Source organism: Hemiscyllium ocellatum, chromosome 15, assembly GCF_020745735.1.
Source record: "Hemiscyllium ocellatum isolate sHemOce1 chromosome 15, sHemOce1.pat.X.cur, whole genome shotgun sequence".
Classification (NCBI taxonomy): domain Eukaryota; kingdom Metazoa; phylum Chordata; class Chondrichthyes; order Orectolobiformes; family Hemiscylliidae; genus Hemiscyllium; species Hemiscyllium ocellatum.
The window spans coordinates 44,834,386-45,122,743 of record NC_083415.1 but is presented as its reverse complement, the minus strand read 5'-3'; the positions used below and the strand labels follow the sequence as shown (position 1 = coordinate 45,122,743).

Here is a 288,358-nt window from a genome sequence, read left to right as displayed (position 1 = left end):
CACAGTCAGTCGCCTGAGTCGGGAATTGAACCCGGATCTCAGGCACTGTGAGACAGCAGTGCTAACCACTGTGCCACCATGCCACCCATATGTAGATAGTCTAGGAGAATGGGACGTGCTAGACCTAATCCTAGAGAATTATTCACTTGTGGGACATGGGTATTGCTGGCTAGTCAGCAGTTATTGCCTGTCCCTAGTTGCCCTTGAAAAGGTGATGCTGCGCTATCTTCTTGAACTCCTATAGTCCATCTACTGTAGATTAACCGACAATGCTGTCAGGGAAGGAATTCCAGGGTTTTGTCTCAGTGACGCTGAAGGAACAGAGAATATTTCCAAGTCAGGATGGTGAGTAGCTTGCAGGGGAACTTGCATATGATGCTGTTCCCATGTATCATCTGCCCTAGTCCTTCTAGATGGCAATGGTTGTGGGTTTGGAACATGTTAAGGATTTTTAGTGAATTTCTGCTGTGTATTTTGTATAGTATACATTGCTGTTATTGAGCGTCGATGCTGGAGAGAGTGGACACTTATGGATGTGGTGCCAATCAAGCAGGCTGCTTTTTCCAGTTTGGTGTCCAGCTTCCTCAGTGTTGTTGGAACTGCACCCATCCATGTAAGTGGAGAGTATTACATCACATATCTGACTTATGCCTTGTAAATGGTGGACTCATTTTGGGGAGTCAGGACGTGAGTTACTCATTGCAGTATTCCTCACCTCTGACTCACCACTGTGCGTATGAGGTGAGTCTTGTTGAGTATCTGGCCAATGTAACACCCCAGAATGTTGGCAGTGGTGGATTCAGTGATTGTAAAATTATTGAATGTCAAGGGGTAGTGGTTAGATTGTCTCTGATTGGAGATGGTCATTGCTTGGCCTTTGTGTGGCTTGAATGTTACTTGCCACTTGTCAGCCCAAGCCTGGCTATTGTCCAGATCTTGTATTTGACCATGGACTACTTCAGTACCTGAGGAGTCATGAATGGTGCTGAATATTGTGAATCAGTGAACATCTCCACTTCTGATCTGGGAATGGAGGTATTCCATTCCTGATGAAGGGCTTTTGCCCGAAACATCAATTCTCCTGCTCCTTGGATGGTGCCTGACCTGCTGTGCTTTTCCAGCACCGCACTCCCGACTCAAATCTCCAGCATCTGCAGTCCTCACTTTCACCAAATTTAGGATATCTGGCTGTTTGTTTCTGTGCTGTATATTTGTATGACTCTAAGTGTCTAAATGTCAAAGTCAACATCATTAGGCAGGATCTGGCAAACATAGACTGGGAGCACTTACCTGCAGGCAAGTGTACATTTGGAAAATGGGAGTCTTTTAAAAGTAATGTAATGAGAATTCATGGCCACTGTGTTCCTCTAAGAGTGAAGGGCATTGTCAGCAAGTCCAGGGAACCCTGGATGTCAAGAGTTTATTTCCCAGACCTGCTGAGATTTTTTTCCAGCAACATCTTTGTGTCAAATTTCCAGCATGACCAGTTCTTTGATCTTTACTGGTGACATTCTCGGGCGGTTTCAGATTTTGTTGCAGGGGGAAGCTGTTCCTGTCTGGTCGCATTCATTGACGGGAGATGGGTCTGCGTAGTGCCACCACAAGCGCAGGCAGATCAAGCAGCGGCGAGGTTTGCCATGGAAGAACTACAATACCCAGAAGGCAGGGCGCGCAGCAAGCGATGACGGCAGGTCTGGGTGACGTTTCCGGCGAGAGTCTTTCCGCGGGGAGGGGGAGAGAGGGAGCGTGCAGTGGTGTTCCACGTCACAGGAGAAGCACAAAGAGAAATAAAGCGGCGGAGTCGGTCGGAGCGAGCCAGGAGGGGGAGGGGCGGGGAGAGAAATTATAAATAAACACCAAGAAAGATGCCGCGTGTGTACGTCGGGAGGCTCAGTTACCAAGTTCGGGAGAAGGACCTGGAGAGGTTCTTCAGGGGTTACGGCAAACTGCTGGAGGTGGACCTGAAGAACGGGTGAGAGACGCCGCGGTGGCGGCGGGAAGGCGACCCGCTCCCAGGCCCCGATTCCCCTTCACACCCCCGCCCCCACCCGCCGGACCACCCCCACCGTGCGGTGTCTAGAGTCAGGCGGCGGTGGAAATGCGGCGCTCTCCTTCGGTTTTTCTCCCCCTCGGGGAGAGAGGAGGGAAGGGGGTGCCGCGTGGATTGGGATAAAATGGCGGCTCGCGGGGGGGGAGGGGAGAGACAGAGACCGCGGCTCGGGGGGGGGAAGAGAGGCCGCGGCTCGGGGGGGGAGAAGAGAGGCCGCGGCTCGGGGGGGGAGAAGAGAGGCCGCGGCTCGTGGTGGGGGGGGGGAAAGAGAGGCCGCGGCTGGGGAGGGGGGGAAAGAGAGGCCGCGGCTGGGGGGGGGGGGGGAAAGAGAGGCCGCGGCTCGTGGTGGGGGGGGGGGGAAGAGAGGCCGCGGCTCGTGGGGAGCGGCGGGGGGGGAAGAGAGAGAGGCCGCGGCTCGTGGGGTGGGGGTGGGGTGGGGGGTAGTGGAGAGGGGAAGAGGCCACGGCTTTTGGGAGGGGGGTGGTGCTCAAAGGGGGACGCCGTGGCTTTGGGGGAGGGGCTGGGTGGAAGGACAATGTTGGGGTGGGGGTGTTCCCAGCTTGGGGAGGGGGCTTTTTGTTTTTTTTCCGCCTATCGTTTGCATTTGCTTTACCATTGAAATTCCATTCCATGCAGTTCTCACGCAAATGTCACCTAAGGAGCAACCTTTGCTTCTGCTCTTTCTGAAACGTGAGACGGTTTCTTTGTTTTCCAGTGCAAATGACCAGTTGTCAAAATTTCGCCTTTTACTAATTGCTGCTCTCCACATGGGTTTCGCCAACCAGAGAAGCATTCAGTGGTAGATCGTTCACTCTCTTCCCCCACCCCGCTTTCGGGTTTTAACACGACAGCCCAGGCGCTTCCTTTTTTGCAAATTGTGCCCTTTTAAATCGTCCCAGAATGTAGTAATCTCGCAAAACCTGCGGTTATGGAAGTGGTTCAGCAGAACCACACTAATCTCAAACTCAGTTTTTTGATCCAAATTGCGATCAAAAAGTAGAACTTAACTTTGGAATTGTCATTTAGATTAGATTACGTACAGTGTGGAAACAGGCCCTTCGGCCCAACAAGTCCACACCGACCTGCCGAAGCGCAACCCACCCATACCCCCACATTTACCCCTTACCTAACACTACGGGCAATTTAGTATGGCCAATTCACCTGACCCGCACATCTTTGGACTGTGGAAGGAAACCGGAGCACCCGGAGGAAACCCACGCAAACTCCACACAGTCAGTCGCCTGAGTCGGGAATTGAACCCGGGTCTCAGGTGCTGTGAGGCAGCAGTGCTAACCACTGTTCCACCGTGCACTGTTTCACAAAGATATGGGCAGTTTTTTAAAACACAGGGTGCTGCGTTTGGGATAAACTTCGAGAAAGAGGTAAATGTGGGTACAATTACAACGTTTAAAAGGTAAGCACATGAATAGGAAAGGGTTGGACGTAAATGGGCCAGGAGCAGGCAGGTGGGATGAGTTTACTTTGGGGTTTTGCTTGGCGTGGACTAGTTGGACCCAAGGGTCTGTTTCTGTGCTGTATGACTCTATGACAATGTTTGTGAAGGAAAAGAAATTTGTTTTGACTCAGAGCACTTAATTTAGAAACAAAAAAAGGTGGTGCTGGGACATTAGCTCATTGCTGATGAACAGCTTATGCTTGAAATGTCGACTCTCCTGCTCGGATGCTGCCTGACTGGCTGTGCTTTTCCAGCACCACATCTTTTGACTCTGATCTCCAGCATCTGCAGTCCTCGCTCTCCTACGCAGTATATTGAGTTACTAATTGGCAAAATAACAAAGGAATGTCTAGGTGAAATTTTCAACAGTGTTGGAACGTGAAATTTCCTATCAAAAGTGATGATGAAAGAATGAATATTTTAAAAGGGCAGTGGATATTTGGAACATTTTTGGGCTTGAATGTTCATAGAGTCATAGAGATGTACAGCATGGAAACAGACCCTCCGGTCCAACCTGTCCACGCCGACCGGATATCCCAACCCAATCTAGTCCCACCTGCCAGCGCCCGGCCCATATCCCTCCAAACCCTTCCTATTCATATACCCATCCAAATGCCTCTTAAATGTTGCAATTGTACCAGCCTCAACCACATCCTCTGGTAGCTCATTCCATACACGTACCACCCTCTGTGTGAAAAGGTTTCCCCTTAGGTCTCTCTTATATCTTTCCCCCTCTGACCCTAAGTCTATGCCCTCTAGTTCTGGACTCCCCGACCCCAGGGAAAAGACTTTGTCTATTCGTGGTACAGGACTAAATGATTTTCGTGTAAAGAGCTGACATTGGCTTTAATAATTCTGAGGGAAAATTGCTGTAAATGTTAAGGATGTTTTTAGTTTCCCTTTTTTGGACATGTTATAGCACATCTCCAAGGCAGACAGGATTGGAACATAAGCCTTCTCTCCGAGAAGCAGAGAGATTATTGTGACAAAATCTCTCAAAACGAATTTCTCACTTCATAGCATTGATTAATGATTTTTAAAGTTGTATGACATGCTTTTTATTAATTGACAACTATAGCACCACGAGTGTACTAATTTCAATTGGAATATTTGATTTAAAGTCCATATAGTCAATAAAAACAGACTCTAATAGAAACATAATGCAGGGGTTGGAAAACATCACTGTTATACTTACAGTATAAATCACTTCATGGTGCAACTTTGCCTTAAATAAAACTTGACACCATATAACCTTCTCACTTGCACCCTCAACTGACTATTTGAACATTTTGACGAAAATAGTAGTATGGTAAACTTCTGGTATTTCAGGTATATACTTTTTGCCAGTTTATCAGGGTGCCGGTTAAAATGAAAGTTAGCTGTAGCTAAATTTAGCAGCACTAGCACTTCTATCTTCTTTTTTTGGCTTATTAATTTTCCACATTCTGAGTTGGTTTGCAGATGCTTTTGAACTTTCAACTTTGGTCCACTTTGAGGGTATAGTAATTACTGATAGGTTCTCTGGTAGATATCCATGTGCAAAATGTTCATTGTGCAAAAACATTCTACAGTGTTTTAATTGATTCGTTTCAGGTATGGGTTTGTTGAGTTTGAAGATGCACGTGATGCAGACGATGCGGTCTATGAACTGAATGGGAAAGAACTTTGTGGCGAGCGCATAATTGTGGAACATGCAAGAGGACCACGTCGTGATGGAAGTTATGGCGGTGGTTATGGTGGTGGTGGAGGTCGCAGTGAGTAGTTTAATATCTTGCTTAAACATATTCTTGCATTTAACTTTTGAATTTGCTTTTAAATATTTCTAATGGCATTTTATTGTTTAAATTATATAACATTGTTTAAATTGTGTAAGTGTTCATCCAAACCTTTTTAACGAGACCTTGATCTTTTAATTGAAAGAATCCAGTGAGGCTAAGATGTCTGCCCGTTCCGATTGACCTTGGCTTTACCTTACAATATGTAGCCTTTGGCGTTTGGCTGACCTAATGGAAGCCATGACGACAGCTGCCTTTGCCATTAGACCCTGGGTGATGAGGATGCCAAGGGTTAGACATTACTGGTTAATCTGAACTAGGTGCCTGTTACCATATGTGTGTTGTACCAAACTTCTAAAATCTGCTAGAATGTAAGTACATGATGTAATATTTAGTTTTAATATTTGGCAAAATAAATGCAGACATGCATGGTAACATAATTGTAGCATTTAGTGTAAATGCAAAATCTATGAAATTGTAATTATTAACTGAGTTTACTTTATAGTCTGATCTGTTTTCATTCTCATGTGAAATATTACAGATTTGTTGTAAGTTAAGTGTTCACTGACATTTTGTTGAACCTCTTAAGGCAGTGGTGGTTACGGATATCGAAGAAATGGAAGGGAGAAATATGGGCCACCTGTCCGTACAGAGTTCAGACTGATCGTCGAAAATCTTTCAAGCCGTTGCAGCTGGCAAGACCTAAAAGTAGATTTTGGGACTACATATGAATTTTCAAGAAATGTTGAAATTGCAGTTTCTTTCTTCTCTGACTTTTTTTTTGTTTTCATTTTTGAAGGATTTCATGAGACAAGCAGGAGAAGTGACCTATGCAGATGCTCATAAGCAGCGGATGAATGAAGGAGTCATTGAATTCAGATCATACTCTGATATGAAACGAGCTTTGGACAAGCTGGATGGCACTGAAATCAATGCAAGAAAGATTCGATTGGTTGAAGACCGCCCCCGTAATCGACGTTCCTCTTCTGGTAGTCGATCCCGGTGAGTGTTCTTTTCAGCGCATGTTAGCGGAGAAATATTTGCTTGATCTTACTGTAAAGTTAGAAATGCCTGCATGTTTGATAATTGGTTTGCCGTATGGAACTTTTAGTTACTACTTTTTATGACTGTTTGTAATATCCCCGAGATCTTGTGCACATCAATGCCACCTATGTAGTGTTCAACACAAAGAAAATTAGACGTGGAAGCTGTGAATAAAAATGTGATAGTGGAACTATTAGCTTCTATATATATAAAAAAAGATAATGTTGCTTTGAGTTCTAACGATGGATTCTGGCTTGTGGATAATTTTTCCATGTGATACTGACCTGGATTGTTTTGCAAATTTTGTTTTTGTCTCCAACCTTTTATGTTTTCTTTAAGTTCCTAGTGTTGAAGCTTTGTGGTAGAAGCAAGGTATGGAGTTCTTCTTAGAAGGTGGGGAGAAATGGGTTTGAGAAGTTAAGAATATGGTAGCTGAAAGCTTTATTTCCACTGATAGCGGGAATATTTGACCAAGTCATAATAGAGACTGCTGCATTTGGTATGGAGCAACCTTCCTAGCAAGATTTACATCCAGATATAAGGAAGAAGGATGGACAAAAGGAGCACTTTTTTTTAAGATCAAAAGGACTAATATTTTCTGTTTCTGTAGATCGTGAAGGAGCAAAGATGGCCTTTAGTAGAGTGATATGCTCTTGTTGGATGTAGGAGTTTAGGGAGAGTTTACATGTTACTGAAGATTATGTCTATAGGAAGTGTTTGGTTGTGAATCTCATCAGATTGAATGCATTGGTTGGAATGACAGAAACAGTGAGGAATTTAAAAGAGCCAGGAGGTGTGATGGATGGCAGTTAAAGGAAAGGAGAAAAGCCTCAGATACAATCAATAACTCCAGGAAAGGCAGGTAGGTAATGCGGGAGTCTCTGTGGCTATCCCCATTTCAAACAAATATGCTGTTCTGGAAAATGTAGGGGATGATGGATTCTCGGGGAATATAGCATGAACAGCCAAGTTTCTATTATCGAGACAGCCCTCATTACTTTAGAGCCTATGGGGGTGGGGGTGGGGGCGTTCCAAGCGATCAGTTGTGATAGGGGACTCTTTCTAGTCAGTGAAAAATCAGAATGGTGTGTTGCCTCCCTGGTGCCAGGATCAAGGATGTCTCAAAAGAGGGTGCAGGATACCCTCCAAAAGGGAGGTCATTGTACACATTGGAACGAGCGACATAGAATCTCATCCTTTTCCCTTCCTGTCAGGAGAATACAGAACGTTAGGCGGGATTTTTAAAACTAATTCCTAGAGGGTAATAATATCTGGATACTCCTGGTGCTACAAGCTTGTGAGGGTAGGAATAGTATAGAGCAGATGAATGCGTGGCCGAGGAGCTGGTGCATGGGAGACTGGTTCATGTTTTTGGAATCTCTTCTGGAGTAGAAGTGACCTTACAAGAAGGATGGATTGTGCCTGATTTGGAAGGGAACTAATATACTGATGGGGAGATTTGCTAGAGCTGCTTGGAAGGATTTAAGCTAGTAAGGTGGTGTATGGGACTTGAGGTAATATCGAGAAAAGAGATCAATTTGAGACTGGTACAGTTGGAAAGAGGAGTGAGTCAAACAATGAGGGCAGCTAGGAACAAAGTGGAGAAAACAGATAGGACAAATAAATTAAACTGCATTTATTTCAATGCAAGAGGCCTAACAGGGAGGGCAGGTGAACTCAGGGCATGGTTAAGAACATGGTTCAGGGATGGACAGGACTGGCAGCTTAATGTTCCAGGATACAAATGTTATAGGAAGGATATAATGGGGGGTAAGAGAGGTGTGGGAGTGGCATTTTTGATTAAGGGATAGCATTACCGGTGTACGTAGGGAGGATATTCCTGGGAATAGATCTAGGGAAGTTGTTTGGGTGGAACTGAGAAATCGGAAAGGGATGATCACCTTTATTGGGGTTGTTATTGATCCCCTGATTGTCAGAGTGAAATTGAGAAGCAAATTTGTATGGAGATTTCAGTTATCTGTAAGAATAATAGGGTGGTTCGGGTAGAGGATTTTAACTTTCCAAACCTAAACTGGGACTGCCATCGTGTTAAGGGTTTAAATGGAGAGAAATGTATGCATGTACAAGAAAATTTTCTGATTCAGTATGTGGATGTACCCACTAGAGAAGGTGTCAAACGTGACCTACTCTTGGGAAATAAAGCAAGTGACCGAGGTGTCAGTGGGGGAGAGCACTTTGGGGCCAGCGACCATAATTCTATTCATTTTAAAACCATGATGGAAAATGATAGACTGGATCTAAAAGTTGAACTTCTAAATTGGAGGAAGGCTAATTTTGATGGTATTAGGCAAGAACCTCTAAAAGCTGATTGGGGGCAGATATTCGCAGATAAAGGGACAGCTGGAAAATGGAAAGCCTTTAGAAATGAGATAACAAGACAGTATATTCCTGTTAGGGTGAAAGAAAAGGCTGGTAGGTATAGGGAATGCTGGATGACTAGACAAATTGAGGTTTTGATTAAGGAAAAAGAAGGAAGCCTATGTCAGATATAGACAGGAGAGATTGAGTGAATCCTTAGAGTAGAAAGGCAGTAGGAGTGTACTTATGAGGGAAATCAGAAGGGCAGGAAGAGGACATGAGATAGCTTTGGCAAATAGATTTAAGGAGAATCCAAAGTATTTTTATAAATACATTAAGAACAAAAAAGTAACTCTGGAGTGAATAGAATCCCTCAAAGATCAGTAACACAGTCTGTGTGGAGCCATAGGAGTTTGGGGAGATACTAAATGAATCTTTTGCAAGTGTTTACTGTGGAGAAGGACATGGTCGATATAGACTGTAGGGAAATAGATGATGATCTCTTGAAAAATGTCTGTTAAGAAGGTGGTACTGCATGTCTTGAAATGTATAAAAGTGGATAAATCCCCAGGACCTGATAAGGTGTACCCAAGAATTCTGTGGGAAGCTAGGGAAGTGATTGCTGAGCCCCTTGCTGAGATTTTGTATCATTGATAGTCACAGATGAAGTGCTGGAAGACCGGAGGTTGGCTAACGTGTTACCACTATTTAAAAAAGGTGTTAAGGAAAAGCCAGGAACTATAGACCGGTCAGTTTGATGTCGGTGGTGGGCAAGTCGTCGGAGGGAATCCTGAGGGGCGGGTCATACACATATTTGGAAAGGCAAGGACTGATAAGGGACAGTCAGCATGACTTTGTGCGTTGGAAGTCATGTCTCACAAACTTGATTGAGTTTTTTTGTGGTAGTACCAAAGAGAATTGAGGGCAGAATGGTGGACATGAACTATATGGACTTCAGTAAAGTATTCAACAAGGTTCCGAAATCGAGACTGGTTAGGAAGGTTAGATCTCATGGAATGCAGGGCGAACTAGCCATTTGGATACAGAACTGGCTCGAAGGTAGAAGACAGAGGGTGATGGTGGAGGATTGCTTTTCAGACTGGAGGCCTGTGACCAGTGGAGTGCAAAAGCATTGGTGCTGGGTCCACTAATTTTTGTCATTTATACAAATGATTTGGATGTGAACGTAAGTATAGTTAAGTCAGTTTGCAAATGACCCCAAAATTGGAGGTATAGTGGACAGTGAAGATGTTTACCTCAGATTACAACGGGATCTTGATCAGATAGGTCAAAGGGCTGAAGAGTGGTAGATGGAGTTTAATTTGGATGCATGCGAGGTGCTGTATTTTGGAGAAGCAAATCAGAGCAGGACCTATATACCTTAATGGTAAGGTCCTAGGGAGTGTTGCTGAACAAAGAAACCTTGGAGTACAGGTTCCTAGTTGCTTGAAAATGGAGTCACAGGTAGATAGGGTAGTGAAGGAGGAGTTTGATATGCTTTCCTTTATTGGTCAGAGTATTGAGTATAGGCGTTGGGGGTCCATGGGGCTATACAGGACACTAGTTAGGCCACTTTTGGAATATTGCGTGCAATTCTGGTCTCCTTCCTGTTGGAAGGATTTTGTGAAACTTGAAAGTGTTAGAAAAAATGTACAAGGATGTTGCCAGGGTTGGAGAGGCTGAATGGGCTGGGGCTGTTTTCCCTAGAGCATCGGAGGCTGAGGGGTGACCTGATAGAGATTTTTAAAATCCTGAGGGGTATGGATAGGGTAAATAGACAAAGTCTTTTCCCTCGGGTTGGGGAGTCCAGAACTAGAGGGCATGGGTTTAAGGTGAGATGGGGAAAAGATGTAAAAGGGACCTCAGGGGCAACTTTTTCATGCAGAGGGTTGTGCATGTATGGAATGAGCTGCCAGAGGAAATGGTGGAGGCTGGTACAATTGCAGCATTTTAAAAGACATCTGGAAGCGTATATGAATAGGAAAAGTTTAGATGGATATGGGCCACGTGCTAGCAAATGGACGAGATTATGTTATGATATCTGGTCGGCATGGGCGAGTTGGACCAAAGAGTTTGTGCTGTATATCTCTATGACTACATATATGTTTCAGATTCCTTGATCCATAAGATGAAGTCAGTAACAAGTTACTTGTGCCAAACCCCGTCTGTTAAATGGCAAAGTTTGAACTACGATAAGTAAGAGTGGTCCTAACTAAAGTTCGGGAAGAGCTGTGCTTAGTTTCAGGGATTTGCATCTGCTAAATTAAGTAACTGAAGAAGTGCAGAGATAAATTCTGAAGAGCCAGACACAGGGCATTACTGTTCAGAAATGCTAATGAGGGTGCGGTGTTGGAGCATTTAGAAACTGAGAGAGAAGACTGAAATAAGTGTGTGAGAAAGTCATGCATTCTGAGTTACAGCAATATGAAAGCTTTTCCAGAACAAGAACAATCAAGAAAACCGCTCAGAATATTTACGAGGAAAGATGTTGCTAGCCTAGAGATGGTGCATAAAAGATTTACAAGGGTTGGAGGATTTGAGGAAAAGGGAGAACTGTATAGCCTGGGACATTTTTTTTTCCCAGGAGCTTTGGAGGCTAATGAGTGACCTTTTTATAAAGGTTCATAAAATCATGAGGCATATTAATAGGGTGAATAGATAAGGCCTTTTTCCCTAGGCAAGGGAAATCCAAGACGAGAGAGCATAAGTTTAAGGTGAGATGGGACAGCTTTTTCATGTGGAATGTTGTGTGTGGTGTGGAACGAGCTGTCAGAGGAGGTGTTGGGTGCAATTAAAAGGCATCTGAATGGGTACATGAGTAGAAAGGGTTTGGAGGGATATGTCCCAAATGCTGACAAATGGCATTGTCAGTTTAGGATATCTGGTCGGCGCAGACGAGTTGGACTGTACAACTCTTGCATCTAGATTTCCCCTGGTGCAGTTCAGTCACCCAAAATGGTATTATCAAATTGACCTGGCTGCCTTAAGTAGTGTAGGACAGTGGTAAAGTTGAATTTATGGGCGGCACGGTAGCATGATGGGCAGCACGGTGGCACAGTGGTTAGCACTGCTGCCTCACAGCGCCAGAGACCTGGGTTCAATTCCCGCCTCAGGTGACTGACTGTGTGGAGTTTGCACATTCTCCTCGTGTCTGCGTGGGTTTCCTCCTGGTGGTCCGGTTTCCTCCCACAGTCCAAAAATGTGCAGGCTAGGTGAATTGGCCACGCTAAATTGCACGTAGTGTTAGGTGCAGGGATAAATGTAGGGGAATGGGTATGGATGGGTGCGCTTTGGAGTGTCAGTGTGGACTTGTTGGGCCAAAGGGCCTGTTTCCACACTGTAAGTAATCTAATCTAAGCATAGATTGATTGACAGAAGTTAGAAATCACACAACAACAGGTTATAGTCCAACAGGTTTATTTGGAAGCACTAGCTTTCGGAGTGCTGCTCCTTCATCAGGTGGTTGTGAATAAACCTGTGGGGCTATAACCTGGTGTTGTGATTTTCAACACTGGCTCCTCCACATCACGATTGAAAGAAGCAAGTTGCGTTCATTGCATCTTTCACAGCTTCAGGATTTTGTCGGATAATATTACAGCCAATTTTTATATATCATTATTCCAGGTGAGTTTAATGACCAGGAAATCTGCTTAGCTGATGTTTGGTTGAAGAAAATTTGTTGGCTTGATATCTCAGGACTATGTTTCTAACCTTTTTTTTGCTTGCCTCAAAAGACAGGCTAGTGTCACGTTTATTGTCTTCTCTGATAAATGTGGCCTGCATCAGTGCCGCAGCCCCTCAGTACCACATTGAGCTAGATTATGACTTGAGGTTTGATTTGAGATTTGAACTCCATATTAAGTGGTGTCACTGCTACTGCTAAACCTTGTGATCTGAGTCTAGATTCCTTGAGAATATTCAAAATCAGGAGTTGGACAGTGTAGTTGTTGATAACATTAGTGAACGGACTCTTGTCTCTGATTCAGAAGATTGTTGGTCTAAACCCCAACTGAGCACAAACAGCAAAATATGCACCTTCGTTCCAAGTTTCTCAACAAACATTTCCTGCAAACACTACATTTTGTAAAAATGAGAATATTTTTAAGATACACAGAGCAGTTTAACATCAAGATGAAAGGTAGCAGTATGCTGCTGCAGCATGTGCATCTGACAATTTGTCTTCATATCTCCATTGGCGAAGACAACGACCGGCTTCAAGTGTCCAAACAATCAGACATGAAATCCTAACAAAAAGGGAGACAGAGAAAGAAGCCATATGGTATCCTTCCTGATGAAGCGCTTATGCACGAACCTCCATTCTCCTGTCCCTTGGTAGCTGTCTGACTGCTGTGCTTTTCCAGCACCACACTATTGAGGGAGTGTTGCAATGTCTGAAGTGCAGTCCTTCAGATAAAGTTTAAATAAAAGCCCTGTCCTTTCTATTTGAAATGAAAGATCGTGTATCACTATTGGAAATGTTCTCCCCAATAGCTTGCTCAATATTTGTCCCTCAAGCCAATGTTACCAAAAAAGATGTCGTTATTATCACATTGCTGTTTGTGAAAGGATACCGTCGAGAGTGTGGCTTCTTTCTCCGTTTCTCTTTTTGTCAAGATTTCATGTCTGATTGTCTTGGGCATTTGAAGCCAGTCGTCGTCTTCTCCAGTGGAGATATGAGGACAAATTAACTTTGTTTGTCAGATCCACATGCGGTAGCAGCATATTGCTACCTTTCATCTTGATGTTAAACTGCCCTGTGTATCTTAAAAATATTCTCATTTTTACAAAACTTACTGTTCTCAGGAAATATTTGTTGAGAAACTTGGAATGAAGGTGCATATTTTGATGCATGATAATTGACAAAAAGAAATGCCTGTTAGTTTGCTGCCTTATCACTTGTAATATTTTAATATATAGGTCCAGGTCCCGAAGCCATCGTCATTCACGTAGCAGAAGTCGTAGGACCAGTCGAAGTCGGTCTGGCAGTGCTTCAAAGAGCAGGTCACGTTCTCGGTAGGTAAATTTATTGAATGGCTGAATTTTGTTGAGAAGGCAAATTCTGCATGGTATGTATAACTTCACACACAATTGTTCTGTGATGGATCTTGATTTAAAGTTATGGGGGTGAATTGAATTGTAGCCTTATTACTGAAGGTATGTAATACTGTTCAGTGAACTTGTGAAAAATCGCCCTGGTTATATTAAGTATGGGCAGGTATAATTTTAAAAAAGAAGAAAAATACAAACATTCAGCAGGTCTGACAATTTCTGTAAAGGTAGAAACATTAACATTTCTGTATCCAGGTCATGACCTGAAACATTAACTCTTTTCCTTCTCCCAAATGCAGGCAGACCTGTTGAAGTTTTTTAAGCATTTTCTCTCGATATTTCTGACATCTGCAATATATTGCTTTATACTTAAAAACATATTTAATGGCATGATGTACATTTGTTGTATAACTGAATTTTGAGCAGAATTCTGATAAATTCAATATAGTGTGGGTATGTTGCACATAATCTGAACTCAGGCAACCTGATTGTTAACTAACAAACTTAATCTTATTTGCTCTCATATTTGTTAGTTTGCCTTATTTTTAAACATGTAAACCTTGTTTTTGTCATTGTTTATTTTGTTGGAATCGATACATTTGCTTCTGGTCTTATTTGTTGCTTAGGGTATTTGCCTGTTTGGGAAATTTTCATCTGTGGCTCATTGTTCTATGGTAAACATTGAGCATTAGGATTGGTGTATTCTCACAACAATGCATGTGTTTTGGGTCAAAATCAGAAATTGCTGGAAAAACTCAGATCTGGCACCATCTGTGGAGAGAAAGCAGAGTTAATGTTTTGGGTCCAGTATCCCTCGTTATTTTGGTATTGAACTTTGTGAACGTTCTGCTTTTCGGTCTTTTTTGAATTATGGTGGGTGGTGAGGTGAGTTAGTTTTGTAGTTAACTATTTTGAAGTTCCTACTTGTAATTTGCTAACTTTTCAGGAGAGTTGAGACATTTTTTAAATTGGTAGAGGCTTAAAGAGAATTGACTATATTTAAAAAAAAATTGAATTGAGTTCAGCATAATATGGTTATTAAGGCATGCAGATATTCTTTTGGAAGTTTTATATATTACCAGAAAAAATGTTACTTAATTCTACATGTTTGATCAACCATCAGGAACGTGAAGATTTTTCTTGAAGTTAGCCACAAAAAAATTTACTTGCCTTTTCTATCTAAATATCCTGTTCTTTATTTACTTAGTTAACTACCCTGCACTGATTACTGAAGTTCGGAATTGGCACATCAATTATTATTATCCAGTGTAGAGTTATAGAGTCATAGAGATGTACAACATGGAAACAGACCCTTTGGTCCAACCCGTCCATGTCGACCAGATATCCCACCCAATCCAGTCCCACCTGCCCGCACCCAGCCCATATCCCTCCAAACCCTTCCTATTCATATACCCATCCAACTGCCTCTTAAATGTTGCAATTGTACCAGCCTCCACCACTTCCTCTGGCAGCTCATCCCAGACACATGCTGCCCTCTGCGTGAAAAAGTTGCCTCTTTGGTCTCTCTCATATCTTTCCCTCTCACCCTAAACTTATGCCCCCTAGTTCTGGACACCCCGACTCCAGGAAAAAGATTTTGCCTATTTATCCTATCCATGCCCTTCATAATTTTGTAAACCTCTATAAGGTTACCCCTCAGCCCCCAATGCTCCAGGGAAAACAGCCCCAGCCTGTTCAGCCTCTCCCTTTAGCTCAAATCCTCCAACCCTGGCAACATCCTTGTTAATACTTTCAGCCCTTTCAAGTTTCACAACATCTTTCCAATAAGAAGGAGACCAGAATTGCATGCAATATTCCAACAGTGATCTAACCAATGTCCTGTACAGCTGCAACATGACCTCCGAACTCCTGTACTCAATACTCTGACCAATAAACGAAAGCATACCAAATGCCTTCACTATCCTGTCTACCCGTGACTCCACTTTCAAGGAGCTATGAACCTGCACTCCAAGGTTTCTTTGTTCAGCAACACTCCCTGGGACTTTACCATAAAGGGTAAAAGTCCTGCAAAGATTTGCTTTCCCAAAATAGATATGTGCTGGTATATTTTATAATTTGTGCAGTACATGGTATAAATTTACAAATGAATATGGAAATAGTCTTGTTTCTGTAATTCAGTACTATAAAAGTGTTTGGTTTTTTTTTGTCTTTACCCAAACACTGCCCATTTGTTAGTTGAACCTTATAACTTATGTTTAAGTATTATATTTTGACGTAATTTTCTCTTTCATCCACGGTATTGACTATGTAACCTGTCTTCTGGGACCTTGTCTCTAGTCAATAATAGACAGCAGCAATGAGATTAGGATTGCTTTCAGGTTCAAACCACACTCTTTGCTGGAAATAGTATATGAATATTCATTTGAGGATTGCAGAATATCAGTTAGATGGGAACCTTTGGTAATTTTACTTTCCTTTTTTTTTAAAAAAGTGGTTTGATAGGACAGTTAGGGACCTGGAATAATTCAAATGCCCAGACAGTAGTTAGCGCAGCAAGCTAAGCACTTTCTGATATATTTACTAAGTAAACTCATTTTAACTATTGTAGGGCATTTATATTCAATCTGATTTGATTTTTTATCTCAATTTCTTGCAACTGTTTTGCTAAATTTGGTATGCAAAAAAAGGGGGTACTTTTAAGTAATAATTTTCCCTTGTATTTCTAACCTTAGATCTCAGAGCAAGGACCATTCCAGATCCAAATCAAAGTCTCCAGAAAGGAAATCTAGATCAAGAGGTAATTCCAAAGTCATGTCTGACAAGGGCTCTCGTTCTCGATCACCAAGCAAATCAAAATCTGAATTGAATAATAAGTCACACAGCAGATCCAAATCCCCTCAAGTAAATGGTAAAGGAGATGCTAAATCAATGTCTCGTTCACGTTCAAAGTCCCGCTCAAGATCAAGAGAAGCACCACTTCTTGCATCACCAATTAATTCAAAGCCAAGATCAGCAAATGCATCTCCATCCAACACTCATTCTCGATCAGCATCTAGGTCCCGATCTAGATCGATATCCAGGTCTAGATCTGGCTCTAAGGATTAGCAAACAACTGCCTTATGAATGTTGAACTTGAGCTGGATGTTTTCCTTAAAATAGCTGTATATGTAAACACAACTCTTGAGACTCCAGATTTTTTTCAAACTGGTATTTTTCTTTTCTAGTGTAGAGTACAGTATAGGGATATTGTACATAAACTTCTAAATTACTCTGAGCAATAAGTGCAAATAGGGCTGTTGCTTTTCTGCTTCTATTGATAACCTTTTCAAAGTGTATTGTGCTATTTGAGGGAGCTTTGATTTTAATTTCCTACTTTTTTTTATTGCTGGGATATTGCACAAAGTATTGTGCATGAAGAACTGCATAAAACATCCTGATAGTTACACTTCATTTTGGTGCCAAAATTCTAATTTTAAAATATACAAGTCATGTCAACTTTAAAAGTTTGAATTGTCTAATTTGGCTCCCTGGCATGATCTTGTGTGCGGTAGGCAATTAAGCACTTCTTTGGAGGTGACAAGACTATAATTGTGTATCATACTCCCTGAAGTATCTAATGTAATGCTTATGAATCCCAATCTTTAACAGTTGGTGTCTGTGTAGCTAAACTATACATATTAACAATGTAATCTTGTCAAGCTCACATGTAGCTGTGAAGACCTTTTTAGGCAGGAATGACTTTCTAAATAACATTGCATATGTTGTAATAGACACATTATTTGCAATTGAATTTGTGTAACTGTCCCCCTATACTGAAGGTAAACTATTCTAATTTAGGTTTTTGATCTTTGTGCAGACCAGCATTTACAGATGCATGTTTTTTTTTACATGAGAACATACTTGAAATATGCATGGTTTTAATAAAGCATTTTATTGCAACTTTTGTCATTTTATTTCTTGAGAACTTTATTGTTTTGTCTTAAGCTACCAAATGAGGATAGCTCTCCTATTAAAGTGAAAGTTTTCCTAACCGTGCTAAGCAGAGATAACTACATGTTGGAGTATCTAGTTGGTACAAAAGTAAATGAGACAGTGCAGAATGCCCAGCTTCTGACTCCGAGTAGCAAAACTTTTGTGGATAACTGAATAAGAGTTTTTTTGCTTAATGCTGGTTGAGGAGTCAGAGGTCTAAAGCATAGAACAAGGTCCTTTTGACCTATCAAGTCTGCACAAGAACGATCATTGGCTTGGATACAAGTTGATTTTTATGTTAAAATGTATACCAATAGGACACCAGTAGACATGAAAATGTGTTGCTTTTATTTTGTTCCAAGATTGACTTTGATTTTTTTTTTCTGAATAACTTTTTTCCCTTCTTTGGGATTAGCTATCAGAGCACCAACTGGGAACTGCAAATGGATTTTGCTTTGTGGCAGACTTTGTATTCAGAAGAATCACTTATGCATGTTAGAAAATCTGAAAAATACAGGGAAGATGTGTCTGTACTTCTGAAGAAGAAAAGTGAATAATCTGCTACAGGCTTTTTTTTGGGTATTCGTTAGGTTGTAGATAACCAGATGCAGTAAAATTCCTCTGATCTTAACCTACAAAATCAATAATCTCACCAACTGTAAACTACACTGAGGAATTTTGTAAATACTGTTGCTTGTAGCTACTCTCTTGTCAGGAGATTGCTATCATGTCACTGTTGACTGTCTTGTATCATCCTCACATGCTTGTCATAGCTCATTTGTGTCCATTCTGATGCTCATATCCAATTACACCTATGCTGACCCTTTTTTTTGGCCTCCAGGTGGGATCTCTGATGAAATAGCTGAAATTATGACATTTTCTTGATAATTTATGGAGTCTGTTTTGTGCTAGTAATCTCAAGTTGCAATTGTCGTGTGGAATTTTTATAAATTGGAAGTGTTAAATTCGAATTCCAAACTTTAATCATGAAATGATTAGTAAGAATGCATGTGCCATCAGAGTGCTTCAAAGAGTCAAACAATAAGAATCTATTAATCACCCAAGTAGTCAATGTGGTTTTCTGGCTGTTCCACACAAGATGGAAGGTTTTTGAAAAGTGAAGACTTTATTATTTAGCAAAGTTGATATTCAAATAATTTGTTCAAATTGAAGATTTGTGGGCACTGTTTTCTTAAAAAAAACAGCTTAACTTCTTGGAAAAAGTGAACCGATGGCTTGCTGGAGATGGCCTCCAGAGACTGAACCTCGTCTAACCTCCGTGGGTATCGCTGTCAACCTAACGTAACAATGTTATACATCTTGTTAAAATGTGTTCATGTCCTTGATTTCCAAAGGAAAATAGCTGTTCAAAAGAAAACAACATAATTATTACACATCTTATTCTTATTGCAGTAATGAAATTGTAGGTTTAAAATTGCTCAGATCTTTTGTTCCTTAGACCGCTTGTAGCTGCAAGGTGATGGCGACTGCAGGGTGCGTTTGGTTTTTTAATCTTTGTGGGGGTGTTCACTTTGGCAGTTAAAACACAAGTCAACTGTGTGTACTTCATATATCAGAAAATTGTGGGCATGGACTCCAATTATGTCCTGGATGCTAAAGTTTAAGAAAACAAAGGATCGCTTTTCCTCCGAATTTGGCTTTTTTTAAGTGTGGTTCATGGTACTCGGCCTGCAATAAAGGATAGTGACTTTTCTCCTTCAGTTTTCTGTATTTATAAGTGGCTTTTTCGACAGCCATCTCGTGGCAGAAGAGGTGAAAGTGTTCACTGCTGCCCAGACAACAGATGCTATATATCGTGACACTGTGGTCCTGCAATATTATCCCAAAGAAAGTGCCTCACATTGAGGAAATTTGCTCTTCCTTCATTCACTGTCAAGTATCTGAAATGGAATGGGAGACAGGTTTTTTTTCCCTGGCTGTAGAAGAGCTGAGTCAGCTAGCCTGAACTGCAATAGAGCCCATAGTCAATGCAATGTTCCGAGTTAAACAGTGTACAATGTAGCAGGACGAATGTGAATGATTGGTGCTCCATCACAGTAAATTCCACCATCTTTGCTCACACTCACAGGGTACCATTTGCTATAACTCAACCACTACATGCATCTTGCCAAATGTCAAGGACTGCAGTGTACGTTATTGCATAGCCAGTCAATGGCTGCTTCACTATTTACCATTTTGGCTCTCTGCACTTCCCATTCATTCATTGGAGACACCTTGCTATCCTGTTCCTATACTGCCATTAAATGCTTTTCCATCCACAATCATCATACTTCATCCCTCCTTTTGTCTAACCACAGAAGACATTGACTTATAGAAATTATAGGACTGATATACTAATTGCTGCTGATCTGCACTACATTTGGCCATGTCCCTTGACTGACTCAGGCAGAAACATTTAAGTACATGTGTCTGTGAACTCCCTAATGAAGTCTTGAAAATCTGAAGTTGACTGAAGTGCATTCAGGCATCATGATGTGCAGAGATTGGTGGCTTATTGGCTGGTTTTGATGAAGGGTGGGAGGAGGGCAGCATCCATTGGAGTATACAGGGACATTGCGGTGAAAGCAGAGTTTGATGAAGACTCAGAGAAGCAAGCTGTGACTTGCTGCTCGATATTTTTGCAGATTTTCATGTTAGGAGTTGGTGTTTTCTGGTTTCTTGGAGAAAGAAAACATTGGGAAGGTGTGGAATTAAGATGAAATGGACCATGAATGTGATGCAAGTGTATGGAAATCGGGGTTTTATTAGCTACAAGGAAATTTGAAGCTCACCGTTTGAATCATAAGTAGAAAATCAGAGAGATTTTTCTCAGCGACGAGATTCTGAATTTTTCATTTTTGCCCTATATTCCCACATTTCCTGCCCATGTTCAATGCAGTGGGCGGAGGATTTCCAAATACTCTTAAAAATTAGACTTAATTTGTTTAAACTTCAAGTGAAACAAAGAAAAAAAAACGAACCTGTTGGGAATTGAAGGTAAAGCCCATGTGTCCCAGAAATTGTGCAAAAGGCTGGAGTATCTGCAGAAGGAGGGGTGACAGTATTGAGAGCATTGCACATGCGCACTCTCATCACTCAGTATCGCAGCTAAGACGCAAGTGAGCATTGTATTGGTAAGAAAACCAATTATTTCACTATTAGTAAAATATCGTAAAAGACTTCAGTGGGAAAAGAGGCAAGAATCCCAATGGGGGTGCAAATTGCGTCAGCCTTTTATTTTATGTTCCCCCCCCCTTACATTCCTGCCAAGTTAATTCATTGCCTCTGAGTTGCATTCTATTTTACAGCGGGTGTCAGTTTTTAACTAAATATCGTGTACATTTACACGAGGGGCTCAGGGAATCGATGGGAACTCCGCACACATTCGCTTCAGAGGTGCCGCGCAGTGTGTGCAGTAGCAATTTAGCGAATTTGATACCTTTTTCATTGCAACTTTCTGGTTAACTGTGTCTCTGCTGAGAATTGAAGGCGTACATAGGGAGAGACAAGCGGGGGGTTCAGTGGCGGTGGATCCACCCCTTGTATCTCAATTCAGGGTGTTCATATATATCTAAGTATATCCCACTGGATTTTACTGTGGCTTCTGTTCTCTGGCTCGCTGTCAGCTCCGCCATTTTGGTAAGAAATAAAACCTAATGCATGGTTTTATTAGTCAATAAAGATGAATGATAATTCCTAATGAATGGCCATGACATTTCCCGCTCAGGTAAATCTGAATATCATGATTTATTTTGTTAACTGCTTTATCATCATCACATTCACAGGAGTGGCAAATAACATTGTAGCCTTTCACACTGCAGCGATTCAATGTTTGCTTTAATTGGAATACTATTCTGCCGTCATTTCTGATCATTTCAGACAGGGTATGTAATATACTTTTAAGAAAAGCATTATTACCATTCGTTTTCAGAAATTCGGTGAAGAAATATTTAATTTGTCAGGTAATGTATTTATTGGACGCTGGAAACAAGGTGCATGTTGATATTGACCAGCAACATATTTTAAAGTTAATTCATGCCATATGCATTATTTATATGACGAAAAGGAAAGATTTATTGCACGTAGAACATCATCTCATTCCACAGAGCAATGCAATGTGTGGTTTAACTACAGAAACAAGTCAAGAGTCAGCAAACACCGTTACTGAATTTTTGAATTATTATAATACATTTTAAAATTGCTGTATTTTAATATAACACCTTTATAAGCCCTTATAGTCCTTTATTGCAATTCTGAAATTTCCCTTGTGGCCAATTACATCTCATAATAATTGATTATAAATCAATCGGCAAAGTGGAAAACAATTAAAGATTTGTTTACATCACGGAAATGATAGCTAGACAAAACAGTGACAAGATAATGAAATGGGACAATGTTGTTGACAAACACTTATTTTTTGGGCCAAATAGTTATACTATTATTGAGGATAAAATAAGGAAGGAGAAAAAAGATATGACTTGTCAACAATGGAAATCGGAATTTTTTTTTGAAAAAACTGGAAATCGTCACCAGTTCAGTCAGTGTCTGCGGAGATAAAAGCAGCATTACGATCTAAGGTTGACAATCTTTCGTTGCAACTGGAAGATGTTGGAAATCTTTTAAATTAGCTCATGATTTAATGCTTATAGCGTAATTCCATCTTTTGTTACATCACCCAACTTTATCCCTGTGCCAACTGCTTTGCTACTTAAATCCTCATTCGTGCCTTTGTTACCTCTAGCCTTGAGTGTTTCAATGCAGTCTTGGCTGATCTTCCACATTCTACCCTTTGTAAAGGTGATGTCGTACAAACTCTTATCTTGCAAAAACCCTCAATTCTTTCTCACCCCTGTGCTTTATGACTCATATTGGCTCCTGATCAAGCAAGGCTTGATTCTTTATTTTCAAATTCTTCTATGATCTCATGTCTCCCTATTTCTTCAATCTCTGAGGTATCTGTGCTATAGATTCTGGCCTTATAATCCACAGTTTTAATCTACAGTTTTAATCATTCCACCATAGGTGGTTGCACATTCAGTTGTGAGGCCCCAAGCTCCAGGATAGTCTCCCTACTTCTCTTCAACTCTCTACCCTACTCTTGTTAAAGATACTCCTTAAAATGGCTCATTTAGTTCACACTATTGGTCATCTGACCTAACTTGACTTAGCACTATACTTTAGTCTTGTGGAATACCTAGGGACTTTTCGTTAACAGCTCTCTATAATGCAATTTGTTTGTAGTTGGGGGAGCAATATTGCAGGTGAACAGGAAAGGAGGAAAAGGGAGAGTGAATGAAATGATTAAGTAGCAAAGTTGATGGAAATAATAAGGTAAAATAGGCTGATAGTGAGACTGTTGAACATGTAAAAGATTAATGCTAATTGTTAAAGGATAAACGAGGTTATCCTTTACATGGTAAATCTGGCGTAAGGAAGCATTTATGGCCTGGGTAGAAAAATAAGGCAGGTAAATGTCAGGAATGAACCCTGCTGGAAATGTACCCGTCCATCCTTCTAGTACAAATACCAGTCCATAGTTCTTCAAATACCAGTTGTGCTGAGGTAGCCATCCATTATCAGCACTTGCTGTCTCAGAGAAACTTGAAACAGTGGTTACAATTGTTAAACTCGAGGTGAGATGGTCAGAAGGCTCTTAATTATATAGTAGAAAGAAAAGGTGCTGTTACTCAAGATTCATTTATGTAATGTCTTTTGGCACTTTAAGCCAATTCAACAATTTCAGTCACAAAGTAGGAAGCTAATCTGTATACAGCAAGCTTCCCAAAATAACAGTGTAACAATGAACAGATAATTAGTTACAGTGATGTTGACTGAGAAACAAATATTTACTAGAACACTGAGGATAACTTCCCTATTCTTTTTCAATGTTGAAAAGAAATATTTTCCAAACATCTGAGAACATCAGCAGCACTTCGGTTTAATGTCTTATCCAAAAGATAACCCATCAACACTCACCCAGTGCTGCACTGAATGTCAGCAAGAACTTTGTGCTCAGGATTACTTGGTGAAGCGTTAACCCAGACTATTAATCTCCAAGCCATGGCTGACTCAAACTGTATAGAAATCCAAGGACACAATGAGAATGGAATGGAATGGAAAATTAAATTGGCAAGCAGTCAGAACTTCAGTGTTATTATGATTGTGGATTCAACTATTCAGGAAAATGATCACTCAATTTGCATTTGGTTTCTATGGTGAGGCAGAAATAGTATTATAACTTGGAAGAAGTAAATCACTATATCACTTGACTGGTAGCAAGAGTATAGTTGGAAATAAGTTTTTAAAATTAATTCACAGGGTGGGGCAACACTGGCCCAGAGGGCAATTAAGGATCAACCACATTTCTGGAGTCGCATGTAGGGCAGACTGGGTAAGAACAGTACTTACCTTCCATACAGGGCATTTGTGAACCCAGATAGATTTTTTTTTCCTGACAATCAACAATGGCTTCATGGTCATCATTAGGCTGTTAATACCAAATTTTTATTGAATTTAATTCTATCTTCTAACATGTGCAATTGGAACCCATGTCCCCAAAGTCCTGGATAAGACTTGAATCAGGGGTGAGCATTTTGACACAAGAGCTCCTCAATATTCACACATATATATGAGTAACATGTTTATAATTTCTAACAGGATAAAAGAAAGTACAAGCAGGCAGAATCTTGCCATTCTTAAGGATTTTCCGATGTTGGGACCAAGATTAGATCCCAAATTTGCTTGTAATCCACGAATAATCTCCTGCATGGTATTGAATTAGTGGTCATGAATTAGGAGGCTGTATCTGAGAGCACCATTGAGCTAAGGATGGCAGAAACTGTTCCCCACCTGGACCAACAGAAGGGCATGCAGCACTGTTCAGCCAGTAGCTCTGTTGGAAGTGAGGAGACCTTTGAGGAATTACAAGCTCTTTAAAATTTTTCTGTCAGATCGTTATTGTAGTGGCCACACTGTGGCCCAGTGGCAGAGGCTGCTTGGGTCGTGGGGTCCAGTTTCAGTTGATTAAACATAGGAGGTCTTGTCAGTCCCCAAGCATGTTGCCAGGAGGTCGCTTCGAGGGACCTGACATACTTTACCTGGATCATGGGCTGTATCTTCTACCTGAACCCAGTGGAGCCTTCAATTTGGCAGCAGTTGGCTAGAAAATTGAGACTAATTGGCTATTTGCTGCTGCCATTGTTCATTTGTCTGTGATATGATTGGCTGGAGGTGGAGTGCATCATGTCAGCCGCCTGTGTGTCTTTCTCAAAATTCCCTGAGCATCTGCTGCCAAAGCAGGCCTCTGCATTGTTGATAAGATTCTGCTCAACATTTTCGGTACTGATTCCGATCACAATCATGACTTTGTTTCTCTCTCTACATGCAGCCAGTTTATTAGCTATTTCCAGTATTTTCAAGTGATAATTGAACCCACTATTGAATTGTTGTGTTTTGCTAATTGTGATTATCCAGAAAGATTCCCATAAAACTGAAGAGATGTCATTATATATGACATAATTTAGAGCTCTTCAAAATTTTGTATCTGATAACTTGTAAAGCTCTGAATAAACCAAATGTTCTGAGCAGGCTTAGGATGCAGTACCAACCAACTCCTAATTTGTGACTTTGTGAACAAGAGTGACTGTTCAATTTTGCTAACTTCACTCCAGAGCCAGTCGCAAACAGCTGGTGAGCCATTATCATGAATAGCAGAGTGGGATTGGAGGTCCTGTTGCCTAGCAGTGTGACTGCACCCAGGGATGTCAGCATACAGGTAGTAAGCAGCAATAGCTCTACTCAAAATGATCGCCTGTCAACTAAAGCCTTCATTATTCCAGGTATTGTACTGTTAGCATTACAAAGAACATTCATGAACATACATATTTAAAAATTGTATTTCACTAGGTAGTGATTGATCTATTTATTGCTAAAACAGTACAATTTTAGCCATGATACCTTAAGTTTATCTAATATATTTGGACAAGAATTAAAAGTAAAAATATTCAAGTATGGATAAATAGGCTTAAAATTCAAGTCATATCAGATATTTGTTTTTGGTTGATAATTTTTTTATATATATGTTTATTGAAAATGCTTTACTCTTTTAACAGAAAAAATGAAAAGTTATAAAAGTACAGAAATACAGAACAGTAGAAATAATATTACAGCAATGTTAACAATAAACTGCCTAGTACTTTTCAAGTTACAATCGTCTCATTCTTACTTAACTTAACCCAAATTAAAATTATCTCAAATTAAATGCAATCCAATAAAATAAAATCACATTACATTACACTACATTACATCACTCCACTCACCACACCTTCGTGAAGCTCCCGTCTATGAGAGCAACAGTTATTATACTCATATTTGCCAGGCCTCCTCCCATGCACCAACACCCCTCCCCCCAACCTCATAGGGCCCCCGGACTACCATATACAGCCCTCGTGGCTATATAAAGACCCCAATCAGTACCGTCGATAGGTCCATGTCTGTGTAATTTTGAAAGGGCCGCCATGTTTTATAAAATTGCTCCGTTCCATGGTGCACCATTCTTATCAGGTAATCGTGGGGGACATACTCCATCGCAAGTCTGCGCCACCCCGGAAGAGCTGGAGGTTTTTCTAATATCATTAGAATGTTCTTCCTCGCACAATGTGTAAGAATGTTAAATAACCTCTTCCCCTGCTCACCCAGAGAGGGCAGATTCAGTAGCCCCAAAAGGAGGGATACCGGGTCCTCCTTAACTTCAATTCCCAGGATCTTCTCCAGCTCATTCACTATGGCACCCCAGTATCCGCAAATCTTGTAGCAGGACCAAAGGCAATGTGTAAGGGTGCATCTGCTGATTTTACATTTGGGACATTTTGGAACATGTTGATATAGTTATATATTGTAGGCAAGTTTACTTTTTTGTTTTGCACAAGAAGACAAATTTTACTGATACAGACAACGATACATAATCTGAAGTTGGTATTGTGGTCCTGTAACTTGCATTTTTCTTAGTTAAGAAGGCTCATATAAACACCAATGAAAGAATAATCAAATTCTCTTTTACAGTTATTGAATAGACAAAGGTAGGTTTTTTAACTTATGAGAATTTTGATAAGAAACAATTGACTTCAAATCATTATGTACATGGGAAAGGGAGTCTGAGTAGCTTTGTTAAAAAATTATCACTCCATTGGTACAAGTGGAATCCATTGTATGGGGAGAAATTCTCATGTGGGTTAATGAAAAAAACAGATTACAAGGCGTAAGGAAGATTTTGATTGAATTCCTGTGTTAAGAAATACTTAATATTGCAGTTCTAGTTCCATTTTCAGTAGGATTTGAATTGGTCTGGATCAAAGCACACTGATTACTCAAACCAAATATCATTCAGGCATCGTGGCTAAAAGTATATTGTTTTAGCAATTGAAATTGTTCTAATTTGTTTTTAAATAACAATACAAATGTGATTATGTCAGTACAAAAACATTAAAATGTTAATGTTACTCACTATGAATATAACATGCGTCAAAGTTATTACAGTTTTATTTATAGGTTTAAGGGTGTCAGGGAATGCAAATTTGTTGTAGGCTTGTTAAACGTATTGCCAGATTTTGTTTGTCTCTACTTTCTTCTAAATATAAATTCAGTCAATGCAACCGAGAATAATCGAAAACCTCAGGGTTTCTCCAGAGAAAATCAAGGTGCTTCTTTGCCAATTGAAGGGCAACAGTCCGACAGCGCTGTGCCAGTGACTGCAGCAATTAGTCCGCAGACTACTGGAGCACACAAATGTGACATGGTCAGTGTTTTGGAATGGAAAGATGGCATTGCTACCTTACCTGGGAGCAATTTGAAGGTGAGCTTTCCTGATTGAACTCTACATTATGAAATATTCATTCTTTTCTCCTTTTACAAAATATACTAAATAATAGATACAATCCATCAAGCAAGCAGAGGCATTTTGTGTTACAGCACACTTTCCCTTTCTCCTGGTAACCACTCTGATTTTTTTTCTTGATCCTCTTTGAGACAGTGTCTCACATGGAGATATTTTAGTAAGGTAATATCTCTCCCAGTTTTGCTTGTTTTGTTGGTATGTGAACCTGCGAATAAATGACTGTAGGCTGTGCAGCTGTGTGGCTATCAGTAAACCTGATCAAATTTGGTTAATAAGTTCACAAATTAGGACTTGCATTAGATGGAATGTTGATCTGAATATGAAGCAAAATTTATGTTTACTTTGCTCACCGTGGATAACGAAAGTTGTTTTTATATTTTGGCAATATTACCAGCTACCGGAATATGGTTTCCTCCAATTCACTAAAATGATAAATCTAGGTTCTAAGGATTTAATTATAAAGTGAAATTTTTCAAACAAGAATCCACTGAAATTTAAAAGGTTAGATCGTGACTTGATGAAGCTTTCAAAGGATAATGGGATCAAATAGGGTAAATGGAAACTATTTCCACTGTTTGGGAAGTCAAGGTTGAGGGGACATAACCGTGAAGATAGAGCCAAACCTCTTAGATGTGATATTAAGGAACACTTCAATACCAGAGGGTGGAAGACATTTTGAACTGCACTCCTCAAATGGCAATTGATGGTAGATCAGTTGTTAAATATAAATCTGAGATTGATAGATTTTTGTTAATTCAAGATAATTTTAAAAATGGGCAAAGATAAATATAATAGATTATGCCAAGGATTAGCCATGATATCACTTAATGGCGATATAGTCCTGTTCCTAAATTGCTGGACCTGTAAAGCTTCTTTTTAAACAGGTCTTCCAAACTGTTTCTGCATCTTGGAACATTGTGGACAATGCAGTAAATGCATTGATCAGCTGTTGATTGAATTCTGAAGAAATTTTAGGGATATGATGTCCTGATGTTAGTAGATCAATAACTCACTGGCTGATTGCTTCTGAAGTTACAAACAAGTAACAGGAAGAGCCTGCTCCTCCATTTAATAAGATCATGGCTGATTGATGTTAACCTCATTACTATGTTGCTACATATCTCCAACAACGTTTAATCCCCTTGGTAATCAAGAATCTATCTACCTCCTTGTTAAAACAATTTGAAAATTTTGCATCCACTGCCTTTTTGAGGAAAAGAATTCCAAAGGCACACAACTCTCTGAGAGAAAAATAAATTGCTTCATCTCTGTTTTAAATCAGCATCTCCTTTTTAAACTATGACACCTAATTCTAGATTATTTCACAACAGGATTCATCCTTTCAACATCCACCTTGTCAAGTTTCCTCAGGAAAGCTTCAATTAAGCCATCTCTGACTTTACTAAACTCCAGAGGATACAGACATAGCCTGTCTAGCCTTTGCTCATAAAGCAATCTGCTCACTCCAGATGTTAGTGTAGTAAACCTTTTCTGAACTACTTCCAACACATTGACATTCTCCCATATGTACAGTAACCAATATGGAACATAGTAGTCCAGATGCGGTTTCACCAATGTCCTGCATAACTACATGGCCATCTTACTCTTCCATTCAGTTCCCCTCATAATAAAGCATAACGTTCTACTGGTTTATTGAGTACTTGCTAGACCTACATACTAAACTTCTGCGATTCATATACTAGACACCCAGACCTCGCTGAAACCTGCAACCCTCACGATTCAGATAATATGCTTTTATAATATAATTTCTTAAAATATACAGTTTCACATTTGCCCCTATTATACTCCATTTCCCAATTCTTTGACCACTCACTTAACTTTTCTATATGCCTTTGTAGGCTCCTTATGTCCTCTTCTGATGAAGAGAGATTGAGTAATTTAGGGCTATTGTGTCTGGAATTTAGAAGAATGAGAAAAGAGCCAGTTGAAGCATATAAGATGCTAAAGGGATTGACAAAGTTGACGTAGAACGTTTCCTCATGTGGGGCAATCTAGAGGAAGAGGTCATAGTTTTAGGATAAGAGGTAACAGATTTAAAACTGAGTTGAGAAATTACTTCTCTCAAAGGGTCATGAATCTGTGGAATTCAGTACCCCAGCGTGTGGTGAATGCTGGGACATTGAGTAAACTTGAGGAGGAAATAGACAAGACTTTAATTCATAATGGGTTAAAGGGTTATGGAAAAGAGGCAGGAAGGTGGAGTTGAGGATGAGATGAGATCAGCAGAACAAGTTACTTCTTCAAAGGACGCCAATAAACTAATAAAGCAGGATTTCTTTTTGGTGACAATAGACAATAGGTGCAGGAGTAGGCCATTCAGCCCTTCGAGCTTGCACTGCCATTCAATATGATCATGGCTGATCATTCCTAATCAGTATCCGCTTCCTGCCTTATCTCCATAACCCTTGATTCCACTATCCTTGAGAGCTCTATCCAACTCTTTCTTAAATGAATCCAAGACTGGGCCTCCACTGCCCTCTGGGGCAGAGCATTCCACACAACCACCACTCTCTGGGTGAAGAAGTTTCTCCTCATCTCTGTCCTAAATGGTCTACACATATTTTTAAGCTGTGTCCTCTGGTTCGGCACTCACCCATCCGCGGAAACATGTTTCCTGCCTCCAGAGTGTCCAATCCTTTCATAATCTTATATGTCTCAATCATATCCCCTCTCAGTCTTCTAAACTCAAGGGTATACAAGCCCAGTCGCTTCAGTCTTTCAGTGTAAGGTAATCCGTCCATTCCAGGAATTGACCTCGTGAACCTACGCTACACTCATGTAGGCTCTGCATGAAACTGGAGAATTTCTAATGCAGGTGATGACCTAAAGATGTAATAAAGTGGACTAGGTGCAAAGGGTTGTTTTAGAATTACGCATATCAAATTCTCTTGCACAGAGCAGCCAAGACCCACAGTCTGGAAGACAATTGCAACTGGTACTTGAGCCCTCTTTTTACTGAGCATTCTCAAACCCTTTAATTTGAGATGTTGTTCTGCTGATATTTCTGTTGCTAATTTCTTGTAATACCGTTGTTTATCATACAATCCCTACTGTGGAAACAGGCCATTTGGCCCAATAAGTCCACACCCAACCTCTGATGAGCAACCCACCCAGACCCATTCCCCTACCACTCTACATTTACCCCTGACTAATGCACCTAACCTACACATCCCTGAACACCATGGGCAACTTAGCATGGCCAATTCACCTAACCTGCACACCTTTGGATTGTGGGAGAAAACCAGAGCACCCGGAGGAAACCCACACAGACACGGAGAGATTGTGCAAACTCCATAAAAACTGAGGTTGGAATTGAACCCAGTGCTGTGAGGCAACAGTGCTAACCACTGAGCCACTGTGTCACCCTTTGTGTCTGAGCTGTCATGTCAGGAGAGTGATGTAGGTACCAGAAATCTCCCCTCCTGCCTTATTTGAATTATGACTTCAGATAAAGATGTATTGAAGACAAATGCACATTAGTGTCTCTCTAGGGCCTATGAAATCATAGATATTGTAAACACAGCAAAAACTTAGTTTTTCTCTTTTTTGTACACTTTGTAATGGAGAATAAGTGCTGTCCAAATCAACTTATGGGAATCAGCCTCAAAATGAATTATCTCAGCCACTTTTTAAGAGTAGCATATTTAATAAGAAAATAAGAATTGCTTGGTTACATTTACCTTACAGAAATTATACCATACAATATTGTCAGAAAAAAACACCGGCGCTTTCCATGCGCTCTGTATGGAATTGGTTGTAAAAACAAAACTATTTAATACCTTTTTAATTCTGAATCACAGTATCTCATGAAGCCCTATGAAATAATTCCAAATAACTTTTGATGAATTTGTTGATCTAAGCTGTTTCCATCAGCAGAGGGTCAGTAACTAGCAGGCACAGAGAGTTAAGGGGAGCAGAAATGTTCTTTTACACAGTGAATTGTTATGATCTGGAATGCACTGCTTGAGCAGGAGATTCAACAGTAACTTTCTACAGGGAATTGGGTATGCGTTTAGGAAGAATCATATGTCGGGTGGTGGAGAAACAGTAGAGGATTGAGACTAATTAGGTAACTCTTTCAAACAGCACTGTGGGTTGAATGGTCTCTATGTGATATGGTTCAATGATTTCTTTAATTGCATCAAAAATCAGTTACATGAAACCAATATATGTACATTAATTGTGTGATTCTTTTTCTCTGCTTTTTCAATTGGAATTAAATCAAGAACTTGGTTCTATGATGATTAGGGGTTTAGATAGGGTCGACACTGAGAACCTTTTACCGCTAATGGAGTCAGGTGTTACTAGGGGACACAGCTTTAAATTAAGGGGTGGTAGGTATAGGACAGATGTTAGGGGTAGATTCTTTACACAGCGGGTTGTGAGTTCATGGAATGCCCTGCCAGTAGCAGTGGTGAACTCTCCTTCTTTATGGTCATTTAAGCGGGCATTGGATAGGCATTTGGAAGTTATTGGGCTAGTGTAGGTTAGGTAGGATTCGGTCGGCGCAACATCGAGGGCCGACGGGCCTGTACTGCGCTGTATCTTTCTATGTTCTATGTTCTATGTTCTAACTTAATTTTATACTATTCAGTAAGTTTTTGAAACCGAAGTAAAATATAATTTTGGAAACTATTTTGATTTCTCTTTAAAATCACAGGGAATTAAATAGAACAAAATACTGTATCATTATATTGTTGCACTAGTTCAATTTTTGAAGCTTTAAAGTGTCTCTGTTATTTTGGTGGATGAGCATTAAATAATGTATTTGTTTTTTTTTTAGTTCCGATTGAATGAATTTGGTGTCCTGGAGGTTATCAGCACAGAAGGTATTGTGACAGAGTCAATGTCAGAGGTGTCTATAGAGACCAAAGCGAAAGCGGAGAGTGATGCTTGCAGTGAGGCTAGCTGGAGTATAACTTCGCCTAATGAATGTAAGATATATATATATATCCACTGGGAAATGTATTGTGCTGCTGGTTTCAGCGTAAAGTCAACTTGCCATTGTATTCAATCTAAGTGTACAGTGCATTTAGAGTTATTTTCTTGTCCATATATTTTGGAATTGTTCTTTTGTTAGCCCTTTAGAGACTCTTGTGGATGGAAGATGGGAAAACAAAGGCCTCTATCTTTTCTTACAATTTTCTTCCTTCTGGTAAAGACAATGACACCTTTGCTAGCAAGCAGTTTCACATGTGATGGGGTTATCCAATATTTTTATCAAGTGTTATTGTTTATGCTTGAGCCACAATAGTGAACATCAGCAACTTTTAAAAATTCATTCACTAGATGTGGGCATCGCTGACCAAGTCAGCAGTTATTGCTCATCCCTAATTCCCAGAGGGCAGTTAAGAGTCAGCCACATTGCTGTGGGTCTGGAGTCACAGTCATCCTCGGACGCTGCCTGCACTGCTGTGCTTTTCCAGCACCATTCTAATCTAGACTATGGAGTCACATGTAGGCCAGACCAAGTAAGGATGGCAGTTTCCTTCCCTCAAGGACAATGGTGATTTGGATGAATGTTTACAACAATCTGCAATGGTTTTATAATCATCATTAGACTCTTAATTCCAGATTCTTATTGAATTTAATTCTACAATATGCAATGGTGGGATTTGAATCCTGGGTCCCCAGAGCATTAACTGGTGTCTGTATTAATAGTCTAACGATAGTACCACTATATACCTCCCCTAAATTCTACCATAATGGTCAAATGAACATTTTAACTGTGTCCAGTTCTACTTGCACTGAAATTGCAAAATGTATAAAACCAGCCAGAGCCCTCAGAAGAGGATTGGGAGCACTGGCCGTAGAGATAAGTTATAAGACTCCAATTTTAGATCAACTGTAAGTAATCAATATGTTTTCAAGCCGAAATGACTCAGTTACGAATGGATAGTTTGGCTAAACCATTTTGGCCTCATTTACCACATGCTGAAATTGGGTAGCGGATTATTGGCTACAGCGTTTGTTCACAGGCATGGTCCCTTTACCTTTCTCTTCATTCTACAAGAATGCAGAGATGGAAGAATCATAGCATTATAGAAAACAGTCGTAGGCCCATTGTGACTCTATCCATTCTTTGACAGATTTAAAAGAGGACAAACCTGACCCTATTACTCCATCTAAATTTGATAACCTAATTAATTCTACTACTATGCACTGTGAATTTAATCACATGGATGGAGACATCAGTATATGGCACAATATAGTATTTTGGGGCAAGGTTATTACAGTAAGTCTTCGAGCTATTTGCTGTGCTTGCAAGTACATTTGTGAATTCACCAGTCATCCTCTTTGCTAAGTTGTTTAAGCTCCATTCAGACTGTCTATTGTAACATAGAACAATACAGCACAGAACATGTCCTTTGGCCCTTGATGTTGCGCCGACTTGTGAACTATTCTCAGCTCGTTCCCCCTACGCTATCCCACCATCATCCATGTGCTTATCCAAGGATTGTTTAAATCTCCCTAATGTGACTGAGCTAACTACATGGCAGGTACGGCATTCCACACCCTTACCATTCTCTGAGTAAAGAACCTGCCTCTGACATCTGTCACCCCACAATTTGTAGCTATGCCCCCTCGTACAAGCTGACGTCATCATCCTAGGAAAAAGACTTTCACTGTCTACCCTATCTAATTCTCTGATCATCTTGTATGTCTCTATCAAATCTGAAAATGTATTGCTGGAAAAGCTGTATTGCTGGAATTCCTGAAGAAGGGCTTATGCCCGAAACGTCGAATCACTTGTTCCTTGGATGCTGCCTGACCTGCTGCGCTTTTCCAGCAACACATTTTCAGCTCTGATCTCCAGCATCTGCAGTCCTCACTTTCTCCTGTCTCTATCAAATCCCCTCTTATCCTTCTTCTTTCCAATGAGAACAGACCCAAGTCTTTCCTCATAAGACATTCCCTTCAGACCAGGCAACATCCTGGTAAATCTCTTTTGCACTTTTTCCGATGCTTCCACATCCTTCCCGAAATATGGCAACCAGAACTGTACACAATATTCCAAGTGTGGCTGTGCTAGCGTTTTGTATAGCATGATATTGCAGCTCTGGAACGCAATCCTTCTACCAATGAAAACTAACACATCTTATGCCTTCTTAACAGCACTGTCAACCTGGGTGGCAACTTTCAGGGATCTATGTACGTGGACTCCAAGAACCCTCTGTACATCCACACGACCGAGAATTTTTCCATTGACCTAGTACTCTGCCTTCCTGTTATTCTTCCCAAAGTACATCACCTCATATTTAGCTGCATTAAACTCCATTTGCCACCTCTCAGACCAATTCTGCAGTTTATCCAAGTCCCCCTGCAACCTGTAACATTCTTCCAAACTATCCACTACTCCACCAACTTTAGTGTCATCTGCAAATTTAGAAATCCATCCACCTATGCTGCATCTAAGTCATTTATAAAAATGACAAACAGCAGTGGTCCCAAAACAGATCCTTGTGGCACACCACTAGTAACTGGATTCCAGGATGAATATTTTCCATCACCCACCACTTGCTGCCTTCTTTCAGAAAACCAGTTTCTAATCCAAACCGCTAAATCACTCTCAATTCCATGTATCTGCATTTTGTCCAACAGCCTACCATGTAGAATTATATCAAAGGCTTTACTGAAGTCCATGTATACCACGTCAACTGTCTTACCCTCATCTACTTGCTTGGTCACCTTCTCAAAAAACTCATTGAGGTTTGTGAGACGAGGCCTACCCTTGACGAAACCATGTTGACTATCTGAAATCAAATTTTTGCTTGCTAGATGATTATAAATCTTATCTCTTATAATCCTTTCCAAAACTTTTCCTACAACAGAAGTAAGGCTCACTGGTCTATAATTACCTGGGTCTTCTCTACTGCCCTTCTTGAATGAGGGCACAACATTTGCAATCCTCCAGTCCTCTGGTACTAAACCTGTAGACAATGACGATTCAAATGTCAAAGCCAAAGGCTCTGGTATCTCCTCCCTAGCTTCCCAGAGAATCCTTGGATAAATCCCATCTGGCCTAGGGGACTTGTCTACTTTCACTCCTTCTCGAATTGATAAAACCTGATTGTAACTAACCTTGATCTTTTCTAGTCTAGTATCTCATATCTCATTCTTCTCCTCTACAATATTTTCCTTTTTCGGAGTGAAAACTGAAGAGAAATGTTCATTTAGCACCACTTCGATCCCCATCGGGTCCACACTCAACTTCCCACTTCTGTCTTTGACTAGCCCTCTTCTTATCCTAGTCATCCTTTTATTCCTCACATACCTGTAGAAAGCTTTAGGGTTCTCCTTTATTTTATTTGCTAAAGAATGCTCGTGTCATCTTGTTGGTCTTCTTAACTCTCTCTTTAAATCCTTCCCAGCTGATCTGTAACTCTCCATCGCCTCATCTGTACCATCTTGCCTCATCGACACATAAGCCTCCTTCTTCTGCTTAACTCGAGATGCAACTTCTGTAGTAAACCATGATTCCCTTACCTTATCACTTCCTCCCTGCCTGACAGGGACATACCTATCAAGGACATGTAATATCTGTTCCTTAAACCAGCTCCACATTTCCATTGTCTGCCTCCCCTGCATTTTGCTACCCCATTCTATGCATCCTAATTCTTGCCTAATCGCATTATAATTGCCTTTGCCCCATCAATAACTCTTGACCAGTGGCATGTACCTATCCCTTTCCATCGCTAAACTAAACATAACTGAATTATGGTCACTCTCTCCAAAGTGCTCACCTACAACTAAATTAAACACCTGGCCTGGTTCATTACCAAGCACCAGATCCAGTGTGGCCTCCCCCCTTGACGGCCCTTCGACATACTGTGTCAGGAAACCCTCCTGCACACATTGGACAAAAACTGATTCATCCGATGTACGAGAGTTATAGCATTTCCAGTCAATATTGGGGAAGTTACAATCCCCATGATGACCACCCTGTTCCTTTCACTCCTACCCAGAATAATTTTGCCAATCCTCTCGTCCACCTCTGTGGAACTTTGCGGAGGCTTATAAAAATCTCCAAACAGCGTGACCTCTCCGCTCCTGTTTCTAACCTCAGCCCACATTACCTCAGTAGACGAGTCCTCGTCAAAAGTTCTTTCAGCCACCGTTATACTATCCTTGACTAACAAGGCCGCGTCTCCCCCTCGTTTATCACCTTGCCTGTTCTTAATGAAAGATCTAAACTCTGGAACCTGCAACATCCATTCCTCACCCTGCTCCATCCATGTCTCCGAAATGGCCACAACATCAAAGTCCCAGGTACCTACCCATGCTGCAACTCACCTACCTTATTTCAGATACTTCTGGTGTTGAAGTAGACACACTTCAAACCACTTCACTGTCTGCCAGCACATGCCTGTGACCATGAAATCCTGTCCCTCTCCTCCCTACGCTTATTCTCCTGTGCACTGGAGCTACACTTTAGGTTCCCATCCCCCTGCTGAGCTAGTTTAAACCCACCTGAATAGCACCAGCAAATTTCCCACCCAGAATATTAGTACTCCTCTGGTTCAAGTGAAGACCATCCTGTTTGTACAGGTCCCACTTTCCCCAGAATGAGCCCCAATTATCCAAGTACTGAAACCCTCCCTCCTGCACTATCCTTACAGCCATGTGTTCAGCTGATATCTCTCCCTCTTTCTTGACTTGCTATCACGTGGCACAGGTAACAAACCAGAGATAACAATTCTGTTTGTTCTAGCTCTCAGCTTCTACCCTACCTCCCTGAAACCCTGCCCTTACATCCCTATCCCTCTTTCTACCTATGTCATTGGTGCCGACATGGACCACGACTTGGGGCTGGTCACCCTCTCCCTTCAGGACCCCAAAGATACAATCCGAGATATCACAGACCCTGGCAATCGGGAGGCAACACACCAACCATGCGTCTCGCTCATTCCCAACAAACCTTCTATCTGACCCTCTAACTATCGAGTCCCCAATGACTAACACTCTCCTTTTACCCTCCTTCCCTTCTGTGCACTGGGACAGACTCCGTGCCAGAGACCTGGGCCCCACTGCACAACCCTGGTAAGTACCCCCCACCGACAGTATCCAAAACAGAATGCATGTTTTTCAGGGGAACGGCCACAGGGGATCACTCTACTGACTGTTTTTTCCCCCTTCGAACAGTTACCTAGCTTTCTTTGTGCCTAGGAGTGCCTAGCTACTTCCCTGTAACTCCTACCTATCACAGCCTCTGCTTCCCGAATGATTCGAAGATCATCCAGCTCCCACTCCAGTTCCCTTACAGTCTTGGAGGAGCGAGAGTTGGGTGCACTTCCTGCAGATGTACTTGGATGGGACAGTAACGGCGTCCCTCACCTCAGACATCATGCCGGAGGAACATTCCTCTCCCAGCACTTGCTAGTCCCCTTATCACAAAGTGAAAAAGAAGAGACGCTTACCTGATGTGTCCCTGGTCTTTAAGGTTAGAGGAGGTGGTTGGGTGGGAGGCCCTACAAAGGTAGGGTCTCGAATTTAGAAAACACAGACTTATATAGCTGGATGGAAATAGAAAGAAGAAGTCCCTCCTTTCCAAGAAACCTCTGCTCTCTGATTTCAAATATAAAAAGCTCTAATCAGTGACTCACCACTCCCTGTAGGCCCCTGGTCCAAGCTCCCACCCTTCGAGTTCCTGCTGCAGCTGAAAAACATCATGGTGAATACCCTTTGGAGTTTTCTTACTAAAGTTCCCAGATGATCACCTGCCTGACCTGCAAATAAAAAGAGCATGTAAACAGTTCAGAGACAGTTTGACCTACACAAAGTTGCAGATTATCTCAAAAAATGTATCACAACATTTTGCTGTTGCATTTACCCACAATACCTCTACATTTTAGAACGTTGCTCAATATAATGATTTTTGTTTGGTGTTTTTGATTCTGTATGAAGGGTTTGAGGTATGACACCTGTCCAACTATTTAAAAGCACCTTCTGCCTTCAGGCTCACCACCAGTGAGCAGAAGATTTATTTTCCATGAGCAATAATTCCACACTTCCTAGACTTTTCTGTATATTTGTGTGATAGACCATGGAAACCGTGTTGTTCACAGATAAAAAAAATAAAGAATAATTCTGCTAGTGACTTTTTGAAACTTGCTGCTTTGAGACTGCATCTTCAGGCACACAAAGCCCAAAGTAGTCCACATTTGGCAAACTGTGAGCTGTTGTTATGGGCACCATGCCTTAGGAATGATATATTGACAAGGGAGGGAATGCAATGTAGGTTTGTCATAATAATGTTTCAAATTTTTTTAACTTCTGAGGAGAGACTACTTAAATGAGGGTTGTATGAATTTAGAAAGTTAAGGGGCAATTTGACCAAATGTTCTCAAGATATTCTCAAGAAAACAGATAGAATACAGAATACACTATTTTCTTGTCTTTGGAATGTTTCATATTAAGAGCTGGATCTTGCAGGTGTGAAATTAAGAAACACTTGTGCGCAAAAAAGGGTGGTTAAAGTTTGGAACTGGGTTCCACAAACAGAAGGAGAAAGTGAGGTCTGCAGATGCTGGAGATCAGAGCTGAAAATGTGTTGCTGGAAAAGCACAGCAGGTCAGGCAGCTAATGAAGGGCTTATGCCCGAAACGTCGAATTTCCTGTTCCTTGGATGCTGCCTGACCTGCTGTGCTTTTCCAGCAACACATTTTCAGCTCCACAAACAGTAATCAATGCTAGCTCATTTGTTCATTTCAAACTTAATGTGGATGGATCTCTGTTATCGAAACATGTTATAGGAGCTGGAGCATGGATGGCTACATGGAATTAGGCCGTAGAGGAACCAAGATCTCTCAGAACAGATTTGAGTGGTGAAATGTGTTTCTTGTGTTTCATTAGGCGGAATCTTATCAGGGTCTGAGTGACATGGACTGATCTGAGATTTGTGGCACAATCAGATGAAAAGTCTCGCAAGGAGCATCTTGACGTCAGGAACATCTTGCTCCATCCTTTGTGCTTTTGGCGAGCAGTAAGGCCAGTTTCTCACCAAATAAGGGGGATTATTGCTTGGCAAACACCTCGTTAGTGGGCCAGCTTACCCCACTAATAATCAGCTTTCCATTTTCCAAAAAAAATGTTAGATGTCAAGAAATTTCCATATGGAATTCAGAGTTGATACTTGGCAATTTCAACTCCAAGGATCCTCAATATTGCTCAGTGCCAAACAACATCCCAGGGCACAACCATGGGCACCAGCTGCATGCACACGTTGTCTGTGGAAATTGGCATTATCCATCTCTCTGATACATGTGTAGGATATTCACAATAGCGCAAACTTACATTGCAGGGTCCAAGGGCAAGTAGCATTGAGAGGCTGCTGCAAGGATACTTCACATGCAGGGAAAGGTACCCAGATAATGGATCAAACCAGGCTGCATCTCAGGCCTGTTTGCTTGTTGTTTTGTTAGTCCTTCACTTAGCACCCATCTACATGCTCAGAGTATCCATGACTCACCTTGTCTAGCTATGCTGGGTCAGTAGTGAAGTCACACAATTACACAGGTTGCCTTGCTGATTAACACTCTTCAGACAAGGGGACATACATCTTTTTATACAGCGATGTGCTATGTCAATCTCACATCTGCACCATGTACCAGCAACTCTCATAACCGATCTAAGTGATTGGTCATGATCAGACATCCAGCTGGATTGTTCACAGTTCAAGGAGGGGGTCACAGTCGTGCCTTTGGCTCTACAGCAACCAGTTTTAGGTTAAGGAGAATGGGGGAGATCCACAGGCATCAGTCAGGGGTCTGGACACTTCTCATCTAGGGCTGTCTGGTTAGGTTGCACAAAATGGTTGACCACAGTCATTCTATTGGGTCCATCCACAGAAACTAAGGGGGGATTGATTGGGGGAATAGGCCCCATGAAGGAGACTTGGCAAGCTATTCTTTGGTATTGGGGATCTGCAGGCTGGGGGAAGGGGGGATGATCATTGGAAGGAGGGGGTTCAACAGCATCTCCAAAGGAGGGTATGGTACAGTATGGATGGGAAAGAGGTCATGCAGGAGGGGGTTATTGACGTAGTGCAGAACATTTCAGAGAACATCTCTGGGACACCCACACCAACCAACCCAACTGCCCTGTGGCTGAACACTTTAACTCCCCTCCCACTCTGCCAAGGACATGCAGATCCTTGGCCTCCTCCATTGCTAGACCATGGCAACACGACAGCTGGAGGAAGAGCGCCTCATCTTCCGCCTAGGAACCCTCCAACCACAAGGGATGAATGCAAACTTCTTCAGCTTCCTCTTTTCCCCTCTCCCCACCTTATCTCAGCCCCAACCCTCAGACTCAGCACCACCTTCTTGACCTGCAATCTTCGTCCTGACCTCTCTGCCCCCACCCCCTCTCCGGCCTATCACCCTCACCTTAACCTCCCTCCACCTATCGCATTTCCAACGCCCCTCCCCCAAGTCCCTCCTCCCTACCTTTTATCTTAGCCTGCTTGGCACACCCTCCTCATTCCTGAAGAAGGGCTTATGCCCGAAACATCGATTCTCCTGCTCTTTGGATGCTGCCTGACCTGCTGCGCTTTTCCAGCAACACATTTTTCAGCTCTGATCTCCAGCATCTGCAGTCCTCACTTTCTCTATGGTCAGGAGCATCCTCCCTTTAAGTGGAAGCCAATGTATGACTGCATCTGGCCTAGCTACCTCATATGCCAGGGGCTGGTGGTGGGAGAACGTTGGGCAGGTGCAAGCTCATGTGTACAGTTTGGTTGGGGTCCTGTGGAGGTGTGAAGCCAATAACATTCATGAGGAGCAGCACCATTTGATCTCACCAATATATAGATGTCAAGCTGGAAGGCTCATCTGATTCTAGGAGGTGCTTAACATGAAAGAAACCTTCAGTCATGCTGGGAATTGAAAAGGGCAAAGGTCTGGTAGGTAGAATACAATGTTAATAAATGCAAAGTCATACATTTTGGTAGGAGTAACAGTAAAAAAAGATTATTACTTGAATGGTTAAATATTGCAGCACGCTGATATGTAGAGGGGCTTGGGTGTCCTTGTGCATGAATCACAGAAGGTCAGTCTGCAGGTAGAACAATAATTAGGAAGCCAAATGGAATTTTGTCCTTCATTGCTAAAGGAGTTTAGTTTAAAAGCAAGAGAGGTAATGTTGCAGCTGTACAAGATGCTGGTGAGACCACATCTGGAGTACTGTGTGCAGTTTTGATCTCCTTACTTGAGAAAGGATGTACTGGCACTAGAAGGGGCTGCAGAGGAGGTTCACTAGATTCATTCCGGAGTTGAGGGGGTTTGGCTTATGAGGAGAGACTGAGTAGACTGGGATTGTATTCATTGCAATTCCGAAGAATGAGGGGGGGGAATCTTATAGAAGCATAAAATTATGAAGGGAATCGATAAAATAGAAGAAGGGAGGATGTTTCCAGTAGCAGGTGAAGCTAGGACAAGAGGGCAAAGCTTCAAGATTAGAGGAAGCAGGTTTTGGACTGAATTGAGAAGGAACTTCTTCGTCCAGACGGTTGTTAATCTATGGAATTCCTCACCCAGGGAAATACTTGACGCTACTTTAGTAAACGCTTTTAAAGCTAAGGTAGATACTTTTTTGAAAAATAAAGGAATTAAGGGATATGGTGAGAGTGTGGGTAAGTAGAGCTGAGTCCACGACAAGATTAATCATGATCTTATTGAGTGGTGGAGGAGCTCGAAGGGCTGGACGGCCTACTCCTGCTCCTTGTTCTTATGTTCCTGTTCGTATAAAAATAGCTAAGACCACAGGAAGAGTGGGTGGGGTAAAATATTTGACATGTGAGGGAGGGGACTGCAGGACTCAGCGATGTAAGGGCCTTTCAAAGACAATAAAATTACGTACAGATATATGCTCTGAACAGGACACAGACCTACAGGGTCGTTAATCCTGGCCATTCTAATGCATTAACTCCCTATGTGCTATGCACCTCCTTGCCCTAGACATTACTGACCAACTCATTTACACTAATACTTTTGGATACTGAGGCCAAGGAAAGAAAAAGCAAGTGGTCGGATGAGGAGCAGTGGTGTCAGCAGCACCCATTGACCTGTATATGCCTTGTTCCTCCTATTTCTAGTTGCTGCTGCAATCTCTCAACACAGCCAATGATCCATAGTACACCCTGTACGGACATGATGTTTTGCATAATTCTGGTGGTTACATTCCAGACAATGCAAAAACAAAAAAACAGATGCAAGATCTAAACAGTACAATTTGTGAAAATGTATCAAATAGTGCATTCTCCCCCGTGCCACCAAAGTTCCCTGAGTAAGATTTCTTCTTTGTCACCCTCTTACTACGTCCTTGTGTATTTCTTGGTTCTGCAGCTGGGTGGAAGGAGCCTGCTTGTCGGTGAAGCCTGTTAGCCCTGGGGGTTCATTGGGTGATCATGGGAGTATTTGTATTTGGACTGGCCAAACATGCTGAGGGTCTTCTTGCCCGTCCCTAGCTGCCCTTGAACTGAATGGCTTGATGGGCAATTTTAGAGGGTAATTGAGAGTCAAACGCATTGTTCTGGGTCAGGACGCACAAGTAGGTCAGATCTGGTGAGGATGGCAGATTTCTTCCCTGAAGGCATTAGTGAACTGGATGGACGTTTTTTGCCAATCGTTTTGTGGTCATCAGTCGAATCGTAATTCAAAGTTTTTTTTAAATTGAATTCATATTCCCCTATCTGCCATAGTGGGATTTGAACCCAGGTCTCCAGAACACTTGCTGAGTGTCTGGGTGAATAATCCAGTGATAATACCACTATACCGTTACCTCCCCATCAGATTGTGGTCCCACACTTTCCAATGCTAACGTTCTTACCGAGCTGTGGTCGTGAGGGTTATGGAGCTGATGTTTCACCTGAGACCTTGGTATTCTCAATTCTCAGACGTCAAGAATGAAGAGATGGCTCCTGGGGGAGCTGGGCATTACACAGTGGTGGTGGTGGGTGGGGAGGGGGGTAGATATACTGTGTATCTGCACAACTGAAGAGAGAGAATGTATCACAGCCAGTGGTTAGAGTAGTGTGCAATGAATGAGACTGACAGCAGGGTTACTGTGACAGATGCAGTATGGTACCTACTTGGTTCACTGCCCAAGGATGTTTTGGCGTCCCGACAAGAGCAATCCCAGTCTTCTCCTTTGAGGGTCAGAATTCTCTCAACATAGACGATGAGCAGTCTAATGCCAGACAGTCATAGAGTTATACAGCACAGAAACAGTCTTCCATCCATCCAGGCACCTTCTGCCATATTGTGGGCTCTCTTCTTCTAAGATGAGAGAAAGTGAGTGATTGAGTGAGGTGAGAGTGACATACATAGCTGCTAATGCTGGTGGAGCTGGTGGAAATGTGGTGAGATGTTCTGAGGGTGTGAGGAGGCAGTGCACAGGGATGCAGAATTAGTGGGCGGCATGGTGGTACAGTGGTTAGCACTGCTGCCTCTCAGCGCCAGAGACCCGGATTCAATTCCCACCTCAGGTGACTGACTGTGTGGAGTTTGCACATTCTCCCCGTGTATGCGTGGGTTTCCTCCGAGTGCTCCGGTTTCGTCCCACAGTCCAAAAGTGTGCAGGTTAGATGAATTGGCCATGCTAAATTGCCCGTAGTGTTAGGTGCAGGGGTAAATGTAGGGGAATGGGTCTGGGTGGGTTGCGCTTCGGCGGGTCGGTGTGGACTTGTTGGGCTGAAGGGCCTGTTTTCACGCTGCAAGTAATCTAATCTAGTGGTTTGGAAGTTTGCGGAGGAAAGAGATAAAAGTGAGTGGGATAGATGTTGTCATTGGCCTTGACCAGGAAGGGTGACTTTGGAATGCCAATGCTCATCTGGGTGCACAATAGTCTGTTAAAGATCGCATGGGCTTGAGGGATATCTCAGCCTGTATCTGGTGAGTGAGACCTGTTCCAGGAATGGCTATAGTGAGGGTGCCAGATCATGTGCCCTGGTGGGAGTTGGGTGTGGTAGCAGAGATAGAATGAGTAGAGGTAGCAGAGAGAAGAGTATGACAATATTCTGGTGCAGAGCGGGGAACATCATTGACCTTCTCCCGGTTCTGCTGGCCAATCTACTGGACTGTTGAGAAGGCACAGACCCAAGTGCCAATCTGATGTCATTTCCTCTGTTGTTTCTTCTGCTGGTTCTCCAGGAAGAGGACTCTACTTTACATCACTTCTTTGAACAGGGTCTTCAGATCCTAATCAGAGAATCAAGCTGCCCTCTCCTCCTTTCTCAGATATCTTCAGAAAATATCCTAGACTGGGCAAGGCAGCTTCAGAATGCCAGTGCTATTCCAGGTGTACAATGGCCTTTTAAAGATGGCATGGGATCCAGGGATATCTTGCCCCACACCTGGTAAGTAGTAAATTGCTTCAGGAATGGCATTTGGCAAAACAGGGAGAGTTGGATGTGAGAGATGCCATTGGGGTGAGGTAGGCCGTTAATAAGGTGGTAATAAGGTGCTTAATAAGTTTGGTAAGATACAGCTGGAAATCTCTCCAAAAAAGACACAATTCACAATTCATTTTCAGTCTGTTAGCAATATGATAAGCATAGCAATTATAAAATACCATTTAACTAAATTTACAATACTACAAACATAGGAATAATTCTGCTTGCTATGTACATGAAACCATAAATACTTGAGTGAAGGTATCAAAATATCTTGCTACGTAGACAATTTCACTCATAGATAGGAATCAAGTGAATGATGCAGAACTTGGGGGAATTTTAAATCAGGAAGGAGGAAGATGTAGCTAACGGCTTAGCCATTGGCATCACACATTTTTCTTATTTACTCATGGGATCTGGGAACCATTGGTAAGACCACCATTTATTGCCTATTCCTAATTGCTTTTGAACAGAATGGCTTGCTGGGCCATTTCAGAGTGCAGTTAAGAGGCAAGCACATTGCTGTGGGATCCAGAATCACATGAGGACCAGACCAGAACAGATCAGATAAGGTCAACAGATTTCCTTTCCTAAGTAAGTGAACTAAATAGATCTCTTGAACAATATTTAATGGTTACATAGTCATCATTCGGCCAGATTGTTATTGAACTCAAATTTCACCATTTGGATTTGAATCTGCATCCCCAGACATTGTTATTTCTGGATTATTAGACCAATGACATTACCACCATGCCATCACCTGCACATTGTTCTACTACAGGATGTTTTTTGGTGATAAAGTGTACATTTGTGCCCATTATATTTTCATTGTGAGCTCTTATGGAGATTTCTTCTGTGTACTATAACAAAGCTTTAAATCAATTACTAAAGAATTAATCCATAATTTTGCTGTAAGCGTACACAAAGAGAACTTTCCTCTTGTTGTGGACATTGGTGAGGGGAGCAGGATGACAAGAAAGAAAACCAAATCTGTTTTTGATTTAGAAATTAGTTTTTAATATGTCTACTCATTAAATATTCAGTGAAGTGCTCGTAACTAATTGGAATCATGTTTTTTTAATTACGTACTGTTACATTTCCACCTAATTAGAAAAGCTTTGATAATTACTTTTAATGCATAGTTATGTTAATATAGTTCAAATTAATTAGTCACCTGATTCTAATTAAAGGAGTATTCCATTCTGGTTCTATGAAGATGAAAATGATATTGATATTTGTAAATAGCTTAGCTGCCTAAAAACCTTTCAATGTAAATCATCTGTTGTTTTGTTTCTTTAAGGGAGAAAACCATTCTTATTAGTTATTAAACATATTGGCAATAAATCATTGGTGAAATGTTATAGCAGATAATGTGGAGAACCATTTATATGGTGCAGAAGTCACAAGTTCCTAACACTTTTGTCTAACATCCAATATTGTCACATAGCAAGATTTTTTATGTGAGGCACACAGGAGAATTGTTTTTAGCTTATATTAAATCAAAACCCTGTGAACAGCTTTATATCATTTCCAGTTTGTTACCAGGCTACGAGGTAATTATTTATGTCATTTAAAAAAAAATCTCATGGGGTATGGGTGCTCGTAATCGCCTTTGAGAAGCAGTGGTGGACTGTCTTTTTGAGTTGCTGCAGCCCATCTCACATAGGCATACCCACACTGCTGTCAGGAAGATAGTCCTGGGTTGTGATTACATGATAATACAGGTTCAAAAATTCCAAATCGGCATTGTGTGCAGCTTGGAGAGAAAATTAATGGTGATGATGTTGTTATGCATCTTCCCTTATCCTTCTAGGTGGTAGAGATTGTGGGTTTCAAAAGTATTTTTGAAGGAATCTTGGTCAGTTGCACTGCATCATGTATGTAGTATGCATATGTATAGCTGCTGCTGTGTATTCATAGTGAAAGGAATAAACATTTAAGATGTCAATGGGCTGCCAATTAAGTGACTGCTGTGTCACGAATGGTGATGATATAAGTGTATGTGTGTATATGCTAATACTTAGTTCTAAGGTGAAGAAATGATTATTTAATTTTGATCTGTATTTTGATATTGTGTATGTTAAGAAGGAAAGGACATTGATTTAGTTTAATTTTAGGTTTGTTCTGGGATCGGTTCTGGGAGTGGCATGGGGGGGGGGGTGGCTGGGTTCTCAAGTTTATTGATATATATTTTCTTAGTGAAGGTTTACAGCCTTGGAATAGAGCTTGATGTGAACAGTTCAGTATATTTGAAACAAGGGTAAATAACTGCTGTTGTTAGCAACAAGAAGGCCTGTATCACATGGAGATAAAAATACAGAACTATCCAGAAGGATAGAGTGTGTGCAAGGTAGTTTAGCAGTTTCCAAATTTTGTCAAGGTTAGGCAAAAAGTTCTGATCCAGCTCCATTTAACAGCAATCTCTTCCCTAGCTTTCCACAAAGTTCTGAGAAACTCTTAATCACCTTCCAGGGATTTATCTACCTTTATGCGTTTTAAGACCTTTAGCATCTCCTCATCTCGAATACAAACTTATTTTTCAAGTCATCACTATTTATTTCCCCAAGTTCCCTAGCCTTTGTGTCCTTCTCCACAATAAACACCGATGTGAAATATTCATTTAGTATCTCACTCATTTCCTATGGTCCTGCACATAGATGGTAGCCCTGTTGATCTTTAAAGGGCCCTATTCTCTCTCTAGTTACTCTTTTGCCCTTAAATACAGTTGAACATTTCCCCTTTTTAACTCCTGTGTATCCCATTTGTCTATCCTGTGACTTAAATAGCTGGAAGGAAACAACTAAACTATGCAGAACTGAGGCCAATCACTTGCACCAATGTGATTTGCTAGGGTTGCTTTGTAAAAATGCCTTTGAGGTTCAGATGATATCATCAAAACATAGTTTGCACATTTTTAATGAGGCTACTGACTGGGTCAGATTTATGTTTTGCAGTCTAGCAAAAGGCAGATGGAAATGCAACATTAAGTCTATTTTAACAGAGCCTTGTCCAGTTTTGATGGGTTGCGTGTGACAAAATCTGCACTGTTGTTTCAAAGAATTACGGGTTAACGAAAGAGGATTTAGTCAAGAACATCACTGATTTGTGGATGTTTCAAGACTGCCATTTTAAAAGAGACTTACGGGGCAATTTTTTCACACAGAGGGTGGTACGTGTATGGTGGAGGCTGGTACAATTGCAACATTTAAAAGGCATTTGGATGGGTGTATGCATAGGAAGGGTTTGGAGAGATATGGACCGGGTGCTGGCAGGTGGGACTAGATTGGGTTGGGATATCTGGTCGGCATGGACGGGTTGGGCCGAAGGGTCTGTTTCCATGCTGTATGTCTTTATGACTATGACTCTATAACTACTATCTTTTGTAAAGTCAAATTCAGTAATAACAGAACTTCTCAGCTAACTTGGCTCAGAATGGAAAATAAATACTAGCAACGCCCACATCTGATGAATGAATAAAAAAAAACTTCATTTATTAAAGCATAATAGAACAGTTTTTCTTTAACCTTACATATAGTACAATATTTACCACAGGATTATATCTTTTTTTTTCATATCCATTGCGAGCAATGTATTGGAAAAAAGTGCCTGGAACATTATCGTAGTGTATGTGATTGGTTGAGCTTTTTCTCTTTATTGCCTATTACGACAACAGTGACACATTAATTTAACACTCAATTACACACTTTTGTCATTGCTTAAATGCATTGTAAAGAACAAATATAAAAGGCAAAATAATTAACTAAACGAGCAACAATGTTCGCTGGCATTTCTGAAATATTCTGATTCTCTTCTGGACAGAAAAGTGGCATTGCATATATATCCCTACATTTAAACTCTTGCTCTTAACATATTCTATTACATTCATCTTAATGATGATTCACATGCATAGACTTTTTTCCCCCTAAATCCTTTAGAACTGACCTTCTGAAGTCCTGTACAATCTGCAGGCAAAATATAATCTATCTCCATTTTCTGTCAATGTATTGTGGACGTTTGGTGGAGAGTGGAAGGAATCCTGCAGCAGCTTGCTGCTAAAGTTACTCTGAGTTCTTCTGTCATCCAAGCTTCCTACCTGGTAGTTCCCAATTGCAGTTTAGTGGAATAGGGAACTCAGCATGGAGGGCACCACCTCATTCACAGTCATATAAATCATTGTAAAGCTGCAACATCTCATTGGGCTATTTTAATTTTCTTAAACATTCATTTCATTCCAATGTTTCCATAAACTAGCCACTGAAAATATGTCAGAAAGAAAGAAATCAGTCCAAACTTAGAAATCCTCCAAACAACACCATTCTGAAAAAGGGTCACTGGACTCAAAATGTTAACTCTGCTTTCTGTCCACTGCCAAACCTGCTGAGTCTCTCCAGCCTTTTCTGTTTTTGTTTCAACCTCCTGACTCCCATCTTGTTTATTACATGTTCAGATTTTAACATTTTAACGTGAATAAAAAAATGCCAGACAATTAAAGATTGCATGACCATACATTCAAACTGCCTTTAAATGTCAGATTGCATGCCAGTTGTTGTAGAAAATGATGGTAATACAGTGTGAAATTGAAACACAAAGGTAAATTTTTGATCCTAATTGATGCTCAGATAGAAATGTATTAAAAACTTTAAGAATTTTTAACTTAACTTAGCAGAGAATGTTTGTGGTTGATTAAAAACTAAAGAAACTTCTCAGCCTCACATTCCAGGAGCACCAGTGTTTGTTCATATAACACATATGCCCACTTATCTCACTGTCCATTGTATCAACACTAATCCTCCAAACACTGGCAATCACAGTTTGATTGTCCATTCCATTTTTGCTTACCTTCCTTGAAGATCCAGGTTTCTAGTTGATTTTCTGCTTTAGGTTACCTGAGAAATGTGGAGTTCTGGAGCCTCCAGCACAGTGCAAGATCAGTCCTGAGGCTAAATGATGATTCCCTTCTGCAGCAGTGATTGCTGTATTGTTGAGTATAAAGATTCAAAGGCACTTTGGCTATGGAGGGAAGGGAATTGTGTTCAGCACGGATTTGGGTGGCCAGTGGGCAGGTGAGGGAGGCAGGATAGATGGACGAGAGGTAAGGGTAGCAGCTGTTTGAGTGACTGGCTGATGTAGCTAGTTCGAGGGACACTGGCAGATGAAGGGATAGTGTTGGAGGTGACTGAAGAATTAGGAAGACAAGGGGTGAGGCATTCGGTGACAGGTAGGTGGATGATAGAATTAGGCTGAGTTATTTTGTGGGGTGTAGCCATTGTGGTGTTGGCTGGTTGTGGATGGCGGGGAAGGAATTGGAAGGTCAGGTTTATCAGGAGCTGCCAGCACAGTGGCAGTGTCAGGCTGGTGGAGGGATGACATGGGTGATGGGTCGATTTTCTTTGATTTATTCTTGCTAAATGTACCGAGATACAGTGAAAAGTGCTGTTTAATGTGCTATCCAGACAAATCATACCTTACATGAGGACATCAGGGTGACAGAACAGAATGCAAAATATAGTGTTACAGTTGGCGAGGTTTGAGAAGATTTGTAGCTCAGGTTGAGGTTCTGGATGTAGGTTTGCTCGCTGAGCTGGAAGATATCAATAGTGTTACAGCCTCAGAGGCAGTGCCGAGAAAGATCAACTCTAATATAGAAGAGGTCTGTTCAGAAGTCCAATTACAGTGGGAAAGAAGCTGTTCTTGAATCTGTTAATATCTATTTTCAAACTTTTGTATCTTTTACCTGATGGAAGAGGATGGAATAGAGTATAACTGGCGTAGGAGGGGTCTTTGATTATGTTGACTGCTTCTCTGAGGCATTGGGAAGTGTAGATGGAGTCAGTAGAAAGAAGGCTGAATTGTGTGATGGACTGGGTCGCATTTACAACTCTCCATAATTTCTTGCGGTCTTGGGCAGAGTAGTTGCCATGCCAAGCTGCGGTGCATCTGGATAGAATGCTTTCTATGGAATGTCTATAACATTGTTAAGAGTCATTGTGCAAAAGCTAATTTCCTTAGCCTTCTGAGGAATTAGAGGCATTGGTGTGTTTTCTTGATCCTAGCATCAATGTGGATGGACCAGGACAAATTGTTGGTGATATTTTGTGTTGATGGGATGTTAGGTCAGTGTGCATCAGGTGGGCAGGGAAAGGGGATGACAGTGGCAAGTTTAGGATGGATTTCAAATTGGAGAGGGTTCAGGTTGTGGTGTTATCAGATTGAGGGAGGTGCGGTCAGATCAATTTGGGAGGTGTTACATTGTGGGCATATTGGATTGGAATGTGTTGAGTTATCATGTAACGTTGGGGGTGGCTGTGTCAGGACAGATGTTGAGTTTAGGTGGGTCAGGTTGAGGGGTATTCAGATTGGGGGAGGTGGGATCAGGGCGCTAGGATGCGGACAGTTTTGGTTTGAGGGGTACTTGTTTGGAGTGTGATTAGGTGAGGTTTTGTTGGGGTATTATCAGGTTAGCTGGGTGGAGGAGCCAGTTTTATAGTTATCCAGGAGTTAGAGTAGGTTTCAAGGTTTGAACTTTTCTTGGGTAGCTAACTATTCAGGTAAGTGAATTGGAGCCCTCTTACATCTGCAACTTCAATTCAGAATTGTAGACTTTTGTGGAGGGTCCCAGATGCAGAGTAATTGACTGTTGGTAGTTTAAATTTCCGAGGAAAATCCCAGGTAGCTGCAATTTCCAAGTAGCCTTGTGGCACATTTTCCAGGATATACTTCAGCAATAACTATCTTCTGATTGAACATTCTGGGCCATTAACAAGCCAGTCATTAAAAATAAAGAGCATGTTCTGCTGGTGAATATCACATATGCAAGCAATTTACCAGAAAAATCTTTTAGTTAATATATATATTTTTCCTATTATTTTTTTCTCTCACAGTGAAACAGACAGGTATGTCTTACATGAATGAGCTGCCACATATAGAAAGTGCCTGCTGCTGTGTGAACTGTGGTCACTCTTATACAGTGAATGAAATCAGAAGCAATAGAAGGTTTTGCAGTGAGCTTTGCCTGCGGCAATTTAAAGAGAAGTAAGATGGTTACATTTGGATACATTCTTCATACTGTTGATCTTTTCATTTTTGATAATAGCTAGAGTATAACTTTAATTTTGCAACATAATGGAAGGGCATATTTGATGGATCAAATAAAGTGCCAGGTAATTGATAATCTCAGTATCATTGATTCTAACTGGTCATATGACATCACCCAATTTAAAGTATAATTCAACATGGATAATAGTCCTGATCCAACCTGAAGTTGTAGGTCAGTGCATTTAGACATGTCTAAGTATAGTACCAACAAAAATGAATCTCTGACCTAATCTGCCTGGTGCATTGAAACCTTAAACTATTTCAATTACCCAGCCTTATGTTATAACCCCATAGTAAAAGGTGTCACTCAAAATGAAATATTGACTCTCAATGGACTAGCAAATGGAATATCACAGAAACTAATGGAAAGGTTGAAAAATTAATGCATATTGAAAAAAGGAACCTAAATTGCTTTGGAACATTTCAATAATTTTATATCCTGGCACAGAAAAGCATATACCGCATTGTGAATTGATTTCACAAACTAGGATCATAGACTGATGTGAAATATTTTCCAGCAGGCTGCTGGCAATTGAAAAACAAATCAGACAGCTGTGTGGATGCTCCCATCAAATGAACACTATCTGTAACCATGACAACTCTGATGATTTCAGCATTTAAGCTTTAAGTGTTACAGAGAAATCCACTAAACTGAACATAATCTCAGTGGAGGAAAGGGAATTGAGAGTGAATGTAATTCCAATTCTTAAATTTCTGACATGTAGTTTGACCATTAAACTTGAATTGTTCTCATGGAATAAGATAAAATGAGCAGAAAATGGAACAGTTATTGGAACTCAGAGGGGGCATGGAAATTCAAGCTCTAAACATAAACCTAAAGCTCACACTCTAGATTGCCATTCCAAGGTAAATTGAGTTGTTGTTAAACTGAGCTGCTTCTTTCTATTGAGGAAGATGCTAAAATTCCCAAGGCACTATTCAGGGAATAATAGAGGCTTTTGTCTCAATGTGATGAAAAGCTGACTAAACAATCAATCAATTAGTTGTTTGTTGAATCTTGCTTTGTGGAAAGTAGTTGTGATCTTCCTCATTAAACCAAGTCATATACTATACACAAAGTGATTCATTGTATGTAAGAAGATTTAAGGTGTGATCAGGTTTTCAGTGAGTTTAAATTAAGAAGTTTTTTTATTGTCCACAGAGGCTAGTGCATACATCAAACTGATTTCTACCTAAAATTATATTGATCAGTATCTGGTGAGATATGGATGGATATGCTTGGCATTCTCAAAACTATTTAACTTGTTTAATTATAAAATTGTCAATTTAACAACTTCAGTTAGGTGGCACCATATCTTCTAATCCTCTGTATATGTTTTTATAAAAACAGCAAAAATATACAATTTTGCTTTGATTGATTAACAGATCGCTCAGAATGGGAAGTGCAGCAATCAAGAGAAGTGCTGGAGCAATACTTAAACGGGTTAAAAAGAGAAAAAGGAAGGTGTGCCTAAGCCCTAGTTCAGAATCAGATGAAGAATATGATTATGAGTTGACTGAGCCAGAGCAGGTGGTAGGTATGCTTCATCCAATATTTAACTGATACAATTTTGTTATGCATGAAATCATGACAATTTTTAAGTATTTCTGAATACCTTCAAGAATACACAGAAAATGTTGTTGTGTCACACTGAGAACTTTGCTAATTGGAAGTAAATCTGTGAACTCGAAAGCATAATGCATCACCTAATGAATGGAGGTGGTCTCTTCATGTTGGTTATCTTAACATTTCTGTATGTTTTCTCTTGTATTTAGTATAGACATGGTCCATGCATATTGCAAACTTTTTGTGAAGATATATTTTGAACAAAGAACTTTGCTGGCCAGGATGACATTTTGATAGCAGGGCAGGCTTTTGAGTCTATTAATTTTAATGGATAGAAAATCCTACATTCTGATCCCCACACTTTAATTCATAGCATGTTCCTAACTATAAGGTTGTTTTGTTGCTAGGCATATAAATCATAGCTGCTTTTCTGGCTTGTGTTCAGGTGCTGACAAGCATTTCCAGGAGACCTTTAGTACCCTCTACCAATTCATATGACAGCAACTAATATGTTAGCTGGCCCTGTTTGAGAAATCCAAAAGTGATCATTTACATACCTTCATGATTCATTACATGTGGAAGATAAAAAATACATTTGCAAGTCAAATAGAGAAGTTTAATTTCTGGGAAAATTTCTTTTAATAACTTAAAAGTGATATTCATTCTCATTTTAAAATGTTGGTAGTAAGCTACATGAATGTGGTCTACTGAATTGCCATGCCACAGAGCAAGTGAACACTTGCCAACATGTAATGTAGAGAAACCACAAGTTCAAAATCAATTTCCACTTTATAATGCACCAGGTGGAATGTTGTTGGGATGACCCATTGAGATGAAGAAAAATTGGAAGTAAGAGTCAACTCAGTTGAAACTTTAAACAGAAACAGAAAAGGTGGAGAAATTTGGTAGTTCTGACATCATTTGTACAGAGAAAAGCAGAGTTAACATTTCAAATCTAGTGACTTATGTCAGAACTGAAAATAGCTGGGAATGAGTAATGAGTTGAGAATGTATGGTATTCATGCTGATGATGAAAGGTGGGTCGGAGAAAGAGAGAGAGAAAAGGATACATGGAGGTTGTGCCTGGAGAGAGATAAAGGGATAGGAAAACAAAGAGGTGGTTGAGAAAGACATAAATGCTGGGTATGGTGCTATCAGATATGTAAATGATTGAAAATCGGTTGACTGTGCTGTGAGCAACCCATACAAAGCAGGATCTAGGAATGTGGGAGGAGGATAAGGAACATAAAGGAGGGTATTTACATTCTGAAATGTGAAACACAGTGTTGACTCCTGAAGGCTGTAAGGTAATTAGATGGAAGAGGGGGTGTTGTTCCTCCAGCTTGAGTCGCTACAGCAGTGCAGCAGGCCTGAGTCAACATGTCGGCACCTACACTCCACCTAAAATGACCCTTAGCTTCCAGGTACCTGCCAGTTCAACACACCACTGTATTCCCAAGTCAACGTTCCAGATTTCTGCCATCCACAGCTCTGTTTTTATTTTAGTCAGTTTAAAACTCCTTATTCTGAGGAAATTGGAACAGGTGTTAGCCATTTAGCTCCTTGAGCCTGTTCCATTATTCAATGAGATCACAGTTGATTTGCAAAATAACTTCATTTCCTGTCTTTGCTCCATATCCCTTCATACCTTCAGCTAACAAAAATCTAATTATTTCAGTTCTAAATTAGTCATTAATTTAGCTTTGATTGTTGGGCATGGCAGTGTTCCAAACTTCTACCACACATTGCATTCAGAAGAGTTTCCCTAATTTTTTGACTGCCTCCAGCCCTAGATTCCCTAACTAGCACAAGTAGTTTCTTGCACTCTACCCTATCTGCTCCTTAATGGTCATCTATTGTGATAATGGCTTGTGCACCTATTCATATGGCTGGCATGCCAGGTATGATGAGTGAAGAGAGAGTCAGTTGTTAGTTGATATATTTTTAGACTATTCATATTTTTCACTGAAAGCTCTAACCCTTCATGTGTAACATAAAAATAATTTAGAAATAAATAAAAATAAACCTACCTGTAGATGAGCTGTAGAAATGTTGTTGAAGGTGAATATGAATGTGAAGAATACACTGTCAGAGATATATCATAGAATGAGAATTGAATTTTATAGATGAAGTCAAATTTCTTGATCATGATTCCATGTGCACTTTCTCAGAATTCTGCTCCACAGAGCTTATGTTTTAACATTATTTTACAGTATTATGAATATAAAGACATTCATCAATATAAAAGGATATCTGCATTCTGATCATGAAACATTTAGCAAATATGACAAAACCTAAATCTGACTTTTCTTTGAATGCCACAACAGGATGAGAAAAAAGAAGATTTAAAAAATATCAGGGCACACTTCATGGATGACAACAGTCACACGGAATGTAGACAAAGTCGACTGAATGAATCCAGTTATCCAGTCCCTAGACCGAGTATGTTCTGAGTTTCAATGATCTGTTCCTATCGAAACAAATTAATCGAGTTTAAGAAAAATGCAATATAATTTATTTTGCATTGAGTTTTTATATTTTTGAAAGTTGATGTTCCTTGTTTAATTGAATTAATGCTACTCAAGTCAATTAAAGTCCTCACCATCAAACTGAAGTAATTCTGGATGAAACTTGAATTGAATTGAATTGAATTTGTTGTCACGTGTGCTGAGGCATAGTGAAAAACTTCAGGCAGTAACTGTCTTAACCAAGCAGGCCACAAAACCCTCAGTTGCCTTCTCAACTACATTGACAAGTTAAACTGTATGTAAGATTTAGTATGGGAACATAAACAGTGACAACAATTTAGATTTCTAATCTTCACGGAGGCAGTAGCATATGGTAGTATTACTGGACTAGTAATCCAGACCTCCAGGCCAATGTTTTGAGGACATGAGTTTGAATCCCACTTAAGCAGTTGTTCCTTAAAGTTTCCTTTTTGGTCTCACGAGTTCCAATAAGGCCCATGGGTTTCCCGTCTCAATTTCCAAGTCGGCTTTCACTTTTTTCCTCTGCCTTCCATACTTCCCTTTCTGATCTGAGTATCAAACTTTGGGGCATTCGTGACTACCAATTTTTCCTTCCACTCTTCTATTTCCTAACCCTTCCAAATTCATTTTATGCATAAATTCTTAATCATTAGCCATTATTGTTGCCTGTCTAGCAGTTGCAGTTTTCAACATGAGTTCTTATTTGGAAAGTAGTGAGTTTTTTTCTAAATTCCTCTAAACGAAGAATCTCACTAAGACCTTCGTACATGGTTTCAGCTTCTAGTCTTGGTATCCACCTGTTCAAATTAATCTGTTTAATCCTTTCATATTCAATGTAGGTTTACCTAGGCTATTTCCTTAAATTTGGCAACTTTGCCTATATGCCTCAGACACTAACTTATACGCAGCCAATATAGTTTTTTTTAATAGTGTCATAATCCAAAGAAATCTCATCTGACAGAGAAATATAGAACCTGGTATTTTGCTTCAGCTATTATTTACCAGTATCGCACCCCAAATCCTGGTCTCTGTTTCAAAAAAATCTGGCATGAACCTCCCAACCCTACGACGACTCATTGAGGTAGTGGACTGGAATACAAGCCTTGTTATTCCCAGAGTCATTGCACAAGTTAAAAATATTATCATGGAGGACTGGCAAAAAAGAGTTATTTTTGCCCCAATTGTAACATGAATTGTTGAGTGTACTCAACATGTCTGGTGATGTCTGTGCAGAGAATGACAGAGGTTAGTGACCAAATTTATCTACAGCACTCATAGTTCAGATTTTCAGCATCAGCATTACTCTCTGAGTATAAGCTCGATTTTGGCATTTGTAAATTTGGTTAGTTTTAGTTTGAAATGAAAGCAGATTTATCACACAATGCAAAGTGTAATTTGTCTGTTAACAAATTGCACTAGTATTGGATAGAAATAGGACAACCTTGTATCTGAATTGTTGGTGCTAGTTTATTGGAAGTTATTTCCATTTTTAAACTTGGAAGTGAAGCCAAGAGTTGTGGGCCAATAGACTATGTCCCAGTCAGTTCCAGAAATTTTATTTGTACATGGAATTGTTGTTTGCAGTGCTTTCAAATTTCAGGTCTTTGGATGTGTTGTCCGAATATTGCTCGGGTCTGGTTCAAAGAAGCTGAGCCAGTTGCATAATATGAATGACTAAAGCATGTGTAGTTGTCTCTTACAGCAGTCGTTGTAAAGTCTGTCACAATGAAACCTGTGCAATTGGATGAACTTTATAAATAAAAGCATGAAGTATAAAGACAAAAAGTTTGACTAAGCCAATATAAAACAGTTCAATCCAATTGTGACTATGATTCCCAATGCTGCACTGTTGAAGGTATTGGAGGGAGGATTTGAGCGGGGTGTAGATTTATCAAGACTAGAGAAAGGAGAAGTACCAAGGCCCTTGATTTCTCTCCCTGGTCCTGTGCTGTATTCAGTGGGAAGTAGACATCTCTTCAAAGGATATTGTTTGTCCCCAAGAATTCATCCATGACATGTGGTGGTAAATAGAGAACTGCAGAACCCTTGACTACTGGAGAGTGAAAGAGTCATGGCAGCTGCCAGGGAAGTGAGTGCAGATACAGTTATAACAATTGGAGATCAACTGGCAACTGAGGGAGTGAAGGCCTTTGCAATTAATCAATGGCTGTTATTGAGCACTTGGTGCCTTGATGGCCACATGATCACAATCAATGATGCATTGCACTTGGTGTGGTCAGAACAAAATATAAATCTGTTGAGCCATCATATGATTCGTTGAGGTGGGATGAATTGGCCACTTTCAACTCCCTGAGTTGATGCCAATAAAGATTTGTGTCCTTTTTGTCATTAGACTTTATCTCCCTCAAATTAAAATGTGTTTAACGAATTTCCACTGTCGCCTTAAGGAGCCAATTGCAAAGTTTCCTTGAGTAGAGACAAAAAAGTATATCATCTTTCAGGCTGATCTTTACCCATTCCTTTGTCTGCTCAACTGTTTTTTTTCTCTCTCTCTGGGCTCCATCTCCACCTATGGTTTACTATTTTCTTCTCCCCACACCCCACCTTCAGCATAAATACCATACTTTTCCTAGCTACAATCAGTTCTGATGAAGGGTCATTGGACCTGAAACGTTAACTTTGCTTTCTATCCACAAATGCTGCCAGACTTGCTGAGTTTTTCTCGTAATTTCTGTTTTCGTTCTTGAAATACAAGCTTTTTTTGTGTATTTAAATGTCTAAGTTCATTGCATTGTAACTGCAGCTAGTGTTCACATGTTGGATATGAAAACATTCTCATCAAATGTAAAAGAGAAAATAGGAGATGAAGATTTTTTAAAAAACCATGCCTGCATGAGATCTTCCCTGCCTTTGGATTAAATGTTAATTTTAGCTCAGCTGGCTGTTGTCAAATCCACAATGAAACTTGACCACATGTGATCAAAAGATGCCTGTAAATTGATGATTTTGGTTCTTGTTTAAAACCACATCAGCTCATGAAAGTCCAAAGTAGCAAATTGGATGATGGAATTTGAAAATCACAGGTCTAAGTCTCACATCATCCTGATAACTTTTATAAATGCCCTACATGGCAATGTTTTCAATCTTAGCTGAGAAGTCAAATTGGCACCAAGTGGAAGACAGTCAGACTTTTATAATGAGAAAATTAGAGGGCAAGTCACTCTTGTGCATCACTGTTTATATATCACTATAACTGATGTATTTTTTACAGGCACATTGTTACATGGGCTTTTACAGCAGAATTGGAGACCACTTGGCCCATTATTAGTGTGTTGATCAACAAACGTGAGACTGCATTAATGCTGTTTTTCAGCTTTTTGCCCATAGCTTTGGAGGCTAAATCAATGCCTAAATATTGTCATATCTAAATACTGCTCCAAGGGTGACTTTCATTAAGTCCTTTCATTAAGAGAATTCCAATCTCCCACTGGATCATCTTTATCCTACATCTACAAGGTTCCGGTCACCATGGCTGAAATGTTCCTCCAAAGATACTCCTTTCACATTCTCTGGCTCATTTCCCAACATTAGTTCCAAATTTGCCTCTCCCTTGTTGGGCTTTCCATATGCTGGCTAAAATAACTTTCCCAGATGCAGTTTTAAGAATTTTGATCCATCCTTGAAATTATCCTAGGTAATATTTAAATCATTAAAATTCCTCACTATTGTTGCATTGTTGTTGAAATATGATTATGTATTTGCTCCTCTGTCTCTCCCTGACAGTTTGGGGCCCTAGGAGATGCATCCAACAGCATGTTTACCCCTTGTACATTTTACACCGACCCATTTGGTCTTATTTGATGATCCTTCCAAGATATTATCTCTCCTCACTGTCATAATTGGGTGCTCGATTAATATTGGGACCCCCCAAACCCGCACCCCACCAACCTCTCCTCTTCTATCACTCTCTCTATCTTCTGCGAATGTTCTATAACCAGGAATATTCAGCTGCCAATTTTGACCATCTTCCAGCCAAATCTTGGTCATATGCTCATGGGTGTACAACAGAATAGCTATTTGTGCCATTAGCTCACCTGTCTTACTCTTCAGGCTCCTTGCGTTAAAATATATTCCATTTAGCTTTGCTAAACTCACATCTTTCTTATCTACCCAACTTTTACTCATCCTTCCAGGCTCAATTACTCATGTTTCAGCTTCTAATTCCATCTTAGGTTCTCTCCTCTCTGAAGTACTTAACAGGTCTTATCTCCTTGCAGTCTAGTTTAAATTCACCCCAACAGCATTAGTAAGCCTCTCCATGGGATGTTGAACCTCTTCCTGTTCAGATCTGACCGATTTCACTTTCCCCAGGAATAGTCTCAACTCCTCCTGCATTATCTCTCCAACCATGCATTTAACTGTTCGAGCCTTTTATTCCTAAATTTACCATAATGTGGCATTGTGAATAATCTGGAAATTACTACTTTTTTTAAGTCCTGCTGTTCAATTTCCTGCCTAACTCCCTCACATATGCTTGCAGGACCTGTTTTCTGTTTCTTTCGATGTCATTGGTTCCAACACAGACCATAACCTCTGGCTGTTCACTTTCCCCTTTCAGAATACCTTGCAGCCATTCTGTGATGTCCACGATCTTGACAGTTGGGAGGCAACACGCTATCCTGGAGCCAGATCTATGGCTATAGAAGCATCTGTCTATTCTCCTCACTAACAAATCCCCTACCCTTCCACATTTCCTTCTGTATTGTTAAGCTGAAAGTACTTAACGGGTTCTTTAAGGTCTGATCAAGATTAACACAAGACACAGGCTCATCAATCTGAATATTTATAAACGGAATCTACTGAAATAAATTAAAGGCATGAACAATTGAGTGAATCTATTAGCTTAAGCTACATAATATATGCACACACACATATAACACCTGTACACACTTATATATAAAAATACAAGTGAGTCTTACAATGCCTTCTTTCCATTGATGGCACGTGGTTACCTCCCAATCAAAGCAGGCTGTTTTTGCATTAGGCTGGCTTGTCACATACTTCAATTTCTTTCAGTTGTCCATTGCCATGATAATTAACCCTTAACAAATGACACTTGATGGTCTGGATTGAAGATATCATTTTCCAGCCCAGTACTACACCTCTTCCATTCACAAATAGCTGCCACCGCCCCCATAGCGCCATGGAGGATTGGCACTAACTGGCCTCCACAAAAGAACTGTCATTCTCACTGTTTTCTCAGGTCAAAAAACGGTTTGTGGATAAGGTACACACAGGGGATTCCATCTCTACCTGCTTGGTCCTCTGAGTGGTGGTCTGCTATTCCTCCTCTGTCTGCACTTCCATAAGCTGTGGAATGACCACATCGTGAAACACAAATCCATGAATCGCTCAGCCTTATCAGTGTACTTCAGTGGCCCCAGCTATTCCTCAAATTCCAAGACTGGAGCTTAAATTGCTTCAGTTGGAGTAATCTCCTGAACACACGGTCACTCCGATTGCTCGGAGTGCTGAGGTTTTTATACGTAGTGCAGGTTGTAGAAATCATAGTCAAGACATATCTTAACTAAATTGGATATGGACATTTGCTTTTAATTTATCCATACTCCTAATTAAGCATAAACTAGAATAATCTTTTTCTTGTTTATGTCAGACGATCAAAACTCCTTAACTGTGTCAGGTGAAGAAATTTAGTTTTGAGTTCTAAATTATTAATTATAAAGGTTAAGGTCTTAAGCTGTATTTACTGTCTTAACTTAAATCAATATCTAGTCATGAGATGAGAGAGAAGTACCCACCAATCACCTATCTGCTGTCTTGTGCCATCACATTTTGATTTTGTTTCTGTGACTTGTCGGCTTTTAACCTGACTGTCACCACTCCAAGTCCCACACAGCTCTACCACTGGTTTGATTATTTCTGGGACTTCTCCACTCTCACTGCTTCTTTTAACCTCACTGCCATCACTTCCGGTTGCCCCACAGCTCTGCTGCCATTCTGTTTCTGGCATCCCTTGGTTTTCACTGATGCCTTTTAACCTCAGTGCTGCTGCTCCGAATCCCACACATATCCATTGCTGGTCTGTCTGCTTCAGTGATTTCTGCAGCATAGGCTTCTTCACAGTCAATAAGTTCTTTCAAGTGTGTTGACTGCTTTATTGGAATTCACATCAGGCAATTTGATCTCGGCCAAGTTCCACGAAGAGCAATGAATTAAATGATAAGCTTTGAGATATTGGTTGAGCTAATAATATTGGCAGAATAAATTTGATTAGTTTCTAATAAAACTCTAGACTACCTATATCTTGAGAACTTGATAATTGTACTCATTTTGAAGATATTTTTGATTTTGAATGTGAGGTCATTAATTCACAAGCAGAACTTAAATTCACATTAGGATTAACATTCCCATTCAAAATAGTTATCGCACAGAAACAGCCCAGGGGTAAACTGTGTTTAGATCTATTTTGAATTCCTAAAAATACACATTTGAAATTTTAGAAGCGAAGTGAGTACCATTTATCTTTAATTTGTTTTCTTTTAGCTGCCTCTGTAGTTGAAAAGAACAAAATTTGGTCTTGGACTTTATATTTAGAAGAAGAAAAGGCTATTGCTGCTCCTGTCAAGCTCTTTCGTGAGGTAATAATCATTCACATTTGCTTCTTTTTTTTTGTTAGCCTCAGTATCGACTAACATAAGAAATTTATTCAATGTGACTCAATATTCATATAGTTCAGACCTACTTATCCTTTTTCCAGGTACATTTACCATTATCAACTGCCCATAACAAGAACTCCTGCAAAATTACAACATGTAAGATCGCAGGCTGTTGGTGGATCTTATAGTGTTTCCCTGTTTTTCATTTCCTCACTTTACAAAACAATAAGGGGCCCTATATGTTTCCATCACAGTATGTTGCAATATAAGATGAATAAATTATAATGACTTCTGTGCTTTCTGAAGGTTAATTGTTAAGTATCTATTCATTTTTATTGGTGTAAAGATGGAGATGGAGTTTGGGTTTTTCCTAGATTCTGAGTCACAGAAGATCCAGTTACATATTGGAAGTGGCATGGTTCCAATATGTTTCAGCAGCATTTTTTAATTCAGACACTGCTTTCGCATCTGACTTTTGAGTTTCCTGAACATTGAAAATGAATGGCCACGGCAGTGTCTTGTGTTAAGCTGTTACAGCTCTGCTTTTTTAAGGGACAGTGCCTGGATAAAACTTGAAACATGACAGAGCAGTGTTTCCATTGAGCTGCACAGGCCTACACTGTGCGCACTTCAGAGAGTCCGCACTTTCTGGATAAATATTGCACATGAACAAAATCCTTGAAAGTGACTGTGCACTTATTGAACTACTGTCTCAGAATAACTTCATTTAAAGGGAGCGATGTTTTACGAATGTGTTGATGGAGCCAAAACTGGGACCGCTGAATGTACAATATAGCAAAGCAGCTCAATCCTTCAACAAGGCCCAGCTAGAGATGTTGTAATGGGTGTGAGGGCTTGCTGACAGACGATAGGATAAAAGAGCAAAATTAGGCTATTCAACTCTTTGAGTTTTCTCTGCCATTCAATTGTGGCTGACTGTCTTCCCTATTAATGGGAGGAGGATGTCAGCCAGAGCAGGCAAAAAGGCATGTTTGGAAATTGCTGAGGAGGTCACCAACAGGAGTACAGTGCCATATTCTTGAGTTCAATGACAGAAGAGGTTTAATGACCCAAACAAACCTGGAAATATGAATGGCATGACAGGTTTAGAATATCCTAAAGCACATCTGACCCAGAACCACTTCATTCTTTTTCCAAGTCTCCTGCATATTTCTCAATGTAACATCACATTTGGCAGGTGCACCCATTCCTTTCCATTCGGACATCTTCACGAATCCTCATCTGACCATACACCACTGATACTCTCTTGCCTTAATGCACTGTCACAACCAACCCAACACAATGACGTCCATGAATGCTGTCCATCAATTCTTTGGACACAGTTAATTCATCAAACTCTGGCATCTCTTTCACCTTGCAAGAGAAGAAAACGCAAAATGCAAGTGGGAGGCAGACAACTAGCGCTGGTTCTCCAGTCAAATGCATACCAAGAGCTGCTGAGGAGGAACCACTGGAAATAAACCAAGTATTGGCCTTTATAGATGGAGAGGGAGATTTCTTCCACCTACCTGCTGTCAGAATTAACTTTCTCTGCACTGGAATACTTAGGAACAAAGCATAATTGGAATTTTCTGGTTTAGATAAATCCATTAGAATGCCTCACCTCAGATGGGTAAACTGGATATAAATATGGATCTGAGATATAACACTGTGACAAAACATTTTAAAGCACAAATACAGAACAGTTTATTTATCAGAATGATGTATCTTCCATGTTTCCAAACTATTATAATATACTGAAAGGAGTTAGTGACATTGAGGGAACAGGTGATTCCAGATAATCCAGAATTAGCACTCCAGTAGACTGAGGCAAGGTAAGAAGTATATACTAAACCACCAATATCAAACAATCTGAGATCATTTAAGATCTCCAAAATATTGATAATTTACTGTTGGTGCAAAAGGCTTGAGAACTCCTTCCCAATTGACCAACTTATTTTCCTTTTGTATCCTTATCACTCTCTCTCTCCTGCAGTCTTCTCATTGTTACAACCAAAGATTGTTGCTCTCAGCTTCAGTTGATGTAGGCCCATTAGAATAACCTTCCATGTCATTGCATTCACTACTTCTGTGATTTTCTAGAGTGCTGTGAGTGACGAGTCTGTGATTTGTGTGGGTCAACAAGTCTCCAGACATTTGATTTCTCTAGATTTCTAATTTGTAGACTGAAGAGGTCACAGTGTATCACACAGATACATGACATACAACACACAGTCACATTGACTTAATATAATAGCAGCTGAAAGATGGATGAGTGCACAGTGATGACTTCTTACCTTCTTTATAGTTCTAATTCATGTTTGCCATCTCTATCACTGACAGTGCCTTTGATACATTAGAGGCAGTGTTGCAGGAGGAGGAGTTCACTCTGAGCTTGCACCATCATAGAATTCTTGCACACCATCCATCAGCTTAGACATACACCTTAATGATACTGCCAGGACTGCTGTTGAGTATGGTATCTCTAACATCACAAATGAGCAGGAGTGGATGTTGAAATCCTGTCTCAATTGAAATGGAGGATCAGATCTGATCATGAACATCTGAACAATGGAGCAGGCTCGATGAGATGTAGGTATCGCAGGCAAGATCAGCATTTACTTTTCATTGCTGACTGTCCTGTTTCAACTTAGGAAAAAGCCTAAAGACAACGAGCAACAATCACTACATCTGCAGAAAACTATCAGAGACAAAGGAAAAACACATTCTGCAAAGAAGGGGCTGAAGACTTCTGTTTTGATGGCATCTTGATCGTCTCGACATTAGGAGATTGAGATTTCTTTGTTAATATCACTTATCCCCAAAGTGTACCGTTTCTGTCATATGACCAAACATTTACCCAGGAAACCAGAATATTACAAGAATGTCTGCTTGCTGGGGAAAGGCATCAACATCAAGAATGCCTGAAAAATGGAATAATAATATATATCTCTCAACAGTTTGTTTAAGCTTGGATCCTAACTCTGTTACACGTTGGAATATGTCACAGAGATGGGTAATGTTAAAATAAAAGGAATTTCAAATCCCATAACCCTCTTTCGGAAAGTTATTGATTGTAATCCAAAAGAGATTGACTCATGAAGAACTAGCTGGCTTGATTCTCCTTAACTTTATATATCTTCAAGTACGTAATGGATTGAAAATAAAACAACTTTCAAAACATTCAAAACTGTCTCTAAGTGTCATAGAGATGTACAGCATGGAAACAGGCCCTTCAGTCCAACTCGTCAATGCTGATCAGATACCCTAAATTAATCTAGTTCCATTTGCCAACACTTGGCCCATATCCCTCTAAACCCTTCCTGTTCATATATCCATCCTATTCATATACCCTTTTATATGTTGTAATTGTATCAGCCCCCACCACTCCCTCTGGCAGCTCATTCCATACATGCACCCTGCTTTGCATGAAAAAGTTGCCCCTTATGTCCCTTTTACATCTTTCCATTCTCGCCCTAAACCTATGCCCTCTATTCTGGACTCCCCCAAACTAAGGAAAATACTTTGTTTATTTATTCTATCCATGCCCCTCATGATTTTATAAGGTGACCTCTGTAAGGTCAGCCTCCGATGCTCCAGGCAAAACAGCCCTAGCCTTGTCAGCTTCTCCCTATAGCTGAAACCTTCCAACCCTTACAACATCATTATAAATCTTTTCTGAGCCTTTTCAAGTTTTACAACAGCCTTCCTGTAGGAGGGAGACCAGAATTGCACACAACCTGAGTGTACCAATCTGAGGAGTTAAGTAAAAGGAAAACATTCACTCCTGCAGGCTTAGTTAAACATATTCAGCAGACTCCTAACTTCTGCCTTTGGTGGTAGATGTTGCTGTATGTCAGTATGTAATCTATTTAAAACCACAGAAGTTTACAGAACAGGCACTACCATGTTTACGACAACTCTTTGTTTTAGTGATCACAAACTAACTGAAATATATTTGAGTGTCAAAGTTGAGGAGCATGTTATTGAGGCTAGATGTCAATATTTAAATTCACTGCGGTCAAGGTAATATATTGTAATTATTTTACAATGTAACTGCAATTATCTTGTTTTGAACAGTATCAGTCCTTCCCACTGAATAAAAATGGTTTCAGAGCAGGAATGAAGTTAGAAGGTATTGATCCTACGCATCCATCAATGTACTTTGTACTCACCGTGTTTGAGGTACTGGAAGCAATATTTCATTTTTGATTGTACCTTTATACATTTAAATTATAAAATTGAGTAACTGCTGCATGGAATGAACAGGTTCAGGTTGTAAATAGTGAAGGAATAAAGAACAGAAAAAAAATGTCAGTTCCTGAAGAGCCATTTCACTTATTGAATATATTTGCTGGCTTTTAGTTTTAGAGTTTCCTGTTGATTGTTTTTTGATGAGTGAGTCCCCTGACAATGATCCATCTGAGAGCTGTTGAAATTCAAGCTGAAATTCATTTCAGAATACAGTACATTCGTGAATTTGTATGTACTGTGAGACAAGTATGTGACAAGTGTATGTGTAATCAGAATTACTTCATTAATCTTTGAATATTTTATTTATTGTGACAAATGCAATGAATGACTTTTCTCAAAACTATTGTCAACACACAAAGGACAGTAAACGGCAGAAATAATTTAGTGAGTTGACATAGGAAGTTGAAGATTGTATCAATTAGATAATATGAATTAAATCCCTTAACTTCTATGAGACCTTAACTGCAGAGGAGTGCAGAAGGTATTTGCAAATCCTATGAATTTTCTGATGCAGATTTTGGTTGACTGTTTTGCAACACACTAAATTTATAATTCTCATCCTTGTTTCCAACTCCTCCATGCCTTGCTCCACCCTCTTAACTCTGTCTTGACATTGCCTGCAGCATTCTTATTTTCGTCTTTTGTGCAAACCATGTTTTGAGGATTTGTCACTGAACCCGAAATGTTAACTCTGCTTTCCCTCCATGAATGCTGCCAGACCTGCTGAGTTTTTCCAGCAATTTCTATTTGGTTCTGATTTCCAGCATCTGCAGTTCTTCAGTTTTTTTTTAATTAAATCTATCTTTAATAAGATAACTTTTCACCTTTAAAACCCTTTCTCAAGCTCAGTTTTTCATTGAAACTATTGATGAGATAACCTTCTCTTCCTGAATAGCTTGCATCTATCCCTGTAAAATTTATTCTTCCCTATAAGGTACCTGACAACATTGTTTATATTGATGATGTGGTGAAGGTATTATATTGCGAAGTGACCACATGCCAATTATTGAAGGAACTTGATAACTCAATATTTAATTATTCTGCTATCCTCCCTACATACATGTAGAACAAACACACATACAATAACAGGGAAAAGGTAGCTGCAGGAGAAGACTCACTGTTCCAAAGGCTAGGTTCACATGAAGAATAAGCTGTAAGCATGTATGTCATGATTTGGAGATGCCAGTGTTGGACTAGGGTGTAAAAAGATAAAAATCACACAACACCAGGTTATAGCCCAACAAGTTTAATTGGAAGCACTAGCTTTCGGAGCACTGCTTCTACATCAGGTGGTTGTGGACAACCACCTGATGAAGGAGCAATGCTCAGAACGCTAGTGCTTCCAAATAAACCTGTTGGACTTTAACCTGGTGTTGTGTGACTTTTAACTTTGTAAGCATGTACGGGTTGAAGAACAAGCAACTTGTAATCATAAAAAGGGTGAGCATTAAATGAATAGAAATCTTTCCCATTGAAAAAACATCCTTTACTTGTTCCATGAAGACTGTGTGCTTGCAGTTTATCACCCCTTGTATTTATAGGAATCCAACAACCTGGGACGGCGTCAGTGACTGTTCTTCTTACTTGATTGCCTCATTGGGGAACTTGGTTAAGGACCTCACAAACCCCAGTGACATGTTGGAATGATAAATTTCTTCCAGAAGCAGCTTTAAAGAAACCAGAGGCATAAAAGTTTAGAGCCACAGTGATTTTTCACTGCCACTGGTGATGCAGTGCATGTTTTACTGTTTTAACGTTGGACTTGGAGTTAAAAGGAAAAATAGGATCAATTACGGACTAAAAAGAAGATGTATACATGGAAATAAAGGGCATTCTTAATGTACTAAATGAACATTTTGCATCTGCCAAGGCAAAAGTTACTGGCAAAGCCATACTGAAAGAGGACATCAATGGACAGAATGTGCTGAATATTGATAAATGAAAAATAGAATCCCTACAATGTTAAAGCAGGCCATTCAACCGATCGAGTCACACTGATCCTGCAAACAGCAACCCTCTCAGACCCTTCCCCCTACCCTATCCTTGTAACCCTGCATTTGCCATGGCTGACCCATCTAACCTGCCATTCCGAAACACTATGGGGCAGTCCATCTAACCTGCACATCTTCAGATTGTGGGAGGAAACCCAAGCACATGGAGGAAACCCACACAGACATGGGGAAAATGTGCAAACTCCACACAGACAGTCGCCCAAGGGTGGAATTAAACCCAGGTTCCTGGCACTGTGAAACATCAGTACTAATCACTGAGCCACTGTGTCGTGCACAAGTTCTTAAAAAGGCTGGATAAATCACCTAGGCAGGATGAGATGGCATCCAGAAATACTGAGCGAAGTAGGTAAAGGTGGAAATTGTAGAGACACTGACCGTAATATTCAAAGCCTCCTTAGATACAAGGGTGATGCCAGAAGACTGGAGAATTACAAATATTTCACTCCTGTTCAAAAAAGGGGCTAAGAATAAGTCCAGCAACTTATTTGCAAACCATATTTAATAACTTGGTCAAGCTTTTTGATGAGGTTGCTGAGGGTAGTGCAGTTGATACGATGTGTGGAGACTCCCAAAGGCATTTGACAAAGTGACATCGAACAGATCTGTCAGCAAAGATAAAGCCCCATGGAGTAAAAGGAACAGTAGCAGCATGGGTGTGAATTTGCTAACTGACCGAACATAGAGAGCCAGGGGGAATTGTTGCTTTTGAGACCGGAAGAAGACGTACAGTGGGATTTTCCAGGGGTCAGTATTAGAACCACTACTTTTCCTGATATTTATTAATGAGCCAGACTTGGGTATACAGGGCATAACTGCAAAACTTGCAAGCAACAAAAAATCTTGGATTGTGAACTTTGAGGAGGATGGTGATAAACAAGAGGAACGTGATGGGAGGGTAAGAAGCAGATGGAATTTCATGCAAGGAACTAAGATTTGGTAGGCAGAATGAAGCAAAATAATGCTAATTACAGCGCACAATTCCAAAAGGAATGCAGGGCTATAAGGGGTGTGGGTAGAAAGCGCATGAATCATTGAAGTTGCTTCACATGCACCCAGGCTTCAACTGCATAAAAAGCTCCTGATTCAGATACAAGATGCTGTAAAAAAAGGTTACACTTGAATTTGTTTCAGGTCAGCCACCAGGGGTCCCTGCAGAACATCTGAACAAACATGGCCCAAGCTCTTTTCAGTGTTGCAACGTTAAAATTTGTATCATCAGATTTTGATCCAGAAAACTTCTGAAATGTGAAATGATTTCTGCCTTTAGACATGTTCTGTTTGCATTTGTTTGATTCAGCATGGTAAGCAAAAGAAGCAAGTCATGCCAAAGTCAACGAACAAAATTGCTATGTCTTTGTCACCAGAAGGCAGTGTATCTACACAATGTCTGGAATTATAGCACCATTCCCCTGCTGTTTGTTCAGAGATGGGTAGGGGGAGCATTTACTCAAGCAGGAGGCTGCACGGTGGACTTTTCTGTCTTTGCCTTTGCCTGATTACTTCTGGAATGGGATGACTTGTGGAAGGACTACTTACCAAAGTGACAATTGTGGTCCATAATTAGGCAATTGATGCCCATTTAAGCACATTGTCTCTCCTGCACTAGCATTCAACTGGTGGCTGATGCGTGAGTGCGTGGGGGATTTGTTGGAGGCTGGGGGGTGGATTTTCATCCAAGCACATTCATTGCCCAGCTGAGGGATCTGGCTTTCAGAAGAGGGACCTCCTGAAATTCACCCCCTGCTTTTTATTATGATTCCTAACCCCTCTCAACAACTGCCAACTGCTCTCTCTTTCTCTTTTGCTCTGGCTCCTTCAATGATTCTTGGTGGATGACTTACTGATCATTGATCTCAGTGGTGTTGATCGATCTTGGAGAGCTGTCAGTTGCTGACTGATGGCTGCTCCTGTGAGTGGGACTCCTACACCCCTGGTAAGCACAGTGAAGGCTGTCTGATGGTGCTTTTAAATCTGGCAGGCCTTCCCTGAGGGAGGTGATGGGGTTACTGCTGGTGATTCTCTCACCAGTGAACAACAGCCCTATTGTTAACATTGAAGTTCGTCCAATGAGCCTGAGCCAACTCATTGTGGAATCCTTGTTGCTGTGACATTACTTCAGTTTTCTCACAGGGTTTGACAGTACAATGATGAATATTGATTATTTGAATTCCTGACTATAATTGGCATTTATGATTTTTGTGTTAGGTTATAAGAATCTAAGATTAGCTCAACTCAAAATTCAAGTCATGTAGTAATAATATTGGAGTAATGCACGTTCCCATGGCTTTGTTTGTAACCACCTCTTCTCATACATGTACGAGTGATCTTGTGGCTATCTTTTCTGTTGCTCCTGCTATCAGTATGCAGTTATGTCAACAAATGTTCCAGAACCACCAATAAAACTTATCTGTACTGAATTTAGAACATAACCCTTTGGGAGTAATGGGATACAAATCTCTTTGCTAAATCCCACTGAGTTCCTAATTTCAGCCATTTCACTATATGTGGTGTCAGGTGAAGCGTTTGCTCTTCTTTCATTGGGGAAGAGATTCCGAGGAAGAGAGTTCTTGTCTTGCCAGTGTGATACACATCTTTTTTGTACATGGTATTGTTGGTAGAGCTTGGGATCAATCATTAATCTATTCTTCAACTATAGTGCAGCTGAAGGCTTGTAAAGCCACAGTAAGGATTAAAAACACAGTGTTAATCCTTGGTTGAAATAGTTAGAACTATTAAGTATGCTATCTGTGTATGTGACAAATACTTTAATTGTTTAACTAGTTGAGAATGTAGTTGTTATCATTTAGTTTGTCCTGGTGGTTTCAAAAGATGAGTCTATGATCTTGCACAGGAAAATGATATGCTGAGACTTTGCTGCTTAATGATAATTGCTTCTTGTTGGGGATAATGATAGCTGCATGGGATTAAGTGCCTGGTTTGCTTGGCTTAAATTCACCATCACTTTTGTAAGGTAACATACACTTTACAGGATAAAGCAAGAGTGCTAAGAGTAAGTAATTTAATAATGGAACTGCAGGAAAGGCTACCTGTAACTGGATAATCATAACAATGTCTTATTTCCTGAAGGTTTGTGGTTATCGTTTGCGACTCCATTTTGATGGTTATTCTGAGTGCCATGATTTCTGGGTGAATGCGGACTCTCCAGATATCCATCCGGCAGGATGGTGTGAGAAGACAGGTCACAAATTACATCTGTCTAAAGGTGAGAGATATTCTGGCATTAATCTCATTAAACTCACGCTTTGGGTATTTATGAGTAAACTAGGCTATAACCTGACATGCGTTAAATTGAAATGATCTGGTATAAAACTATTGATGGAATCAGAAACAATATCCTGAAATACAGTTATGTATTGGAGGGAAAATGTACATATGGCAAAGGCTTATATCATTTGATTAGTAAGTTTGATGATCTTATTTGATGCCACTTGTGCTAAGTTTGATAAGAGCACATCGATTACAATGTCAGTCAGAACAAACCTTGTGATTGTCAAAGATTTACTTTATCATTAAGTAAGCATGTATGCTGTGCTGAAAACATAATTCATGATTTTGTTTATAAAATTACCTTTTAGACTACATCAGAATACTGTGTGTCTGCTGTGTTAAGACTTTGGGACGTTGTCCACAGGAACAAAAATAGACATTTTCCACCAGATGGCATCATATCAAAACCTAGAATTAGCAAATTTTTTTTGAAAAATATTCAAGTACCCCTTTGGACAAATGTGAAAGTTAATTCAAATTTACAGTGCAGCTTGATATGATTTAAGTGAAAGGAATCAGTTTAGTACAGAATTGATTGATTCTTTTGAGTATAGAATGCTATTGGTGCTAACATTTCAGGATACAAAGAGGAAGAATTCAACTGGCCGAATTATCTGAAGATAACAAAGTCACAAGCTGCACCAAAACAACTCTTCTTCAATCAAAATACAGTGAGCAACTGCATTATTTTTAAGCAATTTCTTACATTTGGCTGTTTGAACAACATAGCTTTCTTCTCAGGTTGATACTAAGGCCTTTCTCATGTAGCGTTAAACATTTTAATCAGCCTGCAAATGAATATAAGAATGTAAGAAGCAGGGGTAGGTAGATGCCTTACTGTCCCTTGAATCTGCTCCACAATTTAATAATAAGGTCATATCTGAACTTCGACCTCAGCTACAGCTTTCTGCATTATCTGCATATCCCTTCATTTCATTTGTATCCACAAATCTATCTTGATTTGTAAATACAATGACTGCAGCATCCATGGCTGTTCAGGGTGGAGAATTCCAAAGACTTGCAAAAGTTTGAGTGAAGGAATTTCTGTTCATCCCAGACCAAATGTTGAAATGCCAGCTGGAACAGTCTTAAATGAATGTTATTTTGCAATTTGAATTTAGTTTGTTTCTGTGAAATCACATTCACTAATTTGAACGATCATGGAGAGCACATTGGGTGCACTGCATCTTCAAGAAGAATACATTGGCATTTGAGGTTCACCAGGATAGCACCAGGGCTCAAACATTACCTTATACCCCGGGTGTTTAGTAGACTAAGGGGTAATGTAGTTTATAACTATATAATGGGAAACATGTTTTATCAAGCAAATGTTCTCCTGGTGAGAGAATATTAAAATTATGACTAGGGTATTCAGAAAGAGACCAAGAAGCAGCTCTCCATGCAAAAGTTAGTAGAAACCTCGAGTTCCCTTTTTTCAAAAGGCAATGGTTGATCAAAATTCACAGTTTTTATTAGATAAGTGGATATGGATTAAAGGTGGGAAAATTGAGCTGCAGGCTAATTAAATTACGTCTACACTCCCTGGAAGTCAGAACAATTAGAGGTGATATTTTTAAAATATACAGGATTCCTAAGGGGCTTAACAGGGTAGACATTGAGAGGTTGTTCCATTTGGCTGTGGAATCTGGAACACGGCGACATGGTGTGAGGAAAAAGGGTATGCTATTTGATAAGGAATAATGTCCTCACTTGTGACAATGTCAATCATAAGACCTTTCTATCCCTGAAAATTGTGGATTCTCCATGGTTGGGTATGTTCAAGGGTGAAGTAGATTTTTGGTGTCTCGGGATCGGACAATATGGGAGCAGGTGGAAAAGTGGAATCGAGACACAAGATCAGCAATGATCATATTGCTTGGAAGATTGCAAGATCTAAGAGTCACGTGATCTTTTGATGCTCTTGTTTGTTATGTTCTTATGTTTTTAGCCATGTTGTAACTCATTGGAAGAACAGTTCAGAAAGGCTGAACAGAGACTATTATTCCCGTGTTCCCATGAATATGTCAGCATTAATGGAAACTTATTTGACTGTCTTTCTATGAGACGCCTCTGGTTTCTCCTCTGGTGTGGAGACTGAAGTTAAGCCACTACCAGTTGTCTCTCTCTAATGAGGGAGTAGGACAATGGTGACTTTATGTTTGTGGGGAGGTGATGGCCTAGTGGTGTTATCACTGAACCATTAACCAAGAGATACATGTTCAAATCCCGCCAAGGCAGATGGTATTGATTTCAATAAAGTTCTAAATTCAGAGTCTAAAGGTGGCTATGAATCCATTGCCGATTGTTGGGTTAAAAAAGGTTGATTTACTAATGTCCTTTAGGTAAGGAAACTACCACCCTTACCTGATGTGGCCTCTGTGTTACTCACAGCAATGTGGTTGACTGTTAACAATTATGAATAGCAATAAATGCTCGCCTGGTCAGTGATGATGTCATCCTGTGAATCACTGAATAAGAGAAAAAGGCCATGAAGATGGTTGGTAAGAGAAGTTGAAAGAAGTATATTATTGAATGAGATCATTGTTTTGGAAAAGGCAGAAACTGAAGGTGCTTTAATATGATTGATGTTGTTCCTAGGAGTTTATGAAAATTATCATTAAAACTTACATGCGTACAGTCTAATTATGATTACAATAGTTCTCATGTTTGCATGGTTTTTGTAATTTGTGTAGTGATGAAGAAGTTTGAAACGAGTGAAAGTGACTTTTAAAAAGTGATGTTGGAATAGCTGAGCCAATTTTACAATAGTTGAGTTGATGTTAGGCAAAATTATTGAATGTCATGATGTTTTAATTGTAAGTTTTCTTTCAGATGATTACCCCTTCGGGATTTCGTACTGGAATGAAACTGGAAGCAGTTGATAGAATGAATCCATCTCTAATCTGTGTTGCTACAGTGACAGATATAGTTGAGAACAGGTTCCTGGTCCATTTTGACAACTGGGACGACACATATGATTACTGGTAGGCTTTTCATTTTGCCATAGATTTTGGGAAAGCTACAAAGAAAATAAACTCAAAAAGGCACATAAAAGGCATTATGGAATGAAATGTAAAAAGGTAGCGGTGAAAGAAGAATACTGCCAGTGCATGACAACTTAAGGAAATTAGGGATATAAATGGGATGTAATCATGGATGGATGAAGGTTTATTTAAATAAGAAATGGACAACGGAAATGTGAGTTATGCTGAGGGATTTTTGATTTGTCCATGTTGTTTCTTCCACAAAACTGATTTTCTTTTTTGCCTTTTCACTCCATACTTCAGCATCATACCTCATTTAAACAGGCTTATTGCTCTTGAGCCACCTGGTGATTCAAGTCAGTAAGAGTTACCTGAGATGTTTGACTGATTATTTCCTATTCTCACTGGTTCCATTTGATGTTTGGTGCTAACACAGCTAAGGTCAATAATTTATTCTGTGAGCAATTGAGAGTAGACACTTACATTTTATCCATTGTGAGAGCCATGATCTTTAAGATAATTTGATTCTTACAATATCCCGTGGTTTCAGTTACATCATCATTAGAAATGTTTGGAATATCAGAATACAATAATAATTTATTGTCACTTGTATCTTTACAAAGAATACAGTGAAAAGTGTTTTAAGTTGCCATACTCCTTGCCTATATTAATAACAAAAATTATATATTAAAATAAATTAAGACCACCTTTGTTCAATTCATGGTTCAGGGGTTCCTAGTGTTGCGGAAAAGACAGTAACCACATTCTCCGTCATTGTAGAAAGCCAACCTTGTAGCCGCTGAATCTTGGGCTGTTCGAATCCCAAAGTGGCTATAGAGACGCCACCTCAAGGATATAACTCATTGCTGAACCTCCTGCTGAAGTAAACCACCATGCCAGGCCGTTGGAATCCCTGGCTGGAGGACACTGCAGAAGCCACCTCAAGGAATTCCAGGCTGTTGGAATCCCAGAGCGAACTCACTGTGCTGCCGAAAATGCCAATGCCAGAATTTCAACAATTCTCAAAAAGGCTGTGTTAGATTTGGGTTGTTGTAGTAGCTGAGCTGTTAATGTCTAGGATAGATTCTCACTTCATTTGGTCAATGCACTGTTTAGAATATAACTCCTGTCTAATTTTAAACTGAGATTGAAAAATGGTAATTACATGTTGGTTCTACTTGTATTTACTTGTATTCTACAGGTTCTATTGGTAAAACCAATATCAAAGCTAATACCAAAAGAGTACTAAGTAACTACCAGAGGGATGGGCCTATGTACAGGCATAAAGTACCTTAATGTATATCTTGAATCTTGTCAGTTACAATTCACATTTAACATCTATTGATCTCAGAATGTGTCGTAATTGCAACTAAAATCTTGATTGTTTCATTTTCTGCCAATGTTTAAAAATAGCAATACTAATGTACTAATTGTTTTAGCAACAACAAACCAAGAGAACAGATAGATTATCTTCCTCTAACTCAACAATTTTCTTCACTAGGTGTGAAGCTAGCAGTCCATACATCCACCCTGTAGGTTGGTGTCAGCAGCACGGTAAACAACTGACGCCTCCACAAGGTAAGTGGAGAATATCAACACTTCACTGTTCAGAATCTAAAGCTTCCAATTTGATCTGTAGTCCAAATGGTTGAGGTAAGTGGAGAACACACGGAGAAAGAACTGTGAGCAATGAGGGAAGAAAATCAGAGCAGGACTTACACACTTAATGGTAAGGTCCTGGGGAGTGTTGTTGAATAATGAGATCTTGCAGTGCAGACTCATAGTTCCTTGAGAGTAGAGTCGCGCTAGATAGGATTGTGAAGAAGGCATTTGGTATGCTTTCCTTTATTAGTCAGACCATTGAGGATAGGAGTTGGGAGGTCATGTTGTGGCTGTACAGGACATTGCTGTTTGGAATATTGTGTACAGTTCTGGCCTCCTTCCTATTGGAATGATGTTGTGAAAACTTGAAAGGGTTCAGAAAATATTTACAAGGATGTTGCCAGGGTTGGAGGATTTGAGCATTAGGGAGAGGCTGAATAGGCTGGGGCAGTTTTCCCTGGAGTGGCGGAGGCTGAGGGGTGACCTTATAAAGGTTTATAAAATCATGAGGGACATGGATAGGATAAATGGACAAGGTCTTTTCCCTGGAGTGGGGGAGGCCAGAACTAGAGGGCAAAGGTTTATCATAATCCAACCAAGAAGAGTCAGCATGGCATCATGAAAGGTAAGTCATATCTGACTAATTTATAAGAGTTTTTGGAGGAAGTCTCAATGAGAGTGAAAAAAAAGGGGAACCAGTAAATGTATATGGACTTCCAGAAAGAATTCAACAAGATACCTCACAAAATGTTAAGTCATAAGAGCCCATGGTGTTGGAGGTATTATGGTGGCATGGTTAAAGAATTGATTGATGGGCAGGAAACAGCGAGAGGGGATAAGAGATTCTTTTTCAGTTTGGTGACTGGTGGGGCTCCACAGGGATCACAGCTGTTTACAATAGTTATTAATGACTTGGAGGAAGAAAGTGAATGTACCGTAGCCACATTTGCAGATGACACATAAAGTTGGTGGAACAGCAGTTTGTGATGGGGATATAAACAGCATACAGAAAGATATTGATACATTACATAAGTGGAAAAAGTGATTTGCATATGGAGTATACTGTGGGGAAAAAGTGAAGCTGTTCCCACCCTGGTTTTACTCTCTTCCACCCTTTTCTACCAGGCAGAAGATACGAAAGTTTAAAAACATGTACCAACACAGTTAAGAACAGCTTCTTCCCCGCTGTAATTAGACTTATGAATGCAGCTCTCATATATTAGAGTTTATCTTTCTTTGCACCTTCTCTGTACCTATAAGAATACATTCTGCATTCTGTTTCCTGTACTCATGTAAGGTTTTTTTGGTCTGGTTAGCGTGCAAAACAATACTTTTCACTGTATCTTGATATATGTGACAAGAATAAATCAAATCAAATCGAAAACAAGATAGCCAAAGAATGGTAAGTCCTATCACGTTTTGAATGTTCCTTTTGCAGCCAATGCATCCCATCAATAGTCTACCCTATTCCTCTCTGTGTTCAAAGAATAATGGGATAATTGACCCTGGCAGTAGTCTCAGGTTATCTGGAGACACATCCTGTAGTTTTCAAGTTGGAAATTTAATTAGTGACGCGCTGCTTTGCTTAAAAGTTAAAACCTACCTAAAAGTCTGTTCCTTGGTACTGTTGTAATCCTGGACCAGACTGCTGAATTTATGTTCCAATCTGGAGACGGACCAGTAGTTTTATTTTGTACAATTTGAAAAAGTGTAAGATCCAGGTGCTTACTCAGAGAATAAAGCCACAGGTTCCATGGTTTTGAACAAAGAGTAAAAGTAATCAATCTACAATATCGACACAATTTATATTCTAATATCCAGATTTAATGTGGAGTTAATATGAGTAACAGTCAAAAACTCCACTGGGCACATCAAATAGCAAATGCAGTTCGGACAGATTCCATAGATTTTTCAGCAAATCCCCAAATATTAGTAAAAAGTTAGATTTCAGTCATCATATCTCATTAAAACTTCACAAGAGATTTCAATGCTTCTCTTCTAAAGAGCTAGCTTGAGACTTCCCTCAAACATCGCTTCACCAAGGACTGCCTCAATAATGCTCATGTTCTGTTGGTGTACTGTCTTCTCCTGAATCCGTGTTCCTCTGGATTTTGGAAACTACACTCCAGCATTGAGGTGCAGGTGTGCTTCAGCTATTCATAGGCAGCTAACTTCACTCAGCCAGTTTTTCCTTGTTTATTCTTGAACTTTAACCTTGCTCAGCTTAGGAACCTTTCACACCACACTTCTTGGATGCACTGAAGTATGAATTGCTTGCTGGTTTCTTCAGAACCCCACACACCTATCAGGATGTTTCTGAGCTTTAACTCCAACACCTCACTGTACCTGCAGCCATCCCACACTTCTGCTACAACCACTGCCCTTGTTCCTTGGCAGGATTGAATTTAGCAGCCTTAAGGTGTCAGCTGTAGCAACATCTTATGCAGAGGAATCTTGATTATCCAAATATCAATTATCTGAATTTTGGATTATCCAAAAGGGATCTCAAGGTCCTGATAGAAACATTACGTCAAAGAGCTGTTTCAACCCTGGCGTCTTTTGTTTACAGGTACAATGATTAAAAATGAACTCGGCTCACTGAAATGCTGCTGAGAACAGTCCTGGACAGTCCAGGAACCGTCTCCAAATAACTAACCTCCTGATCTCTCTCTCACTCTCTCACTCTCTCTCCCTCCCACACTTTCCCTGGAGTTCTATACAAGGGTCTACCCTTAACACCGCCTTCTCCAGATGATCTCTCAAACATTGTCCTGTACGTGGCAAAGGTGGAACCTGTCAAAAAGTTGCAATAAAAAGTTGTGTGTGTGTGTGTGTGTGTGTGGGTGGGGGGGGGGGGGGGGGGGGGGGGGGGGGGGGGGGGGGGGGGGGGGTGGGGTGGAGATGTGGGGAGGTGGGGGTGAAGCCATTGGCAGGTGTTGGATGGTGGGGGTGGACGCGGTTGGGGCAGACGGGATAGCGGAACGGGTAGGGTGGGGGTTGTGGGATAGAGGTGGGCAGGGGGTGGCAGTGGGGTTGGGGGCAGGCAGGCGGTGGGAGCGGGTGGTAGACGGGGGCTCACACATGATGTGCTGCTGCCTAGTCTCCTGAATGGGGAGTACACTTCACAGAAATCTCTGAGCCCCAGAGGAAGATCAACTAACCAAATAGTCGATTATCCGAATGAAATAGTGCCCACCGATCTCGTTCCAATATTTAAGGTTCCTCCATATATATTTGTTCCCTAAATGTTCCAGCATTCACAGCTTGCTGACTCCAACATGAAAAACTGCATGCAATGAAAAGAGGACTGTAGACTTAAATATTTTTTCTTTTATTCTAGGTTACCCTCATCCAGAACATTTTTCTTGGGACAAATATTTAGAAGAAACTGGATCTTCTCCTGCTCCTGCTCGTGCATTTAAAGTTGTAAGTGACGTGGCTTTAATATTTACTCAAGTTGTTAAAGGTGCTTTGAAAAAGATTTTCACACATTCAATTTTACCTTATATCTTGTATAATAATTTTGAAGTTTCAACTATAGTCAAATCTTATCTCCTTGTGTTTCAGCGCCCTCCACATGGTTTCCAGAGAAACATGAAGCTGGAGGCTGTAGACAGACGCAATCCAGCGCTGATTCGTGTATCTACAATTGTAGATGTTGATGAGCATAAGTTAAAGGTAGTTCAAAAGCTTTTATTTGGGAATAATTGGCACTTTTAAATATGGGGAGAAAGGGAGGACTGCAGATGCTGGAGATCAGAGTCGAGAGTGTGGTGCTGGAAAAGCACAGCAGGTCAGGCAGTATCCGAGGAGCAGGAGAGTCGATGTTTTGGGCATAAGCCTTGATGCCTGATGAAGGTTTATGTCTGAAACATCGACTCTCCTGCTCCTCGGATGCTGCCTGACCTGCTGTACTTTTCCAGCACCACACTCTTGAGTGGAAGCAATGTGTATTATCTACAATTTACACTGCTGTAACATAGGCAGCGTCTTTCCCACCCACAACCTGTATCATTTGGAATCATGAGTGTAGCAGACATGTGGCAACATCAGTTTTCCTCTAAGCCACTGTAGTGATTGGGAACCAGGTGCACTGCAATGACTATGAGGTTCTTGATTGGATTTGTTAACTTGGGACAATCAGGAAAGCCTTGACTGATGAGTACAACTGAGGGATTAGAATCTCCTCAGTTGAGGACTGACTCCAAGCTGGCTGGCCACAGCCAATGTACTGTGCGCTAGTGAATAAAGGGTAACTTGGTGATGCGAACTGGTCTCTCTGCAGTTATTTCAGCCACCATTCTGGCATGGAAGTGTATCGCTGAACTTGCCTGTTGTCGGTTCAAAATTCTGGAACTCATTTCATAACAGCACTGAACTCATCAGACAGTGTTCTAAAAGGTGGCTCACTGTTTTCTCAAAGGGCAGTTAGCAAGCATAGTATATGCTGACCTTTCCAAAAACATTCAATCTCATGAATTAATAATGAAAGTTTTAAAAAAAATCCATTTAAGTTTTATATTTTTCTATTATTTTTCTATGCAGATCTATTTTGATGGATCATCCTCTGCCTACAGTTACTGGGTAGATACTGATAATCCAGACATACATCCTGCAGGGTGGTGTGCCAGAACAGGACATTATCTCCAACCTCCAATTAGTGAGTACAGTGGACTTTGTTCCCCTCAACTCCCAATATCAAAATATTTTATATTAATTTCAAGGTATAAGCTAACAAAGGTAGTTGTTCTGACTTTTATTTTAATTCCACAAGACATTGTGTACTTATTATTGCAGATCCAGATGTCATTAGTAATTTTAATGTTTACCTGTAACTTGACCTGTACCTCTTTATAAGGAGAACTGTAGTACTGTGGTATTTGTTAAAGAATAAAGGAATATTTATTTATTTACAATGCTATAAATTTGCATTCATTCTGATTTAGGAACTTCAGTGCAGTAGACAACTTACCAATCAGTCTGTGAGTTGTACATGCATAGAAAGCATGCAGGTTTAATGAATAATAAACAGGTTTCTGTAAGGTACCATTGTATTTGAAAATCAACAAACAAGTTTGGGAAAAAAAAAGTTGATCAGGAACTTTGTTTAAAGGTGCTGCTGCCATTTCTTTTCCAGAACAATCGGATGCTTTAACTGAACCTGGACAAAGAGGATGTCCAACTCCGGGATGGAAAGCTATTAGTCATACAAAAAGTTCTAAATATACCACCCATCATCGGTGAGTACCTGTTGAGCTGGCACAATGGCTCAGTGCTAGGGATTTGGGTTTGATTCCAGCCTTGGGTGACTTTCAGTGTGGAGTTTGTACATTCTTCCCTTGTCTGTGTGGATTTTCTCCCATGGTCCAAAGATGTGCAGTTTAGGTGGAATGGCCCATAGTGTCTGGGGATGTGTAAGATAGATAGATTAGCTAAGGGAATTGCAAGGTTACAGGGATTGGTGAGAGAATGGGTCTGGTTGGGATGCTTTTCGAAAGGGTGGTGTGCACTTGATGGGCTAGGTGCCGACTTTCACAATGTAGGGATTCTATGTTAAATTTAGGAATAAGCCAACCATCCAAAGATTTTCAGCAACCTACCAGATTCTTAACCTTTAATAGAACATCTCATTTCGGTTAATGCGAACATGTTTAGAAAGATTAGATTACCTACAGTGTAGAAACAGGCCCTTTGGCCCACCAAGTCCACACCGACCCGCCAAAGCGCAACCCACCCATACCTCTACATTTACCCCTTACCTAACACCAAGGGAAATTTTGCACGCCAATTCACCTGACCCGCACATCTTTGGACTGTAGGAGGAAACCGGAGCACTGGGAGGAAACCCACGTAGACACAGGGAGAACGTGCAAACTCCACACAGTCAGTCGCCTGAGGCGGGAATTGAACCCGGGTCTCTGGTGCTTGAGGCAACAGCGCTAACTACTGTGCCACCGTGCCACCCATAAAGAACATTAGTGAACCAGATGGATTTTTCTGACAATCAACAGTGGATTCCTGGTCATCATTAGATGCTTAATTCCAGATTTTTTTTTTATTGAATTCAATTTCCACCATCTGTCATGGCAGGATTTGAACCCAGGTCCTCAGAACATTACCTGGGTGTCTGGATTAATATTACAGTGATTTAATCATGAGGCCATTGCCTATAACAGAGTAGTAGTAATAATTTCCTTATTACAAGTGTATATATGAACAAGGGCTGGTTAGCTCGGTTGGTTGCATACCAGTTTGCAATGCAGAGTGATGCTGACAGTGAGTTCAATGCCTGCACCAGCTGATGCTCCCATAAAGGAGTCTCCTTAACTTCTCCTCTTGCCTGAGACACCCTGATGCTTAGGTTAAACCACCCATACTCATCTCTGTGTAGTGAGAGAGCAGTAGTATGGTCTGGTGAGTCTACAGCAACTTTACCTTAATTTTTAAATGCTGTTCATATATGTCAAAGTTAAAACTCAGTGTAGTGTTATCATGGGGAGAATCTCACAGGGATCTGAGGGATGTTAGGCAGACTCAGTGCAGTAGGTCAGTGGCAGTCTTCAATAACAGTCCAGGATACTGGCATATTCATGAGTTTGCTCAGGATGATTCCAATCAGGAGCTCCATGCCTCTGTCGACTGGGGACTTGGACATGGTCTGTCCTGTAGCTCCATTGCCGCCAGTTTGGGAGGTAGGGCTAAAGCTGTTGGGAAAACGTACAACTTCCACTCAGGGATCTTGGCATTTCTTGTTCGGGCATGTCTGTATAAGTTGTTCAAGGGGGTCGGGTCTGTTAGAGAAACTAAGGGTAAAGGGGGAGTTGCTGAGAGGGAGGTGGGGTGTAGCAAGGTGGCCATTGAAGCGGGAGTGGGGTTCAGCAAGTTCATCTTCAGAGTGGGCCTGTAGGCTGTGGGTAATGGAGGATTACAGTTGTGGGGGGAGAGGTGGGCAACAAGGCCTGCAAAAGGGAATATGGTAAAGCATGTCTGGGCAAGGGATAATTTGGGAGGGAGATCATCCTGAGCCAGGAGCATCCTGGCTTCAAGAGGAGTGCAGTGTATGACCACACTTGGCATGGTCACCTCATATGCCAGGGGTAGAGGTTGAGGTCAATGCAGGTGTGGGGAAGGAAATGAAATGGGCAGGGACCTGGGCAGGTGTGAAATCTGTGAAGTTTCTGGGAGGCAGCTGCTTGGAAAGGGATTTGAATATGGATGCACACCGACACCTTCAGTAGGAGGCAGGAATCCACCGGCCGAGGAGCATTCACAGACACTTTTGAAATTGAAAGTGTGCAATAGGGAAGGTAATGGTTGCATCAACACTTAGACTGGGCTGAGTAATCGGCAACCTGTGAATGAGGGGGCTGCTGCACCAACTGATGCTGGGGAGCACTGCATGAAGATGGATGTATAGTACATGACACAGACCTCTGCCCTGGCCATCCTGATGCATTGCTACCTGTGTGTTGCACCTCCCAATGCAGACATTGCTGGACAACTCATTGACAGTTACAGTTGTGGGCACAGATGCCAGGAAGAAATTAAGAGGTGGCATGATGAGTGTCAAAGTTATCAGCATGACCCAAGGCCACCATGCATTGTTTGTCTTCCTTCTCCATGAAACAATAGAGTCAGCATAGATCTCCATCCATGGAACATTGTCTGTAGTTATGAAGTGATGCTGATACTGTCACAATGTAATTCGGTGCTACGCAGAGAGAGACGAACAACCAGATTTCTGGTTAAAGCACAGATACTTCAAATAAAGTCAAGAATTGTTTATTAGCTATTTAGCCTGAACCATAAAAATGTCTTCAATAAGTCGTCTTCCTTCTATCCCCCTCAGTATGTCTTGGTGCAGTAGGGCGAGAGGAGTCTGCTCAATATTAGAGTCTTTCACTGTGAAGGTTTGGTCGATAGAATGTGGGGGCACCGTTTAAAAAATTAATTCAAAGGATGAGGGCAACACTGGCTAGGCCAGCATTCATTGTCCATCCTTAGAGGCAAGCATGTTGCTGAGGTGCTGGAGTCACATGTCAGCCAGACCACGATGGTAGATATGTCATTAGTGAGGCAGGGGTGTGTGTGTGTGTGTGTGTCTGTCTGTCTGTCACACCCCGCTGCCATGCTGTACATTGAGACAGGCGGAAGTGTGCATAATCTGCTGTACTGATGTAGCCTCTTGGTGATAAGGACCATTGTGTCCACAAGCCATTAACCAGTCCAGATCCTCCCAGTGCAGTTGGATTGCCAACATCACAGTGCCCTCTCCTGCCTGGCGCTTTGCCGGAGCAGCTCTCCAGGTATCCCCAGAGTGCCAGAGGCCTGGGGCATTCCTTCCTTGGCCGGCTGTGGAACTCACATTATGGAGGTGCTCATCAGATTGTGGACTTATACTCTTGAAACCTAACGTTGACACTGAGGTGTTAGTATCTAGGTTGGTGTAGGATGCAGCAGGCGTATCTGTCAATGCTTTCTCTGACGCCTTGCTACCCTCGTCCTCAAGAGGTGAAGGAGGTAGGTTCTGGGGTAGCTGGAGCTTTCTCGTCAGAGGTGGTGGCAATGCTGGCTGTGCCTGCAAGATAGAGGGCATCACGGCCAATGGTTAGAAGTGGTGTGCAATGAGTGGCACAGCCGGCTGAATTACTATGAGAATTGCATTGGAATGAAAAGTGGTACAGATGTATTAGTGGGATATGAATGGAGGAATGGTCTAGCCTTCTGTCATTGCCAGAATTTTCTTCTCCTAGGGGCTGAGGAGCTGAATATCAGGCAACCTCCACCAATGCCTCCTCCCTCACAACTTGTACTTGAATTGATTATATAAATTGTAACATACAGGAGGCTTTGAAACCAGGTGCAGTCCCTAAGTATAAAACCAACAGGCAGATTATAGTGCAATTAAAGCATTTTCTGAATGCACTCACATCTTTTGTTATGGTTTTATCCTATCTTACTGTCAGACCCCAGGCAGGTAAAACTGGCCTGGTAGGCAGCTTTTGAAATCCTGCACCAATTCTGGACACTAATCTGCTTTTTCTGAGCCTTAGGCTGGGTGGGGTCCTTCTACAAACAACATCATTTAATCTTGGAATGGTTGCTGAGTGGGAAGGTTTTTATGCCTTTTTTTTGCCAGACTGAAGACAGCATAAGGAGGATCCAATAGCACTCTTGACATGCAGTGGTAGTGTCACTACCTCTGTGCCAGAAGGTCCGAGATCAAGCCGCACTCCCTCCACCAGTGTGTTATCATTGTCCTGAACAGTTTATTTACAGAATCTATTTAAAGAAATCGGATAAGATGTGAAATCAAATAACAATGAATAATTAAATTTAGGCCAGCCTTTCGTCACTCCCCCTGAGTAGGAAACCTGACTCCATGCCTCCTAACTTATTTCTGATTGGTAGTTAAGTTCGAGGTATTAATTGTTTTGAGAACATGGTGGAAACATTTGCTACCTGTTAGATTCAGTAGGTATTTGACAAAGTGCAGAAGTTCCAGTGACACTGTCAGCCAAGACTGAAACCACATTTTTCTAGGGGAGGGTAAACAGCCAAAGGTCAGGATCCAAATTGGTACTTGTGATAATGATCAGAAGTGGGTGAGGTGGGTGTATTGTCCTGTAAATGGAAAATGAAGGATATGGGTAGAAAATTAGCAAGCAGAGCATACTTTCTGTACATAAAACTTGCTGTGCCATATACGAGTATGTACAGAGATAAGAAAATAAGACAGATGAACTCACAGCTGGATAGATTATGCAGAAGGGTGGGCTTTAAATTCCTGAGATTGGTTAAGCTGTGGGGGAGATGGCACCGAGAAGCTGGACAAGTTGCATCTGAATAGAGCCGGGGCTAAATTCCATGCTAGGCATTTTGTTCGTGATGTTGGTGAGGATTAAACTAACTCAGCACAGGTTTTAGAACAAAGAGAGAACTCGAGAAATTAATACTAGCATGTATAGAATGTGAGTGGAGTCACTTGGCACTAAAATAGAGAATTGTAAGTTGGAATAAAGGAAAGAGTAATGAAGTCTAAACCTGATTACGCTCCATGTCTGTGATTGCACGAAACATGGTTCGTCAGATTGAGGAGTCAAAGGCATAGTTTGTCTGATGGGATTATGATACAATGGCGATAACTGAGAGCTATCTCAGTTGTTACCATATATACTCATGTAAAAGTCGAATTTTTTAAGGCTATTTTTAAAGTTTCAACGTATGGAGTCAACTATGACACATGAATGAGTTCGAGGGGCTGAAATTCATGCTGCAGTCCAAAATACTATATTATTGGCAGAAGTCAATTTGATCGCTCAACTAATCCTGGGTAAAGAAGAAAAACACAATGAATTACGGTAAGGATAACTACCGGTAAAAGCAAGAGAAACGAGAATGAATTACTGGTAGTAAACTTTATTTATATATACCAGAACGAAAATTTAACATTGAAATCCTGCAAAATCACATCATCATGACCTGATATAATGGCACACTTAAAATGAAACATCTATTAAATTCTGATTGTGTAAGCGTCTTGAACATTTCTACCAAATACTTCTATTTCCCTCCAATTTACTCTTGTATGAAATGAACCTGAACAACATTACCACATTTGTCAAAGAATTAAAGAAATATGTAGCTAATATATCTCACTTTTATTCAGTTATTATGGCCCAATTAAAATGATTTTTAATGATATGAACTTTTGGATATATAGTGAACAAAGTGCAATAAGTACCAATAGACTTAGTGCCTGTCTGAATGAATGAATGAATCAAAAAGTGACGTAGTAAACCAAGTGGGCTAAGTAGAGTTATGAATGAATAGAGATGCAACATAGTAAACATGAGTAGAGTTACTGGTATGAATGAATAAATGCAATTTCATTTAAGTGGGTTAATGGGAACATGCAGTTTCCTTTGTAAGAAGTTTATAATGCGATATTGTAGGGTCAACTTTTACATGAGAAATATGAAAATACAAGTTTTTTGGCCAAAAGTAAGGGGCTGACTTTTACATGAGATCAACGTTTTCATGCGTATATACAGTAAATATGGTTACAAGGTGTTCAGCAAAGACAGGAAATGAGAAAGTGAAGGAAGGGTGTTGCTATTGGTTCAGGAATCATTGTGGTGCCAGAGAAGTAGGATCTTTCAGAGGGTTCAGGAACATTGATTTGGCTCGAGCTAAGAATAAGTGTTCAATTAACATTGTTCAGTATAATCTAAGACTGCCCAGGTGTGGGAAGGATGTAAAGGAAGGATATTGCAAAGAGGTGTAAACACAGTAGAGTAGTTGTGATGGTAGATTTTAATAGCTACTCAAGAGAGTTGCAGTCACATCTTCATGAAACACTTGCAAGATTGTGATGGAATTTCGTACATATCTAAATCTCCAGGGAACTATCCTCTGAGGCTCACAATTTACATTGGGCACAGGGACTTGATGCAAGTTAGGACAGATGTTTTAGATGACTGCAACTTTATGAAGGGTAGACTCTTGGGGGACCAGCCTTAAGTCAATTGGATTAAGCAGTCTGGAGGTGTCAAAGGTACAAATAAAGATTGTATGTGTGGAATTTACAATTACACTGTGTATTCATTTATATTCAACTTAATTGCAGATTTCCATGGTTATTGTTAAAAACGTCAAAACATTGGTACATCATGAACATTCTGAAGTACAAAATTCATCTGAATTTCAGTGAAAGAGATACGTTATATTTTCGTGTTGCATACTCACGACCTTCTTGAATTTTACTTTCCATCAATGTTTTCTACAATAAGATGTACTGAAACAGATTTCTGTAATGTATTGACTGAATCTATTTTGTGCACATTATTATCTCAGGAAATGCCCAACTCCTGGTTGTGATGGCTCAGGGCATGTCACTGGGAAGTTCACTGCTCATCATCGTTTGTCAGGCTGCCCATTAGCTGAACGGAACCAAGCACGGATGAAAATAGAGATATCAGACGTGGAAGGATCTTCCCGAAAAAGAAATCTCTTATCCTTTGGTCGAAGGAAGAAATCAAGACATCATGGGAGGTAATAACGGTAAATGCCATAAAGTTTGATTAAAATAAACATCAAACCATAGCGAAATAGGTTGATTATTGATTGATGTTTATAATGGTGAGATAACTTCCTCACTCTCCCATATTTTTCTTTTTCCAAAACTTTTCTTAGCTAAGACAGCGAAAAAATATCCTGCAACCATTAGGCAGTTTGCAAAAGTGTCTTCTACTGGCTATTGGATGATTCCCAGTTATTCTTTGATAACTGCCTTGCTAATTAGGAATTTAAAATGTTTCCAAGTGACATGATAAAATATTTTATTCATTATTTTATTACCAGTCATTTTATAAGACACAACTATTCGTACTATTTCACATCTAGTCTTTGAATGACCATATGGTTTAGTCTTGCAATGATGAACAAGAAAATGCATGAGAATGTTTTCTCCTAATAAAATACTGGGTGAAGTTATCCTTGATTTGCAATGTGCAGCAATAGTATGTATATAGATAGATGATAATTCCTCTTTTTAATAATTTGAGTAAAAGGTTTAGTAATTCAGTGGAAGCATTCAATGGGAATGCTCAGACGTGAATAAATACTTATCTCACGGTCAATTGCCTTCACAAAGAAGCAAAGTGATCTCATTCAGGCATTTTATTTTCAGACTTTAGGAAAGATTTTCACATTATTAAGCACTTGGACTATTGGGAGAAATTTCTTATAATAGAACTGTTCTTATATCCCTGGTCTGTATTACACTATTTATTGTACAGATGTACATCGCCAACACATACTTTTGAACATAGATGCATTTCAGCATAGCTCTGTATTTATTTAAAAATAAAGGCAAACATATTCTGCACAGCCACATAGTCAAATTCAGGAATAACATAACAAACATTAAAGTGTATTGTAACAATAAAGTGATTGAGGGAAAGAAAAACAACAATTTACCCAAGAGCACCACATCAACTTCTTGCCAATAATGAGCTGGAAAAAAATGACAGGATTATAAACCATCTCACTAAAAATAGGATGTAAATTTGGTCTTAATTTGTAGACATATTTAACATCACAAAATCTAAAATCATCCATGCTGGTAAGCAGTGCATTGTTCCACTTGAGTGCCAAAGATCACTGTACTATGATCTTTTTCTGTATTTTGTTTTGGTAAACACTGATTTTCTGATAATTGTGTTTTTTGTGACTCACTTTGTGGTAGCATGTTTTCAGGTATTCAGCTTCAGCTAATGGCCAGAATTTGTCTGCTATCCCGATTACTGCAATGATACACATTCATGGGGCTGACAAAAAAAAAATGATGTGAAATGCACTCAACGTTGAAGCAGAATGAATATGAACAGCGGTTAATATCTTGCTTTACACATCCACTTTATCTTTTTTTTCCAGGATTGGTCGTCCACCTAAGTATCATAAGATTCAACAAGAGGAATTAAAAGTCAGTTTTCAGAGTGAGTTAAAATGCAGGTTTCTTCACAAGATGAGTTATTTCTGGCAGTTCATGATGCATCATATATTTAATATTTAATTTAGTTAAAAAAAAACATTTTTTCCTGTTTGAAACTTCAGAAGTCTATTTATAAGGGGTGAAATTCAATCAGCAAACTTTACAAACAAACAGCTAATGTTCTTATACTGCATTTCTCTGTTATTGGTACACAGGCATTCATCCATTTAAAATAAAAATAGCATGCACAGCAAGGCAGTCTGAGACCATAAAAATATTTGTAAGTGAATTTGATTATTCTGATCCTGATAGTTTCTGAACTCTATGATGACACTATTAGAAGTTTCTTTCCTTTTTCTCTGTAAGGAAGTAAACTTCACTCTTATTTTCGAGTCTTTTGCGAAATGAAATGAAACAAATAGAGCTCAGGTTCTACAAATTGCTTCAATAATTCAGAGAAAGAATGTGCACCAACAGCCCATAACTCTACCTTTAATTAACAGCAAAAACTGTTCTGATTTTTATTTGCTTTTTTATTTTTTTTAAATTTGTTTTGCCATTTTGCTGTGTTTTCATCACCTCTTCCTTCAAGGCAAAGACTGATGCTGGGATATGGTTCCAAGTGTACCAGTAGCGCAAACATTAAACAGTTCAATTGTCCATCTTATCTGTGGTGGTAGGCTGAACATTACTCTTGCCTTTCACCTGGTGTCCATATAGGAGGTAGAAGTTCACCTTGTTTTTGCATGATTTTCAGGGTAAAAGAACATATGAATTAGGAGCAGGAATAGGTCATCTGGCCTTTTGAGCCTGCTCCAACATTCAGTGAGAACATAGCTGATCTTTTAGTGGCCTCAGCTCCACATACCTACCCTCTCGTCATAACCCTTAATTTCTTTATTGTTCAAAAGGATCTATCTTAGCTTTAAAAACATTTACTGAGGAAGCCTCAACCACTTCGTTGGGCAGGGAATTCCATAGATTCACTACCTTCGAAGTGAAGAAGTTCTGTCTCAATTCAGTCCTAAATCTGCTCCCCCTAATTTTGAGGCTATGCACTCTTGTCCAAGTTTCAATTGCCAGTGGAAACATACTCTCTATTTCTATCTTATCAATTCCCTTCATAATTTTATATGTTTCTATAATATCCTCCCTCATTCTTCTAAATTTCAATGAACATAATCAGTCTCTCCTCAGAAGCCAACCCTCTCAACTCTGGAATCAACCTAGTGAACCTCCTCTGCACCCTTTCTAGTGCCAATATATCTTTTCTCAAGTAAGGAGACTAAACATTGCATGCAGTACTCTAGGTATGGCCTCACCAGTCCCCTGTGTAGATGTAATATAACCTCTCTGCTTTTAAACTCAATCCCTTTCGCAATGATGGACAAAATTCCATTTGCCTTCCTAATTACCTGTTGCACCTGCAGACCAACCTTCTCTGATTTATGCACAAGGATCCCCAGGTTCCTCTGTCCAGCTGCATGCTGCAATTTTTTTTACCATTCAAGTAATAGTCCTTTTTACTGTTATTTCTACTGAAATGGATGGCTTCACATTCATTAACATTATACTCCATCTGCCAGACCTTTGCCCACTCACTTAAGACTTAAGACTATCTATGTCTTTTTGCAAAATTTCATAGTCCTTTGCACACTTTTCTCTACCACTGATTTTAGTGACATCCGCAAACTTTGACAGACTGCATATCTCTCCAACTCCAAATCATCTACGCAAATTGTGAATTATTGTGGTCCCAACATTGATCCCTACCACTAAACACTGATTGCCAACCAGAATAGTACTCATTTATTCCTACTGTTTGCTTCCTATTGGTTAACCAATCCTCTGTCCATGCTTATACATTTCCCGTAACGCCATGTGTCTTTATCTTATGCAGCAGCCTTTTGTGTGGCACCTTGTTGAGTTCCGTTTGAAAATCTAGGTACACCACACCTACTGGGACCCTGTTGTCCACCGTGTTCATAATGTCTTCGTAGAATTCCAAAAGATTAGTTAAGCATGGCCTTCCCTTCATGAGCACATGCAGCGTCTGACCAATAAGACAATTTCTATCTCAATGTCTTGCTATTTCTTCCTTGATAATAGACTCAAGCATTTTTCCCACTACAGAAGTTAAGCTAACTGGTCTATAATTCCTCCTCTTTTGTCTACCTCCCTTTTTAAACAGTGGTGTCACATTTTCTGTTTTCCAATCTGCTGGAACTGCCCCAAAGTCTAAGAAATTTTGGGAAGTTGCACAAATGCACTTGTTATTTCCCGCCAACTCTTACAGTACTCTGGGATGCATTCCATTAGGGCCAGGAGACTTGTCTACCCTTACCTCCATTAGCTTGCCCAACACTAACCTTTCCCATAATAATGATTGTTTCCAAGTCCTAACCTATCTTCGTCCCTGTCAATTACTGGCATTTATTAGTGTCCTCCACTGTGAAGACCGACACAAAATACCTATTCAATGCCTCGGTCATTTCCTCATATCCCATTACTAAATCCCCCTTCTCATCCTCTAAAGGACCAGTGTTTACTTTAGCCACTTTTTTTGTTCTATATATTTATAGAAACTTTTACTCTCTGTCTTTATATTCTGAACTAGGTTTTTTAGCTCAATCTATCTTACTTTTCTTTATAACTCTGTTTGTGGCTTTCTGTTGACCTATAGAGCTTTCCCAATATTCTATTTCCTGCTGATCTTGGCCACTTTGTATGCCTTCTCTTTCAATTTGATAGCCTCCCTTATTTCCTTAGACATCCATGGCAGATTACCCCTTTTCTTACAGTCCTTCCTTTTCATTGGTATATACTTTCACTGAGCACTTTGAAAAATTGCTTTGAAAGTCCTCCGCTGTTCATCAACTGATGCACCATAAAGTCTTTGTTTCCAGTCTACTTAGTCAAGTCCTTCTTCAACGTAGTATAGTCTCGCTTGTTTAAGCACAGTACCCTGGTATTAGATTTTACCTTCACAGTTTCCATCTGTATTCTAAATTCAACCATACTGTGATTGTTCCTTCCAAGAGAATCCCTAACTTTGAAATCATTAATTATTTTTGTCTAATTACACAGGACCAGGTCTAGGATAGCTTTCTTTCTTTTCCATTACATACTGTTCAAGAAAACTATCACAGATACATTCAATGAATTCCTTCTCAAGGCTATCCTGACCAACCTGGTTCTACCAATCAACATGTAGATTAAAATCCCCCAGATAATTGCCATACCATTTCGTTGTTTATTGCCTTGCCCAATGTGATGTTGTTATTTGGTGGCCTATAGACTACACCTGTCAATGATCTTTTAGAGTCATAGAGTTGTACAGCATGGAAACAGACCCTTCGGTCCAACCTGTCCATGCCGACTAGATATCCGAACCCAATCTAGTCCCACCTGTCAGTACCCGGCCCATATCCCTCCAAACCCTTCCTATTCATATACTCATCCAGTTGCCTTTTAAATGTTGCAATTGTACCAGCCTCCACCACTTCCCCTGACAACTCATTCTATATACGTACCACCTTCTGCATGAAAAAATAGCCCCTTAAGTCTCTTTTGTATCTTTCCCCTCTCCCCCAAACGTATGCTGTGTAGTTCTGGACTCCCCCACCCCAGGGAAAAGACTTTGTCTATTTAATTTCTCATTAGAATTTCTAATTTTCATCCAAATTGCTTCCACCTTATACTCAATAGAACCTATATCATCTCTCACCACTGCCCTGATGTCATCCGTAAATATCAGAGCTATACCACCTCCCTTACCTTCCTGTCTGTCCTTCCAAATAATCTGATTCCCTTGGATATTTAACTCCCAGTCGTGACCATCCTGCAACCATGTCTCCACAATGGCTACTAAATCATATTCATTTGCGATGATTTGTGCCGTTAACTCATCTCCTTTGTTATGAATGCTATGTGCATTCAGATAAAATGCCCTTTTGCTGGTTTTGTACCTCTTCGTGAATTCCAACATCTCAAATAATAGCATCTCCGGAGTTATCCTTCCTTTTTACTTCTTTCACAGACTGCCTTGTAGTTAAACCTTCCTGCACACATGCTAACCTGCTGCTTTCCTTTTCATTTATCACCATACTTCCTGTTGTTTTCCCTTCCCTTTCCTTCTTTTCGCTAAACACTGGTTCCAGATTGGTTCATTTGGAGGCCATCCCATCAGTACAGATCTCTCCTGTTCCAAAATTGATGCCAATCCTACATGAAATGGAATCCCTCTTTCCCACATCACTCCTTTAACCACGTGTTTACTTCCCTAATTTTCTTATCCCTAAGCCAATTTGCACGTGGCTCAGGTAGTAAACTTGAGATTATAACCCTTGAGGACCTGTTCCTTAACTTTATTCCTAGTGCTTGATAATCCCCAAGCAGGTCCTCCTTCCTAGCCTTGCTGATGTTGTTTGTTCCAACGTGGACCACAACAACTGGGTCCTCCCCCTCCTGCTCCATTATTCTTTCAAGTCGATCAGAGATGTCTTGCACCATGACACCAGGCTGGTAACAGACCATGCAGGAACTCTCAATCCTGCTTACAAAGGATACTATCTATCTCCCTAATTATAGAACCCCCTATAACTACCACTTTTTTTTTGCTTCCCCCCCCTTGAATGGCCTCCTGTACCACAGTGCCGTGGTCAGCTGCAGCCCTTTTCTTCATCCACACAGGGAGCAAGTACCTTATACCTGCTGGACAGGGTCAAGAGCTGAGACTCCTCTGTTCCTGAACTACCTACCTGCCTCACTTGCAATCCCACCCTGCTGTCCCTGATTACTGATTGCATTTGAAGTATTTAATCTACCAGGTGTCACCGCCTCCTGAAACAAAGCGTCTAGGTACTACTCCCCCCCCCCCCCCCCCCCCCCCCCCCCCCGCATGTGTTTGAAGCTCAGATTCAAAATTGGCATTCTAATCATTAATTCCACATGACAATTGTGTACAAAATGTGACAGCCACAACACAGTTTAAGGCAGTCCTTGGGCTGAATTTAATTCCCTTCTGGAGTGTGGCATATGGAAGTGGGAGGAGGCTAGAACTGAAGAGCTATTGGCATTCTGTGAGGCAGGGCATCAACACTTCAAGTCAAAGTTCTGATGACAACAGGCAATTAACTGCCCAGTTTTCATGGAGTTTTGTTGCATCTTCTGAAAATAGCCACATTGGGGTTGTTCCACCTTTGCAGGAGATAGATAAGGCTACCTCCATTAAGTTCAGCCTTTTATGTGGCGGCTTCTTGGTTTGTAACAGGTGACATGAGTGAAACCAGTTAGTTTGCTATCCATATGACCATCAAACAGATGGCAATACTGTTTTTGTAAGGAGCCAGCAACACATCATCACCTTTCAAACGTAGATTGGTGATCAGAAGGAGTGAACTGTCAGATTGCTACATTGCTGGTTTCCCCACATAGAGGGCATCATTGAGTGTATCAAGATATTTATGTTCACATCAAAAGCCAGGAATGGGTTCCACTTTCTGAATATTTGTCCATACTTAACCAAGGAAGTTAAGGATAGAAAGCAAAAAAGTACAAAGTGGCAAAAATGAGTGGTAAGCCAGAGGATTGAGAAAGTTTAAAAGACAACAAAAATGGATTACAAAATAATATTGGCAAAAAAAATGAACTTTGAAGGCAAAGTGTCAAGTAACATGAAAACAGAAAGTAGCAGTTGCTTTAAATATCTGGAAAGAAAGAGAGAGAAAGGCCAAAGAGATCATAGACCTTTGAAAATGAGGCTGGGAAATAATAATGGGGAATCAGGAAATGGTTGTGTAAATACTTTGCATCAGTTTTCATATCCAGAGCACCAATAGCATTCCAAATATGCTAAAGAACAGGGATGGAGAAAAAAAATCATGATAACTATTGCTAGCAATAAAGTATTAGGAAAACTAATGGGGCCAAAGGCCAATAAATAATCTGGATTGTATCCTAAGAGTTTAAGGGAAATGGCTGCAGATATAATTTATCCACTTGAGTAATCTTCCAACAATCCATAGATTCTGGAAAAGTCCCAGACAATTAGAAAACTGCCAGTGTAACACCCTTATTCAAAAAGGGAGGAGACAAAAAGACAGGCCATTTAGCTTAACATCTACTATTTGCAAGATATTAGAATGTGTTGATATGATGTAATTGTAGAGCATTTAGAAAGTAATTATCAAACAAAGTCAGCATGACATCATGAAGGAGAGGTCATATCTGAAAATAAAAATTAGAGTTCTTAGAGGAGGTAGAATAGATAAAGGGGAACCAGTGGATGTAATATATTTGGATTTCCAAAAGGTGCTCCGGAAGATACTGTGCATAAGGCTACTCAGGATAATAAGAGCCCATGGTGTTAGGCATAATATATTAGCATGTATAGATAATTGGCTACCTAATACAACACCAGTAAGTATGGATAATGGGGGCATTTTCAGGAATAGGGATCAGCCACAATTATTTATAATACGTACCTTAATGACTTGGATGAGGGAAGTGAATGTACTATCACTGAGTTTTCAGATGACACAAAAATACATGGGAAGTCAATGGCAGGGAATTACACAAAGAGTACAAAGTGGTGGAGACAGATTACATAAGTGGGTGAAACTTGGCAAATTGAATAAATATGGAACAAATTTGGCAGAACTAATAGAGGAGCTGAATATTATTTAAATGAAGAATGACTGCAAAATTTATTAAATGATTTATTAAATGTCCTAATACTTTCCTGAGTATTTTGACAATTCCCGTTGATACTTTCGGTACTCCCCTCTGACAGGGCCTTTTGATAATTTTGACTGCTCCCTAATTTTGACAGTTCTTTTCACAATTCCAAAGAGCTTCCGAAGGAGTAGGTCAGATGAACAGAATGGATGCACTTTAAGGGAAGTTAAGATAGGCAATTAAAACGAGGAACCTTTGGGTTCTTTCTAATAGAGTAAGATGAGGAAAGGTGGCAGAGGCTGTTATGGGGCATGAGCACTGCATGGCTGGGTGATTCTGTGCAAAATCTTTTTCTTTTGAAAACTACACACCAATTGTTTCATTAAATAACAATTTGTTTTATACAAACAAAACTAACTCTGAAATGAGCAAATATTTTAAGGATACTTTAAAAAAATGGCATGTGTCATTCCAACCTTACTGTTTTTCTAATGCTATATTTCCAGACATTCCAAAAGATGGTTTGCAACAAGACTTGCATCAGTCCGTCTTTATGTCTGCCATGTCCCCACATCCAGCTCGTTCATTGTCCTTGTGCTGGGAACAACATTGCAAGCTGCTTCCAGGTGTAGCTGGAATTAGTGCCAGCAGAGTGGCCAAATGGAGTATTGAAGAGGTAAGAAGAGAAAGAGAAGTGGTGGAAATGCAGCAGTTTAGAAATGTACTTTCAAGTCCATTTGAATGCTGGGATTGTTGTGAAGTAAAGCTGCGTGATCATGCTTTCAATTATTTCCAGTCTCTTTCGCAGTCAGAGGGTACACTGATCAGAAATAACATTCGGAAAAAGAATCTCAGCAGTTTGTCATTGTTTGATTGTATATTTGTTTCTAAGATGTACAAAACATTTTTAGTGCTGCATAAGTTTGTTTTGCTTGGCTTTTGATTAAACTTATTTGTTAAAATATAAATAGATGACTACTTGTTCCAGATTGGTCTGTAATTAGTTTGACATTATTTGCCTAATGTAACTTATTCGGAGCAAATATTTATTTTAGAACAAAACATTCAGTCGATCTGGTGGTTCATTGGATAAAATTATGTAACTTTGTGTTGAAACAGACTAACAAAGCCATGAGGAATAAGTATCCTATGTTCTCATTTTCTATACTAGACAATATACAAGCATTAAAGGAATGTAGTTTGGATTCAGTTCTGACGGTCCTCCGAGATGAAACAAAAACAGGCTGACATTCAGTCGACAAAATGTTGCACAGTGGGTTAAACCCACACAGACACACACTCGCACGCACATGTTCAGGAGTGGGATTCACCAACACCTTCTCGAGGGTAATTGAGGATGGACAGTACCCGGGTTCAATTCCAACCTCTGGCAACTGTCTGTGTTGAGTTTGCACAACCTCCCCGTGTATACGCCGGTTTCCTCCCACAGTCCACAAATGTGCAGGTTAGGTGAATTGGCTATGCTAAACTGCCCATAGTATTAGGTGAAGTGGTAAATGTAGGGGAATGGGTCTGGGTGGGTTGCTCTTCGGAGGGTCGGTGTGGACTTGTTGGGCCAAAGGGCCTGTTTCCACATTGTAAGTAATCTAATCTAATCTATAATTGGGCAAAATACTCATAACTGTCACATCTACAAAATGGTGTGGCTAAACCATCTGAGATGCCTGCGAAAGATGTGCTGTCACCAGTCACCTTTTATTGGTATTTATCTCAGCTACTGTAACCAGGTGGGAAAGGATGCCCACACAAAATCATCAACAGATTAATCCCGAGAGCCGCTAAGCAGAGTGTTTGGTGTCTAAGTGGTATATGTTGTGTCAGTTATTCTAGTGTTAATTCATTGTAGCTAATATGTGCTGTAATACTGAGCCTAATATCCCACAAGAAATAATCATGTATCTTAAAGTAATGGAACTAGGTAATAAATGCCCCCTAATTCTGGTCTCACTACAAGAGGAAACATCCTTTCCACATCCACTTTGTTCAGACTATTTAAGATCTTATAAACTTCAAACAGATCAAAAACATACAAATTTAAAGAACTTTGTGAAGCTGGAGATTGTTAATCTCACTCAAGATGTTCAGTCTTCCTCAGTTAAATAGGCAAAATTTACTCAAGTTCTAATAATTTCTGTTTTTTTTGTTAACTGAGCAAATACCTAGTGTAATAGATAGAAGAACTAATAGCACAGATTTTGTTCATTTAGTATATTCTTATCACTACAACAATTTTATTTATTTATTCCAGGTGGGAAACTTTGTCCAGACACTCACTGGCTGTGATCAACAGGCAAAGCTCTTCAAAGAAGAGGTAGAATCAAGTTACCTCATACTCCTAGTAGTTTTTGTATAATATTGTGTTATTTTATTAAGACCTTGAAATTGTGCCACATTATACTTGTACATGAAGACTTAAAATGCTCGGTTGAGCTTCCTCTTTCTGCATCTTAAACCTTAATAGAATTCCAAGCAACAGTATTACCCTTTTACGTTAATATCCCATTGCACAATTTCAAGATGAGTATTTTCTTTAAGCACTGAAAGCAGAATATTTATTTTGAACTTATTCTTCGGAATATTTCTTAGAAATAAATCATGCGATATGACATTTTCATACTTTCAACTCTGTTGATGGACTCTTACATTTTATTTTGCAGTCAATTGATGGGGAGGCTTTTCTTCTTCTAACACAAGTGGATATAGTGAAGATCATGAGCATTAAACTTGGTCCAGCATTGAAGATTTATAACTCAATTCTTATGTTCAAAAGTGCAGATGATACTTCAACATGACATTCCTCTGAATTTAAATGTAATGTTAACACGTAACAACAAGAAATTTCACCAGTTTCTCTTACATTGATAAATTTGTGCAAAATGGGCAAGAATATTGAGAAAAACAAATTACATTGTAGTTGTCAGTATGTATGTGGAGTTCCAAACATTGCTTGATTTACCTTGAGGTCTGTGATAGAATATTTGGATTATATTTCTATTTATGAAACCCAGTGATCTGTTATGTGGAAATATATTGGATTTTATTGTGATGATTGGCATTTGTAATGTAATGAAACAATGACTACTTTTTTAATAAAAGTTATGGAAACACTACCATACAGATACATGCATACATTTAAATTATATTTGGATGCATTTAAATAATGTTCAGTTTTGCATCATTGAACAAGTTATGGATAAATTTAATGACGAGTGACTAATATAAGGAAAATGTTATGTATTTTGTAGTGCATATGTTTAAAAGGCAGAGCCTTAAATGAGGAATGCAGCTTTTCCAATTATTTATGAGTTTAAATTTGGTATTCCACTAAGAGTATTTTACCATATTTAGACAAAGTGAAAAGTTGAATAAAACTGCAGTTTTTTAATGTTATCACATCTCCTTACATGTGAAATTTGTATACTATAATATTACGGAACTGTAAACTTGTATATTTACTTGCTAGCTTGAGGGAACAAAGACATGTCGGATGAATTTAGCAAGTATATATCTAATATTACTGCAGCAGTTACCTCTAAACAATATTTTAGTTTCTGTGGGTGATCAACTTTGATTTCCATACTAAGCCGAGTGCATATATTTTTACTGGAGCCATTTGGAATACCATTTTATCATTTTTAAAAAATACACTGAACACGTTTGGGCTGCTGTACTGATTCATCTTATTTGCTGGAAAGACTATCTAAATGAGTTAAGAGTTATGAATAAATTATCTTGCTGAGACAGCTTGCTTTGATAATTACATTTTAAATGTTACTTTGGAATGTAATTTTTTTTCACAAGTTAAAATAGCAAAGGATATTAAAGAACAACGTGAGTAATGCTTTCTTTAAAAATCAGATACAAAATTATAAAGGACTACTGTTGATCTAGTTAATATTGTAGTGAAATCATGAATAAACCCTTTATAAACATGTTCACAATTTATGCTACATTCAGGGTAGAGAGGAAAGCTTCCTTCTTGGTTCCTATGTTTGTATTCCTTTTTGTGCTCCCACTAAATCATTTTCCTGCTTTCAATTCACGCTGTACATCAGCACACCAACCATAGTGTTCAAAATAATTTATATTTAAAAAGTATAATTATCATGCCATGATTTGTTACACAGTCTTTGTGGAAAATTGTGACACTTGTATGATTTAATAATTTGGAATATAATTTTTTTCAGAAATATTAATTTACATATTTATATTTGTAAAGATGTCAAAAATCTCTTCGTGAATCTGTAAGAAATAATAATTTTTAAAAATGCAAAGGAATTTAAAATAGTTAATTGTGTATATCTATATTATGTGTTGAGATTCCTGCTCATGTCGTTCATGTTGTTGGTTTATTTTCGTTTTGTGGACTGTGCAATGCCATATTTGCCATTTCAATCACCATTAGTAATATTTGACTTTAATGTTACTGCTTGTGCCTGTTTGTGTTGTGTATAAAACTTGTTTGAATTCAAATCTTCCTGTAGTATAATTGTTGAGATATAGCAGGTATGAATGGTTACTTAGGCGAGATGGCCACTTAACAAACCTTGGTCATCGACAGCCGTGCACATGAAATGAACATCTGTGATTAAAATTTGTAGTATTTATTGTGCTAAGATCCATTTTATCTAGATCGAATTAGTAATCATTGGTTGCACATCTAAATTAAAAGAGGATACAATACCTATATTATAAAAGTGCTGCATTTAGATGTGCAATATTTTAATAATGCTTTTAAGAAAACAAGGTATTTACTGAGATTTTCTCTAGTACTGTTCTTGTGTTATCGATTGGGATGCAATAATTATTGATCAAAAACAATTGAAATCAGATGAACAAAAACTTTGTCAGATCTATTAGGATATTTAATAGGAATTTTTAAAGCCTACACTTTAAATCACTTCAGATAAATTTGTTCCAGTGTTTAGACACCAACCTTTGGACTGGTTGACTCCAGAATGGCACGGTGACTCAATGGTTAACACTGCTGCCTTACAGCGCCAGGAACCCGGGTTCGATTCCACCTCAGGCAGCTATCTGAATGGAGTTTGCACATTCTGCCTGTGTCTGCATGGGTTTCCTCTGGGTTCTCAGGTTTCCTTCCACAATCCAAAGATGTGCAGGTCAGGTGAATTGGCCATGCTAAATTGCCCATAGTGCGAGGGGCATTAGTCAGGGTAAATGTAGGGTAAGATCAGAGAATGAGTCTTGGTAAGCTACTCTTCGAAGGATCGGTGTGGGCTGAAGGGCCTGCTTCAATACTGTAGGAAATCTAATGAAAGTGGAAGTGCATACTGGGTGTAGGACCTGCCTCCATTTGCTGGTACTGTGTGTAGACCCATTTTAGAAATGAATAATACCACCATACAGTCCTTCAGTCCTCATTTCATAGCCTCATCCTGCCTACACATTCTCTGCAACCCCATTCATAGTAACCCATGCCATCTCGTACATGCAATGCCACCCAATGCCCAGCTACCCATTTCTATGCTATCCCTCATACCCCCTTTGTTACTCTATGCTCCTCTATCCTTCTCTGTAGCTTTGATGCCAGCGAATGCCCTATATCTAATCCATATGTTGCCTCACACCCTTCTATCAATCTATGGTATTCAGCCAAATCTCAAACCTTTTGTAGCCCCTATGCCAATTCCTGCCACTATTGACTACCCTTTCATCTGCATTATTAGTACTCAGCATATGCAGACATCTGGGGAAACCCACCATTGTGAGTTAAATTAAATTAAAGTATATTGCAGATTTTATATTGAGGAAAATACCCATTCATTAAAAAACATTTATTGCACAAACATTCTTTTAGTTCAGTAAAACCTTATAAATACAAACTATTCATTCAAGTTCAACAGTGTTGGGATTCAGAGTCAAATATCAAAAAGTCCAAATCTACTTGTAGCTGTCAATCAAAGTGTGAAATACAAAGTACCCCACTGTGATAGTAGCTTCTTGTGAACTCAATCATGATGCACTAACCTCAGAGTGAAAATCCTAAACTACTATCATGATAGACTGAAATGGAAAGCAATCCTTTTCTTCAATAACTAACCAGTCTTTTAAATATCTTGATGGTATTTTCAGGTTCCTTTGGCAACTGTGACTTTTCTTAGGACCAGGGGAAGCCATTCTGCCCTTCTGGTCTGCTTCACCATTTGATAGAATGCTGGCTGATCTTGTTGTGGTTTCAACTCCACTTTTACTGTTCGCCCCCCTCCCAATATCCCTTGACTATCACAATTAACATAACTCATTTCTGAATAACATCAGTGAACCAGCCTCAGTTGCTTTCTAGAGAAGAAAATTCCATGATTCTTTAAGAGGATAAAATTATCTTCATCTCTAGCTTAAAAGGGAACTTCTTACTGTTAAACTGTCCCGTAGTTCTTGTCTCCCCACAAGAAGAAACTTTAACCCTATCCAGCACCCTCAGGATTTAATATGCTTCAATAAGATCACCTCTTGTTATTCTAAACTCCAATAGGTAAGACTCAACCTGTTCAATCTTACTTTATAGGCTTCCATTGCAGCATCATTGTTGGCTCTTATGTCAGTGAGTAGGTCTATTTCACTACATTTGATTGAAGCAAAATACTCAACTCTAATTCTGGCTAAACTAAGGGAACTTAAAAGTAATAAGTCGAACCATAGGCTTTAATTGCTTAGCATTTTGGCTCAATGATTCAATCTTATTTTCTGATCACATATTTGAGTTTTAATCAAGACATTTATTTTGTTCTGGATCAATATTGTATCATAAAATCTGGAGTTGTTATACTGCCTTGCTTCTACACATTGAATAGTTTAAGAACAACTTTAAAATTTTAGATTATAACACATATCAAAGCAATGTCACTTTTCTCCTTTGCACTATTTTCAAATTGTCAGTGCATTTTGGCAAGTTCAGCATTGGTGGCTAAGATGTGCTCTCAAAAGAGAAGTAAAACAACAAAGCAATATTGCAGAACAAATTATGGTTGTTTCATACAAATGTAAAATGTAAGGAAGTTTTAAAATGTAAAAGATAATGTAAATATTATTTATGTAATTTTAATGTTATTTCCTCAGTCTGATTGCATTAAGACTCAGTATATCAAATAAAAAAATCCAGAATCAAAGATTTATCACCTCATTAATAATGATAAAAAGCAGTTATTTTTGTTTTTGATTGAAAAAAAATTGATCTGTTTATTTATCATTCGTACTGTTCAGATAGTCTATGTTAAAGTGTACATAAAGACTGTGAATTGTAATTATTACTCTTAGAATAATAGATTAAACCCCATGAAATGAAACCAGGTGATGTAACAGCGATGCTATCTTAAGGCAAGTCATTCCTAGGTGTGAATGTGCTTAACTAAATATGAACTAACTGGAACAGAATTTGATTGAGAATACTTCTTATATTCCAGTTATGTAAAATTATATTCTTTGCCTTTTGTATTGCTCTGAGAGGATGTTACCTCATGTAATTATTGTTTCAAAGATTGACATAAGCACAATGTTGCTTCAATCAGTTGACTAGTTTTTGTGTAGTTCAAACAGCAGAATCTCACATTTCAAAGAATATATTTTATTAACAGAATTTGTAGGATATACACAAATCTCACACTCTATTGGCAATGTTTTGTGCTGCAGATGATTTTTCCTTGCTCAGAATGTTTTCTTTTAATTCAGTTTGTGACAGCTAGAGATGGCTCACTGAGGTTAGATTGCAGGTTATATTTATAATAGATCTTTAATGTCAATTTTTTTTGTTCATTCTGAGGGTTTCAACTTCTTGCATAGGTGCTATCATGGGAAGGTCTCGAGTATTTGTGGCTTTTCCACTTGAGCTTTTGCGACAACTCCCTCAGCATTAATATATTCCTCAGCACATATTCATAGAGTCATAGAATGTACAGCAGGAAACAGATTGTTCGATCCAACGTGTCCATGCTAACCAGATATCCCAACCCAATCTAGTCCCACCTGCCAGCACCCGACCCTTATCCCTTCAGACCCTTCCTATTCATATACCCATCCAGATGCCTTTTAAATGTTGCAATTATACCAGCCTCCACAACTTCCACTGGCAGCTCATTCCATACGTGTACCACCCTCTGCGTGAAAAAGTTGTCCCTTAAATCTGTTTATAACTCTCCCCTCTCACCCTAAACCTATGCCCTCTAGTTCTGGACTACCCCACCCCATGGAAGAGACTTTGTCTATTTATCCTATCCATGCCCCATGTGAATTTATAAACCTCTGTAAGGTCACCCCTCAGCTTCCAACGCTCCAGGGAAAACAGCCCTAACCTATTCAACCTTTCCCTATCGCTCAAATCCACCAACTCTGGCAACATTCTTGTAAATCTTTTCTGAACCCTTTCAAGTTTCACAACATCTTTGCGATAGGAAGGAGACCAGAATTGCATGCAATATTCAAATAGTGGCCTAATCAATATCCTGTCTTGCCACAACATGACCTCCCAACGCCTGGACCTTAAATGTTCCAGTCTACAACACTCACTCAAGGATAACTCTTTACACTGATTGAATATAAATAATCATTTATCCAGTTAAATAGACTAGACATATGTGCCATTGCAACTCCCCTTGTCTAACAACTGCCAACATTTTTATGCATGTAAATGGGATCTATTTCAAGACAATTTGAGTGCAAGAGTACAGACTGTGTTATTAATTATTGAAAGCTGTCCAGCCATAATGATTGATTGAATAATATACCTTAGCCAGTATGTGACAAAGACCATTAAGGTTTGAGCTCATTCTCCCATGTCCTTGCCCCAAATCCCATGCTAGGGCTCAATCGCTCTTGGACTCATGCTGTGGATCTGGCCAGATTCATGCAGCTTCAATGTTATCTTTCTATCTCAGTAATGTTTCTTTTTGGTCTTGGTTGCCTTGGTGCTTCCCCCGATGACCTCTGGTAGGAGACTGCAACCCCGTGTATCTCCATTGCCAGTCCATCTCAGCTGGTGGCATTGGAAGATGGACCAGGGTCCTGTCAGTCAATGTCCAGAGTCAGAGGAGGTGTGAGACCTGTGCAGTGTGACTGTCTCCAGCGTGTAGTGGCAGAAAAGGAGCATATTGCCTGGATCCTGGGGATGATGTTGGACAGTGACGATTGGAGGAGCAGAGAGGATAAAATCTACAGAGAGGGAAAGATGAACTTCTGAAGTTGTTCAGCCTCAATAATATAAATTTATTATTAATTTATACTTTTTAAAACCATTTTTACAATTTATTCTGTAGTCCAACATGGTGACATTGCACACTTTTCACTTTACCTAGGTACAGGTGACAATATTAAATAAATCTATATGTGTGCTGCTACCACAAACAAACCAACACCAGCTATTCGTGGTCCCCATTAGCAGCTTTTGATTCTCCCAGGTGACCTTTACTCATTCCTTTGTCTGCCCAACAGTTTTTCTCTCTTGGCTCCATTTCCATCTTTCATTTACTTCTTCCTCCTTCCCCTACCCTGTCATTTGTGTATAGAGCAACCAATTTCTAGCCATAATCAGTAGTAAGCATCACTAGACATGAAATGATAACTCTGCTTTCTTTTTACATAACCTGCTAGATCTGCTTTGTTTTTCCAGCAGTTTCTGTTTTTGTTATTGATATTTATTTCTTTGACGATAGAATTCAGAAATTACAAAATTAAGTTCAACTTGTATAGGACTCTCGCTAGGCTATACTTGGAATACTGTGCACAGTTCTGGACTCCAAGCTATAAAAATGATACTGAAGCACTGAAGACAGTGCAATTTCTTTCTTTTTCAGGAATATGCCCTGAAATTGAAAGGATACGAATATTGGAAATTAATATACATGTGGATGGTTTGGCCTAGAGTAACAGGGATATTCATGGCCACTGGTATTGTGTGCCCTTTTGTTTCACTGGGGAGCTTGTTTTGAACCCAGATGCTGCAGATATTAGCAATGGCCTGTCATGACAGCCTTTGTCTTGTGGGGCACTGGTGCTGACATGTGTTTGGTGAACCATTTCTCTGCCTGTAACCCTTGTACGGAGCAAGTCTTTGAACTGAAACTTTGTGTCCATTCCCTCCCAAGAGAAGGCTGCAAGTGCTACTGGCAAAAATGATGCTACTCCTCTTGTTCCTCATCAGACATGCACGTTAGAGTTTATTGCTACCATGATAGAAATTGATAGCTTTTAATTTTCAGTGATCTGGTCGACGTGGACGGGTTGGACCGAAGGGTCTGTTTCCATGCTGTACATCTCTATGACTCTATGACAAGATTTAAAGTTTTAAGACTTCTACTGTATCACCCAAGATAAAACTCAACATAGACTAAAAATTAATAAGTAGGTAACTAATGCACTAAAGTTTAATTACGGAAAGGGTGATCTTTATTAATGATCCAGCACACTTGAAAAGACCAAACTGCACTTACACTTTGCAGCAAACATTCTACACAATTGTAGTCTTTGCATGAAATGCTGAAAAGTTACTCCGCTTTCAACTGGTCACTTCTCCCCATTTCACTGTGTCATATGTCCAGCATTTATTAAAAATGTTTCCCTTGGTCTTCAGAGAATTTCCAAATGCTGTTTTATTTTGCTTTCCAGCTTGAATAAATATTTAGCAATAGAACAAATTCTTTATTTGTAAACTTAAGGGATCTGGTTAATTAGTTTCTGATGTTGCATCTATACATTCAAATGTGGAGGCCTGTTAGCTCAGTTGGCTGAATGGCTGGTTTGCAATACAAAGCATGTTATAGACAGTAGACAATAGGTGCAGGAGTAGGCCAATCTGTCCTTCGAGTCTGCACCACCATTCAATATGATCATGGCTGATCATCCTTAATCAGTATCCTGTTCCTGCCTTAGCTCCATAACTCTTGATTCCACTATCCTTGAGAACTCTATCCAACTCTTTCTTAAATGAATCCAGAGACTGGGCCTCCACTGTCCTCTGGGGCACAGCATTCCACACAGCCACTACTCTCTGGGTGAAGAAGTTTATCCTCATCTCTGTCCTAAATGGTCTACCCCGTATTTTTAAGCAGAACTCTGGTTCAGTACTCACCTATCAGCGGAAACATGTTTCCTGCCTCCAGAGTGCCCAATCCTTTAATAATCTTATATGTCTCAATCAGATCCCCTCTCAGTCTTCTAAACTCAGGGGTATACAAGCCCAGTCACTCCAGTCTTTCAACGTAAGGTAGTCCCGCCATTCCAGGGATTGACCTCGTGAACTTACGCTGTACTCCCTCAATAGCCAGAATGTCTTTCCTCAAATTTGGAGACCAGAACTGCACACAATACTCCAGGTGTGGTCTCACCAGGGCCCTGTACAACTGCAGAAGAACCTCTTTGCTTCGATACTCAATCCCTGTTATGAAGGCCAGCATGCTATTAGCCTTCTTCACTACCTGCTGTACCTGCATGCTTACCTTCATCGACTGGTGTACAAGAACACCCAGATCTCTCTGTACTGCCCCTTTACTTAAATTGATTCCATTTAGGTAGTAATCTGCCTTCCTGTTCTTGCCACCAAAGTGAATAACCATACATTTATCCACATTAAACTGCATCTGCTATGCATTTGACCACTCACCTAACCTGTCCAGGTCACCCTGCAATCTCCTAACATCCTCCTCACATTTCACCCTGCCACACAGCTTAGTATCATCACGAAATTTGCTAATGTTATTACTAATACCATCTTCTATATCATTAAAACATATTGTAAAAAGCTGCGGTCCCAGCACCAATCCCTGTGGTACCCCACTGGTCACTGCCTGCCAATCCAAAATGGAGGCGTTTATAACTACTCTTTGTTTCGTGTCAGCCAACCAACTTTCAATCCAAGTTAGTACTTTGCCCCCAATACCATGCGCCCTAATTTTGCTCAGTAACCTCCTGTGTGGGACTTTATCAAAAGCTTTCTGAAAGTTCAGGTACACTACATCTACTGGATCTCCCTCGTACATCTTCAGAGTTACATCCTCAAAAAATTCCAGAAGATTAGTCAAGCATGATTTCCCCTTCATAAATCCATGCTGACTCTGACCTATCCTGTTACTACTATCCAGATGTGTCGTAATTTCATCCCTTATAATAGACTCCAGCATCTTTCCCGCCACTGAGGTCAGACTAACTGGTCTATAATTTCCTGCTTTCTCTCTCCCATCTTTCTTAAAAAGTGGTACAACATTAGCCACCCTCCAATCCACAGGAACTGATCCTGAATCTATCGAACTCTGGAAAATAATCACCAACGCATCCACGATTTCTCGAGCCACCTCCTTCAGTATTCTGGGATGTAGACCATTAGGCCCTGGGGACGTATCAACCTTCAGACCTAACAGTCTCTCCAACACCAATTCCTGGCAAATATAAATTGCCTTAAGTTCAGGTCCTTCAGCCACTGTTACCTCAGGGAGATTGCTTGTGTCTTCCTCAGTGAACACAGATCTGAAGTACCAATTCAATTCTTCTGCCATTTCTTTGTTCCCTGTAATATATTCCCCTGTTTCTGTCTTCAATGGCCCAATTTTAGTCTTAACTATTTTTTTTGCCTTTCACATACCTAAAAAAGCTTTTACTATCCTCCTTTATATTTTTGGCCAGTTTATCTTGGTACCTCATTTTTTCGCAATTCCCATGCCAGCTCAGGTTCCCATGAAGTCTCAGCCTCACCCCTTGCCTGACATGTGGCGACCCTCAGGTTAAACCACCATCACTCAACTCTCTCTAATGACAGTGTAGGATTATGGTGACTTAATACAAATAATTGGCAACATGTGTGTTTTAAAACCAAAGTCTGTGTCGCTAATGTCAGAGTAAGGCAAACTAAGCAATCAGTCAATGCTTCCTAGCTTGTTTATAATAGGTGTCAAATACTGACAGACATATTGTAACTCATAAAGTCTTGGATATTAGCCAAATAACCAATTAATATGTTTCTAATGGACAATCTTTTAAAATCAGGTTGTTACATCCTATATTGAAGTGGTAGACAATGCCCTCAAATTTTGGATCAACAATTTTTGAATCAGAGGCAAAGCTCCTACCAATAGAGTGGCACTAAATCTTTATCTTCATATTTTGCTTATTAATGGTAAGCTTTGTTTCTCTCTCTATCAGATCATACTTGAAGAGCAGATTGTACCAAAGAGGCCTTTAGATTTAATGGAACTGCCTATGTCTTTAAGTGAGGCTATCTGAAACAACTCACAAGTCACAGCATTGACAGGTTGAATGTTATTCACTATGTTACACAAGTGTGCACTTAATTTCACAGAACTGCAGTGGGTATATAATTCATGATTTTACATAGCATGATAGAAAGTGGAACTAACAAATTATGTGTCAGCAATTTTGGCTGAGTAAACACTTTTCGTTGCCTGCTGATTCAGTTCTGTATACAAGGAACCGTATGGTCTGTTCCACTGTTCAATGAGATCATGCTTAGTCTTCCACCTCAATAGCACTTTCCTGCCATATACCCGTATCACTTGATTTCCTTCGCGTCTGGAAGTTGATCAATCTCTCTCTTGAAGCAACTCAGCGCTTTAACTTAGTTAATTGTTAATTCAGGAACCTATCTGGCCAACGCTGAAAAGACCCCAGGTTAATGGCAAGGGATGAACCTGGCACGTACCTGTCCCAGCCAACAAGGGGCTGGGAAAACTCAGCAGGTCTGTCAGTGTCTGTGGAGATGAACCTGGACATAGATTTCCCATCTATGTCTAGTTGCTTCTGATTGCTAGCATCCACTGTTCTTTGTTTTGATTTTGTTTTTTGGACAGATTTACGTCTGTCAGCTTCAAAGGTCAAACAAATAAATCTTGACAAAACGAAATCGAGCGTTCATGTTTCCTCAAGTCACCTGTTCATTTTTTTTCTGGGGAGGTTTGGAAATTAATTGGAATTACTTAAAATAGTAGGCCAAACTCCAAAAATGAGGGAAAATACGGAAAGGAATAAATTGGTGCAACCCCTCATCAAGTTTGGGAGACGGGGGATTTCACAACATGTTGAGGTTTCCAAAAATAGCTGCCGGATATTGTAATGTACACACATTAATGAACATGCACACTGAGTGGTGCAAGGCAACAGGAGAAGAATTGCCTGGAGCCCATTCAAAGCGGCTTCGGGTTGCAGCTGACGTCAGGCTTTCTGAGTGTGTGAAGCTCCTGGAGCAGAGCGAGGGAACAGCAAACTTCCACAGCCACCCTCCCCCCAGCATTGGCAAGCTGGCTGTGCTTTATAGATGAGCGTTGTATTGGACTCCGGGGGAGAAGTTGTTGCCTCCCCTTTCTGTTGCTCTATCTGTGTGCCCGGGGGAAGGGAGAAAGAGCCTTGAACTTCTTGCTGCAGCAACAGCTGCTTCGCCCGATCTGGTGTCTCCTCGCAGCTGGAGCTGTTGCCATAGAGAAGCTTGTTTGATTCACCATTCGCCCTGCCAGCGCTGAAGTGTCGGGAGACTCATTATTGTGGGGACCCCACTGGCTGTCTCTGAAGAAACTGGGTAAGTATGAGCAACTGAGTTTCGGCGCTTTCACTTCTGCTCTGCTGGTAATCGCAACTGGGGAATGAGAAAGCCGCAGGAGTCAGCTCCACTATCAGGTTCCCATTAGTTCCCTGTTTGTTGATTATTTGGGAGTATGTATGTAAATTGCACACACCTTTTTACCATGTGACAAACGACTTGGCACGAAGGCAACTTTTGGATGGCCGAAGGTGAAAGAGAATCTGTTGTACAGCGATAGTAAAATGTTGGGGAACGTACGGTACATAAGAATTCGCTTTCTACAAATTATCGATTCAGGCCCTATGACAGCAAGTGCCAACGGTGTTACACCTGATATCAATCCGACAAACTTGAGGGCCGAAGGGCCTCTTCTGTATTGTATGATTCTATGCCCTGTCCATAATAAAGTCGGTCAAATGAGCCAGTTACCTGCCCAACAGTCTACTCTTAATCATTAGCGGAGTGACAAAGGGGGGGGGGGGGGGGGGGGGGTGCATTGACAGTGCCATCAAGCAGCACTTAGGACCCCATTCACTGATGCTGACTTTCCAGCAAGATACCTCGGCTTCTTGCAGACATAAACAAAAGAGCTGGACTCAAGGGGTGAGGTGAGAATTACTTGCTTTAACATTCTGCAGCATTTGCCTCACTGTGGCATCAAGGAGCTCCAACGAAACTTGAAGTCAGTGGGAATCGGGGAACACTGTCCACTGGTTGGAGTTATACCAGCAAGATCATCCCAAACTAAGAAAATGCAACCCATGTGGACCTTCAACTCCGCTCTGTTTCTACGCAAACAACAAATAAAAAATTCCCATGAAGATCTTGTTCCAAAACATTGTATACCATTTGTTGTACCTTTGAAAGACAGGGGGGCAATGAATTATGTTTTTGACAGATGGCTGATGTTCACAACATGAGATGACACTAATTGGTGATAATTGTTCATTTAAAATAATCACCTTCCAAAATCCATGTTATAAAACAGATTACTTGTTACAATGTTAATCATATGTTTATCTTTATCTCCTTTGCTTATTATTTTGCATTGTCGAACTATTTTATATTTTAATACCACTGCAGCAGCAATAACTTTTGTTGAGTCAGTGATTACTTTTCAGAATTAATGTAAGTGATTATCCCTGTATCATTAAAAGAACAATAACTAGTTTCAACTTGATCTGTACTCATAGTAGCAGAAATTGGCAGACAATGAGTGGATAATTGTGAGTGAAAATCGAGGTTCCACCCTTGATGATATAATTACATCACCTGGCGCCATAGTTCTAGCTAACCTGACTGCTGCCAAACTTTCCAATTGTATTGATGCCTATAGCTCTTGCCATCACCTTTGTTTCTTTTCGAAGTTGGTTTTCTGGCAGTGATTTTTTAAAAAAATTCACTCATGGGGTGTGGGTGTCTCTGTCTGCGCCAACACTTTATTGCCTGTCTCTAGCTGCCATTGAGAAGATTGCTTTCTGGAGTATTTTTCATCGGTATTCACACTGGAAAAAGACAATGTTGTCAGGGAGACTATGGAGATAAAGGCTACGAGACCAGATGGGATTGAGGTTCACAAGGAGGAGGTGTTAGCAATTCTGGAAAGTGTGAAATGTCCCCTGATCCAGATGGGATTTATCCTAGGATTCTTTGGAAAGCCAGAGAGGAGATTGCTGAGCCTTTAGCTTTGATCTTTATGTCATCATTGTTTACAGGAATAATGCCAGAAGACTGGAGGATAGCAAATGTTGTTCCCTTGTTCAAGAAGGGGAGTAGAGACAACCCCGGTAATTATAGACCAGTGAGCCTTACCTTGGTTGTGGATGAAGTGTTGGAAAAGTTTATAAGACATAGAATTTACAATCGTCTTGAACGGAATAAGTTGATTCAGGATTGTCAACACAGTTTTGTGAAGGGTAGGTCATGTCTCACAAACCTTATTGTTTATGCTCGAAACGTCGAATTCTCTATTCCTGAGATGCTGCCTAACCTGCTGTGCTTTGACCAGCAACACATTTGCAGCTGTGATCTCCAGCATCTGCAGACCTCATTTTTTACTTCTTTGACAAGGTGACCAAACAAGTGGATGAGGGTAAAGCAGTTGATGTGGTGTAAATGGATTTCAGGAAGGCATTTGATAAGGTTCCCCACAATAGGCTATTGCACAAAACATGAAGGCATGGGATTGAGGGTGATTCAGCGGTCTGGATCAGAATTTGGTTAGCTGAAAGAAGACAGAGTGGTGGTTGATGGGAAATAGTCATCCTGGAATTCAGTTACTAGCGGTGTACCACAAGGATCTATTTTGGGTCCACTGCTGTTTGTCATTTTTATAAAGGACCTGGATGTAGGTGTAGAAAGATGGGTTGGTAAATTTGCGGATGACACTAAAGTCAGGAGAGTTGTGGATAGTGCAGAAGGATGTTGTAAGTTACAGAGGGGCATAGATTAGTGCACAGCTGGGCTAAGAGGTAGGAAATAGAGTTTAATGCAGAAAAGTGTGAAGTGATTCACTTTGGAAGGAGCAACAAGAATGCAAAGTACTGGGCTAATGGTAAGATTCTTGATAGTGTAGATTAGATTATTTACAGTGTGGAAACAGGCCCTTCAGCCCAACAAGTCCACACCAACCCTCCGAAGAGTGACACACCCAGACCCATTCCCCCTGACTAATGCACCTAACACTATGGGCAATTTAGCATGGCCATTTCACCTGACCTGCACATCTTTGGACTGTGGGAGGAAAGTGGAGTACCCAGAGGAAACCCACGCAGATACAGGGAGAATGTGCAAGCTCCAGACAGACAGTCACCTGAGGTGGGAATTGAACCTGGGTCCTTGGCGCTGTGAGGCAGCAGTGCTAACCATTGAGCCACTGTGCCACCGATGAGCTGGGAGAGCTCCGTGTTCACATACATAAATCCCTGAAAGTTGCCACCCAGGTTGATAAGATTGTTAAGAAGGTATCCTGTATGTTAGCTTTTATTGGGAGAGGGATTGAGTTTCAGAACCATGAGGACATGCTGCAGCTGTAAAAAACTCTGTTGTGGCCGCATGTTGAGTATTGCACATAGTTCTGTCACCGCATAATAGGAAGGATGTGGAAACTTTGGAAAGGATTCAGAGGAGATTTACTAGGATGTTGCCTGGTATGGAGGGAAAGTCTTACAAGGATAGGCTGAGGGACATGAGGCTATTTTCGTTGGAGAGAAGAAGTTTGAGAGGTGATTTAATTGAGACATATAAGATAATCAGAGGGTTAGACAAGGTGGACAGTGAAAGCCTTTTTCCACAGATGGTGATGGCTCGCAAGAGGGGACATATCTTTAAATTGGGGGGTGATAGATATAGGACGGATGTCAGAGGTGGTTCTTTACTCAGAGAGTAGTAGGAATGTGGAACATATTGCCTGAAACAGTGGTAGACTCTCCAACTTTCTTGGCATTGAAGTGGTCATTGGTTAAACATATGAAAAAATGGAATAATGTAGGTTAGATGGGCTTCTGATTGGTTTCACAGTCAGTGCAACATCAAGGCCCAAAGGGCCTTTATTGTACTATAATGTTCTATATTCTAATAGTTGCAGTCCATGGGCTATAGGTACACCCATATTGCAGTCAGGGAAAGAATTCCAGAATTTTGATCTCACGATGCTGAGAATGTGATAATTTCCAAGTCAGGATTGTGTTTGGTCCAGAGGGGAACTTGCAGGTAATGATGTTCCCATGCATCTGCTGCCCTTGTTATGCTCAATGGAATTAGACTTGAGATTGGAAGATGCTATCTGAGGACCTTTGGTAAAATTTTGTACTGCATTTTGTAGATAGTATACACTGCTGATATTGAGCATCTGTGGTTCAGTGAGTGAATGTTTGTGGATGTGGTGCCAATCAAGTGGCTTCTTTGTCCTGGGCATTGTCAAGATTTTTGAGTGTTGTTGGAGCTACACACCCAGGTAAGTGGGGAGTATTCCTTCATACTCCTGACTTGGGCCTTGTTGATGGTGGACAGGCTTTGGGGTTTAAGAGGCACAGTATTCCTAGCATCTGACTTCTCTTAGAGCTATTGTATTTATGTGTCTGGTCCAGTTATGTTTCTGATCAATGGTTTTGCCCAGAATCAAAAGTGGGGTATTTAATAATGGTAATGCCATTGAATGTCAAGAGGTGGTCATTAGATTGTCTTTTATTAGAGATGGTATTTGTTTGGCATGAATGGTACTTGCCAAGTTTCATCCCAAACCCAGATATTGTCCACCTCTTGTTACATTTGGATATAGTCTGGTTCAGTACCTGAAGAGTCATGAATAGAATCATTGAGTCAAAGAGACATACGGCATGGAAACAGACCCTTCGGTCCAACTTGTCCATGCCGACCAGATATCCTAACCTAATCTAGTCCAATTTTCCAGCACTGTGCCCATATCCCTCTAAACTCTTCCTATTCATATACCCATCCGGATGCTTTTTAAATGTTGTAATTGTACCAGCCTCCACTGCTTCCTCTGGTAGCTCATTCCATACACGCACCACCCTCTGTGTGAAAAGGTTGCCCCTTAGACCTCTTTTAAATTTTTCCCCTCTCATCCAAAACGTATGCCCTCTAGTTCTGGACTCACCCAGCCCAGTGCAAAGACCTTGTCTATTCACCCTATCCAGGCCCCTCGTGATTTTATAAATCTCTATGAGGTCACCCCGCAGCCTCCTTCGCTCCAGGGAAAACAGCCCCAGCCTGTTCAGCCTCTCCAACCCTGACAACATCCTTATACATCTTTTCTGAACCCTTTCAAGTTTCACAACATCACTCCAATAGGAGGGAACCCAGAATTGCATGCAATATTCCAAAAGTGGTCCAGCCAATGTCCTGTACAGCTACAACATGACCTCCCAACTTCTGTACTCGGTGCTCTGTCCAATATAGGAAAACATATCAAATGCATTCTTCACTATCCTATCTACCTGCAACTCCATTTTCAAGGAGCTATGAACCTGGATTCCAAGGTCTCTTTGCGGCACCACTCCCCAGGACCTGACCATTAAGTGTATAAGTCCTGCTCTGATTTGCCTTTCCAAAATGCAGCACCTCACATTTATCTAAATTAAACTTCATTTGCCACTTCTCAGCCCATTGACCCATGTGATCAAGAATCCGTTGTACTTTGAGGTAACCTTCTTCACTGTCCACTACACCTCCAATTTTGGTGTTATCTCCAAATTTACTAACTATACCTCCTATGTTCACATTCAAATCATTTATATAAATGACGAAAAGCAGTGGATTCAGCACTGATCCTTGTGGCACACCACTGGTAACAGGCCTCCAGTCTGAAAATCAATCCTTCACCATTGCCCTCTGTATTCTACCTTCAAACCAGTTCTGTATCCAAATGGCTAGTCCTCCCTGTATTCCGTAAAATCTAACAATCTACCATGAGGAACCTTGTTGAATGCCTTACTTAAATCCATATAGATCATATCTACCGCTGACTGAACTGGTCCTCACCCTGAATAACTTCTCTTTTCAATCCTCCCACTTCCTCCAAACTAAAGGAGTTGCCATGGGCACCCGCATGGGCCCCAGCTATGCCTGCCTCTTCGTAGGATATGTGGAACAGTCCATCTTCCGCAACTACACTGGCACCACCCCCCACCTTTTCCTCCGCTACATCGATGACTGTATCGGCGCTGCCTCGTGCTCCCACGAGGAGGTTGAACAGTTCATCAACTTTACTAACACCTTCCATCCCGACCTGAAATTCACCTGGACTGTCTCAGACTCCTCCCTCCCCTTCCTAGACCTTTCCATTTCTATCTCGGGCGACCGACTCAACACAGACATCTATTATAAACCGACTGACTCCCACAGCTACCTGGACTACACCTCCTCCCACCCTGCCCCTGTAAAAACGCCATCCCATATTCCCAATTCCTTCGTCTCCGCCGCATCTGCTCCCAGGAGGACCAATTCCAACACCGCACAACCCAGATGGCCTCCTTCTTCAAGGACCGCAGATTCCCCCCAGACGTGATCGACGATGCCCTCCACCGCATCTCCTCCACTTCCCGCTCCTCCGCCCTTGAGCCCCGCTCCTCCAACCGCCACCAAGACAGAACCCCACTGGTTCTCACCTACCACCCCACCAACCTGCGCATACAACGTATTATCCGCCGCCATTTCCGCCACCTCCAAACGGACCCCACCACCAAGGATATATTTCCCTCCCCTCCCCTATCAGCGTTCCGCAAGGACCACTCCCTTCGTGACTCCCTTGTCAGATCCACACCCCCACCAACCCAACCTCCACCCCCGGCACCTTCCCCTGCAACCGCAGGAAATGTAAAACTTGCGCCCACACCTCCACACTCACTTCCCTCCAAGGCCCCAAGGGATCCTTCCATATCCGCCACAAGTTCACCTGTACCTCCACACACATCATCTATTGCATCCGCTGCACCCGATGTGGCCTCCTCTATATTGGTGAGACAGGCCGCTTACTTGCGGAACGCTTCAGAGAACACCTCTGGGCCGCCCGAACCAACCAACCCAATCACCCCGTGGCTCAACACTTTAACTCCCCCTCCCACTCCACCGAGGACATGCAGGTCCTTGGACTCCTCCACCGGCAGAACACAACTACACGACGGCTGGAGGAGGAGCGCCTCATCTTCCGCCTGGGAACCCTCCAACCACAAGGTATGAATTCAGATTTCTCCAGCTTCCTCATTTCCCCTCCCCCCACCTTGTCTCAGTCGGTTCCCTCAACTCAGCACCGCCCTCCTAACCTGCAATCCTCTTCCTGACCTCTCCGCCCCCCCCCCACACCGGCCTATCACCCTCACCTTGACCTCCTTCCACCTATCCCACCTCCATCGCCCCTCCCCCTAGTCCCTCCTCCCTACCTTTTATCTCAGCCGGCTTGGCTCTCTCTCTCTTATTCCTGATGAAGGGCTTATGCTCGAAACGTCGAATTCTCTATTCCTGAGATGCTGCCTAACCTGCTGTGCTTTGACCAGCAACACATTTGCAGCCTCATTAATCCTCTTTGTTACTTCTTCAAAAAACTCAATCAAGTTTGTGAGACATGATCTCCCATGTTCAAAGCCATGTTGACTATCCCTAATCAGTCCTTGCCTTATCAAATACATGTAAATCCTGTCCCTCAGGATTCCTTCCAACAACTTCCCCACTACTGTTATGGACTAGGTCAGACCACTCAAAACGTTCTTAAGCAGGCAGCCCAGACCATAACTTTGCAATTTGTTTTGGTAAGTGTACTACTCAGATTAAGTTTAGTGAGGTTAACTACCAGGTTTAAAACGGACAAATAAAATTATTCACAAAATTACACAATGAAACACGAAGAACAGAATAATGAACCCCTACAGAACACAACCTATCCAAATTGGACTTAAGTATGCTGTTCTGAATATATGCAACAATCCCAATAAGCAAACCTCCTTTAAACCACAGTACAAAAAAGGGTCAGATGCTCAGGTTGAAGTTAGAAGGGCAGAAGAGAGAGTTTCCACATAGCTCACTATTGATCTCCCAACCACTTCTGGACTAAACTAAACTGCTCAGCTAGAGAGCTGACCACTTCCCTTTCATTCTACAGGTTATATCTAAAGCATGATCACTTTGGTCTGAAGTCTCATCTGACTATGTATAAACAAAAGGCCCCTCAAAATCCTTTTCATCTCTGTACCAAAGCAGACTGATCAGAGCCCGGCCTGGTTTATTATCCTGCTGAAAAAAATCAATGACAGAGTATCCTTGAGCCAAGGAACAGCTTTGTGAAAAAAAAGGACTAGTTTGTGACACCACGGACGACAGGCTCACTTGTTTATAGTTCCTTGGATTTTTCTTGCTATCTTTCTTAAACAGTGGCACCACGTTAGCCAACCTTCAGTCTTCCGGCACCTCACCTGTGACTATTGATGATACAAATATCTCAGCAAGGGGCCCAACAATCACTTCCTTAGCTTCCCCACAGAGTTCTAGGGTACACCTGATCAGCTCCTAGGATTTTATCCAGTTTTATGCATTTGAAAACATCTAGCACCTCTTCCTCTGTAATATAGACATTTTTCAAGATGTCATCATCTATTTCTCCACATTCAGTATCTTCCATATCCTTCTCCACAGTAAACACTGATGCAAAATACTCGGTTAGTATCTCCTCCATCTCCTAGGGTTCCATACACAGGCTGCCTTGCTGATATTTGAGGGGCCCTTTTCTGATCCTAGATACCCTTTTGTCCTCAAAATATTTGTAAAATCCCTTTGGATTCTCCTTAACCCTATTTGCCAAAGCTATCTTATGTCTGCTTTCTGCCTTCCTGATTTCTCTTTTAAATATGCTCCTACTGCCTTTATATTCTTCTAAGGATTCTCTCGATCTCTCCTGTCTATACCTGACACATGCTTCCTTTTTTATCTTAACCAAAACCTCAATTTCTCTCATCATCCAGCATTCCCTACAATTACCAGCCTTGCCTTACACTCTGAGAGAGATATACTGTCTTTGGACTCTTGCTATATCACTTCTGAACACTTCCCATTTTCCAACTGTCCCTTTACCTGTGAACATCTTCCCCAATCAACTTTTGAAAATTCTTGCCTAATACCGTTAAAATTAGCCTTCCTCCTATTTAGAAATTCAACTTTTAGGTCCTTTTGCATCACTATTTTAAATAGAATTATGGTTGCTGACCCCAAAGTACTCCCCCGCTGACACCTCAGTCACCTGCCCTGCCTTATTTCCCAAGAGTAGTTCAAGTTTTGCAGCTTCTCTAGCAGTACATCGACATACCGAATCAGAAAATGCTCTTGTACACACTGAACCAATTCCTCTCCATCTAAAGCCTGATCACTATGGCAGTCCCAGTCAATGTTTGGAAAGTTAAAATTCCCTACCATAATCACTATTATTCTTAAAAACAACTGAGATTTCCTTAAAACATTGTTTTTAATTTTCCACTGATTATGTGTGTGTGTGTGCGGGGAGTGGGGTGGGGCGGGGGGGGAGAGGTGTGGTGTCTATAATTCAATCCCAATAAAGTGATCATCCCTTTCATATTTCTCAGTTCCACCCAAATAATTTCGCTGGATGTATTCTCAGGAATATCCTCCCTTATCAAAAATGCTGTCCTTCTCCTCTCTTGCCCTCTTTCTATACTTCTGATAGCATTTGTATCCTGTAACATTAAGCTGCCAGTCCTGTCCATCCCTGAGCCATGTCTCTGTAATTGCTATGATATCTCAGTGCAATGTTCCAAACCATGCCCTGAGTTCATCTGCCTTCCTTATTAGGCCACTTGCATTGAAATAAATGCAATTTAATTTATCTTTCCTGTCTTGTTTTCTGCTTTGTGTCTGCCTGCCATGATTGTTTGACTCACTCCTTTTCCCAATGGCAGCAGTCTCAGATTGATCTGTTTGCTCACTATTTCCCTGGGTCCCTCCCCTATACATGACTAGTTTAAATCCTCATGAGCAGCTCTAGCAAATCTCCCTGCCCGTTTATTAGCTCCCTTCCAACTGAGATGCAATCCATCCTTCTTGTACAGATCACTTCTACTCCAGAAGAGATTCCAATTATCCAAAAATGTGAATCCATCTCCCATGCACCAGCTTCATCCACCAGCAATGCATTCATCTGCTCTATCCTCCTATTCCTATCTTCACTAGCTCTTAACACCAGGAGCAATCCAGATATTTCTACTTTTGAAGACTTCCTTTTTAAATTCCCGTCTAACTTCCCATATTCTCCCTTTAGAATCTCATCCATTCCCCTTACTATGTCGTTAGTTCAAATGTGTACAAAGACCTCCTACTGGTCCCTTTCCCCTTTGAGAATATGCTGCACCCTCTCTGAGACATCCTTGATCCTGGCACCAGGGAGGCAACACACCATTCTGATTTTTCGATGCCGGCCACAGAAACATCTGTCTGTGCCTCTGACTAGAGAGTCCACTATCACAATTGATCATTTGGGACGCCTCATACCCCTCACTACATTAGAGCCACTCTCAGTAGCAGAACTTGGCTGTTTGTGCTACATTCCTATGAGAGTGCATCAACCCTTACATTTTCCAAAACAGTATACTTGTTTGAAATGGAGATAGCCACAAGAGACTCCTGTACTACCTGCCTACCCCTGTTACCTTTCCTGGAGTTAACCCATCTACCTGACTGTATCTGTGGTTTTCTCCCTTCCTATAACTGCCTTCCATCAAATCCCTTAGCACCTGTAAGTTCCTTATTTCCTCTAATTGCCGCTCCAACCGATAGGATTCCCAACCAAAGACACTTCCTGCAGAAATAATCATCAGTAACATGAAAACTCTCCCTAAACTCCCACATCTGATAGGAAGAGCACATCACTCTACTAAAGGCCATCTTTGTTCCTTCACAATCTACAGACCCGGAAAATAGCACTGTCGTTTTCTCTTAAAAAAAACACTGCTCCATGCAGATTTCATATTTATGGTTTACATTTTAAAAATTTAATCAAGAGGCAGATCTCAATAAAGCATATAATCAAGAAAGAACCCACTGTCCTCACTATTGTAGATTTACAACAAGGTTGCACTTAAAAACTATGCATTTATCCGTTCCTGCACAGTGAGCCCTCTCACACAGGTTCCTCCAAGGTCAGCTGTGAATTTTGCTGTTTGTTCATTTTTAGTGCTGAAGATTACACAATCATAAACAAATATCGCCACTTTAGACCTTATGATGGCGGGAAGGCCATTGATGAAGTAACTGAAGATATTTTAGCCAAGGACATAATGCTGAGGAGCTCCAGCAGAGATGTCCTGGAGCTGAGATGACTGACTTTAACAATCATAGCCATCTTACTGTGTGCCAGATATGATACCCAGCAGTGGAGAGTTTGCTCCAATATCCACTAACTCCATTTTTGTTGGGATCCTTGATAGCACATTCAATCAATGCATTATTGATATCAAGGGATGCTACCCTCAATTTTCCTCTGAAATTGAGCTCTTCTGTCTGTTTGAACAAAGGCTATAATGAGGTCAAGAACTGAGTGGCCCTGGCAGAACCCAAATTGGACATCATTGAGCAGGTCATTGGAGAAAAGGTACTGCTTGATGACACCTTCACATTTTACTGATGTTCAAGAATAGATCGATGGAGCAGTAATTGGTCAAGTTGCTATCATTTTCTTGTACAGAACATACTTGGGCAATTTTCCACATACCTGGATACATGCCAGTGTTGTAGATGGACTGGAAGAGCTTAGCTAGCAATGCAGCAAGTTTTTGAGCACAAGACTTCAGTACTATTGTGGGAATGCCATCAGAGTCCATAGCTTTTGTGGTATCCAGTGCCTCCAATCATTTCTTGATATCACATTGGAGCAAACCAAATTGGCTGAAGACTGGCATTGTGATTCTGGGGTCCTCTGAAGGAGGCCAACATGGATCCTCCACTGATACTTCTGGCTGAGTATTGTGAATGCTTCAACCTTTTTGCACTTATGTGATGGGCTTCCCCATCCTTGAGAATGAGGATATTTGTGGAGCCTTTTCTTCCAGTGAGTTGTTTCAGTATCAACCATCATTCATGACTGGATGTAATCGGAGTGCAGAATTTAGACCTGATCCATAGATTGTTGGATTGCTTGGTTCTGTCTACCACTTGCTGCTTATGCTATATAGAATGGAAGTAGTCCTGTTTTCTAGCTTGACACCTCATTTTTTAGGTACGCCTGATACTGCTCCTGGTATGCTCTCCTTCCACTCTCTATTGAACCAGGGTTTATCCCCTGGCATAATGGTAATGATAGAGTGGGAGATTGTGCTAGAGTATGATTCTGCTGCTGCTGATGGCTCATAGCATCTTATGTATGCCTATCTTGAGTTGCTAGATCTGTTTGAAGTCTGTCCCATTTACCATGGTAATAGTGCCACATAACACAATGTAAAATATTCTCAAAGCAAAGGAGGGACTTCATCTCAACAAGGACTGAGCAGTGGCCACTCTTATCAATACTGTCATGGACAGATAAAACTGCAGTCAGTAATTTGGTAAGGATGAAGTCAAGTATGTTTTATCCTCTCGTTGGTTCCCTCACCACCTGTTGGTGACCCAGTCTAGCAGCTATGTGCTTGCAGACCCAATCAGCTCAAATAGTAGTGCTGCTTCAGAGTCACTCTTGGTGGTGGACATTGCAATTCCCCACCTAGAGTACATTTTGTGTCATAGATTAACTTGATTAGTAGGGGTGCTGCCAAGCCATTCTTGGTGATGGACTTTGAAATCCTCCACCCAGAGTATGTTATGTATCCTTGCCACCCTTAGTGCTTCCTCCAACATGGTTCAATGAGACTTCATGATGTCCAGAGTCAATGTTGAGTACTCCCAGGGGAACTCCTTATGGATTGTATACCACTGTGCTGCCATCTCTGCTCAATGTTCTGATGGTGGGAAAGAACATTTTTATGGTAATTGATGTACCTGGAACATTTTCTGTAACATATGATTCAGTTTGTATGACTATGCTGGGCTGTTGCTTGACTCGTCTGTGCGACAGTCCTTCCAATAACAGCAGTGGCTTTCACATGTTTGTAAGGAGGACTTTGTCGGGTCAACAGGGCTGTTTTAGCTGCTGTCATTTCTGGGACCTGAGTTGATGCCAAATCTCTTTTTACTATACTTCCTGCAATTGATATAACCGAGTGGCTTGCTCAATTGTTATTGTGTAATTGAGCATGAGGGAGGTACAGAGCTATGAACAAGTATCATACGTATCAGCTGACTTCTACATTCACAATGTCACGTTTCTATAGCCTGAACTCCAGTACATGCTTTGGTGGTTCCTATCGTAAATTTATTTAAACCAGCAATATTTACGATAAATAATTCAGATAGTTGCCTGATGAGAGCATGATGAAGTATAAGCATCTGTTCACATCTTTTGCCACTGTGCATTGGTGGTGGTGGAAGGAGTGGATGCTTGTAGATATGGTGCCAATCAAATGAGCTGCATTGTCCTTGATGGTGTTGAGCTTTTTGAGTGTTGTTGGAGACATCCAGACAAGTAGGGAGTTTTCCATCACTGTGTTATATTATACTTGTAAATGATGGGCAAGGTTTCTAGCTTTTGACCTGCACTTGTAGTCACTGTATTTGTATGCAAGTCCACTTCAGATTCTAGCCAATTGCAACCCCGGAATATCGATAGTGGGGGATTTGGAGATGGCAATGTCATTGAAAATGCACCTTAATAGACTTTAAGAGACAAGTGTGAAAAACAAGTGTTATGCTATCACTTACATATACACTTATGTATTTATTTGTTTAATGTCTTTATTAATTTGTTTGGGATAGAGGTGTCACTGTCAAGGAAAACATTTATTACAAATCACTAATTTCCCTCTAGAAGGTGGTAATGAGCCTCCTTCTTCAGCTGCTGCATATCCTCTGGTATAGGTATCTCTAAAGTAGATAGGGAGTTTCAGGGTTTTAACTCAGCAATGATGAAGAAATGCCAGTATAAATTAAGATGGTGTGAGGCTTGGGAGGAAACCTTGAATTTGTTGGTTCCCATATGTTTGCTGCCTTTTTCTCCTTGCTAGCAGAAATTGTAGGCTTGGGAGATGGTGTCTAAGAAGCTTTGGTATCTTTCTGCTATTGTTTTGATGGTAAACTGTGATACCACATTGCCCTGGCAGTGGAGTGAATAAAGGTGCAATGTTGTGGTTATTTTATCCTGAGTTATGTTGAGTGTTTTTGAGTGTTATTGGAGCTGTAGCTATACGGCATATGGAGAGCATTTCTTCACACTCCTAACTTGTGCCTTGCAGCAAATATTAGGTAATACCCAGTCTTTGACTTAGTATTGTGGTTCAGCTAAATTTCTGGTCAGTAATGATTCATTGGATGTTGATGGTGGGCAATTTGATGATACCAGTGACTTTCAAGCATGGGTGTAGGGATAGCAGTGATTATACTGTTTGGTTGAAAATAACCATTGCAAGACACTGTGTGACACAAATGTTAGGTGCCACTTTTCAGCCCGACTATGTACTTTTGCTGGAAAAGGAAAATTCTCTGACTAATCATGAAATTACATTTTTAATTTTCCTACTTAGGCAATCTTATGAATTATTATATGATTTGTGGTTTAAGTCAGCTTTAAAGGCAGAAATGTCATGGATTATTTAATTCAGAGTACTCATAATTTTTTAAAAACTATTTGGGACTGAACTGATCAATACATAGCAGAGGGTATGTGCATTCTGTGATATAAAGTGTGTGATTTGTTTTTATTTAAATATTAATAATTTAGAGTGTGGAGTTTGAACTAGTGGCATCTGGGTATCAATTTGAGTGTATGAGGAGGTTTAGTGATTGACTTGTGCATATTTCTAGAACCATAATATTTTCTAAAAACCAGCATGGAAGAGTGAATCCTTGGGGATAATGGGAATTTATTTGCACTGAAAGAGTTTTAAAAGTATACGGAATAATCATTGAAGAACATTAGGATAATTTTTATCCTTAAAAGACAAACCCCATAGCTTGGAAAACTTGTGCTTTCTGTTTAAAAGGATCAGGCTTTTGTTTTGCTTATGGAAAACAGAAACATAGGTCAATAATCTTTTGTATTTCACTTTGCAGAAGTCTTAATTTAAATTTAGATGTTTGAAACAATTTTTCTCGAGAAAGGAGTTAGTTTGGAAGTATTATAAAATATCTTTCTTCAATGTAAGGATTTTAGTTTTAAAGTTCCAGGCTAGAAGTGTTTGGTTTGAATCCTGAAGGGATTATTGAAGAGGTTATTGAAAAAGACTAAGCTGAGTTGTATGAACACTCAAGGAAGAGGCTACTAATTTCTCAAGACAGTGAATTGAAAGAAACAGGTAAAGTAAACCATATGATTGAGAACAAATATTTTCTGGTGTTTTGGTAGAGTAAAGTGATGGCCTTGGAATAGATTAAACTTCATTTTACTATGTGCTTCAATCTTTCAAAATGTATTTTGTGTAACTAGTTCAGTTTATTCTATTCTATATTCATTTCTTTTACATAATAGACTTCTGATTTATTGTTAAAACCACATCTGCCACATTGCATGGTTGTATTTTAGTGAAAGACCACCTTGTTACATAAAACAAATATGATCTATTCAGCCAGATATAAGTCTAGGATCTGACTTGATTACTAATAATGTTAGCTGGGCTCATAACGATACCTAAAGGTATGAAGATAATGCTAGAAACATAGTTAAATCCATGGTGGAAACTGCTGATGGTTAGTTCATATTTAAATGAAGGATCCAAAACTGACACAGACCCCCATAAGACAGATTTGACTTCTTTGTTAAATACATGTTACCATTTTCTTATTATTTGAAGATATAATTTGGAATGTTACTGCCCTGGGAAGATTTCAGTCGTCATTAGGATAATAACTCATTATATGAGAGACAGAGAAAAAATCAAGGAAATAATAAATAGCAAGAGATATATTTGAGGGAGTGAGAAGGTTAATTATTTTAGACAGCAGAAAATCAGAGATGCTTATCATTATTTGAAATAAATGTCTGGATCCAATGAAATTGTCAATAACAGTGAACCACCTGCCTTCCTGCTCAACTTGATAGGATAATCAGATGGCTGCAATTCTGTTACAACCTTCCAACACCCTTCAGCAATCCATTATCCTTGTTATTACTTAGCAGATGATGGAATTTGAATTTAATAAAGACAAAATCTGGATTTAAGAGTATAATGATTACTGTGAAGCCATTGTTGATCATGAGGGGAAAAAACCACATCTGGTTCATTCATGCTTTTTCAGGAAGGAAACTGCCATCGTTACCTGGTCTGGCCTACATGTGACTTCAGACCACTCAGCAATGTGGGTGACATTTAACTGTCCTCTGAAATGGCCTAGTAACCCACTCAATTGTAATAATTTTTATCAAGTCTCAACAAAAAAATGAAACTGGATAGTCTACCTAATATTGGACATGATGAATGCAACACAAGCCTGATGATGCTAGAGTCCCTCCGACTAAATATGGGGACTAGTGTCAAAATTGGGAGAGCTATCTCACAGACTAGTCAAACAAGAGTCTGACATTGTCTGATTCTATCAGACTATGTCCCAAGCACCACCATCACCATCCCTGGATGTGTCCTATCCCACCTACAGAAAAAAACCCAGCAGAGGTGGCAACATGTGGGGATACAGTCAGGTGGGAGTTCCCCTGGAAGTCCTGAACATTGACTCTAGACATCATGAAGTCTCACGACATCAGGTCAAATATGGGCAAGGAAACCTCCTACTGATTACAATGTATCATCCTCCCTTGGGCCATGACTCTGTGCTCCTCCATGTTGGACAACAGTTGGAGGAAGCACTAGGGGTGGCAAGGTCATTGAAATTGCCTACCCAGAGTACATTCTATGTGCACCACCAAGAATGGCTTGGCAGCACCCCTACTAATCAAGATAGTTGAGTCCCAAAGAAAATTGCTGCTGAACTGGGCTTGCAGCAAATGGTGAGGAAACCAATAAGAGGCAAAAACACATGATATTATTGCCAACAGTGACCACCACAGATTCCTTGTGAAGGAGAAGTCCCATCTTCACATGCTTTACATTGTGTTATGTGTGGCACTACCACTGGGCTAAATGGCACAGACTTCAAACAGATCTACAACTGGGCATCCACGAGGTGCTGTGGGTGATCAGCTGTGGCAGAATCATACTCCAGGACAATCTTCAACTTCAAGATCTGGCATATGCTCCACTCTACCACTACTATTTTTAGAAGCGATCAACCCTGGTTCGATAAAGAGTGAGGAATGCATACAGGAGCAGTTCCATTTATACTTAAAATTTAGATGTCAACGTGATAAAACTACAAAGTGGGACAGTGTGCAAGCCAAGCAGTATAAGCAGCAAGTCATTGTCAGGGCTCAGCAAGCCCACAACCAACGGATTCTGTCATGTGATCCTGGATACTTATAAGTTTTACTTCTATATTTTCCACTTTCATTTATAGCTTTTCTACTTCCTATAACCAGCTTTGTTTTGATTTTCTCTGAATCTCCTCTTCGGCTGCCAATTCCTGACAAGCGAGTTTAAGCTCTTACCAACAAGACCAGATTAAATTGCGTAGGGGGGGGGGGGAATGATCAGCTTTGTACTAACTCAAGAGTTAGATCAGGTGTTCAATTGAAATCTCTAACTTTTCTTCGGTATCTACAGTAATAACTTGAATCATGTGGAACCCTCCAAATTCCTCCACATTTAATGGATTCTTTCAAAGGGCTAGGTGAAAGTGAGGACTGCAGATGCTGGAGATCAGACTCTAGATTAGAGTGGTGCTGGAAAAGCACAGCAGGTCAGGCAGCATCCGAGGAGTAGGAAAATCGACGTTTTGGGCTTTTGCCTGAAATATTGATTTTCCTACTCCTTGGATGCTGCCTGACCTGCTGTGTTTTTCCAGCACCTCTCTTTTGAAGGGCTGCAGACACAGGTCAGAATCTTCAGTTTCTTGGGAAATTCCCACAAAGTCTTCTTTGTTGAGGCTTCTGCACAGTCCTTCATGCAATTTCAGCTTGCACTGTTCCAATGACTATCTGGCTATTGGAACATCCAAGCTCTGATGTCAGTTCCCCAAATATTTCTGCTCATTCACCCTGAGCAACTGTACATTTCCAATGTATGCTGTTTTAATTAACAGTAGATTAGATTCCCCTACAGTGTGGAAACAGGCCCTTCAGCCCAACAAGCCCACACTGACCCTCTGAAGAGTAACCCGCCCAGACCTATTTCCCTCTGACTAATGCACCTAAAACTATGGGCAACTTAGCATGGCCAAATCACCTGACCTGTACATCTTTGTATTGTGGGAGGAAACTGGAACACATAGAGGAAACCTACACAGATGCAGGGAGAATGTGCAAACTCCACACAGTCGCCCAAGGCTGGAATTGAACCTGGGTCCCTGGAGCTGTGAGGCAGCAGCGCTAACCACTGAGCCACAGTGCCACACATAAGTAGTATGCGGGTGTTTAATTCCGAATTCTGTGATATTGGCTGATTTCAGCTGGAAGAAAATTCTGAGTAATGAAGTACTACAATTGGTCTCAGAGCCTCATTGTTAGAGGGTAGGAAAAGAAATTAGTCAATATCCCTGTCTCTAATTGCAATTAGGAAGGTGATTGCTGAGTGGTATTATCACTGGACTGTTAATCCAGAAACCCTGGTATTGTTTTGTGGACCCAGATTCCAATCCCACCATTTCAAATGGTGAAATTTGAATTCAATTACAAAAAATCTGGAATGAAGAGTCTACTTGTTGTTGATTGTTAGGAAACACTCGTCTGGTTCACTCTATCCTTTTAGGGAAGGAAACTGCTATCCTTATTGGTTCTGGCCTACATGTGACTCCAGACCCACAGCACTCTTAACTGCCTTTAAGCAATTGGAGATGAGCAACAAAGCTGGCCCAGCCAGCAATGCTCACACCCCATGAATGAATTTTAAAAATTTGAGTAATCTACATCTGCACAACAAATAAGCACAAGCAAGAATGCAATGCTATCAACTGTTGAAGACTTTTCCAAAACTTGTTGGGTACAATAAGAACACTGCATGCAAACACATGATCACGGCGATCTGGGAAAAGCAGCAGACAGCTGAACTGCAAGAATCAGGAATTTTTGAGAGTATGATAAAATCATCAGGAAAGAAATGATAAGGTTCTATCAGCTTCAATAATTGAGAGTGCTCTTTCCTCTGCAATAAAAGGGAAAACTCCCATGCTACTTTCAAAACCTGAACACAGTCTCTGATGATGTTTCAGTGGAGGACTGTATTGTGCAGCATTCAATGTTTTAGCTAACATGACATCTGAGGCATTATTTCATAACAATTTCTGAACAAGAGCTGAGAGTGCCCCCAGTGTTTTGACCAAAGTTGTTCTCTCAACTAAGACCAGCTAAATCAGACACAGTTGTCATTTTTATGATTGTTTACAGGCATAGTTGCTGCTGCATTTGCCAGCATAATATGAGTACTTAATATAAAATAATTAGTCACACATCAAAATGCCTGCTTGACTTAAGAAATTTGCATTGCTGTACTTTCTTTCAAATGAGAATTATAAGCGTTACAATAAGAATAAGTAAAGCTCTTAGTTCCACCAGAGTGTATTAAGTCATAATTAGAATTATGTAGCTCTTCCTTGAGACTACATGATGACAAGGAAAGCTTTTTATTAAGAATCTCCATTTCATGGAGAAGGATTCAGGCCAATCCATATGTAACAACCGGATGTGAAAGTTCTGCTCAGATTTTGGTTGCTGTGATAAATTTCTCCACAACAGCTGAGATAATCTATGAAATTCTAAAGCAATCAGAATTATAATTAATGCAACTCACAAACTTCCAAAAAATGGCCAGTTTGCCCCATCTCTCAATGATAGCAGATCCTTTAAAATATTCCCAGATTAGTATCTTTTCTTAAAACCAATCAGTTCTTCTTTGGGCCACACCATATCTGTTTAAATAAATTTAATTGCACAAACAAACAAGGAATAAGAGTAGGCCACTGAACTCTTCGCATCTACTTCTCTATTCGATAAGGTCATTAGCTGATCTGATTTTAACCTCAACTCTATATTCCTGCGTATCCCTGATCATCTTTCATCCCCTTATTAGAATTGAAGAATCGTAGAATCCCTACAGTATGGAAATAGGTCCTTTGACCCAACAAGTCCACACAGACCTTCTGAAGTATAACCCACCCAGACCTATTCCCCTACCCTATATTTACCCCTGGATTGTGGGAGGAAACCAGAGCACATGGAGAAAACCCATGCAGACATGGGGAGAATGTGCAAGCTCCACACAGACAGTCACCCGAGGCTGGAGTTGAACCTGCTGACCACTGACCCATTGTGCCATCCATAAAGAATCTGCCTACCCCTTCTTAAACTACTTGCAAATTCTGCCTCCAGTGCCTTTTGAGGGAGGGAATTCCAAAGACTGCCAACTCTCTGAGAGAAAATAATGTTTCCTCATCTCTGTCTTAATGGGCAACCCCATATATTTAATTGTGACCCCTAGTTGTACATTGTCCCACAAGAGGAAACATCCTTTCCACATCCACCTGGTCGAGACCACTTAGGATCCTATAAGTTTCAATCAAGTCACCTCTGACTCTTGAACTTCAGAGGTTTCAGGCTTACCCTGTGTAGCTATTCCTTACGAGGCAATCCACCTATTCCAGATGTTGGTCCAGTAAATCTTCTCTGAATTGCTTCCAATGAATTCACATCCTTCCATAAATAGAGTGCCCAGTATAGTCCACAGTACTCCAGATGCAACCTTATCAATGCCCTGTAAAACTGAAGATAACCATCCTACTCTTTTATTCAATTTCCCTTGTAATAAAGCATAAAACAAACTATTAGTTTTCTTGATTACTAGCTGTACCTGCATGGGTATTAACCTTCTGCAGTTCATGCACTAGGACACCCACATCCCTGCACCCCTTAGAACTCCAACCTCTCACCATTCAGATAATATGCTTCATTTTTATTCTTTCCACCAAAATGGACAGCTTTACACTTTCCCACATTATATGCCATCTGCCAGATCTTTGCTTCACCTATTGATATCCCTTTGTAAGCTCCTTTTGTCTTTGTCACAATTCATTTTCCTACCTATCTTCGTGTCATCAGAAAATTTAGCTACCATATCATTTGTCCCTTCATCCAATTCATTTGCATAAATTGTAAAGAGTTGAGGCTCTAGTACTGGCCCCTATGACACACATGTCATGACACCTGCCACGCTAAAAAGAAACATTTATTCCTATTCTTTGCTTCCAGTTAGCCAGCCAATCCAGTAATTGATCCATTGGGTTGTGATATATTGCTTCTAGACAGACAAACTAACAGACTAATAAATGGGTGAAAACTTTGCCTCCATCCACCTTTAGGTCCATGAACAGTTGATTTATTCTGTTTTAACAAAATAAACGTAACCATGCAATAAAGGCAAATGCTCGTCTACATCCTTCTGGAACAGAATTGCAAATGCTGATTGATACTTTTCAAAATTAATTATCATGTTATGTTGTTTAATTCTGCATTGGTTGATTGGGAGAATTTCTTTTGATTGATTGTTCTGTAAAGAATAAGTTTGTCTCTTACCCTTTGTATTGATAACTACGGAGTTTCTTAACATGCCAATATTCTACTGACTTTCGCATTTGATCAATATTTCTACTCAGCACAGTATACTTGCTACAATATTAATATTAATTTTTAACAACTAATCAGTTTTTTGTATGAAGAAATTACCGTAATTTGCAATCTGTAATTTAACATGAAATGGATAGTCAGTGATAAATATGTTAGGTTCTTTCTTTTCTGCAAATCACTGTTTTTTTTATCTGTTTTAGATTAGATAAATGTTCCATAAGGTTCTAACACAGTGTCTGTTTCAGAGAAGTTTTGGGTCCACTGTTTGTTATTTATATAAATGACCTGGATGAGGGGATGGAAGGGTGGGTTAGTAAATTTGCAGATGACACCAAGGTCAGTAGAGTTGTGGATAGTGACGTGGGATGTTGTAAATTACAGAGACACAAATAAGCTGCAGAGCTGGGCTGAGAGGTGGAAAATGGAGTTTAATGTGGAAATGATTGAGGTGATTCAATTGGGAAGGAATAACAGAAATGCAGAGTACTGGCCTAATGGTAAGATTCTTGGTAATGTAGATGAGCAGAGAGATCTCGGTGTCTGAGGCTGGTAGGGTCATTAAGGAGACACACGGTGTGTTCATTTTTATTGGGAAAGGAATTGAGTTTCAGAACCGTGAGGTCATGTTGCAGCTGTAGAAAACTCTGGGGCAGCCCCATTTGGAGTATTACTACAGTTCTGGTCACTGCATTATAGGAAGGATGTGGAAGCTTTGGAAAGGGTTCAAAGGAGCTTTAGTAGGATGTTGCCTGGTATGAATGGAAGGTCTTATGAGGAAAGGCTGAGGGACTTGAAGCTGTTTTCATCAGAGAAGAAAGTTGAGAGGTGACTTAATTGAGACATATAAGATAATCAGAGGGTTAGATAAGGTGGACAGTGAGAGCCTTTTTACATGGATGGTGATGGCTAGCACGAGGGGCATAGCTTTAACTTGAGGGGTGATAGACATAGGACAGATGTGAGAGATAGTTTCTTTTCTCAGAGTAGTCGGGGCATGGAACACACTGCCTACAGCAACTTTAATGGCATTTAAATGAATATGCATATGGTCAAGAATGGAATAGTGTAGGCTAGATGGGCTTTAGATTGGTTCCACAGGTAGGTGCAACATCGAGGGCCAAAGGGCCTGTACTGCGCTGTAGTGTTCTATGCTTTATGTTCTAAGTGTCCTGTAATATGAGTTCTGTTTCTTTCATTGTTGCAGGATTGCTGTCTCCTTGTGTATTTGACATAGACATGCAATACGCATTAAATTTGTCCATTCACTGATAGATTTATTTTAACTTTTGATGTTTAAGTTGTGTGCACTCAACAATTATAATGTTGATGGTAAAGTTGACGCATCATTTTGGAACAGGACTTGATCTGCTTCTGTAACGCAATGGTGTGAAACTACCATGAGGAGGCTGGGTCTACATATATTTGACGTCACATGCAGTGCGAATTTGATCCACTGTTGAAGTTGCTTTGAAAAATACCCCGGAGTCTGGTGGACCTACAGACTTTTTTTCACTAGAAATCTACTGACTGTACATATAAATGCTTTTTACATGGCAATTCTGCCACTTTCTTTGTTTAAATATATAAATTGTAACTGCTGAAAGAGCACATGCATGAGGGGTTCTGTCTTGGCCAAGTGGGTGTAGTCGAACAATTGTTGTATCTACTGTCCTGAACCATTAACTGCATTATATGCGGCATAAAAGCAAATTATAGGCTATTCAACTTGCTTGCAAGTCATTTTAACAAATCTTATTTGAGAGAGGTAGATTAAAGGATAATTCATACTTACCAATGTCATATAAGGATCAGTAACAAACATTGGAAATGTAATGGAAATCCATTATAATGCAGTTCAACATATTTTAAAAATTGCATATATTGCTGGGGTCTCACGACTTCCAAAAGAGGTAAATCTTTATTTAAAGCTTCATTTTGCTTGTAAAGGTAAGAAAATATAAAAGTTTTGTTTTAATTAACACAGTCCAGCATTTTTGCTTTTTGTATTTCCACAATTGTATTATAACAAACTTTAACTGTACGTAAGAAATAGGTGAGCATCTAAAATGGAAAAGAAAGAAAGATTAATGCCTTCAACAAGGCTAAAATGTTGATTGTCCTTTGTTTATATGGTTGCTGATAGTCATGCTGTACATTTTCAGTTCAGGGAATGGATTTTCAATATTTGCAATGCATGGTTTCTGTTTTTCATGATGAATGCCACCATTACTGTATTCATATCTTTGTTAAGGCTTGTGGGATGTTGGTGGCATAATTCTGAGTCAGATGTATTCCTATTTGACCCTTCAAATCAGAAAATGCAGTTAGCAGTTTTCTTATTATAAATACTTCCTCTAATGGGGAGACTCAACCGAAATTTTTAAGAAAGTGCTTACTGACAGAAATTCATGTTCATGAGGTCATCACATCTGCACATGAAATGGAACCTGATCTAAGCCTCACTGTTACATTTGCAATGACAATAAACACTAGCCTGTATTATTTTAACAATAATGGGGAAGGTGAAAGTAAAGGAACTTATCAAAAATGTGTTTTATAACCTTTTGTTTCATTGCACTGAGTAATTTCAAAGGCTGAAAGTATCCTTCTAAACCTTTCAAACCTACATCTTCTGTTGGCTGTATTTTTCTTTGATGAACCAAAGTGTATAGTTTATTTTCTGTTTAGCATGAAAGTATTCTATTTTCGTTTAAACCAGGTACTATGGAAAACTAAAATCTGTATAAAGAGTATAAGACAATGTTTCCATAAATATGTATAATCTCAAGCTGCTGGCACTAACAGAAATTGGTGTTCTAATTTGTACTGGTCTGCTGATGAGGCACTTAGGCTAAATGCAAATCTGTCAAATTTCAAACTAAAGAAAATTCAAGTCGTGCAAAAAAAAGCATAGTATTGTACTGACTTGCCTGGGATTTAAAGTTAAATGAAATGTTTGCTGCATTTAAACATTGTGAGTCACAATTTGAATTTGAGGAGAAATGATTAACCTGACCATGCAACCTGATAAGCAAGGTTTAACTCCTTAGAATCATTGATGTAATACAAACCTGTTCACACATGGGCACTTATGGAGAATCTGGAAGTTACTGTGATTAGAACCTGTCCAACTGCTTTGCATCAACTTCTGTAAACTCTGCATATGTAGACGTATGAGTTTGTGGAAAGGGAGCAAAAACTAATTTGGGTGTAACATTGTTTGGAAAGAGGGAACAAATGCAGGAATTAGACTGAAAAGATAGTGCAGCTGTAGTGCTATTATTAGAATACTCCTTTTTCTGTTATTTCTGCTTCTGTATAAATAGTCTATAAAATGGTTACGGCATGAAAGGAGGTCACGCAGACTGTTACACCCTTGCTGACTCTCTGTAGAGACAATTCATCTAGTTCCATTACTTGTCCTTTTCTTGTCTCTCTACAGCAAATATTCTCTCAGGCACTTATCAAATTCCTTTTTGAAAGCATTACTGAACCTGTTTCCTCTACATGCTCAGTCTGTGCTCCAGATCCTAACCAATCACTCATGACACTTTCTTTTGAAAATCACTTAAATCAATGTCTTCTGATTCTCTACTCTTCTTGCAATAGGAAAAGTGTCCCTCTACCTCCTTTATCTAGACTACTTATGATTTTGAACAACTCTTTCAAATCTACTCCCAAACTTCTATTCTCTCAGAACAACCCTAGTTTCTCTATTATCCATGTTACTGCAATCCCTCATCCTTGGGACCATTCCCATAAATCTGTGCCACACCTGTCATGGAAAACATGTAGAGAATCACCAGGAGACGCAGGGAGTTCTTCAAGAAGTACATCTTTTATTTGCAAACAAAAAACCGTGACACTAAGAAAGCAGATTCTCGAATGCCCACGAACCTCAAGGTCTGTAGTTTTTAAATATTTTTTTCATCATGTTTCTGTTAGCTTATCAGCATGTCCAACTATATTAATCACTCTAGCTACACAATAAACAAGTGTTGTTAGTTCCCATCATCTCTTTAGTTGTACATTTTACTTAATGTTATTCTAATATCACAGTTAGATATTTAGTGTCAGCTTTTGCAACAATGGTCTTTCATTCCAGACCCTCCTTAATATTTTCCTAATGTCATGTCCCAAATATTTATGGTCTCAATCCTGTCATAATGATACTTAACAGGGAGACTGTTAAAACTGTTATCTCATCTCGCCACAGTGACCTTTCAGCCTTAACCTTACTCTGCTAATTGGTGTAAGAGCATACCACTATTCTTATCCCATCCTGCTTCCACAGACCCCTTGGCAACAACTTGCCAGTCATCTTCATGCTTTATTTCTTCCCTTGCTTTCATGCTCTTTATTTTCCATACACCCTCTCTAAACCCTTCACATCTGTCTTTAAGTGCGTTGTCGAGAATTGTGCAAAATACTCCAGTTGAGGCCAAACCATTGTTTTAAGATAGTTCATTATAATTTCTGTATTTTTGTATTCAAACTTCCATTTTTGAAACCCAAGATCCCATAAATCTTTTTAAAAGACGCTGCTGAAACTCCCTGCTACCTTCAAGGATCTGTGCAAACACATCCCCAAGTTCTTCACCAGTTTTGGAATTGCACTCCTTATTTTCTATTGTCTCTCTTCATTCTCTCTACCAATGTGCACCACTCCACACTTCTCCAAACTAACTGCATCTTTATTGTCTGTTCCATCAGCTTATTTGCGTCAAGTTGAAGTTTATCACTGCTGACCTTAAAGTACATAATAATTCCAAGTCTAGTCTCATCTGCACATTTTGAAATTATGTACTGTATACCTAAGAGTAAGTTGTTAACATGTGTAGGTATCAAGAAAAGGTCTCATCTGATCTAACTCCGAACACTGGCCTTTATTCCCAAGTGGGAACCTCCTCCAGTCCAAAAAATTATTCACTTTTACTCTCTGTTTCCTGTCACTCAGCCAACTTTATATCTTAATATCATGTTTCATGTTATTCCCTGGGCTTCAAATTTATTAATAAGCCTTTTCCTTCAATATTATTAAAATCCTTTTAGAAATCCTTATGTGCCACATAACTATGTTATTCTTATCAAATCACTATGTTACCTGATCAAAAACTCTGTCCAGTTTCTTAAAAACAATTTCCATTTCAATTAGCAAATTAATGTTATCCCCTCACTGTTGACTTTGTTACGATTTTTGTTATTTGCAGTAACTTTACAAGAGACCTTCAATGGTTACTTGTACACCTGATAGATTTTCTAAGCCTCCTCGTACTTCAGAACTTTTAACTTCAATTGTAGTTTGTATACTGGTATGGTAATAAAACACAAAACACTCTAAGCAACTGGAAAAGTAAAATATTTGCTATTAAAGCTCATCACCAACACATAAAAACTTCAATTGAATATGTTTCAATGTTCTGCAGAGCAGCTGTGAAAAATTATCTGCGTCTATTTACGAGACATGACTTTGTTGGTAGCAGTAGAAAAGTATGCAATATTTATTCATATCAGCTATTGCTTGACACTTTCCTAGTAAAGTATTAAGCTGGAAATTACTGTTGATACATGTTTCTTCTATTTATGATATTCCTTTATTTACTTTATACTGAGGCACAAATTCATTTAAAATAAATGATAAATAGATTAGCAGAGAATTCTTATACAAAGATGAGGGCCATAACATTTCGGCTCCTTAATGCCTGGTTTTCCAGTACTATGAATGCCATTTTGGTTTTACACTGGCGTTTACAACACATGCACAATTTTGGTTAGAAATGTCAGTGATGGGCCATAGAGTCATAGAGACAGACAGTATGGAATCAGACCCTTTGGTCCAACCCATCCATGCCAACCAGATATCCTAAATACGTTTAGTCCCATTTGTCGGTACTTAGCCCATATCCCTCTAAACTTTTCCTATTCGTATACTGATCCAGATGCCTTTTAAATGTTGTAATTGTACTAGCCTCCACCACTTCCTCTGGTGGCTCATTCCATACATGCACCACCCTTTGTGTGAAAATGTCACTCCTGAGGTCTCTTTTAAAGCTTTCCCCTCTCACCCTAAACCTATGCCTTCTAGTTCTGGACTCCCCCACCCCAGGGAAAAGACTTTGTCTATTTACCCTATCCATGCCCCTCATGATTTTATAAACCTCTACAAGGTCACCCCTCAGTCTCTGACACTCCAGGGAAAACAACTCTAACCTATGCAGCCTCTCCCTCTAGCTCAAACCATCCAATACTGGCAACATTCTTGTGAATCTTTTATGAACTTTTTCAAGTTTCACAATATTCTTCCTATAGGAGGGAGACCAGAATTGCAGACAATATACCAAAAGTGGCCTAACTAATGTCCTGTACAGCCACAACATGACCTCCCAACTCCTATATTCAATACTCTGACCAATAAAGGGAAGCATTCTAAACTATCTTAGTTTAGTATCTATCTTTCTTAGAAAGCATACTTCATTAGACTACCTACCTGTGACTCCACTTTCAAGGAACTATGAACCTGCACTCCAAGGTCACTTTGTTCAGCAACACTTCCCAGGACTTTACCATTAAGTGTATAAGTCGTGCCCTGATGTGAAGGTCAGGGAAAGAATGACAGTGAGAGCAAGTTCAGGGCAACAGCAGGAAATGGTACTAATACAATGACCAATGTACTGTAAAAAAAAACAAAGGTAGGCTTACTTAGGGCCAGAACAAAGAATGTTTCACATACCTCACATAAAAGCAGGCATTGTTAAGGCTTGTTTGGTTTCATATAGCAATGCCTTTTATTTGGAAGAAGTGAATAGTTAAATACGAAGCATGTAAGCTTATCTGCAGGCCTACCAAAGGACCATAGAGTCATAGAGATGTACAGCACAGAAACAGACCACTCCAGGGCAAACAGTATTAGCCTATACAGCCTCTCCCAATAGCTCAAATCCTCCAACCCTGGCAACATTCTTGTAAATCTTTTCTGAACCCTTTCAAGTTTCACAACATCTTTCCGATAGGAAGGAGACCAGAATTGCACGCAATATTCCAACAGTGGCCTAACTAACATCCTGTACAGCCGCAACATGACCTCTCAACTCCAGTACTCAATACTCTGACCAATAAAGGAAAACATACCTAGCGCCTCCTTCACTACCCTATCTACCTGCGACTCCATTTTCAAGGAGCTATGAACCTGCACTCCAAGGTCTCTTTGTTCAGCAACACTCCCCAGGACCTTACCATTAAGTGTATAAGTCCTGCTAAGATTTCTTTCCCAAAATGCAGCACCTCGCATTTATCTGAATAAAACTCCATCTGCCACTCCTCAGCCCATTGGCCCATCTGATCAAGATCCTATTGTAATCTGAGGTAACCTTTTTCACTGTCCACTACATCTCCAATTTTGATGACATCTGCAAACTTAATAACTATATCTCTTATGCTCGCATCCAAATCATTAATATAAATGATGAAAAGTAGAGGACCAACACCGATCCTTGCGGCACTCTACTGGTCACAGGCTTCCAGTCTGAAAAACAACCCTCCACCATCACCCTCTGTCTTCTACCTTTGACCCAGTTCTGTATCAAATAGCTAGTTCTCCCTCTATGCCATGAGATCTAACCTTGCTAACTAGTCTCCATGGGGAACCTTGTCGAACACCTTACTAAAGTCCATATCGATCACGTCTGCCACTCTGCCATTATCAATCCTCATTACTTCTTCAAAAAAATCAATCAAGTTTGTGAGACATGACTTCCTATGCACCAATCAGGTTGACTATCCCTAATCAGTCCTTGCCTTTCCAAACCCATGTACAGCCTGTCCCTCAGAATTCTCTCCAACAACTTGCCACTGCTGACATCAAGCATTGCATTAATCAGTTTTCTTCACAAATGCTACCAGACCTACTCCGTTTCTCCAAGAATTTCTGTTTTTGTTTCACATCTTCAGTACCTGCAGTTCTTTGTTTAATTATGTTGCATTGTGCAATCCTTTTCTATAGCCTTCCTAACTGTAGTGTTCATCAAAACCTTCTGGAGCAAAAGTCATGCATGACCGAAGTCCAGGCTTGCTGACACTTCCCCAATCTTTGTCCTCTAGCCTGTACCCAGCGTCTGAATACATAACATTATGTTTTACTTCTTCTTCTGGCTTATGCAACTCTTGCTTTTCCCTACCACCAGGCCAGGTTGCAGTTCTTAAATGTCTGAAAGAAAGCCACGTAGGGGTGTAGAAAAACAAAAGCTTTCAGTAGATGCAATTAGCTAATTCAAGAGAGTATGGGATGTGAAGGAAATGTGATGTGAAAAGGAGGATTGGGTATGAGACTGTCATTGTCTTTGATCATTTCAGCCCAGCCATTAGCCATCAGAAGGGCTTGCTCCAATAATAGTGACCCACTGTTTCCTCCATTGGGACATTTGATGATACATTTAGACCACTCGTGAAGTTGTAAAACTTGTAGTGGTGCTGCAAGCAGGGACTTGGGCTTGACTTTGAGGTATTGATTAAGATTGCTTTCTTTTCCCACCGTTGTAAAGTTTGCCTGTACAGCCTCCTCATTCCTTGTTGACAGTTTTCCTCCTCTGTGCTTTGTACCCAGGGTACAAAGTCATGTGGTATAGTTTCTGAAAACCTGAGAATGTGCTCTCTTCCCTGTTGTGTCATAAATCATTCTTACTGTATAGACTCTCTTCCACAAACATTTCCAGCACCTTCTTAAGCCAAGAATGTGCTTTCTCTTTAAAAGATGCAGGCTTACTTTAAGTAATGCAGGCTAGACTTAACTAGAGTTTGCTTCACAGAAATATTAGCTCTCAGTTGAGGAGCACTGTTTTTATAGTGCTGGCAATGCATGGCAATCGTGCAAATTAATAGACCATTATGTTGGCATTGTGCCACCATGAGAACAAGAGGCACAGGTTAATTACACAATGGGGGCTATTGAATTTTGCCCCAGTTAGGTTTCCTCTGTTAATATTTAAGGTAATAATTTCTAAGCAACAATACAATATCAGTTCTATTAATATTACTCATCTTTTTGGCTCAGTCATCAGCCCCTTTGGGAAGTAAAGTCCACCCAGCCATTACTCTTTCACTTTTCGTGCACAGAATTGTGATGTACTTAGAATGGTTGACTTTACTGTTGTTCTTTATTTGTTCTGTTTGCAGACAATCATGTCTTATGTAAATAGCTCCAAAAGTAAACAGTAGGTTGTCTGTATTTACGTTACGAATACTTTTCTACACAGTGATACTCAGTTATTGCAGATAACAAACTGGTGAGTGTACAGAGGCTGATTTGACCCAGCATTTGGAACATTGATGATTCCAGAAACTTGTTTGGGGAAACCACCTTTTAATTATCCTGTCTGACCCACAGCATTCTCCTGACCACAACTCCATTCTAAATTCATCAATAAACAGTCGTTGGTTTTTGACCAATCTTTAAATAAAGATACAGAAGACATTTCCAGTGTCCAATGAGAAGCTGCTATCTTTTAAAATTGACTATTCAATTTAACGTTGGGTTACCAGATAACCTGGCAATTCTACAGCTCTGTGGGAGGTGGCTTTGGGAAAAGGGATTACTGTATTTGGAGAGAAATGCCTCAGAGTTGATCTCAAACTCATTGCTACCTCTGAGTACTTCTGTTGCAAGCTGACACCCATCATGTATGGCTACCTGCTCCCAAACTGTTAACTAGCCACTCCCCAGAAGATTGTACAATATGACATGCCACTGACAAAAATGTGATTGAATCCCAAAGAGCCCAGATATTTCAAGGAAATTTAACCCTTTGTGCTTGTCCTGCATTCTGCTGTTGATATTCCTTATACAAGCATGAATTGCCTACCTACAAACAATGTGCAGAGGAATATGGTATGAACTAGGGTACTTTTTCTGACTGGAAGATACAAGTTTTAAGAGATCCTGAATACTGAACTAGGTTTGCAAACTAGCTTTAACTTAATTTTTATGCCAAAGTGATCAGGATCTAATTTTAAACAAACAAAAATGTGCAATTTAAGATGAGTTTGGTGTTTCTGAAATGAGACTTTGCATTTTAGCAAAGGATTTGAGACCATCTTGAGGTAACAATCATTCATCAGATTCACTTTGAATGAGATTTAATATCGCTACAATTTTACAACTAGTACAGCTAACCCCTGCTTTTCGAATATTCACTTTATGCAAATTCGCTTTTACAAAATACTTACATTAGGATCTGTTTTCGTGAATCCAAAGAGGATTTGAACTTTTATGAAAATCAGCGATACTTTTTCCCATTTAAATAATGCACCTTCACTTTACACCATTTCCGGCTTACGAAAGGTTTCCTGGGAATGCTCTAGTTTCAGATATTTGTACAGAAATTCTACCTGATAGCTTCTTAGATCTTCAGTTTTTCTTCCTTCTTATTTCTTCTTTTTTTTTACACCAGTTATCTTGAAGATATTTGTTTCTTACAGGCATTTACTTTCCGGAGTACCTGTTACCTTCCGGTACAATGTATGAAACATTTCTCAAGTGATTCGAGCTAACTGAGCCACAGAAATGTACATCACAGAAGCAGACCCTTTGGTCCAACTTGACCATGCCAACCACATATCCCAAAGTAATCACGTCCCATTTGCCAGCGTTTGGCCCATATTCCTTCAACCCTTCCTTCCCCTCTCACCTTAAACCTGTGCCTTCTAGTTTTGGACTCCACTACCTGAGGAAAAAGACCTTGTCTACTCACCATTTCCATGACCCTCATGAGTTTATAAACACCCATAACATCGCCCCTCAGCCTCTGATGTTCCAAAGAAATTAGCCCCAGTCTATCCAGCTTCTCCCAATGGCTTAAACCTGCCAACCCTGGCAATATCCTAACAAATCTTTTCTGAACCTTTTCAAGTTTCACAATGTCTTCACTATAACAGGGAGACCAAATTGAATGCAGAATTCCAAAAGTGACCAAATCAATGTCCTGTACAGCTGCAGCATGACCTCCAAACTCCTATACTTAATGCACTGACCACTAAAGGCTTGCATACCAAACACCCTATTCACTAACCTGTCTACCTGTGACTCCACTTTCAAGGAAATATGAACCTGCACTCCAAGGTCTCCCCTTGACCTTTCCATTAAGTGTCTAAGTCCTGCACTGATTTGCCTTTCCAAACTGCAACACCTCATATTTATCTAGATTAAACTCCATCTGCCACTCCTCGGCTCATCAGCCCATCTGATCAAGGTCCCATTGTACTCTGAAGTAACTTTCTTCGCTGTTCACTACACCAGCAATTTTGGTGCCGCTCCTAGGTTCACATTCAAATAATTTATATGAATGATAAAAAGCAGTGGGCCCAGCACCAATCCTTGCTGCACACCACTGGTCACAAGCCTTCAGTTTGAAAAGCAACCCTCCACCACCACCCTCTGTCTCCTGCCTTCTAGCCAATTTTGTAACTGAATGGTTAGTCCTTCCTGTATTTCATGTGATTTAAACTTGTTAACCAATCTACCATGTGGAACCTTGTTGAATGCATTACTGAAGTCCATATAGACAACGTCCACACCTCTGCCTTCATCAATCTATAACTTGGTTGACTGTTTGAACATAAGGGTATCACAGTCAAGGCTGTTCTTTCCTCGCTGAATGTCCATAATTGCACTTGCAGCTCCTTTGCCACCAATTAAGTGCCAGTCTGCCTTGCATTCATGAAAGTGAGCATAAGTCTGGGCAGTGCACTGAAATAGCACCTAATGTAACTTCTCTGCACCCAGACTTGCTATCGGTATTCATCATATTTTCTGTGATGGAAGCTGAGGCCCCTAATTGAAGACTCACAAACATATAGGAAAAAACCATTGCTGTAGGTCTTAAAGGCCTGGGGCTGCTTCAAGAGATTGGTTCTACTTGGGGGCTTGAGAAAGCCTGTGGAACAGATACATTACCTGCGTCTGGTTGAGTATTTTAAAGACAAACAACTTCTGACCAAATATCCTGAAGGGCTTCCAAGAAGTAATTTCTTACCTTTTGTTCTTTGTTGAAGTGAAATTCACTTCAAGGGGGACTTTATAACAAGCTGAAAAATAATCATTTGCATCATGGTGCCTGTAAGTAGCTAATTACACCAGGAAAGTCTGCTCTAATGTTGAGGCCATTGTTAAGCTGTTGCAGGGAGGAAGCAAAGAAAGATTGCCTTGTTTCCCTGTCAGTAAGGAACATCATCAAGGTACTTAGAGCATGGCAGGAAGTAGCTCAAATCAACAGTAAGGTTATGCCAAAGGCATGAAAAATACTCAGCTTCATAACTGTACCAAGAAGGAAAAAGTAAGCATTAACCTTGTAAAAAATTATTTGAGAACCCTTGTTGAAAAGTTTATTTTTCACTCAATATTTGTATGCACGCAAACTACATAATGTAAACATGCTTGACACTCTTTTCCACTTATAAATCACTCAACAGTCATTAGTTACATAGACTCCATACAAGTAACTGCAGGGTAACAGCAGAAAGAGTATTAAAGCAATACCGCACTCCTGCGTGCACTTGGAAATGGCACATGTAATGTTGCAGAGTCTCCTTGTGCTGCAATTACTTACCTGCTATACGATAGCAATTAACCTTATTTGAGGAAAGGACAAATGGAACTTTGTAATTAGAATTTGTGAGGATGGATGAGTTGGTGAAGCAGAGGGGAAGAAGAGGCCTCTTGTTGTTATCATGAGAGTGATTTCAGTAGCAACTGCAATGCAGGTAAACATTCCGGTATTTGAAAGCACATATTCAAACGAAAAGTGTTTTTAGAACCTGAGGAACAATCACTCCTGCACATGCTGGTAGCTGTGGAAGAGTGCATAACTAGCATATGTGACATGTTGATGCATGTTAACTGTGGGATGGATATATATTTTAATATTACTTGTAAGTTTGATTTCTGGTTTTTAAGTGTAAACAATGAGTTTTCTGTGCTTCTGATATTAATAATTAACTTGTAAATATTTCTGTAGCCATAGTGATTTCTTTTAAAGCAGGTTTTGAGGTGTGGTTTTAGAATTGATGTGTTTCTGTGTACATTGTTGTGTACAACCTAATAAGATAAACAACCTCCAGTTTCGAGGACAGAAGAGGAGCAAATTACTGTAGATACTGAAATCTGAACTGAAAACCAAACATGCTGATGTAGAGTCATCTAGACTCAGAACGTTAGCTTGCTTTCTCTCCATGGATGCTGCCCGACTCGCTGTGATCTCCAACATTTGTTGTTTTCAGTAGAGGATAAGAGATTTTTTTTAAGCTGAAAAGAAATACCCAGAGTTTAGAGAGAGAGTTTTTTGTTAGCTTTATTTTGAGTTTGGAGTAGTCTTTGAAAAAAAGATGGATGTGTAGACTTTTGCTTATGTAAAGGGAAGAATGTGTTATGAACTAGATTACCTTAGAGTGAAGAGTTACAAGTAGTCGTGGACCAGAGGTGTCAGGATAAAATCCTAAAGAGGTTACTTAAAACTGAGTACATTAAAGCTCAGGTGCATGATACATCCATGCTGCAGCTATCTGCTGTCCCAGTCTACAAGTTACTTAAACATACCAAAATATTAGATACAGAGATTCTGGAGTGAGTATGGTATGAGTGGTGGTTTGGTAATGCATCAGGGAAGTGTTTTAGGTATTATACCAAAGCCATTTTGCTTCTTTTTAAATGTATAAAAGAATGTTCTGAGGTTAATGAGTGTATACTTTCACTATATATGAACAGAAAAGTGCAACATGGAGGGATTTGAGAGTCCTCACAAATGAACTGCAAAAAAAAGGATATAAGTTTGATAGGTAATAGGGAAGGCCAATCAAATATGGGTCCTATTTTAACAGTATTGAAGAATGAAAATAGCAAAGCCTTGAACTATGGTCAACTGGTGTTATTATTGGACAAGTCTGATCCCAGATCAAAACCTGGCTTGATCGATCATATTTTGTATACCAGTGAGGTTGTCTTTTACTGAAAGATAAGCACACAATGTTGCAGATTTTGTTTGAACAATAAAAGACAAAAACATATAATCCCATTAATCCCACAACTCACTTTTGCAAATTCCAAAACAAAACAACATCCATTATACAGAACCCAAAAGCACTTTTTGTAAGTACTCCCAACAGATTTCTGAAGTCTTTCCCATTTAGAAAATAGTCTGTGTCTCTTCTTCTTACCAAACTGCATAACCTCACATATTCCCACTTTATATCCCATCTGCCACTTCTTTGCACACTCTCCTCACCTGTCCAAGTCTGTCTGCAGCCTCCTGCCTCCTCAAAACTACCCGTCCTTCTACCTTACAATTTGTTTTAAAGTGTCCCAACTGGCCACCTTTATAGCATTCGGAATCCCTTGCTGGGCATTTGCTGTGCCTGTGATTCATTCTGGAGCTACATCTTTACTTCTGAATATAGTTGATGGTGTTGGATTCCTGTTGGTTTTATAGGTACTTGCTTTGGCCCAGCAACCAAAACACATCAAGAGAATCTCCTCTGTTTCCTTGTGGTACTGACTGATTTTAAACCTCTTTTTCTTGCCAGTGTAATGAATTAGATTGTCCGCTCCAAAATTGAATCCTCTTTAGACCAAAGAAAATCTGATTAACTTCTCATCTCTCACATCAACTACTATAGATGGTCTCTAAGTAATTTATTCTTCAAAGCTCAGAATCAAGAGCACTGTGCTAGGTTATAAATGCATTACAAAGGCGCCTGTTGGTTTTCTTAAATGTTCCCATTACTGATTAAATCTCACCCATTGTGCAACTAAATTATTTTTAGGGTTGAAATGTGCATTGAATGCTTTAATCATTATATCAGACTCTGGTATTTCTTCCATGCTTTGTCTCACCAGAATATCATCAGCTATTAGACCTGCAATATATTAAAGAAAACTGCTGATATAATGATGCTGCTTATTCATGTACAAAAATCTGAAGCTACTCTTTAGCACTGTAACTGCTGCTACCAGAGCTCCCATTTCTGGTCTAATTTTTGGCTTTCCACATTATCAACTAATTGAGGTAATAGCAAACTTTCTGTTGTTATCCTTGCAAGCTATTGTGTCTAACTGACCTGAATGTGTAGTTGGAATAATTGGACCAGGGTACTTAGCCATAATCCAATATCCATTTGAAAGTCATCAAATCCGTTCTAAATTCTATATTTCACATTTATGTAAGTTCCTGTGTCATATTTATAGTAGGGACTGTCTTTGGTAAATTCTTATGGTTTTGATCGCTCTCCTGAGAGTTTTGGTATCATGGCACTTCTGTCTGTGAAACATGGCAAATATTACATGACAAATGTACTTAAATAGCTCCAATATAAATATATAGACATAATAATTGATAAGGCAAAATCTGGTTGTTAGTGTAAACAGATAATGAAAGAGTTTTCTTTTGCAAAAATGTACTTGTTCATAACATTCAAACGTACATTACAGTACAAATTTGATATTACATGAAATACAATTCAGTTTCTTCTCATATACAGTAATATGTGGCACTCTGAGGTGCTTCATCAGGTTTACATTAAAAGTTTATAGTTTGCCCTTCATGATAAATATTATCTAATAAATAAAACCAAAGAATTTGAAATGGATTCCGACCCTTTGGTGCCCTTGTGGGAGGGTATTTAAATTATTTTTATTCTATCGACATGAGAAGTGTAGTGTAAACTTTGAAATATACCAAGGGTGATCCATGTTGGTGGATCCACTCAATTTCTTTGTGAGAATACTTCCCTGCAAAGGTTTCCTAATCTGTGTGGTTTCATACTTAGCACGGAGAGCACTAAACTAAGCAATATCATTTTATATTTCAGTTCTAACAGATTAATCAGCACGACTCAGCGATGATACTACATCACTGTGTTACTTTCTTTTTCAATTTTATTTCCTACCAGACAGGAACGAGCAAACTGGTTGCCTGTAGTTATTTTATTTCTATAATACTATTTTATTGGTAGACATGATTTCACGTGAAGACGTGCTTTTATTCACTATTGCTCAGTACTTCTGTTTCTTGGATCCCTATTACAATTAGTAACTTATAGAGTCATAAAGTCATTCAGCATAGAAACAGATCCTCCGATTCAACCAGTCCATGCTGAATATAATCCCAAACTAAACTAGTCCCACCTGCCTGCTCCTAGCCCATATTCTTCTAAATCTTCCAATTCAGGTACTTATCCAAATGTCTTTGAAATGCTGTAGTTGTACCGACATCCAGCACTTTCTCAGGAACTTTATTCCACATGAAAACTAACTGCTGTGTAAAAGAATTGCCCCTCGTATCTTTTTTAAGCCTCTCCTCTCATCTTTAAAATGTGCCCTCTTGTCTTGAAATCCCCACCCTTGGGAAAAGACAACTACCATTAAGTCTATCTATACCCCTCATTACTTTATAAACTGCTATGAGGTCACCTCTCAATCTCCTACGCTCCAGTGGAAAAAAAACCTATCCCATCCAGCCTTTCTTTGTAACTCACACCCTCCATACCTGGCAAATCCTGGTAAATCTCTTCTGAACCCTCTCCAGCTTGATAATATCCTTCCTATAACTGCATGGTCAGAACTGGACACAATATTTCAGAAAAGGCCTCACCAATGTCCTGTACGACATCAACATGACTTCCTGACTCCTATACTCAAAGAATGTATGTTGAATCTTATCTCTTGCAAGTTGCAGAGAGAAAGCAAGAACCTCAGACTGCCTTGTGAGAATTAAGACGAGAACGTTTGCTTAAAACAGGATTCAGTAAACGGGTTATCTGCTCTGGTTCATATAGAACCCGAAGCACAAAGCCTCAGAGATCAAATATCACAATATAAAACAGAGTAACATTTTTTTAATGCTTCTGTTTAATCTTGAATAAATTTGTTAGGTTGTCTGTTCCAATGAATTATGTGTTGAATAATATTTGTTCATTTTCAGTTGTGAAATGACGCCTAGCCTTGCCAGCTGCCCACTGCATCGAGTTTGGACCTGATCTGATTGAGCATTATTCCAAAAATTAACATTTTGTTTAATCAATGTGTTATTTTAGAGAGGTTTAGTCATAATTCAAAGTAGAATATTGCTTCTTTGATCAGTTTGGATGAAAGGGAATTGAAGATGAAAGGAGATAACAGGCAATTTATGCTCCAAAGCTCACAGTATTTGTGCCATTCTGATGGATTTTCATTGAACTGAGGAGTAATGATCAAATGAATGGCTCAAGGTTCAGAGCGGACACATTTTTCCTCATTGCTGATGTTAACTTTCTGCAGGGTTTCATTGTGTTGCAATGGCAAGTTATTACTTGCAGCCTGCATGTAAGTATACCATATGATTCATTTAGCAAGGAGCATAAAAATAACATGTTTCTTAATTCACAACTTCCTTTGAAAGAACTGTGTTGGAATTGTGATTGGCTATCTCTAAAGCCTGTCTTCTATAATGCCTTGTATTTTTGGAATACAGGAAGCTATTATGTATTTGACAGCCTGCTCTACTTCCTGATCTGCAAAATTTATTGTAAAAACACCGTCATTAACAATTTACAAAGTTGGACGAGCCTGGAAAGTTTTCGAAACCTGCTACCCATTCTAAAAGATGAAAGACTTAACAGCAATCTAGGTTTGTTCAGTATATCATTTTAATTGTGTGACACTGTGATCTTTTGCTATAAATTCTGTGTCTTATGATCCTGCCCCACTAGTTACCTGATGAATGAGCAGTGCTCTGAAAGATAATACTTCCAAATAAACCTGTTGGACTATAACCTGGTCTTGTGTGATTTTTAACTTTATTTTTTGATACTGATTTCTTTGGTGTACTTCCAGTATCAGTTTCTATTACAGTTCAATTTTTGTCAAATAGTTTTTATTGTATTAATATCTTGAACATCACTGTTAACTTGAGATTTTGATGAAGTGGAAGAAGGATTGTCCTCTCAGGTAGACATGTTATTGCATTGCTCCATTTATTTTTAATATACATAACTGATTATTAGATGCCCTATATTTATGTGCTGTTTAATCTGTTGCTAATGGCTCAATTGTTTATTTTTTTGCTTATTTGAATACTGCATTCTCTATAAGTTTGATTCATGAGGGTAAATTTTCAATGATGAATTGTTATAAGATTATAAGTTATAGGAGCAGAATTAGGACATTCGACCCATTGAGTATGTTCCACCATTCAATTCCAGGTGATATGTTTCTCAATCTGATTCTCCTGCCTTCTCTTCAAACCTTTGATCCTCCCACTAATCAATGCTCTATATATCTTGGTGTTAAATACACTCAAACACTTGACCTGCACAGCCTTTTGTGGCAATGAGTTCCACAGATTCACCACCCTCTAGCTGAAGAAATTCCTCCTCATCTCAATTCTAAAAGGTTGTTCTTTCACTCTGTGTCTGTGCCTGGTCCAGTCTCTTCTACTGGTGGAAACATCTTCTTTATGTCCATTCATCCAGGTCTCTCAGCATTCTGTAAGTTTCAATGTGATTCCCCTCTCAGTCTTCTAGACTCCACAAAATACAGATCCAGATTCCTCACTGCTCTTCAGATGTCAAGTTCTACATTCCTAGGACCATTCTTCTGAATCTTCTCTGAACAGCCTGCAAGACCAGCACATCTTTCCCTAAATACAGGGTCCCAAACTGCCCACAATCTTTCGATCTGACTAGAACCTTATGCAGCCTCAGCGATGCATCCCTGCAACTATGCTGTTCTTTAATCCAAGAGGAAAAATAATGAGGTCTCAAGTGGTTAGTAGAGGTATTTACAGAAGGGAGAATTCACTTGGAAATGTGTGAAGGCTTAGTGATCTGAATTATGCATAGAACTGTTTAGGATGCTTCTGATCTAGATGTTAAAATGTTGAAGGCATCAAGCCCAGCCCCAACCTGCTTCCAACACTTTCTCCCCATATTCTATTATATTTCTTAGAATTATGGAGACTGCATTGAGGGCAAGCAGCAGATTTACAATGTAAAATTTTCCTGAGGCTGAAAATCTTGACTTACTCTGGAGATTTTACAGCATGCGGCTTGGGGAAATGTCTAGCAGATGAAATGAGTCAAGGGCAGTTTCAGAGAGTAGGTAAGTGCCTTCAAAATACTATTTATGGGTGAGGAGGAGGAGTACTTAATTCAGTTTCCCATCCAAGGTTCTCCATTATCTTCCTTCTCATACAATGGCCCATGTGGTCAGCTGTCTACATTGGATGCCAAGGGTCAGAGATCATAGAATCCCTGCAGTGTGGAAACAGGCCATTTGGCCCAGCAAGTCCATACTGACCTTCCAAAGATTATCCCACCCAGACCTGTTCCCCTACTCTATCGTTTTATATTTCCCCTGACTAATGCACCTAACCTCCATATCCCTGAATACTATGGGCAATTTATCATAACCAATTCACCTGAACTGCACATCTTGGACTGTGGGAGGTAACTGGAGCTCCTGGAGAAAACCCATGCAATCACGGGGAGAATGTTCAAACTCCGCACAGACAGTCACCTGAGGGTGGACTCAAACCCGGGTCCATGACGCTGGGAGGCAGTAGTGCTAACCACTGAGCCACCATGCTCATCTTGTGGAAAGTGCAATCGAGGTAGCCTTGGCAAATTGCTGCAGTGCCGGTTGTGGTTAGCACACACTGCTGTCACTCAGCGATATTGGCTGAGATATGAATGCTTAAGGTGTTTGATGATGATCAAGTAAAGATACTTTGTTTTGGATAATTATTGAGTTTCTGGAGTGTGATTGGAACTGCATTCATCCAAAATCTGAAGTGTATCCCATCACACACCTGACTTGTGTCTTGTAAATAGTGAACAGACTTTGGGGAGGCAGGAGATGTGATGTTCGCTGCAATATGCCAAGTCTCTGACCTGATCTTGTAGCCACAATGTTATTAGGACTGCTCCAATTAAACTTCTGATTAATGTTAATCCCCAAGGTATTGTTGATGAAGGATTCAGCAAGGGCACCAGTGTAGCATGTCTGTCAGAAATCTTTAAGGAATTGGAGGACCTTACGTGTTTCCAGCATTTACATCTTGCTGGTGCTTGTTGACCAAAAAAAAGAGTTTGCAAATAACCCAGGATTACAAATGTTGTTTTGGTAACTTGGAGGCTCACTCTAGTCAGGCGGAAGAGGTTTTTGAGACATTTATATCTTTTTTATTTTACCAGAATATCTTCTGGCTTATCCATGCTATTGCATAAAATTATCTTGTGGACATAAGAACTAGAGGCATAGAGTCACAGGGTCATACAGTCCTACAGCATGGAGACAGGCCGTTACCCCAAACTGGACCTTGCTGAACAAATGTCCGTCGATGCTAACCACATTTCCCTGCACTTGGCCCATAACTTTCTAAACCTTTCCTAACCATGTATTTGTTCAAATACCTTTAAAATGTTGTTCATGTACCCATCTCAACCACTTCCACTGGCAGCTCATTCCATATGCTTACCACCCTCTGTGGCCCTCAGGTTCCTTTTATTCTTTCCTCTCTAACCTTAAACTGATGCCCTCTAGTACTTGATTCCCCAACTCTGGAAAAAGACTGTGTATTCACCCTGTTCATGCCTCTCATGATCTTATACACTTCTATGAGATTCCCCCTCAGTCTCCTATGCTCTAAAGAAAAATGTCCTTGCTTACATAGAACATAGAAGGATACAGCGCAGTACAGGCCCTTCGGCCCTCGATGTTGCGCCGACCGAATCCTACCTAACCTATACTAGCCCAATAACTTCCAAATGCCTATCCAATGCCCGCTTAAATGACCATAAAGAAGGAGAGTTCACCACTGATACGGGCAGGGCATTCCATGAACTCACAACCCGCTGTGTGAAGAATCTACCCCTAACATCTGTCCTATACCTACCACCCCTTAATTTAAAGCTATGTCCCCTAGTAACACCTGACTCCATTAGCGGTAAAAGGTTCTTAGTATCTACCCTATCTAAACCCCTAATCATCTTATACACTTCTATCAGATCTCCCCTAAACCTTCTCTTCTCCAATGAGAACAGCCCCAAGTGCCTCAGCCTTTCCTCATAAGATTTTCCTACCATTCCAGGCAACATCCTGGTAAACCTCCTCTGCACTCGTTCTAAAGCTTCCACATCCTTCCTATAGTATGGCGACCAAAACTGCACACAATACTCCAGATGAGGCCGCACCAGAGTCTTATACAACTGCAACATGACCTCAGGACTCCGGAACTCAATTCCTCTGCCAATAAAGCCCAGTACACCATATGCCTTCCTCACAGCACTATTTACCTGGGTGGCAACTTTCAGAGATCTGTGTACATGGACACCAAGATCCCTCTGCTCATCCACACTACCAAGTAGCCTACCATTAGCCCAGTAATCCATCATCTTGTTATTCCTACCAAAGTGAACGACTTCGCACTTAGCTACATTGAATTCCATTTGCCACATTTCCGCCCAGCTCTGCAACTTATCTATTTCCCGCTGTAACCTACCACTTCCTTCCTCACTATCCACAACTCCACCGACTTTTGTGTCATCCGCAAACTTGCTTACCCAGCTTTCAAGTCCTTCCTCTAGATCATTTATAAAGATAACAAAAAGCAATGGTCCCAAAACAGATCCTTGTGGTACACCGCTAGTAACTGCGCTCCAAGATGAACATAATCCATCAACTACTACCCTCTGTCTCCTTCCAGCCAGCCAATTCCTAATCCAAACCTCTAATGTATCCTCAATGCCATACCTCCGAAGTTTTAGCATTAGCCTACCATGGGGAACCTTATCGAACGCCTTACTAAAATCCATATACACAACATCTACTGCTTTACCCTCATCCACTTCCTTGGTCACCTTCTCAAAGAACTCAATAAGGTTTGTGAGGCACGACCTGCCCTTCACAAAACCATGCTGGCTATCCCTGATCACGTTATTCCTACCCAGATGTTCATAAATCTTATCCCTTACCATTCTCTCTAAGACTTTGCCCACCACTGAAGTCAGACTCACTGGCCTATAGTTACTAGGGCTATCCCTACTCCCTTTCTTGAACAATGGGACCACATTCGCTATCCTCCAGTCCTCTGGTACTATTCCCGTTGACAACGACGACATAAAAATCCAGGCCAATGGCTCTGCTATCTCCTCCCTAGCTTCCCATAGGATCCTGGGGTAAATGCCATCAGGCCCAGGAGACTTATCTATATTCATCCTTTCCAATATTCCCAAAACCTCTTCCCTGCATATTTCCAGGGCATCCATTCTAATTATTTGTGATTCCATATTCACATCAGCAACAGTGTCCTGTTCCTGAGTGAATACTGATGAAAAGTACTGATTTAATGTCTCTCCAATCTCCTCCGCCTCCACACACAACTTCCCACTACTATCCTTGACTGGACCGATACCTACCCTAGTCATCCTTTTATTCTTGACATACCTATAGAAAGCCTTTGGGTTTTCCCTAATCCTACCAGCTAAAGACTTTTCATGTCCCCTTCTCGCTTCTCTTAGCTCCCTCTTTAGCTCCTTCCTGGCTACCTTATAACTCTCAATCGCCCCTACTGAACCTTGACGCCTCATCTTTACATATGCCGCCTTCTTCCCTTTCACAAGGGACTCCAATTCCTTACTAAACCACGGCTGCCTCACAAGGCCCTTTACACCATGCCTGACTGGTACATACCTATCGAGGACACGCAGTAGCTGCTCCTTGAACACTCCCCACATCTCATTAGTGTTCTTCTCTTGAAGCCTGTTTTTCCAATCCACACATCCTAAGTCATGCCTCACTGCATCATAATTTCCCTGCCCCCAGCTATAGCTCTTGCCCTGCGGCGCACGATTATCCCTCTCCATCACTAAAGTAAAAGTCACCGAGTTGTGGTCACTGTCCCCGAAGTGCTCACCTACCTCCAAGTCTAACACCTGGCCTGGTTCATTACCTAGAACCAAATCCAATATAGCCTCCCCTCTTGTTGGCCTGTCGACATATTGTGTCAGGAAACCATCCTGCACACATTGTACAAACACCGACCCATCTAATGAACTCGAGCTATAGCTCTCCCAGTCAATATCTGGGAAGTTAAAGTCCCCCATAACAACCACCCTGCTACCTTCACTCTTTTCCTGAATCATCCTCGCAATATTATCCTCTACTTCTCTAGGACTATTAGGAGGCCTGTAGAAAACACCTAACAGGGTGACCTCACCTTTCCTATTTCTAACCTCAGCCCAAACTACCTCAGATGGCAAGTCCTCTTCCATCGTCCATTCCACTGCTGTGATACTGTCTTTGACAAGTAATGCCACGCCTCCCCCTTTTTTACCCCCATGTCTGATCCTACTAAAACATTTGAACCCTGGAACGTGCAACAGCCATTCTTGTCCCTGTTCTACCCACGTCTCTGTAATGGCCACAACATCGAAGTCCCAGGTACCAACCCACGCTGCAAGTTCACCTACCTTATTCCTTATACTTCTGGCATTGAAGTATACACACTTCAATCCACCTTTCTGGTTACAGGCACCCTCCTTAGAGATCGCTGCATTATTCCTAACCTCCCTACACTCAAGGTCCTGTACCCTAAAGCTACAGTCCTGGTTCCCATGCCCCCGCGGAGTTAGTTTAAACCCTCCCAAAGAGCACTAGCAAACCTCCCCCCAAGGATACTGGTGCCCCTCAGGTTCAAGTGTAGACCATCCTTTTTATAGAGGTCCCACCTTCCCCAGAAAGGACCCCAGTTGTCCAGAAACCGGAATCCCTCCCTCCTGCACCATCCCTGTAGCCACGCATTTAACTGCTCTCTCTCCCTGTTCCTCGACTCTCTATCACGTGGCACGGGTAACAAACCAGAGACTACAACTCTGTTTGTTCTAACTCTGAGCTTCCAACCTAGCTCCCTGAAAGCCTGTCTGACATCCTCACCCTTCTTCCTACCTATATCGTTGGTGCCAACGTGGACCACGATCTGGGGCTGCTCCCCCTCCCCCTTAAGGACCCGGAAAACACGATCAGCGACATCACGTACCCTTGCACCTGGGAGGCAACATACCAAACGTGAGTCCCTGTCGCCCCCACAAAACCGTCTGTCTGTACCCCTCACTGTCGAGTCCCCAAGAACTATTGCTCTACCTTTCTCCACCCTACCCTTCTGAGCAACGGGGCCAGGCTCCGTGCCAGAGGCCTGAACCTCGTTGCTTGCCCCTGGTAAGTCATCCCCCCCACAAGTATCCAAAACGGTATACTTGTTCTTGAGGGGAATGACTGCAGGGGGTCCCTGCACTGGCTTCCTCCTCCCACTCCCCCTCACTGTCACCCATCTATCTTGAACTTTCGGAGTAACTACTTGCCTATAGCTCCGATCTATGACCTCCTCTGCCTCCCGAATGATCCGCAGTTCATCCAACTCCAGCTCCAGTTCCCTAACACGGGTTTGGAGGAGCTGGAGATGGGTGCACTTCTTGCAAGTGTACTCAGCAGGGACGCTAATGGCTTCCCTCACCTCATACATGTTGCAAGAGGAACATTGCCCTCTCTGCACTGCCATCCCTCTAAAAGTAAGCTTTCCTTAAAAAAAACAACAAAAACCAACTAAATCTAAAGAAACAAACAAGGAAAATGCAGCACTTACCCGCTAGTCACAATTGGTCTTATTATTAGGTTAGAGGAGGTGGAAGGGTGGGAGGCACTACTCGTGTAGTGCCTCGGGTGACTCGCCTATGCGTTTAAATAAGGGGAGAGAAAAAAAAACCTTACCCAGGTAACCTAGCGCGCCTTCCTGGTCTGCTACCGCTTTTTTGAAGGAAAACTTTAAATTTTTAACTAATAAATAAGCGACCAAACTTACCCACCAGCCGTCGCGAAGTCTTCCGAGAGACTGAGGCCTAAAACTCGGAGCCCGCGTTTAAATAAGGGGAGAGAAAAAAAAACCTTACCCAGGTAACCTAGCGCGCCTTGCTTGTCCAACCTCTCCCTATGACTCAGACCATTGAGTCCTGGCAACATTCTTGTAAATTTCTTTTGCACTCTTTCCAGCTTAATAACATCCTTTGTATAGCAATGTGACCAAAACTGACCACAATATTCCAAGTGCAGCCTCAACAATGTCCTGTACAACTGCAACATAACTTCCCAACTTCTTTATTCAATGCCCTGATTGATGAAGGCCAGTGTGTCAAAAGCCTTCTTTACTGCCCTGCCTACCTATGACTCCACTGTCAGAGAACTGTGCACCTGAACTCCAAGGTCCCCCTGTTCCACCATACTCCTTAAAGCCCTACCATTCACCAGGAAACTCTTACCTTGATTTGACTTTCCAAAATGCAAGACCTCACTCTTAGCTATATCAAACTCCATTTGCCATTTGTTGGCCCACTTCCTCAGCAGATCAAGGTCCTGCTGCAATTTTGAATAACTTTCCTCATGTCCATGGTACTGCCTATTTTAGTGTCATCTGTAAACTTACTAATCATGCCTTTTTCCACGAACTGCAGGCAAAATTCCAAGCAATTCTCAGTGATTAAAGGTGATTTTTCTGAGCCACAAGATTCACAACTAATGGGCCAAGTCTCATCCGATAATCACCGGACATAAATTTGTATGAATAGATTTAAAATTAGGCCATTATTTATTTATTGTGTATTTCTTATCCAGTCTTGCTGCCTGTTACTCATGTTGCACAGAATTGCTATAAATAATTATGTGAAAGCTATGTCTTACTTGTCTGAATACCTGAAGCCCATTGAGAATGGCCTATATTTAACTTGTTGTGAGGAATAATGATGAGAGACTTTAATATTAAGAAGATTGTTCTCCAGTTCTCTGAATTACAACTCCATTTTCAAAAACAATTGGTTGAAGTTATGTGTAGAATCTTATAAGGATCTAAGCAATGGGGACCAAAGCAAGCTTTGTGGAAGAATTGGGCATCACATGTGCGAAGCTCATCTCAACATTGATGTTATCTAGTTCCATCTTTATGCTGCTCACAAGCAGCGAGACAGGATTCTGTCAAATCCAGCATTGTCAAATTATGATCATTATTGATTGTGCAATGCCTCGCGAACAGCCTAATTAATATTCACACTCCTATTGTACCAAACAAGTGTGGCATTGGGAACTCTCAACAAGGGAAGCAGAGCAAGCACATAGTGGATTTAGCTCACTGCTCCCTCTGGATGATCTCCATGCTGGACAATGGACACCAACATCTTGGACTTTTTCCTTTGGCATGGGCCACACACACCCAGCATCTACGGACATGATACGGGCATAAGGAATATCGGTGACTTCTGGGATATCCACTGAATAATGGGTTATTTTGGGAATGGTGCATGATAAGATGAGGAGGGAATCAAATATGAAACACTTTGAATTGGCATAGTAGATAATTATGAGGGAACTGTAAGATAGGATGAGAAAATGCACTAGACCTCTCAGCAATAAACCCTCCAAAATCTCAATGCAACTGGGACTTAGGTTAAAAACTTTTGGTAGAGTTGCTATACAATACCTTGGAGTTCCTCAAGATATACAATAGTGGAATGAAGAGGCTTTTAGACAGTTTTTTAAAATTATTCTCTTGTGTGACATAGGTTTTGCTGACCAATATTTATTGCCTGTCTCTAGTTGTCCTTGAGAAGGTTGTAGTTAGCTGAACTCTTGAACTGCTACAGTCCATGTGCTGTAGGTGCACCCACAATGCCCCTAGGGAGGGAATTCCAGAATTTGTGGCTTCGAAGGGAACCTGCAGATGGTGGTGGTGCTCCCATGTATTTGCTGCCCTTGTCATTCAAGATGATTATTGTTATGGTTTGGGGAGTGTATTCTAACGATCCTTGGTAAATTTCTGCAGTGCAGCTTGGATATGGTACACATTGCTGCTACTGAGCATTGGTGGTGGATCGAGTTTAATCCTTGAACTATACATTAAATCTGGCATTGAAAATTTGGGAAGAATAAAGGACATGTTGTGGAAAAGGACTTTGACTTATCAGTGCAGGAGAAAATCATAAACCTGAAACAATGCATTTCTGTTCAGTCAGTTCTGCTGTTGGTGAATGGGTATTTTCTGTGACATTTTGGAAATAATGGGGGAAGGTCTAATGGTGAGGGAATGGGATATTGTGTGTTGGAAAACTCAGAAAAATATGTGAAATCAATTAATGCCATTGTGTTCCTGTGCCTTTTCTATGGAAGTGATAATGTACCAGCAGGAGAACCATTACTCATGTCTCATTTATGCTTAGGACTATAATGATTGATATGGATCAGGTCAACTTTACTTGCTTCTTTGTACCTAGTGTATAAACCCCACTTAATCAGAAAATTGTGTAGGACTCAAAATAGGTGTGTTTACAGCTGAATGTCTGATATGTACTCCTGTTATGCAATAAACTGTGTAAAGAGTGCAGTATCACAATATTTATCTTCATGTTTCCTTTTGGGAGAATCAAGAGTGCATTTTTTTTGTGTTCATGCTTGTTTCTGTGATGAATAATCAGAAAAAAAAATTGCATCAATCCAATGCATTTACTTGTAAAGATCCCAGGTATTGCTTATGAAAGTTGGAGAGATGGTTCAATTTCTTTGAACCGATTGATTATATGATGCATAATACAATATGATTGAAAATGAAGGTTCAGAAAGTCAGCAATTTTTTCATATGATTTCATATAATCATGCAGACACAAAACCTTGCATGAGAAATCTTTTTTCATCATTGCTAATTATAGATAGTTGCTTGATGTGTTTATGAACATACCTACATATCAGTTGATGTTGAGTCTAACATGGGCAAATGGTGAAGTCAACTGCCTCTAACAAATTGTTAGTAAACATAACAAGTTTCTGGGAGCTGGGACAGAATGTTACTGTGATGGCTAACCTCCCAAAGGAAGAAATGCATCATTGCTTTACATGTGAAAAAGTATTGGCAGCTTCTAATCCTGCTTCATTTAATTATCCATAGCCTGTTAGAAGATTTGTTAATTTTAACTTCCATTCAGAAATTAGCATCTTGGGACAGTTCACATTAGATCAGAACAATTGGAGACCAGGCTAAAGAGGTTAATGAGAACAACAACAAAAATATCAGTCATTCCTCAATATATTATGATCTTTTTAGCTCCAATTTAAATATTTAAACAGGGATCTAAAAAAGTTGTTGCAAACCATGTGACATTTAGCATTTTGAGGCCCAGACATTCTTGAGTCTCAAGCAAATACTTGATGAATTTTGCCTGTTCACAACCATGTAGGAATTCACACACCCCATTGTTTATGGATAGATCATTAACAAGAGACTTGTTATATTCTCGCCAGCTCATTCTTCAGTTTCACCATAGACAAAAGACACATTGAACCTTTATGGATGTTAAATGAATGTGAATTAACCCCACCAATGTTTCATTTTATAATAATGGTTTCTAATATCCAAAATGGGATGGGTGCATCTAAGATATCAAATAATAACGTGGGATGTGTAAACAAGACGCCCAACTTTATTTGGATAAAGGACTTTGAACTTTTTCAAGTCCACAAGATGGGGATTTTTCTTTTTGTTTACTGCTTTTAATCTAACAGCAGAAGTAAAATCTGCAGAAAGACAGAATTCCCTCAGAGAGTCATCAACCTAGTTGCAAGTGAACTAGACAGACAAAATAATAAAGTGCAATGCTGTTGAATTGGAAGAAGCACTCCCTCTGACCAGTTCCAACTTCAAGTTTACTTCTGGAGATTTGACTGCAAAAAGCCTTGCAACCTATTAAGGAATCTCTGCTTTACAATCAAAGTTTCAACTCATCTAAGAAACTGCAGACCTGACATGAAAGAGATAGAGACAATCATATATTGTAGTTTCATTGTTTTATATGAGTGAGATGTTACATTTTAAACATTCAGTCTAACCTTTTACTTAAAATTCACAAAAGCGTGCTTCTGGAAAATACTAAAATGGCACAAATCAATCTATGGGTGAGAACATATACACTCCTTAATAACATGAAAATGGATCCTACCCCCAAAGCACTTACGGATATTTTGAACATTTAAATTCAACATGCGGCTTTAAGAGAAATGATTTGCAACCAAAAGATGGCTGAAGATAAAGATTTTGTGGTTAAAATCCTCCTGTAACTATGGAATGTGTACTCATAGAGTATCAAGAGAACATCAGCCAACAATACTTATAAAGGAGAGATTTTATTAAAAAAAATAAAATTGAAATGTGATTTTCTGTGGCTTGTCTGCAATCTGTCTGCAATCCTGATGTGAGTTGAAAGGCAGTTTTTGGGGTGAAAGACATATTTATGTTTGAAAAAGGGTTTGAAACTAACAGGGCTCCCAGTCTCTGTGTGCTAGTGTCTGTGTTTGACGTTTCAATGTGCTAAGGTGTCTGTGAAGGGCCACAGCTGAGAGATCCCACAGGTGACTCGTGCATGTGAGAATAAAAAGAAATAACCCTCTCTGATTGCTGAAAGCATGTCATCAGCGAAGCCACTTTTTAAAGGAATGTTGTTGTGACCGACTGAGGAAGAGGTCATATGAAGTGGAGCCTGTTCACCCACCCCACCCAGATTTATAAACTCGCACGGGTTCCAGTCATAGCATTACAGAGAAAGAACAATGAAAGCAACACATAAATTCTTCCAGTGATAAATCACATGCTGTAGACTGAAAACAGTAACAAATTGCAGTATTGTCGGAAATCTTACAATTTACTAGACAAAATAATAAAATAGTTTCACTGAAAGACTGGAAAAGAACAGTGAATTTGTGATGATGACAGTAGGTTACTGCAGCCTTTATCATCAATGTTTATTGAAATATCCAAACATAAGAGCTCGGATTTTCATGAAATGGTAACTTTGTTGTTTTATTATCTGTGTTTATGAACGTTAGAAGCCACTAAGAAACTGTATTAACAGCCTATGTACTTTGTTCCTGACTGCATAATTTTTGAATGATCCCTGATGCAAATTTACTTTACAGCATATCCAAATGTTAGAAATTTAAAATTAGGCAGTAAATATCTTGGACCAATCCAATCCAGAAAATCTCAAATGGCCTCTTTCTTCAAGGTTCGCAATTTCCCCTCCCAGGTGGTCAACAATGCCTTCCAGCGCACCTCCTCCATTTCCTGCACCTCCGCCTTTGAACCCCATCCCTCCAATCGCAACAAGGACAGAACCGCCCCGGTCCCCACCAACCTCTGGTAACAACGCATCATCCTTCACCATTTCCGCCACCTACAGTCAGACCCTGCCACCAAGGATATATTTCCCTCCCCACCCTTTAAGCATTCTGCAGAGACCATTCCCTCCGTGACTCCCTCGTGAGCTCCATTCCTGGCACCTTTCCTTGCTGCTGCAAGAGGTGTAAAACCTGCGCCACTTCTCTCCCCTCACCTCCCAGCAAGGCCATGAAGGATCCTTCCCCATCTGGCGGAGACCTTCCTGCACCTCCACACACGTCATCTCGTATATCTGTTGCTCTCGATGTGGTCTCCACTACGTTAGGGAGACAGGATGCCAACTTGCAGAACATTTCAGAGAACATCTCCAGGACACATGCACCAATCAATCCCATCACTCTGTGACCAAACTTCAACTTCCCCTTCCACTCTGCCAAGGACATGCAAGTCCTAGATCTCCTCTACCGCAAAATTCTAGTCACCCGGCATCTGGAGGAAGAATGCCTTTGAACACTGCAACCACATGACATCAATGTTGATTTCACCAGTTTCCTGATCTCCCCTCCCCCAACTTTATCCCCTATCCAACCCTCCAACTCTGCACTGCCCTCTTGAACTGTCCTATCTGTCCATCTTCCTTCCCGCCTATCCACTCCACCCTTCAGTCTGACATGTCGCCTTCTCCCCCACCTCTATCTACCTATTGCATTCCCAGCTATCTTCCCTCTGTCCCACCCCCTTCCCCCACCCCAACCCCCTCTCATTTATCTCTCAACCCCATTGCCCCCCAACTCCCACATTCCTGATGAAAGTCTTATGCTGGAAATATCGTCCCTCCTGCTCCTCGGATGCTGCCTGACCTGCTGTCCTTTTACAGCACCACACTTTTGACTCCGATCTTCAGCATCTGTAATCCTCACTTTCTCCTAATATCTTGGACCATTTAATTTTTAAGGATCATAATCGTGAAAATCTGGACTCTGACTTTCATTGATCATTTGCATGAATAAAAGAAGATACATACTACTAATTAAATAAATTACATCTGAGATGCAGGTGATATGAAATGATAGCGAAGTAATTGTTTATCACATATCACTATGATGTTGTCAGTTATAGCCCACTTCATTCATAGGTACACACACATGTTTCCTCTTTTGGTCTTAGGACTGGAAAGAGAAAGTGTAACCTTTAAAAACTTAGATTATGTTCACAACAGATTGTGTGAAATTGTGGCATACATATGTTCACCTCAAACACGTTTATAGTTACATTTGTTTTGGCTGTATTATGGTCGAGATTTTCATTCTGCTTACGTCATAAATTGTAACTTTGAAAATATCTCAAGTCATAAATACTGTACCATTTGGCACTATATGTTTAAGACCCACTCTAAGTTATATGCATATACAGTATATGTCCAATGAAAATATGCCAGTTTATCATGAGGCAAGGACAGAAAAGCCCAGAATCCAGTGTTATGATCCCAGCTGACAGTACAACTGGACAAGCCCGAAAACAGAATGAAATCTGACCTGATAGATCATGTGTGGTTATTTTTACTTTTGCTAACATCATGGTTTGTCACTGAAACATAGTAACACCAGGCTGCAGAGGTTATTTAACAACAGAACAGAAGTATACTTCGCAAAGGATGAACACAAAACTAAAGCAACAGGCTATCTAGGTACAAAAGATCGTTTAGAAAAACTTTAAAACACAAAGCAAAACAAAGTTTTCAACTCATTTTCCCAATAATATCCACTACAAATATTCAAATTTAGATAAATTATACCTCCATATCAAAAATATAAGTTTGACTAAACTGATTCTTCCCAGTTCTCTTTATGAAATGTGGAGCCTTCTTACATGAATATTAATAAAATTTAAAGCTTAGGTTTTCCCAGCTTCTAAACATCTGCCAGCTTCTAACTGAACACCGCCAGTCTAGAAATCTCATAAACTAATTTTGTTTTTACTGAGGTGAACGTATTCTGAAGAGTTCCTTTCTATACTTGATCCTCAGGACTGTTCTGCATTGTCTGCATTTTTCTTGATTATTTTGATTCAGAAACACAATAATGACCTTCAAGAATGACACAAACTTTGGCTGGTGGTAGGCAGTGAGCAGGAAGGTGCTAGGTTTCAGGAGGATATAAGCAGATTGAACAGATGGGCAGATGAATGGCAGATGGGAAAATCCTGATAAAAAATGTGAAGGAATACACTTTGGGAGAAGGAACAATGCAAGGGTGTCTTCAATGAATGACAAGACATAAGGAAGCTCAGAGGAACAGAGGAACCTTGGTGGTTGTCCAAAGATTTCTGAAGGTGGCAGAACAGGCTAGTTAAGAAGGCATACAGGATGCTTGCCTTTATTAGTTGTGGCATAGATTATAAGAGCAGCAAGGTCATGTTGGAGCTGTACAGAGCTTTGGTTAGACCACAGTTTTGATCACCACACTTTGGAAAGGATGTGATTGCAATGGGGTTGGGGATAAGGTGCTAAAGAGATTCACCAAGGTGTTGCATGGAATGGAGTATTCCATCTATGAAGAGAGGCTGGATAAGCTCAAGTTGTTTTCTTTGAGCAGAGAAATTTGAGGGGGTAACCTGATTGAGGTGTGTAAGGTTATGAGAGGCATGGACAGGGTGGATAGAAAGCAGCTGATCCCCATAATCAAAGGGTCAATAATTTTAAAGTGGAAGGTTGGACATTTAGAGGGATTTGAGGAAAACCTTTTTTTCATCTAGATGGCAGTGGGGATCTGGAATGCACTGCCTGGGAGTGTGGTTGAGGTGGGAAACCTCACAACTTTTAAAAAGTTCTTGGATGACACTTGAAGTGTCATAACATTCAAAGCTATGGGAAAACGGGGCTAGTGTAGGTAATTGTGTATTTTTGGTAGTACTTGATGGGCTGAAGGGCCACTTCTGTACTATATGACTCTCTGAGTGTTTGCTGTACCTGTTGTAAATAATTGCAATATGAACAATTTTCCATTATCACTGCAAACCAGACTCACATGTCGTCTAAACTTTTGTATATAAGTCAACATCTTTCAACTGTTATTCACAATTTATGCTTATTATGTGAATTTTGAAATGAAACTCACAATTTCTAAATTTGCATACATCGCCAAATTAATGTTGGATTAGAATGTTGGTGGAAATGGTCAGTAGAGAGTACAACTGACAAAAATTATAGCAGGACATGACCAAATTTCAAGAATCAGCAAATGAACAGCACATGATGTTCAACACAATAGATGTGAGATAGATTGGAAGAACACAGAAATCTACAATTGGACTGATCTCTCAAAATTTGCATAACAGGTTAACAAAGCAAAGTTACAAAAAAATACAAGTGCTAGGTTTTATTTCTCAAAGGCTAGAATTGAAAAGTAGGGATGTTATGCTAAACTGGTGTCAAATCTCTGCCATATCACATTCAGGGTATTGTATGCAGTACTAGTTATTATGTTATGAAAGATGTACAGATACATTGAAGAGAGTGCAAAGAAGATTTTCATGGTTCATGCTAAAAATGTGTACGTATATATTATCAGGAAATGATGAATAGGCTGGATCTTTTCTCTGTTGGAAAATAAAGGCTGAGGATTAACTAATAGACATCTATTATGCAGGCTTTGGTCAAGTGAACACTGAGTTTGTTTTCTTTGTGGAGAAGAGCATAACATAATTACAAATGATGACGAGTCATTTGGACTCGAAACATTAACTTGCTCTGTGTCCATGGATGCTGCCTGACCTATTGTGATCTCCAACATTTTTTGTTTTTAGTTCAGATTCAAGGCTCTGAAGTAGTTTGCTCCTATAAAATGACATAAGGTAGTCACCAAGAAATTCAATAGGGATTTAAAAGAAACTTCTTTACTCAAGTTGTAACCATGCTTGTTTACTGTATTACCAGCAGTCCTTTTGCTAGTTTGATTCTAGCATTTAATGACCTTTCTTCATTCCACTTTAATTCAGGCCCAAGTAAATTTCCTTGGGAGGACATTAAATGTTGCTTCCATCATTGCTAGGTAGGTTGGCTTGGAGTTTCCTATGTATTTGCACCCAGGGTGCAGACATAACCTGGAATAAATTAAGTACACTGCCAAAGGGACCACAGATATTTCAGCAGGTGAGCGCAATACGCTTACATCTCCTCAATCTTTCATGATTGTCTATCGATCCTTCTGCCTGATGCATTGTCCACATAATAATAATAATCTCTTTTCCCTAGCCACAGAGCCTTATGCATAATTCTTTTGCAATTACATTTGCTCAGAATCTCTTATGTATTGTTGATGCTTCAGAATTCTTTCAAGCACTTACACCAAGGTAGTTGCTATGGTTATGGTTAGAAATGACAGGGACGAATGATAACTGATTCATTTATACTTAAAACGTGCATGAATCATATGAAGAGAGTTTCACAGAGGTTATATTATTGAATGTTGTGTGACTACAATATTTAGTTCATTGTGATCTAGAGCACACAAATCCTTGCAGATTTAATGGATTTGGTTACATTTCTGGGATAATTGGAAACAGAGGTATTTGTTTCCCTCTAGTGAGAACTGTGGACCAGTACAGCCCATCAAATTTAAATATTACCTTCTCCTTGCATTTTCCTTCCTTGTTCAAATTCAGAACAAATCTTGTGCACAGGGCTATAGCTCCCATTCATTTGATGAGATTAACCTTTTCAAGCTGAGAGAAGCCTGTAGTTTATCTGCTATAACATTGGGAAAACTTAATACTGCAGATTTAAATGAGGTTACTCAAGTTATGTGGGGAGAGTTCTTCAAAATCATATTTCACACCTTCCAAATCTAAGTGGCAGCCTATGAGGAAATTAATTGAACTGCAAAATTGTTAGGTGAAAAATATTTAAAAGGAAACTGATAGAAGTTGAAAAATGTTCCTTCTGAAATTTGCAGCCACATGGGCCTCAGCAGTCTGTGCTGCAGAAAAAAAAATGGAGGGAATCTTGCTCTCTACCACCTTCTCAAATTCAACTAGGGATGGACAACAAATGCTGGCCTAGGTGGCGACGCCCAAATGCCATGGGTGAATAAAAGCAATGGTTGGTTTAAAGTAATTGTCAAATCATTTTAATGATGAACCATTGCAAAATGGAACATCGCTCCCAAGAGTTATGTCCATTTAGCCCGCTGACACATTATGCTAATCAGTTTCAAAGTACTGCTATACTCTATGTCCCAATTAAAAATAAATTTTGAATTGTCAGGATACCTCAGTATGCTTTGTGTTAGTATGCATTTTGAGTTTTGACAGTGAGGGGCTCCTATTTTGATGTTTTACTTGCAAAACAATGACACTAATTTATTACATAAACCTTGGGTTCAGCAGCTTCAGCTTTTGTTCTAATCACTGTTCCCTGGAATAATGTTGTTGTCAGTGTTTGTGTCATCCCTGACTGATAAACTGGTATGCATGGGCGCGATAAAGCAGCAAAATATCCAAAGATATACTGTGCCAGATTCGTGCCTCTTTGTATAGTTGTACACTTCTGTTGGATTGATGCAGAATCCTAACCTGAAACCTAACCTGAGATTTTCTACTTTGGAGTTAAAGTTTGGCAGTACATATCTTGGGTGTCCTCACATCCACCTATGTTCAATGTGATTCAATGCTTCTCCTCTCATTATCTGTGTAAGTGAGAAGTTGAAAAAATGACTTGGCAAATTACATGCAGTGAGAAAGTAGGAGGCTTTTGCCACTTGTGATTCCTTACAAGTTCTAAGTTTCCAACACCATTTTTAAAAGCTAAGTGGATACCACTCACTCACTTAATCCAAGCCAAGAGCACTCATTTGTCCCGTGTTGGTTGCCTTCTCTGCCCTGCCCAACCCTGAAACAAATGTCACCAATGAAGCAGAAATGCAGAAGCTGTTTAATCAATTCAGTGATGCTTTCGTACAACTACTACTGGATGGAATCATGGGCAAGGGTGATGAGACCAGGAAAATATCCCACCAATATCATCATTGCTGAAATAACAGCAATACTCAGTGCCAATGGCTTTCAGGAACACACTTGGCATCAGTGCAGGAAGAAAATGGAGCTCTCCTGAGCTCCACAAGGATAAGTGGTATCGTTTTCTCTCTGTTAATGGGGCATCAATTAGTCTAGCTCTGCCACTGCACAACTGTGTCACAAACAGCCATAGCTTGCAAGCCTCAGTCTTCCATGTATGATGTACATTCAAAAGAGTTGAAACACAACTAATGCTCTGAAACTACTACAAACATTATAACGACCCACCAGTGGTGAGAACTTCCGACTTTCTCATTGCATGTGACATGCCAAGTTTTTGCAAAGCTTTGTAGCTTGGGTTGTGGATGAGGTCATAGATTTGTTCACCGAGCCGGTATGGTTTTCTGCAGACGTTTTGTTACCTCGCTAGGTGAGCTCATCAGTACATCTTGAATGCAACGTTGTTGATCTGTCCTGCCTGGTGTTTATTGTCTCTGTTTTTTCGTACTTCCAGTTCTGTATCCGAGTGGTTTGTATGTGAGGTTCAGTTCAAGGTGTTTATTGACTGAGTTCCGGTTGGAGTGCCAGGCTTCAAGGAATTCTCTTGTGTGTCTCTGTTTAGCAAGTGCTAGGATGGTTACATTGTCCCCAGTTGAATTTATGTCCTTTGTTGTCTGTGATTGGAAAATGAGAGCGCACTGTGTCTGGCAGTGGTGAACTGATGTTCATGCACACGTATGGTCAGTTTTCTTCCTGTTTGTCCAATGTAGTGTTTTGCACAGTCCTTGCAGGGTATCTTGTTGGACATGGGTGTCGAGTCTTTAACCTTTGTGAAGAGCTGGCCAAAGGTATTCACTGGTTTGTGGGCTGCAAAGATTCATAGGGGTCTGAATACAAACTACTACTACTACTCACTGTATTCATACAATCCCATGTGTGTATCAGTTAAACTTCAGGAATTGGTTACGTCAGTTGCCTGCACAGCTTGTTTTGATATAAGTGTTGCCAACAATGTGGATTCAATTTCCACAATGACTGAGGTGAACTTCTCAACCTCTCCTCTCGCCTGAGGTACATTGACCCTCAGGTTAAACCATCACCAGTCATCTCTCTCTCTCTCTCTCTCTCTCTCTAATGAGAGAGCAGTCCTACAGACTGGTAAGACTGTGGCAACTTACTATTCAGGTAGAGTGGCCTGAACTTCGTCCTTTTGACATCATTCCACTTTGGAACCATACTCAATGCTCAGTTTTGTTTTTCCTGTTTTCCTGCCTCCCAAGCAGCTTTTCTACTTCCTGTTACTGACATTACTTCTATCAAAATTAAGTTGCCCCTTATGGTCCCATACCCCTGACAAACTTGTTTAAACCCAGCCCAACTACACTAGCAAATGTTCTGAGAAACTATCAGTTCCAGTCCTGTTAAGATATAGCTCATCCAGCATGCATTGGTCATTAAGTCATTATGCTTTCTATATTTTTCAAAGGCCTGAGTTTTTTGAAATCCCACTACTCCTCCCCACCCTACCACTTTTGAAGGCATATTTGAAGGCAGTATAAAATAAAATGGGTGGCTGCTTGTTAACCTCCCACCCCAACCTGACTCCCATATTATGGGCAACAGTGGTACCTCCACATCATAATGTGGGTGGACAAGGCAGCCTGCCCACTCATAGAACATAGAACAAAGGACAATACAGCACAGAACAGGCCCTTCGGCCCACGATGTTGTGCCGAACATTTGTCCTAGCTTAAGCACCTATCCAATTGCCACTTAAAGGTCACCAATGATTCTGACTCTGCCACTCCCATAGGCAGCGCATTCCATGCCTCCACCACTCTCTGGGTAAAGAACCTACCCCTGACATCCCTCCCTATATCTTCCACCCTTCACCTTAAATTTATGTCCCCTTGTAACACTCTGTTGTACCCGGAGAGAAAGTCTCTGACTGTCTACTCTATCTATTCCCCTGATCATCTTATAAACCTCTATCAAGTCACCCCTCATCCTTCGTCGTTCCAATGAGAAAAGGCCTAGCACTCTCAACCTATCCTCGTACGACCTATTCTCCATTCCAGGCAACAGCCTGGTAAATCTCCTCTGCACCCTCTCCAAAGCTTCCACATCTTTCCTAAAGTGAGGCGACTAGAACTGCACACAGTACTCCAAATGTGGCCTTACCAAGGTCCTGTAAAGCTGCAACATCACCTCACGACTCTTGAATTCAATCCCTCTGCTAATGAACGCAAATACACCATAGGCCTTCTTACAAGCTCTATCCACCTGAGTGGCAACTTTCAAAGAGCTATGAACATAGATCCCAAGATCCCTCTGCTCCTCCACCTTACTAAGAACCCAACCGTTAACCCTGTATTCCACATTCTTATTTGTCCTTCCAAAATGGACAACCTCACACTTGACAGGGTTGAATTCCATCTGCCACTCCTCAGCCCAGCTCTGCATCATATCTAAGTCCCTTTACAGCTGACAACAGCCCTCCTCACTATCCACGACTCCACCTATCTTTGTATCGTCTGCAAATTTACTGACCCACCCTTCAACCCCCCTCTTCTAAGTTATTAATAAAAATTACAAATAGCAGAGGACCCAGAACTGATCCCTGTGGAACTCCACTTGTAACTGGGCTATAGGCTGAATATTTACCATCTACCACCACTCTCTGACTTCGACCAATTAGCCAGTTCTCTATCCAACTGGCCAAATTTCCCACTATCCCATGCCTCCTGACTTTCCGCATTAGCCTACCATGGGGGAACCTTATCAAATGCCTTACTAAATTCCATGTACACTACATCCACTGCTCTACCCTCATCCAAATGCTTGATCACCTCCTCAAAGAATTCAATCAGACTTGTAAGGCAAGACCTACCCCTCACAAATCCGTGCTGGCTGTCCCTAATCAAGCAGTGTCTTTCCAGATACTCATAAATCCTATCCCTCGGTACCCTTTTCATTACTTTGCCTACCATCGAAGTAAGACTAACTGGCTTGCAATTCCTAGGGTTATTCCTATTCCCTTTTTTGAACAGGGGCACAACATTCGCCACTCTCCAGTCCCCTGGTACCACCCCCGTTGACAGTGAAGACGAAAAGATCATTGCCAACGGCTCTGCAATTTCCTTTCTTGCTTCCCACATAATCCTAGGATATATCCTGTCAGGCCCGGGGGACTTGTCTATCCTCAAGTTTTTCAAAATGCCCAACACATCTTCCTAACAAGTATCTCCTCTAGCTTACCAATCCATTTCATACTCTCCTCTTCAACAATACGGTCCCTCTCTTGGGCTAATGGCTATTTAAGGACTTCTTCCCAGTTCTCCTGCAATTATATATATAAGGCAAGGGAAGGCAGACCAAGATGGGTTGCCCCACAGCTTTCACTGCAGGGGCAGCTATCAGGTAGAAAGGAATGTACCTATATTTGAGGGGATGGGATGATTTCCTGCGTTCGTCAGAGTCAGTCAACATTGTACACTCCTTTAAATCTTCCACAGCTTCTAAAACATGGCTTCTGCCCAGAATTGTTCCTAAGGTTGGGGCGACCAGCCTTGGCTTCATTCTTTCGGGGACCCTGTGTTGGGACCAGAGGCACCTGGGAGATATTAGAAACTATCAATTAATAAATATGTTTGGCAAATTTAAAAAATGCATTTATGTTTCTCTTTGTTTTATACTTGAATTGGGCAATACTTTCAAAACTAAAGCTGTCCCAGGACCTTTGTTAACTTGCGTGCAGTCATTTGTTTATATTCCAAGTTCATGCTGTTTTATGTGGGAATAAAATAGAAGATGTTATGATAATTAATTTTGCAAGACAGACCTTTGTTCCATAGTGTCTCATTGTTCAAAGCATTCATGTTAGCTGAAGATTCTATTGATACAATGTGAGCAGATGGATCACAAACTTTTCTTCAGCCTTGCTTTGAGCAGGACAATGCACTCACACTTTACTCCCTTACATATTTGGGAGCTACAGTCTCACAATAGTTTCTGTGTAGCATGTATTGCTGGAAATAGTTATCTTTCACTCTGGGCACAGACCTGGTTCAGTTAGCTTCAAATGGGTATCCATTTAAAAGTGTACTAAAACTCAACAGTCCATGACTATGGTGATATCCTTATGGTTGTGAATCATCAATGCTTAACTTTTTAAGTGTAACATATTTGAGGCTGAGAATGAGTGACTTGACCTTTGATCAGCCATTCAACTTAACCAAAATTCATTGAACTTGGAGTTGAAATGGCTTATTCCAAAATCCACTTGAAAGAGCAATGTTCTCATTAAATCAAATGCAGGAGTAGTTGTGTGCATGTGATTGATGATGTTTATATATGGATGCTTGAATGTTTGGATGACATTGCTGAGTATGTTCTCTCTCTATACAGAAGTGGTAAATAGAAAAATGTGTACATTGGTACAGTAGTGAATGTTGTAATGATGGGTCTGACTCATATTAAGAGGGAACTTTAAATCTGCATTATGCCACGCTATATGTAATCTACTTGATGTTGACAATGGGGAATTATTAACCACTTGCATCCTTTTATATTAGGCGAGCAAAGTCAGAAGGCACACTACACCAGGTTATATTTCAACACTGAGTTGAAGATGTGAGCCTTTGTCCAAAGTTAACAATCACACACCAGATTATAGTCCAACAGGTTTAATTGGAAGCAGTAGCTTTTGGAGCCCTGCTCCTTCTTCAGGTGGTTGTGGAGAATAAGATTGTAAGACACAGAACTTATCGCAAAAGTTTACGGTTGTTGTGGTTCTGTTCGCCGAGCTGGGAATTTGTGTTGCAGATGTTTCGTCCCCTGTCTAGGTGACATCCTCAATGCTTGGGAGCCTCCTGTGAAGCACTTCTGTGATGTTTCCTCCGACATTTATAATGGTTTGTCTCTGCCGCTTCCGGTTGTCAGTTCCAGCTGTCCATTGCAGTGGTCGTTTACAGTGTGATGTAATTGAAATTATATATTGAAAAAGGCCTGGATTGTTTGTTAAGTCTCTCATCTTTTAGAATGACCATGTTGGTTTCAGTTCTTTCACATGTAAGTCACACATACACATACACTCCTACAGATACACACATTCCTACAGACACACATGCAGACCCTCTCTCATACGCTCACATATACATTCCCACACACCCCCTCTCACATATACCCCTTTACACTCACAAGCATACACTCTCTCACAGAAACTCATAACCACCTCCCCTCCACATACACACAGCCACCCACCCATGTGCACATATACACATATAAGTTTGTAGGGTGAATTTGTATTTGCAGGATTACATTTTACTTTGATCAAAAACTACATGAATCCATGTAAGATTCTGTAAACCCGCTTTTTTAGATTAGAATCAGACTGCCCACTGTGGCAAGACAGCCTCACAGCGAAGCTCACACCTTCAATACATTATCTGGGCCGACATGACACCAATTGTTAAAGTTCACTTGAGAGTGTAACTTTTAAAAAAAAGTTTTGCGATTTATATATGAAAGAACTGAAACCAACATGGTCATTCTAAAAGGTGGGAGACTTAACAAACAAAAGCAGGTCTTTTTCAATATATAATTTCAGTAACATCACACTGTAAACCTTTGATATAAATTCTGTGTCTTACAATCTTATTAAGACCATAAGACCATAAGACATAGGAGTTGATGTAAGCCCATTCGTCCCATCGAGTCCACTCCGCCATTCAATCATGGCTGATGGGCATTTCAACTCCACTTACCAGCGTTCTCCCCGTAGCCCTTAATTCCTCGAGACAACAAGAATCTATCAATTTCTGCCTTGAAGACATTTAGCGTCCCGGCCTCCACTGCACTCCGTGGCAATGAATTCCACAGGCCCACCACCCTCTGGCTGAAGAAATGTCTCCGCATTTCTGTTCTGAATTGACCCCCTCTAATTCTAAGGCTGTGTCCACGGGTCCTAGTCTCCTTGCCTAATGGAAACAACTTCCTAGCGTCCACCCTTTACAAGCCATGTATTATCTTGTACGTCTCTATTAAGTCTCCCCTTAATCTTCTAAACTCCAATGAATGCAATCCCAGGATCTCTACAACCACCTAATGAAGGATCAGTGCTCCGAAAGCTAGTGCTTCCAAATAAACCTCTTGGACTATAACCTGATTTATGTGATTTTTAACTTTATAAACCCCAACCCAACATCGGCATCTCCAAATCAAGGCTTTGTTCAGAATCTGTTTCAGAGTTTTAGCCTGGAATCAGGCTGGTTCAAAAAGCACACAATTTGTAGTCACATCTAGTCAATGTGGCATCTTATAAATTCCAGCTTTCAGAATAAAACCAACCTGATTCCAGATAAAACTCTGAGACAGATTCTGACTGAGATGTCATCTTTTGTTTACTCATGACAGCACAGCACAGGAACTGACTTTATAAACACTTTGCACACCATCTAACACTCTTGGTTACCGACAGAGATGTATTATCTGACACTCCACTTACAACAGTTGTATGACCTTTTGATCTCTCTGCTCTTGATCTCTCTGCCAATAAACTCTGTGTCTGTGTGCCCTGCTTTCTCACTGCACCTGACAAAGGGACTGCACCCCAAATGTTTGCATAATTTCAAGTAAACCTGGTGTAGTGTGACTTCTGAGTTTGTCCACCCCTATCTATAGCTGACATCACCACATACTGGGGGAGACCAGACTCTGGACAGTTTAAAGTCGGGACATGGATTAGAGAAGGGAAGTATCTTATATGCTCCTTGAATACTCATGGGCTGCTGGCTACAATTTCACACAGCCCTGTGAAGAGGTGAACAAACAATTACCTTTGTCAGTGAGAAGCTGATGACATAATATTAATGTTACTTGGCTAGTAGCCTGGAAGTTAAAAGGACAGATTCAAATCCCAGCATGGCGGCTGGTAGAATTTAATTGAAACTAATTCAATAAGTGAAATGGAATATAAAGCTAATTTCTGTAATCATCAAGTTATCATCGAAAATAGTAAAGCTCAACTTGTTCAACAATGTCCTTCAAGAAAACAAATCTGTCATCCTTACCTGATCTAGTCTGCATGTGACAACAGCATTGGGCAATGTGGTTGACTGTTCAAACTGCTCTCTGAAATGTCCCGGTAAGCCTCTCAGTTCAACAGCAACTAAGGATGGGCCATGAATGCTGGTCTTGCTAGCAAAGACCAAATCCCATGAAAGAATAAAATAAATATGCAATTTGGAGTCAACCTTCAGGTATAGCTGGGAGCTAAGTGCACTGTTGTGGAATGCTCACCTGTTTGTGTCAGATGCCATGTGGCTTAAATATAATGCTGTCTCTGGCTCAGTGACAAGACTGTAAAAAAGTGCCGGCCAATATGATCAACTAGTTATGGACTGACCTCCACTCTTGTCTCTTTCTCTCCCTGTCCTATTACAGGAGGGAGGAAAATAGACTGAGTGTGAAAGATAAACTGATAATTGACAGAACAAATACCTGTTACCCTCCCATTAATGACAAAATACTTGTCCATATAAACTACAAAGAACATTAATTTTGAAGACTATGCAACAATCATCTTTCTTGCCAAGGACAATCCTATAATAGAACAAACAGCCAAAGGGAATTGTCGCAGCCCCATTAGTTGAAATTACAAAGAAACACATATAGTTTATTTCCATCCGTATATTTTCATTATTGTCATTACCAATGATAATCTCAGCAGATGATGCCGAGTTAATTATTGCTGCTCATAAAACAATTGGCAGAATGTGAATATTAGTCTGTGATGTTAACAGTTATAGCAGACAAAGCATTGATAGTCAAATGTACGCCAAATCTACAATAGCTCAGGTTTTCTGATACCACCTCCCTGGTAGGAAGTATGATAACAAGGTTAAACTCATACCAGTTTTGGACTGATATTAAACTTGCTTCTGGCTGCGTGAAATGGGAAGATTTCCAATTCCCAGATGACAAAGCACACACAGGAATAGGGCACAAGCATGGAAAATATTGTATGTGAAGTTCAATTATCAAGCTTTAAATTTAAAAAAATAAGCTAACTATTTCAGTGTATTGATGAATAATGTGTAATGTCCTCAGTAATCATTTCTCACTTCCAGTTGCTCCTTTAATTTGATTAATTTTTTTATATTATTGTACATAAATGTGGTCCACATGAATTATTTTTGGAAAAAAGTGAAACTTTATTCCTTTACATCAACCTGATGCAACTTGCACTGTCCACAGATGCTGTCATACTGGGAGTCATAGAGTCATAGAGATGTACAGCATGGAAACAGACCCTTCAGTCCAACTCGTCCATGCCAACCAGATATCCCAACCCAATCTAGTCCCACCTGCCAGCATTCAGCCCATATCCCTCTAAACTCTTCCTATTCATATACCCATCCAAATGCCTCTTAAATGTTGCAACTGCACTGGCCTCCACCACTTCCTCTGGCAGCTCATTCCATACACGTACCACCCTCTGCTTGAAAAGGTTGCCCCTTAGGTCTCTTTTATATCTTTCCCCTCTCATCCTAAACCTATGCCCTCTAGTTCTGGACTCCCCAACCCCAGGGAAAAGACTTTGCCTATTTACCTGATCCATGCCTCTCATAATTTTGTAAACCTCTATAAGGTCACCCCTCAGCCTCCAACGCTCCAGGGAAAACAGCCCCAGCCTGTTCAGCCTCTTCCTATAGCTCAAATCCTCCAACCCTGGCAACATCTTTGTCAATCTTTTCTGAACCCTTTCAAGTTTCACACCATCTTCCCGATAGGAAGGAGACCAAAATTGCACGCAATATTCCAACACTTGTTGAGTTCCATCAGCATGTTCTGTTTCTTTTCAAATTCAGATATCCAGAATCTGTAATATTTTTCTTTTGGTTTTTTTCCCCAACAATTCAATTTTCTCAAAGTTACCATTAAAATGGAGTTTGTTGATTCTTAAATGAAATATGTCAGTATATTTTGTTTGTATTCCATCTGTTGTGAGGGATGCTCAGGAAATCTAGAAAGGAATCAAATAGAGGCCAGCAAATTCTCGACTGGCTTTACTGGCATAGAAGATTATATCTAAATCTCCAACAGTTAAATGCAATTTTTGGCTTTGACAACTTGATAAATATAAACAGGAGCCTTTTTATAACCTGAAACTTAATCGTGTAGGGGATTGGGTCTGGGTGGGTTACTCTACAAAGGGTCAGTATGGACTTGTTGAGCTAAAGGGCTTGTTACCACTCTGTAGGGATTTTATATTCATTCTAAACTCTAAAAATTTCAGATTCTAAACTCATTTCAGAAACTTGTCAATGAAAATCTGATATTGTTCAGTGCAAAGCTGAGTTTTGGAAATATTAATTTTATATGCTTGTGTACTGCACTAGAAATCTTCCTCTCTAGATCAATTTTTTAATGGATTGTGACTAGGCTAGTAATTATTAACCATCCTAATTTCCCTTGAGAAAGTGGTGATGAGTTGTCTTTGCAATCTGCAGTCATTCAGATAGTGTACACTAAATTTTCATTAGGGAGGGATTTCCATGATTTTGATTCAATGACAGTGAAGGAATGACAATAAAGTTCCAAATCAGGATGGGGTACAGCTTTGCGAAGAGATTTGCAAGTTATGGTGTTAGTTTGCTACCTGTTGTCTTTGTTCTTCTAGGTCTCGGGTTTGGAAGATGCTGGTGAATGACTCGTGTGCATTTTGTCTATGGTCAACACTCTTCCACTGTAAATCTGTGGTGTAGGTAGTGAAGGTTGAAAGTGATGGATGCGGTGCACTCAGGTGGATTGTTTTGTCCTGGATGATGTTGAGCTTGTTGAGTGTTTCTGGAACTGTACTCAGCGAGGAAAGTGGAGAGTATCCCATCACTCTCTTGATTTGTGCCTTGTAAATGGTGGACAGGCTTTGGGAAGTTGGAGGGTGGGATATTCCCTCAGGCTTCTAGACTCTGATATTAGAACCAATCGTGGGTCCCTTTCCCATACTTCCCTGCTGTGAAATTGGAGCAGAAAGCTTTTGGTATTCAACTTCCTCAGAGGCAAGGCAATATGAAATTCTTCAATTTTACATTCCATCTCGCACACAAAGTAGTTTCTGCTGCTCCAGGGAAATTCAGCCTGGGAGATAAATTACTCATTACTGAATTTCCAAACACTGATCTACCCTTTGTGGGCACAATATTTATATAGTTGGTCCATTTATGATTCTGGCCAATGGTAATTCCAGGATATTGATGGGAAGGGGGTGGGATTCAGTGATAACAACACCATTCAACTTCAAAGGGAGATAATTTGATTCACTTTTTGGAGATGGTCAGTGCCTGCCATTTGTGTGTCATGAATATTTCTTGCTATTTATTAGCCCAATCATGGATATTGACCAGACCTGAATGTGGCATGAGCTACTTCAATGTCAATGACATTGTGAATGGCACCGAAAACTATGCAATGATTATCTTCACTTCTGACTTTCAAACAGGTGTGTGGAAGTGCGAAACTTGAGTATTGTTGAAAAATAACACTTTATGCTGAAACTTTTCATTTTGCACTCAGCAGGCTATTCACAACAATAGCTATGTAAGGGGAATAACATTTATGATTGGATGATAAGAGAGTGCAGATTGATTGGCAAGTAGATGCTGATTGGTGGAGGTGTGATCATGGAGAATGCACCAGTTAATGATAACTGACAGTTTTACCTACCAGAGCTGAAAATGTGTTGCTGGAAAAGTGCAGCAAGTCAGGCAGCATCCAAGGAGCAGGAGAATTGACATTTTGGGCATGAGCCCTTCTTCAGGAATGAGGAAGGTGTGCCAAGCAGGCTAAGATAAAAGGTAGAGAGGAGGGACTTGGGTGAGGGGTGTTGGAAATGCGATAGGTGGAAGGAGGTTAAGGTGAGGGTGATAAGGTGAGGGTGATAGGCCGGAGTGGAGGTGGGGGCGGAGAGGTCAGGAAGAAGATTGCAGGTTAGGAAGGTGGTGCTGAGTTTGAGGGTTGGGACTGAGACAAGGTGGGGGGAGGGGAAATGAGGAAACTGGAGAAATCTGAGTTCATCCCTTATGGTTGGAGGGTTCTTAGGTGGAAGATGAGGCGCTCTTCCTCCAGCCGTCGTGTTGCTATGGTCTGGCGATGGAGGAGTCCAAGGACCTGCATGTCCTAGGTGGAGTGGGAGGGAGAGTTGAAGTGTTGAGCCATGGGGTGATTGGGTTGGTTGGTCCGGGTGACTCAGAGGTGTTCTCTGAAACATTCCGCAAGTAGGCGGCCTGTCTCCCCAATATAGAGGAGGCCACATCGGGTGCAGTGGATGCAGTAAATGATGTGTGTGGAAGTGCAAGTGAATTTGTGGCGGATATGGAAGGATCCCTTGGGGCCTTGGAGGGAAGTAAGGGGGGAGGTGTGGGCACAAGTTTTGCATTTCTTGCGGTTGCAGGGGAAGGTGCCGGGAGTGGAGGTTGGGTTGGTGGGGGGTGTGGACCTAACGAGGGAGTCACGGAGGGAGTAGTCTTTTCGGAACACTGATAGGGGAGGGGAGGGAAATATATCCTTGGTGGTGGGGTCTGTTTGGAGGTGGCGGAAATGACGACGGATGATACAATGTATGTGGAGGTTCGTGGGGTGATAGGTGAGGACCAGTGGGGTTCTCACTGGTGGTGATTGGAGGGGCAGGGCTCCAGGGCGGAGGAGCGGGAAGTGGAGGAGATGTGGTGGAGAGCATCGTCAATCATGTCTGGGGGGAAATTGCAGTCTTTGAAGAAAGAGGCCATCTGGGTTGTTCGGTATTGGAACTGGTCCTCCTGGGCAGCGGAGACAAAGGAATTGGGAATGTGGGATGGCATTTTTACAGGGGGAAGGGTGGGAGGAGGTGTAGTCTAGGTAACTGTGGGAGTCAGTTGGTTTATCGTAAATGTCCGTGTTGATTCAGTCGCCTGAGATAGAAATGGAGAGGTCTAGGAAGGGAAGGGAGGAGTCTGAGACGGTCCAGGTAAATTTGAGGTCGGGGTGGAAGGTGTTCATAAAGTGGATGAACTGTTCAACCTCCTGGTGGGAGCATGAGGCAGCGCCGATACAGTCATCAATGTAGCAGAGGAAAAGGTTGGGGATGGTGCCAGTGTAGCTGCGGAAGATGGACTGCTCCACATATCCTACGAAGAGGCAGGCATAGCTGGGGCCCATGCGGTGCCCATGGCTACTCCTTTGGTTTGGAGGAAGTGGGAAGAGAAGTTGTTCAGAATGAGGACCAGTTCAGTCAGTTGAAGGAGGGTGTCAGTGGAAGGGTACTTGTTGGTACGGCGGGAAAGGAAGAAGTGGAGGGCTTTGAGTCCTTCGTGATGGGGGATGGAGGTGTACAGGGACTGGATGTCCATGGTGAAGATAAGGTGTTGGGGACCGGGGAAGCGAAAATCATGGAGGAGGTGGAGGGCATCGGTGGTGCCCCGCACGTAGGTGGGGAGTTCTTGGACTAAGGGGGACAGGACCATGTCGTGTTCGGTGGGGCAGGAGCAGGCTGAGACAATGGGTCAGCCGGGACAGTCAGGTTTGTGGATTTTGGGCAGGAGATAGAAACGGGCGGTGTGGGGTTGTGGGATATGAGATTGGAGGCGGTGGATGGGAGATCCCCTGAGGTGATGAGGCTTTACCTACCAGTTTTGTTTAAGTTTACACCAGGCAGTTTGACTCTGATTGATCATTGAACCAGGGAATGGTGCTATTTATTTTGTAAAGTTGAAAACGGTGCAAGCAGGAACCCTCAGAGTTCTGAGGAAGGGTCATCAGACCCAAAATATTAACTCTGATTTCTCTTCACAGATGCTGCCAGATCTGCTGAGCTTTTCCAGCAACTTCTGTTTCTGTTATTGAAGCAGTACTGTTAGACTGGCATCTCTGGCTGACGGGCAGGGTACTAAAATGCTAAGCAAGGGATGGCAGGGATGTTGTGAGCTTCCAGGTGGGCTCAAATTGAATGACTGCTGAGAGAACAGAAAAGCAGACCAGAGTCGAAGCCTAGTCCAGTTCTTGTGCTGGGTTAATGTCTCTGTGTGCAAAGTGTACTTGCTGCAGCACTACAATCATAGTTGCTGCACCCCATGGTGCAGCAGTGAAATCCAGAAGCATACTGCTGTGCCATAAGGTTTCTTAGAAACTGGCACATGCTGATGCCAGTGTCTGGTGATGTAGGGTGCATATGACTGGCATCCATTGAGCGGCCCTGATGGGTTGGTCCCTGGTTCCAATATGGAGATCCTTTGGAACAAGCACCAGGCTGAAATTGTCAGGTGGCCACTGTCACTTTCATGTTGAGAATTGACATGTAGTTTGCTCAGGGCAGATGATATAAAAGAAAGTTGCTATTAATGAGCTGAGTTCTGCAGTTAATAAGAATTGAGTTTTGAGATAATTTGTAGCTCAGGTTGAGGTTCTGGATGTAGGTTTGCTCGCTGAGCTGGAAGGTTCATTTTTAGATGTTTTGTCACGATACTAGATAACATCATCAGTGAGCCTCCGGATGAAGCACTGGTGGCAAGCCTGCTTTCTATTTATGTGTTTTGGTTTACTTGGATTGGTGTTGTCATTTCTTGTGGTGATATCATTTCCTGTTCTTTTTCTCAGGGGATGGTAAATGGGATCCAAGTCAATGTGTTTGTTGATAGAGTTCCGGTTGGAATGCCTTGCTCCTAGGAATTCTCATGCATATCTCAGTTTGGCTTGTCCTAGGATGGATGTGTTGTCCCAATTGACGTGGTGCCCTTCCTCATCTGTATGTAAGGATTTAGTGAGAGTGAGTCTTGTATTTGTGTGGCTAATTAATGTTCATGTATCCTGGTGGCTCGTTTTGTGCCTGTTTGTCCAATGTAGTGTTTGTTTCAGTCCTTGCATGGTATTTTGTAAATGACATTAGTTTTGCTTGTTGCCTGTATAGGGGCTTTCAAGTTCATTAGCTGTTGTTTTAGTGTGTTGGTGGGTGTGTGGGCTGCCATGATTCCAAAAGGCCTGAGTAGTCTGGCAGTCATCTCTGAGATGTCTTTGATGTAGGGGAGAGTCGCTGGGTTTCTGGAAGTGTTTTGTCTGCTTATTTTAGTTTGTTGCTGAGAAATTGGAAGACTGTGTTCATTGAGTATACGTTCTTTGTGAATATGTTTTATAGGTGATTTTCCTTTGCTTTTCATAGTTCTTCTGTGCTGCAGTATGTGATGGCTCATTGAAATAATGTTCTAATGCAGCTTCGTTTGTGGATGTTGGGATGATTGCTTCTGTAGTTCAATATTTGGTCAGTATGATTTGTTTTCTTGTAGATGCTGGCTTGAAGTTTCCTATTGGCTGTTCAATATACTGTGACATCTAGGAATGGCAGTTGTTGTTGTTTTCCTCCTCTTTAGTGAATTTTATGCCAGTAAGGATATTATTGATGGTCTTGAAGGTTTCCTCTAATTTGTTTTGTTTAGTGATGACAAAAGTGTCATCCACATAGCTGACCCAAAGCTTGTGTTGGATGGTCGGCAGAGCTGTTTGTTCAAGTCTCTGCATTACTACCTCTGCTAAGAATCCTGATGTTGGACAACTTATGGGTGTTCTATTGGTTTGTCTGTAGGTTTTGTTGTGGAAGGTGAAATGAGTGGTAAGGCATTGGTTCACTAGCTTGACAGCATCGTCCTTGCTGATGAAGTTGGTGTTTGATGTATGTGTCTTTGGTTCTTCTAATGATGTATTTAACTTGTGCATATTCAGTGCTAATCAGTACTCACTTGCCAATGAGTCAGCGTCTCGTCATATTGTTATTCAGCTTTGTACTGGTACTCTTTCAAAGCTGTGGTCCTGGGGACCTCAGGGGGATGTAGAGATAGGTCATTCATTCAGGACTCCTGGCTGCAGCTGGTTGCAAATTTCCTGGTTGTTTAAACCAACCTGGCCTGGTTGTATACTGCTCATGTCCTTTTCAATTGACTTTTTTTTACTTTTCCTTCCCAAAGTGTTTTTTTCCATAAATCTTGTGATCCTCAATAAAGAGCACACAAAAACTGTTCAATCTGCCTCTTATTCACCTGTTTGAAGGTGTTGGCAAACATGTTGGTTTTCCAGGTGCCCTAACCGTACGTTTTCTAGATATAGTATGTTCCACACAATGTGTTCCCTTTCCACCTTTTGTGAAACCATCAGTTTTTGCAGTTTTTTTGGAATGCTATTTTAATAATCTTCTTAAATGATGCAAGCTTCATGTTAGAGACTGGAGCACCCAGTCTAAGCTAATACTTCAGTGGCTTCTGTCTGTGTTCACTTGAAAAAATGAACATGGCCTAGTTAACGTTTTGGTCGTAATACAATACATCTGAATGTGGAGCACTGCTGATCCCAGGTATATCAAATTTATGAAATAAAACACAAAGAACTGCTAGAATGCTGGAAATCTGAAACAAAAATTGCTGGAAAAACTGAACAGGTCGAGCAGCTTCTGTGGAGAAAATACATTGTCAACTTTACACGTCCAGTGACCCTTTTCAGAATGTACTTCCTTCTATTTCTATGCTAACTTCATGATTGTTTTGAGATCGACAAAAAAAGTTCAGCACCACGGATTTTCTTGATGTGAAAGCACTTCGACTTTGGTCTTTCTTTTTGACTCATGGACTGCAGGTGTCGCCATCTGGGTCAGCATTATTGTCCACATCTCATTGTTGTGGAGAGGGTAGAGGGTGCGTTGCGGTTTTAAATCACAGCACTCCGCGTGGGCGAGGGACACCGCCAGTGCAGTTAGGAAAGGGGCCAGCATTTTGACCCAACACAATAAAGGATCAATTATCGAGCGAAGCTTAGAAAATCTCATTGGATTTTTCTGCAGTAATATTCTGCTGGTGGTATTAAAAAAAAATCACATTGAGGTCGGGCTGAATCAGCCTTTCACAGAATTATACAAAATACCAAGAATGTTACTTAGATTTTATAATTCTGCATGTTTCGTCAGGAAGAGACTTTTATTGTTTATTCATTGGAAATATTGTGATTTTAACTTCCTTCTTTTCATCACTTCATTGGATCATTTGCCAGAGTGACATTTTTGGGTCGATAACAAACATTTCACAATAGCTTGCCAGTCATCTGCACTGTGACAAATTCCTGCACAAAGAATGAAGCAAAACATGTTCAACCAAGTGCTTTACCGTAAGAGATCGGCGTCGTGCTTTCCAGAGGAACACTTGCTTACTTTGTCAGATGAAAATTGCGTCTCAATACGAAAAACATAGAAGAGCTGGTAAAAAATAAAATCCTGTAAAACGTTGAAGTGAAACTTTGATGCTTTAACGAAGCCCGTGCGGTTTAACGGATTATATAGTGCAGTACAGTACAATGGTTTATAATGCTTTTAGGTGAATGTGCGTGCATGAGCGAGGGGGTGGAGTTGGTAACTTATCCAGCCCGGAGATTGTTGTCACACTGGGAGGCTGGGTTAACATTCCTCGTAAGTTAGTCTTTAGAACAGGATCTCTGGTGGACAGCATTCTTCCTCTTATTCAAGTTTCTCTTCAGTTTGGTTTGGAACTATTCCCGGTACCGTAAAGGAGAGCTCGCCAACTGCGATGGAGAACGTCCAGACAACAAATGTCACTTCAAACACTTATTCCCGTATCCCGAGACCAAGAATGTATGCGAATTCCATGCCAGCGGCTGTACGTAATTGCCCGCACTCCAAATTTGCCCAAAGGTATCATTTTGCTTTGTTCATTTCAAAATATAATACCATCGAGCATTTATATTTCTAATGTAGGTAAGGTGAAACCAAAAATTCTATCTGGTTTTTGTCACATTGGTTTTAGTACAGATTGCAGTATCGTTGGCTGAACAAATTAAAAACTGAATGTATTTGATGCATTCAGGTCATCAAATTTTAAGATCATGTTTATGATATAAAGATTTATTAATCGCTTAAGGTTCACTGTCTGTTTTATTTGGCTTGCATATGCTTTTCCGAAGAACGGTTGAATTGTACATACAAACGCATCTCGGTTATAAAGTTTGCATTCTTACAGTTTTGAATGCACTTCCAACCAAATGAGAAGTTATTTATAGTGTCGACTAGTGTTCAGAAGTTCACAGTTGGTCAGACCTTGTTTTATTAGGGTACTTATTGGCTTTCTATGTTAGTTACACTTTCCCATTTGGGCTTTTTGTATGAGGGAAGTTGCTGAGGGAAACTAGGCATCTGGGAGCTGATTGAACAGGATAAACAACTATGTATCTCCCGAAGCAACAAGATTGGAAGATTGTGGAACTAACAGCACAATCTTTGATCTTTTCCAGGATGTGATTGGGAGTTTCACGGCTGCATTTTAAGAGATTCTTTAACCTTCCCCCAATGACTGAGGTGGTAAAAATATTACAACAGTTTCTGAGGTGGTTAATGATTGTTCAATGTTTGCGTGGAGGGACTTATCCTTCAACCTGTTGGGATCTGATTGCAGCTAGTTGAAGTTTTGCAACCTTAGTCTTTAAAACTGAGGAGAGATTTGTGAAGGGTTGTGCTAATTTTCCAAATCAGTTTCCTGTAGTTGAGGTGGGTTGGTAAAGCTGGCAGGAATTAGAAAATCTTTGCTGATGGATGGATGACAGCTATCTTGTTGTCCATCCTGTTTTGTGACCTTCTATTACAGCTAAGACCATACCAAAAGTCCTATCATAAGTCCTATCCATATCATAAGTCCTATCTTGTTGTCCATCCTGTTATGTGATCTTCTATTACAGCTAAGACCATATCAAAAAGCATCAAGTTTGTTAAATTGCCCTCTGATGTAAGGGTTACACCCGAAACATCGACTTCTCCACCTCCTGATGCTGCTTGGCCTGCTGTGTTCTTCCAGCCTCCTGCCTGTCTACCTTGAATTCCAGCATCTGCAGTTTTTTTGTTTCTTGGTATAAGTAACATAATCCAGTTGAAAGACTGAGAAGGACATTTTAATTAGTGTCTGATTGTCAAATCAGATACAGAAAGAAAAATACACAGAAAGCAAAGCTGAATTGAAAGAACAAAAAAGAAACAGAAAGGAAAACCAAAAAAAAGTTATTTATGAATTTAAATTTGACACTTTTAAAATCTCTTCCAACACCTGAAAGAATATCGCTTTAAATTTGTAGCAGTTTATTTTTAGCTGCAGAAATTTTAATTGCCAAATACTAGAATTTGTCATGTTATTGAATGGTGCTTTTTAAATGGACAAAGCATAACTTCCATATCTACTGCACAGATACAGCAATGTTCTGGTACTCCATTCATTTCAATGGTGAAGCAGGCAGCAAGGTGAAGTTTCAGTGAAACTAATGACGGAGTGGCAAAATGTGAGAGTGACCTTAGGAGTTTGAGTTTAACTGTGCATCTATCCAATTCTTGATTTAACTTTTGCATTTCCTTATAAACAGTGGAATATGGCATTATCTGTTATTTTGAGTGGAACATCTGAACTAATATTATGTATTTTCTGGATTCAGTTGATATGAACAAAGCAATGGTTTGGGTTTTAGAAGATTGGAAGCATTTAATGCTGATAAAAACTTCTGCATGGTAGAGAATAAGACACAGGAGCAAAAGTAGGCCATTAAGTCTGCTCTGCTACTCAATGAGATCAAGGCAGATCTGATAACCCCCCATTCTACCTTCCTGCTTTTTCACCATAACCTTCAGACTCCTTATTGATTAAATATCTGTCTATCTCAGCCTTGAGTACACTTAATGATCCAGGCTCAACAAACCTCTGTTGTAAAGAATTCCACAGATTCACTACCCACTGAGACAAGAAACTCCTCATCTTTGTCTTAAAGGTGTAACCCCTGTTCTGAGATTAGGGCATAGTGGCTCAGTGATTAGCACTGCTGCTTCATAGTACCAGGGATCCAGGTTCAATTCCAGCCTCGGGTGATTATCTCTGTGGAGTTTACACATTCTCCCCTTCTCTTTGTGGATTTCCTCCCACAGTCCATGGATGTGCAGGCTAAGTGGATTAGCTATGGGAAATGTATGGTTATAGGGTGGGTCAAGATGGGATGTTCTTTGAAGGGTTGGTGTGGACTTGATAGGCCTGCTTTCACACTTTCGATCAGAGTGGTGCTGGAAAAGCACAGCAGGTCAGGCATCATCTGAGGAGCAAGAAAATTGATATCTCAGGCAAAAGCCCTTCATCAGAAACCTGATGAAGGGTTTTTGACCGAAACATTGATTTTCCTGCTCCTCGGATGCTGCCTGACCTGCTGTGCTTTTCCAGTACCACTCTGATCTAAACTCTGGTTTCCAACATCTGCAGTCCTCACTTTTGCCTGCTTCCACACTGTAGGGCTTCTATGCTTCTGTCTGGCCTTCAACCTCTACAAGGGGAAACAATCTCTTCATATTTCCCCTGTTAAGTGTCCTAAGAATCTTACATGTTTTAATGAAGTCACCTCTAATTTTTCTAAATTCCAATAAGTTCAGGGTCAATCTATTTAACTTCTCTTTATTAAACAGTTCCTCCAAAACTTGAATCAGCCAAATAAACCTTCCCTGGACTGCCTGCAAAAGCCAGTGTATCTTCTCTGAGAGTATTCCAGTTGTGGTCTGACTAGTATAGTTTTAGTAAAACGTCCTTACTTATACACTCCATTCCCTTTGAAATAAAAGCCAATATTCAATTTGTTGCTGAATGTTGATGTTTGATCATTGTGATTCATGTAGGAGGTTTCCCAAAGCACTCTATTCTAGCTTCTTTTGTTTTTGTTTACTCATGGGATGTGAGCTTCATTGGCTGGCCGGTATTTATTGCCTGTCCCTAATTGCCCATGAGAAGGTGGTGATGAGCTGCCTTCTTGAACTGCTGCAGTCCATGCGTAGTGCAGTGACCCACAATGCCATGAGGGAGGAAATTCCAGGATCTTGACTGTGCTACAGTGAAGGAACGGAGTTATATTTCCAAGTCAGGATATTAATACCTTGGAGGAGAACTTGCAGATGGTGTTCCCAGGACTGACTGCCCTTATTTTTCTAGCTGGAAGTGGCCATAGGGTTGAAACATGATGAATTTCTGAAGTGTATCTTGTAAATGGTGCATTTTGCTGCTACTGAGTATCAATGGTGGAGGGATTGGATGCTTGTGGATGTGGTGCCAATCAAGGAGGCTGCTTTGCCCTGCATGGTGTCAAGCATCTTGAATGTTGTTGGACCTACACCTATCCAGGCAAGTGGGAGGTATTTCATCACACTCCTGACTTGTGCCTTGGAGAGTCAGGAGGTAACTTAATTTCTGCAATATTCCTAGCTTCTCACCTGCTCATATAACCACTGTGTTTATGTGGTGAGAGTAGTTTCTAGTCAGTGGTAACCCACTGGTAATGTCATTGAATGTCAAGGGCGGATGGTTAGATTGCTTCATTTGGAGATGACCATTGACTGGCATTTGTGTGGAGCATATGTTACTGGCCACTTGTCAGCCCAAGTCTGGATAGTGTCAAGATTTTGTTGCATTTAAACATGGATTGCTTCAGTATCTGAAAAGATGTGAATGGTGCTGAACATTGTGCAATCATTGTGGCACTCCACTAATTACAGGTCACCATCCTGAAAGTGCCCGCCTTATTTCATCTCTTGGTCTTTGGTCACCAATCCCCTATCCATGCTCAAATTCTACTTTCAATGCCAAGCTCTTATCTTATTAAGTAGCCTAATGTATGATATCTTATCAACACTTTCCAAATATGAGCTGAGAATGTGTTGCTGGTTAAAGCACAGCAGGTTAGGCAGCATCCAAGGAACAGGAAATTCAATGTTTCGGGCCAGAGCCCTTCATCAGGCTCTGGCCCGAAATGGCGAATTTCCTGTTCCTTGGATGCTGCCTAACCTGTTGTGCTTCAACCAGCAACACATTCTCAGCTCTGATCTCCAGCATCTGCAGCCCTCACTTTTTACTTTCCAAATATGCCAATCTATTACATTCACTGCCTCTCCTTTATCTATCCTACTTGTCACTTCCTCAAATAATTATAGTAATTTGTCCAGTATGATTTTCCCTTTATGAAATATTCTGACTTTGCTTGATCATATTACATAATTTTAATTGATTTGGCATTACATCCTTTATAATAGACACTTACATTTTTCCAATAACAGATATTAAGCTTACTGGTCTATAGTTGCCTGCTTTTTATTTGCCTCCTTTCCTTTTAGAATAAAGGTTTTACAATGGCAGGTTTCCAATCCCCTGATATGTTTCCAGAATCTAATATTCTTGGATGATTACTACAAGCATATCCACTATTGCTGTACCTACTTCTTTTAATATCCCAAGGTGCATTCCATCAAGTCTAGGGAACTTATCAGCCCTTAGCCCTATTAGTTTTGCTATTCCTGTTTCTCTTGTGATAATTTTTTTTCCTCTCCTACTGTTGCCTCTTGATTATTTTGTAATTTTAGCATGTTTTTAGTGCCTTCTACTATAAAGACTGATGTAGAGCTTTTATTCAACTCCTCTGCCATTTCCTGGTTGACCATTATTATTCACCCAATCTCATTCCCTAAGAGGCATTGATTTACTTTGACTTCTGTCTTCATTTATATATATTTAAAGAAGGTTTTACTGTCTGCCTTAATATTACTTCAAGTTGAACCACAAAGTTTAGCTTCTCCATCTTTTTTTTGGTAATTTTTTTGTTCCTTTTTAAACTTTGTCCGATCCTCTGGCTCACCACTAATCTTTGCCAAATTGCATTATTTTTTCTTTCAGTTTGATGCTGTCCTTAACTTTCCTGGTTAACTACAGTTAGCTAAACCACTTTCTAGAATTGCTCATCCTCGATAGGATGTATGTATATTGATTCATATATATATGAGTCATAAATTATTTTCTTAAATGTCTGCCTTGCACTTCAATTGTCTTTGCTAAATTCCTTTCCAGTTCACTCCATTCATCTTTACTTGCATTCCTTTTTAATTTCCCTTATTTAAGCTTACCACAGCTGCTCCAACCAAGCTCCTCCCTCTCAAACTGAATGCTAAATTCTATTGTTTCAAAAATTTATAATTTAATCATTTGTTGAGCTTCAAAAAAACTAGTAAAATGTTAATTTGGCAGTAATCAACTTCTGAAAGTCTATTCAGGTTGTCTAACTGGTTTCCTTTAAACCACTCAATGTAATATCAGATGTTGCTGCCTACTCAAGTTGGAGCAACTATTCTCCTTCATTCAAAAGAGATATAGATGGTTGCTTGAACCATTTGGTTCAGTAATAACAGCTGAATATTTGACTGAGTATGTGAAAACCTCATTAATTCAAGTAGGTTGCGCTATACAAACACATATCATTTTGGGATTTGGGAACTGGAACAGGTCATTCATAGCATCAAGCATGTTCTGCCATTTGATAAGACTATGGCTGATCTGGTTGTGGCTTCTCATTTCACCACAAAACCCTTTGGACTTCTTCGTCAAACAAGAATCTATCTAACTCCCTCTTACAAATAGATTTCTATCATTACTGTCTGTGGAGAAGGGAGTTCTCCTTATTATAAAGACAGACATCTTATTGCTATTCTCTGTTGGCTAGTCATAGTGTCTCCCAAAATGAAAAACATTCTCTCAATATCCACTCACTTAGTAAGAACATCTCTCATTTCTGTGCAGAACAACTTGTCCAACTCTTCTACCAATGATAGCACCTTCATTCAAGGTATCAGTTAAGTGACCCTTCTCTGGAATGTTTCTTATGTTGTTGCATATTTTCTCAAGTAAGGAGAATGCAACTTTACACAGTACTTCTATTGCTCTATGCAATTGCAGCAAAGTTTCCCTATTTATAAATTACATTTCCTTCTCAGCAAATAAAGCATTCCATCACTTGATGTAACTGCATACTAATTTGTTGCGATTCATGTACCAGGAAATCCGGATCCCTCTGTACCATAGAGCTTTGCATGCTTATGTCACTGGATGAGTTCACATTTAGCACAATATATTCCAATATGCTAATTTCTTTTTGCTATCTCACCAAATCCATTTTATTCCCTTTCAAACTCTTTAAGGTCTTCCTCAACATTTACTTATTCATCTTTGTGTTGTCATGGAATCTAAAAACTATACATCTGGTTCCTTCATCAAGGTTAATGACATAAATTATTCATAGTTGAGGTCACAGCTTGCTAAAGCAAAATTTACATAATAATCCCTGCACTCTGCCTTATGGTAGCCAGCAATCTTCTATCCATGCTAATAGATTACCCCTATACCACACGTGTCTATTTTGTGCAGTAACTTAATACGGTTATTGCTGTTTTCAATAATTTGTTGTTTTGCATTTATTTTTGGAATTGTTTCAGAGTCAACAATTTAACTTCCAGGTTGATAAACATTTTTTATTGGATACTTTGATCATGTCGGATGGATTTATCAAATTCCAGGAAAATGCTGTTGTAACAACAAGTCATTTTGCTCTAGTCTGTTGTCAGCAACAGTTGAGTTGAAGCTTAGAATCCTTCTAATCTATAGGAATGCATTCTTCCTGTTCTACTGTGGGCAATTGCAAGTAATGGGACAGTAAAACAATATCTCTGCTTGAAAATACCCGAACACAAAGCTTTTGGAGTTAAGATGCATATTGAAATTCTGTACTGTACTGAAGTTTTGTTCATTAACTTATATGTATTACTTATTACACATTTTCTGCTTTGACTAAACAATCCAACAGAATACTGACCTTGTCTGGCTCGGCAAATATGTCTGTAACTCATTTACAATTTTAGGTAATGGTCACTGGCACTCTAATAAGTAATATGAACTAAGTCAAGTTGAAAATAGTTCTATTGAATTGATATTATGAGTGTGAAGTAAGTTTAAAAAACTGATATGTCTTATTGCTGTAAAACAAAATGCTACTTTAATTGCTTCAAATAAAAATACACAAACAATGGGTGTCAAATGTCACCTGCTGATATATAAGTGGAGTAGATGTAAAATTAATCCTTTTAATTTTTTGAATTGCTAAAACATTGTTTTTATATTTCTTTGGATTTATCAAATTTTATGAATGCACCTATGATGTTGTTTTACAGAGCAGTATGTTTAGACATATGGGTTTATGGAGGAATGATGTCTGAAGTTGAGGGCTTGTAAAGAATGATAAGGCATTAGCCATACTATTCACATGTATTCTATATGGTACCACATTTATTTTATGAATGAACATTGTTTTATGCTTTAAACAAACTATGTTGTCGCTGTATTAAAATCCTAATATTAATATGAGTGTAAGTTTGTTATGGTAGTACCTCATTAACAGTGAAAGCACTGTACTGTTCCAATTTGCTTACTACATATTGAATGGACTAACCTTTCAGTGAAATTATTAATTTCCATATGAAATTAACAATCTAATTCAAACCTTTCACTGTTTACCTCAAAGGTCAGCGAATAAAAGTGTCTTCCCCCGTGATGGTTTTTGCACTTTGGCTGAGTCCCTTAATTAGATTTTCAAAGTGCTCCCTTTTCAATCACAGACAACATTACATCATCAAAAAGTTGTGGTTGAGACATTTTTTTGCAAGCTTATAATTAACTACATTGAACGACTGAACAACTGAACTTCAACTTGCTGCTTGTTCCATTTCTAAACAAATATTCAGATAAAAACAATAGCCAGTTATCATCTTTGGCAGAAACTGGCCATGGACCACCTGATCTCTGTTGCTGACCACAAAGAGCTTTCTGGGGACAAACATTCAGCCCCCAGCAAGACTTTTACCTGTGGTTGTGTGCCCTGGTGTTCTTGCTGGGGGTGTTAGGTTAGGGAGTGACAGTAATTGATGGGCAGGCCTTTTGTATTTGGGCGGCAAGGTGGCACAGTGGTTAGCACCGCTGCCTCACAGCGCCAGAGACCCGGGTTCAATTCCTGACTCAGGTGACTGACTGTGTGGAGTTTGCACGTTCTCCCCGTGTCTGCGTGGGTTTCCTCCGGGTGCTCCAGTTTCCTCCCACAGTCCAAAGATGTGTGGGTCAGGTGAATTGGCCATGCTAAATTGCCTGTAGTGTTAGGTAAGGGGTAAATGTAGGGGTATGGGTGGGTTGCACTTCGGCGGGTCGGTGTGGACTTGTTGGGCCGAAGGGCCTGTTTCCACACTGTAAGTAATGTAATCTAATCTAGGAGATCTAGATTTTTAAAATGCTTAAAATCACTTGGTTGAATGATCAACAAAAATTCTCTGCAATATTTGTCCCAGACTCATGTTCCATTTAATGTTTGTTCACTACTGTCTACTCTTATCGTAATGCAATATGATTATTCCTTACAAGACGTATTAGCAAAACCATACATTGCTGCAAATGTTATTCTCTCCATGCTAGGCCTGCAGAAAGACAGTGTTATTTTCATGTTTCTGGGTGTGGGTTTTCCAATATTTGTGTTTCATCATTTGGATGAAATGGGGAAACAACATGATACACAGTTGTGACTAGCTGCTTCTTGATTTGAGGATAATATCGATCTCATACTATGAGGTGCTGCCATAAGTCTTCACATGACTCTTAACCTGTATATCTTTGTGCAGGACATCCCATCAGGCAGTGAGACCTGGAATTCAGGGTTTTTTTTCTTTCTCATTGTTACTATGATATAGCATTATGGAATGGACAAGTTGTTACCTTTCTGGAATATTAATTGTAAATTCCTCCAGCTCCTTAATGTCAATGCTGCTACACCTAAAGAAGAACTTGAGTGTCTTTGACTCATTTTCTTTTGTCCTCCATGGAGCATTAGCCAATTGAGAGTAAGAAAACAGTACTTGGCGGAGAATAGAGTTTTTGGCTAATTGGAAGAAGTGTCCAGTCCATCAGAATCGATTTTGCAAATGTATTGCCTGAATAACACACTGAAGAGTGTGTGAAGTGTGAGAGTGTGTGAAAGAGAGTGACTGTGTGTGTGTTTATGTGTGTCTTCATATAAACATGTGAGGTTGAAATGTATGACTTCAAGAAAGGCACTAGCATTTGTTCAAAGCTTCTCTTATTGAATCCAAAAGATACAACAGAGGAATTGACCTTCTTGAGATTATGGTATACAATCCAGGCCTCACAGCAGTACAGGTATTTGGTGACAGCAAATGCTGTTATACTAGGACTTTTGTTGACATACAGATGTCTTTGTTGTCACACACTGTCATAGTTGGTTGAAGGCTGATCTGCACTGTAATATGTAGGAAAAAATATATTTTGTTCGTGTGAAATTCTTCCAGCATTTGAAATTGATAGACCATTTGTTTCAGATAATTGGATGACAACTTGTAAAAGGCATATGCATCTCATGAATTTCAGGTGTAAGGCCAGATCAGGGAGCATGCCTTTGATGGAAGTGCACAAGATCTCTATCCTAAACTTCTCTTTGCTGATAGTTACAGCATGTTTAATTTTATTGAAATCTTTCATTCCTGATCATAGAATCTCTACTGTGTGGAAGCAGGCCATTGAGTCCTCTGAAGACCACCCCACCCAGACCTACTGCCTACTGTATTCCTGTAACCCTGCATTTCCTATGGTTAATCCACCTATCCTGCACATCCTGGGACACTATGGGTGATTTAGCATGGCCAGTCCATGTAACCTGCACATCTTTGGACTGTTGGAGGAAATCCACGTAAACATAAGGAGAACATGCAAACTCCACACAGATAGTCACTGGAGGCTAGAATCGAATCCAGGGCCCTAGTGCTGTGGCAGCAGTGCTAACCACCTTGCTGTCCACAGAGTATTAAGCTAGAATTCTGGATTATTAACTTACAGACATTACCATTCGCCACTGCCTCTCCAGATAGTGAAGTAGATCTATCCTTCTGATTCCAAGGTACTCGTGTATCATGTCTAGAAATGTTTGTGATCTTGTGCCTACATTATGGATGAAAATGGAATCGTGTTGGATAGGTAGGCTTCAGATTGGTTCCACAGGTTGACACAACATCGGGGGCCTGTACTGCGATGCAGTGTTCTATGTTCTGTTAGCAAGGCCTCAAGTGAAAGTTGACTTTACTCTCACTTGACTTCCACAAACGGTTACTTTAAATAAGGTTAAGGAGCTGAGGCTTTTGTTGACCTTTTACTGTATCTTAACAAGCTAATTCCTGTCACTCCCCTGCTGCTATTAATGCAGACTGCTTTTGACGCCAGGTAATCTGCTGAATCATTACAAAAATTAAGTTAATATCCCAGTTGTATTGGTTTCTATATGTATGCCTAACTGAGTTTAATTTTACATATTTTGCATTGGTTATTAGATTATTTGCTTATCACTTTCTAGGTATGTGATCAAAGCATAGACACACTGTGTTATTTGAAGAATGGTGTAGTTATTTTGATGAGGCTGATTTGCATACAACACAGGTGAAGTGTATTATTTTCCTGTGAAACTGAATATATCAATTGGGATATAATTTAAGCACACAAAGGTGCATGGGTACAGAGATTAAATTTGGCTTCTCGGTGGTGAGGTCTGAGCTGTACAAATTGTTGAGCCTAGGGCCTCACTTCATGAAGCATGTGAACTGAGAAGGGGAGTAGACAACTGTGTGTTCCTTTGGAATGGGGATCTGAAGTTTGGGAGCTAGATTATACTGAGTCATGGAGATTCTGCAGGCCTATACAAATCAGATATGGGGCACAATTCCTGGATTCCAGCCCCCATTCCATGTGCCCCATTTTCACTGGTCTGAGAAAAGGACACAAGCCTTGCTAACACAGATTGTACCTTGAATTCCTGAACTGTGTTGTTCCATCGCAGGGTCTTGCACATCTCCTGGCTCCTGCAATTGTTATGGTCAAACCAGCATCTCTGTGAGTTGAGCTTCATGGCCCTTCAGATGAGTTGTGAACCAGACTCTGTGTGCGCAGGAACCCTTTAAAAAACATAACTTCAAAAACTTCATAATGTACCCATGCCAATTCATGCTCTTTATCAACCTAATGGTTCCCAAAAGCATATTTAGCTAATATCCCAAACTTCTATTCGGTTGTTCAAACAGTTGCAAACAAAGGAAAGCATGACTTGCTTGACAGCTTTTTTATCCTTAGATTTCTTCTATCAATTCTTGTTTGCACAAAATAAGTGTCAAGTGCTTTCAGTTTCTGCTATGGATATATTAACAGTATAGTAGATTGAAACTTTTACAGGCATATAGAAATATCAGATTTTAAAGAAGTTATAAATAGTTGCTTTGGCCTTTTCCATATTGGCGCAATAGAGTTCATTGGTTCTGAACCATTGGAATGGGTGAAGCTGCATGGGCTGGCTTGGAGAGTAGGAGGCACCATAAGGGATGAATACAGCAATATGGAATGACATGAATTTATAGGAATGGGTGAGTGAATGTGGTAAGGGGATGTGATGAATGAGGGCAAGAAGGCCTATTATGGGACAAAAGTCCCAGAGAAAGAGAGTAGACCTGTTAACCAGCATGCCCTGACACTTGGCAGTCCATGTGGATTGCATTGGTGGGCCTACATACACCATCATCCCTGGAGTGAAGACTGTTCTTTTGAGACATGTGTGAGATGAGTGCAATGAGTCAGGTTACTTCTGTACTCATGATCCCCACTTCTACAATGATAATCCAATGAAGGCGATGGTGTCAGGAAGTAGTGGAAGTTTGTTAGTGACTAGCAATGTATAAGAGTGAATACTGCTGAATGGGGTGTAGATTCAATGTTTAGCATAAAGGAGCTAGCAGGGTAAGAGGACTGCCAAGATGAGGGTCCATTCTTTCAAATATGATGCTTCTCCCATTTTGACTTTAGATCACTAGTTTTCCAAACATGACATGATTGGTGATGATTTGCAAATCTATTGCTCACTATTTCAGGGCAAAGTATTTTGCAATAGGCAGCCTGAAACAATTACTAACAAAGGCTCTGCTGCCTGTTTCGGGGGTCGATACTTCACAGTATGTTTTTGAAAACATCTGGCAGCATCTTCTGACTTGTACTAAGTGTAATCCATTGGCCACTGTATTAGAAACTCAGAGAGTGCCTGCTGAAGGTCAGATGGCGAGCATGCTTTTCAGAATACTACCAACAGCACAGGAAACAATGCTGCTAGACAAAAGGAAATGGTGATGGGACAAATGAAGAAATAAAAGTTACTTCTAAATGAAATAGGAATTGCAAAACAATTATCAACAGCCGCTGCCCGAAAAAGTGTAGTTATGATCTGAAATCGTTAAACTCCTGTCTAAAAAGCTAAGGTGCTTCATTGAACGATGAAATATTCTTCCTTGAGACTAGGACCTGAGGCCACAGCCTCAGAGTTAAGGGGCGACCCTTTAGAATTAAGATGAGGAGGAATTTGTTCTGCCAGAAGATGGTTAATCTGTGGAACTCATTACCACACAGGGCCACATGAATGAGTGCATTTAAACCTTAGGTAGACAGTTTCTTGTTTAGAAAGGGGATCAAAGGTTATGGGGAGAAAGCAGGAGAATTGGATTGAGAAGCATATCAGACAGACATGATCAAATTACGGAGGAGATGCAATGGGCTGAATGCCCTCCCATGTCTTATTATAATCGCAAACAAAAAAAGAAATTGTTTGAAAAATTCAGCAGGCATGGTAACATCTGTTGAGAAAAAACAGAGTTAATGTTTCAGGTTGAGTGACCACTTTTCAGAACTGATTGTAAAAGGCTGGTAAGTCAGAGTTGGGATGGGGTAGGGAGTCAATTGATAATTGAACAAAAACGTCAGGTGTCCTTGTAAACTGAGCAGAGATGTTCTGCAACAGTATTTTTCGATGTTGTTTTTACTTTGAAGCCAAAAAGGTCGGGAAATACAGATTATTTTCCCATCTATCAATTGACATTGCTTACTTTATTGTCTGTAGTTTGTTATAGCTTTGCCTCTGTCAAAGGCAGTATGAACTTTGTTCTTTCATTGTTGGTTGTGTCTTTTTTCCATTTTAAATTTGTACAATTAGCATACAGTTATTGTTTGATTACAGTTGTTTTTTTAAATTTATTCTTTACCAAGTGCTGCTAAATTAGGGTCATTTTGAATTAATTAGGCCAAATAATGGTCTGATAGCGAGCTACAGTGTGGTGTGGATTTTCTTATGATGTCTGAATAATGATAATATTCTACAGCTCTTGCAAATGTCTGTTCCTTAAGGCCATGCACCAACAGAAAGTCCGCAGCAAGTTTATTCATTTCAAACATCCAGAAATATTATATTTAGTAGAAACAGGAAAATTGGCGAATTTAATCCAGTATGGAGCAATTTTTGGGAAAACTGAATGTTATGGATGATGTTTAACAAAGTTGATGAAAAATTGAAATCTACCATAAAGTTGAGCAATGTCATCCATGAATGTTAATGCTGGTGTTATGCCAGACATCTAAAACAATGTGTTCCCGAAAATGGCTGATCAAATCAATGAGCGTGTCCCTTTGGTTGTTTGTAACAGGCAGGGTACAACCTGTACTCAGTGAGAAAGTGTTTGCCATAGCCAAAACAAGATACCTACTGTTAGATGTGATTTTGTCATTGGTCAGCACTTGCTGAACCATTTTGACTTTTCTATAAGCTCCACCAACTTCAGATAATCTCTCATGCTTTTAGCATTTACACTTGCTAAAAGTGATGTGTATTCATGTACAGTGACCTGTGGTCTCCAAACAATAAGAATATGCTCAAGCCTTGTGCCTCATGAATTCACTGGAAGCTTGGGCAGCCGATACTAATGTCCTCCATTGTTTTTCTCATGGCAATGTCTCAACCAACTAGGTTTGACTCGATGACATCAGCATTTTTTATTCTGCAGTGTAACTTTTTAAAATGTTTGGTCATAGGTTAAAGGCATTGTTTGTTGTACCATCATTTATTGCTTAACCCCAATCATCCTTGAGAACATAGTGGTGAGCCTCCTTCTTGAATTGCATTCCTTCAGATGACAATATATTCCCAGTATTGTTAGGAAGAGAATTTCATGATTTTGTTCTAACAGCATTTGAGGAATGTTGGTACAGTTCCAAGTAAAAATGGTGTATGGCCTGTAGGAGAACATGTAGGTTCCATGTTCCCATGCATCTGCTCCTCTTGTCTTTCTAGATGGCAGAGACCCCGAGCTTGGAAGATTATTGTTGGAAAGGAAAGTGACAGAGCAGAATTGTGAAAGATTATTATTTGAAATTTGACATTTACATTTGTCTTGATGTGTCCAAAAAAAAACTTTGGCAACATTATTCCCTTTCCAGTAAAAATATTCAAAAATTAAAATTGAGTTGGATGAAGAACAATTGTTTGGGGAGGATGGTATGTTGGATAATGTTGATCACTATGGAAATATTGAGCACAAAGCAATGAAGACATATCAGGTGCTCTTTCTGACATTTACAAAGATAATTTCACTGTACTGAGCCAGCTGTAAGGCAGTTTGGAGGGAATTTTCAGAAGAGAAATGCATGATGTTGCAATGTGACTTTACATTGAATAGGATAAGAAGTTTAGGGTTACATTTGGAACTGGTAGTTTTGAAGGAAATGTTGCTTGAAGAGATCCTGCTGAAAATTAGGTTGTGGGGAGAAGGAGTGGGTGCAAGCATGTGACATCAGGCCAGGAGGTCGAAGTTCAGCTTTTTATAGTTCCAGACATAAGTCAGTTTTGATATGAGTGTCTAATTTGGAATGAGCACAATGCATTAAAGGATAATTCTTGCCTGACTCAAAATAGAGATGTGCAAAACATGTAAAACTTACGACCTGAATATTTAGCATACATGGCATTGTTCCCCAAAAATAGCTAATGTGGTGGCAGAGGCTCAAATCCAGAAGGTTCTATTTCCACTGCTGGAGGAAAGTGGTGTGCCGAAATGGGGGTGGTCAATACTTTCCACATCCAATGTTACAGAAACACTTACACATATTGAAGTGTAGTTTCTTTCAAGCTGATCCAATTTTGCAAACAAGAAGTCAAAAACATGACTTGTGCAATTTAAGATTATCAGAAGGTATACTCTTACTGGAGTGTTTTTGAGCAGATGGGGTACTCTTTTGGAAATGGTCCCATTGAAACTCTGGGAGACATCAGGTGTCCTTTGGAGTATACAGAGGAACCTTGGTAATCCGAATAACACGGGCGGATTTTGTTTGGATAATCACATGTTTGGTTAATCAAATACTGGATAATACTGTTTAGCCAAGCATTGGGACCTTGCGATCTTGTCCAGTAATCCAGAATTTCGATAATCGAATGCTGGATAATCGAGGTTCCACTGTGTATGTTCATTTGAGGGGGGTTGGGGGAAGTAGGGACATGAGGTGTCCTTTGAAACTGTTAAAGGTAGACATGGCTATGTGTAATATGTGGACAAACTTCTTAGAATTCGCCAAAGGAGCTGTCAAGAATGCTGTCATACTGTCAGGGTACTTAAATCTCCTGACCTTTAATTTTTTGAAAACAAAAACCTTGCCAGTGTTCAAGAAAATTCAGTGTTTGTTTTGTCAAGTTCTGTGTCTGAAACCTTAAATTTTGAAAAATCCTGGTCTCTATATTCGGTCAGCAATCTGTCAGAGAAACATTTCACACTTCGGGTTGGATCGCAGAACTTTCATGGCAACCAAATGTGCAAGATTACAATGTGGACTCCTTTCATGGAGTCAGGCTGAAGAGCTCCTCTCAGTCCTGATTTTAGAGTTCTCAACTTTGTTTTCATATTCCTGAATAACTATAGCCCTTCCCCATTCCTGTAATCTTCTCTAGTCTTACAATTTGCCAAGATATTGGTAATCCTCTCATTCTAGCTCCTCGAGCAACCTTGATTTTAATCACTCCACCTTTTCCTGTCATCTAACTTCCCTACATCTTTCTCCCTCTCTACCTCACTTTCTTCCTTTAAGGCACTACTTGAAACCTAACTCTGTGATTAAAGTTTTCATCAACTGACTTGGGATCTTTTTGTGTGGTAGATAGAGCTTTGACTCATTCTAAGAGCTATGATGTTTTGAATATTTTCCAGCAAAGAAAAAAATGATGTCTTGTTTCACGTTTTCAGTTAACTTAATTATTTTTGAATGTTTTGTGACATGAAAACTTCTGACAGATGAATGAATTTCAAGCCCCACCTTTTGATTTTCTTGCAGAAGTATAGTAAGTTGTCAAGTATTTCATACTTAACAAAAATTGCAGATACCTCACTTGGTGCCATTTTAATGAGATGATATGATTCTGTGAAAATGTATGTACTGCTATATGGATTTAACGTCATGACAATCAATCATGGCCCTAAAATACTTGCAGAGACATATTGAACTTTAAAAACAGATTATTTTGTGAAATTTGTTTAAGAAGATGTACGACCCAATGGTGGCTGGAATTATAACTTCTGACGATGTAATTAATGACTGTCTCAAAAAATTCCTATGTGGATTTTACTCAGTCCTGAAGGAAAAAAGACATGGACTGTCACACCTAAAGGTTATCAGTGAACCTAAGAGAGGGAAACATCAAAGAAAGGAATGCATTGCCGAACTGAGCCACCATGTTAGCAGAGATAATGGAGACCCATTACCACCTTTGCATCATCAGTGAGTTACAACCCAGACTATGGAAATGATGTGATTTAAAACAAAACAGTTCTGGGCAAAATTTATGTTCATATGTTCTTCACCTTGGAATGCACAATAAAATCTTACAAAAGTCAAGGAAGATTGTGCCTGACAAACCTGTTAGAATTCTTTGAAGAGGTAACAAGTAGGTTAGACTAGGTGAAACCCAGTAGATGTTATCTATCTAGACTTCCAAAAAGTCTTTGATAAGGTGCTGAGTAAGGTAAGTGCCCATGGTGTTCAAGGGGAGCTACTGGCATGGATTGAGGATTGGCTGTTTGACAGAAGGCAGAGAGATGGGATAAAAAGGTTCTTTTTCAGAATGGCAGCTGGTGACAAGTGGTGTCCCGCAGGGCGTAGTGTTGAGGCCACAGTTGGCCACTTTATATATTAATGATCTGGATGAAGGGCTGGGGACATTCTGGTGAAGTTTGCCAATGATATGAGGTTAGATGGACAGGCACGTAGTACTGAGGAGGTGAGGAGGCTGCAGAATGATTTACTTTAGGAGAGTGGTCCAGGAAATGGCTAATGAGCAAATGCGAGGTCTTGCACTTTGGAAAAAAGAATACAGGCATGGACTATTTTCTAAATGGTGAGAAAATTCATAAAGCTGAAGTTCAAAGATATATGGAAGTGCTAGTCCAGGATTCTCTGAAGGTTAATTTGCAGGTTGAGTCCGTGATTAAGAAAGCAAATGTAATGTTGCGATTTATCTCAAGAGGGTTGGAATATAAAAGCAGCGATGTGCTACTGAGACTTTATAAAGCTCTAGTTATGCCCCATTTAGAATACTGTGTCCAATTTTGGGCTCCACACCTCAGGAAGGACATACTGACACTGGAGCGTGTCCAGCAGAGATTCACATGGATGATCCCTGGAATCGTAGGCCAAACACACGATGAGCAGCTGAGGATCCGGGGATTGTATTCAATAGAGTTTAGAAGGTTGAGGGGAGATCTAATAGAAACTTACAAGATAATGCATGACTTAGAAAGGGTGGATGCTGGAAAGTTGTTTCCGTTAGGCGGGGAGACTAGGACCCATGGGCACAGCCTTAAAATTAGAAGGGGTCAATTTAGAACAGATATGAGGAGACATTTCTTCAGCTGGAGAGTGGTGGGCCTGTGGAATTTATTGCCACTGAGCATAGTGGAGGCTGAGACATTAAAAGTCTTCAAGGCAGAGATTGATAAATTCTTGATCTCAAGGATTTAAGGGTTGTGGGGAGAGTATGAGTAAATGGAGTTGAAATGCCCATCAGCCATAATTGGATGGCAGAGTGGACTCGATGAGCCTAATGGCCTTACTTCCACTCCTATGTCTTATGGTCTTCTGGTCTTAAAAGGGATTGAAAAAACCCTGGACTCAGTTTTTTTAAGTGTTAGTCTGGTATGTGCTGTGAAAGTCACAGCTGTAGAACATAAACCAGGTACCCCTGTGCTTGCAGATAAAAGAAAAAATATTTCCGTGAGGCTGAAAGAAGCAAGTCAAAAGGCAGGAAAGGCAGAGTTGAAAAGGAAACAGGGTGACTGCCAAGGTCAGGAACCATTCACCTTAGCAACCAGAATGCTTCACCATCTACTCCTCATGGACAATTCAAAGACTAATCCATATATCTTCTTTCTAACTATAATATGTCTTCATACTTCTCTCATTTTTAATGTTTTATTTCCTGTGTTTTCACAACTAATAAACATTGTCTTTTCCTATTTCAAAAAAATGTGATTAAATTGGTAACTTTTTCAGCCCAAGTGCTCGGAAATGGGGTAGGTATCATGTAGAAAGGGATCCTTTGGGTTATGTTAACCATGTTGTGACCATCTGAGGTGATGGGATGTTGTTTGAACAAAGAAAGGGAATCAGCTCTGCCCTCTTCACATGGGGAGTGTAATGATTTGGGGTTGACCCATTCAGAATTGTAACAAACTGAGCATCCTAAACCAGGATCCATCTGCAATGTTACAGAAGGTCACTTACTGTACTTCCTGTAAATGAACAATGCCCAAGTTAACAATGTCCCAAGTGTATTATGTGAATGAAACTGCAAGAGATTAATGATCTTACAAATCTTTTATGCAAAATTATTCAGTGAATCCAAAAGAAACACTTATGTATCTTATTTCCTATGCAAAACCCCTATTGTGACATACTTTTACTTCTGGTGGCTAGTCTGCCGGGACTTTGATTTTAATCTGGTTTGCAAAGTAGTCAAACAGCCATTGTCTCTAAATACTAAATGCATAAATGCAAACATCTTTTTGGTAAGTGATGAAAATTAGGCAGGTTTGCAATGTCCATACTGGTGTCACGTATATGTTTGTTGTATCAGGATGGTAGTATATAAGGTGTTGCTTATAACCATCTTAATTTAAATTGGATGGGTGATACTTTTACTTTGCCCATTCTGGTTATGTTTTTCTTTATTCTTTGCCACTGTCTGTTGGAACCAGTAGTAACTATTCAACCACTTCTTGCCACTATGCCAAATGTGTTTTTTTGCAAATAATTCGGGTCATTTCCTGAGGCAGAATTTCCATCTCAGGATTGTTCAGTTTTGAAGTTGCCTTTACTGTAACTCTTTAGAGTTCCATCATTTTACACTTCTTTATCTAAACCTTGCTAAATTTTTAAATAATTGCGATACAATTTCCTATAGTGCGTATTCAATTAATAGTGTGAATTCATACGCACCAGATAAGTGGATAGTATCATGCAGAGCTCCTACTATCTACTTCAAGGAAATATACCATTCTGTGGGTGCTGGAACTCTGAAATACAAACAGAAAATGCTGGATAAACCTGGTAGCATCTGGGGAGAGAGAAGCAGGGTTGATGTTTCAAGTCTGTTATGAATTCTGAAGAAATCATCTTGGACTTGAAACTTTAACTCTGTTTTTTTTCACCCTGCTGAGTTTGTACAACATTTACCGTGAGGTTGGCATTCCCACTATTTTTACAATTCTACTCCCTTTGGTTCCTTCCAGTCACACAGCCACAATCAGGAGAGTCCTCTGGATGCACCACCTTCTCTTCACTGGTTGCCAAATGGGAAGTTTGAGTGTTATGGTGCCTTATAACTTATGCACAGCTATTGTATCTTACCTTGATATTTATTGTGCCAGTCAAAGTATATATTAACGAAGGCTTACTTGAATTCAAATTTTAGTTGTTTCGTCAGATCTCTTTCATATCAGTCTATAAATACTGTCATGGGGCTACTATCATCACAAGTCCTATAATAATTTAAGAAGAACATATATCAGATTGTGAGTGAATGGTAGATATGGGTAATAAAGGTAGCTTTGTCAGAACTACAATACCGTGAAAACAAATAGAACAATACATTCTGTTAATTATAATTATCACTTCTAGTATTTGCTCACAATGTTGGTACAAACAATGAATAGTAGTGAGAGAGCCAGAAAAGTACAAGTTTCCTCACTTATTTCTATTGATATCTACCACTATGATTTCAAGATTCACGTCAATTACCTTGGAATTCAGTTCATGACAGCAATGCTTTGCAGAACACTTTCCAAGTTATGTCATATTGCTGAAAGGATAATTTATGATTCAGGTTGGTTAATATGTCTACAATTTAGAATAATCTTTTAGCCATTCTGTCACTTACTGCAGTGTGTGCTTGTCAAAAAATGTCCTTTCCTATGCCAGTCATAAGGGTTCATAGCTGTTTCAAGTTGTTACTATGATTTCCAAACTTCTTGATCATCTTAAAATGTCAAATGAGACTCCACATTGAAGCTGGTACATGAAGGGAATCTTAATTGACATTAAAATGCAGTAAACACATCAAATTTGGGGAAACAGCTTGAAGTTAGTACTCATGCATTTTAAAACAAATCTCCAGTAACCTGATTATCATATTGCCAGATCTTTTTGGCCCTTCTCCTTGTATCCTGTTCCTTATGCCTACTGTCCTGCTACTTATGAATGAAGTCAGAGTCTTCTGTTCCAAATCAAAGCACGCAGACAGAAGTGAATTGATCTACATTCCTGATTTATTGACTGTCTATGCTCAACTAACTTGGATTCTTTTTTGTGTACAAGAAAGGAATTCAGAATCTCTGTGAGTGCCCTGACTTCCTTCTAACTTTGCAAAGAAAATTGTTAATTGCATTTTGTGATTTATTTATCAAAATGTTAATAAAGTTCAAAATTTATACTGAATTGATATATAATACCGTGTTGTTCATTGCAGTGAGTATGCCATGTCATTTGCTGTAAATCTCAATTGTATTCAGATGATAAGTGTAATTATTAAAGTCAGATTTCCACTTATCCTTCTATAATCTTCGAGTGAAGATAGGTACATCATCCAGATCCTCACACTTGCACAACTTCATGGAACTTCTTCAATCCAAACAGATTGCTGAGCTAACTAAGAGGATAAAACAGTAGAAATGAAGTCTGTAACCTTGTCCTTTTCCCCATACCACTGTGAAATACATTAACTTTACAAACAGATATAAATGCTCATAAGTTAGCATTGAACTCAGCTCTTTTACATCATAAAGTAAATGGACAACCTTTTACAAACAACATCTATGTCAAAAGAAGCAAGAGTTAATTTTTTGATTTCGGTATGACTGTTTTTCAGAACTCAATAAGAATTGTTTTGAGGAAGAGTCATACAGACTTGAAACATTAACTCTTGTTTTGTTTTCCACAGACATTGCTAGACCAGCTGAGGCTATTCAGTGTTTTCTGCTTTTATTGCCCTTAATGAGTCAGTTAGATTCTTATCACAATCTGGCAGTGTTGGTGGTATTTGTCACCAATTAAAATACTTACTAGTTCGCTACCATAATCGCTAAACTACCATAACAGACCTCTTTTGTATGATTGTAATGATAATCCCTTCATAAAATTCGATCAATTCCACAGAATATGATAAATGAATGTGACTTTTCAGCATTTCCTCATCGGTTCTGTTCCTTGAGAACATATACAGGTTACCAATGGTTTGTTATGAACCTCATTGCAACTTAGACCACTTCATTGGAAATATGACTCACAAGAATTGCTGTTGGGTCCATTGTTTCTCATCATTTATATAAATGATTTGGATGTGAATATAGGAGGTATGGGTATTACGTTTGCAGAAGAAACCAAAATTAGAGGTGTAGTGGACAGCAAAGAAGGTTAGGTAAAAACAATGACTGCAGATGCTGGAAACCAGATTCTGGATTAGTGGTGCTGGAAGAGCATAGCAGTTCAGGCAGTATCCGAGAAGCAGTAAAATCGACGTCTCGAGCAAAAGCCCTTCATCAGGAATACAGCAACAGCAAAGAAGGTTGCCTCATAGTACAATGGGATCTTGATCAGATGGGCCAATGCACCAAGGGGTGGCAGATAGAGTGCTGCATTTTAGAAAGGCAGATCAGGGCAGGACTTATACACTTAAGGAATGTTGCTGAACAAAGAGACCTTGGAAAGCAGATTCATAGTTCATTGAAAATGGAGTCGCAGGTAGATGGGATAGTGAAGAAGGCGTTCAGTTTGCCTGCCTTTTTTGGTCAGTGCATTGAGTATAGAAGTTGGTAGATCATGTCGCAGCTGTACAGGACATTGGTTATGCCACCTTTAGAATACTTCTGATTTCCCTGCTATAGAAAGGATGTTGTGAAACTTGAAAGAAGAGTTCAGAAAAGTTTTACAAGGATGTTGCTAGGGTTGGAAGGTTTGAGCTATTGGGAGCGGCTGTTTTCCCTGCGGCATCAGAGGCTTGAGGGTGATTTTATAGAGGTCTATAAAATCATGAGGAACATGGTTAGGATAAATAAACAGGATCTTTTTCCCAGAATGGGAGGAGTTCAAAACTAGAGGGCATAGGTTTAAGGTGAGAGGGGAAAAGTTTAAAAGGGACCTGAGGGGCAACGTTTTCATGCAGAGTGTGCTGCCAGGGAAGTGGTAGAGGCTGGTACAATTACAATATTTAAGAGGCATTTGGATGGGTATTTGAATAGAAGAGGTTAGAGGGATATGGGCCAAATGCTGGCAAATGACTAGATTTATTTAGGCTACCTGGTCGGCATGGAAGAATTGGGCCGAAGGGTCTGTTTCTGTGCTATATATATCTCTATGACTCTGTGACCATGACTTGAAATTGTGAACTTTGACAACACAAAAACATGCAACTGAGCTTCCGCAGAGAAAAAAGACCACTTGTTTTGGATTGAATATTTAATTATACCAAGTGACATAGCAAAACGAGAAGAAAGAGAAATTAAACAAACAATCATGCATTATTTAGACAGTATTGACATTTAAGTACACTGCAGCCAGCAAAATATCAGTCAGTAGACAAGATGCAGACAATGAAAGCAAGTAGGTTTAATTCTCACACAGCATTTTATACCAAATAAAGTTTGCCTTAGGAAAGTCATTAATTTCTATCAAAATACTGGTTTTGTTACAATATTTAACACTCTTTACTCAAACAAGAACTCTGCTCAAAATGATAGTCCTGCTGTATTTTGCAGAAGCATTAATTTGAATATATGTTTTCAGTCCTGTTTTGATACAGCAGATATAACTAAAACAATTGTTAACTGAGACTACACCTTTCCCTGAGGCTGGACTGAACTGTGTACAATGGTTACTTTAGGAGTTGAAGAGCTACACCCTCTCACCTGTGAGTGAAAACGAGTCAATGTAAAATGTTAACTCTTGTCTCTGCACAGATGTTGCCTGATCTGTTGAGTTTTTTCAGAATTCTCAGTTTTTATTTCTGATTTTCAGTACCTGCAATACTTTGTCCTCTTACTTCCTATTTAATACTCATCATTAGTCCCATATCCATTTTTTCTTGTTGACTCTCAACTTTCAGTGAAATATGCTCTTGCATAGAGTGTGACCATTATTGCCTGGCGCAATGAAATGCTGTGAACTAATAACAGGTTATTGCCTCATACCAAGCTGTGTATACTGTATTGCTGTTTGCGATATTTGTTTTGTATGTTTGGAAATGCCTTCATTTATTTTGAAAGGCAAATTTTAGACTGGACTTTATGCTGAAATCCCAGTGGTAGTGGGATGAAACCCTTAATTGTGCATAAATTACTTAACCTCAGGCCATGGGCAGGCAAGTCAACCCAAGTTCTTCACCATCTGCAAGGAAGGACAGAGCAGGAATGGATAGATATACTGCCGATGACATAGTGCTCTAATTTACAGCTCTATCTGCCTGATCCCGCATGTGGTCTGTAAAAATCAGCTCATTCTTTCCCCTTTTTTTCATTTTTCTAGTTTGGAAACATTATTTTCCCCTGTACTTCTAATTGTCTCTCGTTATCTTCGTATCTCTGGCCTGAGCTTATGTGTAAGAACAGTTTGAGTTTCTTGTGCTGTCTCAAAACAAATTGTTTTTTTCTCTGAAAGTGAATTACTTGGTACTTGGGTAGTGATACACATGCAGAAAATCACAGGAAAAACTTCCCATTTTGCCACTTACTGATCAGTTTCATGATTCAATTAATAAATCACTTCTATTTGAAAAAACTTCTGTTTTGAGGGTTTTTCCTTCAAGCAGGGGGGCGTTGGAACACAGATTTTACAATGAGTTTATTGTACCACTTTGGCTGAGTGGAGCTGGGTATTTTCTCATCAACCTGTTTAGAGATATTATTACACACCTCTGGATCAAGTAGGACTAGAACCCAGGCCTCCTGGTTCAGAGAGAGGTTCACAACCACTGCACCACAAGCATTTTTGACTGAGAGAGTTGTGCTGAGTAGAAATAGAGTGTCTCAGTTACACGACTGATAGAGGTTGAACATTCCAGTAAACATGGTTATAGACTGGAAACTACCTGTTTGTAAACACTCCATTAAATGAGAGGTTTAATTGAGTTTAATTTAATTTGATTTATTATTGTCACATGTACTGAGCTACAATGAAAAATATTGTTTTGCCTAATAACCAGACAAATCATACCTTACATAAGTACATCAGTTGATCACACTCCATAAAGCTCACATCCCACTGATTTATAGCTCCACATATTTATACAGTCAATTCATACACTTAATTAATATGCCCATCATTCGCTTTCAAATTCTGTTAGGTTTAAAGCATTCCCTCATGACCCATTTATGCTGACTTTGTTTCCTACTATCTAGCCAACATCTTATCCCCTACACCATGAGGTTTTTTTTCCCAAAAAGGAAACAGGCCCTTCTGCCCAACAAGTCCACACTGAACCTCCGAAGAGTAACCCACCCAGACCCACCTCCCTGTAACTAATGCACTTAACACTGTGGGCAATTTAGCATGGCCAATCCACCTGATCTGCACATCTTTGGTTTGTGGGAGGAAACCCACACAGACAGTCACCCAAGATTGGAATCAAACCTGGGTCCCTGGTGCTGTGAGGCTGCAGTGCTAACCACTGAGCCACTGAAGACCAGCTTTCCTATGCCACTAGTAAATGATACTACATCTAAGAGCTCCAGTAAGTTAATTAAGCATTATTTCACTTTCACAAACTGTGATTACTCTAACTCTGATTACCTTGAAGTTTAGCAAGTATCCTGCTCCAATATCTTTAATAATAGCTTCTAATATTTCCACAGTGACAGTTGTTAAGTCATCTGGCCTGTAGATTCTGTTTGCAGTGTCCCTTTTTGAATAAAGATACAGTGATCAACTCTTTAAATGGTAGTAGCCGAATTTAGAATTCTATTTTGTGTAACCTAAATCTGAAGTATGGATAAATCTGGAAGTATAAGTGAATATGGAAGGATGGGTTACCATTTAAGAGCCTATGTTGTGTTACTACTTCTGTCTGAACTTTTTTTTATTTTACTTGGTGTATTAGGAGTGAGTCAAGTCCTTCAATTATGAACCAGATGCGGCCACAGCATTTCCAACAGCAGCTGTCTTCAGATTGCTCCAGTTCTCAGGATTCATTAGACACCTTGTCAATGGATGACTTCTGGACTGAAGTAGAGAACATTAAGGAAAGCCATAGAACTGAACCGGATGAACATTTGGATGTGAAGACACCAGAAGGTAAGCCACAACAAAATATAATTTGACTAATACAGTACCTAATTTATGTATAATATGTGTAATTCTGTGTATAAAGGTAATGCTGTTTGTACTGTTACAATCAGGCAAGTACAATTATTGTGATCGAGTATGTTTGATTGCTGTTCGTTGCGATCGGTTGCTATATTCAACTATCACAATCATTGCCTTTTCCTCATTTGAGCACAACAGATTTTTAATTCATCTGAAGAGGTGTATTTGCCTATTCAGTGAGTGCTCATCTACTTACTCAGCATGATCTTTAAAAGAAAACAATCAGACAGGTTGTTGAACTTAACAACGGAGGAGATTGGTTTTATTAGACTGATGCCAATTTCAGTAAAATAATAAAATATGTCCCAACTTTCACATGCACATAAAACACTGTTCATACATGTACATACAGATTATAGAGTGGGGAAGATTCGGTTGATCAAATTAGACTCCTTAAAAGTGTAATTCACCGTTTGTACTTTGGTGACTTTGTTGGCTTCAGACTGAATGTAATGGCCTTATTGCTTTCGCTCAGTGAACTTCACCCTGAAGCCAACCAAGGTTTAAAGTGGTGGTTTAAGATCAGTGATCCAGCTGTATTTCTGGAGACAGAGCTGTGGAATAAAGATCTTTTTTAAAAAAATTCTCTGCCTACTGTACATGGAGAGTCAGTTAAACAAAAATGATCAGGGCCTAAAAGCTTGAAAGTTGGTTGGAGAAAGAGAGAAGGAGAAAGGGTCTCCTCTCAATTTCTCATATTTGTGTTCTCTTTTCTGCGGAGAAATCATGTGCTCTAAACATGCAGAGGGCTTGCTTGTCATTTGACCACTATCTGAAACTGATCAGTAATTCAAACATGATCATGTATTCAAATTGTAACTTAATTAGATCATCAAAAGGAATTGAACCCTTTCATTGGTGCTCCATTGTACGAGTGACTGGTTTATCTCTACCATGTTGAATATTTTGACGTTGTGCTAATGGAACATCTGGATAATAGTAACAGGGTAGGTCAGAGTCAGCATGGATTTATGAAGGGGAAATCATGCTTGACTAATCTTCCGGAATTTTTTGAGGATGTAACTCTGAAGATGGACGAGGAAGATCCAGTAGATGTAGTGTACCTGGACTTTCGGAAAGCTTTTGATAAAGTTCCACATAGGAGGTTAGTGAGCAAAATTAGGGCGCATGGTATTGGGGGCAAAGTACTAACTTGGATTGAAAGTTGGTTGGCTGATAGGAAACAAAGAGTAGTGATAAACGGCTCCATTTTGGAATGGCAGGCAGTGACCAGTGGGGTACTGCAGGGATCAGTACTGGGACCGCAGCTTTTTACAATAGATGTTAATGATATAGAAGATGGTATTAGCAATAACATTAGCACATTTGCTGATGATACAAAGCTGGGTGGCAGGGTGAAATGTGATGAAGATGTTAGGAGATTACACGGTGACCTGGACAAGTTAGGTGAGTGATCAGATGCATGGCAGTTGCAGTGTAACGTGGATAACTGTATGGTTATCCACTTTGGTGGCAAGAACAGGAAGACAGATTACTACCTAAATGGAATCAATTTAGGTAAAGGGGCAGTACAGAGAGATTTGGGTGTTCTTGTACACCAGTCAATGAAAGTAAGCATGCAGGTACAGCAGGTAGTGAAGAAGGCAAATAGCATGCTGGCCTTCATAACAAGAAGGACTGAGTATAGAAGCAAAGAGGTTCTTCTGCAGATGTACTGGGCCCTGGTGAGACCACACCTGGAGTACTGTGTGCAGTTCTGGTCTCCAAATTTGAGGAAAGACATTCTGGCTATTGAGGGAGTGCAGCGTAGGTTCACGAGGTTAATTCCTGGAATGGTGGGATTATCTTACTCTGAAAGACTGGACCGACTGGGCTTGTATACCCTTGAGTTTAGAAGACTGAGAGGGGATCTGATTGAGACATATAAGGTTATGAAAGGTTTGGACACTCTGGCAGCAGGAAACATGTTTCCGCTGACGGATGAGTGCCGAACTAGAGGACACAGCTTAAAAATACGGGGTAGACCATTTAGGACAGAGATGAGGAGAAACTTCTTCACCCAGAGAGTGGTGGCTGTGTGGAATGCTCTGCCCCAGAGGACAGTGGAGGCTCAGTCTCTGGATTCATTTAAGAAGGAGTTGGATAGAGCTCTCAAGGATTGTGGAATCAAGGGTTATGGAGATAAGGCAGGAAGAGGATACTGATTAAGGATGATCAGCCATGATCATATTGAATGGTGGTGCAGGCTCGAAGGGTAGAATGGCCTACTCCTGCACCTATTGTCTATTGAATAGGAAATATATTTCATTCACATCCTCTGAGGTGATAGACTTTGGATTTTCACAGATGTGCTTTCTTGATCTCAATGGGGTCATAAAGTCATAGAGTCATACAGCATGGAAATAGACCCTTCACTTCAACTCATCCATGCAGACCAGGTTTCCGATACTGAACTAGTACCATTTGCCTGCATTTGGCTCTTATCTTCTATTCCTATCCATGTACCTGTCCAAATGTCTTATAAATGTTGTAATTGTACTCACCTCGACCATTTCCTTTGGCACTTATTCTATATATGCACCACCCACTGTGTGAAAATGTTGCCATCCCGGTCCCTTTTAAATATTTCCCCTCTCACCTTAAACCTATGCCCTCTAGTTTTGGATTCCCTACCCTGGGGAGATGATGTTGGCTATTCACTTTATCTATGCCCCTCATGATTTTATAAATCTCTAAAATTCACCCTTCGCCCTGATGCTGCAGGGAAAGGAACCCCAGACTGTTGAGCCTCTCCTTATAATTCATGCCCTCTAATTTTGGTAACATCCATGTAAATCTCTTTTGTACCCTTTCCAGTTTATAACATCCTAAAGCAGGGCAACCAGAATTGTATGCAGTGCTCCAGATATGGCTTTAACAATGACTCGTACAGTTGCAACATGACGTCCCAACTCCTGTACTCAGTGCTCTGACCGATGAAGGCAAGTGTGCTAAATGTATTTTTCACCATGCTGTCAACCTGTGACATCATTTTTAAGGCACAATGTACCCTAGGTCTCTCTGTTCGACAGCACTCCCCAGGGCCCTAGCATTAACTGTGTAAATCCTGCCCTGATTTGTCTTACCAAAATGTAACACCTCACACTTATTTCCATGAAATTTCATCTACTATTCCTCAGTGCACTGGCCCTGTTGATCAAGATCCATTTTATCCTTTGATGCCCTTCTTCACTGTTCACTATAGCGCTAAGTCTGGTGACAAGTTTAGTAACTATGCCTCCTATCTTCTCATTGTTTGTATAAATGATAAACAACGGTGGACACAGCACAGAACCTTGCAACACACTGCAGGTTACAGGCCTCTAGTCTGAACAACAACTCTCCTCCATCACCCTCTGTCTTCTACTGTTAAGCCAATTGTGTATTCAGTTGGCCAGCTCTCCCTAGACACCATGTAGAAACTTTTCGAAGGACTTGCTACAGTCCATGTAATGTGGAATGTGCAGCATTGCAAATTAGGTAGCCAATTTGTCTGTAAATTTAGCCTGTGTTTTAGTATGTCTCTGGTGAGTAGTTTAATTCATATTTCTAGCCGATGGATTAAAAGCCATTATTCGCCATAATGCACACTTTCATGATGTCTCCAAATGATTGACTTATCCAATCGTTACTTTTAATACCATCTCTTACATTTGAAGGATGTGATGTATTTCTGAAAGATATTATTCATTGTATATGGAACAGTAAAGCAAGAATGAGACTTGTACCGTAATGTGAATCAATTTGAAGAAGTAGAATTATTGACAGTGAAATGATCTATTCTGGATCGGGATTGTCTTCAGATTTCTGCAGAATCCCAGCATATCTTCAGCAGGGCCTGAGTGCCATTTGTCACAGGGTTGTGACAGTGACTCAAGACAATTTTCTCAAATGAAGCTATTTTGCATATCTTAGCCGGGCCCCCTGATTTCTCTGAGGAATCCTTCTGGAAATTCAGATAGCAGCTGTCAGAACTGTTTTGGAGTAAAACCAGGGATTGCTGGTTTTATGAGAAATACTCCATAAGCCCAGTTCTCAGGATTCATTTGACATTCTGTCAATAGATAACTTTTGAAGTAGAGAACATCAAACAGAGCTGTAGGATTGAACTAGATGCAAATGGTAGAGGTCAGAACAGAGTAGATAGGGAGAAACCATTTCCTTTCATAAAAAGATTAAGAATGAGTGGACACTGATCGAAATAAAAGAAGCAGAAGTGACTGAGGAAAAACATTTTTATGCAGCAAGTAGTTAAATTCTGGAATGTACTGAGGGAGGGTGTTTTCTGGAGGTAGATTCAATCAAAGAATTCAAAAGAGAATTAGACTGTTATCTGCGAAGGAGCAATGTACAGAGTTATGGTGAGAAGAAGAATGAGCAAATTGTTCATTTGGAGAGCCAATGCAAACACAATGAGCCAAAATGGCATCTTTCTACACAGTAAAGGAAAGTCCCAGAGGACCACAGGGTTGCTGTCTCTTTAGAAAGAATGACTGGTGATAGTTTAATCTTAGGGCAACCATATCTCAGTTGAGGACCAAGGTCAGGAAGGTGGGATCTTTATGAAGACCTCAGTTGAGTATGGATCTCAAAGCAGCCATCCAGCCAACTGAACTAATGTGGTAATAGTTCTGTGATTCAGAAGTCAGACTGAATCCATGGAGAGAATATGATTAATATCATTAGGACATACTGAAGGACTGTTTCGAAGATTTGTTTAGCAGATTCTGATTCCAAAATTAAATAGAAGAAAGTAATTTTGATTCCATGTGTCCTCCATGCCTATCATTTGAACAGCTTTTCCTTGCAGTTTATAAAAATGTGATGGAATCTATAAGCAAAGCCTGTATTTTTTGAGACTACCCCAAACTGAAAAGAGAAAGTGAAGAGGTAAGATAAAAACATAAGTTGAGATGTGAAATTGAGAAAGGAGGGTCAGCCTTCTCAGTTGTTAAAAAAGTTAAAACTGAAGCAAATAATTGCAAACTAAAACTCCTTGTTGAAACTATATAAAAGTGACAGAGCCACCAGAGCTCATTAATGGACGGTGATAATCTCTGTAGTGCAGTTCAGGCATATATTTCCTGCAAATTACAATGAGTGATGCAATTCTGTGAAAGATTGATGAGTGGAACCCCACATCAAATTCCATTCTCTGCTGTTTTAGTGTTTTTAAAATATACGAGTTAAAAATGGGGAGAGGATAAGTATGTAAGTTAGTGCATGAGCTGGAAGGTTTGTTTTCAGATATTTTGTCACCATGACTAGGTAATGAGATCATTGAGAGTCTTCAGAGATTCTCATACTTATCATCAAGCTGAGCTACAAATCTTCTTGAAAAATGGGGAGAGGAGTTTACCATGAAGGGTTAAAAATTTGTCTGATAAAAGGATTCTCAATAATTGCTGTCTTCACTGAAAATGTGCAATGTTCTATTTTCCAAGCAATCCCTACTTATTCCATTATATTTACTTTGATAATTTCTTAAATTATATGTTGCACTGCATGAACTACTTCAAAGTAATTGTGACAATGTCCATAACCTATACACTGCTCTTGTTGTATCAGAATGCAATAGTTCTCTTTGCATCAATGTTACAATTATAACATAAATGCAAACTAACATTATTGTCAACTGGAAATGATATGAATTAGAACAAGCAGGGAGTGTTCATTTGCTCAAATCAGGTCTTTAATAATTTTACGTTTCTAGCCTGTAAGTTTAAGATTGGCTTAAATTGCATGGCCAGTAGACAATGGTTTTCAAAAATGGTGCCCTACTGTATTGATGTCAAGTTTAATATCAACCAGTACGTGTAAGATTGTGAGTTATATTTTCTACCCTTTTGTTGTCATGAATAGAAAATTTTCAATAAATCTATTGAAATGTGATAAATGACAAAGGAATAGTTAGAAAAACAATTTCCTCTGCTAGGGGTATCCTAACAAGGTGGTATAATTGTTTAGACATACAGGAATTAAATCAAGGAACACATTTTCTTAGAAAGGGTAATGGAAATTTAGAACTCAGTCCTGCGAATGGCTATGGATGCTGGGACAGCTGAAATTTTGCGCTTGGTAGATTATTTCCTGTGAATAAAGAGATCTAAAACTATAACATGTAAATGAAATTGAGGTACGGATTAGGCACAATTTAGTGTAATGGTGGAACAGACTGGAGGTCTGATATTGAGAACATAAAAGCTATTGGAATAATGTTCAAATTATCAACTGCTTGTGACCAGTTACTTGGTGATTCTTCATGGAAGGTCAGTAATGTGGTCGACTTTGATCACAATCTTCACATTGTCCTGCTGTGTGATAGAATAGTTTCCACTTGCCTGGATGAGTGCAACTCCAAAAATACACTAGAACGTCAATACAATCCAGAACAGAACAGCCCATTTGATTGGCACCCATCCAATATCTTTAACGTTCCTCCATCACCAACACATAATGGCAACAGCATGTACTATATACAGGTAGTTCTTCTATAATGTGTGTTTAGTCAGTGTGAATTGCCTATAATGTGATTGATGAATTGTGGATGTTGTTTGCATAATACAAACTTTTTGCTGAACAGGTACAGCCAGTTTTTCATGGCGCAATCTTCTACAGAGTGATTTTCTATAGCATTTGGTTACAGAGGAACGCAACTGTCAGTTATAATAGAATGACTTGCACTGTGGCAACTCAAAAAAACCTACTTCCACAGCACTTTCTAAATCCACTATCTCTATCACCTAGAAGTAAAAAAAGCAGCAGATGCATAGAAATACCACCACTTCCCCATTGCCATCTAAGCCACACACCATCCTAACTTAGAGTCATAGACTCATAGAGATGTACAGCACGGAACTATATAATTCTATAACTATTTAATTACTCATTATTTCTGGGTCAAAATCCTGGTGCTCCCTTCCCAACAGCATTGTAGTATTTTTACACCAGAGTGGATTATGACAGTTAGATTTCCATGTTGTAATACTGGAGAAAACCAATGCAGACCCGAAAAGTGTGAGCAAATGTTAAGACTAAATGTTACTTCTGTTTTGCTTTTAGATGGAGATTTTGAGATTGATTGGCTTCACGATGCTGGGCTTTCCACTCTTATCAAAGAAGATGGCAGAAATGATGATGAAGAGGTCTTGCTTTCTACTCTAACACGCACACAGTCTGCAGCTGTGCAGCGCAGATTGGAAAACTATACTCTATCCATGCGGGTAAAAAGCAAACAACCTGTACGAGATGTTAGGGATATCTTTTCAGGATCAAAGATTTCAGTAAGTGGAAACAGTCTGTCTTAACCATGAAACCAAGTAGAAGTATCTTAATTGATGTGTGAACATGTTTAAAAGAACTTAAGGACTGATTTTTACTCTCCACTTCATCTCATTATTGAAGCGAGAGTTCATGTGAGACTTTAACATATTGGTGTCCTAGTGTTTACTTTGTTCCCTTGCCCATGCCACACTTGTGCCATTTTAACAGGATTATTTTGAGCAATATCGAAGCCCCTCACCCCGTGCAGGAGAGGATTTACAGGGAGTTCTCCTATAACACTGTAGTTGTGTTCCAGTAAAACCGCGCTTAAGAGAAATAATGGGGCCTCTGGGAAAAGTGGGGTTGGAGCATACCAGCAAAAAGTAGCACTCATGATCGCTCAAAAATCACCCAAAAGTCTAATGCAAAGTATAGCACAGCCTGAATGAATGCTGAAATCATATTTATTAACTATACAAAAGTAGGTTTAACACAGTACATTTTTAAAAAAAGTAAGGAAGCTGCTGTCTATACAGTACCTCTCAGAGAAAGCTGCTCTGTTGGCAGCTGACATTGGCACATGCGCAGTACGACGCAGAAATTTTAGCGTGTGCGCAGAACGGTATAAAGAGCAGTACTGAAGTCATGCATGTGCAGAATGAAGCACAGCTATCAGGGCATGTACAGAACAAGCCATGCAAACTGATCCCCAATGGAATCACACTACTGCAAATACCATTCCCTCATTCATTCATGATTTGGAGATGCTGGTGTTGGTTTGGGGTATACAAAGTTAAAAATCACATAACACCAGATTATAGTGCAACAGGTTTAATTGGAAGCACACTAGCTTTCGGAGCGTCGCTCCTTCATCAGATGATGGACTATCACCTGATGAAGGAGCGTCCCTCCGAAAGCTAATGTGCTTCCAATTAAACCTGTTGGACTATAACCTGGTGTTATGTGATTTTTAACCTATTTCATTCATGACATTATAAACAAACTGTGCTGCCAAAATGCGTGTTATCCTTGAACTACCTGTAATTAAAATCCAATATTTATGGCTCAGTGATGTCGTAATGGTGAATGTTTGATGTTTGGCTTCACATAGGAAACTTTAGCTTGGATTTTACAAGTCAACTTTGTCTTAGTGCCCCTGGCTAAGATGTTGTTCCAGAGCTCCAGAAGGCACTCCTGGAGATGTAAAATCAATCAGTGGTCAATTGATTGTTAGAGGCAGGATTTCCACCATACATGCATGTGTGCATACACAGACACACGCTCACACCTCCTCCTTCTCCTCAGAGATGCATGGCTGGGCAACTCTGTGGGGGTTGGAGCTGGACACCAAGGTAAATGAATGATTTTGCCAATTCAGTGTTGTGACTTGAAGCTTCTCACAAAATTTTCCCTTTAACAATTTAGTTGAAGAGTAGTTAATTACATGATAATATTTGGTGATCTCATGAACAATTTCTCTAATGCTGCCTTCAGCAAAGAAGAAAGAAAATTAGATGAAAGAGATTTGTCGGCATCTTCAACATGAAGTGAAGTTGAAAAACATAGCTATTGTGTACCGGGGTAAAAGCATAATTTGTTATTTGTTAATCTTTGAGTAGATGTTGTAGCCTTCCCTCCTCCTTTTACAAGTCATTGGCTCTGCATTAGACTATTGCCCTAAGTCCATTTGTGGTCTTTGAAGACTGTGACCAAATGTTCATTCTTCACATGAATCAAGTAAACCAGTACTAATAGGTTATTGGGCAAACTCATCAACTGAGTCTGTTTTCAGCTAATACTTAACTACGCATCATCTTTGGCCCCTGGATGATGATCAGTTCAGAAGTTTAAAGTTGCTTACCCTTCCCTAAAAGTCGCTTAGACTAATTTCAGTGTTCCAGAATGAGATCAACCGATTTGATGCAGTTGTCAGATGTTCAGAGATAAAGACAATAAATTTCAGGCGAGGGCCTCATGTGGTACAGTGGTAGTGCCCCTAATCCCAGATCAAAACAGCCTGGATTTAAGTCCCACCTGTTCCAGAGGTGTGTAATAATAATCTCTGAGCAAGTTGATTTGAAAAATAAGTTAAATTTTTAAAAAGCTTAAAAATGAAACTTCAGACAAAGTCTGCATTGCCCTTAACAGCCTTTCTAGTAAGTTAATTATTTGGAAAATACGAGTGCTTTACTTGTAGTGGTTAACAGATGGAAAAATAAACCATTGGTTATTTGGTGATGGGAGAAAAAAAAGAGTTCAGTTGCATGTAAGGCATCTTCTGGATAGGGTTATCATGCTATCTTGGAAGTGCCCTTATCTCTGGGCCAGAAGGCCTGGTTTCAAGTCCCACCTACACCAGTCATGTGTTGTGACACCTCTGAATAAGTTGGTTAAAAATCTAAGTTTCAAGCATGGATTCAGAGCAATTTATTAAGTAACAAAATTTGCATTTAACAAATCAAATCTATAGGTGTTCTAATTCAAATAGTCCTTTCTATTCAATGATGCATGTGGCTACAGATGGCTACAGTGCTGTTCTTCTTTTTTCTTCCTAAGCCTTCCCGAAATCTGTGTCAAGTATTTGCATGTTGCTGTTTTTTTTGCCTGCAGCCAAGTGTACTTCTGGTGCTTTGGTTTCCTGAGCTTGTTACCTGTCTGTCAATGTTTACATTAACTGTCAACTGTGATCATGAACCCATGGTCATGAGTCGTCACAGCCACAACCCAAACAGCATTTCCTTGCCACATAAACAATCTGTCTGTCAATGTGGTTCTCATTAACTTGCACCACTTCCTCAGACATCTAAAGCAACCTTTCATTTACTAGGGAGTCATGCAATCTGAAATATACATTGAAAGGAATACATAACATTATATAAAGTATTGAAAGTATAAAAAGATATAGAAAGGTCTACTTTTCGTACATTGACTAACGACCAAATCTGGATCCATACTTTGTGATCCATTGCTCAGTTGCTGATTAACTAGATGAACCAGATGGCTTTAATTAAGTTTGAAAGGGAAATTTGCAGGAAAGGCTGACAATTTGAAATGGTTAATGACACATAAACTTCACTCCTGGCACCAGAGCCCATTTCCCAGTCAGAGTGTTTGATGTGGTATCTATTTGGGGTGGCACAATGGCTCAATGGTTAGCACTGCTGCCTCACAGCACCAGCGGCCCTGGTTCAATTCTAGCCTCGGGTGACTGTGTGGAGTTTGCACATTCACCCCATGTCTGCGTGGGTTTCCTCTGGGTGCTCCGGTTTCCTCCCACAGTCCAAAGATGTGCGGGTCAGGTGAATTGGCCATGCTAAATTGTTAGGTCCATTAGTTGGAGGGAAATGGGTCTGGGTGGGTTACTCTTCGGTGAGTTGGTATGGACTTGTTGGGCCAAAAGGCCTGTTTCCACACTGTCGGGAACTTAATCTAATATCCGTGTTGTATCATTTGCTATGTCAAATAGTCAATATGATTGATAGTTACTGCCTGCTTATATTTGCAAAGAATAAATAGTGTTAAAACAAGTGGTAAAGTTTGCCGTAAGAAAATCTTTGAACTGTGTAATTTCCTATAGATCTATTAATAAAGTTTATGCCATGTAAGCATTGTTAATTGACAAGAAGGCATACACATACACTTTTACAGCTGCTTAAATAGTTTACACCTGCTTTAATTACAGTAATTGATATGTATACATTCAAACTTCAATGTATTTCTGAAATGTGATACTTTTAGAAAACGCAAGATACCAAATGTTCAGTTATCGATGCATTGCAACCAGACCAGCACCTTGAGAATCTGCTGCCAGAAGACGAAAAAAGAGAAGGTAAACTTCAACTTCATTTCTTCAAGGAAATAATGCTGTAACCACAAAAAGTTATTAGCTATAACGTTACATATCATTTTCCTTCCACATTGACCAATGGAAAAAAAATTACTTAGCTATCATTGGACCTTTTATGTTCTGAACAGAAGTATTCCTCAAACATTGTAAATTTTCCCAAAATTGAAGTGATAGAGAGAAATCTGCTAGAGACCTTACATTTGTTTTTCTGCTTTCATTCCCCTCTATTCATTCAGTGACTCTGGTAGCGTAGTGAGTAACATACCTGCCTTTGAGACAGAGCTCTGGATTGGAGTCCTACTCCAGGTCTTGAGGGCCGGGGAAAGTGTGTTTATGGGGCAGCTAATCAAGTTGCCTATCAACTTGTAATCCTTCCAGCATATGTCAGCGGCAAGCAATGAAATTGGGAGAGATTCCTGGTTAGCCATGATTTGGGGCCTCTACTAACACTGTCCAAAGCTCTCGGCTAAAAACATGGATGTATGTTGCTATAGCAACTTGCACTCCTTGATGGGGGCTCATTGACTAAGTTGGCTCGATGGTTGATGTGGATTAACATGGTTTGATACCAGTTCCTGCTGGTGTAGATTTGGGATGCAGCTCCATATCTTATCGATTTTGGAAATCGCTGGACGTACCTTTGAGGATGTAGTAGTCCATTTGACAAATGTTGGATGGAGGGGTGAAATGCAAACGTTTTCATTCTGTACCCAGTTGTATGGCATCGTGTAGTCAGATCTTCACTGGTGAGTGGGGAATTGAAATTCTGAATTTGCAAAGTATAGATTACTTTGCAACCACTGAAATGGTTGTTAGCAGTATCTGTGTCTATTATCACCGGGACACCATCCCATGGTTAATCCTAGCAAGAATGTGACCCCCAGCTTTGTTCCACGCCCATCCTCTCTAGGGTCCTCTTGATCTAGATGCCATGATTGTCTTCATCTTGGGGCCTATTACAGTCCCAGTTGTGCCTACTATTCAGATTTCTTGAAAGTCTGACCTTCACCAATCTAAGACCACATGAAGTATGTTATTGCTTCAGGCTCCCTTGCGTAGCATTGGTCTGAATGGCACCAAATGGGGTTATGGCTGGGGGAATGCATGAAGATGGCAGGGAACTGGTCATCCCAACCTTCACTCCCCACCTCTGCTCACTAAGATTCAACATTTAATGTTGCATTAACCACTTTAAAAATAATTGTAAATGTAAGATATTGTCTGAAACAAAATTGGGAGAGATTCCTGGTTAGCCATGCATTGGAAAGAAATTGGGGCCTCTACCATCACTATGCAAAGCTCTCAGCTAAAAACATGGATGTATGTTGCCATAGCAACTTGCACTCCTTGATAGAGGCTCATTGACTAAAATATTTTATTCTTGCTTTAATGACAGTAACTGATACATATAAAACTCAAAACATTCACAGTTCTGTTCACTTATGTTAAAAACTCCAATGTATTTCTGAAATGTGATACTTTCAGAAAATCAGAAAACGCATGATACCAAATGTTCAGTTATTGATGCATTGCAACTAGACCAGCACAAATAGGGATTGAGAGTCAGATGTTAAGAGATTAGAGCACATTATAATTTTAATACTGGTGTACCTAAAAAGTAAATTTTAGGTGCAAATTTTACTTTGTCACATCCAGAAATGTACCATTATGCATTTCTTTTGTTTACAGAGTTACGTTTTAGCAAGTTTTTATCAATTTTATCAATCTTACTGCTTTTATTACCAAATTCTCTATTTCTTTTCTCTTAGCTTGTTCTGATGAACATGAGACCACATCACCAACACAGGATGAAATTTCGAAGACAAAATTTATATCTTCTGATATTTCTTATTCTGAGCAAGCAGCAATTTTGCGAAACAGTGTACAGTATAAAAAACTCCCCAAGAAGAGAAATGATGATGGGACTTTGCCTGTAAGTCATCTTAATTATTTATCTTGACGCATTCTGAAATCAACCTGAACAAAGTTTATGTGTGCTAGCCTATTTTATACTGAAAGCTGAGAGAACTGAATAATCAGTCAACAGAAATGCTTCCATTTTGCACCATATTCACATTATGATCACTTTCTTGTGAGTATATTTTGTCTGTTGAGTTATGAGTAGGTATTGTTTACTTATGTATCTTAATCGTGTCTGTTTTAACAAGTTTGTATATACATTTTGTAAATTTGAAAATTACCAAGCTCTGTAGACAGTCATTTAAACAAAAAGGAAAAGCTAAGAGAGAGTAAGATGTTCTTCATCATCACATTCAGTCAATATTTGGACAATGCAATGCAGCTTGGGGTGAATTCTCCAGCAACATCTTATTTCTGAGGTTAAATGCTATACTCTTATTTTCAAAGCAATACAGAAGGTGCAAGAATAAACTAGGAGTAACAAGGATAGGTGACCTCTCGGCACAGGACATGAAGAGAATTCACACTTTAGCACTAATTGAACTAACAGCTCTGTTTGATGTCTTGGATTTGGAAGTGAAGCGACACAAAACAGTGAAAACGAAAACGTATGGTAAGTGTTGAGTGCACTCTCTTAAACCTTTGCCAATGATGTACTTGATGGAAAGTAATGATATTGTGATATATAGAACGATAGAGTCATACAACACAGAAACAAATCCTTAGTGCCAACTTGTCCATGCCAACCAGACCTCCCAATCTGACCTAGTCTCATTTGACAGCATCTGGCCCATATCTCTCTGAGCCCTTCCTTTTCAGATACCTATCCTTTTCAGATGCCTTTTAAATGTTGTAATTGTACCAGCCTCCACCAGTTCCTCTGGCAGCTTGTTCCATACACACTCTGCATGAAAATGTTACCCACCTCACGTCCTTTTCCCTCTTAAATCTATGCCCTCTTGTTTTGGACACCCCTAACCTAGAAAAAAGACCCTGGCTATTCAACCTATACATGCCCCTCATGATTTTATAAACCTCTATAAGGTCACCACTCAGTTTGTAACAAAACACTTCATCATATTAATGATTACTGAAATCTATAGTGTTCATCATGATTAACATTAGCTGGCTGAGACTTTTGTAGCACAGTGGTAGTGTCCCACCTCTGTGCCTGAAGGCTTGAGTTCAAGATCCACCTGATTCATTGGTATGTCATAACATGTCTAAATAAGCTGATTAAAATCCCTAAACTTGGCTGGTTAAGAAAACCTTAAGCAGTTTACTTTTAGCCTATCTGAACAAAAGCTTCATTTAATAACTGGGAGGGTAAGATTTTAACTGAAGGTAGCTTCTCCTCTTTGCCATCTGCAGCTATGTGGGTAGTTTTCCAGTGCAGTTGTAAAGCTGGCCACTAAGAACACTCATAATCGAGTCTCCTTGAGGTTCTGCCTTCCTCCTCATCTTCTGTTCAATAAAGATCACTCTGTGTGAAGGATCCCGGGTAACATAAGAACATAAGAAATAGGAACAAGAGTAAGCCATCTTATCCCTTGAGCCTGCTCCTCAATTCAATAAGATCATGGCTGATCTTTTTGTGGACTCAGCTCCACTTATTTGCCCTTTCACCATAACCCTTAATTACTTTACTGTTCAAAGATCTGTCTGTCTTTGCCTTAAAAACATTCAATGAGGTAGCCTCAGCTGTTTCACTGGGTAGGGAATTCCACAGAATCTCAATCCTTTTGGAGAATATGTTCTACCTCAAGTTAGTTCTAAATCTGCTCCCCATTATTTTGAGGCTGTGCCCTCTAGTTCTCATTTCATCCACTAGTAGAAAACTTCTCCCTGCTTCTATCTTATCTATTCCCTTCTTAATTCATATGTTGCCCCTTCATTCTTCTAACTTCCAATGAATATAGTCCCAGTTTACCCAATCTCTCCTCATAAGTCAACTTTTTCAATTCCTGAATCAACTTGGTGAACCTCCTCTGCATCCATCCAGTGCCAGTACATCCTTTCTCAAGTAAGGAGACCAAAATGTACTCCACGTGTGGTCTCACCAGCACCCTCTATAGCTGCAGTATAACATCCCTGTTTTTAAACTCCATCCCTTGAGCAGTGAAGGACAATATTCCATTTACCTTCTTAATCACGTGCCGCACCTGCAAACCAATTTTTTATGATTCATGCACAAGGACACCCAAGTCCCTCTGCATAGCAGAGTGCTGCAATTTTTCACCTTTTAAATAATAGTCCATTTTGATGTTATTCCTACCAAAGTGGATGACTTCACCAACATTGTACTTCATCTGCCAGACTTCTTTAACCTGTTCATATCCCTCTGTGGACTCTCAGTGTCCTCTGTACATTCTGCTCTACCACTCATCTCAATGTAGTCTGAGAACTTTGACACACCACATTTGGTCTCCCAACTCCAAATCATCTATGTAAACTGGAAACAATTGCAGTCCCAACACTGATTCCTGAGGCACACACTAGTCACTGATTGTCAACCAGGTAAACCTCAAGCTTAGTGCTCAAAATACTTAGACTTCAAATTAACAGTGTACAGAACCATTCACAACTTGGAGAATGGCAGAACCATAGGAGGGAGCTTCTAATCATCACACCAGGACTGCTGGACCAATCCAACTTTTCTTTATGCACAGATAATAAAATTTTCGGTGTCCCACTCACACATCTGATTGAAAATGATCAGAGGATTGATCCCAACACTAAAGTTCCATTGTTCCTTAAAGAGGTGAGCCCTTTTGTTTTATTATAATAGAGATTTCAGGAATGAAAGAGACAAATAAAAAATTCTAGAAGCAGAATTTATAAGTTCCAAGCATTTGAAGGCAGGATGGAAGGTAAAATCAAGTGGGTGGACTTCCACTGCCTCTGCCCTAAAGTTTAAAGGGAGGAGGGGAGAGAGGCTAGGTGGGTATGTGGGAGGGTGGTTTGTTTGCACTTGGGGCAATGAGTGTCTTGAAGTGGGTGAATTAACATACTACCTGTGGCAGAGAGAGGCCCTCACTCTGTAGGAAGCACAGCAGTTTTAGTTGCTCAGGCAGATGTCATGTAAGGTATCTCTTTTGCATTATCTCTGAACTCATCAGAGACAGCTCCCCCACTTTCCCTATCCTGGCACCCCTTGCCCTGTAAGGTCATTCCCCAACTTGGCCACTTGAACTACTCTCTTGGTGAAAGCACCAATCCTAGGCTCCTTGGCATGGTAAGACTGCCATGTTTAGCAGCATTCCACCTCGTGCCTTGCCACTACTGGGACTATAGAGCTCCAGGCAACTGATTGTCGGGCTGCTTTCTAGACTTGAATATCTCATTTGAATAGTTAAACTGAGTTGCTTCATCCAGGTCTTGCCAGAATATGATTGGTGCAATGATTGGCGTATGGAAATTTGGCTTCTATTACAAGGGGAATGAACATAAAATGTTTACTCGAGCTGTACAGGGCCTTGGAGCAATTGCATCTTAAGTTCTCTGCACAGTTTTAGTACCTTTATTTGAAAAAATATATTGTTCATTAGTTTAGGGATTGTTCATTTGACTCATTTCTGGAATGCAGGGCTTTTCTTAATGAAAGGAGCATGAACAGTCTCTGTCCTATACCCAGTGAGGTTTAAAAGAATGAGAGGTGATATTTTTGAAGCATACATGATTCTGAGAGGGCTGGAGGATTGGGAGACTAGAATTAGGGAAGCAGTTTAAGAATCAGACGTCTTCCTTGAAAAAGGAGATTTTCTTTCTCTCAGGGGCCCAAAAATATATGCAATTTCATTCCCCACAAAGTAATAGAAGCTGGGTCACTGAATTTAGTCAAAGCAGAATTGAATAGATTTTTAATAGAGGACACAAGGTTTGTGGGTGACAGACAAGAAAGTGGAGTTGAGACCACAATCGGAGTGAATTATTGAATGGCAGAGCGTGGTTTAAAGGTCAAGAGGCCTAGTCCTGCTTTTAATTCCTATGTTCCCGTCCTACTGAGATAGGGATAAACATCTTGTCTTAAAGCAACTAATAGTGTTCCCAGCATTAAGTTGCTGTGGGTGAGCTGTGGCTGTGGGGGAGATCCCCCCTCTTCAACCCTGACATTTTCACTTAGGGAGCAGGGGCTTTACTATCTCATGGAATTCAATTTCAAATGTCTAGAAATACCTCAGTTGAGAATACATCCAGTAATTGAGGACCATAAGGTCTCAGATTATGCTACGAATATGTTAAAATAAAGCTAATCTGAGCATTCAAAATTAATGGAGCATTAACCTGTTTAACAAAGATGGGCTAATTCATTGGCCAAAATAGCAGCAGAGGACTTTTAGGTGAATGCATTATACATTATGACCTGTTTCAACACAAAACTAATTCCTTTTTCCCATAGTTGCTGAGCTGTCTGGAAGAAAATGGTTTGGAAACAGAAGGGATTCTTCGCATTTCCGGATCTGTAGCTAGAATAAAGGTACTTTAAAGAAACTGTAAATGAACTAAAACAAACTTACTGACAGGTATTTTTGGAATTGTAACATTCTATTTATTTTTGAATTAATGCATTTCCTGCTTTGCCTACAGAATTTACAGAAGGAGCTAGATGCAAGTTTTTACCAAAAATGTTTTGACTGGAAAAATGCCCACCAAAATGATTTGGCAGGTTTATTAAAGATGTTTATCCGTGAATTGCCATATCCCTTGTTAACAGCAGAATATGTGACTGCTTTTGCAACAGTCAAAGGTATGTCCTGTTTATGTTGTTGCCATTATACTGAAGTAGTCTATCCATGTGGACAATAAATGAAGCCAGCATGGAGTTATTAAAATCAAATCATGTTTGATTGACTTGACTGAGTTCTTTGATGAAGGACCAGAGAGGATTGTGGATAGTGTGATTGATGATCTGTCTGTGCGGTTCAGAAATACATTTGATAAAATTTTAATTAAATTTATCACTAGTTCACAAATAAAATTAAAATCCATCAGATTACGGCAACATTGACAACATGGATGCAAAATCGGCTGAAGGACAGAAGACAGAAAATGATTGTAAAAGATTGCACACAGTGAAAAGGTGGTCAAAGCAGTTTCAATAGTAATTTTGAAAATTGAATTTGATAAATAATTGAAGGAAAGAAATCTACTAGGCTATTGAGAAAGCAAGTAGGAGAGCGACTAATTGAATAGCTCTACTAGAGACTCTACCCAAATGACCACGTTCTGTGTGACGCGATTCTTTGCATTTTTATTTTCATTAAAAGATAAGCACATGGCTTATTTTATCTCTTTTTAGGTTTCATCTAATGCAACAACTTTGTTTATTTTAGATATCTCTGATCAAATACAGATGATTCATGCCCTGAATCTCCTTGTGGTGATCCTTCCAGATGCATACAGAGCTACACTTAAGGTAGGATTTATTACAGCAACAAAGGATTCCCAATGTCAAAGAATTACCACCACCACAAGTTATAAAAAAAAGCTGACAAAAATGATGCAATTCAACCTTGAAAGGAAGTGATGGAGGGTATCTTTTATTGATCAATATCCATAAGAAAGGTGCAGGTAAGGCAAACTCAGCATTCTGTTTTAAACTGCTGTATCAGTTGGATGAGGCAAACTTAGGACTTTGGTCAGGTTCTTTGCATAAATCCAGAGGGGTATATGAACAGATTTCTTTGTCTTTGTAGACACAATAACTGTAGAGTTGTTTAGAAAAAGTTGAATGCTTTGATTTAGTTTTCAGGGTCCCTACATGGATAATGATGACTTACCGATTAATATTACTAAAGAAGAAAGAACAATACAGCACAGGAATAGGCCCTTTGGCCCTCCCAATCCTGTACCGACACATTTTGCCCTTCCATATTCAAACTTAACTTGCATTCACTTACAGGATCCATATCCTTCTGTTCCCTTGCTATTCATGTATTCATTCAGGTGCTTCTTGAATACTGCTATTACGTCTGCTTCCACTGCTTCCTCTAGCTTTGTGTACTAGGCACTCACCACACTTTGTGTGAAAGACATGCCTTGCACATCTCTTTTAAAGTTCCCGCCCTCGCACTTGAACTTGTGTCCCCTAGTAATTGACTCCTCCTCCCTGTAAAAAAAGCCCCATACCTTCCACTCAATCCAGGCCATTCAAGATCTTATAAACTTCTATCAGGTTGTTCCTTAACCTCCTGCGATCCAATGAAAACAAATCCAGTCTATCGAAGCTTTCTTCATAGCTAAAATCCCCCATCCCAGGTAACACACTGGTAAACCTTTTCTGTACCCACTCCAAAGCATTCACATCCTTTTGGGACTGTGGTGTCTAGAACTGTATGCAATACAAATTTTCCTCTTGTACACTGGGAAATAGAATACTGAGAGGCCTTGATAAAGTGGACGTGGAGAACATGTTTCCATTAGTGGGAGAGACGAAGACCCAAGGGCACAGGTTCAGAGTGAGGGAATGATCCTTTAGAATTGAGATGAGGAGGAATTTTGTCAAGTGGTGAATCTGTGCAACTCATTTCTGCAGAAAGCTGTGGAAGTCAAGTCATTGTGTCTTTAAGACAGAGAAAGATAGGTTCTTGATTAACAGGGTGATCAAGGATTAAAGGGAGAAAGCAGGAAAAGGGGTTGAGAAACATTTCAGCCATGATTGAATGGTGGAAAAACTCAATGGGCCAAATGACCTAATTCTGTTCCGTATCTTATGGTACTATGATATGTTTTATTGATGTTCCACACAATTGTTAAGTAAAATAATAATATTTATATTGATACAGTATTCTTAAATGCACTGTATCATCACCAGATTTAATATTCTAATTTTAAATGCTCTGATTACAGCTTTGTCTTTTGTTTGAATCAGCTTTGAATTATGTGGGCAGACAGAAACAACATTAGTAATGGCTATTTCTACTTCTCCCAGCTTAGAAACAGGAATGTTAATCTTTGATGAAGGTTTCTGTCAAAATAGAGTCAAATCATTTTCATCTCTGGTCTGTTTAATGTTAGTCAGATTCCAAGAGGAGTCAACTGTACCCTATTGCCACCAGGTGAGGAGAGATAGATCTCCTTCCCTCTTTCTCAATCTTCTGGTTTGGTTGCAACGAAGTTTTAAGTTCCTTTTTAGAATGCGACTCTACTTTTTCCCAACTAATTTTGAGTTAACAGAAGAGAGATATAGACTTTGGCTGTTTACTAAAACTGCTGCTGAAATTGTTACTGCCTGGGCCTATCCAGTTCTACTGCTGCTACTGCAAGAAAATAAATGTGGTTAACTAGGGCAGAATCTTATAGGGACCTGAACAATGTACGATGTAGTGAGATGTGTGGCAGTATCACATAATAAGTTTGAAGGAGCTTACCTTGATGTCAGGTGCAACATGCTGCAGCTTTTCAGTATCTGCTAGATGTTGAGGTGAGATTCCCGTTAAGCACAGTGTAGGAGCAAGTTACTGCAGATGTCTAGCATGTGTTGTTTGCTGTTATGCAGTTATTCAGTTACCATACAATCACCTGAAGCCTGAATAAGGCCTGAGTGGATGTTGATTACTATTAAAGCTTATCTAGTGTGAATCATCTCAGCTGTATCTAAGAGAGGGCCTGTTGACAATGCGCAGTCAGCTTCGCAAGGTCAGGAAGAAGAGATAACATCCAGAGTGAGGCACATATGAACTGAGTAGATACTTTGGGGATTTTGGAGACGTATGGGAATTTGGGGCAGTGTGGGTATTCGGGACAGTGTGGGTATTTAGTACAGAGGGCAAAAAGTGATTTTTCTTGCCTTTTTGGTTCATAGTTTCTAAGGCATTTTTTAGCAGGACAGATTTAAGCCTGCATAATGTGGGAGCTGGTGAACCCCATTGTTCACAGTGATGGCATCTGTAGAAAGTGTTGATTGCTTGAGGATCTCTGGCTTGGAGTGGATGAACTGGAATCTGAGCTTTGAACTCTGTGACACATTAGGGAGAGGGAGAGTTACCTGGATGCTGTGTTTCAGAAGGCAGTCACACTCCTTAGATTAACTACCCCGAATTCAGTCAGTGATCAGGGACAGGAAGGTGTGACTCTCAGCAAGGTAGGTAGAGGAATCCAGGAGGAAGGCTGAAGGAGCCTCAGCCCTTGAGCATGTCTATCAGGTTTAAGATTCATTGACAAGAATGTGTGGACAAGAGCAGGAGCAGTAAGGACAATGAGAAAACTGACCATAGCACTGTGGTACAGAGAGCCATTGAAGAGGAGAGAGAAAAGAGAAATATAGTTGTAATTGGACAGAGTATCGTTAAGGGAATAGCTGCTGTTCTCTGTGGCCAGGATTGAGAGCCTCGAAGGCTGTGTTGCCTACTTGGTACCGAGAGTTAGGATTTCTCATCTGGGGTGCAGAGGAACTTGAAGTGGGAGGCGAAATATGTTGTGATCCACTTCGACATACATACATATATATATATATATATATATATAAAAGCCTAACATCTATTGTTGGAACAGTATTAGAATTAATGATTAAGGAAGTAATTGCAGAAGTAATTCCTGCCTCAGGCAACTGTCTGTGTGGAGTTTGCACATTCTCCCCGTGTCTGCTCTCCAGTTGCTCTGGTTTCCTGTCTCAGTCCAAAGATGTGCAGGTCAGGTGAATTGGCCATGCTACATTGCCCATAGTGTTAGTCAGAGTGAAATGGGTCTGGGTGGGTTATTCTTCGGAGGGTCGGTGTGGACTTGTTGGGACAAAGGGCCCGTTTCCATACTGTAGAGAATCTAATTTAATCACCTTCCAAACATTTGGAAAATCATAATCTAATGCAAGCGGAGTTAGCACAGCTTCGTGAAAGAGAAATCTTGTCTAACAAATTTATTAGAGTTTTTGAGGAAGTCTCAACCCGAGTTGTTCGAGGAGAATAAGTATACATACTGTATTCGGACTTCCAGAAGGCATTCGACACCGTACTTCACGAAAGGTTAAGACATAAGAGCCTATAGTGTTGGACATAGTATATTAACATGAACAGAGAATTGGCTAATTGTCAGGAACAGTGAATGGGCATAAGACTTCTTTTTCAGCTCAGTGGGGTTCCAATGTGATCAGTGCTGGGACTGCAACTGTTTGCAATATATTAACGACTTGAAGGAATGAAGTGAATTTGCAAATTTGCAACCGACACAAAAAATAGATGGAAACGCAGATTCTCAGAGGGTTACAAACAGCTTGCAGAGATTTTAATAGGTTAAGAAAGTTGGCAAATGGCATATAAAATGGGAAAATGTGATGTTGTTCATTTTGGAGGGGAGAACAAAAGAACAGGATATTATTTAAATGGACAAAATATGCAGAAAGATACAACAGAAAGGGACTTGGGTACTTGGCATGATACATTGAAAGCTAGCACACACATGCTGCAAATAATCAGGAAGGTTAATGGAATGTTGGCCTTTATTTTCAAGGGGATTGGAGTTTGAGAGTGGGGAAGTCTGACTGGAACTGTGTACAAGGTGATGGTGAGATAGCACTTGGAGTACTGTGAGCAGTTTTGGTTGCTTTATTTAAGGAAAGATAACATTGCCTTAGAAGCAGTTCAAAGGAGGTTCACTAAGATGATCCCTGATATGGAGGGATTGTCTAAGAATGAGAGGTGATCTGATTGAAACATGTCAGATTGCTGAGGGGCCTGACAGGTGAAATGCTAAGAGAGTGTTTCCCCTCATGAGTCTAGGACCATAGAGCATATCTCAGAATTAAGAGGCTCCGATTTATGATTGAGATATAGAAGAATTTCTTGTCTCAGAGGGTTGAGAGTCTTTGGAACTCCTTGCCACAGAGAACTGCAGGGGCAGAGTCTTTACTTATTTAAGGTTGCGATGGATTCTTTATCAGTATGGGGAAAAAGCAGAAAAGTGGGCATGAGGAACATCAGATCGGACATGACTCTAAGTGACAGAGCAGGCTTAAGAGACTGAATGGCACTCTCCTACTCCTATTTCTCATGATCTTATAGCCATAGTTGGGTCGAAGCAGAGCTCTGAAATGTAGAGAGATTGGGTGGCTGATTACATGAATCACAAAAGGTTCATATGCAGGTACAGCAAATAATCAGGAAAACTCATAGAATGTTAATTTTTATTGCACAGATGATCGAATGCAAGAGTAGGGATGTTATGCTTCAGTTTATACAGGGCATTAATGAGACTGATCGGTGTACTGTGTACAGTGCTATTCACTGTATTTACGGGAAATGTTAACGTGTTGGAAGCAATTCAGAGAACATTTAATAGACCGATACCTGGAATTAGTGAATTGTTTTATGAGTAAAGGCTAGACCGCTAGATCTGTATGCTCTTGTGTTTTGAAAAATCGCATGCACTTACTTGAAACATATAAGATCTGAAGGGGACTTCACTGGGTGATGTTGAAATGATGTTTCCTGTTGTGGGAGAATCTAGAACTAGATTAAAAATGAGTAGTTGGTGATTTGGAACAGAGATGTGGAAAGTTTTTTTCTCTGAGTTGTGAGACTTTGGAATTCCCTTCCTCAAAAGGCTATGTTTGCATATTCTTTTAAGGAAGAGGTAGATAGATTCTTGATTATCAAGGAGATGAAAGATTATTGGAGGATGCAAGAATGTAGAGCTGAGGTTAAAATCCAATCAGCCATGAACTTACAGAATTACAGAGCAGGGTCAAGGCGCTATGTGGATACTCTTGTTCCTTTAGGAGAAAATGAGGACTGCAGATTCCTGAAGAAGGGCTTATGCCCGAAACGTCGATTCTCCTGTTCCTTTGATGCTACCTGACCTGCTGCGGTTTTCCAGCAACACATTTTTAAACTCTTGTTCCTTTCTCTTGGTCAGGGGTCAGTGTTTCTGCAGTCTGGGAGTGGGTCATAGTCAGTCTTATGGCTCCACAGTTGCCAGCTTGGGATTTGATGGAGTTTAGACTAAAGCAATTAGGGATATGTACAGGCATCAGTCAAAGGTCTGGTCAGTTCTCATCCAGAGATGTCCGCTTATGGTGCTGTTGAGATTGGCCACAATCAGCCTGTCAGTTCCAATAGGGGGAAAGTAGGTGTGGGGAACACGGGATCGGGTGGCACTGTCTTGGGACTGTTCCTAAGCCTATTGATGAGGGTTAGGTTTTGCAAACTGGGTAGAAGAATTGTGAAGGGCAACTATATCTGTAAAGGGAGGATACAGTAAAGCATGGATAGTAGCAAGGGGTAATGTTGGAGGGAGATTTATCTATTGTCAGGAACATCATAGCTTCAAGGAAAGCACAGTGGATGACCAGAAGTAACACGATCACCTCATATGCCAGTCAGCTGTGAAAGTTTGCTTCCTGGTCAGTTATGTAACTATAAGAACATAAGTATTAAAAGCAAGAGTAGGCCATTTGGCTCCTCAAATGTGCCACACCTTTGAACAGAATTGTGACTCTCCTGCCCAGTCCTCAACTTCTTCTTTTGTGCCAACTTAGCATTGCCATCAACTCTAGGATGTTTGAAAAATGGATCTGCCTCTTTTAAAATATTTTCAGTGATTTGGGGCCTCAACAAGTCTCTGGTGCAGAGAATTCCAAATATTCATGACCAACTGGGAGAAGAAATTCCTCCATAGCCCAGTTTCAAATACAACATAATGCCTAAGACTTGCCAGAGCCTATGGTCTGCATGGACACCTCCATGCTCTGTGAAACTCTACCACATGTTCCTCTGGTCTGTGCTGTATTTTCAGCAGTCGTCTTGTTTGCTGTGACCAGATGACCCATCTTCTTCAAGCTGACTCTGATCCCCAACAGTCCTCTGAATGTCTGGCACCCACCTGTCACAGCCTCTCTTACCTGAAATGTTCCTTTGCTGCACTCACCAGAAAGTGATTCTGTTTCGAAAATCAACCCAGGTGGGTGTAGCTGAGCTGGTGGAGAGACTGGGAGATGATGGTCCATTTTTTGGATCACTATATCACCATGTCTTCAGTGTCCAGTGACTGCGGCCTGTGGTTTGGATTGTGAATGCCGAGAAGGAAGAACAAAATAAAACATAGCTAGATTCAATAAGTTCCATAAGCACAACACACTTCCTTGCCTGGTCCTAAGCAGCTATATGGCAGCACCTGGCTGATGTATTCTCAGTCTGCAATGTCACTGCAGCCTCACCACCAGCAATAGGTCAGCCATCCATTCCCAGCAGAATGAGGACCTTGAGATAAGACACCCTTGCTTTACTCTCAGCAACATTATATGTGAACTTTGCAAAAACAAGCTTATAAATTTGCGAGAAATAGTTACAAGAGAAAACTTCCATCATAATGTAATGACTTTATTAATTCATAGTGATCAGATGAAATCTTGATTCATAGTATTTAATAATAGCTTCTTCTCATTCATGGATCAACTTTATGCGTTTAATTTTTGTGGCAAATCTGTGTTTAATTTATTTCATGGCATTTTTAAAGTGGTAGCTTACTTCCAGCTGTAGTCTCAGGCCTCAAACTATAGGCTGGAATGTAATCAGGGCTAATCAAATGCTAAAGGAGGGCTGATCCATTGGAGAATCTTTCAGGTGAAGTATTAAACAGAGGCTGTCTGTGTATTCAAGCAGACAATTAGAGCTCACCATCCTATTCATAGAAGAGGAAGGTGTTTTCTCAGATTTTATCACCCTGAACAACAGATTATCTGATCTTACTTAGAGTAGAGTAGAGTAACTTTATTTGTTGTTTCCACCATATAGAGCTGGTATAATAAAAATGAGACAGTGTTCCCCCAGAATTAAGTTGCTACATGAAGACACAGATTACATGAGAATATAGATATACACAGGGCAGCATAAAGTGCATAGAAAATTGCAAAATATGCAAAACAGCTCAGTAATTCCTGACAAGACAATAAGCACAGTGGTGGGCAAACTACAATGTAGCAATGAATGATCATTAATAAACATTGTTTCAGCAGCAATTCACAAAGTTGTCCAAACATTGGAAATGGAATAGAGTGTTAAGGAGCCTGATGGCATGGGAGAAGAAACTATTGCACAGTCTGGCTGTGAGAGACCGAATGCTCCGGTATCATCTGTCAGATGGCAGGAAGGAGAAGAGTTTGAATGAAGGATGTGTGGGGTCGTCCACAATGCTCTTAGCCTTTCGGAAGCAGCGTGTGGAGTAAATGTCTGTCATAGAGGGAAGAGAGACCCTGATGATCCTCTTAGCTGTCCTCACAATCCATTGTAGAGTCTTATGATCTGAGACGGTGCAATTCTCAAACCAGGCAGTGATGCAGCAGATCAGGGTACTTTCAATGAGCCCTCTGTAGAATATGTTGAGGATGGGGAATGGGAGGTGGACTTTCCTCAACCTATGTAGAAAGTAGAGATGCTGCTGTGCTTTCTTGGCTATGGAGCTGGTGTTGAGGGACCCGGTGAGATTCTCCACCAGTTGGATGCTAAATAATTTCATGCTCTTCATGATCTTCATAGTGGAGCTGTTGATGTTCAGCAGAGAGTGATTGCTCCATGCCCTCCTGAAGTCAACAGCCATCTCTTTCATTTTGTCCAGGTTCAGAGACAGGTTGTTGGCTTTTCACCGTCTGTTAGCCGCTGCACCTCCCCTCTGTATGCTGACTCATCATCCCTGCTAATGAGACTATATCTCAGCATAAAGATCCAGATCCACAATGGAAACAGGTTCCAGATCAGGGGTTGCACCAATGTGGATACAACCAGCTGGCATGCCGAGCCTTAAGGGTGATGGGTAGAGTGGTCACTGTTATCGTGGACATAATGTATGAAGATTGTTTAATGTGTTCTGATCATCTGTCGTTCTGGTGTTGAGGCCTGTGCATGGCTTGTTCTCAGAAAACCTGAGCATGTTTTCATTACTCAGATTCCCCAAAGTCTTTGCCTTGAATATTGGGTGTTGGGGCCCATGCAGCCAAAACAACCAGCTCTCATGGTTGGATAAATACAGAAAGCATTTTCCCTTAGCTAATTTAAAATTGTATATGTGGCTGTACTCTGGCCTGATTGGATAGATTCGGAAGAAGGAGAGAAGATGGGATGGAGTCTGCCCAGAGTATCCTTCTGTTATGGCCTACTACAGATCTACTAAAAAAAATAATGGGGGGCACCATATTGAAAAGTTTCAGGTATAGTGTTCATCTCAAATACTCCTAGTGCAGCATGGCTGGATGAGAGTAAACTGCTTGTCTACTTTGCCTGAATGAAGTATCTCAGCCTGAACCTCAGCAGAGTGCTCCTCACTGTGCTGTGGCATTCTTCTTCCCATTTTCAATTTGCATGTTGTTTCCCTGAAGAAATTGTCAAGGTTCTTCCCTGTTATGGTCAGGCTTATTCTTATCTGTAAGATGACAACCAGGGGTTAGATTGAGGTACTCAAACTTCTATTGCATAGAACATTCGAGCAAATGGAGGAGATTTTTGGTATGTATGGCTAAATCCAGCTCATTCCCAACATGTTTTATGTTGTGTTTGAGTTCATTGGAACCATCTGCAGTACCCTGGGGAGACTCTTTACCGCCAATCCTTCCTTTTGGTATGAGTCAAAGTTGCTGATAATAAGAAGAATGCACACTTGAAGTCTTTGTCAGATGAATCATATAAACAGTGCAGGGTCATACATAGTACTAAATATCTAGTTACATTACATCTGATTACATTTTAATCTCTTGTGAGATATCAGGCCTAACTTAAGTACATATTTCTACTGGCCTCTGTACTTAGCATTAAACTGAAACTCAGGTTAGTTCCTTCAATAAACAGTCCTTTATATTCTGATGGACAGGATTTATCCCATGGTATCAGTGAAACTGCCTTATGCAACAATATTCATGACAACAATTAAGCTTCGGTTAAAACCCATACATTATCCATTATTAAATTATGGCTTTCATAATTTAGAACTTAGCTTCATAAAATAACATTAGATTAGATTACTTACAGTGTGGAAACAGGCCCTTCGGCCCAACAAGTCCACACCGACCCGCCGAACAGCAACCCACCCATACCCCTACATTTACCCCTTACCTAACACTACGGGCAATTTAGCATGGCCAATTCACCTGACCCGCACATCTTTGGACTGTGGGAGGAAATCGGAGCACCCGGAGGAAACCCACGCAGACACGGGGAGAATGTGCAAACTCCACACAGTCAGTCGCCCATAAGGAAAAAACAATCTGGCTATCTCAGTTTCCTGAGTATTTAGGGAGATGCTAGTGGCACAGATTAAACTTGATTGAATTTTTTGAGGAAGTAACAAAGAGGATTGATGAGGGCAGAGCGGTAGATATGATATATGGACTTCAATAAGGTGTTCGACAAGGTTCCCCATGGGAGACTGATTAGAAAGGTTAGGAATACAAAGAGAACTGGCCATTTGGATACAAAACTAGCTCAAAGGTAGAAGACAGAGGGTGGTGGTAGAGGGATGTTTTTCAGACTGGAGGCCTGTGACCAGTGGAGTGCCACAAGGATCAGTGCTGGGTCCTCTACTTTTTGTCATTTACATAAATGATTTGGATGTGAGCATAAGAGGTACAGTTAGTAAGTTTGCAGATGACACCAAAATTGGAGGTGTTGTGGACAGCGAAGAGGGTTACCTCAGATTACAACAGGATCTGGACCAGATGGGCCAATGGGCTGAGAAGTGGCAGATGGAGTTTAATTCAGATAAATGCGAGGTGCTGCATTTTGGGAAAGCAAATCTTAGCAGGGCTTACACACTTAATGGTAAGGTCCTAGGGAGTGTTGCTAAACAAAGAGACCTTGGAGTGCAGGTTCGTAACTCCTTGAAAGTGGAGTCGCAGGTAGATAGGATAGTGAAGAAAGCGTTTGGTATGCTTTCCTTTATTGGTCAGAGTATTGAGTACAGGATTTGGGAGGTCTTGTTGAAGCTCTACAGGACATTGGTTAGGCCACTGTTGGAATATTGTGTGCAATTCTTGTCTCCTTCCTATCGGAAAGATGTCGTGAAACTTGAAAGGGTTCAGAAAAGATTTACAAGAATGTTAGCAGGGTTGGAGGATTTGAGCTATAAGGAGAGGCTAAACAGCCTGGGGCTGTTTTCCCTGGAGCACCGGAGGCTAAGGGGTGACCTTATGAGGGGCATGGATAGGGCAAATAGGCAAAGTATTTTCCTTGGGTTCAGGGAGTCCAGTACAAGAAGGCATAGGTTTAGGGTGAGAGGGGAAAGATATAAAAGAGACCTATGGGGCAACCTTTTCACACAGAGGGTGGTATGTGTATGGAATAAGCTGCCAGAGGAAGTGGTGGAGGCTGGTACAATTGCAACATTTAAGAGGCATTTGGATGGGTATATGAATAGGAAGGGCTTGGTACTGGCAGGTGGGACTAGATTGGGTTGGGATATCTGGTCGGCATGGATGGGTTGGACCAAAGTTTCCATGCTGTACATCTCTATGACTCTATGATTCCTGTTTTGGCTGAGGTAAATTTGGGACCCAGCTCCTTATCTTGCATTTGAGAATGGAATGCACTGGCAAACCACCACTGACAAAAAGCTGCCAAGAAATGTTTCAAGATGAACATCTATAGACAATGAACCAAGGACCTGCCTTTGGGAAAAACCCGAATGAGCGATTGAATACAAAAAGCCAAGTATAGTAATGCTAATTTCATTAGATTTTGAAACACAAATGGGGCTGAAATTATAAAGTTGAGCTGAATTTGTTATCTGTAATATATAGCAAGTCCAATCATAGTTTAGTTTTTACAAAAACTTGTTTTTCCATTTGGAGTAATAACAAACATAACTAATTATGACACCATCATCAACACCTACAACTTGTCTGTTTCTAATGTGCTTCACTGAAGCGCAAAAACAGCAAGCAATTATTGAAGAATTAGGAGGAGCAACCCAAATACTTGATTGAACATTATATGATTTGCTGAAATTGACTTGCTTCTTTTCAGTTATTCTTGAGTAATGCACAATAGTTCAGATATGCAATGCAGTATATTGAGCAAGCTGAATTATAATCAATGCTGAAATTATTAAACTGTGTCTTAATTTTTTTCTTTGCAAAGAAAATAGGATACAAATGATAAGCTACTATTCTTCAGCAAACAAACTCACACCAATTTCCTCTCTGTGAAAAAATGCTTTAGTTAACAGTTAGATGAATAATGTTGATGTGGTATCTACTTCCATCATGTTTACTTATGGTCTTGATCTGTAATAGTAACGGAATTGACGATTGTATATTTTAACAAAATATTTTACTTTTTGTAGCTTCTTTTAGAGTTTCTTCGCAAGGTGATTGATAAAGAGAAGGTAAACAAGATGAATCTCTGGAACGTTTCAACAATAATGGCCCCAAACCTCTTCATGCACAAAAGAATTCCAAACAAAATTCCTGATGGCAAAGAGAAGCAGCAGGCAGAAAAAGCGGCAAATGTGGTTCGGATGCTCATCCACTACCAGGACCTTCTCTGGACTGTATGTTAATTTGTCAGATGCTAAAATGAAAATGTGTTTGGCCACACAATTTGGTTATGGAGCAGCCAGGTTTTTCCTGCTACTTTTCCTGTATCAGCTCCAGAGTAGCTCTGATTGTGAGCACATACACTTCTATTGCTGGGTGGGCTGGGCTTCACTTTGCTAAGCACAGGAAGTGCACATTGGAACTATGCAGAGCAGCCAGATCTTGATGTCAGTCAGCTCATCTCATACCTGTTGCAGTCTGCTATATGTTCCATAGCCCAACCATCCAAAGGACATGGCCTTCACAAGCAAGTACAGTATTCAGCGACTGGCTGAAAGAAGGGAGTTGGTGACCAACATATTTCCATCATGACTTGGCTGAATGTGATCACCTCACCCTACTATGGTACCAGTGAATGTAATCACAGTTTCACAGAGAGCCCCACACCTTTGTTTCTGATCATTCCTCTTGGCCACAGACTGACATTGATCTCTCATTTGAGGTTTTTAATTCTTTCTGCAATAATCCAATTGCTTTCTCAGAATGTTTGGAGGCCCCTGATCTCCTGTGGGATGGGAAAGATTTGCTGTAGCAAAGAAACTCAGAGCAGCTGAAATGCACCACCTTTAAGAAGTGCAGTCGAGGCTTTTGAGAGCTTGGATGCCCCACTGAAGCGTACAGATGTTTCACACACATTTAGCACTGGGCTGCAAGTGGCTCTTATGGAAATCAGCAGGCTGCATGCAGTTTGAGTTCTATCTGCAGTAAAGGACTAGGCTTGATACAACACAGACCACATGTCCATTTTCTGGTGCTATCACATTTAACTTTGGGCTATATTCATTCTGAAAAAAAAATCTACCTGATGCTTATTTTTACACTTTTCTATTGAGGTAGATGGACACTTTATATTTAAAACTGTATAGAAATAAAACTGAGATTTCAATGCAGGAGTGTATTGTTGTTGCTCTGTTTGTGTCACTGTGAATCTGTTACAAAGTGCTGCCACCTTCCCTGGAGCAAAATATGTTGCATGTCCTTTGATACTGCATGGAGTTTCTAACTTTGTTCAGATAAGACACTGATGGAGAGCTAAATCCATTAAAAACTTCAATAAACTAAAGATCAAATTTCACGTAATTTTAAAACCCAAGTTCCAGCTGCTAGCCTCTGCATAGCAGGGTATGGCCCAAGCTTAGAACTCTTCTATAAGCCAGGCTGCACATTTAAAACATTTTTGGCTGCAATCAGTCTCCGATGAATAACTACAAGTATAAATACTGTTTAAAGATCATCAATAATTTTTCTTTCTCACCTAAATGGAAATTCTTTACATTTACTCAGTTGTGACCTGATTATTTTCAGAAATAAATATATTCAGATAAAAACCTGTGAATTAAACTAAAAACGTTGTTTTGAGAATTCTCAACTTGTTTCCTCTTTATGAGAAGTGATAAATGGAAGACTGAGAATCATGCTTCCTGCAATTCTTTCTATTTTTTTAGATTCCATGTTTCCTTGTGGCACAGGTGAGAAAACTGAATGAAAACAGCAATAAGAAGTATGATAAGCGTCTAAAAAATCTCCTAAAGAAGATTCACACAGACAAACATGACAAGCAACAGGTAGGAATGTGTATGAGCAACTCAAATTTACATTACAGCTTACACAGTTTTGTAATTATTCCTTGAATACAGGTATTTATCAAATTATTTTCAAATCTATGAGTATTTGCCTGAGCATATTTGCAAAACCTGTAATTTACAAATTACTTCTGTTCTGTGTGAAAAGTCTTGAGTAAAACCTTCAACTATTATGATTTATGCTACTGGCGATAACTTGTTTTTTTTTATTAAAATAGTAATTAATGAGGAAATGTTGAAGAATATATGCTTCTTATTGAGTGTATTCCCTAATTTGATTTATCCCAATTTACTACTTTTGCAAGTTGATGATGTTTAAGTTTTTTCCCAAAACGAGCAATTTATTTGGACTTAGATTGGCTACCTGTGGTGCCCAGTGTTGTACTTGATATGCTTAGCAGGATCAGGGAAAGGTCACTTCATTTAGATAAGGTGGTTAGTACTTGTGGCTGCACCTTCAGCATCTGCTAATTGAAGAGAATGGAAACTACATTCTTGCAGGAGACAGTAAGGGCTCCCTTCCACACATTTTCCTCACCGTATTCTTTTATAAGGAGGTCAAAAAATCCATTGAAACTATTTATTCCATTGAGGTCCTCTGCATTGCTACATTGCCTAGCCATTTTGGCAGCTACATCAAACTTGCTTTGAAAGACCAAGTATCAGGCTACAACCAAGGAAATTCCCAACCTGACTGTCCCGTGTTTGCTTTTGGAAATTTAGCTTCATTTGGGGTAAGGGTTTCCTAGTTGGATAAGTTTAACTCTACTGATGTAATGACCATGTCAGTTCTTGGCCATCAGCCGTTGTGAGTCCATGGATTGATGTGCTCAAACCTCGATTGCAGTCTGAAGTAACTGTTGTACTTTGATGGCTCAAACCATTCCAGGTTACGTTTGAAAATTGGACTTGCACTGATTATTATTTTGTATTTATTTGCTGACATGATTATTCTAAAAATGTCGCCAGCAACAACAACAACATAGTTTGCTATGATGGTTAAATGAAATTAAGTGTCTTTTTATCTTAGCAGCAGTTGAACAAGGTGATAAAAATTCAAGCCCCCCAGTTATTGAAGGATACAATGGAAGTCCAACTGAATTCTGACATTGTAGTCCGGGATCTTGTGGCTAAGTTCCAGACACAATTAAACTGCAGTAATTGGGATGCCACCAATACTGACGTCACACAAAGGTAATTGGCTTTTTCACATGTCATCAGCATGCATCGTTTCCATGTTTTATAAAGTCAGAATGGGTGCTTGGATTTTCAAATCAGCTTTTCACTATGCTTCCAGATATTTTGCTTGTTTTTGAGCAGAAGTGTGCTCTCACTGGGGGCTTCCTCTAACCGGATGCCCTCTAAAGGGGATCTCTGAGTGGGGCATGAAAGAACAAGACTTAAATAATCTTTAGTGAGATATGCAGGATTGAAACCAAAGAAGTATTAAGCATGAATTATGCAATAGATTTAAATTATGTATATGTAGCAAAATACAGTTTGGACAGGAAAGATGTGATTAAGAGATTGTAATTATTAAAAAAGACAACGTAAACAAAAACAAAACTTAAAAAACGACCAATTCAATTTTGAAGAATTTGCTATTGGTGAGGACTATTCCAATGCAATGGGTGCAAGTACAGTGTATATTGGACTGCAGCTTCCACATTTTGTATTTTACTGCAACATTTATCAGAATGGCAAATTCTGTCACCTCAACATTATATTCAGTGCAAACTTTGGGGAAAATAATATTAAATTTTATGGCCTGAGAATTCAAACAAGTACACTTTATTTCGATTACGGTAGTGCCACAAAACAGCAGTCTCTATGGCAAGAAGCAATTCATATTTATTTTTGTAGCTATATAGAGGATGTTGAACTGCAGGTGTTGGTTTGAATGCATCTTTGCAAATGCTAGCATGGATTTAGAACTGGAAGATGTACAATTGATTGGATCTTTTCAGACTGGCAGCAACAAGAGGAATACATGATCAAAAGCGATTACTTATATATTGTCTTCATTGATCACAGTAAGGCATTTAATCATGTGAGCAAAGGCAATCAATTTAAACTGTTGAATAAAATTGCTGTTGTCAACTGAAGCTACTTAATTGTGATGTCCACTTTCCACAAAACATATTGAGTAAGGTCAGCTATTATAGAGGATCCATAGTGGGGCGAGACAGGATTGCATTTTGGTACTGACATCCTTTGCATATTCTTCTCTTGGCTGATGTCCTATGCCTTCAAGTTATCTGCAGTCTACTTAGATACCAAAACCAAGTGAAAGCTGTTCAGCCTTGTTTGCATGAGATCCAAATCAAAGGTGAGTTAAACCTGATCAGAAAATTGCCCAAGCTGATGATACCAGGCGAAAGTGAGGACTGCAGATTAGAGTCAAAATCAGAATGATGCTGGAAATGCAGAGCAGGTCAGGCAGCATTCGAGGAGCAGGAGGGTTCCTGCCTGAAACATTGATTTTCCTGCTCCTCAGATGCTGTCTGATCTGCTGTGCATTTGCAGCACCACCCTAATCTTGACCCTGTGCTGATGATGCCATATTGATAAAGACCTGCAGCAGCAGTAAATGGCTAGACTCCCAACCATGAGTTTCAGTAAGATAAAGGCCATGAATGAATGTACAACCAGCTATTGGCATTAACAATGTAGCACTGGATGTTGGATAACCTCATATATTTTGGCTCAATCGTCACTATCAATCTGCTACTTGATGCAGAAACCAACACATGCACCGTGACAGTTGTTGTATCATTTTTAGCATTCTGCAGGGACAAAGCTTTCTGGATCATGTCTCAGTAAAGGTACCACAGAGCACTGAAGTGAAATCCAGGAATTAATGCTACATTTATATTGAGAAATGTAACTTCAGTAAAAAAAATCATATAATTGGAACTTCAATGAATTTTATTTTCGATCATTAATCATTTTTGGTGAGGCATAGTAATCCAACATTACTGAGGATTATTTTTCTTTTTGTTTTAGAAACAATGGTTCTACTGATTGTTCAGAGTTCTGCCTGTATGAAGTGGGTGGTAATATAGGTGGGTATTGCATGAAATATTATTTTAAACAAATATAGCTAGGATATTCTTAATGAAAATGAGTGTTGAGACTATAATTAATAAAGTGGTAGTGAACAAATTAATGCTATCACAATATAGATGATTCTTAGATAATGCGTGTTCAGGAAGTGTGATTTGGCTCTAATGTCACTGAAAAATTAGGGAACGGTATTTTCGAGAATGCTTACTTCTTTTGGCCATGGTGCAATTCCAGCGGGGATCGAAGCATATGCTTTGTCCTGGGCATGCTTCGAAGTTCGTGCCAAAGACTCCACGCCATTCACACATGTGCGATGTCAGCGCCGATCTTCCTCCCATTCTCCGCATATGCTGCTATCAACTACCGTGATAGAGCAGCTTTCCATGAACTATACTGTACAGAGAGCAGCTTTCTTACATTTTTTAAGCGTCTTGTGTTAAATTTACTTTTGTTTCGTTAATACGTATGATTTCAACCTTCAGTCAGGCAGTGCTATACTTTGTGTTCGACTTTTGGGTGATTGTAAGTGACATTTTTTGCCCCTAACCCCACTTTTCCCATAAGCTCCATTGTTTCAATTAAGTGATTTTATATTAAGTGAGGTTTTGCTGGAATGCAACTATGGTATTATAGGAGAAGGTATTTAGAATTACCACTGTGTAGCAACAGAAAAATAAAATACAGAGGAATCTCGATTATCCGAACGACATTGGCGAGGAATATTTTGTTTAGATAATCAAATGTTTGGATAATCGAATGCTGGATAACATTGTTTAGCCAAGCATTGGGACCTTGCAATCTCGGATAATCTGAAATTCAGATAATCGACGTTTGGATAATTGAGGTTCCTCTATATGTGTTTCTCATAAAGATTCTTTACTGGATTAGCATATGATGAAAATTCCAAGTAACAAAACAATGCATACCTATGTTTCAAACCCTGGGGTGATGGATAACCTTTTAAAAATGACATTTGAATTCCCAGTGACAGACTCAAAGGAATTGCAGAAAAAGATTTCAAGTTTTAAAGCTTCTGGAACAACAATCTAAAAGCAACATTGACCAAGCATTACTTCATACAGAATTAATACTCCAAACATAAGCAGGGAAAGCAGCCTTTCTCCACTGTAGCACATGCTAAACACTATTGTTCTTGCCATCTCTCTCTGTCTCTCTCTCTCACTCTCAGTTCCTGGGAATTAAGTCTCTAAGAACATGAATGCTGGCTCCTAGCTTTTGTTTCCAGGTGTTAACACAATGCCCTTGCCTTCAGCAGGCCCTAGGCCCTCAACCTCTTAGTGTCCAGACCATGCAGTTTCTATCCAGAAAGAGGTCATGACAGTTAAAATTATGTTGTTCTTGGCTCCTTTTCATCTTAAAGAGATAGTCCAAAACATAAACCTCTGATAATACATTGAATTTGTAGCACCTAATGGGACAGTATATAACTGCTGTGCACAAATGGTGGTTCTGCACCAGAATCCTTCATTGCAGTAAGTCTTGGTTCTTACATAATACATCTTGTCAATGAATGATCTCAAAGTAATTCATTCACTTGTTTAAAAATTCTGGATGTCCAGTTATTCAGAAAAAAAAATTAGACTTAATTTAGTTTTATACCTTAGTCTGCTGCTGCTGATAAAAATCTTAAACAGACAATAGGGCTGGATTTTCCAACAGATTTTGGGACTTTAACATTAGGAACAAATGCGGGCCATGAGCTTTTACTTGCTGACAGGGGAATCAGTTCAGTATTCCTGTGGAGATAGCCTCGTAATTAGCTGCCTCCGAGTCTCCGAGTCTCACTGCCCTTCCTGTTATGGACAGTGGGTGAGATGCAAATATGTTCTGGTTGAATCAAAGGGTTGGAAACTGTGTAGCTTTAGCAGCAACACTTGGGAGAGGCGGCTGTTGCCTTGGCATGTTACAGACTGAGGTGGCAGTACAAGCAAGCAGCCCCCTTCAGATGACCTATTGGGCGACAGTGTTAGATTTTGAGATTTTGGTTACCTACCATAGGCAGCTGACCATTTGGAAGGAATTTTCAGATCATTTATGAATTTTATGAAAATGCAGCAGTTTACTTATGATGCATGAGTTAATTAGACAAAAAAAAGTATTATGACCCATGACAGTTGAGTGTGGTCCATTGATACCAAAGGGTGAACAATTAGTTCACACAGATTGTGTTGATCCCATTTAATTTGTGAAAGAAGGTTCCTGCTGTCCAGCCAAAGTGTTCAGAATGTCTTTCCTGGGTAAACACTTAAGCTTTTTTTGGTCCATCTTCCACCTGAGGAAGACAGCTGCCAGACAAAGACCCTGATTCAGACTTGTTGATATGCCCTATCTTTGGGACTGGAAATCTACACTGTGTCAGTCACTTGTCTGAATCTTTTTAAGTCAATGGTTAAGCCAGAACTATGCAAGATGTCAGAATAATCATTGCCCCCTTGTCCACCTCCATCTTAGTTAGTTTCATTTCCATAAGAAGAAAAACTTTTATTTTTTTCGAAGCATTACCTTGTCAGTAGGGTACGATTGTGACCAGATACATTTTTGATATCTGTTCAACAGAAAATAGTGGCCTTGCAGATTCTGTTGATTCTTGTGACTTTTATTGTACCTTCCTCTTGCCCTTCAGCTTGTTTAGAAGTAGTTTATTCTTTTGGGACACTCGGTTGCAAATTTAACAGGCTTTTAATGAAGCTGCCATTCGTTCTTCTTACATGTTCTGTCTGTCTTGTGATTGGTAACAACCCCCACTACCCCATCCCTATACCAATTTAAATGAATCCCCATTAAATACGGAGTGTTCCTAGCTGTATCCAATACTCGAGTTACCATTGCCTCCAGTTCAAGTGGCCCACGAGAAGGCTGCAGGGAAGCTGCCAATTTCAAACTGTAGTCAGCAACTGCTGTGCTGCCACTAAATGCCAGTGGCCTGAGAAAATCGCCTTCAATAGGCTCTTGAATTATTTGAATTTGTTACCCATCTCAGTCAATGAGCAGCTGATTGGAGTTGGATTCCACTGTTGGACAACCTCCTGGCAGTGGGCTATATTAGGAAACCATCCCAAAAATCTCCTTACTATTCCTGAACCTGCCCAGTCCCCCAGCCTGCTATTGAGGGCGGGCAATATTCTGCCTATGTTTTTAGCACTTCTGTTCAAGCGATTCTGCCATACTGTAATTGCACAAACAAGCCTTATCACTTAATGCTTTTATGTTAGTTACCTCTTTAAATCAAGCAAAGAAACAAAGTCCAGCAAACTAAATTTCAACAATTTAATCACATTATTAGTAATATTTGATATTAGTAGTTCCTTACTTTTTTTTTCAATTCTTTATTTCTGAGCTTCCAGGAGAGTATTCAGTATGATCTGTTTTGCAGAAACTTAATTCAGTGCTGTGCTTATCTGGAATTGGACTTAGGAGTGATGACAGACTTAGGAGTGTAAATTATTTTCACCATGTGAAAGACTGAAACCAACTATTGTACTCTCATCAGTAGTCCGGCTGAGATGAACTGACTGATCACAGATAATAGATAAACTATGCCATCCCTCTGGGGTTTCATACTGTAAAGGTGGACTTTTAAAATGCTGTGCTTCTTTGGTCACCAATTAAGTGTTAGTTTATATTTTAACAGGCGAACACTGTCTTGATCCCGACGCACTTATTTTGGAACTGTACAGGATTAACCCTCAGGCTGAGTGGGTTATAAAGCAACGTGCAGCATTGTGAAATGGAAGCTAAATTTTGGTGAATATTCATCACTTAAATCCACAGAGTTTGCTGGTTGAATAATATCTGTACTTTAGCTATTGTTAAAACAAAATTGTGACCTCCGAGAGCAAAAGAAATAATGCTGAAGTACTTCCTGAAGGTACATCCAAGATACAACTTATTCAGCAAAGTCCAGCACCTTCATTAAATGATGGACCCTTACCACTAATTAAGATAAAAAAAAATCAGCTTTTAATTTGCTGGTCTACTGGCATGTGAATTTGATAGCTTGAATTTTATACAGAATTTATATTTACCCTGGCTATTTTTTTGGGGACATGTGTAAGCACTGCCAAATATCGCTAAGAATATTATGGAAAAGACACACAAATTGCCTTTATCACTATGTAATATATATCTTCTTGGAATGTGTTTAACTGTCTTTTGAATGTCACTTTGGAGTTACTTGGAAAAAGGAATCTGTAAAGTGGAGAAAGTGCAACAAAATGCAACTTGGCTTGTGCCAAAATGTACGCACAATCAGTTATTTATTGAAGGAGAAAAAGGAATGAGCATAAATCTGAACCTTTAGTTTATTTGCCATGAAGCCATATTTGACTGCATATATCAAACTCTGCAGAAGCAAAAGGATCTTCAGCTCGGACAAAGAATTATGATTGTGTTTCAGCACTTTAGGGCTTTGTTACAGAGAATGTGATGCAATCCAAGGCAAAAATTTGGTAGTATGAAAACACAATAGCTTATATGAATTTATTATGGACAATAATATTTGAAATCTGCATAGCATGTGTTTTGCTTTCTTCAAGGCAACAGCCTCCTGCTACTTACTCTTTAGCTTTTAATGTTGTACAATGTATAATATTGATATGTAAAGTTTGGAACATTTTTCTACGCATTGCTGCAATTGTAATTTTTTTTCTACTTTAAGTCTGTTTTAGCAACCATCTCAATCTATTGTTTGTGTCATTCCGTTAATTGGTAATGCTATTTTTAAGAAGATTAAATAATACGATCTTTACAATATTCACGATTTTTCTAACTGCAAAGATTATTTCCAACTATTGAGAAATTATTGCGCTCTGCCAGTACAGTAAATAATAATTAGCAGTCCTGACTAAGGCTCAACAGAGTTCACAAAATTGAATCCCCAGAATTTCTGTTACCTAGATTCACTCAGGACTAGCAAAGTTAGAAACAACTGGTGGAGCAGATTAAAGACAAAAGTTTTCTTCATTCTTTGCGATATTATTTAACATAACATTGTAGATGCAATTGCAGCCAATATTTAAAATTAAACTGAGCAAAGCAACAGGTAAAGAGCAGCAAAAAATGAAATTTAGTCATAATTGCTGAATATATGGTATGTCAGCAGCCTTGCCAGGCCTGATAGCTCCACTCGTTTGTTGTACTTTTCTCAGTGCAGCTCAGCTGAAATCAGCCAAACCTAAATAAAAGAGCTTGAAAATTAAAAACAAATTATGTTAAATGTAACTCGAGTTTCAGTACTATACAACACTTGTTTAAAAATATTGCGCTAGAGTCAGTCCTGGATGAATCCTCAGATTGAAATAGGAAGTAGGCATGTTTCACTTGATTGCACCTGTTTGTGCCCATAGAAAAATGCACTGCAAATTCAGTTTAGTTATTTTAGGTGCATGTTTTACAAGTTTCTACATTTCACGAAGAAATTGTCTCATGTACATCAATGGAACTAGTAAATGATTCAGTTTTTTTTATGACATTGTCAGTGATTTTACATGAGGTTACTCAGAGGACTAGATATTCTTGTTAAACATCCTTTTCTTTTGATAGGCCTAGCTCACCAGTCTGAAATACATAAAATGTTAATACAATGACCATGAAAATAAGTTATTGTATTCTATCATGTGGCCTCATTATACTGATTCATGGAAGATTTTACATGTATAATTATGCAAATAAGTTTGATCCAAAACTTCACCTTGGAATTCAGTTTACTGAGTACACCTAAAGTGCAAACTTGACCCCAAATCATCCACTGAATATTTAACTTGTCAGATTAATAACTCCTGCACAAGCACAATATTGCCTGGGATATGTTTCATAGTTATGATGGTAAAACAAACAGTTTTCACAATCACTTTGCCCCCTAACTGTGCAGTTAAATGTGGATTTTTTTTCTTTATTCATTCATCGGATGAGGCTAGACAGCAGTTAATACCCATCCCTAATTGCCCAGAGGTGTCAACCACATTGCTGTGGGTCTGAAGTCACGTGGATGCCAGACAGTGTAAGGATGGCAGTTTCTTTCCCTATAGGACATTGTTGGAAAAAACTATCTGGGTCACTAATCAACAATGGATTCACAATAATCATTAGAGTCTTAATTCCAGATTTTAAAACTGAATTCAAATTCTACCATCTGCCATGACAGGCTTTGAACTTGGTTCATCAGAATATTATCTAGTCTCTGGATTAATAGTTCAGCAATAATACCACTCGGCCTTCACCTCCTCCATCTCAATATTGCTGTCAGTGATTTATTGCTTCTCCTTGCTGTCTTCTCCCGACAGACTGCAGTCAACTAGAACCATTTGATGACAACTTATCCTGTTATGCTGGAATATTGTTGTTTAAGAAAATCTCAAATAACTATGCCTTGATGAATGATGTATAACTGAGTTTCCAATGACATACTAAGTCATAAATACTGCTAAGCATCATCTTGGCCCTGGAAACCTACTTTTATATTTATGTAATATTTTTCCAGTCTCATAAAATTTCTCAAGTTTTTGATGTAATAAAACTTTTTGTTTGATATTTCAGTTTCTACTGTGTATGCCTCAATCATAATTGAGCTTGCTGGAAAACTTGCACTGAATCATGAATAATTGGAACATTTTACTTCCTCATTTGCTATTTGTGAAGCCTTTAATGTGATTGATTTCCTTCACCACTTGATGACGTCACTGTTGCTAGATGTTCAAAACCCCTCTGGTTGGCAGTAGACTCAAATTAATGTTGGGAGGGTGAAATCTCTTCCACAGAGATCTTGGTCTTTCCTGGGAAGCTTTCTTCAACATCAGGTCTGAATGTCATTGATTGTAACAACCATTAAATAGTCAACATCACCCGAGGAAATCAAGAACATAAAGCACTGAGTATGTTGTTATCAGATTTCTATTCTTTACTAAACTGTAAAACAAACCAATATTAATGGGCAAGTGGAAGACCAAGTTCTGGTCTCATTTTTAATAATTTAAACCATTGATAGGTTTTACACCTTCTTCAAACTCTGTCTGAATAAGAATACTTATATTTGGTGATTAATTGTCCTATATCTGTATACTTGGAGATATTCAGGGAAATGTTTTAAAATACTAAACCTGTTTATGTCAGATCTCCTCCAGTTGACATCCACTATGCTGTTGCAAATGAACAGAAGCTGCATGTGCCTATGTGAAAAAAGGATGGCTTGCCTTGCAAGAATCAATACATTTACAGTCAATGAGTGACCACTGGACCCAGATCTCTTTTACTGGCACTGGCGTCCTGTCAGTTTCTTTTGTGCTTAATGCTGCAGAAGTCTAACATGCAGCTGGTGATGTTCTTCCTGCGCAATGCTATCAACTTCCTCTTCAGTAGGCTACTGATTTTCTCCTGCGTCTTGACAGTTCATCATGTTCCGTCTTTGCTTTGGTTGTGCACTCTGTCCAGAATGTACTGCATGGTTTTCCCAGACTGATCCAAGTATCATCTTCAGCAGATCTTCTATTTTCTCCATGATGCCCCCATTGAAGAACAGGCTGCATTATATCTATATTCAACTTCAGTCACCGGGTAAAGGAAGCAGTCATAGTTTCACACCGTGGCCCTTGTCTCCCAATAATTACACTTGAAAGACAACCCATCCCTTGAACTGAAGCAGGAATATGAGACTTCTCAAGGATATAAGGAATATGGTAACATGCAAGTTACCTGATGCAGATGTTTAAGATGTTGGAACAATGATCACAGTTGACTTGTAGATTGAAGGAATGGAACACTTTCCTACTGATGTGAAACTGGCAAGAGTTATAATATCATTCTGTCAATGTGACATGAGTACAGTCAATAGCTCCCTACACCTCGGAGAGCCAGCTGGACTAGCGAAGCCTAGTGCCTGGACTGCAGCACTGATCCGGGAAAATGAGATGCAATGATGTGATTTGGCATAAATTGCATTGAAAACAGCCTTAATACATTTGTAGTTTGAGGGTTGTGTGTTCCCACACAGATCCTCAGTGGATGTTTGGAAGCAACCGGTTGCAGAGAAGTGCAGCTGTCACCTTGACAACCACCGCGATAAAATGGCCAGCCACCCCTTGACATTGCAGTCCACTCTGTGATAGTGTTATGGCATGTCTTCAGTCTGTGCTGACTACCAGATTAATTACTAAGTTTCATTTTTAAGAACTCACTTTTAATTATGAGTTTGGGATAAAATTATATTTAATGGTTATATTTTAAAATAAAGTGAATTCACATTTTAAAAGTCTCTGGGTTAAAAGCATCTAAGGTTTTATTCAAGTCGAGACAGTTTATGAAATGCCATATCTTATCGTCTATCCGAAACTCATATAATGAGCACCCACTATCTCAATCCATTGTGTTGATATTTTGACCGAAAATCTGATTTACTGTAGAATCATTAATAACAACCATTGCTATCAGAGAGAAAATGCTATTTGATGTGTCAAAACGCACAAGAATGGCAGCATTCACTGGGCGTACTGTATATGCAAACACTCCGTTTTCACTTATAAAAGTGCAACACATTTGGAATGATCATGCACATTGGCTGTACTGCTGGCTCCCTCTAGTGTAAGATTGTAAAAGCACAAGTATCCATTCAGAAAATATAAATGAAATAAAAATAGTCGTTCAGCATCTATTGAAAGTCATAGAGATGTACAGCATGGAAACAGACCCTTCAGTCCAACCCGTCCATGCCGAGCAGATATCCCAACCCAATCTAGTCCCATCTGCCAGCACCCGGCCCATATCCCTCCAAACCCTTCCAATTCATATACCCATCCAAATGCCTCTTAAATGTTGCAATTGTACTATCCTCCACCACTTCCTCTGGCAGCTCATTCCATACACGTGCCACCCTCTGCGTGAAAAAGTTGCCCCTTAGGTCTCTTTTATATCTTTCCCCTCTCATCCTAAACCTATGCCCTCCAGTTCTGGACTCCCCAACCCCAGGGAAAAGACTTTGCCTATTTACCTTATCCATGCCCCTCATAATTTTGTAAACCTCCATAAGGTCACCCCTCAGCCTCTGACGCTCCAAGGAAAACAGCCCGAGCCTGTTCAGTCTCTCCCTATAGTTCAAATCCTCCAACCCAGGCAACATCCTTGTAAACCTTTTCTTAACCCTTTCAAGTTTCACTACATCTTTCCAATAGGAAGGAGACTAGAATTGCATGCAACATTCCAACAATGGCCTAATCAATGTCCTGCACAGCTGCAACATGATGTCCCAACTCCTGTACTCAATACTCTGACCAATAAAGGAAAGTATACCAAACGCCTTCTTCACTATCCTATCTACCTGCGACTGCACTCTAAGGTCTCTTTGTTCAGCAACACTCCCTGGGACCTTACCATTAAGAATATAAGTCCTGCTAAGATTTTGCTTTCCCAAAATGTAGCACCTCGCATTTGTCTGAATTAAATTCCATCTGCCACTTCTCAGCCCATTAGCCCATCTGGTCCAGATCCTGTTGTAATCTGAGGTAACCCTCTTTGCTGTCCACTACACCTCCAATTTTGATGTCATTTGCAGGCTTACTAACTGTACCTCTTATGCTCACATCCAAATCATTTACGTAAATGACAAAAAAGTAGAGGATCCTTGTGGCACTCCAGTGGTCACAAGCCTCCAGTCTGAAAAACAACCCTCCACCACCACTCTTCTACCTTTGAGCCAGTTCTGTATCCAAATGGCTAGTTCTTCCTGTATTTCATGAGATCTAACCTTGCTAATCAGTCTCCCATGGGGAACCTTATCAAAGCCTTACTGAAGTCCATTTTAGATCAGATCTACTGCTCTGTCCTCATCAATCCTCTTTGTTACTTCTTCAAAGAACTCTTGTACACCTGCAACAAGACATTCCAACTCCTGTACTCCATGCTCTTAACACAGACATGGGAATATTTGCAGTCTTGTTCAAAAATGGAGACAAAAACTATCAGGTAACTATAGGCCATTAGTTTAACATCTGTCATTGGGAAGATGCTCGAGACTATTATAGAGGATGCAGTTGTACAGCACTTAGAAATGTAATCTAATCAAACACAGTCAGTATGGCTTCATCAAGGAGATATTGACCTGATAAATCCATTAGTTATTGGGGGAACATAACAACTTGTGCATTTAAAGAGGAACCAATAGATGTAACATATTTGGATTTTCAAAAGGTATTCAATTAAGTACTGCATGTAAGGCTACTTAATAACATAGGAGCCCATGGTATTGGGCCAGTATATTAGCATGGATAGAAGATTGGCTAACTATTATACAGTTGGATTAAAATTTTCAGTCAGACTTCGCTGATGTAAATGGATGCACTGTTGCCAAGTTTGCAGATAACACAAACACTGGTGGGAAGGCAAATAGTGAGGATGATAATGTGTCTACAGAAGGATATAAACAGGTTAAGTGAGTGGGCAATACTTTGGCAGACGTAAATATAATATGGAAAAATGAAGATTTGGTGGGAGAAATACAAGCACTAATTATTATTTAAGTGCAAAGAGACTGTGGAAAACAGCAGCAAAAAGAGATTCTGGAGTACTTTTGCATGAGTTACAAAAAGCTAGCATCCAAGTTCAGTGGGTAGTAGGGATAGTGAATTAACTATTTCAAAGAGAATGGATTGCAAAAATAGCGCAGTATTGTTAAAACCATACAAGGCATCAGTCAGACCACACCTGCAAGTCTGTGAACAGTTTTATTCCTATTAAGGAAAGATATATTTACATTGGAGTCAATCCAAAGAAGGGTTTACAAAGGAAGGTTGGTTCTGGATATGGAGGGATTTTCTTTTGGGGAGAAGTTGAATAGGTTGGGCTTTATACGTTGGAATTTTGAAGAATGAGAGACAACCTCTTCGAAACATCTAAGACTTTTAGGGGGCTTGATAGAGCAGATGCTGAGAGGTTGTTTCCTCTTGTGAGAGAATGTAGGACCAGAGGACATAACCTTAGAATGGGCTATATAATAGAGTCGAAGATTTTACTTTTCTATCAGGAGGTAGTGTAACAGTGGATTTTTTTTAACCACATTCTTGATGTTCAATTGTTAAATATATTCAAGACTGAGAGAAACAGATTTTAAATCAGTAAGGAAATCGATGGTAAAGGGAATAAGGCAGGACTGTGAAGTTGAGGATTATCAGAAAAGTCATGATCTCATTGAGTGCTGGAACAGACTGGATGGGCTGTATGGCTTACTTCTGTGCCTACATTTTGTAGTCATATGGCTTCCTGCATACAAAGAGTTACAAATATTATTAACTGTGCTTGTTTTTAATTGGAATATGTCATAAACTCTAAATACTGTAGTTAGTTAAAAGAATGATTAAAATAACTTTTTATAAGTATTACATTCTAATAATGTGGTGCACCTTTATAGTAGTTATGCTGCGGAGGTGTACATAGTATATCAGTGCCAGTCTTAACCTCCTACCTGTGCTGATTGAGCTGATCTTGGTTGAGACATTAGTACAGCAAACAGACTTTAGCTTCTCCTTGCCTATGGGAAGAGAGAAAAAAAGCTAGGATTTGAGTTCCTGCCATCCAGTTACTTTGATAAAACCAATATTGGCTTTGGCTTCATAGTTTCTGGACAAAGGCATTAAAACCGGACTGAATTAGGGCACAAATAACAGAAACAATTTCAGTGAGAAAGTAGCAATAATGCTGGAAATTACAAAATTAGTTGAAGAGGTTTACATTTGCAAAGAAATCGAGTAGTTGGGTAACGATTCACAGCGATGAAATTCCAGCAAAATATTTAATCAATTTTCTGAATGAACTTTCTTGCAAGTGATAAATGTAAATTGATATTCCATTGATTATTAACGTTGAATACATTTTACCAGCTTTCTTATCAGGGTTTGGCGTTTACTTGACATAAAAACAGTTTCTCACTTTGAAATTTGGTTCTTGAAAGCCGAGAATTGATTTAAAAGCTTAAAGATAAGCATTTCATTTACCATTTTAAATTTTCAAATTTGGAACTAATTTGACTGCTTTGATATTCAAGTGTGTAGAATCTTCAGCAATCCTCAACAATAGATTTTACCTTGAAATTTTCTTTCATATCTGTACTTGGCTGTTTATTTCTTTATTACTATGAACAAAGTATATGTCAGCTATTTGCTAATCTTACTATATATGTAAATTTATAGATTTCTAATTGACATATTGTGGCCTAATACACTAAGGAAAAGCTATTTCACAGAGATTAAAGGGGCAATAATTAGACTAGATTTTTCAGACAAAATAATGGTGAGGTAATGGCATAAATGATACAACAACTGCAGGCAAACAGCAAGTAGGAGATTACAAATTAATCTTCAAAAATTTCTATTTGAGTTGCTCTGCTCTACTATTAGTTCAATGACCTTTCCTTCATTTTAAGGTCAGAAGTGAGGATGTTTTCCAGTGTTGGAAAATGTTCAGCACCATTCATGATTCCTCACATAGTGAAGCAGTCCATATTCAAATGCAAGATCTGGACAATATCCAGGCTCAGGTTAACAAGTTGCAAGTAATATTTGTGCCATACAAATGCCATCTATCTCCAATAAGAAACAATCAAACCACTGCCCCTTGACATTCAATGGTGTTTCCATTACTGAATGCCCCACTATTCTGAAGGTTACTATTGACCAGAAACTCAACTTTACTCACCATACAAATACAATAGCTATAAAAATAGGTCAGAGGCTAGGAATACTGCAGCAAGTAACTCATTTCCTGATGCCTCAAAATCTACCCATCATTTGCAAGCCATAAGTCAGGAATGTGATGGAATACTCCCCTGGGTAGGTGCAGTTCCAACAGCGTTCAAGAAGCTTGACACTATCCAGGACAAAGCAGCCTACATGATGGGCTCTACATCAAAAATACCCTCTCCCTCTTCCTTCTACACTCAGCAGCAGCGGTGTATACTATCTACAAGATATACTCCAGAAATCCACCAAGGTTCCTAACATAGCACCTTCCAAACCCACTTCAACTTCCAACTAGAAGGAAAATGGCAGCAGATACCTGGGAACACCACCTCCTGCAAGTTCCCCTCCAAACTACTCACCATGCTGACTTGGAAATATATTGCTGTTCCTTCTCTGTCATTAGGTCAATATCCTGGAGCTCCTTCTCTAAGGTCATTGTGGATTTACCTACAGCAAGTAGACTACAGCAGCTCAGCACCACTATTTTCTCAAGGGCAACTAGGGACAAATCCCTGTTTTTCTTCTGACACCATCATTGCACCACATTGCATACCTGAGAACTAGGCCTACTGTTATCCATGGACTCCAGTGCGGTGTCCTTCCGGCAGTAACCATGGCCTCCTCAGTGGCACTGCTGAGCACAAAAAACTGCTAGTCTAATTGGCCAGTAGCTTTTGCTGTATGTTTTCCCACCCCTCCCCCCACCCCCAACTCCTCGGGGTCTTCAAGAGATGGCCCCTCTCCTGCCTAATTGTCATATGGTTCAATGGACCTTTCCAAAAACAGGGGCTACGGTGTTTCTCACTGGTTGTCCAGATTGCAGATGATACCTCAACGTCACACAACAAGATTCTAATCCATTAGAGAGTGTCAGGGAACCAAGCAGGTATTCAGAATAGGAGGTGTCTGAAGAAGGGTCATGGGCCTCAAAACTTTAATGCTGCTTTCCCTCCACAGATGCTGCCAGACATGCTGAGTTTCTCCAGCAGTTTCTGCTTTTGTTGTAGGTTTCCAGCATCCACAGTTCTTTGTTTTATTCTTTATTGTAAAGCTGCTCTCAAGCTGCATTGTATGCACGGGCAGGAATCCATCTCAAGCACAGGAGCTGGGTGCCTCTCAGGGATATTAGTTCGCATTCAATGCTCACTCACTTTGCATCCACCTGGATGCTCACAGCATCTCTGTTTGCCTTGTCTTTTTGTTTTGAATTGTCTCCTCTCTCAGAACTGGTTCCCTTCCAATTCCTGTATCTTACCTTGCCTTTTAGAGCAGGGACAAAGCCAGGCATCTTGTTCTGGTTGCCAGAAGTGATCAGTTAATGGTATGGCATCAAGGTACCTCAATGTCACAACTGCAGCATACACCATCAGCTTATATGGCAAACACAATGAATGGAATTCAACCAAATGGCCATTTCTCAAAGTCTAAGGATAGTAATCCTCCATCTAGTCAAGGGAGACTGTCATCAGTCAAGAGGTGCCACCACAGTCAGTCATCAGTCATTTCCAATATCAATCTGGGTGCATGGACACTTTCAGTTGGCCCTTTGGATTGTTCAGGGTCAGGGGTCCTTTATCATTCAGTCCAGCGAATGGGACACAGCCAGTCCTGCAGGTCCATTGCAACTGAGATTAACAGTAAATCAGCTGGGAGCTGCACAAAGATCAGTCAAGAGTCTGGTCACTCATCAGAAGGAGGACACCATGTAGCTGACTTTATCAAGAGATAAGGGTACCATTACAAGTTATCTGTGATTATTGAATGTACAACTTGAAAATCCATGCTAGGTTCCCTGGGAGCCACTTTAATGTCGAAAACTCTCAAGTTCCTGCTCCAGATGTCTTACAAGAATGGCTGCAAGTCTAAGTCTACCCTTTCCAACCATGACAGATACTATACAACTCTCTGACTGAAGTCAAATGCAGACACAATGAAGACTATTCTTCCACAGAGCCATGGGTAGAGCAGAGACTAGACTTCCTGAAGATACGGTCATAATGCTTGGATTGGTCTGTGGGCCTTTGCAGTACAATCTAGACAGAAGCTGCTGCTGCATAATCCTTACTTTCTGTGCTCTGTATAACTGGAGCAGATTAAAAGAGGATACTGAAGAGCTGTGAGATTAGCAGCAGATCTTTGAGGAGGAAGGTGTGAATACTGAGCAAGAAGAACATCACTTTCTGCATGAGAGAGCATTGCAGCATCAGGCCCAACAAGCCAAATGATTAGCATCCACTTCCAATAGATATGAGTTGGGTGAAGTCATCATTCATTGACTTGAAAGTCCCGTGTTGTTCACAAGGTTTAGCAACCCTGATTCGTCCCAGAGGCAGATGCAGCATTTTTTGTTTGCTCTTTCTTTTCCTGTTGTTTAGTAAAATTTAACGTTACCAACTGTTTGAACACTTTACAACACATGAAGCTCCCATTTTCAACAATGGCAGGATGCTATGTTTTCCCATTAGAGAAAAAGTGACACTTCTTCTGACAGGGTTTGAACATGTAATGGCACTATGGATAAACAGCCTCTATAACTTCAATCTTGTAGCTGTGGTTACACTGACAGTCAATCAGAAAGCTAGTGGAAATAAAATTATGGCAGTGGTCTATTTCCGATGAAATGTAACTATAGTTTCAGCAGCACAAATCCCGAAAGGTCCCACCATCAGCAATCCCTCTCTCCAGTGGTGAGTGTACTAAAGTACAAGCTCGGTGCCGTGGATATATGATGTTTGCATTTTGTGGTACACTGTGGACAATTGTGTGAGGTGGCTCACTAGAGAGAGAAAGCATTAGTGAAACTCCTCAAAATTAACATAGCTGAATTTTAGTAACATTCAGCCAAAAATTTCTAGCTGCTAAGTATATATGTAGCTTGGTTGGTTTATTGTTTGTTTTGATAATACATTCCCATTCTGTTGTTAAATAAATCTGCAGCCTCAAGGGAATAGATTTCAGTGATTAACCACCATGTTAACAAACCAAATAACAACATATCTTATCATGTATCAAGCTAGGTTGCATCCTGACTTGTCCTGTGGTACCATCAACTGGCATCATAACATGTTCTACTTGCTCCATACTAGGCACATCCTCTTTGGTTCATCCTCAGGTGATTGAGAGTCATACTGATTTTGAAACTTGGAACTTCGCCACTTGTTTTAGTTACCAAGTTTTGGCTGGTCATACTTATAGTCAACCAGGGGTTGTGTCTTTGAGATATGAGCTGGCATAAGTTTGTAGTGTATGGAATGAGTTCCAGTAGGGCAATGAGTTTGACTGAGGGTTTTTATGAGGTCCAGTGGGATTGTATGAAAATATTGCACAATGTTTAGTGACTTCTTCTCAAGAAATTATTTCTAATTCTTTCTTTTTTTAAAAAGATTGTTTCCAAAGTTGGCAAATCCAAATTGTACCACATTTTCCTTTACATTTCAAGTGCCATGCTGTAAATTTAATTCAGTTATATATGGGAAGGATAGAATATCAGGGGTTATCTAATTTAACCACCGTCACCCTCCCAAAGTAAAATCAACTTTTTGCACAGGTTTGATTTGCTGTCATATGAACAAGTTTGTCGCTTAAAGGATTGATGTAGCTTTGTTTACTCATTGAATGAGACCAATATTGTCCAAGTTACAGCCTGTTACCTATTTCTATGCCTCAAGACTTTGAACATGTCATTTTAAGTTCATAAACTTAATTTGTGCTTATGCTACTTATTTCCTAATTTAACCAGTTTAAAGTTTGTAGGCTTTAGGGACGGGAAACAGATTATCTTAGTGCCCGTTACCTCACTGGTAATACATCTTAAATCAATATGTTTAAGGGTTCATTTGCGTTGCTAGTGGTTACAGTTCAGTTTCCAACCAGGCAGAACTATGTTAATATGATTTGGTTCCTGTCTAGTTGAAACTTTAACTGGCTTTCCCAGGAGAAAGCTCTGCAGAAGTGTGAAGTAAAATCAGATTTGCACATTTTAAAGATAACAAAATGGCTGATTTGAACAATTACCATCTGGGCCCCAAATAAAAGCTGTACAGAGGTGATAGCATGATAATAGATTGAAAAATAAATGTGCAATTTTTGGAATTTAAAATTGCACAATTCAATTTTGCAATGCCATTGTAAATAAGAAAGCGCGTTGAATGCTAAATTCAGATTGTAGTTTCCATAAAATTACATTCTTCCAAATGTATTAGATATTCTGTAAGTAGACATGTTTTACAATTGTACTCTTACTTCTGACTTGAATGTTGGTATTTGCAGTGATGAGTGTAGATTGTGCAGCTTTTCTTTCAAGTTTATCTTCCACATGAGTGCTGATAACTATTGTGCTATTGTTGTTATCGCTGGTGTGTCACTGGTCCTATACATATTGATGTAAAAGTGGGATCTATTGTCAAGGCCTGCTATCAGTGTTCTTTCAGATTCCAGCCCTTCAATTTAAAAGTTAAAACTAAAAGCCAGCATGCAAATCATGTGCAACCAAAGGAATAAAAATCTGCCTTCATTTCTAAGATTACATATTTAAATAAACAATGATTTTGGACTGTTGTAGTTTCATATATGCAATTATTGATAGGACGAGCTCAGATTAATGCAATATAAAAGCAGTTCTTGGAAGAAAGGAGAGCGGGAGAGATGATGGAGAAGCATTAATGGTTAAATGAGGTTACAAGTAATTAAATAAAAGCTTGGAAATGTAAATGAAGGCTGAGAAGTCAGAATCAAATCTTAAAATGCCATATGTAAGCTACACCCCAAATACACTGTTACTTTCTGGTTACTGAAGCATAAAAACAATTCACACATTTAAAGCAGTTCCTTGGTGGCTTGCAAAGCAACACTTTAGCATCTCTCCTCTCAGTAATCTAGGGATAATGACTCTACTTCCTGTGTACAATATGCCAACAGGACTGTAAATTTACCTCTGTATTCCCGAAATATACTCTTGTGACCTCAGGGATCTCCTTGATGTTTTCATGCTATCCTTTCATGATGACTTCCTGCATCTATGTCTGCCTCTGATTAGATAGTTTGCTTGATTTGATCAAGGTGTTTGTTAGATTCAATGTCTCTGCTGAATCAATGACTTTCAGAGCATGTTGAGCTGCTGCTCCATGTTCGATCTGAAAGATTTCACACTCTGTCAGAGTATCCTCTGATTCTTTTTCATAGGGATTGCTGCTCTTGACAGCACGTCAGTGATTTACATCTGTTTGCTTTGTATGTCACATGTGGGTGATATCTCTGTACAGAAGTAACAATTTTTGCAGATATTTTGGACCAGATAGCTGAGGAAAATGCTTTAACATGACTTATATTTGGATTGAACTGTCATTTTGTCTTTTCCAAGTCGGTACTTATGAAAATATTCACAAACAAAGATAATGAGCAGGCATTCTCTCTCAATCTGAGCATAGTATTGTTGTATTTGCATTAACACCATGGATGTACATGCAGCTGATTATCCTTGCTGTATGACAACTTCACCAAGTTCTGTTTTGCTGGTGTCACACTTCCATATTTCTGTTATAATATTTCAACACCTGTGTTACCATCACTAGTTGCTTGATCATAGTGAGCACTGGTTGTTATGCTGCTACCTAATGTCACTACACATCCTTAATGGTTTACATAACAATGGAAAAAATGTGTAAGAATTTTATGATCATAGAATCCCTACAGTGTGGAAGAGGCCATTCAGCCCATTGAATCCACATCGACTCTCCAGAGACCATTTCACCCAAACTTACCCTATCTCTGAAACTCTACATTTACCATGGCTAATCCACCTAACCTGCACATATTTGGACTGTGGGAGGAAATTGGAGCACCTGGAGGAAATCCACACAGACATGGAGAAAATATGCAAACTCCACACAGACAGGGTGGAATCAAACCTGGTTCCCTGGCATTGTGAGGCAGCAGTGCTAACCACTGAGCCACCATGCCACCCCACAGCAGAGTTTACTGTTCTTATGTCACTACATCATTGCTACAGTTGTCACCTTTTTGGGTTATGGATGCTTACTTTTTCAATGTGTGATGTTCCCTGCAGTATTTGTAGCCTGTGGCCTTTCCTTTGTCATTGCAAAGCCAGGTCTGTTCTGCCATGTTCTGGCCGCTGACAAAAACCTCAGCACTTCTGGACTTCTTTACAGTTTGTTCCCAATGCAATAAAAGTAGTTTCATAATTGCTCTGGTTTGTTAATTCAATCATTATAACATGGCCTCAGCAAGTGGAAATTCTCCTAGTTCTGCTTCACATCCCTTTTCATTTTAACCAGCATTGTACAGGGAAATCTGCAGCTGGTGTGCCTTAACTGGCCCTTTCAGCTGTAGCCTACTTGTTTCTTTTCTGTGGATTTTAACAGTTTATTAGTTTTAAGGAGCTCCAAACATTCAAGTCCTATTTTATTATCTGTGCTCCTATAGGCTTTAACATTCAAACTTAGCTCTATTCTGACACCATGCTATGGGCTCGCAGAAGAACACACCTGTGTTTTTTTTTGAACTAGCTGTAAGATGGGTGCCTGCAATGAATGCCTCATTACAGATGTTGCATGATTATGACAGGCCAGGAGGCACATTAGTGCAGTATTGCATTTCTATCACAAATAGGTTCTGACTATTAACCCATGGTTTACTAAAGAACCAGCTGCATGCTGCAAGGAATGGGTCTTCTGGTCTTTCCAGTTGCATTGACTGAGGTGGACTGAATGGCCTTCCTGTCTCTTAACATTTCATTGAGATCTTTCAACGGTTGAAATAAAAATAATTATGACATCTTCTGGGAGTCTGTTTAGAAATATATTAGTTCAATCCAGCCAATTAGAAGACTAACTAATAAGAGCCTTGAATGTTCCAGGCTTTGAGGGATAAAATGGGTTGATTTCTTCTGATTTCAGTGCAAATATCCATGTATAGGCATTGAATTATTGGGTTATGGTAGGACTGAGGCAAGCTACATTAACCCCAGAATCCCATTAATTTAACAATGCTGGTGTAGGCTCATCTGCGAAGGATGGACTTTTAGGTGAGCTACTGGCTGATAGCTGCCAACTGTGCACAAATTAATATCTTCCAGAAAAGAACGATGAGGAGAAAATTAGACCAAGCGCCCCCACAGACCTAATGTTGGAATTAAATCATTCAAAAACAGTGATCAGTGATTTCCCCTTGAGATTACATAACAGACCACAATTCATTGTGCCATGGCATCTAAGTATCTGCCCTTAGTTAGATTTCCTTCAGATGTTTAAGTTTTTAATTCTTTGCACATGAAGTTATTGACTGTATGAGTTGACAATAATGCAGCGATAGAAACCAGGCCGCTGTGAGTTGAATAAACGAGGCAAACGTGTATCTCTTTAAGGAATCAGATTGAGGGTTGATGAAATTAATACCATAATGACTGAGAATAGGTGTAAATTAGAGTGAGAGAATTCAATGTTAGATCATGTAAAAAAAAATTTATGGAGGTGACTGGGGTCTCACCATTAGCTGGAGAGCTAAATTAGGAAGGCTAACTGAATTAAATGTTACTCAGGTGCTTAACCTGACTGCAATAGTTATTGTGATGAGGCTTTTGGGAGAGGAGTCAGGAGAGCAGGTTGGGCCCTCATTGAGACTCCACCCCCTGATGTTGAGTCTCCCAGTCAGGCACTGATTGTCAATTTAAGAGCCGCGATCGAATGGTCATCTTCACGGCATCCTGCCATATACTTATTTAATCAGGTTAAAGGCAGGATGGTAGAGAGTCTGTCATCCACACTCTCTGCTTAATAAAATGCCACCTCCCTCCCCACCAAATTTGTCACCAGGATGGCATTAAATTCCACTCAAAAAAAGCGCAATAAAGATTAGATTAGAAGAAAGAGGACAGAGACAAATGTTAACAAAATGCTTATGTTGTTAGAAGAGCACAACGTCTATTCCTGATGAAAGGCTTTTGCCCGAAACGTCGATTTTTCTGCTCCTCGGATGCTGCCAGGCCTGCTGTGCTTTTCCAGCACCACTCTGATCTAAATCCCCTCATTTATATTTATCATACAAACACAGGAGCCTCTTATGATTCAAAACATTTCGATGATGACAGATTAGCATTTTTGCAAAACCTTTTAAAATGGTGAGTGTGTCTAGTTTGCACAGCAACTTTTGGATAGTTGCTGAAGTTGCCATATCATTTTGCATGTAAATAGTGAGTACCTTCAGTCTGTCTGTTCTTTTGGTAGTAAAATTTGACTCAATAATCTTAACTCAGAGAATGGTGGTCAGACTGAAATTAGAATGATGAGCATAATATCCTTCCTTTGTTTAGTAAATGGTTTTGCTGGTGCCTAGCTTACCTGTGCAATTTGTAGTTTGAAGGGGAGATTAATTGGGTGATATTTTATGTGTGCATTCGATTTTCATTGTTCACATAGAAAAAGTGTGACAGAAACTCAGCATTGCCCACGCATGTAGATGATCATGTGAACAGTTTGTCAAGAAACGTCATGCATAATAGGATTTTAACAAATTGGAAAGAAAAGGTAAACAGTTTACTAATTTTAAGAATGTATGTTATTTAATTGCTTAGCGACACAATTTAAACAAAACATTTCTAAGGCGTACTCTGCTATCTCTGCGTAAAATTTAGCAATGGATTAACTATATTTATACTGTTGAATGTTCAAAACTAGATAATTGGCTAACATTTTATGCTTGGATTAAGAATTCCATGTCTAAATGTCATGTTGGAGCAGAAATTCTGCATAATAGAGAAGGATGTCAAATGACATAAGTTGGAATTTGAAACTTGAGCCAGGTTTTTGATTAATTGGATATTTTTAAAACTCCTTACTTCTAAACTTGTACTTCGTCAGTTACCATGACATTAATTTGAAGGATAATTATAAATAATCATTTTACAGCTTTACAAAGGCCAGTTAATGATCTGGCAACATAATCTGCTTTGGACAAGCAACAAATCAGAAGCATGGATGTATACCTATGTAGCGAATAGGCATTTGAATGTTAATGAATCAATAATCCAAAATTGAAAAATGCATTTCACAATCCTATGTCTACAGTCATTGCATGTCAATTTGTAGATCAAAATAGGAAGGAATTGTACAGGGAGGTTTAGTGATTGTAATTATTTAAGACATTGATACTGTTTTCCTGAGGTCGTTTCTTGAAAGATTGCACTTATTTTAAAGTTTCAAACAGACTCTTAGGAATTAAACACATTGTGTAAAACAAGAATCTGCAGCCTGTTCTAAGCATCTTTCAATTTTTCACTTCATTAAATTCAAGGACAAAAGTAATCCCATTTGTCTGTAATTTTTAGAGATACTGCAAGTCTAGTAACTACATTGTTACATTCCAAAATTTCCCAATTTATGCACAAAATATGATACACTACTCCCAACATTAATGTTCAAATTCTGCATATAACTTTGATGAAGACCATTTAAGACAGAGTTGAAAGAACACTGCATTTCTGATTTGAGATTCCAATCAATGCTGCTTCAAAATGTGGTGCTGATCTTTCACTGGGCATCTTAGACAGCCACTTTGACAGCCCCTATGAGAGGGTGAGTAGATAAGAAAATTTATGGTGAGGATTCTGGGTGGGTAGGGTGCCAGGTGGGTAAGGGTAGGGTGTCAGGTAAGTATTATGCCAGGTGGGTTAGATTCCAGATGAGTAAGTTGCCAAGTAGTAAAGGGATAGGATACTAAGTGGGTAGGGTGTCAAAGTGCAAAGTGGCCAGGTAAGTGATGGAGTGTTCAGGTTGGGTCAGGGTAGACAGTAGATTTTGGGTCCAGCAGAGGAAGGGTTTTGGAGGTTGTCAGGTAATGGGGGTGGGGGTAGGGGAGTTGTTGGGTCTGGCAGTGGGTGAAGGGATTTTGGATCCTCAGGGCATGGGGGCTGAGGTCTGGCTGTTGGGAAAAGGATGTCATGTCTTGGGGGAGAGGGAGTTGTTGAAAACCAAAGTTTAGAGAGGGGTGTTGGGTCTTGCAGAGCAGGTTTGGGTCCTGGAGGAAATGGGGAGGTGTCAGGTCCAGGAGGCCGGAGGGGGTGGTTTGTCAGTTTCTGGAGTGTATAAGGGTCGAGGGAAGGTTTGGTTGGATGTGTGTGAACTAAGTTGGTGGCAAACTTAATAGCTGATCAGGAGTTAGACCACGTTTTTAATAGGATCACATTTCCCGAGTAATTATTTACTTAACTGCAGAAGAATCCATTACATTCTCAGCTTTTAAATAAATACTTTCAGAGGTTTCCAGGTGTGGGGGAATTGTCCTGTGGAATCTTAAATTTACTGGGCAATTCCCTCAGAGTCTGCCACATTCAGAGGGAATTCAGACTGTGTTCAGAGAAGCATCATGAGAATGGTTCCAGGAATGATGAATGTTTTGAGGACTCTGAGTCTATACTCAATGGAGTTTAGAAGGATGGGGGTGAATTAATTGGAACATGTAGAATTCTGTATGGCCTAGACAGAGTAGCTGCTGAGAAGATGTTTCCATTGTTAGGAGAGACTAGGACCTGAGGGCACAGCCTTAGAGTAAAGGGAAGCGCATGTAGAATGAGGATAAGAAGAAACTTCTTCAGCCAGGGCATGGTGAATCTATGGAATTTATTATAACAGGAGGCTGTGGAGGTCAGGTCATTGAGTATATTTAAGACTGAGATAGATATGTTCTTGAGTATCAAGGGAAGAAGTGGGAGAATGGGGTTGAGAAATTTGTCAACCATGATTAAATGGTGAAGCAGATTCAATGGGCTGAATGGCCTAATCTCTGCTGCTATGTCATATGGCCTTATGGTCTACATTGAAGATTCTGCAAATGCACAACTCCAATCTGCTCTGATGATTATCTGGCCATTGAAAAAATCAGCCCTTTTTTTAAGGAAGGGGTACATAGATCTGTGTTAAGAAAAGGGCTGAAATGTTATCAGGTAGGCAGGAATGCAGATTTGAAGTTACAATCAGATCAGTTGTAACCTTATTGATGGAGCAGGTTAGAGGGGTTGAATGGCCTACTTCTGCTCCTTTTTTGTTGGGTCTGTAAAATCATGGCAAAATTAACTTTAAGCATAATTTCATAAATGTTTTTCTGAAAATATTTTAACAGTGAGATTTTTAACAATCAGACAAGAAAGGCCCACAATCACATTCAGTTAAATGTGTTTATGCTTTGTAGACTAGAAGGAATAATTATTATTGAAATTTGAAACTGAAAATAAAAGAGCAGATTTGGTTTTGATTTAATCATAGAAAGTAGCCAAAAACATTTGATGATGTTGTATTTGTGGATGAAGGCTTTGTGTGAAAATGACCTGGTTTCTCTGAAATAAGAAATGCTGGCAGATCTACAGAAGAATCAGGCTCCCTTGAAATTGACTGTGTCAGATGAACACTGAAGGTGTAATGTACTGTTTGGGCTGAGTATATAAGGATTGAAGGTGGCCTGAGTGGAAAGATATAAAGCCTTAAGGCAAAAAGTAGAAAGCTGTACAAGTCTTGTTCACACAATTGCCTTTGTTCAACAGAGTACTGATGGATTCTTATTCCTATTTCAGCTATTCTAAACCATGCCATTTCTCTTACTGCTCCCAAAAGTTGCCGTTAAAACAAAAAACTAATCTGAGGTTGTTGACTGAGGATTGTATTGCGCAGTTTGTACGTTGTCAATTACAATGGTCTGCACCTGCCTGTGTATGCACATTTCTCAGGTGGCCATGTTAAAAGTAGCCTCATTAATTTGAGAAAACAAAAGAGCAAGTTTCTTTTCTCATTATGAAGAGTCTTGATACTAAGTTAGAAAACCTCCAAGCAGTATAAATTGATAGCTCTTGATACACCAGAATTTGAGTATTGCTGAGATAAAAGAGGCAATTTGTCTTTTTTTATATTTTACTCATCAGGACAGATGCAAAGATGTCAAATCTCATAGGGAGCAATAATTTGTACTGCAGGAGAAGTGGTGATTAATTGGCCATTCACTTTGTTTGTTTGAAGCACTCCATAGAGAGTAGACCAGGGAGCTAATGTACCCCGTTCATATTTTTTAAAATTTGCAAGGCCAAAATGTTTCCTGTTGCCTGGAGAGGGCAGTTGCCTGTGTATGATCATATGTAGCTTTGAAGCCTAACAAACAAACCAACACTCAGGGGCATGGCTTCATGTTGGTGGGTTCAGGCTTGCTGCAGTTCCAGCAGTGATCTCTGCTCTCAGTGGTACTGCTAAGCCTGAACAGCTTTCAGTTGGCTATGACCTCTTGGATGCAAGACATCCTCCCTTAAAGTTCCTCAGATGCCTCAATGCCAGTTAGTTAACTTCTTTAAGACTATTGATTTCTGTTGGAGCAATTGCTGACAGCTATAGTGGAGTTACCTCCAGACGTCTGGCTGGTGGACAGGGCTATTGCCATGACTATTATTTTCAGCCCAAGGGGTGCATGCACCTTGGTTTGCAGTATGAAGGAAATGTACTGCAACTGTGAAGATTTTCACTCACTCTGTGTACAGTTGGGATGCTACCATGACCAGTGCATTGTGTTTTGCAATTCCAGTAAACTTGTAGCAGCTAGGTGACCATAATTTAGTACAGTTTGCTGTACCATCAGCATTTCTGCTGCCAGGGAGATCTGAGCAGACACTGGACAACAGAGTTGTCCACTGAACTCCCATTTACCACACTCTGAGATAAAGAACAGGAAATGACATCACCACACAAAAATGACAGTCACAGGAAATGATGTCAGCAACTCAAGGAAACCTAAACATTTGAATAGAAAATGGAACGTAACACCACTGCTTCACCGGAGGCTCACTGATGATGTTACCTAGTATGGTGATGAAACGTCTGAAATTGAACCTTCCAGCTCAGTGAGCAAACTTGTATCCACAACCTCAATGTGAGCTACAAATCTTCTCAGACTCGCTAAGATCTATGGGCGCGATATGCTAAAACTTGCCCAAAAATGGGAACCCAACACCATCCAACAGAGCAAACAGCTGTACTTCCTGCATGAATGCCAAATGAAACAGGTAGTACCAAAATGTCTTAAATACAAACCTCCCCTTAACACCTCACTAGCCAATAAAAAGCAGAGCAAAACAGCCACAGAATGCTTAGAGAAATGATTAACGATGCCCACAGCCAGGAAGTTTTGTGCCAAAAAACTTTACTCACAAACATGACTGACCATGAATGGACAGATACATTAGAATGAGTCATAGACAGCGAAAAATACAGGAAAGGAAAAAACGAGACCTGCAGAAAAAAACTCGGCAAACTTACACAAAATAACAACACAAAAAATACAGAAGCATGGATAAAAAAATTATCTGACTGACCCTCAACAGACACTGAGAAAGCTGTCAATTAGTAAGAGGATTAAATTACAACTTCCGGAATGCAGACAAGAAAGATTTCTTAGCAGCATTAGAAACAACATTGAAAGACAATACATTCACAGAAAAAATCCAGCAAACCATCAGACAGTCGCTCCAACATTAGGCAGAAAAAAGGAAGGAAACACACTCAATACACAAGCAAGGAAAGCACTAGAAGAACACAAAATAGATAAAAAAAAAGCACTGCAGAAAAAGGATGCTTGACAGTCATTTTAAACTGAACAGACTACATTGAGAAAGCGAACGCACTGCTTGCAGATACCGATACTTACCAACAGGTGGTGAAAGACCTGACCCCACAACTAGAGAACCGAATCACAGCCCTACTCAATAAACTTCAGAAATCTGGAGAATTAAACAAGACAGACTTCCAAAAAATGAAACCATATAGATCCAACCCACTACGCTTCTATGGACTACCCAAAATTCACAAACAGGAACCTCTCTCAGACCCATAGCCTCGCTACCTGGAACACCAACCTACAGATTAGACAAGGACCTAAAACACTTAGTAGAAGACTTACACTATTCCATTCACTCCAACCAATAATTCCTGAATCCCATCAAAGACACCAAAATAGAAGAGGATGAAATAATAGTCTCCTTTGATTTAATATCTATCAACATCAACCTGGCCAAAGAAACACTAACCAAACCATTAGAAGAACCAAAGGCACATACACCAAGCACCACCAACTTCAGACAAACCTACAGCCAAACCAATGGAACATCCATGGGATCTCCAATATCAGGATTCTTAGCAGAGGCAGTAATGCAGAGACTCGAATAAACAGCTCTGCCAACATCCAACCCAAACTTTGGATCCGTTACATAGATGGTACCTTTGTCATCACTAAATGAAACAAATTAAAGGAAGCCTTCAAGACCATCAATAATACCCTTACTGGCATAAAATTCACGAAAGAGGAGGAAAACAACAACAAACTACCATTTCTAAATGTTGCAGTAGATCAAACAGCCAATAAGGAACTTCAAACAAGCGTCTGCAGGAAAACAACACATACTGACCAAATACTGATTTATAGAAGCAATAACCCCAACACCCGCAAATGAAGCTGCATTAGAACATTATTTCAATGAGCCACCACACCCTGCAGCACAGAGGAACTACGAAGACCAGAGGAAAATAACCTATACAAAATATTCAAAAAGAACGTGTACTCAATGAACACAGTCCATCAATTTCTCAGCAACAAACCCAAACAAATAGACAAAACATGTCCAGAAACCTTAGCCACTCTCCCCTACATCAAAGACATCTCAGAAATGACTGCCAGACTACTTAGGCCTCTTGGCATCACGGTAGCCCACAAACCCACCAACACACTAAAATAGCAGCTAATGAACTTAAAAGACCCCATACAGACAACAAGCAAAACTAATGTCATTTATAAAATGCCTTGCACGAACTGTAACAAATACTACGTTGGACAAACAGGCAGAAAATTAGCCACCAGGATACATGAACATTAACTAGCCACAAAAAGACATGACCCTCTCTCACTAGTATCCTTACATACAGATGAGGAAGGACACTACTTCAACTGGGACAACACATCCATCCTAAGATAGGCCAAACAAAAACATGCATGAGGATTCCTAGAAGCATGGCATCCCAACCGGAACTCTATCAACAAACATGTTGACTTGGACCCTATTTACCACTCTCTGTGAAAAAGAACAGGAGATGACATCAGCATGGGAAGTGATATCACCACAGGAAAAGACATCATCAACCCAAGGAACCCTAAACACATGAATAGAAAGCAGGTCATAACACCAGTACTTCACTTGAGGCTCACTGATGATATTACCTAGTTTTCAGAAATGTCTGAAAATAAACTTTCCAGCTCAGCGAGCAAGCGTACATCCTGAACTCAGGGCGTATGGTTCCATTGCACAACCCATGTAGATATGGCAATATGTAACAAAAGCTATTCTGCTCAATGTCATATCATTGTGCAGAGGCCATTAAGCAACACTTTCACTGTCTGTGCCAAAGTGGAGGAGCCCTGCAGAACTCTGTATGATCTGCTACAGTCTGTGCAACTTCATCATCATGACATGCAAACCCTGTCCAACCAGATATATGACAGGCAGAAGCAGGACCAATGAAGGAGGCAATCAATCAATACCTTACCTAGTTGGATGGATTATGATTGGTTCAGCTATAGCACCAATGAACATAATTCCAATCCTTCTTTCGACAAGATACTCATACATTACCATCGTATACATTACCACTATGATCATCATAATGTTATCTTGGCCATAATAATGCAACAAAAGAAAGCACTAAGCAAACATTCTGTATAAACATTGCAAAGTAATTCAATACTCCATACAAAAGTTACCTATCACCTTTGTGAATTCCATTTGTACTTGTTTTCCTTGACCCTGTGGCAATCTTTGTGCTCTGATGCAGTGCAATTTTCCTCTAGTTTATGCTAGATTAAAATCAAAGTCGCAAAACATAACAATCTCATAAAATTCACATTTTTAATAAAGGGAAAGGAAGAGATTCACTCTTAAACCAATTTGCAGTTGCACATTGAAAGAGATTGGATGATGAAAGGGAAATGGAAGTGGGAATGTGGATTAGATGCATGAATGCCATCTTTTCAAATATTTCAGCCCCCAGACCCACAATCATGAATGTTCTAGTGAAAGTGACCACATCTCCACTATTGGGCTGAGGATGTCCCACTATCCTTTTTGTTAGTTGCTGCCAGAACTTTGTGTCTCACCTCATCCTTCAAGAACAGAGAGTCTGTCAATGTTGGGTAATGTGGTTGCCATGAGTAATTGTGAGCTGCAACTGGCAACATTGCTGAGTGTGTCAGGGTTAGCAGAGCTCTGAATGTTGAATGAGATTGTTGAGAAATGAGTGAAACAGGGTTATTATGAAATTGATTCATTTGTAATAACATGGCATAAATTCACTCTCCTTGACCACGTGTGCAAGGTGATGGATTTTTTTGTGGCACTGCATCCAGGTTTCCACAGCTATCTGGTCCCACTGGCATTCCCATGGTTCTCTGGAGAGCTGGCTGAGTGGTTCCCTGCGGTTGGAGTATTTATCCTGCCTACCTCTCATGTATCAATGCTGGGTTTTCTTTGGAGGCTACTTTCCGCAAACTTGTATCATTGTTGGAAAGCCACAGGGAACACTCATTCTTAGAATTTCTGCCCGCATTACTTTTCAGCTAAATTGCATCTCTCCTTTTTTTAAAAAAAGGTGCAGATTATCTAAAGTAGAGCAAACCATTAAGCTACCTTGATAGTCAGTTACCTTGATAGTTTTATAAAATCCCTACAATAAGGAAGCAGGCTATCCAGCCCATTAAGTCCACAACAACCCTCCAAAGAGCATCCCATGCAATCTCTGTAATCCTGCATTTCCCATGGCTAATCCATCTAACTCCCACATCTTTGGACTGTGGTAGGTAACACAAACACACGGAGATGGGGCAAACTCCACCCACAAAGCTGAGCTACTGTGCCACCCAAGCTAAAGTTGTTGCTCTTGTTATACTGAGCTCTCAACCACTTAGTTGTTTTTTTGAAGCTGAGTGTTCAACAGTTTTGATTTCTCTTTGAGTCGTCAAGCAATACTCAGCGTCTATACCAAATTCACCTCCTGAAAGCAATTTTTATTTGTTCTAAGCACATTGGTGTCAGTGAAATAAAGAACCATTGAACTAGAATCTTCTTGAGTTCAGTACATTTCATCTTGTATTAAATATTGAAAAAAGCAGGCAGCCCAAATTCAAATATTACAATGCTCACCCCAAATTACAGGCTGCATGTAACTTTGCAGCCACCATTTCTATTAAACACCTTGCATAAAGAAATTTACAGAAAGATATCTGAATAATGCCCTCTTTGAAAATCTCAAGGAGTTTTGGAAATGTTTACTTAAAAATAAAAAGGAAATATATTTTTGCTTACGCAAAGCAAACAAAAAAATGATTAATATTTTAAATATCCAGGGGTCCTCTATTTTGGGTCATATTGAAATTGGTACTTTCAGACAACTGGGCAATATTTGATTTTTTTTCTAAAAGCTTCATGTGATGAATTCACAATCAGAATGCTAAAAACAGATGACAATTTACTGAAATTTTCACATGGAATTAAACAAAGCAAGGCTTGCACTATTTATGGATCATTCACATTTTTACAAAAGCGGCTTTTTTCGGAAGTAGTTAAATGAAGAACACTTGTTTGGGTTTACATTTGATAACTGTATAAGTCATCCTGTTTTTATTTTTTATCTGCTGTGATTGTAAGACTCTTATGTCAGCCTGTCACATTCTGTGTGACTGTCAAATTTCATTGCAATTTTCTGGGATTAAACCTAAGGTACAATGGTTGCAGGGAAAATTCTGCGCTGCGGTATTAATACTTTGGCTGTCACACATGCTGAAAACCTTGCTTAGCTGTCAAAGGAAGAGCCTGCAGTGTCTGAAAGCTTCATTAACTCAGCTTTGTTCTGATTCAGTGCAGCCGGGTGGGCAAATGATGCCTTAAGTGTTATCAGCAGCATGCAGGTCTCTATGTTACCTAGCAACACAGATTAATCCACATCATAGGCCTGTAAGAAATCATCCTTTTCAATTTTGTAATGGTACAAATCTTGCTCCTTACAACTGATCTTTCTCAGTAGAAAGTCTAGATTTTTTTCACAAACGTATTAGCACTATCTTTGATTTTAGAGAAAATCAGTTGGAAACCTATTGTATTCAATGCCATGATTAATTCCACATAGACAGGAAACTGCTCATTATTCAGTTCATGCTCAGTTTCCATTTTAGAGTAAGCTGGCAATAAGAGTTCCTGTTATGTATCCATTAAAAGAAGAAATAAACTATGTTAAATATAACAGCATGTTATTATAACTGTTTTCAAAACTGGGAGCTAAATAGTCTTGTTTCAGAACTGTTAATTTTCAACTGGCTACAAAATTAAAAATTTACATCCTTGCACTGGTTACAGAACTGAGACAATTGTTTAGATGTGTTAGTACATATCAGAAATATCAATAATAGTCACAGATACAATGGTTTGAATTATTTGATGTTTTTGAAAAGGACTGGGAGGTGGGGCTGGGGCAGGGTAAAATCTCCTGTTTGCACGATAAGGCTTGGCTGAAAGCTCAGACATCCATTAGAGTGTTGAACCTCCTGAGCCCCAGGGAAAAGATGCATAATTGATTGTGATTACTCTCTGATCTCTGCTGCTAATTGCACAATATTTATTTGTATGAGATTATGAGGTTTCCAGTGCTTGAAGTGTAGCTACTAAATGGAGTGGCCAGGTGGCTCAGCAGTTTGCACTGCTGCTTCACAGTACCAGGGACCTGGGCTCAATTCCAATCTTGGGTGACTGGCTGTCTGGACTTTGCATGTTCTTCCTGTGTCTGTGGTGGGTTTTTTTTCCAGATGATCCAGTTTCCTCTCAAAGTCTAACACTATGCATTGGATTGGCCATGGAAAATTCAGGGTTATAAGATAGGAGGGTGGATCTGGGTGGGATGCTGTTTGGAGGGTCAGTGTGCACTTGATGGGCTGAGTTGCCTGTTTCTACATTGTAGGAATTCTATGATTCTATACTAGTTCATTATAAAGGTCTTTAATGTATTATACTTTATTGTCCTGCAAAAAAAGGACTTTTATATTAATGTGTGCAAATATATGAATATTTGTTTATATTAGAGCTTTTTGTACAAAACCTATTGTCGGTGGAGTTGTACACTATATATACTGTGTCTTTGACATGGACATGCACTAGCTTTACATCAGGAACATGAGAAGCCAACAGGTTGGGTGGGGGCCATATCCTGGCATGGGGCATGAGGGGCCAACCGAGTGCAGGGGGCATGGCTTAGCATCAGGGGCCAAAGTGGGTGGGTGGAGGGACATAGCTTATCATTGAGAACATGAAGGATCATGGGGATGATTGGAGGGACATGGCTTAGTGCAGGAGTCATAAAGGCGCAAGGGATGTCACTAGAGGGATTTGAGATGGCCTGGATGGAACATGAAAAATGTATGTGGATATGCAGTGTGATGGATAAGAGCTATAATGCTTACTTTCTTTCCATTGCACTTGGGATAAATTCTAAGAGGAAGGCCTTTTAAACATTCTACTTGGCATTCTTTCATGTGTTGGCTGGCCCAATCTGCACCACTCACCCAAACCACTGGTAATAAAGGTCCCATACTTGTGAGGTAGGCATTTGAAGCTGGGAAATTTCCTAACTCCCACTGCCCATGTCAATGGAGAAAATCCAGGTCTCATGTTCAATCAACATTTTTGTACTAGAAGTAAATTTCGAAAGTAACAGATTATAACCCATAAATTATTATTCTTAAATTATTAGAAAAAATGGTTTAAATGTTGAAATCTTATTTAGCCCAATAGGTGATCAACACCCTATACATGCAATTGTTGCTTCTGTTAATACCACTTGGTTCTGATTCTGTGATTAAAACCAGCAACATATAATCTAGTTCTCCTGTGTATTTACATAAAGAAGCCAAAAATAATTTACATGATTTCAGATCTTTTGTGTACAAAATTGTAATTACCAAGTCCAGATGAGTAAATAGATTCCACTCTTTTCACTCCAGAGTCTGCTATAACAGTTTTGATTTTTCAAAGGGATGTGCTTATTTTCACGCTAATACAATACATATTTGACCTATGTAAAGCTTTAAAGGAACAAGTTAGGAAGAACCCTTGAATTAATCAAAATTATGGAGTTACTTCTTTGTAACTCTATAAAATGTATAAAAATTATTAAATAGGTAAAACCTATCCTGAGTTCCATACCATGTATAGACACACTAGCATGCAAACAAACAGTACAAACTACAGAATCCGGAGAAATGGAATTGAAAAAAAGAATTACAGCTCTTTAGTGAAAATGTTATATATTCCAATATTGATCTTAATATTCTGGCAGAGGTTGTGAAGCTAATTGTTCTTCTGGATGCAGGCCATTTAAACTACAATCTATTCTTTTCTCAGAGTGGGCATTTTGGCACTTGAAGTTTCTTTAATTCTAAAATTTTATGTCTGTGTTGCATTTGTTACACATTTATAACCCTAGCCTGGGAATTTCAGAGGGAGGGCAAAGTAACATTCTGTGAGAGTTATATTCTTGACATTACTGGATGTAACTGTTGTCTGCTTCTAATCCACAAGTTTAGAAGCATGACTGCTAAGAGGTGAGGGGTTTTAATGTATGAATATTTGTTATTGGCTTACAGTGGGGGCTATCCATTTTTATTAAACAGCTTTGATTGTCTGTCATCAGAGTTCTCTGATTAGTTGGGGATGTGTGGAGGGGGGATGTGCAGGAGTGTGTTAACTTATCTCTTTCCATTAAGAATTTCAAAGGGTAATCTCTGTTCTGTCGATACTTGTAATTGAAAATGTGCAAGCTTCACACAGATAATGGCCCGAGCAAGGGTGGAACTGGAACAATAAGTTTTTGCAACAATTTTTAAAAAATTTATTTTACAGTAAGAATACAATAAAAATCAATGAAAAACTTTAATTTGTCATCCCAATTTGGTACCATTTTCAATAATTTATGAATAAGGGGAAAAAAGACATAACTTGAAGAGACTCTATCAGTCCTGAGCCAGTTCATCACTATCAGTAATGCTTGCACCACTATCCCTCCATTGTCATCTGCACTGGATCCAACCAACATCAAAATGGCTGATCCTCATGTGTCATCTTTGCTGCTGGGCCAATATTCCTCTGCCACCACTTTGCCTTCACCCGCACCAGACCAACCAATACCAGAGTTGCGTCTCTTGTTAGTGGACCCACCTCATTCATGTTGCAGTGATGCCTTTCTGCCACTGGTTCGCCATTAACTGAATTAAGCTCCCTAGTCCTATGAGGTAGCAGTACTAAACAGTGAGTTCCCCTTTGCAATTTGATGCTGTGCAATAGTGTAAAATGGGGAATAACGAGTCAGTAGTCCATTTTACATATCCACTGATCATTATTGCTGTCCATCAAAACTTAGGAGCAATGTAAAACAGGCCACAATCCTGCTATTATCCATTTTACAATTTCAGACAAAGTTGAGGTATCTCCCCAAGTGGCAAAAGTGAGAACTGCAGAAGCTGGAGACCAGAGTTTAGATTAGAGGGGTGCTGGAAAAGCACAGCAGGTCAGGCAGCATCTGAGGAGCAGGAGTATCTAGTCAGCATTAGATATCCATTATATTTTCATTTAAATTTAATTCATCTGAACTTTATTTCATTTCAAAAGCATGTCTCACAAACATTAGTAAACTGCGTTACTCAAGCAACAAGATCTACCATCATTGCTTCAATTATTGCAGAATAATTTAGCTCACTGATGAATTGGATTATAAATTCTGAAAAGTTGCAAATTAATACCCATAATATGGTGAGCAAAGATACAATCTTTGGACAGTAGCACATCATATATTATATGATATCTTGACTGTCAAGCCATCTTCAACGTTCAATGTTTGTGTGAAAGTCCACAAAATGAAACTGCAAGAGTGTGAATGAAGTATGCTGTGAAAATCTCTATTTTGACCAAGAAGAGTGCTTACACAACGAGCTACTAAATAAATGCCTAACTCTATATCTCTGCCTAAGTGCCGAGTCAAATTGGATATTACAGTGAAAATTGAGTAATTTTCCAAACATTAAGGAATGCAAATTCCTTCAATATCAAGAGCGTGAGCAGCATTCTTATGCATGCAGTTTCAAGCCCTTTTTATTCAACAAAGAAGTAAATATTTACCAACTGAATCTCTTAAATAAGCTCAAACTTGAAGTGGTCAAAAGAATGATTGCAAGTGAACAAAATCGAAGTGATAATTATTTGAAAATAATGATTGCTTTCTGCATCTTAACTGCACATCATAAAGTCTTTCTAACAGCTACTTATGAGGTAATGGTGTCGTAGGTGAAGGTCAAAACCTACAGTTGTGTACTTCAGTTTCAAACTGTGTGTGTGTGTGTGTGTGTGTGTGTGTGTGTGTGTGTGTGTGTGTGTGTGTGTGTGTGTGTGTGTGTGTGTGTGTGTGTGTGTTGTCTTTTTTAGCCCTTTCAACAATTTCATGTAAACTGCCATTAACTCCAAAAATTCCAAGTTACTCTTGAATGAGACCATAATCATAAGAGATTGAAGCAGGAGTAGGCTGTTGAGCCCCTCAATCCTGATTCACTATTCCATAGGATAATAGCTGATATGACTGATCAAACATTCCTCAAGTCCGATTTCCTGTGCTTTTCCCATAAGAATTGATTTTCCCTCCTGTTAAATAATGCATCTATCCTATCCGTGAATACACACAAGGACTCTGCCCTCACAGCTCTCTGTAGCAAGGAGTTCCAAAGACTCACGGCCCTCTGAGAGAAGAAATTCCTCCTTGTCCCATTCTTAAATTGGCACCCCTTAATTCTGAGACTCTGGTCCTAGATTCCTCTATGAGGGGAAACATCCTCTCAGCATTTACCCTGTCAAGCACCTTTTTTTTGTTTCAATGAGATCACCTTTCTTTTAAATGAATAGAGACCTGACCCTGTTTAACCTTCGCTTATAAGACAATCCCTCCACACCAGGGATTATCCTAGTGAACATTCTCTGAACTGCATCCAATGAAATAATATCTTTTCTTAAATAAGGGGACCAAAACTGTTCACAATACTCCAGGTGTGGTCTTACCAGCCCCTTATACAGTTGCAGTAAGGTTTTTCTATTCTTATTCCCCAACCCCCTTGATATAAGGAACCATGTGCTGTTAGTCTTTCTGATTACCTGCTGCACCTATTGCTGCTTCCTCTTGGAACCTATCTTTCCACCTATTTCTGTCATCTGCAAATTTTGGCTACATTATGTTTAATTTCTTCCTCCAGTTTTTATTATATATTGCAAACAGTTGTAGACCCAACACTGATCCCTGTGGAACTCCCCTGGCCACAGGTCACTAACCTGAAAAATAACCCCTTATCCCCACTACTATTGCCTGCCCATTAGCCAATTCTCTATCCGTATTAATATACTACCTCTAATACTGTGGATTCTAATCTTACGACTTAACTTTTTGTGAGCTACCTTGTTGAATGCCAAATACAACACATCTACTGGTCCCCCTTTATCCACTTTGATTGTAACTTCCTCAAAAAAAACTCTCACAAATAAGTCAGACGTGATTTCCCTTTCATGAAGCCATGTTGCTCGGCTTGATTAGATTATTATTTTCTAAATCTTCAGCTATAACTTCATTAATAATTAATTCCAACAGTTTACCAACAATGGATGTTAGGCTAATTGGCCCATAGTTACCTGTTTTTGATTCCCTCCCATTTTGAGTAAGGGTATCACATTATCAGGTTTCCTGAATCTGAGGATTTTTGGAAAATTACAACCAATGCATCCATTCTTTTAGAATCCTAGGGTATAAGCCATCAGAGCTAGGGAACATATCTGCCTTTAGCCCTATTAATTTGTCTAATACTACTTCTGCAGTGATGGTGATGGTCCTTAATTTTTCCACCATAATCTTTAGGATTAATGGGATGTTCAAAGTATTTTCCACCATAAAGAATGATGTAAAATAGCTGCTTAATGCCATTGTAATTTCCTTCTTTCTCATCACCACCTCCCCAGCTTCATCTACTAATGTGTTTATGTTCACTTTGATCGCTCTCTTTCTCTTATTTTTGTATATATTTAATAAAGCTCTTATTGTCTGGTTTTATATTCCTTGCTAATTCTACCCCACTCCCCTCCTTTGATGAATTTGTCTACAAGGCTATCATGGACGTTTGCCTCCTTATATGCATTTTTTTTCTTACTACTTCCCTTAATGCTCCTGGTTCGCCATAGTTGGTTTATTCCTCTCAGAGAATCATTCCTCCTTACTGGGATACATTTTTGCTGAGAGTCATGAATTGTCTCATTAGATGTCTGCCACTGTTTGCTTACTGCCATTCCTGCCAATCAAAAATTGACAGACAGGGAGGCTGGAGGAACACAGCAGGTCAGGCAGCAGGTGGAGAAGTTAATGTTTTGGATATGGGGAAGGGTTACACCTGAAACGTTGACTTCTCCACCTCCTGATGCTGCCTGGCCTGCTGTGTTCTTCCAGCCTCCTACCTGTCTATTTTGGATTCCAGCATTTGCAGTACTTTTGTCTCCTGCTAATCAATCCACCCAGCTCACGTTAGCTAACTCTATCCTCATTTCTTTGTAATTCTCTTTAGTTAAGTTAAACACAATTGTTTCCAACCAAAGTTTCTCACTCTTGAACTGGAATATTAACTTCTCCCATGTTATGATCACTACTTCCCAGAGGATCTTCTATTTTGAGTTCATTTATTAAACTTCACTCATTACTCATTACCATTACCAGTCCCAAGATAGCCTGCTCCCTGGTTGGCTCCATAACATTTTGCTCCATGAAACTCTCCCTAGTGCATTCTATGAATTAATTGTCATAGTTACCATTTCTAATTTGATTAATCCAATCAATATGATGATTAAATTCCTTACTAATTCAAGGAAACCCATAATTATTGCTCTATTCCATTTATATGTTCTCATTATTTGTCGATTTGTAATCTTTCCTGCAGAGTTGGTCGAACAGGCCACAGCCTATTTCAAAATATTTTTATTTTAAATATCTCTGCTTGTGGACAGAAGAGGAGAACAATGAACAATTCAATACATCACTCCTTTTCTGTAAGAGTACTAATCACTGTTATTTGATGAACCAGCTTGTGAACTAAAACAAGTTCCCCTCTGTTTCAACTCAGCAGTGGTCTGTGCTTCACTCCTGATAATTAGATAAGCCCCACACACAGTACAGACAAAAGAAGATTGATGGCAGTGAACTACTTTAACCACATGTGGTTCACTACTACATACTAGCAGCAATTTGCCATACTACATACTGCTATGATGTTTCATTAACTTAATTTAGCAGTGAGTACCAGTTTGTGATTGGTGCAGTATATCGCAAACTTCAATACTATCCCCTTAGAGTGCCTGGTGGTCACCTATTCCCTCTACTTCTGTGACATGGCTGCCTTCTGAACTGTGCTATCCACAAGATGCTCAGTTACTCAGGTGCATTTGTGGTGACAATGCTCTCCTGACAGTCTAATTTATAGCACTGTCTGTAACTTGAACAAATCTAAACTACTCATGCCAAGTCCATCAAGCATAGTTGAACTTACTAACTTACCTTGGTGCCTGGTCTAGCAGCACCTGAATTAAAAAATTCCCATTCCTGTTTTTAAGTCTCACCATGGTCTCATCTGTCCCTATACCTATAGACTCAAAGGTAGAAGACAGACGGTTGTGGTTGAGGTTGTTTTTCAGACTGGAGGCCTGTGACCAATGGAGTGCCACAAAGATTGATGCTGCATAAAGGGTATAGTTAGTAAGTTTGCTGATGACACCAAAATTGGAGGTGTAGTGGACAGCAAAGAAGGTTACCTCAGCTTACAACAGGATCTTGATCAGATGAGCCAATGGGCTGAGAAGTGGGGACGGAGTTTAATTTAGATAAATATGAGGTGCTGCATTTTGGGAAAGCAAATCCTAGCAGGACTTATACATTTAATGGTAAGGTCTGAGGGAATGTTGCTGAACAAAGAGACCTTGGAGTGCAGGTTCATAGCTCCTTGAAAGTGGAGTTGCAGGTAGGTAGGATAGTGAAGAAGACATTTGGTATGCTTTCCTTTATTGGTCAGAGTATTGAGTACAGGAGTTGGGAGGTTTTGTACAGGACATTGGTTGGGCCACTGTTGGAATATTGCGTGCAATTCTGGTCTCTTTCCTATTGGATAGGTGTTGAGAAACCTGAAAGGGTTCAGAAAAGATTTACAAGGATGTTGCCAAGGTTGGAGGATTTAAGCTATCGGGAGAGGTTGAATATGCTAGGGCTGTTTTCTGTGAGCGTCGGAGGCTGAGGACTGACCTTATAGAGGTTTATAAAATCATGAGGGCATGGATAGGATAAACGGACAAAGTCTTTTCCCTGGGGTGGGGAGTCCAGAACTAGAGGGCATAGATTTAGGGTGAGAGGACAAAGATATTAAAGAGACCTAAGGGGCAACCTTTTCACTCAGACAGTGGTATATGTATGGAATGAGCTGTCAGGAGAAGTGGTGGAAGCTAGTATAATTGCAACATTTAAAAGGCATCTGGATGGGTATATGAATAGGAAGGGTTTGAAGGGATATGGGCCGGGTGCTGGCAGGTGGGACTAGATTGGGTTGGGATATCTGGTCGGCATGGATGAGTTGGACCGAAGGCTCTGTTTCCATGCTGTACATCTCTGACTCTGACTCCTTGAACCCTACAATCCTGTGAAATCACTGTACCTTTTAAAATTCTGGCAACTTGCACATTCTCAATTTTAATGATTCCCACACTGCTGTAGTTTTCCAAGATACAAAGACACACTATGAAACTGTTTTGTTTTCTGTCACTGTAAAGTACTGCATTTCAATCACCCTTACATACTGATCTTGGCTACTTATGTCCTAATTGATGGGTGATTGGGCTTTTAACATTTATGGTTTTCAGCAATCATTCTGTTTCCACAGCAACTATCTACATTTGTAGCTTGTCACCTGCACTCTACTATTATCAGGTCAAGCCCTCGTAGCAGTAATTTTATTTCTATTGGATTCATAATGTTGAACGGATGGCTGCATCTACTGTGGTTTCCACAGTAACCGTTGGTAGTAATTTCAGCAAAATCTGGAAAAATCGTTTGATTTGACCTTGAACCTTATTTCATTCATTATGCATTTTATAATTTGAGAAAATTCAGAAAGTTTGTCCTTTACCTTCCCTTATTTGCTAGAAGAAAAATCTAGACAACAGTGGTTTTGAATACATATTTAAATAGCTAACTGATCAGTTTTTAAACAAAAAAATGCACATTTCAGTTGCAATGTCACCAAATATTTTGAATGCTTAATCAACATAATGCAACAAAAATGTTGATATCAGGTTTGCTAACCAAAAACCTGATAATGCTATCAATGACACAGAAGGCTGTGTTACATATGGCTCAACATCAGTTTGGAGCCTGCATAATAAAAATTCAATATGTAACATTCAACTGTAGTTGTCCACTATCAAATCTGTGATTTGGCTCCTGACCATCCCCCAGTCAAATCTCACTGATAATATGTCAACATGATTAAAAATGCAGTTTCTGGGATATAATGACCTCCTATTGCACTGGGCTTAGGCTGAGGTGAATCCACTATTTTTAAACCGTTACAGGCATTTACTTTCCAGCATCAAAAGACATATCTTGAAATACTTTGAAAGTGTTACTGAATGGCTGTGCAAAAGCATTAAATTGAGTTTATGGGATTTATTGAAGGATTTAACCTCTCCAATCAGTCATCATAACTACGTCAGTGTACATTATGATTTATAAAGTTATGGTTCTAAAAGTTTACTGTGGAGACAGCATTAAGTTTCACCCATTCTAATAAAAACTTGACTGGGGAAAAGCAAACATTAATGGATCTTGTGGGGTGAATTACCTATATCCACAGGTCTTGCAATTGCCTTGGCAACAATCATTTGCTCACCTAATATAACTTATATTTGATTGCTGTCATGTAATGAACTGTTTTGTTTAAGACAAGTTTTTTTTCAGTAATGAAATTTTAACTTGACTGTAAACAGAAACTGTTAGTATTTTGGTAACATATCAGGCAGATTGTTGTTATTAATGTTTTTGATTTTAATATTTTAAAAACTTGGAAATGCATCCCTTGTTTGTTCTGATCCCCCAAAGTTCAGCCATCACAAACCATTATGGTAGTGATGGGCCAATAAACCAAAACTAGATTATATAGCTGTTGAAAAGTGGGGCATGGTGGCTCAGTGATTAGTACTGCTACCTCACAGAGCCAGGGACTTGGGTTTGATTCCAATCTTGGGCAACTGTCTGTGTAGAGTTTTCACATTCTCCCTTTGTCTGCATGGGTTTCCTCCCACAGTCCAAAGATGTGCAGGTTAGGTGAATTGGCCATGCTAAATTGTCCAGAGTGCAAGGTGCATTAGTCAGGGGTAAATATAGGACAGAATGATCTGGGTGGGTTACTCTTTGGAGAGTTGATGAGGACCTGTTGGGCTGAAGGGCCTATTTGCACATTGTAGGAATT

The 288,358-nt window shown here is 40.0% G+C and overlaps 3 protein-coding genes across 9 annotated transcripts; all 3 read left to right on the top strand.

Annotated features, from left to right (window-relative positions):
• The first annotated feature begins 1,753 nt into the window (after positions 1 to 1,753).
• On the top strand, positions 1,754 to 17,565 carry LOC132822967 (serine/arginine-rich splicing factor 6-like). The gene is made up of 6 exons (XM_060836429.1): positions 1,754 to 1,972; positions 5,100 to 5,260; positions 5,871 to 5,989; positions 6,081 to 6,283; positions 13,562 to 13,657; positions 16,387 to 17,565. The coding sequence occupies exons 1-6, from the start codon at positions 1,866 to 1,868 to the stop codon at positions 16,757 to 16,759; spliced, it is 1,059 nt and encodes a 352-aa protein (XP_060692412.1). The 5' UTR covers positions 1,754 to 1,865; the 3' UTR covers positions 16,760 to 17,565.
• Positions 17,566 to 55,957: 38,392 nt separating this feature from the next.
• Positions 55,958 to 99,846, top strand: l3mbtl1 (L3MBTL histone methyl-lysine binding protein 1). Its single transcript, XM_060835921.1, has 16 exons — positions 55,958 to 56,035; positions 62,608 to 62,702; positions 66,801 to 66,905; positions 72,074 to 72,209; positions 72,854 to 72,945; positions 75,107 to 75,258; positions 76,760 to 76,836; positions 80,201 to 80,286; positions 80,428 to 80,538; positions 81,406 to 81,520; positions 81,998 to 82,100; positions 88,717 to 88,914; positions 90,298 to 90,359; positions 97,552 to 97,709; positions 99,303 to 99,365; positions 99,712 to 99,846. The coding sequence occupies exons 1-16, from the start codon at positions 55,963 to 55,965 to the stop codon at positions 99,844 to 99,846; spliced, it is 1,761 nt and encodes a 586-aa protein (XP_060691904.1). The 5' UTR covers positions 55,958 to 55,962.
• Positions 99,847 to 111,248: 11,402 nt separating this feature from the next.
• LOC132822966 (rho GTPase-activating protein 18-like) lies at positions 111,249 to 255,160 on the top strand. Of its 7 annotated transcripts, XM_060836422.1 has the most exons (17): positions 185,275 to 185,343; positions 185,619 to 185,793; positions 211,515 to 211,708; positions 218,843 to 219,063; positions 222,782 to 222,872; positions 224,660 to 224,823; positions 225,258 to 225,423; positions 227,480 to 227,571; positions 229,210 to 229,287; positions 229,398 to 229,557; positions 230,144 to 230,226; positions 242,070 to 242,276; positions 243,768 to 243,887; positions 244,936 to 245,099; positions 246,912 to 246,970; positions 250,624 to 250,736; positions 254,100 to 255,160. In XM_060836422.1, exons 1-16 carry the CDS (start codon positions 185,304 to 185,306, stop codon positions 250,716 to 250,718), a joined length of 2,109 nt encoding a protein of 702 aa, XP_060692405.1. In that variant the 5' UTR covers positions 185,275 to 185,303; the 3' UTR covers positions 250,719 to 250,736; positions 254,100 to 255,160. The 7 variants fall into 7 exon arrangements, with proteins under 7 accessions (XP_060692411.1, XP_060692408.1, XP_060692409.1 ...); XM_060836428.1 differs by lacking the exons at positions 185,275 to 185,343; positions 185,619 to 185,793; positions 254,100 to 255,160 and adding exons at positions 111,249 to 111,584; positions 209,207 to 209,330 and having other exon boundaries at positions 250,624 to 251,676; XM_060836423.1 differs by lacking the exon at positions 254,100 to 255,160 and having other exon boundaries at positions 244,939 to 245,099; positions 250,624 to 251,676.
• Positions 255,161 to 288,358: the final 33,198 nt, after the last annotated feature.

What these genes read in the sequence shown, in the direction of transcription:
- LOC132822967 (XM_060836429.1), top strand. Translation starts at nt 1,866, where the DNA reads ATGCCGCGTGTGTACGTCGGGAGGCTCAGTTACCAAGTTCGGGAGAAG. An exon ending in TGGTGGTGGTGGAGGTCGCA is followed by an intron (nt 5,261 to 5,870) that starts GTGAGTAGTTTA and finishes GAACCTCTTAAG; the next exon opens with GCAGTGGTGGTTACGGATAT. An exon ending in AAGAGCAGGTCACGTTCTCG is followed by an intron (nt 13,658 to 16,386) that starts GTAGGTAAATTT and finishes TTCTAACCTTAG; the next exon opens with ATCTCAGAGCAAGGACCATT.
- l3mbtl1 (XM_060835921.1), top strand. Translation starts at nt 55,963, where the DNA reads ATGGATGACAACAGTCACACGGAATGTAGACAAAGTCGACTGAATGAA. An exon ending in CTGCTCGTGCATTTAAAGTT is followed by an intron (nt 80,287 to 80,427) that starts GTAAGTGACGTG and finishes CTTGTGTTTCAG; the next exon opens with CGCCCTCCACATGGTTTCCA. An exon ending in ATTAAAAGTCAGTTTTCAGA is followed by an intron (nt 90,360 to 97,551) that starts GTGAGTTAAAAT and finishes ACATTCCAAAAG; the next exon opens with ATGGTTTGCAACAAGACTTG.
- LOC132822966 (XM_060836422.1), top strand. Translation starts at nt 185,304, where the DNA reads ATGAAAATTGCGTCTCAATACGAAAAACATAGAAGAGCTG. An exon ending in AGAAGACGAAAAAAGAGAAG is followed by an intron (nt 222,873 to 224,659) that starts GTAAACTTCAAC and finishes CTTTTCTCTTAG; the next exon opens with CTTGTTCTGATGAACATGAG. An exon ending in ATGATGATGGGACTTTGCCT is followed by an intron (nt 224,824 to 225,257) that starts GTAAGTCATCTT and finishes TTATTTTCAAAG; the next exon opens with CAATACAGAAGGTGCAAGAA.